The 288,358-nt window shown below is 40.8% G+C and overlaps 1 protein-coding gene across 4 annotated transcripts; it reads right to left on the bottom strand.

Annotated features, from left to right (window-relative positions):
• Positions 1 to 71,082: 71,082 nt before the first annotated feature.
• LOC138750153 (trinucleotide repeat-containing gene 6A protein-like) lies at positions 71,083 to 259,175 on the bottom strand. 4 transcript variants are annotated; one of them, XM_069912294.1, is made up of 25 exons: positions 259,056 to 259,175; positions 258,745 to 258,792; positions 190,644 to 190,734; positions 189,912 to 189,933; positions 147,326 to 147,649; positions 143,485 to 143,532; positions 133,628 to 136,468; positions 130,766 to 130,972; positions 126,954 to 127,132; positions 126,342 to 126,422; positions 125,645 to 125,693; positions 123,376 to 123,518; positions 122,677 to 122,844; positions 119,548 to 119,685; positions 111,886 to 112,032; positions 110,810 to 110,881; positions 108,628 to 109,069; positions 107,975 to 108,124; positions 106,306 to 106,482; positions 89,665 to 89,805; positions 88,184 to 88,294; positions 86,559 to 86,777; positions 84,133 to 84,206; positions 82,259 to 82,398; positions 71,083 to 71,187 (listed from the first exon to the last, which is right to left on the bottom strand). In XM_069912294.1, exons 1-25 carry the CDS (start codon positions 259,058 to 259,060, stop codon positions 71,160 to 71,162), a joined length of 6,045 nt encoding a protein of 2,014 aa, XP_069768395.1. In that variant the 5' UTR covers positions 259,061 to 259,175; the 3' UTR covers positions 71,083 to 71,159. The 4 variants fall into 4 exon arrangements, with proteins under 4 accessions (XP_069768395.1, XP_069768394.1, XP_069768396.1 ...); XM_069912293.1 differs by lacking the exon at positions 71,083 to 71,187 and adding an exon at positions 79,466 to 81,466; XM_069912295.1 differs by lacking the exons at positions 71,083 to 71,187; positions 122,677 to 122,844 and adding an exon at positions 79,466 to 81,466 and having other exon boundaries at positions 108,862 to 109,069; positions 126,966 to 127,132.
• Between the last annotated feature and the right edge of the window lie 29,183 nt (positions 259,176 to 288,358).

The following is a 288,358-nucleotide window of genomic DNA, read 5'->3' as shown; positions in this document are numbered from 1 at the left end:
TTTTAAATTCGCCTTTTTTTTTTTGCTTTTTTTTCCCTGATTCGTCGATTAAACCCTGATGATTTCGGTTTTTATTCAGTGTTAAATAATCCAATGTGCGTATTCTTTAACAAGATAGCTCTATTTATCGTTTAGAACTATGTAGCATGTATTTTCTCATACAAATAAACTAGATATAATCAATATATTAACCAAATATGTATGTCCTGGAATTTAACATTTAGTTTGTTCTTTCATTATTCCATCTATCCAAAACATAATGATTTCACGATTTAAAAAGGTTATCTTAATCTAATGTGTGTTTTACTGAGTTCAGCTATGTCGAACATTGGAATCGTTTAGCCCGTTCTGAAACTTAAGACACCAGATTTAAACTCCTTTTTCCATTTGTGGCTAGTCTGAAAATTAGTATTTATTTTAAATTTTACTTTTTGCATTGATTTCAAATAATAATTAAAATCAAGTTATACTCTGAATATCTTTGACTAATGTGTGTATTCTCATAGAATACACATTTATTCCACCTATATGAAATATGAGAAATTCATGTTTTATTCACTGTATCTTAATCTAATGTATTTATCGTTATAAATTACAACTCTCTGCATCCTATGGAAATATTAGCGTGATCCATTAATTATGACACCACAGATTATAACTGTCCCATCAAATTTTATTGTTGTTGAAATTCACCTTCATTTTACTGTTTCCTCATTCCTCTAATACATCGATAAAGATTTCTGGTTTTACTCAGTCCACAATAATTTAACCTGCATATATTATAAAAGATACCGATTTTCATCATGTGGAACCATTTAGCACATTTTATTACCAAAAATAGAGCTATAATCACAGTCTTAACCAAATGTTTCTGATCAGGAAAATCACATATATTTTGCTGTTTCTTCAATCCATCTTTAAGAAATTATACATACATGTTTTACACAATGTATCTTAATCTAATGTGAATTCTCCTACAAATTACAGGTGAGTGCAATACATGTAAATGTTTAGCTCATTCTGATACTGTAGACCCCAGGATCCAGATGAGACTAGTTTGGAAATTTGCATTTTCTCTGCTGTTTCCTGTTTGCATTAGTTTCAACAATTATAAAATTTAATTATATTCCGAATATCTTAATCTAATGTTTGTTTTCCTTTAGAAAACTTCATGTAACATTGTTAGGAAATTATTAACCTGTGCTATTGCTTGACACAGTAGAGAAAATTACCTTCCTAATTTTTATATTTTGATTATTAGTGGTTATTTTGCTGTTTCATTTTTGCATTTATTGCAAAAAAATAACATAAATTAGTATTCTAAATATCTTTGTCTAATCTGTGTATTTTTACAGAATTAATCTGTCTGGATTCTCTGGGACCTGTTATTATATTTTTTAACCAAAAACAAGAGATATATCCGCTATCTTAACAAAATTTGTCTGTTCAGGAAATTCACGTTCATTTTGATGTTTCCTTTTTCAATTTATTCCTGTCATGATAAATTAAGATTTTAGTCATTTATTTGTAATCGTACCGCTCAGTCCAAGATTCTGCCCTGCTCCAGCTCCCTCAACAGTTCCTAAGGCTAGAGCTGGATGAGGTCCTCACCCAGGATGGGATATATAAGGCAATTGAACAACTGAAAAGTGGCAAAGCAGAAGGTATGGATGGAATACACACAGAGGTCTGAAGGGCTGGGGGCAAAACTCTGCATGTCAAACTGTATGAGTTTTTCAAGCTTTGTTGGGATCAAGGAAAACTGCCTCAGGACCTTTTGATGCCGTCATCATCACCATGTACGAAAACAAAGGCAAGAAATCAGACTGCTCAAACTACAGGGGAATCACGCTGCATCCATTGCAGGCAAAATCTTCGCTAGGATTCTCCTAAATAGAATAATACCTAGAGTCGCCGAGAATATTCTCCCAGAATCACAGTGCGGCTTTCGCGCTAACAGAGGAACTACTGACATGGTCTTTGCCCTGAAACTGCTGCAAGAAAAGTGCAGAGAACACAACAAAGGACTCTACATCACCTTTGTTCACCTCTCCAAAGTCTTCGACAACGTGAGCAGGAATGGGCTTTGGCAAATACTACACCGCACCGGATGCCTACCAAAGTTCCTCAACATGGTTATCCAACTGCACGAAAACCAAAAAGGTCGGGTCAGATACAGCAATGAGCTCTCTGAACGCTTCTCCATTAACAATGGCGTGAAGCAAGGCTGCGTTCTCGCACCAACCCTCCTTTCAATCTTCTTCTGCATGATGCTATACCAAGCCATGAAAGACCTGTTTATACAATGAAGACGCTGTTTATATCCTGTACCGCAAGGATGGCAGTCTCTTCAATCTGAGGCGCCTGCAAGATCCACCAAGACACAAGAGCAACTTGTCCATGAACTACTCTTTGCAGATGATGCCGCTTTAGTTGCCCATTCAGAGCCAGTTTGGTGGAAACTGCCATAATGTTTGGCCTGGAAGTCAGCCTAAAGGAAACAGAGGTTCTCCATTAGACAGCTCCCCACGATGACTACCAGCCCCCCTACATCTCTATCGGGCACATAAAACTCAAAATGGTCAACCAGTTTACCTAGTCCGGCTGAACCATTTCATCAGATGCAAGCTTCGACAACGAGATAGAAAACAGACTCGCCAAGGCAAATACGCCTTTGGAAGACTACACAAAAGAGTCTGGAAAAACAACCAACTGAAATAACTCACAAAGATAAGCGAATACAGAGCCGTTGTCATACCCACACTCCTGTTGATCTCCGAATCATGGGTCCTATACCGTCATCACCTATGGCTCCTCGAATTCTTCCACCAGCATTGTCTCCGCTCCATCCTCAACATTCATTGGAGCGCCTTCATCCCTAACATCAAAGTACTCGACATGGCAACGGCCAACATTATCGATTCCACGCTGCTGAAGATCCAGCTGCGCTGGGTGGGTCACGTCTCCAGAATGGTGGGCCATCGCCTTCCCAAGATAGTGTTACATGGTGAGCTCTCCACTGGACACCATGACAGAGGGCACCAAAGAAGAGGTACCAGGACTGCCTAAAGAAATCTCTTGGTGCCTGCCACATTGACCACCGCCAATGGGCTGATATCCCCTCAAACTGTACATCTTGCGCCTCACAGTTCGGCGGGAAGCAACCTCCTTTCAAGGAGACCACAGAGCCCACGTCTCTGACAAAAGACAAAGGAGGAAAAACCCAACGCCCAGCCCCAACCAACCAGTTTTACCCTACAACCGCTGCAGCTGTGTCTGACTGTCCCGCATCGGACTTGTCAGCCACAAGCGAGTCTGCAGCTGAAGTTGACATTTACCCCCTCCATAAATCGTCATCCACGAACCCAAGCCAAGAAACATGTATATCCCTACACACTAAAACTGTATGAATGGTTTGGAAATGTTAAGCTTGTTTTCTTAATTATAACACCACATATTATAACTGTCTTATCCAAATTTGGCTATTTTTGAAATTCACCATTTTTTTTTGCTTTTTCCTGTTTCCTCTATTAAACCCTGATGATTTCAGTTTTTATTCAGGGTAAAATAATCCAATGTGCGTATTCTTTAACAAGATAGCAGTATTCATTTTTTTAGAACCATTTAGAATGTATTTTGTTTTACAAATAAACTAGATATAATCAATATCTTAACCAAATATGTATGTTTCGGAATTTCACATTTGGTTTGTTTTTTTCATTATTCCATCCATCCAAAGCATAATGAATTCAGGATTTACAAAGATTTTCTTAATCTAATGGGTGTTTTCCTAGAGAGTTCAGCTATGTCGATCTTTGGAATCTTTCAGCCCGTTCTGAAACTTAAAACACCAGAGTTAAACTCTTTTTTCCACTTGTGGCTAGTCTGAAAATTAGCATTTATTTTAAAGTTTCCTTTTTGAATTGATTTCAAAACAACAATTAAAATCAATTTATATTGTGAATATATTTGACTGATGTGTGTATTCCTATAGAATACACATTTATTCCATCTATATGAAATGTGATGAATTCATGTTTTATTCACTGTATCTTAATCTAATGTGTTTATCGTTAGAAAACACAACTGTCTGCATCTTTTGGAAACATTAGCATGTTCTGTTAATTATGACACCACAGATTATAACTGTCCCATTAAATTTTACGGTGGTTGAAATTCACCTTTATTTTACTGTTTCCTCATTCCTCTAATACATCAATAAAGATTTTTGGTTTTACACAGTCCACAATTATTAACATGCAAATATTATAGAAGATAGCTAATTTCATCAAGTCGAACCATGCAGCACATTTCATTACCAAATATGTAGATATAATCGCAGTTTTAACCATATGTTTCTGTTCAGGAAATTCACATATATTTTGTTGTTTCTTTAATCCATCTGTAAGAAATTATAAATTCATGTTTTACACAATGTATCTTAATCTAATGTGAATTCTCCTACAGATTACAGGTGAGTGCAACTTATGTAAAAGTTGCACTCGTTTTGATACTTTTGACTCCAGAATCCAGATGAGTCTAATTTGGAAATTTGCTTTTTCTTTGCTGTTTAATGTTTTCATTAGTTTCAACAATGATAAAATCTAATTATATTCTGAATATCTTAATCTAATGTTTGTTTTCCTTTAGAAAACTTCGTGTAGCATCGTTTGGAAATGATTAACCTGTTCTATTGCTTAAGACAGCAGAGATAATCACCATCCTAATTTCTATATTTTGATTATGAGCAATTATTTTGCTGTTTCATTTTTGCATTTATTGCAAAACAATAACATAAATTTGCATTATAAATATCTTTGTCTAAACTGTGTATTGTTACCCATTTAATCTGTCTGGATTCTCTGTGATCGGTTAGTCCATTTTGTAACCAAAAACAATAGATATCTTCGCTGTAATAACAAAATTGTCTGTTCAGGAAATACACGTTCATTTTGATGTTTCCTTTTTCAATACATTCCTGACATGATAAATTAAGATTTTAGTCATTTATTTGTCATCTAACGTGTATACCCCACAAAATACAACTATCTGAATTGTTTGAAAATATTAAGCTTGTTTCCTAATTATAACACCACAGATTATAACTGTCTTATCCAAATTTGTCTATTTTTTAAATTCGCCTTTTTTTTTTGCATTTTTTTCCCTGATTCGTCGATTAAACCCTGATGATTTCGGTTTTTATTCAGTGTTAAATAATCCAATGTGCGTATTCTTTAACAAGATAGCTCTATTTATCGTTTAGAACTATGTAGCATGTATTTTCTCATACAAATAAACTAGATATAATCAATATATTAACCAAATATGTATGTCCTGGAATTTAACATTTAGTTTGTTCTTTCATTATTCCATCTATCCAAAACATAATGATTTCACGATTTAAAAAGGTTATCTTAATCTAATGTGTGTTTTACTGAGTTCAGCTATGTCGAACATTGGAATCGTTTAGCCCGTTCTGAAACTTAAGACACCAGAGTTAAACTCCTTTTTCCATTTGTGGCTAGTCTGAAAATTAGTATTTATTTTAAATTTTACTTTTTGCATTGATTTCAAATAATAATTAAAATCAAGTTATACTCTGAATATCTTTGACTAATGTGTGTATTCTCATAGAATACACATTTATTCCACCTATATGAAATATGAGAAATTCATGTTTTATTCACTGTATCTTAATCTAATGTATTTATCGTTATAAAATACAGCTCTCTGCATCCTATGGAAATATTAGCGTGATCCATTAATTATGACACCACAGATTATAACTGTCCCATCAAATTTTATTGTTGTTGAAATTCACCTTCATTTTACTGTTTCCTCATTCCTCTAATACATCGATAATGATTTCTGGTTTTACTCAGTCCACAATAACTTAACCTGCATATATTACAAAAGATACCGATTTTCATCATGTGGAACGATTTAGCACATTTTATTACCAAAAATAGAGCTATAATCACAGTCTTAACCAAATGTTTCTGATCAGGAAAATCACATATATTTTGCTGTTTCTTCAATCCATCTTTAAGAAATTATACATACATGTTTTACACAATGTATCTTAATCTAATGTGAATTCTCCTACAAATTACAGGTGAGTGCAATTCATGTAAATGTTTAGCTCATTCTGATACTTTAGACCCCAGGATCCAGATGAGACTAATTTGGAAATTTGCATTTTCTCTGCTGTTTCCTGTTTGCATTAGTTTCAACAATTATAAAATTTAATTATATTCCGAATATCTTAATCTAATGTTTGTTTTCCTTTAGAAAACTTCATGTAGCATTGTTAGGAAATTATAACCTGCGCTATTGCTTGAGACAGCAGGGAAAATTACCTTCCTAATTTTTATATTTTGATTATTAGTGGTTATTTTGCTGTTTCATTTTTGCATTTATTGCAAAAAAATAACATAAATTTGTATTCTAAATATCTTTAACTAAGCTGTGTATTTTTACAGATTTAATATGTCTGGATTCTCTTGGACCTGTTAGTACATTTTCTAACCAAAAACAATAGATATATTCGCTGTCTTAACAAAATTTGTCCGTTCAGGAAATTCATGTTAATTTTGATGTTTCCTTTTTCAATTCATTCCTGACATGATAAATTAAGATTTTAGTCATTTACTTGTAATCTTACCGCTCAGTCCAAGATTCTGCCCTGCTCCATCTCCCTCAACAGCCCCTAAGGATAGAACTGGATGAGGTCCTCACCCAGGATGGGATATATAAGGCAAATGAACAACTGAAAAGTGGCAAAGCAGCAGGTAAGGATGAAATGCCCCCCAGAGTTCTGGAAGGCTGGCGTCAAAACTCTGCATGTCAAACTGCATGAGTTTTTCGATCTATGTTGGGATCAAGGAAAACTCTTTCAGGACCTTCGCGATGTCGACATCATCATCCTGTACAAAAACAAAGGCGAGAAATCAGACTGCTCAAACTACAGGGGAATCACGCTGCTCTCAATTGTTGCAAAATCTTTGCTAGGATTCTCCTAAATAGAATAATACCTAGTGTCACCAAGAATATACTCCCAGAATCACAGCGCGGCTTTCGCGAAAACAGAGGAACGACTGACATGGTCTTTGCCCTCAGATCGCTCCAAGAAAAATGCAGAGAACAAAACAAAGGACACTACATCACCTTTGTTGACCTCTCCAAACCTGTCAACACCGTGAGCAGGAAAGGGCTTTGGCAAATACTAGACCGCATCGGATGCCTCCCAAAGTTCCTCAACATGGTCATCCAACTGCACGAAAACCAGCAAGGACGGGTCCGATACAGCAATGAGCTCTCTGAACACTTCCCCATTAACAATGGCGTGAAGCAAGGCTGCGTTCTCGCACCAACCCTCTTTTCAATCTTCTTCAGCATGATGCTGTACCAAGCCATGGAAGAACTCAACAATGAAGACGTTGTTTATATCCGGTACTGCAAGGATGGCAGTCTCTTCAATCTGAGGCACCTGCAAGATCACACCAAGACACAAGAGCAAATTGTCCATGAACTACTGTTTGCAGATGATGCCGCTTTAGTTGCCCATTCAGAGCCAGCACTTCAGCGCTTGATGTCTTGTTATGCGGTAACTGCCATAATGTTTGGCCTGGAAGTCAGACTGAAGGAAACAGAGGTCCTCATTAAGCCAGCTCCCCACCATGACTACCAGCACCCCCACATCTCCATCGGGCACATAAAACTCAAAATGGTCAACCAGTTTACCTATCTCAGCTGAACCATTTCATCAGATGCAAGATTCGACAACGAGATAGACAACAGACTCGCCAAGGCAAATACGCCTTTGGAAGACTACAGAAAAGAGTCTGGAAAAACAACCAACTGAAAAACCTCACAAAGATAAGCGAATAGAGAACCGTTGTCATACCCACACTCCTGTTCGCATCCGAATCATGGGTCCTATAACGGCATCACCTACGGCTCCTCAAACGCTTCCACAAGCATTGTCTCCGCTCCATCCTCAACATTCATTGGAGCGCCTTCATCCCTAACATCAAAGTACTCGACATGGCAGCGGCCAACAGCATCGAGTCCACGCTGCTGAAGATCCAGCTGCGCTGGGTGGGTCACATCTCCAGATGGAGGGCCATCGCCTTCCCAAGATAGTGTTATATGGCGAGCTCTCCACTGGCCACCATGACAGAGGGCACCAAAGAAGAGGTACCAGGACAGCCTAAAGAAATCTCTTGGTGCCTCCCACATTGACCACCGCCAATGGGCTTATATCGCCTCAAACCATACATCTTGCGCCTCACAGTTCGGCGGGCAGCAACCTCCATCCAAGGAGACCACAGAGCCCACCTCTCTAACAAAAGACAAAGGAGGAAAAACCCAACGCCCAGCCCCAACCAACCAGTTTTACCCTGCAACTGCTCCAGCTGTGTCTGACTGTCCCGCAATGGATAGTCAGCCACAAGCGAAGTCTGCAGATGACGTGGACATTTACCCCCTCCATAAATCGTCATCCGCGAAGCCAAGCCAATCAACGTGTATATCCCTACAAAATACAACTGCATGATTTGTTTCGAAATGTTAAGCTTGTTCTCTTAATTATAACACCACAGATTATAACTGTCTTATCCAAATTTGGCTATTTTTGAAATTCACCATTTTTTTTTTTTTTGCTTTTTCCTGATTCCTCTATTAAACCCTGCTGATTTCAATTTTTATTCAGTGTTAAATAATGCAATGAGCGTATTCTTTAACAAGATAGCTCTATTAATCGTTTAGAACTCTTTAGCATGTATTTTCTCTTACAAATAAACTAGATATAGTCAATATCTTAACCAAATATGTATGTTGCACAATTTCACATTTAGTTTGTTCTTTTATTATTCCATCGATCGGAAACATAATGATTTCAGGGTTTACATAGGTTATCTTAATCTAATGTGTGTTTTCCTAGAGAGTTCAGCTATTTCGAACATTGGAATCGTTTAGCCCGTTCTGAAACTTAAAACACCAGAGTTAAACTCGTTTTTCCACTTGTGGCCAGTCTGAAAACTAGCATTTATTTTAAATTTTTCTTTTTGCATTCATTTCCAAAAATAATTAAAATTAATTTATATTCTTAATATCTTTGACTAATGTGTGTATTCTCATAGAATACACATTTATTCCATCTATATGAAATGTGATGAATTCATGTTTTATTCACTGTATCTTAATCTAATGTGTTTATCGTTACAAAATACATCTCTCTGCGTCCTTTGGAAATATTAGCATGTTCTGTTAATTATGACACCACAGATTATAACTGACCCCTCAAATTTTATTGTTGTTGAAATTCACATTAATTTTACTGTTTCCTCATTCCTCTAATGCATCGATAAAGAAATTTGGTTTTAATCAGTCCACAATAATTTAACGTGCATATATTATAGAAGATAGCTATTGTCATCATGTCGGACCATTTAGCACATTTCATTACCAAATATTTAGATTTAATCACAGTCCTAACCAAATGTTTCTGTTCAGGAAATTCACATATATTTTGCTGTTTCTGCAATCCATCTGTAAGAAATGATAAATTCATCATTTACACAATGTATCTTAATCTAATGTGAATTCTCCTACAAATTACAGGTGAATGCAACATAGGTAAATGTTGAGCTCGTTCTGATACTTTAGACACCAGAATCCAGATAAGTCTAGTTTGGAAATTTGCATTTACTTTACTGTTTCCTATTTGCATTAGTATCAACATTTATAAAATTTAATTATATTCCGAATATCTTAATCTAATGTTTTTTTTTTCCTTTAGAAACCTTCATGTAGCATTGTTAGGAAATGATTAACCTGTTCTATTGCTTAATAGAGCAGAGATAATTACCATCCTAATTCCTATATTTTGATTATTAGTGGTTATTTTGCTGTTTCATTTTTGCATTTATTGCAAAACAATAACATAAATTTGTATTCTAAATATCTTTGTATAATCTGTGTATTTTTACAGAATTAATCTGTCTGGATTCTCTGGGACCTGTATTATATTTTTTAACCAAAAACAAGAGATATATCCGCTATCTTAACAAAATTTGTCTGTTCAGGAAATTCACTTTCATTTTGATGTTTCCTTTTTCAATTTATTCCTGTCAGGATAAATTAAGATTTTAGTCATTTATTTGTAATCGTACCGCTCAGTCCAAGATTCTGCCCTGCTCCAGCTCCCTCAACAGTTCCTAAGGCTAGAGCTGGATGAGGTCCTCACCCAGGATGGGATATATAAGGCAATTGAACAACTGAAAAGTGGGAAAGCAGCAGGTATGGATGGAATACACACAGAGGTCTGGAAGGCTGGGGGCAAAACTCTGCATGTCAAACTGTATGAGTTTTTCAAACTTTGTTGGGATCAAGGAAAACTGCCTCAGGACCTTTTGATGCCGTCATCATCACCATGTACGAAAACAAAGGCAAGAAATCAGACTGCTCAAACTACAGGGGAATCACGCTGCATCCATTGCAGGCAAAATCTTCGCTAGGATTCTCCTAAATAGAATAATACCTAGAGTCGCCGAGAATATTCTCCCAGAATCACAGTGCGGTTTTCGCGCTAACAGAGGAACTACTGACATGGTCTTTGCCCTGAAACTGCTGCAAGAAAAGTGCAGAGAACACAACAAAGGACTCTACATCACCTTTGTTCACCTCTCCAAAGTCTTCGACAACGTGAGCAGGAATGGGCTTTGGCAAATACTACACCGCACCGGATGCCTACCAAAGTTCTTCAACATTGTTATCCAACTGCACGAAAACCAAAAAGGTCGGGTCAGATACAGCAATGAGCTCTCCGAACGCTTCTCCATTAACAATGGCGTGAAGCAAGGCTGCGTTCTCGCAACAACCCTCCTTTCAATCTTCTTCTGCATGATGCTATACCAAGCCATGAAAGACCTGTTTATACAATGAAGACGCTGTTTATATCCTGTACCGCAAGGATGGCAGTCTCTTCAATCTGAGGCGCCTGCAAGATCCACCAAGACACAAGAGCAACTTGTCCATGAACTACTCTTTGCAGATGATGCCGCTTTAGTTGCCCATTCAGAGCCAGTTTGGTGGAAACTGCCATAATGTTTCGCCTGGAAGTCAGCCTGAAGGAAACAGAGGTTCTCCATTAGACAGCTCCCCACGATGACTACCAGCCCCCCTACATCTCTATCGGGCACATAAAACTCAAAATGGTCAACCAGTTTACCTAGTCCGGCTGAACCATTTCATCAGATGCAAGATTCGACAACGAGATAGAAAACAGACTCACCAAGGCAAATACGCCTTTGGAAGACTACACAAAAGAGTCTGGAAAAACAACCAACTGAAATAACTCACAAAGATAAGCGAATACAGAGCCGTTGTCATACCCACACTCCTGTTGATCTCCGAATCATGGGTCCTATACCGTCATCACCTATGGCTCCTCGAATGCTTCCACCAGCATTGTCTCCGCTCCATCCTCAACATTCATTGGAGCGCCTTCATCCCTAACATCAAAGTACTCGACATGGCAATGGCCAACATTATCGATTCCACGCTGCTGAAGATCCAGCTGCGCTGGTTGGGTCACGTCTCCAGAATGGAGGGCCATCGCCTTCCCAAGATAGTGTTACATGGTGAGCTCTCCACTGGACACCATGACAGAGGGCACCAAAGAAGAGGTACCAGGACTGCCTAAAGGAATATCTTGGTGCCTATCACATTGACCACCGCCAATGGGCTGATATCGCCTCAAACTGTACATCTTGCGCCTCACAGTTCGGCGGGAAGCAACCTCCTTTCAAGGAGACCACAGAGACAACGTCTCTGACAGAAGACAAAGGAGGAAATACCCAACGCCCAGCCCCAACCAACAAGTTTTACCCTACAACCGCTGCAGCTGTGTCTGACTGTCCCGCATCGGACTTGTCAGCCACAAGCGAGTCTGCAGCTGAAGTGGACATTTACCCCCTCCATAAATCGTCATCCACGAACCCAAGCCAAGAAACATGTATATCCCTACACACTACAACTGTATGAATGGTTTGGAAATGTTAAGCTTGTTTTCTTAATTATAACACCACATATTATAACTGTCTTATCCAAATTTGGCTATTTTTCAAATTCACCATTTTTTTTTTTTGCTTTTTCCTGTTTCCTCTATTAAACCCTGATGATTTCAGTTTTTATTCAGGGTAAAATAATCCAATGTGCATATTCTTTAACAAGATAGCAGTATTCATTATTTTAGAACCATTTAGAATGTATTTTGTTTTACAAATAAACTAGATATAATCAATATCTTAACCAAATATGTATGTTTCGGAATTTCACATTTGGTTTGTTTTTTCATTATTCCATCCATCCAAAGCATAATGAATTCAGGATTTACAAAGATTTTCTTAATCTAATGGGTGTTTTCCTAGAGAGTTCAGCTATGTCGATCATTGGAATCTTTCAGCCCGTTCTGAAACTTAAAACACCAGAGTTAAACTCTTTTTTCCACTTGTGGCTAGTCTGAAAATTAGCATTTATTTTAAAGTTTCCTTTTTGAATTGATTTCAAAACAACAATTAAAATCAATTTATATTGTGAATATATTTGACTGATGTGTGTATTCCTATAGAATACACATTTATTCCATCTATATGAAATGTGATGAATTCATGTTTTATTCACTGTATCTTAATCTAATGTGTTTATCGTTAGAAAACACAACTGTCTGCATCTTTTGGAAACATTAGCATGTTCTGTTAATTATGACACCACAGATTATAACTGTCCCATTAAATTTTACGGTGGTTGAAATTCACCTTTATTTTACTGTTTCCTCATTCCTCTAATACATCAATAAAGATTTTTGGTTTTACACAGTCCACAATTATTAACATGCAAATATTATAGAAGATAGCTAATTTCATCAAGTCGAAACATGCAGCACATTTCATTACCAAATATGTAGATATAATCGCAGTTTTAACCATATGTTTCTGTTCAGGAAATTCACATATATTTTGTTGTTTCTTTAATCCATCTGTAAGAAATTATAAATTCATGTTTTACACAATGTATCTTAATCTAATGTGAATTCTCCTACAGATTACAGGTGAGTGCAACTTATGTAAATGTTGCACTCGTTTTGATACTTTAGACTCCAGAATCCAGATGAGTCTAATTTGGAAATTTGCTTTTTCTTTGCTGTTTAATGTTTTCATTAGTTTCAACAATGATAAAATCTAATTATATTCTGAATATCTTAATCTAATGTTTGTTTTCCTTTAGAAAACTTCGTGTAGCATCGTTTGGAAATGATTAACCTGTTCTATTGCTTAAGACAGCAGAGATAATCACCATCCTAATTTCTATATTTTGATTATGAGCAATTATTTTGCTGTTTCATTTTTGCATTTATTGCAAAACAATAACATAAATTTGCATTATAAATATCTTTGTCTAAGATGTGGATTGTTACCCATTTAATCTGTCTGGATTCTCTGTGATCGGTTAGTCCATTCTGTAACCAAAAACAATAGATATCTTCGCTGTAATAACAAAATTGTCTGTTCAGGAAATTCACATTCATTTTGATGTTTCCTTTTTCAATACATTCCTGACATGATAAATTAAGATTTTAGTCATTTATTTGTAATCTAACGTGTATACCCCACAAAATACAACTATCTGAATTTTTTGAAAATGTTAAGCTTGTTTCCTAATTATAACACCACAGATTATAACTGTCTTATCCAAATTTGTCTATTTTTTAAATTTGCCTTTTTTTTTTTGCTTTTTTTTCCCTGATTCGTCAATTAAACCCTGATGATTTTGGTTTTTATTCAGTGTTAAATAATCCAATGTGCGTATTCTTTAACAAGATAGCTCTATTTATCGTTTAGAACTATGTAGCATGTATTTTCTCATACAAATAAACTAGATATAATCAATATATTAACCAAATATGTATGTCCTGAAATTTAACATTTAGTTTGTTCTTTCATTATTCCATCTATCCAAAACATAATGATTTCACGATTTAAAAAGGTTATCTTAATCTAATGTGTGTTTTACTGAGTTCAGTAATGTCGAACACTGGAATCGTTTAGCCCGTTCTGAAACTTAAGACACCAGAGTTAAATTCCTTTTTCCATTTGTGGCTAGTCTTAAAATTAGTATTTATTTTAAATTTTCCTTTTTGCATTGATTTCAAATAATAATTAAAATCAAGTTATATTCTGAATATCTTTGACTAATGTGTGTATTCTCATAGAATACACATTTATTCCACCTATATGAAATATGAGAAATTCATGTTTTATTCACTGTATCTTAATCTAATGTATTTATCGTTATAAAATACAACTCTCTGCATCCTATGGAAATATTAGCGTGATCCATTAATTATGACGCCACAGATTATAACTGTCCCATCAAATTTTATTGTTGTTGAAATTCACCTTCATTTTACTGTTTCCTCATTCCTCTAATACATCGATAAAGATTTCTGGTTTTACTCAGTCCACAATAACTTAACCTGCATATATTATAACAGATACGGATTTTCATCATGTGGAACCATTTAGCACATTTTATTACCAAAAATAGAGCTATAATCACAGTCTTAACCAAATGTTTCTGATCAGGAAAATCACATATATTTTGCTGTTTCTTCAATCCATCTTTAAGAAATTATACATACATGTTTTACACAATGTATCTTAATCTAATGTGAATTCTCCTACAGATTACAGGTGAGTGCAATTCATGTAAATGTTTAGCTCATTCTGATACTTTAGACCCCAGGATCCAGATGAGAATAGTTTGGAAATTTGCATTTTCTCTGCTGTTTCCTGTTTGCATTAGTTTCAACAATTATAAAATTTAATTATATTCCGAATATCTTAATCTAATGTTTGTTTTCCTTTAGAAAACTTCATGTGGCATTGTTAGGAAATTATTAACCTGCGCTATTGCTTGAGACAGCAGGGAAAATTACCTTCGTAATTTTTATATTTTGATTATTAGTGGTTATTTTGCTGTTTCATTTTTGCATTTATTGCAAAAAAATAACATAAATTTGTATTCTAAATATCTTTAACTAAGCTGTGTATTTTTACAGATTTAATATGTCTGGATTCTCTTGGACCTGTTAGTACATTTTCTAACCAAAAACAATAGATATATTCGCTGTCTTAACAAAATTTGTCCGTTCAGGAAATTCATGTTAATTTTGATGTTTCCTTTTTCAATTCATTCCTGACATGATAAATTAAGATTTTAGTCATTTACTTGTAATCTTACCGCTCAGTCCAAGATTCTGCCCTGCTCCAGCTCCCTCAACAGCCCCTAAGGATAGAACTGGATGAGGTCCTCACCCAGGATGGGATATATAAGGCAAATGAACAACTGAAAAGTGGCAAAGCAGCAGGTAAGGATGAAATGCCCCCCAGAGTTCTGGAAGGCTGACGTCAAAACTCTGCATGTCAAACTGCATGAGTTTTTCGATCTTTGTTGGGATCAAGGAAAACTGTTTCAGGACCTTCGCGATGTCGACATCATCATCCTGTACAAAAACAAAGGCGAGAAATCAGACTGCTCAAACTACAGGGGAATCACGCTGCTCTCAATTGTTGCAAAATCTTTGCTAGGATTCTCCTAAATAGAATAATACCTAGTGTCACCAAGAATATACTCCCAGAATCACAGCGCGGCTTTCGCGAAAACAGAGGAACGACTGACATGGTCTTTGCCCTCAGATCGCTCCAAGAAAAATGCAGAGAACAAAACAAAGGACACTACATCACCTTTGTTGACCTCTCCAAACCTGTCAACACCGTGAGCAGGAAAGGGCTTTGGCAAATACTAGACCGCATCGGATGCCTCCCAAAGTTCCTCAACATGGTCATCCAACTGCACGAAAACCAGCAAGGACGGGTCCGATACAGCAATGAGCTCTCTGAACACTTCCCCATTAACAATGGCGTGAAGCAAGGCTGCGTTCTCGCACCAACCCTCTTTTCAATCTTCTTCAGCATGATGCTGTACCAAGCCATGGAAGAACTCAACAATGAAGACGTTGTTTATATCCGGTACTGCAAGGATGGCAGTCTCTTCAATCTGAGGCACCTGCAAGATCACACCAAGACACAAGAGCAAATTGTCCATGAACTATTGTTTGCAGATGATGCCGCTTTAGTTGCCCATTCAGAGCCAGCACTTCAGCGCTTGATGTCTTGTTATGCGGTAACTGCCATAATGTTTGGCCTGGAAGTCAGACTGAAGGAAACAGAGGTCCTCATTAAGCCAGCTCCCCACCATGACTACCAGCACCCCCACATCTCCATCGGGCACATAAAACTCAAAATGGTCAACCAGTTTACCTATCTCAGCTGAACCATTTCATCAGATGCAAGATTCGACAACGAGATAGACAACAGACTCGCCAAGGCAAATACGCCTTTGGAAGACTACAGAAAAGAGTCTGGAAAAACAACCAACTGAAAAACCTCACAAAGATAAGCGAATAGAGAACCGTTGTCATACCCACACTCCTGTTCGCATCCGAATCATGGGTCCTATAACGGCATCACCTACGGCTCCTCAAACGCTTCCACAAGCATTGTCTCCGCTCCATCCTCAACATTCATTGGAGCGCCTTCATCCCTAACATCAAAGTACTCGACATGGCAGCGGCCAACAGCATCGAGTCCACGCTGCTGAAGATCCAGCTGCGCTGGGTGGGTCACATCTCCAGATGGAGGGCCATCGCCTTCCCAAGATAGTGTTATATGGCGAGCTCTCCACTGGCCACCATGACAGAGGGCACCAAAGAAGAGGTACCAGGACAGCCTAAAGAAATCTCTTGGTGCCTCCCACATTGACCACCGCCAATGGGCTTATATCGCCTCAAACCATACATCTTGCGCCTCACAGTTCGGCGGGCAGCAACCTCCATCCAAGGAGACCACAGAGCCCACCTCTCTAACAAAAGACAAAGGAGGAAAAACCCAACGCCCAGCCCCAACCAACCAGTTTTACCCTGCAACTGCTCCAGCTGTGTCTGACTGTACCGCAATGGATAGTCAGCCACAAGCAAAGTCTGCAGATGACGTGAACATTTACCCCCTCCATAAATCGTCATCCGCGAAGCCAAGCCAATCAACGTGTATATCCCTACAAAATACAACTGCATGATTTGTTTCGAAATGTTAAGCTTGTTCTCTTAATTATAACACCACAGATTATAACTGTCTTATCCAAATTTGGCTATTTTTGAAATTCATCATTTTTTTTTTGCTTTTTCCTGATTCCTCTATTAAACCCTGCTGATTTCAATTTTTATTCAGTGTTAAATAATGCAATGAGCGTATTCTTTAACAAGATAGCTCTATTAATCGTTTAGAACTCTTTAGCATGTATTTTCTCTTACAAATAAACTAGATATAGTCAATATCTTAACCAAATATGTATGTTGCACAATTTCACATTTAGTTTGTTCTTTTATTATTCCATCTATCGGAAACATAATGATTTCAGGGTTTACATAGGTTATCTTAATCTAATGTGTGTTTTCCTAGAGAGTTCAGCTATTTCAAACATTGGAATCGTTTAGCCCGTTCTGAAACTTAAAACACCAGAGTTAAACTCGTTTTTCAACTTGTGGCTAGTCTGAAAATTAGCATTTATTTTAAATTTTTCTTTTTGCATTCATTTCCAAAAATAATTAAAATTAATTTATATTCTTAATATCTTTGACTAATGTGTGAATTCTCATAGAATACACATTTATTCCATCTATATGAAATGTGATGAATTCATGTTTTATTCACTGTATCTTAATCTAATGTGTTTATCGTTACAAAATACATCTCTCTGCGTCCTTTGGAAATATTAGCATGTTCTTTTAATTATGACACCACAGATTATAACTGACCCCTCAAATTTTATTGTTGTTGAAATTCACATTAATTTTACTGTTTCCTCATTCCTCTAATGCATCGATAAAGAAATTTGGTTTTAATCAGTCCACAATAATTTAACGTGCATATATTATAGAAGATAGCTATTTTCATCATGTCGGACCATTTAGCACATTTCATTACCAAATATTTAGATTTAATCACAGTCCTAACCAAATGTTTCTGTTCAGGAAATTCACATATATTTTGCTGTTTCTGCAATCCATCTGTAAGAAATGATAAATTCATCATTTACACAATGTATCTTAATCTAATGTGAATTCTCCTACAAATTACAGGTGAATGCAACATAGGTAAATGTTGAGCTCGTTCTGATACTTTAGACCCCAGAATCCAGATAAGTCTAGTTTGGAAATTTGCATTTACTTTACTGTTTCCTATTTGCATTAGTTTCAACATTTATAAAATTTAATTATATTCCGAATATCTTAATCTAATGTTTTTTTTTTCCTTTAGAAAACTTCATGTAGCATTGTTAGGAAATGATTAACCTGTTCTATTGCTTAATAGAGCAGAGATAATTACCATCCTAATTCCTATATTTTGATTATTAGTGGTTATTTTGCTGTTTCATTTTTGCATTTATTGCAAAACAATAACATAAATTTGTATTCTAAATATCTTTATCTAAGCTGTGTATTTTTACAGATTTAATGTGTTTGGATTCTCTGGGACCTGTTAGTACATTTTCTAACCAAAAACAATAGATATATATTCGCTGTCTTAACAAAATTTGTCTGCTCAGGAAATTCACGTTCATTTTGATGTTTCCTTTTTCAATTCATTCCTGTCATGATAAATTAAGATTTTAGTCATTTATTTGTAATCTAACCGCTCAGTCCAATATTCTTCCCTGCTCCAGCTCCCTCAACAGTTCCTAAGGCTAGAGCTGGATGAGGTCCTCACCCAGGATTGGATATACAAGGCAATTGAACAACTGAAAAGTGGAAAAGCAGCAGGTATGGATGGAATACCTCCAGAGGTCAGGAAGGCTGGCAGCAAAACTCTGCATGTCAAACTGCATGAGTTTTTCAAGCTTTGTTGGGACCAAGGAAAACTGCCTCAGTACCTTTGTGATGCCGTCATCATCACCATGTACGAAAACAAAGGTGAGAAATCAGACTTCTCAAACTACAGGGGAATCACGCTGCTCTCCATTGCAGGCAAAATCTTCGCTAGGATTCTCCTAAATAGAATAATACCTAGTGTCGCCGAGAATATTCTCTCAGAATCACAGTGCAGCTTTCGCGCTAACAGCGGAACTACTGACATGGTCTTTGCCCTCAGACTTCTCCAAGAAATGTGCAGAGAACAAAACAAAGGACTCTACATCACGTTTGTTGACATCACCAAAGCCTTCGACACCGTGAGAAGGAAAGGGCTTTGGCAAATACTAGACCGCATCGGATGCCTCCCAAAGTACCTTAGCATGATTATCCAACTGTACGAAAACCAGCAAGGTCGGGTCAGATACAGCAATGAGCTCTCTGAACCCTTCTCCATTAACAATGGCGTGAAGCAAGGCTGCATTCTCGCACCAACCCTCTTTTCAATCTTCTTCAGCATGATGCTGTACCAAGCCATGCAAGAACTCAACAATGAAGACGCTGTTTATATCCGGTACCGCAAGGATGGCAGTCTCTTCAATCTGAGGCGCCTGCAATATCACACCAAGACACAATAGCAACTTGTACATGAACTACTCTTTGCAGATGATGCCGATTTAGTTGCCCATTCAGAGCCAGCACTTCAGCGCTTGACGTCCTGTCTTGCGGAATCTGCCATAATGTTTGGCCTGGAAGTCAGCCTGAAGGAAACAGAGGTCCTCCATCAGCCAGCTCCCCACCATGACTACCAGAGCCCCCACATCTCCATCACGCACACAAAACTCAAAATGATCAACCAGTTTACCTATCTCGGCTGCACCATTTCATCAGATGCAAGGATCGACAACGAGATAGACAACAGACTCGCCAAGGCAAATAGGGCCTTTGGAAGACTACAGAAAAGAGTCTGGAAAAACAACCAACTGAAAAATCTCACAAAGATAAGCGTATACAGAGCTGTTGTCATACCCACACTCCTGTTCGTCTCTGAATCATGGGTCCTATACCGGCATCACCTACGGCTCCTCGAACACTTCCACCAGCGTTGTCTCCACTCCATCCTCAACATTCATTGGAGCGCCTTCATCCCTAACATCGAAGTACTCGAGATGGCAGGAGCCAACACCATCGAGTCCATGCTGCTGAAGATACAGCTGCGATGGGTGGGTCACGACTCCAGAATGGAGGACCATCGCCTTCCCAAGATTTTGTTATATGGCAAGCTCTCCACTGGCTACCATGACAGTGGGCACCAAAGAAGAGTTACCAGGACTGCCTAAAGATATCTCTTGGTGCCTGCCACATTGACCTCTGCCAGTGGGCTGTTATCGCCACAAACTGTACATTTCGGCGCCTCACAGTTCGGCGGGCAGCAACCACCTTTGCAGGTGACCGCAGAGCCCACGTCTCTGACAAAAGACAAAGGAGGAAAAACCCAATGCCCAGCCCCAACCAATCAGTTGTACCCTGCAACCGCTGCAGCTGTGTCTGACAGTCCCGCATCGGACTTGTCAGCCACAAGCGAATCTGCAGTTGACGTGGACAATTACCCCCTCCATAAATCTTCATCCATTAAGCCAAGCCAAGAAACGTGTATATCCCTGCAAAATACAACTGTATGAATTGTTTGGAAATGTTAAGCTTGTTCTCTTAATTATAACACCACAGATTATAACTGTGTTATCCAAATTCGGCTATTTTTGAAATTGGCCGTTTATTTTTTTGCTTTTTCCTGATTCCTCTATTAAACCCTGATGATTTCGATTTGATTCAGTATTAAATACACCAATGTGTGCATTCTTTAACAAGATAGCTCTATTAATGGTTTAGAACACTTTAGCATGTATTTTCTCGTACAAATAAACTAGATATAATCAATATCTTAACCAAATATGTATGTTCCGCAATTTCACATTTACTTTGTTCTTTCATTATTCCATATATCGGAAACATAATGATTTCAGGATTTACATAGGTTATCTTAATCTAATGTGTGTTTTCCTAGAGAGTTCAGCTATTTCGAACATTGGAATCGTTTAGCCCGTTCTGAAATTTAAAACACCAGAGTTAAACTCGTTTTTCCACTGTGTGGCTAGTCTGAAAATTAGCATTTATTTTAAATTTTTCTTTTTGCATTCATTTCCAAAAATAATTAAAATTAATTTATATTCTGAATATCTTTGACTAATGTGTGTATTCTCATAGAATACACATTTATTCCATCCATATGAAATATGATGAATTGATGATTTATTAACTGTATCTTAATCTAGTGTGCTTATCTTTACAAAATACATTTCTCTGCGTCCTTTGCAAACGTTAGCATGTTCTGTTAATTATGACACCACAGATTATAACTGTCCCATCAAATTTTATTGTTGTTGAAATTCACCTTCATTTTACTGTTTCCTCATTCCTCTAAAACATCGATAAAGATTTTTGGTTTTACTCAGTACACAATAACTTAACGTGCATATATTTTAGAAGATAGCTATATTCATCATGTGGAACAATTTAGCACATTTTATTACCAAATATGTCGATTTAATCACAGTCTTAACCAAATATTTCTGTTCAGGAAATTCACATATATTTTGCAGTTTCTTTAATCCATCTGTAAGAAATGATAAATTCATCATTTACACAATGTATCTTAATGTAATGTGAATTCTCCTACAAATTTCAGGTGAGTGCAATTCATGTAAATGTTTAGCTCATTCTGATACCTTAGACCCCAGAATCCAGATGAGTCTAGTTTGGAAATTTGCATTTTCTCTGCTGTTTCCTGTTTGCATTAGTTTCAATAATTATAAAATTTTATTATATTCTGAACATCTTAATCTAATGTTTGTTTTCATTTAGAAAACTTCATGTAGCATTGTTAGGAAATGATTAACCTGTTCTATTGCTTAAGACAGCAGAGATAATTACCATCCTAATTTATATATTTTGATTATTAGCGGTTATTTTGCTGTTTCATTTTTGCATTTATTGCAAAACAATAACATCAATTTGTATTCTAAATATCTATGTCAAAGGTGTGTATTTTTACAACATTAATCTGTCTGGATTCTCTGGGACCTGTTATTACATTTTGTAACCAAAAACAAGAGATATATCTGCTGTCTAAACAAAATTTGTCTGTTCAGGAAATTCACGTTCAGTTTGATGTTTCCTTTTTCAATTCATTCCTGTCATGATAAATTAAGATTTTAGTCATTTATTTGTAATCTAACCGCTCAGTCCAATATTCTGCCCTGCTCCAGCTCCCTCAACAGCTCCTAAGGCTAGAGCTGGATGAGGTCCTCACTCAGGATTTGATATATAAGGCAATTGAACAACTGAAAAGTGGCAAAGCAGCAGGTATGGATGGAATACCCCCAGAGGTCTGGAAGGCTGGCGGCAAAACTCTGCATGTCAAACTGCATGAGTTTTTCAAGCTTTGTTGGGACCAAGGAAAACTGCCTCAGGACCTTTGTGATGCCATCATCATCACCATGTAGGAAAACACAAGTGAGAAATCAGACTTCTCAAACTACAGGGGAATCACGCTGCTCTCCATTGCAGGCAAAATCTTCGCTAGGATTCTCCTAAATACCATAATACCTAGTGCTGCCGAGAATATTCTCCCAGAATCACAGTGCAGCTTTCTCGCTAAAAGTGGAACTACTGACATGGTCTTTGCCCTCAGACTGCTCCAAGAAAAGTGCAGAGAACAAAACAAAGGACTCTACATCACCTTTGTTGACCTCACCAAAGCCTTCGACACCGTGAGCAGGAAAGGGCTTTGGCAAATACTAGACCGCATCGGATGCCTCCCAAAGTTCCTTAGCATGATTATCCAACTGCACGGAAACCAGCAAGGTCGGGTCAGATACAGATCCTCAACATGGTTTTGCAACTGCACGAAAACCAACAAGGTCGGGTCAGATACAGCAATGAGCTCTCTGAACCCTTCTCCATTAACAATGGCATGAATCAAGGCTGCGTTCTGGCACCAACCCTCTTTTCAATCTTCTTCAGCATGATGCTGTACAAAGGCATGAAAGACTTCAACATTGAAGACGCTGTTTTTTATCCGGTACCTCACGGATGGCAGTCTCTTCAATCTGAGGGACCTACAAGATGACACCAAGACACAAGAGCAACTTGTCCGTGAACTACTCTTTGCAGACGATGCCGCTTTACTTACCCATTCAGAGACAGCTCTTCAGCGCTTGACGTCCTGTTTTGCGGAAACTGCCAAAATGTTTGGCCTGGAAGTCAGCCTGAAGAAAACGAGTTCCTCCATCAGCCAGCTCCCCACCATGTCTACCAGTGCCCCCACATCGCCATCTGGCACTCAAAACTCAAAACAGTCAATCAGTTTACCTATCTCGGCTGCACCATTTCATCAGATGCAAGGATCGACAATGAGATAGACAACAGACTTACCAAGGCAAATAGCGCCTTGGAAGACTACACAAAAGAGTCTGGAAAACAACCAACTGAAAAACCTCACAAAGATAAGCGTATACAGAGCCGTTGTCATACCCACACACGTGTTTGGCTCCAAATCATGGGTTCTCTACCGGCATCAACTACGGCTACTAGAACGCTTCCACCAGCGTTGTCTCCGCTCCATCCTCAACATTCATTGGAGCGCCTTCATCCCTAATGTCAAAGTACTCAAGATGGCAGAGGCCGAAAGCATCGAATCCACGCTGCTGAAGATCCATCAGCGCTGGGTGCGTCACATCTCCAGAATGGAGGACCATCGCCATCCCAAGGTCGTGGTATATGGCGAGCACTCCACTCACCACCATGACAGAGGTGCACCAAAGATGAGGTATCAGGACTTCCTAAAAAAATCTCTTGGTGCCTGCCACGTTGACCACCGCCAGTGGGCTGATTTCACCTCACACTGTGCATCTTGGTGCCTCACATTTCTGCAGGCAGCAACCTCCTTTGAAAAAGACGGTATAGCCCACCTCACTGACAAAATACAAAGGAGGAAAAACACAACGCCCAGCCCCAACCAACCAGTTTTCGTCTGCAAACGCTGCAGCCTGTCCCGCATCGGACTTGTCAGGCACAAGCTAGTCTGCAGCTGACGTGGACATTTATCCCCTCCATAAATCTTCGTCCGCGAAGCCAAGCCAATAAACTTTTATATCCCTACAAAATACAACTGTCTGAATTGTTTGGCAATATTAAGCTTGTTCTCTTAATTATAACACCACAGATTATAACTGTATTATCCAAATTTCGCTATTTTTGAAATTTGACATTTCATTTTGTGCTTTTTCCTGTTTCCTCTATTAAACCCTGTTGATTTCAGTTTTTATTGAGTGTAAAATAATCCAACCTGCGTATTCTTTAACAAGATAGGAGTAGTCATTGTTTAGAACCATTTAGCATGTATTTTCTTTTACAAATACACTAGATATAATCAATATCTTAACCAAATATGTATGTCCCGAAATTACACATTTAGATTGTTTTTTCATTATTCCATCCATCCAAAACATAATTAATTCAGGATTTAAAATTATTATCTTAATCTAATGTGTGTTTTCCTAGAGATTTCACCTGTCGAACATTGTAGTCTTTTAGCCCGTTCTGAAACTTAAGACACCAGAGTTAAACTCTTTTTTCCACTTGTGGCTAGTCTGAAAATTAGCAATTATTTTAAAGTTTCCTTTTTGAATTGATTTCAAACAATAATTAAAATCAATTTATATTCTGAATATCTTTGACTAATGTGTGTATTCTCATAGAATACACATTTATTGCATCTCTATGAAATGTGATGAATTCATGTTTTATTCACTGTATCTTTATTTAATGTGTTTATCGTTACAAAATACAAATGTCTGCATCCTTTTTAAAACATTAGCATGTTCTGTTAATTATGACACCACAGATTATAACTGTCCCATCAAATTTTATTGTTGTTGAAATTCACCTTTATTTTATTGTTTCCTCATTCCTCTAATACATCGATAAAGATTTTTTGTTTTACTCAGTCCACAACAACTTAACGTGGATATATTATAGAAGATAGCTATTTTCATCATGTGGAACCATTTAGCACATTTTATTACCAAAAATATGGATATAATCACAGTCTTAACCAAATGTATCTGTTCAGGAAATTCACATATATTTTGCTGATTCTTTAATATATCTGTAAGAAATGATAAATTCATGTTTTACACAATGTATCTTAATCTAATGTGAATTCTCCTACAAAATACAGTTGAGTGAAATTCATGTAAATATTTAGCTCATTCTGATACTTTAGACCCCAGAATCCAGATGAGTCTAGTTTGGAAATTTGCATTTTCTCTGCTGTTTCCTGTTTTCATTAGTTTCAACAATGATAAAATCTAATTATATTCTGAATGTCTTAATCTAATGTTTGTTTTCCTTTAGAAAACTTCATGTAGCATCATTATGAAATGATTAACCTGTTCTATTGCTTAAGGCAGCAGAGATAATCACCATCCTAATTTCTATATTTTGATTATGACCGATTATTTTGCTGTTTCATTTTTGCATTTATTGCAAAACAATAACATCAATTTGTATTCTAAATATCTTTGTCAAAGCTGTATATTGTTACAGAATTAATCTGTCCGGATACTCTGGAAGCAGTTAGTACATTTTGTAACCAAAAACAATAGGTATATTCGCTGTCTTAACAAAATTTGTCTGTTCATGAAATTCACATTCATTTTGATGTTTCCTTTTTCAATTCATATCTGCCATGATAAATTAAGATTTTAGTAATTTATTTGTAATCTAACGTGTATATCCCTACTAAATACAACTATCTGAATTGTTTGGAAATGTTAAGCTTGTTCTCTTAATTATAACACCACAGATTATAACTGTCTTATCCAAATTTGGCAATTTTTGAAATTTGCCATTTTTTTGGCTTTTTCCTGTTTCCTCTATTAAACCCTGATGATTTTGGTTTTTATTCAGTGTTAAATAATCCGATGTGTGTATTCTTTCACAAGATAGCTCTATTAATCATTTAGAACTCTTTAGCATGTATTTTCTCATAGAAATATACTAGATATAATCAATATCTTAACCAAATATGTATGTCCCGAAATTTCACATTTAGTTTGTTCTTTTATTATTCCATCAGTCCAAAATATAATGATTTCACGATTTACAAAGGTTATCTTAATCTGATGAGTTTTTTTCTAGAGAGTTCAGCTATGTCGAACATTGGAATCGTATAGCCCGTTCTGAAACTTAAGACACCAGAGTTATACTCTTTTTTCCACTTGTGGTTAGTCTGAAAATTAGCATTTATTTTAAAATTTCCTTTTTTAATTGATTTCAAACAATAATTAAAATCAATTTATATTCTGAATATCTTTGACTAATGTGTGTATTCTTATAGAATACACATTTATTTCATCTATATGAAATGTGATGAATTCATGTTTTATTCACTGTATCTTAATCTAATGTGTTTATCGTTACAAAATATAACTCTCTGTATCCTTTGGAAACATTAGCATGTTCTGCTAATTATGACACCACAGATTATAACTGTCCCATCAAATTTTATTCTTGTTGAAATTCACCTTTATTTTACTGTTTCCTCATTCCTCTAATACATCGATAAAGATTTTTGGTTTTAGTCAGTCCACAATAACTTAGCATGGATATATTATAGAAGATAGCTATTTTCATCATGTGGAACCATTTAGCACATTTTATTACCAAAAATCTAGATATAATCGCAGTCTTAACCAAATGTTTCTGTTCAGGAAATTCGCATATATTTTTCTCTTTCTTTATTCGATCTGTAATAAATTATAAATTCATTATTCAAGATCAGGGAGCATGGTATTGGAGGTAAGATGCTGACATGGATAGGAAATTGGTTAAGAGATAGGAAACAAAGGGTTGGAGTGAATGGGTCTTTTTCAGAATGGCAGGATATGATGATTGGAGTGCCTCAGGGATCGGTGTTGTGTCCTCAGTTGTTTGTAGTTTATGTTGATGATTTGGATGAGAGGATTGTGAATAACATGAGCAAATTTGCAGATGACACTAAACTGGGTGGCGGTGTGGGGTGTGAGGAGGATGTAAGGAAAATGCAGAGGGACTTGGACAGGCTGGAGGAGTGGTCGGCTAAATGGAAGATGAATTTCAATGTGAACAAATGTGAGGTTATTCATTTTGGGGGAAGTAATAGGAAAGCTGAGTATTATTTAAATGGAGACAAGCTAGGGAGTGGGGAAGTGCAAATGGATCTGGGTGTACTTGTTCACCGGTCACTGAAGGCTAGCATGCAGGTTCAGAAAGCTGTGAAGAAGGCAAATGGAATGTTGGCTTTCATAAAGAGGGGATTGGAGTATAGGAACAGAGAAGCCCTTCTGCAGTTATACAGGGCCCTGGTGAGACCCCACCTGGAGTATTGCGTCCAGTTCTGGTCTCCAAACTTGAGGAAGGACATACTAGCTATAGAGGGTGTGCAGCGCAGATTTACAAGGTTAGTTCCAGGGATGGCAGGGTTGTCATATGCAGCAAGGCTAGAAAAACTGGACTTGTATCCATTGGAGTTTAGAAGGATGAGGGGGGACATGATTGAGGTATACAAAATCATCAGGGGGATAAACAAGGTGAAGTCTGATTACTTGTTCCCAATGATGGGGGAGACGAGGACTAGAGGGCATAGTTTTATACAATGTATCTTAATCAATGATTACAGGTGAGTGCAACTTATGTAAATGTTGAGCTCGTTCTGATACTTTAGACCCCAGAATCCAGATGAGTCTAGTTTTGAAATTTGCATTTACTTTGCTGTTTCCTGTTTGCATTAGTTTCAACAATGATAAAATATAATTATATTCTGAATATCTTAATCTAATGTTTGTTAACCTTTAGAAAACTTCATGAAGCATCGTTAGGAAATGATTAACCTGTTCTATAGCTTAAGACAGCAGAGATAATCACCATCCAAATTTCTATATTTTGATTATTAGCGATTATTTTCCGGTTTCATTTTTGCATTTATTGCAAAACAATAACATCAATTTGTATTCTGAATATCTTTGCCTAAGCTGTATATTGTTACAGAATTCATCTGTCTGAATTCTCTGTGACCGGTTAGTACATTTTTTAACCAAAAACAATAGATATATTCGCTGTCTTAACAAAATTTGTCTGTTCAGGAAATTCACATTCATTTTGATGTTTCCTTTTTCAATTCATACCTGCCATGATAAATTAAGATTTTTGTCATTTATTTGCCCACCTCACTGACAAAAGGCAAAGGAGGAAATACCCAACACCCAACCCCAACCAACCAATTTTCCCCTGCAACCGCTGCAATCGTGTCTGCCTGTCCCGCATCGGACTTGTCAGCACAAACGAGCCTGCAGCTGACGTGGACTTTTTACCCCCTCCATAAATCTTCGTCCGTGAAGCCAAGCCAAAGAAGAATACTAGATATAATCAATATCTTAACCAAATATGTATGTCCCGGTATTTCACATTTAGTTTGTTCTTTCATTGTTCCATCTATCCAAAATATAATGATTTCACGATTTACACAGGTTATCTTAATCTAATATCTGTTTTGCTAGAGAGTTCAGCTATGTCGAACATTGGAAACATTTAACCCGTTCTGAAACTTAAGGCACCAGAGTTAAACTCATTTTTCCACTTGTAACTTGACTGAAAATTAGCATTTATTTTAAAATTTCATTTTGAATTGATTTCAAACAATAATTAAAATCAATTTATATTCTGAATATCTTTGACTAATGTGTGTATTCTTATAGAATACACATTTATTCCATCTATACAAAATATGATGAATTCATGTTTTATTCACTGTATCTTAATCTAATGTGTTTATCGTTACAAACTACAACTGTCTGCATCCTTTGGAAACATTAGCATGTTCTGTTAATTATGACACCACAGATTATAACTGTCCCATCAAATTTTACTGTTGTTGAAATTCACCTTTATTTTACTGTTTCCTCATTCCTCTAATACATCAATAAAGATTTTTGGTTTTACTCAGTCCACAATAATTTAACGTGCACATATTATAGAAGATACCTATTTTCATCATGTGGAACCTTTTAGCATATTTTATTACCAAAAATGTAGATATAATCACAGTCTTAACCAAATGTTTCTGTTCAGGAAATTCACATATATTTTGCTGTTTCTTTTATTCATCTGTAAGAAATGATAAATTCATGATTTACACAATGTATCTTTATCTAATGTGAATTTTCCTACAGATTACAGGTGAGTGCAACTTATGTAAATGTTGAGCTCAATCTGATATTTTAGACCCCAGAATCCAGATGTGTCTAGTTTGGAAATTTGCATTTACTTTGCTGTTTCCTGTTTGCATTAGTTTCAACAATGATAAAATCTAATTATATTCTGAATATCTTAATCTAACGTTTGTTTTCCTTTAGAAAACTTCATGTAGCATCGTTAGGAAATGATTAACCTGTTCTATTGCTTAAGACAGCAGAGAAAATCACCATCCTAATTTCTATATTTTGATTATTAGCGATTATTTTGCTGTTTCATTTTTGCATTTATTGCAAAACTATAACATCAATTTGTATTCTGAATATCTTTGTCTAAGCTGTGTATTGTTACAGAATTAATCTGTCTGAATTCTCTGGGTACATTTTGTAACCAAACACAATAGATATATTTGCTGTCTTTACAAAATTTGTCTGTTCAGGAAATTCACGTTCCTTTTTCAATTCATTCCTGCCTAGATAAATTAAGATTTTAGTCATTTATTTGTAATCTAACGTGTATATCCCTACAAAATACAACTGTCTGAATTGTTTGGAAATGTTAAGCTTGTTCTCTTAATTAAAACACCACAGATTATAACTGTCTTATCCAAATTTGGCTATTTTTGAAATTTGCCATTTTATTTTTCCTTTTTGCAGATTCCTCTATTAAACCGTGATGATTTTGGTTTTTATTCTGTGTAAAATAATCCAATGTGTGTATTCTTTAACAAGATAGCAGTATTCATTGTTTAGAACTATTTAGCATGTATTTTCTTTTACAAATATACTAGATATTATCCATATCTTATCCAAATATGTCAGTTCCAGAATTTCACATTTAGATTGTTCTTTCGTTATTCCATCTATCCGAAGCATGATGAATTCAGGATTTACAAAGGTTTTCTTAATCTAAGGTGTGTTATCCTAGAGAGTTCAGCTATGTTGAACATTGGAATCATTTAGCTATTTCTGATACTTAAGATACCAGAGTTAATCTCTGTTTTCCACTTGTGGCTAGTCTGAAAATTAGCATTAATTTTAATGTTTCCTTATTGCATTGATTTCAAAAAATAATGAAAATCAGTTTATATTCTGAATAACTTTGCCTAATATGTGGATTCTTATAGAATAATTATTTATTCAATCTATATGAAATACGATGAATTCATGTTTTATTCACTGTATCTTAATCTAATGTGTTTATCGTTACAAACTACAACTGTCTGCATCCTTTGGAAACATTAGCATGTTCTGTTAATTATGACACCACAGATTATAACTGTCCCATCAAATTTTACTGTTGTTGAAATTCACCTTTATTTTACTGTTTCCTCATTCCTCTAATACATCAATAAAGATTTTTGGTTTTAGCGATTATCCACAATAATTTAACGTGCACCTATTATAGAAGATACCTATTTTCATCATGTGGAACCTTTTAGCATATTTTATTGCCAAAAATGTAGATATAATCACAGTCTTAACCAAATGTTTCTGTTCAGGAAATTCACATATATTTTGCTGTTTCTTTTATTCATCTGTAAGAAATGATAAATTCATGATTTACACAATGTATCTTTATCTAATGTGAATTTTCCTACAGATTACAGGTGAGTGCAACTTATGTAAATGTTGAGCTCAATCTGATATTTTAGACCCCAGAATCCAGATGTGTCTAGTTTGGAAATTTGCATTTACTTTGCTGTTTCCTGTTTGCATTAGTTTCAACAATGATAAAATCTAATTATATTCTGAATATCTTAATCTAACGTTTGTTTTCCTTTAGAAAACTTCATGTAGCATCGTTAGGAAATGATTAACCTGTTCTATTGCTTAAGACAGCAGAGAAAATCACCATCCTAATTTCTATATTTTGATTATTAGCGATTATTTTGCTGTTTCATTTTTGCATTTATTGCAAAACTATAACATCAATTTGTATTCTGAATATCTTTGACTAAGCTGTGTATTGTTACAGAATTAATCTGTCTGAATTCTCTGGGTACATTTTGTAACCAAACACAATAGATATATTTGCTGTCTTTACAAAATTTGTCTGTTCAGGAAATTCACGTTCCTTTTTCAATTCATTCCTGCCTAGATAAATTAAGATTTTAGTCATTTATTTGTAATCTAACGTGTATATCCCTACAAAATACAACTGTCTGAATTGTTTGGAAATGTTAAGCTTGTTCTCTTAATTAAAACACCACAGATTATAACTGTCTTATCCAAATTTGGCTATTTTTGAAATTTGCCATTTTATTTTTCCTTTTTGCAGATTCCTCTATTAAACCGTGATGATTTTGGTTTTTATTCTGTGTAAAATAATCCAATGTGTGTATTCTTTAACAAGATAGCAGTATTCATTGTTTAGAACTATTTAGCATGTATTTTCTTTTACAAATATACTAGATATTATCCATATCTTATCCAAATATGTCAGTTCCAGAATTTCACATTTAGATTGTTCTTTCGTTATTCCATCTATCCGAAGCATGATGAATTCAGGATTTACAAAGGTTTTCTTAATCTAAGGTGTGTTATCCTAGAGAGTTCAGCTATGTTGAACATTGGAATCATTTAGCTATTTCTGATACTTAAGATACCAGAGTTAATCTCTGTTTTCCACTTGTGGCTAGTCTGAAAATTAGCATTAATTTTAATGTTTCCTTATTGCATTGATTTCAAAAAATAATGAAAATCAGTTTATATTCTGAATAACTTTGCCTAATATGTGGATTCTTATAGAATAATTATTTATTCAATCTATATGAAATACGATGAATTCATGTTTTATTCACTGTATCTTAATCTAATGTGTTTATCATTACAAAATACAACTGTCTGCATCCTTTTCAAACATTATGCATGTTCTGTTAATAATGACACCACAGATTATAACTGTCCCATCAAATTTTACTTTTGTTGAAATTCACCTTTATTTTACCGTTTTCTCCTTCCCTTATTACATCCATGAAGATTTCTGGGTTTACTCAGTCTACAATAATTTAATGTACATATGTGTGAGAATCATAAGATAGTGATCATGGGAGATTTTAACTTCCCTCACATTGATTGGGATACCCATACAGTTAGAAAGCTGGATGGGCTAGAGTTTGTTAAATTTGTTCAAGATTGTTTTCTGAATCAATTAATAGAAGAACCGACTCAGGACAGTGTAGTACTGGATCTCCTGTTAGAGAACGAGCTAGATCAGGTATCAGACATTAATGTTGGAGATCCAATTGGGTCTAGTGATCATAATTCTGTTAGTTTTAAGGTAGTTTTAGGGAGGAGCAAGGAGGAACCTAAACTTGAGGTTCTGTATTGGAGAAGAGCAAATTTCGAAGGAATAATAATGGATCTGGGGAGAATTGAGTGGGACAGGATATTTTCAGGTGAGGGTGTAAATCAGAAATGGAGGATATTCAAAGAAGAAATTTTGAGGGTACAGAGTAGTTATGTCCCTGTGAGGATCGTAGGAAAGGTTGGATGTCATAGGGAGACTTGGTTTTTGAGGAATATTGGAAATTTGGTTAGGAGAAAAGGGGAGGTGTACAAGAGGTATAAAGAACAGGGAGCTGACAATTTGAAGGAGGACTACAAGGAGTGTAGAAGGAATCTTAAGAAAGAAATTAGAAAGGCCAAAAAAAGGCACAAAGAGGCTTTGGCAGACAGAGTAAAAATAAATCCAAAGGGTTTCTATAAGTAGATTAAAAGTAAAAGATTATTGAGGGATAAAATTGGACCCCTTGTAGATAGTGAGGGTAGGCTGAGTGAGAAGTCAGAGGAAATGGGGGTAATTTTGAATGATTTCTTTGCCTCGGTATTCACTAGGGAAAAAAATGTTCAACCAGTTTAAGTAAAGAAAAATAGTGGGGAGGTCATGAAGCATATAAGGATAACCAAGGAGGTAGTGATATCTGTGTTGAAAAATATAAAGGTGGATAAATCTCCGGGACCGGACAAAATATTCCCAAGGACACTCAGGGATGCTAGTGGACAGATAATGGGGCCATTAACAGAGATATTTAGGATGTCACTGGACACGGGGGTAGTGCCAATGGATTGGAGGATGGCGCATGTGGTTCCGCTGTTTAAGAAAGGGTCTAAATGCAAACCTGGGAATTATAGGCCCGTGAGTCTGACGTCTGTGGTGGGCAAGTTGATGGAAAGTGTTCTGAGGGATGGTATTTACAATTATTTGGAGGTACAGGGATTGATAGGGAGTAATCAGCATGGTTTTGTCAGGGGTAGATCATGCTTGACAAACCTGATTGAGTTTTTCAAGGGGGTTACAAAAAAGGTTGATGAAGGGAAAGCTGTGGATGTTGTCTATTTAGGCTTTAGTAAAGCTTTTGGCAAAGTTCCCCACAGGAGGTTAGGAAAAAAGGTGGAGGCATTAGGTATAAATGAGGAGGTAGTGAAATGGATACAGCACTGGTTGGATGGGAGGTGTCAGAGAGTAGTGGTAGAAAATAGTTTGTCCAATTGGAGGCCAGTGACTAGTGGAGTTGCTCAGGGATCGGTCCTGGGTCCACTATTGTTTGTTATATATATTAACGATCTCGAAGTAGGAATGAGAATTGGATAAGCAAGTTTGCGGATGATACAAAGATTGCTGGTGTTGTAGACAGTGAGGAAGATAACCGTAGATTTAAAGGTGATTTAGGAAGGCTGGAGGAGTGGGCTGAGAAATGGCTGATGGAATTTAATACAGATAAGTGTGAGGTGTTATATTTTGGAAAGGCAAATCTAAATAGGTCATATGCATTAAACGGTAGGCTGTTGAGATGTGCAGAGCAACAAATGGATTTAGGAGTTGTGGTAAATAGTACCCTCAAGGCTGATACTCAGGTAGATGGTGTGGTGAAGAAGCCATTTGGAATGTTGGCCTTCATAAATCGGAGTATTGAATTCAAGAGTAGGGAGGTTATGATGAAATTGTACAAGGCATTGGTGAGGCCAATTTTGGAGTACTGTGTATAGTTTTGGTCACCAAATTATAGGAAATATATAAATAAAATAGAGAGAGTGCAGAGAAAGTTTACGAGAATGTTGACAGGATTTCAAGGTTTGAGTTACAGGGAAAGGTTGTGCAGACTGGGGCTTTTTTCTCTGGAGTGTAGAAGATTGAGAGGGGACTTGATAGAGGTGTTTAAGATTTTAAAAGGGACAGACAGAGTAAACGAGGATAGGCTTTGTCAATTAAGAGTGGGGGAGATACAAACTAGAGGGCATCGTTTAAGATTGAAGGGGGAAAATTATAAGGGGAACATGAGGGGAAATTTCTTTATGCAAAGGGTGGTTGGGAGGTGGAATGAGTTTCCAACAGACGTGTTCGAGACAGGATCATTGGTTACATTTAAGGAAAGACTAGATAGTTACATGGATAGGAGAGGACTGGAGGGGTATGGACCGGGTGCTGGTCAGTGGGACTAGGAGAGTGGGGATTTGTTACAGCATGGACTAGTAGGGCCGAACTGGCCTGTTCTGTGCTGTAAGTGGTAATATGGTTATATTTTTATAGAAGATAGCTATTTTCATCATGTGGAACCATTTAGCAGGTTTTATTACCAAATATGTAGATATAATCGCAGTCTTAACCAAATGTTTTTGTTCAGGAAATTCGCATTTATTTGGCTGTTTCTTTAAACCATCTGTACAAAATGATAAATTCATGTTTTATACAATGTATCTTAATCAATGTGTATTCCCCTACATATTACAGCTGAGTGCAACGTTTCTAAATGTTTATCTCGTTCTGATACTTTAGACCCCAGAATCCAGATGAGTCTAGTCTGAAATTTGCATTTACTTTGCTGCTTCCTGTTTGCATTAGTTTCAATCAAATTATATTCTGAATATCTTAATCTAATGTTTGTTTTCCTTTAAAAAAACTTCATGTAGCATCGTTAGGAAATGTTAAAATTGTTCTATTGCTTAAGATAGCAGAGATCATCCTAATTTCAATATTTTGATTATTAGCGGTTATTTTGCTGTTTCGTTTTTGCATTTATTCCAAAGAAAATAACATCAATTTGTATTCTGAATATCTTTGTCTAATATGTGTATTCTTATAGAATAAATCTGTCTCCATTCTCTGGAATCGTTTAGCACATTTTGTAACCAAGACACTAGATATATTTGCTGTCTTAACAAAATTTGTCTGTTTATGAAATTCTCATTCATTTTGATGTTTCCTTATTCAATTCATTCCTACTATGATAAATTGTTTTTAGTCATTTATTTGTAATCTATCATGTATATCCTTATAAAATACAACTGTCTGCATCATTTGGAAACCTTGTTTTCTTAATTATGACACCACAGATTATAAAAGTCTTATCCAAATTTGGCTATTTTTGAAATTCGCCATTTTATTTTTGCTTTTTCAAGATTCCTGTATTAAACCCTGATGAATTCAGTTTTTACTCAGTCTAAAATAATCCAATGTGCGTATTCTTTAACAAGATAGCTGTATTCATCATATAGAATGATTTAGCATGTATTTTTTTCTTACAAATATACTAGATATAATGAATGCTTAACCAAATATGTCTGTTCCAGAATTTCACATTTAGATGGTTCTTTCATTATTCCATCCATTTGAAACATGATGAATTCAGGATTTACAAAGGTTATCTTAATATAAGCTGTGTTATCCTAGAGAGTTCAGCTATGTCGAATATTGGAATCATTTAGCTAGTTCTGATACTTAAGACACCAGAGTTAATCTCTGTTTTCCACTTGTGGCTAGTCTGAAAATTAGCATTTATTTTAATTTTCCTTATGCATTGATTGCAAAATATAATAAAAATCAATTTATATTCTGAATAACTTTGCCTAATATGTGGATTCTTATAGAATAATTATTTATTCCATCTATATAAAATACGATGAATTCATGTTTTATTCACTGTATCTCAATCTAATGTGTTTATCATTACAAAATACAACTGTCTGCATCCTTTGGAAACATTATGCATGTTCTATTAATTATGACACCACAGATTATAACTGTCCCATCAAATTTTACTGTTGTTGAAATTCACCTTTATTTTACTGTTTCCTCATTCCTCTAATACATCGATAAAGATTTTTGGTTTTACTCTGTCCACAATAATTTAACGTGCATATATTATAGAAGATAGCTATTTTCATCATGTGGAACCATTTAGCACATTTTATTACCAAATATGTAGATATAATCGCAGTCTAAACTAAATGTTTCTGTTCAGAAAGTTCGTATTTATTTTGGTGTTACTTTAATCCATCCGTATGAAAGGCAAATTTATTTTTTAACACAATGTATCTTAATCTAATGTGTATTCTCCTACAGATTGCAGCTGAGTGCAACGTTTGTATATGTTTGGCTCATTCAGATACTTTAGGCCCCAGAATCCAGATGAGTTTAGTCTGGAAAATTGCATTTACTTTGCTGTTTCCTTTTTGCATTAGTTTCAACAATGATAAAATCTAATTATATTCTGAATATCTTAATCTAATGTTTGTTCTCCTTCTGAAAACTTCATGTAGCAACATTACGAAATGTTTAACTTGTTCTATTCCTTAAGGCAGCAGAGATAATCATTATCCTAATTTCTATATTTTGGTTATTAGCGGTTATTTTGCTGTTTCGTTTTTGCATTTATTGCAAAAAAACACATCAATTTGTAATATGGAATAAATCTGTCTGCATTCTCTGGAACTGTTTAGCACATTTTGTAACCAAAAGCACTAGTTATATTTGCTAACTTAACAAAATTTGTCTGTTCATGAAATTCTCATTCATTTTGATGTTTCCTTATTCTATTTATTTCTACCATGATTCATTAAGTTTTTAGTGATTTATTTGTAATCTATCATGTATATCCCTGCAAAATGCAACTGTCTGCCTCATTTGGAAACCTTGATTTCTTAATTATGACACCACAGATTATAACTGTCTTATCCAAATTTAGCTTTTTTGAAATTTGCCATTTTTTTTAATTTGCTTTTTCCAGATTCCTCTATTAAACCCTCATGAATTTGGTTTTTACTCAGTGTAAAATAATCCCATGTGCGTATTCTTTAACAAGATAGCTGTATTCATCATTTGGAACGATTTAGCATGTATTTTCTCGTACAAATAAAGTAGATATAGTCAATATCTTAACCAAATATGTATGTTCCGGAATTTCACATTTAGTTTGTTCTTTCATTATTCCATCTACCCGAAACATGATGAATTCAGGATTTACAAAGGTTATCTTTATCTAATGTGTATTTTCCTAGAGAGTTCAGCTATGTCGAATATTGGAATCATTTACTTAGTTCTGGTACTTAAGACACCAGAGTTAATCTCTGTTTTCCACTTGTGGCTAGTCTGAAAATTAGCATTTATTTTAATGTTTCCTTATTGCATTGATTTCAAAAAATAATTAAAATCAATTTATATTCTGAATATATTTGTCTAATCTGTGTATTCTTATAGAATAATTCTTTATTCCATCTATATGAAATATCATTAATTCATGTATTATTCACTTTATCTTAATCTAATGTGTTTATCATTATAAAAAAAACTATCTACATCCTTTGGAAATATTAATCATTTTCTGTTAATTATGACACCACAGATTATAACTCACCCATCAAATTTTACTATTGTTGAAATTCGCCTTTATTTTACCATTTCCTCATTCCTCTATTACATCCATGAAGATTTCTGGTTTTACTCAATCCTCAATAATTTAATATGCATATTTTCATCATGGTTCCACATATGTAGATATAATCGCAGTCTTAACCAAATATTTCTGTTCAGGAAATTCGCATTCATTTTGCTGTTTCTTTAATGCATCTGTACGAAATAATAAAATCATGTTTTACTCAATGTATCTTAATCTAATGTGTATTCTCCTACAGATTACATCTGAGAGCAACGTTTGTAAATATTTAGCTCGTTCTGATACTTTAGACCCCAGAATCCGGATGAGTTTAGTCTGGAAATTTGCATTTACTTTGCTGTTTCCTGTTTGCATTAGTTTCAACAATGATAAAATAAAATTATATTCTGAATATCTTAATCTAATGTTTGTTTTCCTTTAGAAAACTTCATGTAGCATCATTATGAAACGTTTAACTTGTTCTATTGCTTAAGGCAGCAGAGATAATCACCATCATAATTTCTATATTTTGGTTATTAGTTGTTATTTTGCTGTTTTGTTTTTGCATTTATTGCAAAAAAATACATCAATTTGTATTCTGAATATCTTCGTCTACTGTGTGTATTGTTATAGAATTAATCTGTCTGCATTATCTGGAACGGTTTAGCACATTGTGTAACCATAAACACTAGACATATTTGCTTCCTTTACAAATTTTTTCTGTTCAGGAAATTCTCGTTCATTTCGATGTTTCTTTATTCTATTCATTCCTGCCATGATAAATTAAGTTTTTAGTCATTTATTTGTAATCTATCATGTATATACCTACAAAATACAACTGTCTGCCTCATTTGGAAACCTTGATTTCTTAATTAGGACATCACAGATTATAACTGTCTTATCCAAATTTGGCTATTTTTGAAATTTGTCATTTTTTTTGGCTTTTTCCTGATTCCTCTATTAAACCTTGATGTATTCGGTTTCATCTCAGTGTAAAATAATCCAATGTGCATATTCTTTAACAAGATAGCTGTATTCATGGTTTAGAACCATTTAGCATGTATTTTCTTTTTCAAATATACTAGATATAATCACTCTTTACCAATTATGTCTGTTCCGGAATTTCACATTTAGATTGTTCTTTCATTATTCCATCTATTCAAAACATGATTCAGTATTTACAAAGGTTATCTTAATCTAATGTGTGTTTTCCTAGATAGTTCAGTTGTGTCGAACCTTTGGAATTGTTTAGCTAGTTCTGATACTTAAGACACTAGAGTTCTTTTCCACATGAAGCTAGTCTGAAATTTAGCATTTATTTTAATGTTTCCTAATTGCATTGATTGCAAATAAAAATGAAATCAATTTAAGTTCTCAATATTTTTGTCTAATGTGTGTATTCTTATTGAATAAATTTGACTGCATTGTCTGGAACTGTTTAGCACATTTTGTAACCAAAAAACACTAGATATATTCACTGTCTTAACCAAATTTGTCTGTTCAGGAAATTCTCGTTCATTTTGCTGTTTCCTTATTCAAATGATTCCAACCATGATGAATTAAGTTTTTAGTCAGTTTTTTTGTAATCTAACTTGTATATCCTTACAAAATACAAATGTTTGCATCGTTTGGAAATGTTAAGCTTGTTCTCTTAATTATGACACCACAGATTATAACTGTTTTATCCAAATTTGGCTATTGATGAATTTTTTTGCTATTTCCTGATTCCTCTAGGAAAACACTGATGAATTCAGTTCTTACTCAGTGTACACTAATTCAATATGTGTATTCTTTTAGAAGATAGGTAGAATCTTTGTTTAGAACCATTTAGCATGTATTTTCTTTTGCAAATATACTAGATATAATGGCTGTCTTAACCAAATATGTCTTTTCCAGAATTTCACATTTAGTTTGTTGTTTCATTATTCAATCTATTTGAAACATGATGAATTCAGTATTTATAAAGTTTATCTTAATCTAATGTATGTTTTCCTAGAGGGTTCAGCTATGTTGAATATTTGGAATCAATTAGCTACTTCTGATGGTTAAGAAATCAGAGTTAATCCAGGATTTACAAAAGTTAACTTATTCCAATGTGTTTTTTCCTTGGGAGTTCAGCTACGTCGAACGTTTGGAATCGTTTATCTGGTTGATATTTTGGATGCCAGAGTTAATATCTTTCTTTTCCACATGTGGCTAGTCTGAAATATAGAATTTATTTTATTGTTTCCTTATTGCATTGATTGGAAAAAAATGAAATAAAATCTATTTATATTCTGAACTCCCTTGCCTAATGTGTGGAAAACTACATGTAGTATCTTTAGGAAATGTTCAACTTGTTCTATTGCAAAAGACAGCAGAGATAATCACCATCCTCATTTCTATATTTTGATTATTAGCAGTTATTTTGCTGTTTCGTTTTTGCATTTATTGCAAAAAAAATAACATCAATTTGTATTCTGAATATTTTTTACCAACTGAAAAACCTCACAAAGATAAGCGCATACAGAGCCGTTATCATACCCACATTCCTGTTTGGCTCAGAATCATGGATCCTCTACCGGCATCACCTACGGCTCCTAGAACGCTTCCACCAGCGTTGTCTCTGCTCCATCCTCAACATTCATTGGAGCGCCTTCATCCCTACCATCGAAGTACTCGAGATGGCAGAGTCCGCAAGCATCGAATCCATGCTGCTGAAGACCCAACTGTGCTGGGTGGGTCACGTGTCCAGAATGGAGGACCATCACCTTCCCAAGATCATGTTATATGGCGAGCTCTCCACTGCCCATCGTGTCAGAGGTGCACCAAAGAAGAGGTACAAGGACTGCCTAAAGAAATCTCTTGGTGCCTGCCACATTGACCACCGCCAGTGGGCTGATATCACCTCATACCGTGCATCTTGGCGGCTCACAGTTCGGCAGGCAGCAACCTCCTTTGAAGAAGACCGCAGAGCCTACCTCACTGACAAAAGACAAAGGAGGAAAAACCCAACACCCAACCCCAACCAACAAATTTTCCCCTGCAACCGCTTCAACCGAGTCTGCCTGTTCCGCTTCGGGCTTGTCAGCCACAAACGAGCCTGCAGCTGACATGGACATTTACCCCCTCCATAAATCTTTGTCCATGAAGCCAAGCCAAAGAAAAAATATCTGTCTGCTTTCTTTGGAACTCTTTAGCACATTTTGTAACCATAAACACTATATATTTTTGCTGTCTTAACTAAATGTTTCTGTTCAGGAAGTTCACATGTATTTTGCTGCTTCTTTATTCCATCTATACGAAATATGATGAATTCATGTTTTATTCACTGTATCTTAATCTAATGTGTTTATCTTTACAAAATACAACTGTCTGCATCATTTGGAAACATTAAGTATGTTCTGTTAATTATGACAACACAGATTATATCTGTCCCATCCAAATTTGGCTATTTTTCAAATTCACCTTTATTTTACTGTTTCCTCATTCCTCTATTACATACATGAAGATTTCTGGCTTTACTCAGTCTACAATAATCTAATGTGCATATTTTTATAGAAGATAGCTATCTTCATCATGTGGAACCATTTAGCACATTTTATTACCAAAAATGTAGATATAATCACAGTCTTAACCAAATGTTTTTGTTCAGGATATTCGCATTTATTGTGGTGTTTCTTTATTCCATCTATACGAAATGATAAATTTATGTTTTACACAATGTATCTTAATCTAATGTGTATTCTCCTACAGAGTACAGCTGAGTACAACGTTTGTAAATGTTTAGCTCGTTCTGATACTTCACACCCCAGAATCCAGATGAGTCTAGTCTGGAAATGTGCATTTATTTTGCTGTTTCCTGTTTGCATTAGTTTCAACAATGATAAAATAAAATTATATTCTTAATATCTAAATCTAATGTTTGTTTCCCTTTAGAAAACGACATGTAGCATCAATTTGTATTCTGAATATCTTTGTCTATCGTGTGTATTCTTATAGAATAAATCTGTCTGCATTCTCTGGAACCATTAAGCACATTTTGTAACCAGAAACACTAGATATATTTGCTATCTTAAGAAAATTTGTCTGTTCATGAAATTCTTGTTCATTTTGATGTTTCCTTTTTCAATAAGGTACCACATGGAAGGTTAGTTAGGAAGGTGCAGTCTTTAGGTATAAATTTTAAGATAGTCAAATGGATTGAACTTTGGCTGAAAGGGAGAGGCCAGAGAGTGGTAGTGGATAATTGTCTGTCAGGTTGGAGGCCGGTGACCAGTGGTGTGCCTCAGGGATCTGTATTGGGCCCATGGTTGTTCCTTATATACATTAATGATCTAGATGATGGGGTGGTGAATTCGATTAGTAAATATGCAGACGATACTAAGATAGGTGGAATAGTGGATAATGAAGACGGTTTTCAAGTATTGCAGAGGGATTTGGGCTGCTTAGAAAAGTGGGCTGAAAAATGGCAGATGGAATTTAATGCTGATAAGTGTGAGGTGCTTCATTTTGGAAAGAAGAATCAGAATACGACATACGTGGTAAATGGGAGAGCACTGAGGAATACAGAAGAGCAGAAAGATTTAGGAGTAACGGTACATCGTTCCCTGAAGGTAGAAACTCACGTGAATAGGGTGGTGAAGAAGGCTTTTAATATGCTGGCCTTTATCAATCATTGCATGGAATATAGGAGTTGGGAGGTGATGTTGAGATTGTATAAGACGTTGGTGCGGCCTAATTTGGAGTTCTGTGTGCAGTTCTGGACGCCTAATTACAGGAAGGATATAAACAGAGTGGAGAGAGTGCAGAGAAGGTTTACCAGAATGTTACCTGGGTTTAAGCATCTAGAGTATAGGGAGAGATTGGACAGATTAGGTCTTTATTCTTTGGAGCGTAGAAGGTTGAGAGGGGATTTGATAGAAGTATTTAAGATTATGAAAGGGATAGACAGAGTGGATGTGGATAGACTATTTCCGTTAAGAGGAGGAAAGATTAAAACAAGAGGACATGAGTTAAGAATTAAGGGGCAGAGGTTTAGAGGTAACATGAGGGGGAACTTCTTTACTCAGAGAGTGGTAGCCGTGTGGAATGATCTTCCGGGAGAAATAGTGGCGGCGGAGTCAATTGTATTATTTAAGAAAAGGTTGGACAGGTATATGGATGAGAAGAAGATGGAGGGTTATGGGCATTGTGCAGGGAGGTGGGACTAGAAAGGGGTGTTTGGTTCGGTGCGGACTAGAAGGGCCTAATGGCCTGTTTCTGTGCTGTAATTGTTATGTTATGTTATGTTATGTTATCCAATTCATTCCTACCATGATAAATTGTTTTTAGTCATTTATTTGTAATCTAACGTGTATATCCCTATAAATTACAACTGTCTGTATCATTTGGAAACTTTAAGCTTTTTCTCTTAATTATAACACCACAGATTATAACTGTCTTATCCAAATTTGGCTATTTTTGAAATTCGCCATTTTTTTTTCTTTTTCCTGATTCCTCTATTAAACCCTGAAGAATTCGGTTTTTTGCTCAGTGTAAAATAATTCAATGTGCGTATTCGTTAACAAGATAGCTGTATTCATGGTTTAGAACCATTTAGCGTGTATTTTCTCTTACAAATATTCTAGATATAATCACTGTCTTAAACAAATATGTCTGCTCTGGAATTTCACATATAGATTGTTGTTTCATTATTCCATCTATTCGAAACATGATGAATTCTGATTTACAAAGTTTATCTTAATCTAATGTGTGTTTTCCTAGAGAGTTCAGCTATGTCAAAACACACACACTCTCCATTCACACACCACACACCCCAAACACTCCACAAATACTCAACACAGACCCCAAACTCCCCACACACACAACAAACCACAAACACTCTCCACCCACACCACACACCCTACACACCTCCCCATCATTCAACACACTCTCAACACACAAACCCCACACATGCATCATACACAAACCTCACAACCTACCCCCATATACTCACCTCACACACCACACATACACTCCTCATACACTCCACACAGTACACACACACCACTCTTAGCCACATACACCCAACTCACACCTCATGCACTACACTCAAACCTCACACCTTCACACATTCCACTCACCTTCCACACCATACACACACATACCACACACACACCACACATCCAAACACACCACACACACCCCAAACACACTCCTGTCACAACCCACACACCCCATACGCACACAGAACATATCCCATCAAACCCCCAACACACACCTCACACACATACCACACACATTGCACACACACACCCTACACACCCCACACACCCTAGACTCACTCCACACACAAGCCACTCAACCCACAAAGCCCCACCCATGCCCTGCACAAACCCCACACAACCCTCACCTCACACACCCCACATACAGAACTCACACATTCCACACACACCCCACACAAAACATACCCCACACACATAAAATCAAATCCCTCCCACATTCCTCTCACACTCCACACACACACTCAACACACCCTAATCACAAACCCAATACCCACGACACATACACAGCGTACACACACTCCACACCATCCACAGACACACAACCCACTCCTACCCTACACACCCCACCCACACTCCACACACACATATCCCACTCACCCCAAAAACTACATTCACTCTCCTCTCACACCACACAAACCCAATACACCACCCCACACACTGCACACACATTCACTGCACAAACCCAACTCACTCACCACACACAGCCCACATGAACGCCACACCACCCAAATGTAAACAACACCCCCCACACACACCACACACACACCCCACATAAATGCCATACCCACCACACACTGCACACACACACACACCAACCACACACAAACTCACACACATCATACACGTCCCACACACACCACACACATCCTGCACACAGCCCACACACACTCAACACAAACCGCACACACACCACACAAAACATACCCCACACACATAAAAACAAATCCCACACACATTCCTCTCACACCCCGCACACACACCCAACACACACAGTACACATAAACAACACACACACCAGATACACACTCCAAATACATGACATACCCACCACACTCCCACACACATACAACACAAATCTCACACAAACTCCTCTCAAATCCCCCACAAACACCAAAAACTCCCCAATCACACACTAAACATTCACCACACACCCCACCACACCCACAGACACCCCCCCCATCAACCCACTCCCACTATACACACACCACACACACATCCCACTCACTCTCCATTCACATCACACAAACCCACACACCACCCCACACACTGCACACTCATTCACCACACAAACCCAACATACACACCACAAACACCCCACATGAACCCCACACCCACCTACATGTATACAACACACCCCACACACCCCACACACACCACACAAACACCTCACACACAGTACACACAAACACCACACACATCACACACCAACCCCACATGCATGACATACTCACCACACCCCCCACACACTTGCCACACACACTCACAACAAAACCCCAGACACACCCTGCACACACCCCACATACAGAACTCACGCACTCCACACACACTTAACACAAACCACACACACACCACACCCACACTCCACACACACACACCCCACATACACCACACATACACACACACCACCCCACACACTCCACACCCACTCACCACAAAACCACACACACACCACACCCACACTCCACACACACACACCCCACATACACCACACATACACACACACCACCCCACACACTCCACACCCACTCACCACAAAAACCCCACCCACACACTCCACACACCGCACACAACCCACACCTCGCACACTCCACATAACACAAACACACACACCACACACACACAACCCACTCACCCCAAATACCACACTCACTCTCCACTCACACCACACAAATTCCACACATCATTCCACACACATGCCACACACACCACACAGAAAACACCACACAGAAAACACCTCACACACAGTACACACAAACACCACACACACCACACACACACCCCTGAGGAATGCCATACCCAACACACACTGCACACACACACATACACACACCAACCACACACAAACTCACACACACCAACCACACACAAACTCACACACACCATACACATCACACACACACCACATGCATCCTGCACATAGCCCACATACACTCCACACAACCCACACCTCACACAACACCAAACACACACCCCACAAATATCACACATCCCATGCACCCCATACACATCTCACACATTCCACAAACAACCCACACACCACATAGACCCCACACACAATAAACACACTCAACACTCAAAACACTCAGATCGCACACACCCAACAAATCACACACACTCTCAACACAAACCCAACAACCCCATACAGCTCACACATCCAAGACACACACCACACACACACCACACAAACCCTCCACTCACACCCTACACACTCCACACAAACCCCAAACACCCCACACACACCACAAACCACACACACCACACACACACAACACACCTCACATATCTCAGAAACAAACCATACACACCCTGTATTCACCACACACGCCCCCCACACACCACACACACATCCCACACAACCCACACACCCCACATACACAGTACACACAAACACCACACATCACACACACCCCACATGCATGACATTCTCACCACACATTCCACACACACACAACCCAAGCACACCATCCACACCCTAAACATCCCCCACAACCCACACCTCACACACCCCACATACACACCTCACATTCCACACCCCATACTGACATCCCACTCATCAAAAACCACACTCACTCTCCTCTCACATCACATAAAAACCACACACCACCCCACACACTGCATACACATTCACCACAAAAACCCAGCACACACACCACACACCCCACACAAACCCCACTCCACCCATATGTATACAAAACCCCACACACAGCACACATACCACACACAAACATCTCACACACAGTACACACAAACACCACACACACCCCACATGAATGACATTCTCACCACACATTCCATACACACACACCACCCACGCATGCCACACACACCCTACACTTCTCACACACACACAACATAACCTGCACACACCCCACACAAACCACAACCCACACAACCCCACAAATGTCACACACCCCATACACACCACACACATCTCACACACTCCATAAACAACCCACAAACCATACACTCCACACACAAGTCACACACACCACACACACATGCCACACGCCCAACAAAACATACACACTCTCCACACACTCCACACACAGATATCAAACACACACCACAAACACTACACACACCACACCCCACACACATCCCACACACTCTACTCACACCCCACACACACTCTACTCACACCCCATACACACCAAACATACACCACTCACTTGCCCAACATCCACCACTCACACCACACACTACACGCACTCTACACCCCACACCCCCACACTACCCACACCGCCACACACATCCCACACCCACACCACCCCATACATACACCTCACACCCACCCCACACATGCCCCTCACACACCACACATCACAGACACCCCACTTACACACCCCACACACCCTACACACACACTACGCACACACCACACATACCCCACATGCACCCCACACCCCCCCACACGCACACCACATCCACCACACACACCTCCTCCCATATATGTCAAGTCTTATCCAAGCTTAGAAAAAATTAGGTATGCATTTAAAGATTCAAAAAATAACTTCAAAAAGATGTATGGCCTATTTATGGATTACCAAGCTTCAGTATTCACCACAGAAAAGCACCAAATAGAATGTTTGTGCTGATATTAATTTGAGATTAACTAATCTGTGGTATTAAGAAAGAGGAAATGAGGGTTCTTCTTAAAAACAAGATGATATGTCCCCGGGATCAGACGAGATCTACTCCAGGTTGCTTTGGGAAGGGAGGGAAGAGATATCTGGGACTCTGGCAATGATCTTTGTGTCTTCTTTGGCCACAGGAGAGGTGCCAAAGGATTGGAGCCTAGCAATTTAAAAAAAATGTTTAGACAAACAGCACAGTAACAGGCCATTTCACCCCATGAGCACATGCCCAATTATACCCAATTAACACAAGCCCTGGTACATTTCTAACGGTGAGAGGAAACTGGAACCACACCAATGTGCTGTGTATGGTGTATGAACAGTTACGGGGAGATCATCCAAATTCCTTACAGACAGTGCAGGTTTCAAACCCTAGACCCAATCGCTGGGGCAGTAACAGAGTTGCACTATCCACTATGCTAACTTTCCACCTTTGTTTAAAAGAGGTAATAGGGAGAATCCTGGGAATTATAGTCCAGTGAGTTTTACGTCCATGATGGGGAACTATTGGAGAGGAAAGGATTTTCAAGCATTTGTAGAAATACAGTCTTTTCAAGGACAGTCACGACATCATCAGCCCACCCCTAAGCAGCGACATTCAGCACCATTGCCTTTATGGAGCGAGGTGGAGCAAATCACTCTACCTCTGGGACTACTATCTGGAGAGATTGGAGTCCTCATCCAGCATCCACTGTTAGCGTTTTATAAAGGTAGTTGAAGCATTGTAAAGGCGGAGGGGGATGCTTGTACCTCACAAACCTAATTTAGTTTTTTTGAGATACAAGAGAAATTGATAAGGATAGATGGTAGATGTGGTCTACATGGATTTTAGAAATGAATTTGTCAAGGTCCACCCTGCGAGACATTCAGAAAGTTATGAGACATGAGACCTCAACTGTGTGGATTCAGAATTAATTTGCCTGTAGAAAGCAGAGATTTGTAGTGGATGGAAAGAATTCTGCCTGAAGGTCAGTGACTAGTGGAGTTCTGCAGCAATCTGTTCTGGGACCCCTGCTCATTGTGATTTTTATTTAATGAACTGGATCTAGATGTAGAGGTCAGTGTTTGCAGATGATACGAAGGTTGGAGGAGTTATGGATGGTGTTGAACGTTGTTGTAGGTACAGACAGGATGCAGGGATGGGAAGAAAAGTTTGGATAAATGTAAGGTGATGCATTTTGGAAGGTCAAACCTAAGGGTAGAGTACAGGGTTAATGATAGGAAACTTGTGTGAAGTACAGAGAGACCTTCGGATCCAAATCCATAGATATCTCAAGGTTGCCATACAGGTGTATAGGACAGTTAAGAAGGCTTATGGCCTGCTGGGCTTCATTAGTTGGGGGATTGAGTTCATGAGTCATGAGGTGATGCTGCATCTTTATAAGTATCTGGTTAGAGTATTGTACTGACAATAACCACACCAGCAGTGCGAGTATAAGACAGCTTTAATAAACTAATATGTACACTAAGAGGTCTTGTTTTTCTGCAAGATGAACCTGGAAGGCTAAACAGTAGCCCTGGACTGCTTTATATACAAGATCACCAGGATGACCATTGGTGACCTAGTGGTGTAATTACATATCACCACATCCACTCCCCCTTAAAAAATTATTCCCCCCTGTGATAGTACAGATCTATCACCAATGTATATAGTTACAGTATCTAGACTGTGCTTACAGCGATTGGCTGAGAGCTTAGCCACGCCTACTGTCTGGGCCTTAAAGGGTTGTGTCCCTAGCCAGGTCGGAACATTCTGGACTGGTCGGCCACCTGTTAAGAGCTCCTGTCTTTTGCTAATAAAAGCCTTGGTTTGGATCAACAAGTCTTTGATTCTTTCGACGAGCTCTACACCCCTCCCCCCCCCCCCCCCCACCCGTCCTCCTTCCCTTGTCTGTAAGTCCAAAATTTTTAGTGGCTTCCATTCCCTTCTGGACCTCCTTGGTAGTGATATAGGGGTGGGGGTTGCGGTCTGCCTTTCGGCCCTTCTTGGTGGAGGTGTGGAAGTGGGAAGTACTGGTTGGTCATGTGGCCATGTGGGCTGGGGATCCTCTTGTATGGGATTAGGTCCTGCCATCAAGTCTAGGATGGTGATATTTTGTGGGGCAAGCGTATCCAGGGTCCTGATTTCTGGGGTGGGTGGTTTAGTCCTCTGGGGTGACTCAGTGGACGACTGGTCTGTGCTCCTTGTTGATCCATAGACATCTATGTTTCCACCATGTTGTTAACACATCCATCTGGCGCGAGATCTCTGGTGGCCACTGAGTCTTCTCTTCCATCTGGGAATATGACGAAGGCATACTGAGGGTTTGCGAGCCTCAACTCCAAATGATCCACCAACAGGTCTGCTTTATGGGGTCTTCATTGCTTCCAGAGGAGAACAGGTCCTGTTGTCATCATCCATTTAGGCAGCACTGTGCCCATCATGGCTTTCCTTGTGAAATAAAAGATACAGTCATGTGGGGTCATGTTAGTGGCAGTACACAACAAACAACATATACAGTGTAGGGCTTCTGGCAACTTTTCTTGCCATCTAGTATCAGGCAGGTCTTTTGTTTTTAAGGTCAAGAGGACCGTTTTCCAGATAGTGGCATTTTCCCTTTCGACTTATCCATTCCCCCTGGGATTGTAACTTGTAGTGCGGCTAGTAGCAATCCCTCTCTCATGCTGCTCATACTGCTGAACTTCTGTGCTCATGAATGCTGCACCCCTGTCTGTGTTATATGTAGTTCGGGTACCCAAATATGCTGAAGATGGGTTGGAGACATTTTATAACAGTGGCTACTGATACATCAGAACACAGGATTGCAAAGGGGAAACGGGAATATTAATCTATTTCGTTTAGGAAATAGACATTTCTATTATTGGACAGGAGTGGGTTTAAAATTGAGGCTGAGGCGCTCAAAAGGTTTGGTAGCTTTTATCAGGGTGGCTTTGCCTGGCCAGTAAAATTGCGGTTTGTATTCCACACAGGTGGGGCAGCTCTTGTCACTGACGTCACTTCCTCTACTGAAAATGGGAGATTTTGGGTTTTAATGAAGTGAAACAGTCTAGCGACCCCCTGAGTGTCCCAGCTCATTTTGCAAGCTCTGCAACTGGGACGTGGGGTTAAGGATGGCACAAGTGCCTCTGGACAGTGTGTATGGGGGATCATTGAGTCTCCCCGAAAAGTATAGAATGTTGTAGTTAAATGTAGACAATTCTATCCACCAGCGCAGGATTTTGTCATTCTTAATTCTCCCTCTGTTCTGGTTATTGAACATCAAAGCCAAAGTCTGTTGGTCCATGATGAGGGTGAAGTGTTTGCACACCAGATAAAGTTGCCAGTGCCTTACGCCTTCCACAATGTCTAGGGCCTCCTCCTCTAGTGCTGAGCGTCTTACCTCTGACCCCTGTAAGGTTCATGAGAAAAAGGCTATCAGTCAACTGTCTTCGTTTAGAGTGGCTGCCAGAACTACATCAGATGCACCCGTTTCTACTTGAAATGGGATCGACTCATCTATGGACCGCATGGTAGCTTTAGCGATATGGTCCCTAATGTCCCTGAATGCTCTGGTGATTGCTGGGCACAGTGGGAAAACTGAGGTTTTTATAAGTGGGTGGGCCCTGTCAGTTATTTGGGGACCTATTGGGCGTAGTAACCAAACAATCCCAAACACCTTTTTAGTGCTTTCAGCATGTGTGGCACTGGGAGGTCTAGGAGAGGGCGCATACGAGCTGGGTCTGGGCTGATTTCCCCATTCTACACTATGTAGCCCAGAATTGGCAACTTCCTGGCGTTAAAGACACATTTGTCCCTGTTGTATGTTAGGTTTCTTTCCTCGGCTGCCTGGAAGAAGCGTTTTAAATTCGTGTCATGATCCTCCTGAGTGTGGCCACAGCTTGTCATGTTGTCTAAGTAGGGGAACACCACTTTCAGTTGGAACTCATCTACTATTTGGTCCATTTCTCTCTGAAACAGGGATACTCCATTGGTGACACCGAAGGGGAGTTGCAGAAATTGATACAGTCTGCCTCAAATGCCTTGTAAATGCGATTGCTATTTCTAATGGGCAGTTGGTGGTATGCTGTCTTCAGGTCTATGGTGGAGAAGACCTTATACTGTGCAATGTTGTTGATCATGTCTGCTATGCCTAGCAGGGGATAGGCATCTAGTTGTGTAAATTGTTGATTGACTGGCTATAATCCCACTACAATGTGCAGTTTTTCTCCTGACTTTACTACAACCAACTGGGCTCTCCAGGGGCTGGTGTCCTACTCTATGTTGCCCTCCTGTAGTAGCCTGCGGACCTCTATCCTAATGAAGGCTCTGTCCCTCGATCTGTACCTCCTGCTCTTTGTGGCTATTGGTGGGCATTCTGGGGTCAGATGTGTGAACAGCAGAGGGGGTTCCATGATCAGGACAGTGTTGTCCTGACAGTGTTCCATGATCAGGCTGTAGTGTTATTTCTTCGTAAGGTGTAGTGGGGGGTGAAGCCCGTTGTGCACTATTGTAATGCTTTCTAATTGGCACTGAAAATCTAACCCCAGTAGTACCTGGGCACAGAGTAGTAGTAATTTGAATCGATCATATTTTGTGCCCTGGATTTCTAGAGTAACCATGCAAAACTGTTTTACCTCAGCCACAAGGCTGCTGGCTGCTAATAGGATCTGATGCTCATTCGGGCGTGTGGGGAGGGCAAGGCAGTTGACTAACCCCTGGTCAATACAACTTTCAGTGCTTCCACTATCTATTAAGCAATTTACCCTCACATCATTAATTTTGATGCACACAGTGGGATCAGATAAATTGTGTGGGCTCACCTGATTCATGAATAAGGAAGTGTCCTTCGATCTGATAGTACTCAGTGTCATATTCATATCCTGAAGATTGCTTTGTAGCATTTGTCCAAGATGGCATTCTTCTTCTGTTTGTCTGTGGAGAAAGAAGAGCTCCCACCTCTCATTAGCATGAGAATGGACCATGACTGTGGCCTTGGGGCTTCTGCAGACTTTTGCTTAATGCCCACATTTTCCACAGTTAGAACAGACATTTTCTCTAGCAGACTTCCCTACTTGTTGTGACTTAGTCATGAGTCTGTACCAGGAGTGGAGTTCACTATGCCCCTCATTTGTAATGCCTCTGTAAAATGTTCATTGCCTCTTGGTAGGACCTGGCATCCTGTATAAGTAGCATTAATAGCTCTTTATCTGATGCCTCAGCACCCTCCACGTAATTCAGAAAGCATCTCTGCCAGCGGCCGAAGTGTGTGCCGGCTCCAGGATTTCTGGGGTCGAGCTCCAGCCTGTCAGGTCACAGCACATGGCTAAACCACAGTCTCTGGTTTCTTAGGTGTAGCAAAGGTACTGGGAGCTTCAGGTAGTGCCTCTGTGGGGCTTGTGTCTGCTGGAGGAGTAACCTGGGTGCTTGGGGCTGTTGGTTGAGTCTCTGGCTTTGGGACATTTGCAGCGGGCATAGGGGGCATCCCAGTAGTAGCGTCAGGTCTCCATGGTACTGGGGGAGTGATGGTAGCAGTGTCTGCTTTCCCTGGCTCTGGAGTGGTTGAGAATTCTGCACATATGTGGTGATTGGGAGCACAACTTGTGGAGATCCTTCCACCCACACTTGTAGTGGCCCCTTTCTGATTGGACTGGGGAACCCATGGGCAGACAGAGCTCTTAGCCATTTCTTTCTTTCCTGCCCTATCATAGTTCTGTGGTCTTCCCCACATTCCACCACGATTCCAGTACAGCAGTCCCTCGCCGTCTCTGTCCTCGGATGCACATGCGTGCTAGTCGTCCCCGGATTCCATTCCTCAGGAAGAGTCTCCAGGTGGTTGGGAATGCACATTGGAGCAGAAGTAGCTTCCATCCTCGTAGCTATCATATTAGTTTTTTAAATTGTACTGACAATAACCACACCAGCAGTGCAAGTATAAGGCATCTTTAATAAACTAATATGTACACTAAGAGGTCTTGACTCTCTGCAAGACGAACCTGGAAGGCTAGACTGTAGTTCTGGACTGCTTTATACACAAGGTCACCTTTGTAAGATGACCTTTCTAATTACATATCATCACACACCTCATTATAGAAAGGATGTGGAAGCTATGAAGATGGTGCAGAGGAGATTTTCCACAATGCTGCCTGGATTGGGAAAAAGTCTTAGGAGGCAAAGTTAGGAGAGCTTGGATTTTTTCCTTTGGAGCATAGAAGGATGAGTGGAGACTTAATATAGATCTACAACATAATAAAAGGCCTGTTTAGACAGCCAGCACCTCTTTCCCAGAGCAGGAGTAGCAAACACCAGGGAACATGCACAATGTGAAGGGAGGAAAGTTTAGGGGAGATATCAGGTTAAGATTTTTTAATTTAAATACACAAGAGAACTGTGGGTGCCTGAATGCATTGCCAGGGGTGATGATGTTTGCTCGTACAATATGGACATTTAAGAGACTTTTGGACAGCCTCATGGATGGAAGAAAAATGGAGGGTTATGATATTTTGAGGGTTTTTTTTTATATATATAGATTGACATAGTGACCAAAGGTCCTGCACTGTTCTGTAATGCTCTTTGTTCAATCAGAGACTCATTTAAGGACACTTATTTCACATGTTATTTATTATTGAATATTTATTTTCTGTATTGCACAGTTTGTTTACATTTTAAATTCAGCATGGTTACAGGCCATTTTGGCCCACAAGCCCATGCTGCCCCATTACACGCAATTAACCTGCACTCCCAGTATGTTTTGAACCATGGGAGGAAATTGGAGCCCCTGGGGAAACCCCATGCAGATAAAGGGAGAATGTACAAACTCCTTACATACAGCGCGGGGTTCAAACCCCGGTCCCAATTGTAACAACATTGCACTAACTACTACGCAAACCGTGCTGCCTCCAGTGCAAACTGTGCTGCCCCCTATGGTAGCCTGTTAGTTTGTTCTTTTCAAGCTCAAAATAGCAAGCTTTTGAATGAAATCCCTGGCAGTTATGTCACACATCTATTCTCAAGCAGATGCATCAATTGACCAACTTTTTAAAATCCTTTCCCTCCTTCCTTCCACCATTCAGAATCCATTGGATCCTCTTCCCATTCATTTCCATTTTACTGCATCTCAATCTACTAATTTCTTTCCTGTTCACTTTCACTGAATAGAATCAAAATGGATTAAACATATTCGCTTATAGTTTATAATGGACCAAAGTGCCTGAGAAGGAATAGGGAGACAGATGCATTTGAAGTTTGGTTCATTAAATCTCTGTGAGTAGGAAGTTCTTGGTCAACTTAACCTGTCACATCATTAGCACTGCAGAGTATCTTCTACAAACTTGGAATTCCTGGAAACCACGTCTGAAGGACATGCCAACAAGTGCTCAAAGGTAATTTTATTGCAAAGTAGATGGGTCATTGTCTTGGGTAAACTTATACCTCTCATTTTGTTCATTTAGATTGGTCACAGTGTTTGAGCTACCGAAAGAAAATAGACACACACACCGAGAGCAGTTCAGTTTATACAAATGTTTATTACTAATTCAAAAGCTGATTTCACACTACAATATGCAAGCCCTTCCCAACTATACTTATCAACGCTTGGACTGGTCCCAACTGCCGAAGCGAGGCAACGACTGCACACTTGTAGTAGGTTGTCAGGGCGCTGGTAGCAGCTTCTCCACCTCCCCCGACCGGGACGTTGCTCGGACTCTGGCTGTTCTTCCTTCTTGACAAGGGGTGTTCCCACCCCTCGGAGAGTCTAAACTTCAGCAGCAGGACCACAGGCTTATATACCCCAAAAACAATTAATCATGTGCCTACTCCTTCTAATATTTGTCAGTCAAAATCAAAACTGAACATTACATTCTACAATTTAGAAGATTAATTATTATGGAACCAGGATGTTATAACTTCCTGGTTTATCTCGTAGATACAAAGACTTATTAAAACTTCTCGAGCAAGACAGGTTGTGACCAATTCGTCAATTTCAGAGTGTTGCATTTGACAACTGCTTTCCCTGGGCCTCACAGTGGAATTCCATTTCAAAATGTATGTTCAGATAAGTCCCCATGGCTGAGTTTAATTACATCTGCTAGTTCTGAAAGTAAGGTGACCTGCGTGTGGACCCAGTGTCGTCAGTTCCACATAAGCAAAAAGCATCTGGGTACATGGTTTTAATCCTCCATTACATTCCACCCCTTGGTCACAATCTGTCATTTGCGAGGCCTAACCAGTATTTGAGTACAGTGGGAGCGAAAAAAGAGAAATCAAAACAACAATTACAAAGATAAGCAATGACGCGAGCAACCAACGGAGGATAGTGTGGCCCACTCCCCCAAATGTAGCAGTTAGCCATGAGATAGGATTCCAACCAAGGCTCAAATTATCCTTGTTGGCCACAATACCCAGATACTGGAGCTCACGAACAGATTTTGAAACATGCTGAACAATAACATATTTATATAAGCTGCACTTGAGGCTGGTGACTGAGGACTTCCTTGGTGTAATGCATCGGACCGTGTTTCCCATGGGGAACTCCCTTGGAACGTCCTCGACATTACAAATCCAATTGCTGGCATCAAAGCAGCTGTTAAGCCAGATCACCAGGAGTGTAAAATGGAGAACCTGGAACAAAGAAGCCTGACACATGTCACTCACGATACCATAAGCGTTCAGTGTTTAAACAGACTAAATCATCCTGTCCCTCAATAGCTACCCACCGAGTGTTACCCTGGGCAAGTGTCACTATTTCCCCTTTTACAGGAGGGCCACTACCTGGTGGTGCCACCCATACTTTTTGTCCAACATTCTCTAGTTCAGGAATCGGGGGCAATGACTGTTATTCCTCTGGAATAGGCTGTAATTCAGGAGCGTGAAGAAGTCGGTGGAAAGGTGTACCTCCTTTTAAAGGGCGATGATTCAAATTGTCGACTGCCTGCTGCAGCACATGGCACCATCCCTTCTGGGTCCCCAGTGATGTTAACAAACGAATTTGTTCCTTCAGTAAGCCGTTCATTTGTTCAACTAACCCGGCAGCCTGCGGGTAATAAGGAATATGGTGGACCCATAAAATACCGTTGTCATTTGCCCAATCACAGATTGCTTTCCCGGAGAAGTGCGAGCCATTATCAGAGTGAATCTCCTCTGGAACATCATAACGATAAATCAAATGGTTTAGTCCTTGGATAGTGCTAGCTTGGTCAGCCGTCTTGGTGGGAAAAGTAAAAACCAGGCCCGAAAAGGTGTCAACCATTACTAGGACGTAACATTTACCCATACAGTCTAGCATGGGGCCTATGTAATCAATTTGCCAGACCGCAGCTGAGTGAGCACCCCGTTTTATTTGGCCATGCGGACCAGGTGGAACGGTATGGAACTTCACAAGCTGACATTCTGGGCATGTACGTACGACCATGCGGACATCATCCTGATGGACGGATAAAGCATGTGTACGGGACCACATAGCTGATCCCTTCTCCCCCAAATGACCACTCTGTTCATGTGCCCATCGAGCCAGGGGGACGGTATCAGCACAGCTGATAGTGGCAAGCTGATCTGCTACTGCATTATGTTGAGCCATGTTAGTCGCCATATTGGTATGGGCATCAACGTGATAAACGGTTATCTCACGATGGTGGGAAGCATCCCACAACAGCTGCCACAACTCTTTGCCCCATACTGGGCGGTCATGTATCATCCAGTTGTTCTTTTGCAAATCAGGCATCCATACCACAAGTCCATTAGCCAAAGCCCAGGAATCAGTAAACAGGCGAAGAGGGTGATCATGGGGATCTAGTGGTAAAGTGACTGCCTTCAACTCAGCATACTGACTGGAGCCACCATCCCCCTCCTCCGATAAGTGAGTTCCTGACCTGGGATGGTAAGCCACCTGTTCGTGTATGCGGCCCACCCCTTCAGGCCCTCTGGTCGCACGACTCTGAATATACCACTTCCATTTAACAATAGAAGACTGCTGAGCCCGCCCGATCTTTAGATTAGCATCATTAGCCAGGACCCAATTCATTATAGGAAGTGCAGGTCGCAATTGAACATCTGCATCACCTGTCATTCTTTCAGTCTCTAGCAGGGCCCAGTAACAGGCTAGTAACTGTTGTTCAAAAGCAGAATAACGAGCGGCAGCCTCGGGCATGATATGTGACCAGAATCCCAGTGGGACTCGGCGACCCTCTTGTTTCTGCCAGAGGCTCCAGGGGGCCACATCATCAATATAATGGTGAATTGAGAGGGAAGGCGATACTGGAAGGTGGGTGAAGGTATACTGGCGCACCTTCCAGGTAAAGGCGAACTGATCCTGTGAGTCCTCAGCTATAAGAATACTGAAGAAGGCATTAGCGAGATCAATGACAGCATACCATGTTCCTGAGTTCCCAGTAGCAATGTTTTCAATAAGGGTGACAATGTCCAGAACTGCTGAAGCAAGTGGTGGGGCATGTTTGTTCAAAAAACGATAATCAACTGTCATTCTCCAGGAGCCGTCCGGCTTCTGGACCGGCCAAACGGGGCTATTAAAGGGCGATGTTACGGGCCTCACTACCCCTTCTTCTTGCAGAGCATCGATGGTGGCAGTAATCTCTTCCTGCCCCCCAGGGAGACGATATTGTGGAATGCACACTGGTTTCATGGGAGCTGGCACCATCACAGGATCCCACTTAGCCTGACCCACTACTAGTTTTTTTGTAATAGTTCGAATTCCAAATTCAAATCCCCCTTGGCTAGTATTAAGGGCCATACCGGCCAACATATTAATACCCAGGATACACTCGTCAGTAGCAGCCACCAGGGCATGTAACAAGACAGGGGAAGGGCTATCACCCACCATGGCACAGACTTTTATTTCCTTTGCCAGGGTGACCGCTCCTCCCAACCCCTCTATTCGAAAGGCCGGTCCAGTCCAGAGGTCGGGATTACCAGGAATCACCGAGTGCTCTGCACCGGTGTCGACCAAAGGCAAGTATTGGCGATCATTACCCCCACCCCAGTGGATTGTTAACGGTATGTAGGGCCGCGGATCCCCGTGTGTGCACCGTGTCTCGATGGAGTAGACACGGGAATCCTGCCCACACCTTCAGGCTTCAGAAGGGTTCGGGGGCTTCCAGGACCACATGCTATTGTTATCTTTAAGAGCCTGTTTAACCCATTGTTTTACCTCATCATGAGTAACTGGAGCAGGAGAAGCCAGCTCGATAGAAGCAGCAGTGGGAGCAGAAAGCACAGCTGGGCCAGGAGGACTCAGCAGCTGGGGATGATGTTCCCCTGCTTTTTGCCTAAATCGATCTCCAATGGCAGCCAGCTCTTTTACAATGAAATCACGGATCATTGACTCCTTCTGACCCCTGTTCCCACTTTGGCTCACAGGGTCCTCCACCCAGTCTAGGGGAGGAGGTGGAGGCCATCCAACAGAGGGAGTAGGCCATAGAGCATAAGCAGGGGTTTGGGTATTTTCCCCTGGGTCCACATGGGAAACCGGGGTATCTATCCCTTCCATCTCTACCCTTACATCATCCCCCCTTCTGTCTGTTTGGGAAATCTGCTGCCTTATAGGGCGGGCGTGAATAGCAGATGGAGAGGGTAGTATGTTAGACACATGCTGAGGAGTATCTGCATTATTACCATTGTCATTCCAGATATTCCCATCCCAATCCTCAATTACATCAGGATCGTCACCATTCCTTATCATGGCATGAATACGATATGGATCGGGTTCTACTCCATGCCTTTCCTTATCTGCATAGAGCTGCTGCTGGAGTTTAATATTACGGCAAATCATTTGAACATGCTTATCTTCCCATTCTTTGGCTCTGTCCTGACTGGTGCGAACAATTTCGCTCATCATGGAACAGCATTGTCGCAGGACTTGTAGCTCCTCCTCTAATTGCTTTCTTTTGCACTGAGATTCTACTTCTCTTTGAATTAATTCTGCTTCACGCTGAACGGAGTGGCGTAATGCTGTGGCCAGCAACCAAAAACCATTTGTCAGCGTTCCCTTTTTATCAGGAAATTTACTTTGTCGAAGGAGAGTGGCAACCCGCTCTCCCAGAGGTGCACTTGATGAGTCTAACTTCTCATCCCAACTAATGGGTGGTCCCAACAAAGACAGGGTATTGGCCAACATGCCAAACCCATCGTCTTTGGAAGTCCATCCAGGAATCAAGAACTGCTCAGGGCTCACCTGTTTCTTTCGGCGAAACATCTTGAGACCAACCCTGCTCGCAGCGCCAATTGTCTTGGGTAAACTTATACCTCTCATTTTGTTCATTTAGATTGGTCACAGTGTTTGAGCTACCGAAAGAAAATAGACACACACACCGAGAGCAGTTCAGTTTATACAAATGTTTATTACTAATTCAAAAGCTGATTTCACACTACAATATGCAAGCCCTTCCCAACTATACTTATCAACGCTTGGACTGGTCCCAACTGCCGAAGCGAGGCAACGACTGCACACTTGTAGTAGGTTGTCAGGGCGCTGGTAGCAGCTTCTCCACCTCCCCCGACCGGGACGTTGCTCGGACTCTGGCTGTTCTTCCTTCTTGACAAGGGGTGTTCCCACCCCTCGGAGAGTCTAAACTTCAGCAGCAGGACCACAGGCTTATATACCCCAAAAACAATTAATCATGTGCCTACTCCTTCTAATATTTGTCAGTCAAAATCAAAACTGAACATTACATTCTACAATTTAGAAGATTAATTATTATGGAACCAGGATGTTATAACTTCCTGGTTTATCTCGTAGATACAAAGACTTATTAAAACTTCTCGAGCAAGACAGGTTGTGACCAATTCGTCAATTTCAGAGTGTTGCATTTGACAACTGCTTTCCCTGGGCCTCACAGTGGAATTCCATTTCAAAATGTATGTTCAGATAAGTCCCCATGGCTGAGTTTAATTACATCTGCTAGTTCTGAAAGTAAGGTGACCTGCGTGTGGACCCAGTGTCGTCAGTTCCACATAAGCAAAAAGCATCTGGGTACATGGTTTTAATCCTCCATTACAGTCATTTGTTTGCAATTTCAAAGAGTTCAAGAGGAGAGGTGGCCAGTGATTGGCAAGAGACCAAAGAAATTGGTTCATGTAGTTGCCGCGTTGTTCAGTACCATTGAATAGGATACTGTGCTTTGTGCACTTTCATATCTGGATGCCATAATTATGCAAAAGAATATATCAATTTCAGTCTTGACTATATTTAACAATTGAACATCTGCTATAACCATATAACTATTTAGAGCACAGAAACAGGCCAGTATGGCCCTACTAGTCCATGCTGAACATCTCCCATCTAATCCCACATTTAGCCCATAACCCTCTTGTCCCTATACCTATCCAACCTTTCCTTATATATTAACATCGATCTCACTTCTACCACCACTGCCGGAAGTTCATTCCATACCCCCACCACCCTTCTGAAAGAAGAAATTCCCCCTTATGTTTCCCTTAAATTTTTCCCCTTTTACTTTCAATCCATGCCCCCTTGTTTCTCCCCTACTCTCAATGGAAAAAGCCGATCCACATTGACTCTATCCTTCCCTCTTATAATTTTGAATTCCTTGATCAAATCACCCCTCAACTTCTACACTCCAGGGAATAAAGTCCCAGCCTGCTCAACTATTCCCTGTAACTCAAACCCTGAAACCCCGGTAACATTCCTGTAAACCTCCTCTGCAATCTCTCTATACTGTTTATATCCTTCCTGTAATTAAGTGATCAAAACTGCACACAATATTCAAAATTTGGCCTCACCAATGGCTTATACAATTTCAACATAACATCACAACTCCTGTGTTCTATAGTCACATTTATGAAATGCCTTCTTCACCACCCTATCCACGTGATCCAACTTTCAGAGAATTATGTACCATGACTCCTAAATCCCTTTGTTCCACTGCTCTCCTCAATTGTTTACCATTTAATGTGTATGTCCTATTTTGATTAGTCCTACCAAAATGTAGCACCTCATTTGCCATCTGCCATCTTTCAGGCCACTCTTTTAACTGTCCTATAGGCTTTGATAATCTTCCTCACTGTCCCCCACCTTTGTATCATCTGCAAATTTACCAATCCAGTTTGCCACCATATCATCTAGATCATTAACATACATGACAAACAGCAGTGGACCCAGTACCGATCCCTGAGGCACTCCACTTGACACTGTCCTCCAATTCAACAAACAATTTTCTACCACTACTCTTGCATCTCCCATCCAACCATTGCTGAATCCATTTAACTACTTCATCATTAATACCTAATGCTTCCACCTTCCTTACTAACGTCTTATAGGGAACCTGGTCAAAAGACTTACTAAAGTCCAAATAGACAGCATCCACACTTTCCCATCATCAACCTTTTTAGTACCTCCTCAAAAAAACCCTACAAGATTTGTTAGATAAGATCCACCACATACTAACTGCTCCAAATCAATCCCTGTATTTCCAAATATTTATATATACCATCTCTAAGAAGACTTTCCATTAGTTTACCCACCACCGATGTCAGACTTACAGCCCTATAATTACCAGGTTTACTTTTGGATCCTTTTTTGAATAGTGGAACAACATGAGCCACCCTCCAATCCTCCAGCACTTACCCCATGGCCAATGACATTTTAAAAATTTCTGTCAACACCCGCACTATTTTTTCACTAACCTCCCTCAGGGACCTACATTGTCCATGAGCTCCCAACGACATTTCTTCACAATATTCTTTTCCTTAGTAAAGAAAAGAATACTGAGGAAAAATAAAGTTTAAAATTTCACCCATCTCCTCTCACAGAGCCTGCCCCCTCATCTTCAAGGGAGTCCTTATATTCCTCAAGCAATTTATCCATTCCCTGCTCTTTATACCCGTTGAACACATCCCTCTTCCTCTGAACCAAGTTGCCAATATCTTTTGAAAACAAAGGCTCCCTACAGTTTCTAACCTTTCCTTTAATCCTCATGGGGACAGACTGACTCTGTGCTCTCAGAACTTCTCTTTGAATATCCTCCATTTATTCTTCCCTACAAATATCTTATCCCAATCCACACCCGCCAAATCTTTTCTCATCCCCTCAAAATTTGCTTTCTTTCAATCAAGAATCTCAACCTTTGGCCCACTATTCTTTTCTTTTCCATTACTAACCTAAAACTAATCGTACTATGATCACTAGACCCAAAGTATTCCCCAACACAAACCTCTGTCACCTGACCTACCTTGTTCCCTAATAAGAGATCAAATATTGTCCTCTCGAGTTGGTTCTTCTATGTAATGATTAAGAAAACATCCCTGAACACCCAAACTCTACCCAATCCAGCCTCCTTAGTATATGGGTAACCCAGTTAAATGTTTGGAAAATTGGAATCTCCCATAACTACCACCTTATGTTTATTACCCATGTAATCTCCTTACAAATTTGCGCCTCTATTACCCTCAGCCCATTTGGTGGTCTATAATACACTCTTATTAATATATTCATGCCTCTGCCATTCCTCATTTCTACCCAAATAGCCTTGCTGGGTGATCCCACCAAACCATTCTGCCACAGCACTGCTGCAATGTTCTCCCTGATAAGCAATGCAACTCCTCTACCTTTTATATCCCCCCCCCCCCCCCCCACACCCCATGCCTAAAACAACAGAATCCTGGGATATTTAACTGCCAAAAATGCCCTTCCTGCAACCGTTTCACTGATGGCCACAATATCCTATTTCCATGTGGCCCTCCATGTCTTAAGCTCATCCTCCTTATTTACAGTGCTCCTTGCATTAAAATATATGCTCTTGGGAGACTCTCCTCTACATACACTCCTTCTGTTACCAACTCCCTTTACCCTCCTCCCTCCTTCATTTATATTTAGGTTCTGTTCCCTTCATTCCTTCCAGTCTAAGCCTTCTTCCTCCCTACTCTCTGTATTCTCATTCTGATCCCCACCCACCCTGCCAAAGTAGTTTAAACCCTACCCAACAGCTTTAGTAAACCTGCCCATCAGTATATTGGTCACACAGGTCTGACTTGAAGAGATCCCAATGATTCAGAAATTTAATCCCTGTCCCCCTACCCTAGCTCCTGAGCCACACATTCATACTCCACAACTTCCTATTTCTACCCTCACTAGCGCGTGGCACAGGCAGCAATCCCAAGATTGCCATCCTTGAGGTCTTGCTTTTCAACTTCTTCCCTAACTCCACATGTGGTCCCCACATGGACCACGACTTCAGGCTGCTCGCCCTCCCCTTCCAGAATGCTGTGGACTCAATCAATTCTCCTTTCTCCCTGCCCTGCCCCTCTTTGACCCACCCCCCTTTCTCTCTCTATCCCAGGCCCTCTCTCTCTATCCCACCCCTCTTACCCACCTTAATACCTTCTCACCTTTCTCTCTCTGTTCACACGCCTCTCTCTATCCCCTCCTTTTCTGTCCCTGCCCCTCTATCTCCACCCCTTTCTCTATCCCTCTTTCTATTCCTGCCCATTTCTCTGTCCCTCCCTTTCCCCGTCCCCTCACTTTGTCCCTGCCCCTCTCTGCCCCAGCTTCTCTCTCTCTGCCCCCTGTCCCCACCCCTCCCTGACCCTCTCCCTATCCCCATCCCCTGTCTCCACCCCTCTTCTCTATCCCCATGCCCTCAAACTGCCCTCAGCCTCTTCTCTCTAACCCCACTCTCTCAACCCTGCGACCTCTTGACTCTTCGCACACCCCACTACCTCTACCCCCATCCCTCTATTTCCATTCACTGAGTTCCTCCAGCTGTTTTTTGCTCCAGATTCCACCATCTGCAGGCTCTTGTGCTGCCTGGTATGGACTGACTGTTTTTGTCTTCCTTATTGTTGCATCTCCTTTTCTCATGATCTTTATGTTGAATCTATCAAGTCTTTCAATCCATCACCCCTTTCAAAGCTCTTCTAATAACAACCTCCCAGGCCGGATGTTTCCATTGCCCTTCCTCAGTGGTCATTACTGTCTGATTCCTCTCCACATGCCTGGTTCCAGCTTCTTGTCTTTATTTTGAACTGTTCATGATTGGAAGAAAGTTTTACTCCTTTTTAATAGGATTTCCTTTTATTTAAAATACCCATCATAAATCTCCTGCTTTGTCATACAGTCGGGCCCCCACTGACCAAAATCTCCCACTTGCACTTGTGCCTGCATTTGGCACGTATCTCTTTAAAGTCTATACCCATTCTATCCATGGATTTGTCCAATATTTTCTTAAACATTGCAACATTATCTGCCTCAATCATCTCCTCTGGCAACCAATTTCCATACATCCACCATCCTCTGTTGGGGGGGGAAAGAGTTACCCCTCAGTTTATGTTAAATCCCCTTCACTTAAAAGACACTTAAATACCCAAAGCACAGAATAGGGATTTGATACAAATAAATGGGATTAATTTTGATGGAGACAAAGGTCAACATGGACATAGTGAGCCGAGTAGTCTGACTCTCTTCACAAGCATCCTGACTTACTATCCTTGAGACCTTGCTTTTTAAAGTAGAGCCAACTGCTGAGAAACCCATCTCTCTTCCTAAATTCATTCCAACATGGACCATATGAACTGGACTTACTTCCTGAGAGAGTGCTGGGAGTGACTGGCTCCCTCTACCTGATCCCTGAAACTGCCTTGTTTAATTATTTGAGTTTCAGTAACAAGCCTCCAGATGTCAGAACAAAACAAAGAAGTAAGATCTTCCAGTAAATCTTTGGTTGAACACAGTGTCCAATACATAATGAAATGCATCCCTGTGTAGAAATACAATATGAAACTAGGATATTTGTTACGAATGCAACTTCCTCGAGTTTGAAAGGATGGCTGTGCCCTTCAATTTTGACTGGGAGCATCAATCCTCAAGTTTTGTCCATTGTCAAATGTAAATGTGAGAATGGACACATCGCATTCCTCCTGGACAGCCTTAAAGCCAACTGCATAAACATTGAATTTTAATATTGTGGGTGACCCCCCCCACCACCCCTCCAACCCACCTGATTCCATTCTCTTCTCCTGTAAATATTTTGCCCCTCCTAACTTTTCTTCCTCCCCTTCCCCTCATGGTCTTCTTTCACCTCTGGGCCTCTCCCCCAGCTTCTTTATATGTGTAATATCGTTGTTCACCATGGATACTCTTCAACCTGCTGAGTTCCTTCAGCAATTCTATGTCTGCCCAAGATTGTAGCATCTGCAGCTTTTGTTTCTCCAGTTTGGTTCTTTCAGTAACTTTTTTCCTGTGCTGTGGATTATCACAAAAATCTTAGTCTCCTATAAAGATAGAAGTGGGATTAAGGACAAGACGATATTCTCATCCCATGTCCCTCATCATTGTGGCCTGAAAGTCCAGGTCCAGATTCAAACAGTTGCTGGAAGGTAGTTGTAACCTATGCAATTTTCTCTTGCTAGTTACAAGCACTTCAGCCGCTTTAATGATTTCTCCAATCAATATCACTCCCACTCCTGGCTCAACTTCTGTCAATTCTTTGGACAAACCTGGCTTCAGTAACTCAGATGAACTACTCCATCTATAGACCTTGGACACTAGTTTCTACTCTTGCCAAAAAGAATTGGTGACTAGGACATGCAGCAGCCAGAGAATGGGCCCTCATGGTCAAACAGCTTTCAGGCACAGGTAAAGATCATTTATGAACATGGTTGAATCATAAAATGGTTGAATTGCGGAAAGTTAGGTATTCTCATATTAATATTCTAGCCGCTGAGAAGGTAACAAGGAGGATTGACAAGGGAGGGGTGTTGGATGTAGGGCTGCTGGGAGTTTAACAAGATTTTGATGTGGCAGAAATGCCTAATGTACACAAGCCTGTGAGAAGCAGAGTGGATTCAGCATATGGCTCAGTGGCAGAAAATAGTTGAGGCTTTTATTATTTTTAAGGCTGTTTACCAGTGGGGTTCCAAAGGTACACTATCCTTGAGGACTTGGTTTGGATTTTTCTGGATTTCAGAGAAAAAGCCAGCTGCCCCAGATTTAAGCCCACCTGAATTATGCTGCCGTATTCACCCCTTCCAGTTGCACTGCCGTCTCTCTCCCCCTCGCCCACCTGAATCATGCTGCCGTCTCTCCCCTACACCAGTCGCACTGCTGCCTCTCTCCCCCACCTGTCTGAGTCACGCTGCTGTCTCTCTCCCCCTGCCCGCCCGAGTTGCGCTGCCATCTCTTATCCCACCCGCATCACACTGCCATCTCTTCTCCCCACCTGCCCGAGTCGGGCTGCCGTTTCTCTCCCCCCCCCAACCTATTCGTCAGCCACCTCTCTCTCTCTCTCTCTCTCTCTCTCTCTCCACTGTACCAGCACCAGGAAAAGAATGCCGGATTTTGGAGCTTTCCAGATTTTAAATGTCTGGATAAAGGATTGTGTACCTGTATTTGTTAATTACTTAAATGTAGGGAAAATTGTAAGTTTACACTTGATACAAAAATTGGCAACATGAGAGGGAAAGCATGGAGAAGGGTTGGTCAGTTGGGAGGAAATAGACGAACGGAATTGAGTCCAGAGGAAGTTTTACATTTTGCAAAATGTCATTAGGCAAGCAAATTTGAAGTGACCTTGGAGCATACATCCACATTCCCAAAGCTAGCAGTTTATTTGCTGTGGCACAGAATGTAAAGAGCTGGGAGGCTGTTCTGAAATGAGTTAATTCAATAACAGTTTGTGCCTTGTGTCCAGTTCCAGGCACCGTTGGAGGAGAGATGCAAGTGTCGACGAGTTTACAATGAAGTTGTCATGAATGGAAACCTGTAGTTTTGAAGAAGGATTAGGATAAAGTCACTCTCATTGGGGAAAAAAAAGCTAAGGGGAAACTTAAATTGCAAAGGGCCTAGATAAACAGGGATGACCAATTTCAGGGTGTGTAGATTTAGAGTAATTCATGTAAGAAATAGAGAGAAGATGGCGATTTATTTTACTGAACGAATGGGGGTTTGGAACTGACTGCCTGAAACAATGGTAAAGACAGAAACCCTCATATTTAAACAGGACCAAAGAACCAAAACTTGCAGGGCTAAACACCTGGTGCTGGAGTGTACGATGAGACAAGATAATGTTTCAATAGGCACAGACAAGATGAGTTGAATGGCCTCCATTGGTTTTGTACGTTTTCTGTGATTGGCTTCCCAAGAACATTTTCGATTAAATATTCTATAACTGAAAAGAGAGGGTGACCCATTTTCCCAAATCAAGCTCGAACAAACAGCAGTGATAACCAGTGATTTTTTTTTCAATGCCTTTAGCTGATGGTCGTAACATTGGGGATCATTACAGGAGCAAAAAGCAAGTTGCTTGGAGAAACCCAGTGGGTTAATTAGCATCTGAGCAGGGAAATGGAGTAAATATTTTGGGTTGAAAGCCTTCATTAAGATTGTGGATAGTATTGACCTGAACTGTATTCTCTCCATTTTCTTCTCAGATACTACCTGACCTAGTTTCTTCAGCAATTTGTTTTTTTTGCTCCATATTCCAGTATCTGCAGTCCCCTGGGTCTCAATTAGGGAACACTTCCTTGCTCTTCTGAGGATGAGTCCTTCAGTTCATTGCCTCATTGGACAGCACGCTGGAGCATCAGTCTGGAGTGCTTCAACTAAACCAGAGCTGGCTGAATACTTGTTTCACTTGCAGTGGGTTTCCCAGTTCAGTACTTAAGACACTTTAGAGTTCCACCTCCCAGACCTCTAGCACAGAATGAGCCCTTCAACTTTTGGGGCAGCATGGTTGGCATAGCAGTTAGTGTTGCCCTGTTACAGCGAAAGCGATCAGGACCAGGGTTTGAATCCTACACTGAGTGTCAGGAATGTGCATATTATCTCCATGTCTGTGTGGGTTTCCTCAGGGAGCTCCAGTTTCCTCCCATCGTTCAAAATGTACGTGGGTTGTAGGTTAATTGGGTGTCATCTGGCGATATGGACTCGTAGATTGAAATGGGCTATACCATGCTGCATGTCTAAATTTAAATATAATTTAAAATCCCATCAATATCAATGCTGCTCATCAATTACCCATCTATACATTCAGCACCCAAGCCTGGTAGATGATAACCATCCATGAACCTTTCTCCTAAAATATCTTTCCTTCATAGTAATTGTCAGGATTACAATGGTTTCTCTGGGTTCTAAATAGTTAAGTTTGGCTGTTTTGAGATACTGTCAGAGGGTGGATGTTGGGAAGCTTGCCACAATCCCAAAATAACATCCGTTGTGTTGTGATTCGGGTGGTATCAAATGTGATGGATAAAGATCCAGCATGATCAGTGGCCTCGCAATTTTTCCATTAACCTTAATCTTAAATGAAGGTGGTGTTGTTCTGAATGTGGTCTCCAGAGAATTCAGCGTGGAGTTATGCTGAGAATTACTATTAAATTCCATCTTAAAAGCAATGCAAGTTAGAAAGGAGTGCTATGATTTATATAATGGATATTATAATTTACCACAGTGCAAAATGAAAAATCAACTTGCTGATGGAAATCTGAACCATAACAGTAAATGTAAATCAGGCAGCAAATGGAAGAAGAGAAAAACAAAGTAATTGTATAAAAAAGTCTGGACAGAGTATCCAGCTGAGCACTGAAAACCTGTTCAGACCAACTAGTCAATAGACATCTTCAACATCTTACTCCAGCAGGGCATGTTACCCACCTGTTTCAAACAGGTCTCAACTGTACTGATATCCAAGAAGAGTGCAGTAACATGCCAAAATGACTACTGAGCAGTGGTGGTGTTTTGAGAGGCTGTTGTTGAAGTGTATTAGCTCCTGTCTGAGCAGAGACATAGATTCATTCCAATTTGCCTACCACAGCAACAAAATGCTAGAATACCAGGAGAGCAAAGATACATATGTCAGGATGCTCTTCATTGACTGCAGTTCAACACTTAACACCATCATCTCCTTAAAACTGATCAGCAAATTCCAATACCTGGGCCTCAATGTGTAATTGGACCCTGGATTTCTTCACCTCCAGAAACACAATCAGCGAGGATTGATAAGAAATGGACACATGGAATGTTGTGTTCAGTTCTCGTCACCTCATGACAGTTGCGGAAGCTATGGAGAAGTTGCAGAGGAGATTTATCAAGATGTTGCCTGAATTGGAGAGCGTGTCTCATGAGAGTAAATGAGGATGAGAGGCGATTCAGTAGAGATTATGATAGGGAGGATAGGCAGGGCGACAGTGGCAAACTCCAGAGGTCATCTGTAAAAGACGAGGGGAGGAAGGTTTAGGGGAGAAGTCAGCGTTGTGTTTTTTTTACATAGTTAAGGATGATTTCCAGGGTGGTGGTAGAAGCCGAAACATTAGGGACATTTAAAAGACAGATACACGAATGAAAGAAAAATAGAGGGTTATGAAATAGGAAAGCTGGAGTTTTTTGAATAGGTTTAAATACAGTAGGTGGACAGACCATTGTGTGCAGCGATATTCCATCTCCACAAGCTCCATCAGTGTCAGAGTGCCCCAGGGTTAAATGTTTCACACCTAAGACTGAATAGTTCAGAACACTATCTACAAATTCGCTGACTATACCACAGTAGCAGTGGCAATGAGTCAGCACACAGGAGGAAGACTGAAAACTTGGCTGAAGGGTACACCAACAACAACCTCTCACTGAATGTCACCAGATCCAAGGACGTTAGGACGGAAAAACTATAGGGATACGATCCAATGATCTTTGGGGGAAAATCAGAGGTGAAGAGGGTGAACAAATTTAAATTCCTGGGAGTCATGATCTCAGAGGATATTTCCTGGACTCAACACACTAATGTGATTGTGTAAAAAGCATATTGCTGCATTTCGTTCCTCAGGAGTTTAAGGAGGTTCAGTCTGATATAAGAAATCGTGGCAAATATCAGCAGATGTGTAGTGGTGGGGTGCTGACCAGCTGCATCATAGCCTGGTACAGGGTCACCAATACCTCTGAGCAGAAAGCCCTGCAAAAGGTAGTGGACACAGCCAGTACATCACAGGCAAAACCCAGCCCACCATCGAGAATATTTACATGGAACACTGCTGTTGGAGAGCAGCAACCATCATCAAAGACCCACACCACTCAGCACACGCTCTGTTTTCGCTGCTGCTATCAGGAAAAGGGTATCAGATCCACAAGCACCACCAGGTTCAGGAACAGTTGCTTCCTCTCCACCATCAGACTCAACAACACTCAGAGACTCATTTAAGGATTCTTACTTTGCACATGATTTATTACTGAATATTATTTTTTTCTGAATTTGCATTCTCATTTTGTTCACATTTCTTTTTTGTATACTGTACATTTCTTTTTCTTTAGTACACTTTATACTCCAGTAAAAATTCTGCCCGGCCTGCAGGAAAAGAATTTCAGGGTTATATGACAATAAATGACAATATCAGGTACTATGACAATAAATTTGAATTTGAATAATCTTTTATCAGATGTCTTGATCAGAGATGCTGTTTGTCATCATAGATACTGCCCAACTTATAGTTGCCAACATTTTTCAATTTTAGTCAGTGACCTGTAAACCTCGTTTCTTAATTCAGAACCTGGTACAGGTCAAATACCCCTTATCCGAAATGCATGGGACCAGAAGTGTTTCAGATTTTGGAACACCATTTTAAAAAATGCACTCACTCATTCACTCAAAGACACATCCATTCACATTACCATACAAATATTTACATAAGCACAAATTAACTGAAATAGACATATATTGGAAAAAATCTACACAATACTTATGTCTGCTACATCCTGTTCTCCAATCGGGATTGTTGAACTCTATTATGTGTTACCTTATGGGAAGTTTCAGATTTTGGATAAGAGATACTTGACCTGTACAGACAGCAGTTAGCTCGACACTATTACAGAGCCAGTGACTTGAGTTCAAATCTAGCACTGTGTGCAAGGACTTTGTTTGTTTTCCCTGGTGTTCCAGTTTCCTCACACCCTCCAAAACATATAGGGTTGTTGGTTAATTTGGGTGTATAATTGAGCGGCATGGGTTTAAATGGACAGATTTGGCCTCTGCCAGGCTGTAAATAAAAGTTAAAAAAACATACATGATCAAGAGACATGGAGTCTCAGTCCACCATGCACTGGGCATGGTGCATTGAGGGAGAAAGATGAGGGGCTGGGAACATGGAGGGAAGGGACAAAAATGGAAAAGAGGAGGGTGGAAGGATGAGTACAGGAAAGCATGAGGTAGTGTTTATTCCCATGGTAAGTGGAAGCACCCAACTTTGCACTGTTCTTTGTTCTTTGTTCTCAATTTTTGTCTCGAGCGAAATCTGTGAAGGTACTTCTGTTTCTCACAAGACTCTCCGAGAGGTGGCAACATCTCTCAGCAAGAACTTCTAAAGTCCAGCCAACGTCCTGGTCAGGGGAGGTGGAGAAGCTGGTACCGGCGCCCCGACAACCTATTACAAGTGTGCAGTCGTTGCCTCGTCTCGGCAGTTGGGACCAGTCCCAACGTTGATAAGTATAATTAGGAAGGGCTTGCATATTGTGGTTTGAAATCAGCTTTTGAATTTGTAATGAACATTTGTATAAACTGAACTGCTCTCGGTGTGGGTGTCTATTTTCTTTCGGTAGCTCAAACACTGTGACCAATCTAAAACGAACAAAGTGAGAGGTACAATTTTACCCAGGATGATTGGCAACGCAAGCAGGGTTGGTCTCGAGATGTTTCGCCGAAAGAAAGAGGTGAGCCCTGAGCAGTTCTTGATTCTGGGATGGACTTCCAAAGACGATGAGTTCGGCATGTTGGCCAATACCCAGTTTTTTGTTGGGACCACCCCTCAGTTGGGATGAGAAGTTAGATCCATCAAGTGTGCCTCTGGGAAAGCGGGTTCCCACTCTCCTTCGAGAAAGTAAATTTCCTGTTAAAAAGGGGACACTGACAGAAGGTTTTTGGCTGCTGGCCATAGCCTTACGCCACTCTGTTCAGCGTGAAGCAGAATCAGTTCAGCGAAAGTAGAATCTCAGCATAAGAGAGCAACTAGAGGAGGAGCTAGAAGCCCTGCGACAATGCTGTTCCATGAGCGAGATTGTTTGCACCAGTCAGGACCGAGACAAAGAATGGGAGGATAAGCATGTCCAAACAATCTGCCGTAATATTAAACCCGGCAGCAGCTCAGTGCAGATAAAGAAAGGCATGAAGTAGAACCGGATTCACATCATATTTGTGCCATGATAAGGAATGGTGATGATCCTGATGTAATTGATGATTGGGACGAGAATATCTGGAATGATGACAATGGTAATAATGCAGATTCTCCTCAGCATGTACCTAACATACTGCCCTCTCCACCCTGTAAGGCAGCAGAATTTCCAAACAGACGGAGAGGGAGAGGGGTGGAATGTAACTGACGAGATTGAAGAGAAAGATGATCCCCTGATCTCACTAGAGGATCCAGGGGAAGGTACCCGAACCCCTGCTTATGCTCAATGGCCCACTCTCTCTACAGGATGGCCTAGTCCTCATCCCATCCACCGGGCAAAGGGCCCTGTGGGCCAAAGTGGGAGCAGAGGTCAAGAACAGTCAATGATATGTGACTTCTCTGTAAAAGAGCCGGATGCCATTGGAGATCGATTTAGGCAAAAGACGGGAGAAACTCCAGTGGCCTGGCACCTGCATGTTTGGGAGCAAGGAGGGGGTAATGTATATTTAACCCCCGAGGAATTGTTGGGATTAGTAACATTGACTACTGATATCCAGGTCACTGCTGAGCTGCGGGATAGAGGAAGAGAGGTGGATTACTTACTTGCCACTCTAGGGGATGCCCTACTACGAGTATACCCATCACCAGTAGATTGGGATTTACATTTGCAGAATTGGGGCACCCCAGAGGAGAGTATAGCAGTAATTCACCAACAAGCCCTGGCCTCTGCCTTGTATGCAGGGTGTTTGAGGCTGTGGGTACATGGGGGGAGCCCTGATGAAGAGATATTCACAGCCGGAATGCATACCCGATTAGTTCGTTCCGCCCAACCCACTGTACAGGAACTGGTTCTGTCCATAACTAGACAGCTAATTGGGCACCCTGTGTCTGAGGCGGTGCACACCTTATCTGGGCTTACAGAATTAGAGTTGGGAAGTAAAATCCACTCACGTACAACCCGGGTTAAATTAGACAACCAGCATGAAAAAAGAGGGGCTACTGCTAATAATGGACCGACAAGAAGGGACCTTTTTAAAGTTAGGCGTAACTAAAAGTGATATTGATGGGAAACCTACCGCGGTCCTTTATGCCCTTTATAAGAGGAAGGCAGGGGAACATCATCCCTAGCTGTTGAGTCTTCTTGGCCCAGCTGTGCCTTCTGCTCCCACTGCTGCTCCTATCGAGCCAGTTCCTCTTGCTCCAGTTACCGGTGATGAGATACAACAAATGGTTAAAAAGGCTCTTATGGATAATAGTGGCATGTGGGCCTGGTAGCCCCAGAACCCTACTAAAGCATGAGGGTGTGGGGGGGGGGGGCCCCCATGTCTACTCCACTGAGATATGGCGGTTACACGGGGACCCTCGGCTCTACATACCGTTAACAGTCCATTGGGGTGCGGGTAATGACCCCCAATATTTGGCCTTAGTCGATACCAATGCGGAGCACTCAGTGATTCTGGGTAACCCCAACCTCTGGACTGGACCGACATTTTGAATAGAGGGGATGGGAGCAATAAAAGTCCGCGCCACGGTAGGTGACAGCCCTTCCCCTATATGGTTACATGCCCTGGTGGGTGCCACTGATGAATGTATCCTGGGTATTAATATGTTGGCTGGTAAGGCCCTTAATACTAGCCAAGGGAGATTTGCATTTGGAATTCAGACTATTACAAAAAGACTAGTGGTAGGTGGGGCTAAGTGGGAGCCTGTGATGGTGCCTCCCCCCAACCCCAAAACCAGTACGCATTCCACATTATTGCCTCCCTGGAGCGCAGGAAGAGATTAGTGCCACCATTGATGCTCTGCAAGAAGAAGGGGTAGTGAGGGCCCCACCATCACCCTTTAATAGCCCTGTTTGGCCGGTCCAGAAGCCGGACAGCTCCTGGAGAATGACAGTTGATTATCGTTTCTTGAACAAACATGCCCCACCACTTGCTTCAGCAGTTCTAGACATTGACACCCTTATTGAAAACATTGCTTCTGGGAACTCAGGAACATGGTATGCTGTCATTGATCTCGCTAATGCTTTCTTCAGTATTCTTATAGCTGAGGTCCCACAGGATCAGTTTGCCTTTACCTGAAAGGGGAGTCAATATATCTTCACCCGCCTCCCTAAGGGCTATGTACCCTCTCCCACTATTTGCCACAGCCTAATTGCCTGTGATTTGGAGACAGTGCCAGTATCGCCTTCTCTCTCAATTCACCATTATATTGATGTTGTGATGATCCAAGGGACCACGGAAGAGATGGTACAGAAAGCAGAACAAGAGAATGCCTGGTTTACTGATGGTAGCAACCGGTGGGTGCAAGGAAAGCAGAAGTGGAAGGTGGTGGCATACCATCCCAGGTCAGGAACTCACTTATTGGAGGAGGGGGATGGTGGCTCCAGTCGGTATGAAGAGTTGAAGGCGGTCACTTTACCACTAGACTCCTATGATCACCCTCTTCGGCTGTTTACTGATTCCTGGGCTGTGGCTAATGGACTAGTGTTATGGATGCCTGATTGGCAAAAGAATGACTGGCTGGTACATAACCGCCCAGTATGGGGCAAACAGTTGTGGCAGCTGTTGTGGGATGCTTCCAATCATCGTGAGATAACTGTTTATCACGTTGACGCCCATACCAATGCAATGACGAACATGGCACAACATAATGCAGTAGCATATCAGCTTGCCACTATCAGCTGTGCCAATACCGTCACCCTAGCTCGATGGGCGCACGAGCAGAGTGGTGGTTTGGGGGAAGAAGGGATCAGCTATGTGGGCTCGTACACATGCCTTACCCGTCCATCAGGACGATGTCCGCATGGCCGTGCAGACATGCCTAGCATGTGAAGTCCCGCACCATTCCTCCTGGTCCACATGGCCGAATAAGTCAGGGAGCTCGCTCAGCTGTGGTCTGGCAAATTGATTATATAGGCCCCATTCCAGACCAAAGGACCATTTAATTTCTTGATATGATGTACCAGAGGAGATTCAGTCTGATAATGGCTCACACTTCTCCGGAAATGAAATCTGTGATTGGGCAACTGACAACAGTATCTTATGGGTCCACCATATTCCTTATTATTCGTAGGTTGTCGGGTTAGTTGAACAAATGAACGGCTTACTGAAGGAACAGATTCGTTTGTTAACACCACTGGGGACCCTGAAGGGGTGGTGCCATGTGCTGCAGCAGGCAGTTGACAATTTGAATCATTGCCCTTTAAAGGGAGGTACACCTTTCCACCGACTTCTTCACGCTTAGGAACTACAGCCTATTCCAGAGAAAAAGTCATTGCCCCCCATTCCTGAGCTAAAGAATGCTGGACAAAAGGCATGGGTGGCACCACCAGTTAGTGGCCCTCCTGTAAAAGGGGAGATAGTGACACCTGCCCTGGGTAACACTCGGTAGGTAGCTATTGAGGGACAGGATGATTTAGTTTATTTAAATACTGAACGCTTACGGCATCGTTAGTGACATATGTCAGGCTTCTTTGTTCCAGGACCTCCATCTTGTGCTCCTGCTGATCTGGCTTAACAGCTGCTTTGATGCCAGCAATTGGATTTGTAATGTTGAGAACGTTCTGAGGGAGCTGCCCGTGGGGGACATGGCCCGATGTATCCACTAATATATCTGATATTGTTCAGAATGTTTCAAAATCTGATCGTGTGCTTCAGTGTCTGGGTATTGAGGCCCACAAAGATAGTTTGAGCCTTGATTGGAATCCTTTTTCTTAGTTAATTGGTACATTTGGGAGATTGCGCCACACTATTCTCCATTGGTTGCTCGCATTATTGCTTATTTTTGTATTTATTATAGTTTTAGTTTCTCTTTTTCGCTCTTTCTGTACTCAAATGCTTGTAAGGTCTCGTAAGAGAGAGGCTGCAACCAAGGGGTGGAATGTAATGGAGGATTTAGACCAGCTTATGCAAGAAGGGATTCAGTTGCATCAGAAGACATAATCTAAATTCCACCATGGGGCCCAGGGATGCAGTTGAATAGGAAGACATAACCTAATTTACACCATGAGGCCCAGGATGCACATGAATTCACATCTAAATTCCACCATGAGGTGGAATTCCACACATCTAAATTCCACACATCTAAATTCCACCATGAGGCCCAGAGATGCAGTTGTCTTTTGTTGGACGCAGACTATCAGGAGACCTTGAAGATAATTAAATCATTTATTCAAAGAGATAAGCTATGAGTAAACAATTTTTGGGGTAATATAATCCATGGTCCCACTGCTGAAGTGGAGACTCTCTGAGGGGTGGAAACATCTCTCAGCAAGAAAACCTTGCTGAGAGTCCAGTTAACGTCCCGGTCAGGGGAGGTAGAGAAACTGCTACCGGCACCCCGACAACCTACTGCAAGTGTGTGGTCATTGCCTCGCTTCGGCAGTTGGGACCAGACAAGGCCTTGATAAGTATAATTGGGAAGGGCTTGCATATTGTAGTTTAAAATCAGCTTTTGAATTTGTAATAAACATTTGTATAAACTGAACTGCTCTCAGTGTGGGTGTCTATTTTTTTTCGGTAGCTCAAATACTGTGACCAATCTAAAACGAACAAAGTGAGAAGTACAAGTTTACCCAGAACACCACCCCAGGTGTCCTTGCCTTGTATCTACTTGTACAGTGCAAAACAAGCTAATTGGTTGTTAACTAGGGAACAAGTAGCATTCTGAACATTCAAAGCAATTGAATGCTAAAAATGTTTAATGTGATTTTTCTTTTTATTTACAAAACTCGAATGTTAGATTGAGGGACAGCCAGCCACTTGTCAGTTTGCAGCTGGCCTATTGAGCCCTTCCAGTGGTCACCATACACCATCCTGTATCAGCTCAGCAGGGACACCCCAGTAAGTATCACAGATCAGTCCATTTGTATTTATGAGCCTTTTCATGGCATCCTTCCTCTGGTTAACACCTTGCAGGAAGAACTGGTGCCTGCCCTGACATAGCTAGCACAACAGCACCATTGACAAGAGTTTGAATGTACTACTGTCTGTAAGTAATTTGTACAGTCTCCCTTGGCCTGCGTGGGTTTCCTTCTACATTCCAAATATATACAGGGTTAGTAATTGACATGGGTATATTTGGGGTCATTGGCCTGGAGCTATAAATTAAGAGCCTGGTGATCAGTTCCTCCCTGCAATCTGACATTAGCTCCCACTCCAGAGAAGAAATTATGGTTGAGCTCATTCTTCCTCCTTGTGTTGGACTAACACTTGGTTCAGGCCCCACCCAAAAATTGCCAGAGCAGAAAATGCTCAGGTGATCTGTGTCCAACAATGACTGACATTATTGCCCACTGGAATTAGGATCAGTGAACTGTGCATGAAGTCAGTCACTTGACTGCAGTAATCTCAATGCTCTCAAGAGCCACTCATGTAAATCTCTATTCAATATGTGGAATTAATTTGAAAGTGCGTGTTATTCTAAAATGAGACTAATATTAGTGCTGCCATTGACGCAGACCCAGGAGAGCAGACAATGGAGGCACAGCACTATGCTGAAGGGTTCAACCCCTTGGTCCTAATTAAAGACTTCAAATGGCCTGTTAAAGGTTCTGACTGCGTTTTTAAATGAAATTCTGCAGCTGCAGAGGTGAATGCCCAAGATGCTATACCTGGTAGTGGCCATGAGGGTTTGCAGATCCAAGGAGCAGCAGACCAGAAACGGGAGAATACCCTCTGTTGAGGAGGAAGGCGAACCAGCGAGGGGGTCAGCGTCTGAGAGATTCACAGACTGTGGCCATCTTGCAGTCGGGGACCCACTAGGGCTGCTGGAGACTGGCTCATGGGAACCAAGTATCGGAACCGGGTTTTGAGAGGACACTGAAGGCTTCCTAATCGCGTCAGAGATGTGGTCCTGGAGCTTGGGTGACCAATGGATCAAACAGGAGTTTCTGCAGCTGCAGATGTGAATTCACGGTCTTGTCATTAATGGGACTCTCTTTCGATTCTCTTGCTCTTATTATAAGTGACATTAATGGCGACTCTCTGTCTGCCTTATAGCAGGCAGAAGGCAATTTTGTTTATTATTACATGTTTTGTACTATTACAGGGCAATAAGGGAATCTTGAGGCTGTTATAGGTTATCAGAGTGGGCAGCAAGATGCAAACCAGCAAATGAACTAAATGGCCTGTGAATGCTATAGACTTTACGTTGAAAATCACGTGCTCTCTTGCAGTTCAGAGCCAGAACATTTGGGTCTGGAGTATAATGTCACTTCCGTGTGTGAGTTTCCTGTGGAACAAAACTGACCTCAGATAAAACAATACGCCATCTGCTGTTAAATCGCAAAACCTTTGCTTTATCACATGACTGGGCAGATGCTCTCACAAGGAGGGTTTCAAAGGGTGTGTTGAGTTTTCATGTATGTATTGAGATGCTGCAGGAGGAGAGAGTCGGACAACAGTCATCCACTGATAAATCACAACACCAAAGAACCACAAAAGGGCAGGGAGGGAAGGCTGAGCAGCCAAAAACATCATGATTTATTAATATTTGAAGTAACTTCATAATTCAACACAACCAAATTATACATTTTACGATCACTTTCTATTTGTAAACACTTAAAAAGCCACTGACTTGTTTGCATCTTCCAACAGACAGTTACAATGAAGGCAATGAAATGGTGGCATTGACTGCAGTGTTAAAATTGTGTCCTGGTTTGTCATTATTGAATGACCAAAGTGTAAAGTAACTAATTTTCTGTTTAACCTTTTTATATGCAAATTCTAACAATAAAACAGCTTCTTACAGATGACAGTACGATTCTGTAAACTACTGGAGTTGGTTACAGTCTGCATAGTTACAGATCTCAGCCAGATTTGTTTTTAAATATAACAGTCAATTGGACAGTCACAATAGCAAAATAATTTAGCCACTCGATAATGGGAATATAAAGGAAGGGGGTAGTGGAAATAAAAGTATATATACTACAACATGTCAGCAAAATTCACTCACCATAAAATGACAGCAATTTCAAAGCTGGAAATTCTGGCTTTAAGCAGTTAACTTGGCAAAAATAAAACAAAGGTAATTTTACAGAGCAGTTTCATTCAGTGCTAAAAGTTTGTGGGGGGGGGGGGAGAGTCCTACACAGTACTATCTGAGGCTCCTAACATGGGAAAGAGGAGGAGGGGAAGGGAACTATTTCCTGAGAACCATGCTCTTTCTCACTTCAGGATATAGAGGAATAGAAAAAAAAGAACATGGTCAAAACACTGTTCAATATTCCCAGAGATAGAGTATCTTCATCTGCAATCTTTTTAATAAAAAAAAACATTTTTTTTTATTAATGATGGAAGAGTAAACATTTCCCCTCAAAAATCTGTAAACAAGAGGGCACAACCAGGGCACCTCCAAAAAAATGAAAGCTCTATTGAAAGTGCTGTACCCTCCTGGTTTGCAGGGTGGGGTTGCAAGTCACAGCTACTGCCACAGTATCACACTGTAGAGATTAAATTCTTTAGGTTTTCTTTAATCTTAATAAAATGTTTTGAAAAGAAACAAATTGGTGCAATACTTTTTTTGAAACTGCTAGATCAGTATGATAACTTTGCTCTACAATACCACGCTACTTTAAGTACATGTCAAGGCATATTAAAGAGCACACTTTTTTGCCATTTATTTCCTTGCTAATAAGAACATTTTTGAGTAAACATTTACACTTGAACTACCCTCTCCACCCTCTGTCCCACTCTGCCCTATTGCCAATTGGAAAGGGAGACAGTACTCAGTGCAGATTTAACAGCTCACACTCCCAACATCACCAAACTCAAAATAGTTTTGGAATTTAAGGAATAGACATGATGAGTGCACACAACTAGCTCAATTGAAGCAGTTTTTTAAATGGATAGCACTATCTGGAAGTATAAATATATACTTTTCACATTTTTTTAATCTATTAGCCTGCATGATTCAAGTATTAAAACTGATATGTTCTGGGCTAAAAGAAAGTGGAAATAAAGGTGCAGAACGGAACATTTCCACAGGTGAACCCTTTTCTCTGTCTCTCTCTTTCTCGCATTGTAGGTGAAAAGTCCGATTAGTGCTGCTTTTCATGTCGAGGTCACATTTTGAGTCATGAGTAAAGTTTAGATGGACTCTCCACCTCCAAGATGATCAACAGGGAGGAAAGCATTGACGGGAGAGGGGCTGCCAATTCCCCGCATATCAATGCTGCTTGGAGTTCCCTATAGGCTAGTGGAATAACTGGGAGTGCCCCAGAGTGAAGTGCCATGGAGGTCTCCACTACCAGTTCCTGACAGCCCAGCTCCATTCCAGTGATTGCGATCATTGCGGTTTGAGAATGGGTGGGAACTGTCAATGGATGCAATACGGTTTTGGCTGGATTCCAGAGACTGCCAACCCAGAGAAGGCGTCAACGACTGGCCTTGTGCAAAGAAGCGATTAATCTCATCTTCACTGGCAAATTCAGCAAGAATGGTAGTGTTCCCTAAAACACACCTGAAAGTCAAAAGGGAAATCAACCGAATAAACACACACAACCTGGAATGCAGAATAAAGGATGAAAGGAAAAAAACAAGAATTACGAGATTTGTTCAATATTGATCATAAGGCAGCAATAAGTGGACTTGAGGTTTTTAAAAACAGAAATGGCAGAGGAGCAGAGATGCAGGATATGGGACCAGAAAGAAAGGCTTTAAAGGGTATGAATTTAAAGGGACCCTTCTGGTTTTGAAAAGGAACACAATAAATCTTCAAAAAAAAAGCCTTGACAACACTGTAGTGACTACATTGCCAACAGAAAGTCGATAATAAATGACAATGAATTTAGAGAAAATGAAGAGTTTGGAGAGTTTCAAAGACAACTCTTGCATAACTCACTTCTCAGCAATAAAATATTCCAAATAGATTTCCCCTGACCTTTCTCAAGTACTACCATGTCCTTTCCCTCACATGGAGACTGAAGTATACAGTCCTTTTCCTCCAATATATTTAATTTTTAAAAATTAAATAAATATAGTTAAAAATAATTCTCTGACTAATCTTGTGAATTTTTACGTCAGGTGGAATGGCTGTGAAAAGTAAATGGTTTTGGAGATGAGCAGCCTCTCTGAACCAATAGATGTAATTTCCAAGGACCTCCTCCCAATTACATTACTAACCCACAGCCTGGTTAGATTAAAGTTCAAACTTTTCATTTCACAAGATAATTGATGTGATTTATAAATCCCTTCCCATTCTCATAAAAGTAACAACATTCCGCCACAAATGTTAAACCTAGGTCAAACTTACATGTGTAGAGATTTCTGTGCCTTGGCTGCCTCTTCTTTCGAGCTGTAACAGACCAAAGCATTTCCATGGGGCAGGTTAAGGTGGAATGTAATTAGTGGGCCGTGCTGCATGCACAGTGTACGCAATGTGGAGCCATCAATCTGAAGGTTAAAGACACAGCAAGAGCCCAGTCAGCAAGATTAATACAGGGCTGCAGGCAGACAACTTACTTGAATGTAGCAAAACCTCCCATAGTCATTCACGGCAATGAATAAAGTCAACATTGTAATCACAAAAAGGATTTAAAAAAATAGTTTTAACACTTGAAATAAGAACTGGAGAGGTTGACAAGAGTCAGGCTTTAGTTAGTTGAAAGCACAACCATCCTGGTGGAGAGAAGGAAGGTCAGAACAGAAAACAGCTGGATTCTACATCCTCAGTAACAATCCAACTAGGATGAGCTTTAAAACAGAGAAAGTTTGAAGAGCAGCTTACAATGCAGAAAACAAAATCAATTACAGATAACCCCATCTTTTTGAAAGTTTGCTTTATGCCATTTTGCTTTTACAAAGACCTACATTAGTACCTTTTTTTAAAAAAAAATCAAAAGAAATCCAAAGAGTATTTTTGTTTGTATGAAAAAAGCAAAAATAGCATTCAGTGGGCTGTCGGGAGAGTGTGGGGCAGTAGGATCAGAGTGGGGACTAAGAGTGGTTCTTGGGAGACTGAGGGGCTGTGGGATCAGTGTGGGGACTGAGGGTGGGCTGTTGGGAGAGTGTGGGGCAGTGGAATCAGTGTGGAGACTGAAAGCAGGCTGTCGGGGAGAGTGGGATTAGTGTAGGGACTGAGAGCAGCTGTCGGGAGAGAGTGGGCAGTCGAATCAGTGAGGGGACTGAGAATGGGCTATTGGGAGAATGTGGGGGAGTGAGATCAGTGTAGAGACTGAAACCAGGCTGTCGAAGGAGTGTGGGATTAGTGTAGGAACTGAGAGCGTGGGGCACTGGGATCATTGTTGGGACAGAGCGGGCTTTTAGGAGAGTGTGGGGACTGAGAATGGGCTGTTTGGGAAATTGGGGGTAGTTGGACCAGTGAGAGTAGGCAGCTGGGAGAGTGTGGGGCAGTGGGATCAGTGTGGGGATTGAGAGTGGGCTGTTGGGAGAGTGTAAGGCAGTGGGTCTGGGAATGCTCAAGATATTTTCCCAGATAAATTAATGGTAATTGCTTTTTTGCTTTACAATATTTTGGCTTATGAAAGGTTTGATAGGAACACTCTACGTTTTGATAGTGGTGGAAACTTGTACCTAGTTCACTGAGAAATTTTAAAAAGTTGCAATGTCTGCATCACGGTCAGGTTATGCTGCTAAGACTCACGATCTACTGAGCTGCACACTAAGAATAAGCTACACATAGTTTCCATTAACCTTTATAAAGTTCGTTGCATCTATTGGGCTAGAGAAGTAATCTAATCAGCCAGGCATCTGGCTATCCAGTAACTGGGAAAATATCCCAGTGGGAAGGCAAGATTGTCATCTCCTGCCTTAAGGCCATCTGGACAAAGTAACAGAATGCTGTTAATCTCTCTATGAAATTGCTCTTCAGTAATAAAACATATCTTTGGGGTAGAGGATGAGGGTGGAGAAAGGGCAATGGTACAGATAGCTCGAAGATTCAAAAAGGGAAGGCTTATTTGTAATTTACAATGGTATTTGCAACTCATTTAAAAATGCAATATGTAAACAATCTTATCCCTTCCCAAGTGCAGACATGGTTGACTTGGATTCCATATGCATTTTCTTAGTGGCAAGTTAGAGAACCTGAGCAGATGTCATCTGTTCAGCTTCTTTATTGTCCACAGGATGACTGAATCATTGCATGAATACAGTGCATCCACTTACCTGAGGTGTGAGGTTCTTGAGAACGAGCCAATTTGTAATTCTACCTGAGCTGATGTCACCCCAGCTAATAGGACCTGGAATCAAGGCAACAAAATTATCACTCCTGATAATCTCTGTCTAGCCAAGTTAAATCACTTACACTATCAAGTAAAACTATCATGTCAAAATACATCTACTTGAAAATAGGCAGTAAAATGGCTTTGAGCCTTGATTCTGTCCATTAATTTAATATCCTGGAGACTTTAGTCTAGAAAAAGTCCAGCCCAGCACCATATTCAATGTTCACTTTCTGTTTGATGTCAGAGGAGAAAATTTTCCAGTGAACGTGTTAGTTTTAAAGGGATTGTGCGAAAAAGAACCAAGTGAGTTACAGAGGCAAAAGAGGCACAGGAAATGTAGGTGAATCTCATGGATCATAAGGTATTGATCCAGACAAGTAATGATGGGCCACTGAGATGCTGATCTTGTGAGGAATTTGGACTCTTAAAGTTAGTATAGGAATAAGCAACCAGTGAGCCAGATGCCTAAACATCAGGATTTTTGAGTACAGGCCAAAAATGACTTCCGACCTAAGCGAGTTATGTCCACCTGCACATACGACCAAATTAAAAAAATCTTTATTAAAACTACTGTACTAGTACATATTTTGTATTTTTTCTTTGGCTTGGCTTCGCGGACGAAGATTTATGGAGGGGGTAAAGAAGTCCACGTCAGCTGCAGGCTCGTTTGTGGCTGACAAGTCCGATGTGGGACAGGCAGACACGATTGCAGCGGTTGCAAGGGAAAATTGGTTGGTTGGGGTTGGGTGTTGGGTTTTTCCTCCTTTGCCTTTTGTCAGTGAGGTGGGCTCTGCGGTCTTCTTCAAAGGAGGTTGCTGCCCGCCAAACTGTGAGGCGCCAAGATGCACGGTTTGAGGCGATATCAGCCCACTGGCGGTGGTCAATGTGGCAGGCACCAAGAGATTTCTTTAGGCAGTCCTTGTACCTCTTCTTTGGTGCACCTCTGTCTCGGTGGCCAGTGGAGAGCTTGCCATATAACACCACACCTGGCAGCAGCCTGTGGTCCCTGACTAATCCCCCAAAATATCTGTAGTGCATCAGTTTGCAGAAGTTGGAATATGCAGAAAGGATGAAAGGAAAATAAATTTTAATAAGAAGTGAAGACTTTAAAAGAGTTTTAACAACTAAAAAATAGGTGTGGTGGGAGGGCTGGATTCCAGAACTGTGGGTCACATATGCAGCTCAAATTGGGGTTGGAGTCCAAACATTAGATTTTAGGAACATGGGGATGTTTGTGGGCAAAGGTGGGATCTGCAGTGCTTGTATGTTTCCCCTCTTCCTTAATGGCTGACCGGAAAATTTATTATATGACTATGTTAAAAAACACAATATGTTTGTTTGGATAAGAGTCACATACAATAGTCTGCAAAATCCACTAGTACAAAAGTGCTGGATTATTGAAGTCTGAGAGTTCTAAAACATGGAAACAGGCTCTTTCTATGCCATCCAATCTAATTCCATTTGCCTGTTGTCTGCTCATTCTTATAAACCGTACTTAACCAGGTCTCTTTCAAAATGTCTTTTGAACATGAAAATTGGACCACCTCTCAGCTATTACATACACCTAACAGTCGTCCCTCAGATTCTTTTTAAATATTTCCCCTCTATTTTTAGGTTTCCCCTACTCTTGAGAGTAAATATCTATTTAACGGTTTAAAATACCTCTAAAAGAACCCCTTTCTCCTCCTATTCTCTTGGGAAAAGGTCATCTAACCAGCCTCTCCTTATAATTAAGCCCACCAAAACTGGCAACATCTTTCTGCACCTTTTCCAGTTTAATGATATCTTTCCCATAGCTTGTTGGCCAAAAATGCATACAATACTCACCAACATTCTGTACATTGTAACATGACATTCTTGTATGTTTACTGAACCAGGTATTTAAAAACTAACATATCATGTGTACATGGGCACTTAATGGTCTACGGATAGGCTTCTGTGAAACTGACCAACAGAATATTTAGAAGTTAGTTTCAACTCCCAAATTTAAGTAACAGAAAAATGTATTAATGATCGTCCAAATGCTATCCTTCTGGAAAACGCAGATTGGTACAGTTGACAAGTTCATGATTAGGTACACCTGCAATGCTTGAACAATCTGCTGGCATTCTCTGTTAAGACATGTTATAGGTACCAAAAAGGAGCCAGTGTCTCAGAGGTCAGACCCAGCATAATTTGGAGCTTTCAGAAGAAGCAGATAAAATTACATGTCTCAGTGGCAAGTAAAAAGAAATAATAAAAAGTTGTGAGAAATTGAAACACTGTGGTGACACTCAATGAGCCACTCCAACTAGCTGGTTTGCTTTGAGGCCAAAACAAATTATACTGCAACAAAAAAGAATAGTCAGTCTAATACCAGCTTCTTACCAGGGTTGTATCTCAAGTCGGAAGTCCCCCATCCTCCACCCATGCGCAGCGAGCTAGTTCCCCAAGAGGACGAAGACTTCTGATTGGTCAGCCCTGGAGGTGGGCGGGATGGAGCGGTAGTGTTTTTTGGTGGCAGGGGTACTTTCCACAGTTCATGAGCAAGGGAAGCATTGGTAACTGAACCAGGAGACCAGGTGGATTTGGGGTCACCAATTCTGGCTGGGAAAGGGAAACACAAATAAAACACCAGTCACTAAATCCTTGCATATAAACATACTTTAAGGAGTTCCCAGTCTACAGATCCTGTCTTTAACTTGGAAACTAAGTAATCCACCCCTTCCCTTTCGGCTGAAGGTATATTGCAATCTGGTTCTCAGATTCTTCAGTTAAATGGACCTGAAGTAAATACACCATGCTGGAGAAACTCAGCAGGTCATATAGCAAAGATAAAGATATATACCAATGTTTCAAGCCTGAGCCCCATTAAGGTATGAGCAAAATGTAGGCGGGGGGGTTTTGGTGGTGGGGAGCAGCCCACAGGCAATAGGTGAATAAGGGAGGGAGAGCACAACAGCGGGGGTGAGAGGGGTGGAATGTCTCTATAAATGGAGAGAAAATGGATGAAGAGCAGAAGGAAAGGAGAGATAGGGAAGTGAGGGAGGACAGGGAGTGGGCTAGCAGAAGCTGGAGGTCAATGTTAATGCCATTCGGTTGAAGAGTGCCCAGACAGAATATTAGGTGTTGCTCCTCCAATTTACAATTGGTCTTGGTTTGGTTGTGCATGAGGCCATGGACACACTTCAGCATAGGAGTAGGGTGCAAAATTTAAATAGTTGGCCACTAGGAGATCACTGTAATTGATTCAGATAGAGTGAAAGTTCTCAGTGAAGCGATCTCCCAGTCTGTGTCCAGTCTCTCTGATGTACAGATGGCCACAAAGGGAGGACCTAATGCAGTAGATGACTCCTGCAGATTCACAAGTGATGTGTTGCCAAATGAGAAGGGATGAATGGTCAGAGGGTTTTCAATGGAAGGCAGAGAGGAAAGGAGACTTGTCTGGTGGTGGAATCATGGTGTAGGTAGCGGAAATTGTCGAGTTTTTTATTATGTGTGTGTGTATATGTATATATCCTTAGCTGTATCTCTTCCACACACACACACACACACACACACACACACACACACACACACACATACACACACATTATATATATAGATATATATCTATATATAGATATATATATAGATATATATCTATATATAAATGTTTGGGAAATGGAAGAGATACAGCTAAGGCGATAGAGGGGAAGCCATATTTTATGAAAATGGAGGATATCTTGGATAATGAAAGAAAAAAAAACCACAATGGGCAGTCTTCACCATTTGTGCCGTAAGTTACTGGGCAGCACTTGTGACAGAGTATGCACTAATTTTCTCACACTAATAACCAAGATGGACACAATCCCTATTCCTCATCAAGAAGCTCTCCCCTAATCAAAAATAAGAACAAATTCATCTACAATGTTGAATGGGTGCAGGTGAAATAGAATGAAAAGAGGCCTTTACGAGACACTTTATACATGTAATTTGTGAAGGAGTTTTATAGTGATTAGTAGGATTCCTACCTAGAGTGCTTTGTGCTGTACTGCTGAGGGAACCACTGTAGCTGGAGGCACCAACAAGGGACCAGGCACTAGTTGAAGGCAGCATGGTGTTCATAGATGAGGATGACCCTACTGAACACACATAAAGACTTATCAATGATTTTCTGTAAGCTTCAGGCATAAATTTCAAAGTCACAATATAAAACAGAAGAAATTTACAAGTTAAACTTCACTTCTGATAGGTAATGCACCAACATTTAAAGAAAAGTGTAAACAACAATATTTCCCAGAGGATACAAATCCCTCCATTCTATCTTCTTTTATATTTAATTTGTCAATCAAATGATACAACCTGACATGTTTCTTTCAGAGCACTGCACACATAATTATACAACTGGAACAGGTAACCCGAAGGAGGCCTTCTATCCTATACTCTCATATAAATATTCATCCATTTTATACTGGCATAGTTTAGGCAATGAGATGGTCACCCAACTATCTTGAAGTATGGGGTGCAATGGTTGTTACTGAACTAGTAAACCAACAATCTGGATTAATAATCCATTGACACAAGTTTAAAGGCCAACAAGAGCAGATACAGAATTCTCAGTGTTAAAAACTCCAATTAAATTAAAAAAGATAGTCTTAGCAATGGTGACCAAATATTTCAGTTGATCTGCAACAATTTTGAGTACTTTGATCACAAATCAGTCTTTGGTGAAATCTATTTTCACATGATACTAAGAAACAGCTCAAAGCACTGGTCCAAATATTATCCTGGCCTAGTTCTGTAAACCTACTCCTTAGAACTGCCTGTGCCTGAATCCAAGCTGTTCTATTAGGGTTACAACACTGGTATCTATTTAACAACATGGAAAACATTCCAGGTTCATTCAATCTGGCAACTGGAGGACAGATCCAGTTTAACTAATTATCATTCCAATTAGTTTATTCCCAATTACAAGCAGAATGTGATTTTCCACATGTCATCTGATGTCTAAATATTATCTAGACATGATTCTGCTTCTTTCCTCATTTTTCATGTAATTTATATTGGAGTCTTGATTTAGACCCGAAATGTTGATTGATGTTTTCTATCCCTGGATGCTGTGTGACCAGCTGAGTTCCTCCAGCAATTCTTTGTCCAGCATTATCTGGAGTGTTCATCCACTGCGGATGCACTGTCCTCTGAAGATATAACTGCCTCTGTGGTGCAGGGAGTGGATTGTAAATGCTGATATGTTCTGGTTGTCAGATTGGCCAATTTGATGTATTTACGAACCAAATCTCCAATTGTCTTTTCTGATTGGTGTGTTTGATGTTCTGGCTAATACATAATCCTTCAACCAACATTACTGAAACAGATTTCCTGGTTTTTCTTTTCTGGTTGTTTGTTCACTAATTGGCTGTCAAGTTTCCTTTATTATAACAATGGCTACACTTCCAGCTACAAATTTACAACGTACCTTCAGTTGAAATAACACAACCAAGTTGAGACTTACTATTGCTCCTGTCCCTGAGAAGGTCAAGATCCCGGGCAGTAGAGATTGACAGATTGGTCATTACACTGCCAGGAGTGACGTAAGGGTCAGTTTCAGGGTCAATATTTTGATAACCTTTCCAAGGCTCACCAGGACGAAATTCTAGATGGAGAACAAAGCATAATGAAGTTCAAAATTCAGAGAGCATAGAGAACCCAAGCCACTAAGCTACCAATAGCCCAACAGAGTGGGATGTCACTCTACTAGAGTTTCTTCTTTTAGAACAGTGGCTTTGAAGAACCACAAGAACACAATATCCAAGAGGAAATTCATCAAGCTTATTCTTTCCAAACAGTTGATGTATTTTAACATATCTTCCACCTCCCACCACAATCTGTATTACTCATCAATTCCACAATCAGATATATTTTTTACAAGTAATGAGCTAAATATTAGTTCTCAGAATTGAAGTGATGTCACTCCAAAAGAATCACTCTGCTGTAAATAAAAAAATGTGGTGCAAATAACACAAAATCTCAAGTTCAACAAACCAAGAACTTTACAAGAATAAGAACGCTGGAACCTATGCAATGTAGGGTGTGACAGTGGTTCAGCAGCCCAAGTTCAAATCCCATGTGGCAGCTGTGGAATTGAAATTCATTTAAAGATTTGGAATTTCAAAAAATAATAATAATGAGCAAGGAACCTAAAGTTAAAGAATAACTAATGGCCAAATTTCATCAGCATTTCCACTGTCTAGACTTACTAGAAAGTGTAAAATGCTTCATTTTAGGAAGAATAATCAAAATAGGACATGTGTGGTGAAGGGGAGGGCATTGAGGAATTCAGAGGAACAGAGAGATCTTGGAATAACGGTTCATCATTCTTTGAAAGTGGAATCTCAAGGGAACAGGGTGGTGAAGAAGGCTTTTGGTAGGCTGGCCTTTATAAGTCAAAGCATACAATATAGGAGTTGGGAGGTGATGTTGAGACTATTCAAGGTGTTGGTAAGGCCAAATTTGGAATGCTGGTCCCCAAATGATAGGAAGAATATCAATAAGGTAGAGAAAATGCAGAGAAGATTTACTAAAATGCTGCCTGGATTGCAGTATCTAGAATATAAAGAAAGATTGAGTAGACTGGGTCTTTATTCATTAGAGCGTAGAAGGTTGAGGGGGGATTTAATAGTGGAATTTAAAATTATGAGCGGGATTGATAGAGTAGGTGTGAATAGACTCTTGTGGGTAGGTGAGATTGGAATGGGGGGCCATGAGTTAAGGGTTAGGGGCAAAGGTTTAGAAGTAATATGAGAGGGAGCTTCTTCACTCAGAGAGTGGTGGCTGAGTGGAATGACCTTCTGGGTGGTCGCAGAGGGACAATTTTGTCATTTAAGTATAAGATGGATAGGTGCATGGAAGTGCGGGGATTGGAGGGTTATGGGCAGGGTGCAGGTAAGTGAGACTAGAGGAGATCACGTAAATCGGTATGGACTAGAGGAGCTGAGATTGTTTCTCTACTGTAATTATTATATGGTTATATAAAGTCCATTATCTCCATCTCTTTACCTCTTGGCTATTGAACAGATCCACACAGGTTCAATCAGGAAAAACATATAATTTATATATCTGACAGAAGCAGTTGTCATAACAAAAATTGCTGTCTAAATTGGAAGATTTTGGAATTATATCGGGTTATAAAGTGAATTGAGACAAGCGCAGTTATGCTACTTATGGGTGGAAATTAAGAATAAATTAAGAGAAATTCTCAATTTAATTAGCCACTCAATGGGATTAAGTATTTAGGAATCAAAGTAGACAACAACCTGTAGAATTTATATAAGCTGAATGATCTTCCCTTGCTCCAGAAAATTGAGGATGATTTTAATAAATGATGACCCTCCCAATAACTTTGTTTGGAATGGTCAACTGTATTAAAATGAATGTGCTGTCTAGAGAACAATACAGAACAACCTTGATTATCCAAAATTGTCAGGACTAGGACTATTTCAGATAAACAATTTTTTTTGAGAACTGGTCATTATTTTAAAAGACAGCCCAGAAGCAACAGCAAATCATCTGTAACAGTGTTTAAACAACAACAAACAACAAGGTATTGCTTTTTAAGCATTAAAATAATGTTTAATTCTCCCAAAAAACATGCTGGCCGCACTGATCATGGACACCTCCCCACTGAAGCTCTGCTCATGCTAAGAGCCTGAATGTCCTGCTCCTTGGTGCTTGAGGTCCCCATTGCTGCCAGGAGCAACAGGTCTGATACTTACAATGGGAGCCCGAGGTCCGCTGCTGCCGCCACCAGGAGCCTGAGGTCAGCTGGTGCCACCGCCAGAAGCCAAATGTTCCAGCTGCTGCAGGGAGCCCAAGGTACGCTGCTGGGAGCCTGAGGTCTGCTGCTGCTGCTGGAGCACTGCATCCCCAGTCAGTTCAGCTCCGAAAAAAATTCAGATAAACAGAGGATTTTGGAGGATCCGATTTCAGATAATCGGAGTTGTACTGTACTTTTTCAAAGTTTACCTGTTCCTATGCTTCATAGATTCTTTCAAAATAAATGCATCAGAAAGTTTCTGTGGAAAGGTAAGACTTCCATAGACTCTATAGATAAATTAACTTGGAATTATAAATTGGAATGATTAATGCTCCCAGATTTAAAAAAATATATTTTTGGGCAACCCAATTGAAGTTTGCCACCTCCCTCCTTGATGGAGGACACAAGTCTTCATGTGTAAATTTGGAGTTGCACAAGGTAGGTGAGAGGATAACCTTATATAAATGGAATTTTAAGTTATTATCTGGCTCTAAAGAAGCCACCCTATTAAAGCATTTAATTACAATATGGATTCCATTAACAAATGATAATAAAATCCTGAACACTTTGTCCCAGAGATGGGTCAAGTGAATTGAGGATTGTTATAAGCAGGGACAATTTTTGACATTTGAGCAAATTAGGAAAAAATATGGAGTTTTAAATTCATTTTTTTCTACCGTCTTCAGTTAAGATCTTATTTAGGGGGAAAATTGGGTCCAGCACTAACCTTACTGCAGTGTAGCAAAATAGAGACTACTGTTTGAAAGAGGAGCACAAAAAAATTATGACAAAAATGTATTCCTTACTTCAGGATATTCCTTCAGAGTATTCCTTACCAAGGGCTTGATAATCAAGACAACGGTATGAATCAGATTTGGATATAGAAATTGATCCATTTTGCTGGTCCAATTTTATGTCAGGACAACATGATTAACATGGCCTTGAAGGCTTTCGAGAGAATTAAAGCTGATATTGCCAAAGCTGCACTCTCGTCCATTGACAGGGATGTCCCATTCCAAGTGGAAACTAATGCCTCATATTGTGCCTTGGCAGGAACCCTTAGTTACGTGGACCTGAACTTAAACATCCTGCCATTGAAAAAGAAGACAAGTCCAGCCCCGTGAAAACCTCTGGCCGGATAAAGGGCTGCAGAAAAGCTATAGTTATTGATGGTAGTGACTTGTTTGACAAAGAGCTGAATAACAGAAATGAATTTGTTACTTTACCAAATGGAACTTCTACCTCAACCTCTGTTGCTGAGAAGTCACCAGGAAGCTAAGAAATTGATTTCTCTACAAAGTTTCATATCACTTTACTGTACAAAAATATTAATGCATGTACTTCTCAGAGTTTTGGCTAGAGTGACTGCCCAGTCGTAGGTTAAGGGCTCTGTCTCCAGCAGCCTCTGTCAGATGTAACTGCAGTCAATCCTGTTGACTAAAGCATCCAGCTTCAAGGCATTGCAGTGTTGTTGCACCTTATGTAGAGGAAGAATCTCCGCAATACTCCACAAAAGTTACATAAATTGAAAAGGAAATATCAGACCAGTGTTTTCGATATGGTCAAGAAATAGGCACTTCCTTGCATTCAACCTGGTCGTGCTCCAAAGTGAGGTCTTTCAGGGAAGATTTAGGTGATCTCCTGGAAAAAAATTATAGGAATTTGATACCCTCAGGGACCTGAATTATTTTTATTGGGTAATTTAGAAGATGTAAGACCTAAAATGATGCTGTCAAAATATCAATTAAAATTCATTAAGCTAGCTTTAGCAGTAGCCAGGAAATGGATAGCAATTACTTGGAAATCAAATTCCCAACTATGTTTAGCCTGCTGGAATACAGAAATTCATCATTGTGTTCCCCTGGAGAAGATGACCTATAAGCTCAGGAACAGGTAGGATGTATTTTTAAGAATATGGAATTCATACCTAAGGTACATTGGGGTAAATCTTTTAACAATTCCCCCCTCCTGTCTCTCTCCCACCCACCCAGTGCTCGTAGTGTCAAGGACCCTAGATTAGTCAGGTTATTTGTCCTTTGATGGGAATAGGGTTTATGTGAGGTGAAGCAAATCTTTTCTTTTTCTTATTCTTTCTCTTACTTTTTCTTCTTGTTTCTAGGGGGTGGGAGTGTTCCTCTTATTTTGTTCTTCTTTCTGTGATCTTTTACTCCCTTTGGTTCAAAGTGGACATTGAATTTGCATTTTGTGTAGTATTATTGTATTTTTTTTTCTTTATAATAATTGAGTTACATGTTGGTGGGAGTGGGGATGACTTTGATAAAGGACTCAAGCCCAAATTATTAGTTATGTCAGAATCACAATTTATTGTCATGAACAAATCAAGAAATTTGTGGTTTTGGCAGCATCATAGTGTTACATTTGGGCATTCAGAGCCAGCTCTTCAGCGCTTGACGTCCTGTTTTGCGGAAACTGCCAAAATGTTTGGCCTGGAAGTCAGCCTGAAGAAAACAGAGGTCCTCCATCAGCCAGCTCCCCACCATGACTACCAGCCCCCCCACATCTCCATCGGGCACACAAAACTCAAAACGGTCAACCAGTTTACCTATCTCGGCTGCACCATTTCATCGGATGCAAGGATTGACAACGAGATAGACAACAGACTTCGCCAAGGCAAATAGCGCCTTTGGAAGACTACACAAAAGAGTTTGGAAAAACAACCAACTGAAAAACCTCACAAAGATAGGCGTATACAGAGCCGTTGTCACACCCACACTCCTGTTCGGCTCCGAATCATGGGTCCTCTACCGGCATCACCTACGGCTCCTAGAACGCTTCCACCAGCGTTGTCTCCGCTCCATCCTCAACATTCATTGGAGCGCTTTCATCCCTAACGTCGAAGTACTCGAGATGGCAGAGGTCGACAGTATCGAGTCCACACTGCTGAAGATCCAGCTGCGCTGGGTGGGTCACGTCTCCAGAATGGAGGACCATTGCCTTCCCAAGATCGTGTTATATGGCGAGCTCTCCACTGGCCACCGTGACAGAGGTGCACCAAAGAAAAGGTACAAGGACTACCTAAAGAAATCTCTTGGTGCCTGCCACATTGACCACCGCCAGTGGGCTGATATCGCCTCAAACCGTGCATCTTGGCGCCTCACAGTTTGGCGGGCAGCAACCTCCTTTGAAGAAGACCGCAGAGCCCACCTCACTGACAAAAGGCAAAGGAGGAAAAACCCAACACCCAACCCCAACCAACCAATTTTCCCCTGCAACCGCTGCAACCGTGTCTGCCTGTCCCGCATCGGACTTGTCAGCCACAAATGAGCCTGCAGCTGACGTGGACATTTACCCCCTCCATAAATCTTCATCCGCGAAGCCAAGCCAAAGAAGAAGAAGATAGAAAGAAGAGTTTTACATTTATATAAACAACCCTATAACAATGAACAAAGAATAATGCATGAAAAATTAAAGTAAGGCAGTTTCTTTGGTTCATTGATCATTCAGGAATCAGCTGGCAGTGGGAAGAAGCTGTCCTTGTATTGCTGAATGTTCATCTTTAGGCTCCTGTACCTTTTACCGAATGGAAGCACAGTTAACAAACCCCTGGAGTTTTTTTCTTGTCCTGAGTTTTGGCACCTCTGTACCAGATAATGATGCAACCAGCCAAAATGCTCTCCACAGTACACCTGTGGAAGTTCCGAGTGTCTTCGGCAACACACCAAATCTCCTCAAGTATAGCCACTGGCGAGCCTTCTGCGTGATTGCATTGACATGGAGGCTCCAGGACAGAGCCTCAGAGATATTGACACCCAGGAATTTGAAGTTCTTGACTCTCTCCACTACTGTGCTCTTTACGAGGACTGGATCGTGTTCGGACTTCCTCCTGGTCCATAATCATCTACTTGGTTTTGCAAATTTTGAGTGCAAGGTTGTTGATGTGACACCACTCTAGAGCTAATCCATCTCCCTCCTGTATGCTTTCTTATTACAATTTGTGATTCTGCTGGCAGCTGTGATCTCATTGGCAAATTTGTAGATAGCATTGGAATTGTGCCTGGTCACACAGTCGTAGATAGGTGTATAGTGAGTAGAGCAGTGGGCTTAGCACACATCCTTGGGATGCGCCTGCACTGATAGTCAGTAAAGGAGAAGTTGTTTCCAATTCGTACTGACTGTGATGTCTGATGAGGAAGTCAAGGATCCAGTTGCAGAGAGGGGTGCAAAGGCCCAGGGTTCAGAGCATGTTGATCAACACTGAGGTAATAATGGATTTGAAGCCTGAGCTGTAGTCAATGAGAGCAGCATATGTACACATGTTGCTGTATGAGTTATGTGTCTTTATCTTTGCTATATAAAGGGTATTGTTTGACCTGCTGAGTTTCTCCAGAAGTGTGCTTCTACTTCTTGTGAAGTACACTCCAATTTTCTGTGAAAATGGCCTAACATTCCAGAGTAACTAGGAATGGGCTATAAATTATGATTTTGTCAGTGATGGCCATATCCCGAAAATTTCATATCTGAATAAAAACTGATTTCTTGAAGTCACATTGAAAAGAAGTGGTTGAGGGAGTGGCAAGATGGCGTGGTGGGAAGACATGTGGTTCCACCTTCCTCCAATTAGACTTCTAAATAACTGAATTTAAAATTTGTAAAAGTGGTTAAAAATAATATTTACAGACTTTGGAATATTGAAGGATTGCAATGGCTGCAAATGTGAAAAAAATCAAAAGCTCAACTGCAAAATAAATTACCTTACAAGTAAAAGTGTTGAAGAACTGAGGCCTACTTACCAAGTTGAAGTAATGGAGGACTCCTGCTTGGTTGAGTATTACACCGGCGCCGATCGTGCAATTGCAAGAGGGCTCGAAATATGGCCTGGCGGTCTGGGAGCGCACAGTGTAGCATCGGAAGACACACCTGCGCGGTCAGTGACTTTGCCGGGCATGCACGGAGAGTCGCGGGTTTGGGAACTACTGGACAAGGTGTGGGCTGTGGGGGAGCCTGAACGACAGCGGGCTGACCTTATCAGCCCGCTGTCAATGGGCGTCCAGACCCGCAGCCGCACTGGAAGAGGACCTATGATGTTAGAGGAGGAAGAAAGCTCAACATTACAGGAACTTACATAGGAAGAAATGGGGACTGAGACCCTAGAGAAAGTAGGCTTCAAAAGGAGGTGATGGAACCTGGACTGGATGCTGTGTTCACAATTTTGGAAGGGATTGCTCATCAAAAGAAAAATGCAATACAGATTTTTACAGATGTCAAGGATTTATGGAAGTGAAAACTAAAATGACTACTATATGTGAAGAAATTACTTGTATGAAGCAAGATATTCATGTAGTTAAAAGTGATGTTAGTAGATGTATAAAATCAGTGGACACTGTACAAGATAACAAAAAAAATTGAAGAAGCTTTTTTTGAATGTAAGAACCCAGTTGAGCGTAATAGAGAAAAAATGGAAAAAGTGGAGGATTGGGGGATTCAGAAGAAGGAATTATTGAAGAAGATTGATTCATTAGAAAATCAGGGTAGAAGAAATAACATTAAAATAGTAGGTGTTCTAGAAGATATAGAAGGTTCTGATCTGGTAATGTTTTTTAAGAAATGGATTCCTAAGGTGTTGGGCAAGGATTTTTTCTGGATGGTCTGGAGTTAGATTGAGCACATAGAGCACTAAGGAAGAAACTGTTTTCAGGCCAACCACCACGAACAGTTTTGATTCGCTGTTTGAAATACCAGGACTGAGAAATGATGCTACGAATGGCGGTGCAGAAAGCATGACAGAATCAGGCTCCAATGATGGTCCAGAATAACAGGGTGTTTTTTAATGCAGATTTGAGTCAAGAAATTATTAGAAGGTGCCGAGAATTTAATTCAGGAAAACAAGTATTGTGGCGAAAGGGATATAAATTTGCCTTTCGTTATCTGGCCGTGTTGCAAGTTTTTTATGGGAACTTTCAATCTCAATTCTTTGAAAATGATCGATGCATTAATTTTTGTTAATTCCATTGCCAGATTTACGAGGAAATGGACAATGGTCATCATTGACACCTATGAGGAGGATAAATGGGAAGAATGGAAAACATGGAAAAGATGCGAAGAATAGAATTGGCACAAAGTCTTCTTGATACCGAAGATCCAGAACAATCATTGGGACTGGAATCATTGGGTTGATTATTTTTGTTTCAGTACTTTGTGGAAGTCTGACTTGGGTGGGGGGGGGGGAGGGTGGGGGAGGAGGGGTGAATGACCCTGAGACCTTTAGTCATTTGCCACTAGTGGGTTTACCACACCCAGATTTTTAGAGGGCTACTACTTTTTAAGTAGTTTGTTTTGGGGATTATTAGTCCCCCCCCCTTTTTTTTGGAATATTTACATAAGTGGGGGGGGTTAGAATATTAAGGGAATTAGAAGGGGAGCATTATTTTATAGTAGTGGAATATATTATTAGATTAAGATATAACTAATTTGAATTTTGCAACTTTTAATGTTCAAGGTTTGAATAACCCAATTAAGCATAAATGAGTTTTGGCTTATATAAGAAAAATGAAACTTGATATTGCTTTTTTCAAGAAACATATTTGACTGAAAAAGAATATTTGAAATTGAAGAGAGAGTGGATTGGTCACGTATTCTCTTCTTCCTTTAATTCTAAAGCAAAGGGTGTAGCAATTTTAATTCATAAGAAATTACCATTTGAATTGGAATCGTTTGAAGGAAATGCTTGGAGGGTTTTTTGCTGAATCGTGGACTTTGTTAAATATTTATGCACCTAATGTAGATGATGAACGGTTTATGTCGGAGGGTTTTTATTGCTTAATCAGGCTAATAATAATAATATTTTGGTTGGGGGAAATTTTAATTGTGTTTTGGATCCTTTATTGGATGGATCTCCAAAAAGTATAAGGAAATCAAAGGCGGCAATACAAATAGGAGCTTTGATGAAGGATTTTAATTTGGTTGATGTTTGGAGGAAACCCTACAGAGACTTTTCCTTTTATTCCTCTAGACATGATTCGTTTTCTAGAATAGATTTTTTTTGTTTCAGCATATCTGCAAGGTTGAGTATAAAAGTCAGATTATATCGGATCATTCTATGTTATTTTTTTTCCTGTGTAGGTTCAAAAGTACTACAATCATCTTACAGATGGAGGTTTAATACAATGTTATTGAAGAAACCGGAGTTTATAACTTTTGTCAAGTAGCAGATTACTTACTTTGTTTTTGGCTGAGAATATCAATACTGTGATAGTATAGATTCTATCACCAATGTGTATATGTACATATGTATAGATGGTAGTGTAGGATGACTGTGATTGTCAGGTCTTAAAGGATTGCTCCTAGCCAGACCAGGTCATTCTGGACTGGTCGACCTACTTGTGATATACTCCAGTATTTTAGTTAATAAAAGCCTTGGTTTGAATCAAGTCTTTGGTTCTTTCGGCGTGCATTACAAGTATGTAATAATTTTGTTTTGTGGGATGCTTTGAAAGCATATTTACTGGGAGAAATTATTAGTTATACTACAAAAGTTAAAAAGCAATATGCGGTGGAAAACTTAATGTTAGAGAAACAAATTGCTGAATTGAAAAAGGAATTCAGAAAGAGTTACAGAAGATAAAAAAAGCTGCTTTAATGAAGTTGAAATTATGTTATAATATTTTACAAACTTATCAGTATGAGCTTCTACTTTGTCGATCTAAGCAACGTTATTACAAACTGGGAGAGTGAGTAGGCTCATAAGTTATTAAAAACAGAACAGACATCACAAATTATTAATGCAGTGAAAAAGAATTCAAGAGTTACCTATAAACCTCAGGAAATTAATGATCAGTTTTATTAATTTTATCAAAAATTATATACTTTCTGAGGGAAAGCAGGAGGCTGGTTCTATTGAATCGTATTTATCTAAATTAAATTTACCTGTTTTAGGGGAGGATGAGGTTAAAGAATTGGAAGCTCCATTTATGGATTTTGAGATTAAAGAGGCTATACAAGAGATGCCAAATGGAAAGCTGCCAGAAGATGATGGATTTTCTGTTGAATTTTATAAAGTATTTTATCTCCAAATATAGAGGATAGTGTGGCAGCAAGTAACAGAGGAGCAGTTGTTAATGTAATCTTATTTAAGTGCTATAATTACTGTGATTCCTAAGAAAGATAGGGACCCATTGAAAGTATCTTTGTGTAGACCTATTTCTTTATTAAATGTAGATTCTAAAATTATAGCAAAGGTGTTAGCGAACAGACTTGCCAAATATTTACCTCAGTTGATACATATAGATCAAACAGGTTTTATTAAAAATAGAAACACATCTCATAAATTCATAGATTGATAACATTAGTCAATGCATTTAGACAGCAACCCAACCACTGGATGCGGAAAAAGACTTTGATAGGGTCGAATGGAATTTTTTTGTTTAAGGTGTTGAGAAGTTTAATTTTATAGGCTGGGTTAAGGCCTTATATACAAATCCAACTGCTAGGGTGGTGACAAATGGTCAAATTTCCTTATAATTTAATTTAATGTGTTCAACTCGACAAGGTTGTCTATTGTCACCAGCCTTATTTGTATTGGCTTTTGAACCATTAGCTCAAACAATATGACAGAATGATAAGATTAAAGGACTGAAAATTGGGGAGGATGAATATAAGATTAATTTATTTGCGGACGATGTGCTGGTATATTTGACAGAACCGGAACAGTCTTTGAAATATTTACAAGATAGTTTGTTAAAATTTGGAGAGCTATCTGGATATAAAGTAAATTGGGATAAGAGTGGGGAGCTGGGGATGGAGATTATTCAGAATATAAAAGTATTATAAAATTGAAGTGGTCAGATATTTGGGAGTGGTAGTAAACGCAGACTACCAGTTTTTATATAAATTGAATTCTGTCCCTTTATTAAAAAGGATTAAAATGGATTTGATTAAATGGAAAGATTTGCTGTTAACATTAATTGGTCGAGTAAATTGTGTTAAAATGAATATTTTTTCCTTGAATTCAATATTTGTTTATCATGTTTATTTTCAAAGGGGTTTTTTTTCAGGTCCTGAATAGGGCATTGTAGGAGTTTCTATGGAAAGGAAAATTAGCCCGAGTAGCTTTACATAAACTTACATGGAAATATGCTTTAGGTAGATTACAGTTACCTCACTTTCAAAATTATTATGATGCAGTCCAGTTGAAATTTGTTAGCAGATTGATGGATGTGGATCAATCTCTGAGTTAGGCAAAGGTGGAAATGGCTTGTATATCTGAAGATGAGATACATCAGCTTATATTTAAATGGAATGTGGATTGCAGGAATGTAATATGCCAGTATTGTTAAGGATAAGGATAACAAAGGATTCTACATCACCTTTGTTGACCTCAACAAAGCCTTTGACACTGTGAGCAGGAAAGGGCTTTGGCAAATACTAGAGCGCATCGGATGCCCCCCAAAGTTCCTCAACATGATTATCCAACTGCACGAAAACCAACAAGGTCGGGTCAGATACAGCAATGAGCTCTCTGAACCCTTCTCCATTAACAATGGTGTGAAGCAAGGCTGTGTTCTCGCACCAACCCTCTTTTCAATCTTCTTCAGCATGATGCTGAACCAAGCCATGAAAGACCTCAACAATGTTTACATCCGGTACCGCACGGATGGCAGTCTCTTCAATCTGAGGCGCCTGCAAGCTCACACCAAGACACAATAGAAACTTGTCCGTGAACTACTCTTTGCAGATGATGCCGCTTTAGTTGCCCATTCAAAGCCAGCTCTTCAGCGCTTGACATCCTGTTTTGCGGAAACTGCCAAAATGTTTGGCCTGGAAGTCAGCCTGAAGAAAACTGAGGTCCTCCATCAGCCAACTCCCCACCATGACTACCAGCGCCCCCACATCTCCATCGGGCACACAAAACTCAAAACGGTCAACCAGTTTGGCTGCACCATTTTATCAGATGCAAGGATCGACAACGAGATAGACAACACACTCGCCAAGGCAAATAGCGTCTTTGGAAGACTACACAAAAGAGTCTGGAAAAACAACCAACTGAAAAACCTCACAAAGATAAGCGTATACAGAGCCGTTGTCATTACCCACACTCCAGTTCGGCTCCGAATCATGGGTCCTCTACCGGCATCACCTACGGCTCCTAGAACGCTTCCACCCGCGTTGTCTCCGCTCCATCCTCAACATTCATTGGAGCGCTTTCATCCCTAACGTCGAAGTACTCGAGATGGCAGAGGTCGACAACATCGAGTCCATGCTGCTGAAGATCCTGCTGCACTGGGTGGGTCACGTCTCCAGAATGGAGGACCATCGCCTTCCCAAGATCGTGTTATATGGCGAGCTCTCCACTGGCCACTGACAGAGGGCACCAAAGAAAAGGTACAAGGACTGCCTAAAGAAATCTCTTGGTGCCTGCCACATTGACCACCGCCAATGGGCTGATATCGCCTCAAACCGTGCATCTTGGCGCCTCACAGTTTGGCGGGCAGCAACCTCCTTTGAAGAAGACCGCAGAGCCCACCTCACTGACAAAAGGCAAAGGAGGAAAAACCCAACACCCAACCCCAACCAACCAATTTTCCCCTGCAACCGCTGCAACCGTGTCTGCCTGTCCCGCATTGGACTTGTCAGCCACCAACGAGCCTGCAGCTGACGTGGACATTTACCCCCTCCATAAATCTTCGTCCGCGAAGCCAAGCCAAAGAAGGGTTAAAATAAACAGGGTTTTAGGATCAAAGGGTAAATTACTAATTCAAACCCCGTTATATCATAACCAGCTTATTCCTTTTTCAATGTTTAATAATCATTTAAAGAAATTGAATTCTCAGGGCATAAAGATAATTCAGGATTGTTTTGAAGGTCAATTTCTTTCTTTAATTCAATTGAGGGAGAAATGTGATATATCTGTAAATTCTTTGTTTGTGTATTATCAACTTAGAACTTTGATAAGGGATAATTATGGTAAAGAGATGAATTTACCCATTCTGATGAAATTTGAATCTTTGATTTATTCTGTACCTAAGAAAGGTTATATTTCAGATTTGTACCAATTGTTACAGGATAGTATGGATAAACCAGAATGGCAGAAATCTAGGCTTAAATGGGAAAGAGATTTAACATATTTTTCTAGAAGATAATTGGGAGGTTATGGGTTCTGATAGTGTAACATTATGGAATGGACAATTATAATTTTTATAACAGTTATATATGACTCCAGAGAAATTGAAAAAATATGAATTTAGTAATTCGGATTCTTGTTTTAGATGTGGACTATGTACTGGAACTTTTTTACATGATGTTTGGTCTTGTTTTAAAGTATAACCATTTTGGGAAGGAATTAGATTGGTTTTGGAAAAATTTATTTAAGATTAAATTACCATTAGACTCATCAATCTTTTTGTTGGGATATATGGTTTCTTTGAAAGGATTAGGGTTGGATAAATTTCAAATTGCATTTGTATGTCTAGTGTTATCTGTAGCATGAAAACGTGTAGCTAGTACTTGGAAGGATAATGTGGAGGTTAATATAACACGCTGGCATAATGAGTTGAGAAATTGTATTATTATGGAAAAAATTACATGTAATCTGCACGATAATTATTTGTTTTTTATTAAAATGTGGTCTTATTTGAAGTATATGAATTTAGAAATATTTTCAAATATTCTTTATAACCACTGTGTTAGCTTTATATTTGGCTCCCCTTAAGGGGGCTGGCTAAAGGGGTGGGAGAGTGGGTGGGCTTTTTTTTTTTAATTAAAAAAAAAATTCTGTTATGTTTGATTGTAAGTTGTTTAAATTCTTTTAAATAAAGTTTTCAAAAAAAAAAAGAACAGTGGTTTAAAGCAAACTAGATAACAGATCAGTGGACAAATCTATAAACCAAACTGGTAAATACTGAATGCCTATCCATTTTTCTGTGTTCTAGATTTCCAGCAACTGTTAAATATTCATTAAAATGTTTTCCCCTTCCTTTTTCTTTGCACTATTTCCCCCTTCTCCAGATAGATTAGCTGCTTATAACAATTTTTTTTCACATTCTGTGGCATCATTAGTGCAATGCTATTACAGTACCAGCGATCAGCGACCCAAGTTCAAATCTGGCAACTATCCATTCTCCCCATATCTGCGTGAGTTTCCTCTGAGTGCTCCTTTCAAAACGTACGGGGGAGGGGTTTTAGGTTAATTGGGATATTTGGGCTCGTGGTTGGAAGGGCCATGTGTTGTACGTCTGAATTAAAAATGTAAAAATTATTTCAGATCACTATTTTATATTCACCTCCACCTGATCACAGTTATTCGATCTCCCCACTCCTCTACCCATGCAGCAATGTTAAACACTTCTGCTCGCTCAAGGCTTTTATAAGAGGCCATCAATCTGAAGCACACTGTTTCTTCCCAGATGCTATGTGACTGGTTGAGTACTTCCATTTTCCATTTCTATTTTTGCAGATACCTTTGACCAAACAGATAATTCTCTACTTTGAAATTTCATGGTTCTCTCCACTTGCCTGTTTGATCCCTCGTGGCACATAAGTATCATCTTTCGCACTGGATTGGGGTGAGTCCCGAGGATAGGTAGCTAGAGCTAGGTCAAGGGGTGGGGCATGTAGTATCACCTTGATTCTGACTGTATGTATAATTTCTGTCGATGTCTTCCTAGTTATCTGAAGTGTATATTTACTCCTTGAGTATTGTGTGTGTAGTTCAAGAGAAACTTGTCCGTGAACTACTCTTTGCAGATGATGCCGCTTTAGTTGCCCATTCAGAGCCAGCTCTTCAGCGCTTGACATCCTGCTTTGCGGAAACTGCCAAAATGTTTGGCCTAGAAGTCAGCCTGAAGAAAACTGAGGTCCTCCATCAGCCAGCTCCCCACCATGACTACCAGCCCCCCCACATCTCCATCGGGCACACAAAACTCAAAACGGTCAACCAGTTTACCTATCTCGGCTGCACCATTTCATCAGATGCAAGGATCGACAATGAGATAGACAACAGACTCGCCAAGGCAAATAGCGCCTTTGGAAGACTACACAAAAGAGTCTGGAAAAACAACCAACTGAAAAACCTCACAAAGATAAGCGTATACAGAGCCGTTGTCATACCCACACTCCTGTTCGGCTCCGAATCATGGGTCCTCTACCGGCACCACCTACGGCTCCTAGAACGCTTCCACCAGCGTTGTCTCCGCTCCATCCTCAACATCCATTGGAGCGCTCACACCCCTAACGTCGAGGTACTCGAGATGGCAGAGGTCGACAGCATCGAGTCCACGCTGCTGAAGATCCAGCTGCGCTGGATGGGTCACGTCTCCAGAATGGAGGACCATCGCCTTCCCAAGATCGTATTATATGGCGAGCTCTCCACTGGCCACCGTGACAGAGGTGCACCAAAGAAAAGGTACAAGGACTGCCTAAAGAAATCTCTTGGTGCCTGCCACATTGACCACCGCCAGTGGGCTGATAACGCCTCAAACCGTGCATCTTGGCGCCTCACAGTTTGGCGGGCAGCAGCCTCCTTTGAAGAAGACCGCAGAGCCCACCTCACTGACAAAAGGCAAAGGAGGAAAAACCCAACACCCAACCCCAACCAACCAATTTTCCCTTGCAACCGCTGCAATCGTGTCTGCCTGTCCCGCATCGGACTGGTCAGCCACAAACGAGCCTGCAGCTGACGTGGACTTTTTACCCCCTCCATAAATCTTCGTCCGCGAAGCCAAGCCAAAGAAAAGAAATTGTGTGTGTGTATAGGCTCATTTATCATTTCAACCCTGTTGCCCAGTCTGGATCCCAAAATAAACTTGTGCTTTGTACCTCAATCTTGGTCTGGTGCTTAACCTGTGAGATCCACACGAACCCCTATAACACCCAGCCTTTCAGTGGGCCTGTGCAACAAAATGATGGAAAGTTCATACTGCTGTTTGTAGTTTTATCAATGTGGCAAACATTTCACAGTCAAACATTAAAGAGATAAACCAGAATGCCCATCTAATCTCCACCCTCCTCATGATAAAATGTGAAAACACCACAATACAATTTTTCTGTTCACCAATTTAACCTTGTCTTAATGATTACTACATACTTATGGCAAACTGACATTCATTTGGAACTAAACTAAGTATCTGGAAGGAAATAACAACACACAAAAGTGCTGGAGAAACTCAGCAGGTATCGTAGCAACCATTGGAGACAAACGTATATAATCAACCTTTTGGGTCTGAGGCCTACCTACTGAGTGTCTCCAGTACTTTCTTGTTTTACTGAGGGAATAATGACTTCAATACCCTGAATTCTTAAACTTGGACAAGGAATTGCAGAAGGCTTCTGATTTAGAAATTGGCATCTAAAATTGGCTTCCATCTGATTAAATATACAACATCTTACCTGGTGGCCAATTAACATTGCTAGAGAGCTTATCACTGGGTGATTTGGCACTTGGCCAGCCATCTCCAACAGATCCAGGAGGACTGGCCAAAGACTTCATGGAAATGTCAAAGTGACCAAAAGGAGATTCTTCAAGCAACTTTCCAGAACAAATACTAAGACCACTTGAAGTAGCACCTGATTGGGAAGAAAAAAAAATACTTGTTTGTTGTAAAGAGAATGAAATGACAGCTCAATCCTTTATAATAAAAACACAAACTCAAGGAACTCAGCAGGTCTTGTCGCATCCATAGCAGGGAAATGTTTCAGGGCTGACCCCTTTTTCAAGGTTTCAGTAAAAAGCAGATGGGCTCCTCAATAAAAAGGCTGATAGAGGAAAAAAGAAAGGGCAGGTGGAGGAACACAGGCCAACAGGTAACGGCCCATAATTAAGACACAGATAGGGTAACTACAGAAGAAATGCGAGAATTGATTGGGGGAGGTGGGTTGGGTCTGTGAATGCACAGCTAGAGTAAAGGATGGAGACGGAAAGAGGGAGAGAGATAGAGCAAGAGAAGACGGGGGAGATGATGCGGGAGGTGCTAAATAAAACCAGAGGTCGACGTAAATATCATCTTGTTGGAGGGTGCTCAGACAAAATATGAGGTATTGTTCCTCCAATTTGCAGCTGGTCTCAGTCTGACAGTGCACAAGACCATGAACAGACATGTCAGCAAGGGAATAGAGAATAGAATAGAAATGGACTGCCATTGGGAGATCCCAGCTATTGTACTGAATAGAGCAAAGGTGCTCAGTATGAAGCAAACTCCCATTTTTCATCCATCCTCTCTAATATAGAGGAAAAAACGGGCACACTGGATGCAATATATGACCCTGCTGATTCACAAATATAGTGTTGCTTCAGTTGAAAGGACTGTTTGGGGCCACGAAAGGTGGTGAAGGAGGAGGTCTGGGCGCGTATAGCATTTCTGGGTACAGGGATAGGTGTTAAGGGGTAATTGGAGGTAAGTGAGAAGTGGACAAGGGAGTCATGAAGGAGAGAGGGAAAGATGTGTCTGGAGTTGAGATCACAAAATAGGTAGCATAAATGGCAGAAGATAAGTTGGATGACTAGGTGAGAACAAGGGGAATCCTTGTTGCACGTAGTGGTGAAGGGGGCCTGGGAAAATTTGCGGGTAATAGAGGATATGCAGGCGAGGAGTGAGTTGATGGTAGTAGAGGCAAAGCCAAATTTTTTGAAGCAAGAGGACATCTTGGATGATCTTGCATGGAAGACCTCATCCTGGGAGTAGATGAATTGGAGATGGAGGAATTGCGAGAAAGGAATGGAATCCTTATTCAGGTACAGGGTATGAAGAGGTGCAGTTGAGGTAGCTGTGGGAGTTGGTGGGTTTGTAGAAAACATCTGTTGTTTGTATTTTGTGAGATGGAGACTAAGAGATTGAGAAATGGGAGCGTTGCTTGGAGATGGACTAAGTGAATTTGGGGTCAGGGTGGAAGTTAGCAATAATTTAGATAAAGTTGACAAGCTCATCATTGTTCATGTGTAGTCGTACACAGCTCACAATCCAAACACAGAATCCAATAGCCATCAGATTCTTTCTACAAGCTATTTAAATGATTGAAGTCCAACCATTAATATTAGAACTAAAAGTCATTCACGTCTTACCATGTTTTGTGAGGTTTTGATCTAGAGAGGAATTAACTGGAAGGCTTTCTGAGGCAGTCCATTGCTTCAATCGAGACTGTTGGAATTGTGGCTCTTTCAGGTTAACAATACTGCTGAAATCCAGGGGTACATTCAAGTTTGGATTTAAGCCTAGGGAAACAAGTCAATTTGGTATTAGATAAAGCTGCAAATGCAGACTGCAGATGCACAAACTTTCACAGGATAACTCCTCAGATCTTGCAAGGAATCATGCAAATGGAAAGTACTGTGCCCATCTTCACCAGTGACAATGACTTGTTCAATTAGCTCCATACCAGCTCTCCAATACTGAATGAGTGGCAAAAAAGGTCCATCCTGGAGAATCACACAGCAGAAATGGCCCTGTGTTTAGAGACTCCACTTTACAGATGGACAGCTGTCAATGAGTTGTATTTTTAATTAAACAATCCTGCAGCTTTTTATTCTTGGAGGCAGCCCACAACAAATCATATTTATTTAATTAATTTCTAAAGCTTTCCCAAGGTGAGAAGAGAACACTAAACCAAGGTTACCAGCTCAATAATAAGGGAAACAGTTGCCAAACTTCATAGGACACCATCTACTTCCCTCTGGGAACATTTGGAGACTAAATGTTACACAAACAGATTATTCACCTCTTGATATAGATCTTTCTTGAATGGTAAGCTTCTTCCCTGCATGCTGGTGGATGGGTGAGTCTGTCATGTATCTGTTTGCATTGCAGAGTGGGGGGCTGAAGAGAATGTGGTCAGGGCTGTTATCAGGAAGAAACATTTTGGGCACAGGACAATTTAAGGGCACACGGGCAAAGTGAGCAGCTTCAGGCATCGTGGAGTCAGATTGCCCATGATTGGGTTGGGGAAACCCACCTAAAGGGTAGCTGCTGTATGAGTTAAGCGAAGGAGGCTCTTTTGACTGCAGCTCGCGAGGGGTAGGGGGCATGAGATTCTCCGGGAAGGGCTTCATGCAGAGCTGATGCATTGGCTGCTGCTGTGATGAAGAGTGCTGCTTCAGAAGGCTTGCATCTAGTTGACGGGGGTGTTGAAGCATTTGTTGCATGTTGATTACACGAGTAGCCTGAACATACAAGGAAGAAATCACACATGTAATGTCAATATACTTCAAAACTAAGTTAACATTTAATGGGAATCACTTCTGGGTCCCTTCTCACATTCATATTAGCAATATATTGTTAAAATCCTCAAAACCACACAATTAGTTAGTCATTTCAAGTTTTCAAAAAAAAAATGCAGTCTAATATCCCAACCTCTATTTAATTAAACTGACAGTGAATTGATTGGACAAAAGGTTGGTAATTCTAATCCAGATCATCAAAGACCAGTAAAAACTAGAGTCAAGATTCCACCATGCACATCAATAGGATCAATTATACAAGGTGCTCCCCTACTTACAATGGTCCAACAGGATTTTCGATGTTACGATGGTACAACAGCATGACTATTGGAATTTACTTTCATGTAATTCATTAAAGTAAAGTGATTGCAAGCATTACTGATTTCCAACAAACATTAATAATTCCTCTAAGACGAATTCTTTGTGGCCTCTTTGGTCAATCACTTCTTTTAGTTCAGTCGGAAAGCTTACAGGGACTCAGGGTCTGATATGCACTGTCGGGGGAGAGCTGGGCCGTGGGATCAGTGTGGGGACTGATACACCGCTCTCGGTGTTTTACAAAGTATACCTGTATTCTTTATGGACATGATATTTTCAATTTATGATGGGTTTGCCAGAGTGTAACCCCATCATAAGTTGAGGAGCACATGCATAGTGTCTCAGCCCACACGACTATATTTGTGAACACCAACTTTGTACATGTCCATACTTCCAGTGGCACTCCAGTCCAGAGGGACTAGTGCATCTATTGTTCCTCCAAATCAAAACTAATCCAGCTATCCTATTAACCCAAAACAAATGCAGATTACTATCCCTCTCCCACAGAATGCACTCATCATCGTAAACTTATGATTGAGCAGGTTATTGTAATGAGTGTTTTCTCCACTGAAACATAGTCAATCACATAGCATGGAAATGAGCTATTCACCCAAGTCCATGTCAATCAGTGGGCACCCATCTTGATTAATCCCATCTTCTTTCACTTGGTCTTCAGCAATTAAGGTACTCATCTATTGTCATTTCTTAAATGCTGGAGGCAGTTGTTTCTAGCGCTCTCTCTGACAGTGTATTCCAGGTACTCACCTCTCTTTAGGTGGTAAAGATCCCTTAGGTCCCCTATAAATCTCTTTCCTCTTACTCTAAATCCATGTCATCTAGTTTTATTTATCTCTGATTTGGGAAAAAGTTTCCTGCAAACTGTCTTATCTAAACCCCACCCCCCCCAGGAATTTATACACCTCAAACGTCCCTTTTTATCCTCCTCTCTCCAGGGAAAACAGATCTAGCCTCTTCAGTCTCTCCCCATAATTGAAATGGTTCATCCCAGCAACATCCTGCTGAATCTCCTCTGGAACCTCTCCAGCATTATCATATTATTCTTATTGTGTGCTGACCAGACCACACAATATTCCTGTTGAGGCTCGATCAATGTTTTCTAAACCTCTCAGCCTGAGTAATGAAGGCCAACATCCATATGCCTTCTTAACCACATTACAATTAGTACAAGGATCTTTGGTTTTCTATACCAAGGTCCCTACCCTTCAAAGTGTTTGCCCTAGATGCTCTGGTACTCCTGCAATGCATCATCTCATATTTTTCAGGGTGAAATTGTAACTGGCATTTTTCAGCCCATTTCACCAACACACAAATACCTCCAGGGTCCTTAACATTTATAGACGTTACCTGTTCTTGAGCCTGACGCATGGGTCCAGACATGTTCCTCTGGTTTTGTACCTTCTGTTGCTGTAGCAGTCGCTAATATTAAGAATGAACATCAAAAATGTAAAATGCTTTCAACTAACAAAGGTGGCTAAATTATTTTTTACACTGGAACTCTGAGGTAGTTGGAATTTAGTTGGTGAACGGTCTGTGCTCAAAATGAAGCAGCTGGTAATGTTGCAGCATCCTTCTTCAAAGTGTCCTGCGACAAATAATTACAACTGTGGGAGCTCTCATCCATCAAATCCCTACTTTGGCATCTACTCTGAAGAACATACCTGAAGGGCAATGGTGCACGGACTGGCAGGATTAGGTTTTAGATTTCCTCATGCATTTTCCATGAGGACTGGTGCGCACAATCTCAGCATGCCATGGATGAAGCAATTACTTGGTCCAGTTCAGTTTAATTTGCACAACAATGAGGAAACAGTACCTTCTATCCAGGGTGGATGGGAGAAGGACATGCACAGACAAATCACATCTGCCTCTCCATGCCACCTTTCCTGAGGCAGAATAAATAAAGGCATGCTACTGGTCAATTTTCTACCTCTGCATCATTAGGGAATGGAAGCAGTAATGTTTGGAAGGGTTGAAAGGACTTACAAGAATACCCAAAATTTTCCGGTTTGATGCAAATCTGCTTAGGTACTTCATTATCTATCAGCAATGACACTGAATGCTTAATGCTGCTAGATGTCAGATACTTGCACTTTGTCCTTCAATCCTGCACCACACAAATACCTTACAACTATAAGAAAGCAATTAAATGGCAGGTGGTACTGCAATGAGTTTACTTGGACTGACATCTGAGATCACGACCAAAGTGCCCAGAACTATGAAAATGACATAGCGGAACCAATTGGGCCAACTACAGCATCCATGCCAATACATCAAATGATATCAGCTAAATTCAACGCACATCACGGATGGAACCCAAGTCTTTAAGAAAAAAAATGCATTATTCTAAGTCAAGGATTGGGTTGGGTTGTCTCACCAAGCCCCACACCTGACAGTTTTCTAAAAACTTAAATATTGCCTACCTGTAGTTGGGAGATCTGTGAAAGTTGAGACAGCTGGTTCAACTGGGAGAGCTGGTTCAGCATGGCTACCTGCTGGGGGCCAAAGTTCAATAGTGCAGAGTTTAGGCTCCCATTGGCTGTTGCATACTTCAGTAATGATGCTGAAACCTTTCAGAAAAAAAATGATTGCAAGGATTTAAATTGTTATTAACTGGATTCAGCCTTACTTTCGATGTCTTTAGAGATATTTAAAATTGAATAATGTTTTTTAAAAAATGGTTCAGAGATCAATAGATTTTAAAAGTCGAATGAATACCGCAATTTCCATCTGCTTCTCTCCTTGCACCCATCAAATGTGTGAGCTAACTTTATAGGCAGCATGGTTAGTGTAGTAGTTAGTGCCAACACCATTTTACAGGATCAATGACTCGGGTTCAAATCCGGCGCTCATTGTAAAGAGTTTGTGTTTTCTCCTTGGTTACTTCTGAGTGCTTCAAAAATGTGTGAGGATCATTGGTTAATTGGGAGTATTTGTGGGGCACAGACTCATAGGCTGGAAATGCTCGTTTCCATGCTGTGTCCAGATGCTTTTTAAAAATTACTTGCACCCACCACTGCTGACTCCATAAAAATATTGCAACGTTACCACATGACACTGATGTAACTATACCTAGGGGAGACTGAGGCAGCACAGCATATTATATATTATTAGTGTAGAGGCCCGCAAGCGGAGACACATACCAGCATGCAAAATAGCTGAAAAACGAGGCAATTGCGTGGACCTGGGCGTGATACCAGCCATCGTCCCAGGTGACCTCCACTTGGCATGAATATGGGGAACACTGGCAGGAATACCAGCCAATCCCAGGCCGGTGCTCCGATGACACGGTGCCCTGATGTCAGCACCTGGGACCCATATAAGCATTATAGCCAGAGCAATAAACCAGTCTAGTTTTCCAAGGCTTTGGTATATGTGTTCTTCTCCACACTCAAGTAGCATGATCACTTCATTGGTAACCCCCAATGGGTCCTACCAGCAGTCGGACCTGATCAGGACACAACAGCAAGTCATAGATTTCCAATGGAAGCCTCAGGAGCAAGGCATCAAATAGCTGTTAAACTGCAATTATGGGCTCTTCCAGCATGGTACGCTGCCCGATTGCTGCTTATGGATGGACTGGGGGACAGGGCCCCATCCTCCATAATGAGCGAGACGCTTGCTTTGACTGAGGGCCACAAACCTTCTGCAGCAGCTGCCTGAAGATATTCGACTCTTGCTCATGGATGAGGATATCAGCGACCCTTGGAGGGTCATAGCCTGAGCAGATATGCTCTGGAGAGCGAAGAAGGATGCTAGTGTCGTTGTAGACCACATCAGCAAGTTCCACAAACCCTGGCGAGATCAAGGCCAAAGGAGAGGTAAGTACTCGAGGACAGTTATGCTACTACCATCAGCAATGAGGTGTAGAGGCCCATTGATCCCACCGTGCGTTTTTCCAAGAATAGCCCTGGTCAACTGTAATTGATGGCTGCAGTGGTTGGCCTATGTGATATCCTCCGCTATGTCTGGGACTCACTGCCAGGCAGGCATTTCCTGGTTGACACGGGTGCCAAAATAAATTTCCTACCCCCTGCAGGTATCGACACCCACAATGGCAAGCAGGGCCCAGCAATGAGAACAGCTAACAGCAGCTTTTCCATTCAAACTTTTGGGACCTGCACCATTCCCCTTCGTTTTGGCAACATCCGCTTTACATGGACCTTCACCTTCATGACAGTGGCGAATCATTCCTGGGAACCAACTTCCTTTGGGACCACTGCTTGCTGGTCAACCTTAAGGGACGGTGCTTGGTGCATGTCAGAATCTTTCAGACTCCGACTCTGGGAGAAGCCAAACTACCCACCCCCACTTGAACTCTATAATGCTCTCGGACAATGAATTCACCTGTATCCTGGTGGAGTTCCTCTTGGTAGTTCTCTGTAGTCAAGCCAAAGAACGGGATAAGACATCGCGTTCTGTCCGAGGGCCCCCACTCCATGCCAGGGCATGCTGACTCCCTCTCAAAAACTCAGCCTGGTGAAGAAGGAGTTTAATAAAATGGAGGAGCTGGGGAATGTGCAGTGCTTCAACAAATGCTTGGGCCACTCCCCTCCATATGGTGCCCAGATCAACAGGGCATTGGAGACCATGCAATGACTAACATCACCTCAATGAGGCCACTATGCTGCTGCCAACCAGCACAGGGTACAGGTGTTCTCAAAGGTGACCTTTATTCAGGGGCACAACTAAATCCCAGTTCACCCCAAGATGTCCCCAAGACACTCCCTTTGAATTTATCCTTATACCCTTCAGTCTAAAAACGTGGCACGAACTTTTCAGTGACTGATAGACATAGTCGGCCGGGACTCCTATTTGCATTCATTTATTTAGATGATATCTCTATCGCCAGCCACAGCCACAAAGACCACGCTGCTCACCTGAGACAACTGTGCACCCTCTTGAGTGAGTTGGGCTGACTATCAACCCACAAAATGCCAATTCAGTCTGGACACCATTGACTTCCTGGGGCACAGGATTAACAGACACAGCGTTACACCCCTCTCTGAGAAGGTTGAGTCAGTCCGGCATTTTGCTAAGCTACACAAAGTGAAAAGGCTACGATAAACTTTTACCACAGGTTCATACTGGCAGCGGCACACATCATGCACTCCCTCTTTACGCTGATGGCAGGCAAATCAATGAACATTACTTGAGTCTTCCAGGACACCATAGACATCCTGGCCAATGCTACCCTCCTGTTCCAGCCCAGACCGAAGGTACATACAGCTCTGACAGTCGACACCTCCAGCACAGTGGTAGGGGGCGTGTTGGAACTCTGGTGGGAATGCTGGCCAATCATATGCTCTGATGATGCGGGGCCCTGACATCAGCGCCTGGGCCCATATAAATGCGATGGCCAAAACAATAAATCAGTCTCGTTTTCCAAGGCTTTGGTGTGTGTGTTGTTCTTCTACATGTTCACTGAACGCTACAACAGAATGTACAAATGTACTTCAAAAGTCAGAAAGTTTGGTTACACCAGATAATTCAGAAAATACTGCATTTCAAAACAGGGTGGGTCTATACATTTGAATATTAATCGACCCTCTAAGGGTCACTGACATTCTCATCCATGAGCAAGAGTCGAATATCCTCAGGCAGCTGCTCCAGAAGGTTTGTGGCCCTCAGTCAAAGCAAGCATCTCACTCATTATGAGGGCCAGTGGCAATGCCTGGCCTTTTTAATCAGACACCTCTACCCCACCCCCCCCAGAGCTCAATTACAGCACTTTCGACTGAGAACCGTGGGCATTTTTCCGTTACTTTTTGGAAGGCTAGCAATTCAAGGTGTCACCGATCACAAGCTACTGACCTTTGCCTTCCATATGGTATCAGACCCGACAACAGAGGCACTTGTCCTACGTGTCCAAATTTACCACAGACATTCAGCATATCGCAGGGAAAAACAACATGGTAGCAAACGCACTGTCATGCCCCGCAATCAAGTCAGTACACGCTCTGTCCCAAGAGGTCAACTATGAGGCCCTCACCAAAGCACAGGAACAGGACCCTGAGATCCCTATGTATAGGAGAGCCTTCTCTGGCCTCAGGGTGGAGGACAACCCCGTCAGCATAGGTAACTTGTGTGATGCCTCTACTGGCAGCCCCCGCCCCATTGTTCCGGTTGCATGAAGGCGCCAGATTTTCAATGCTATCCACAACCTGGTGCACCCCACAATGTGCGCCATGGTCAAAATTATGACCAGCAGGTTTGTCTGGCATAGCTTCCGTCAATAGGTCAGTCAGTAGGCCAACAACCACATGAACTGTCAGTGCTGCAAGTTCACATGAACCCACACAAACATTCGAGCCAGGGATTCGCAGGTTCAACCATTTCCCGTGGGGCAAGATACCTCTTGACCATGGTTGACTGCTCCATGAAGTGGCCAGAGGCAGACCTGCTGGCTGATAACACCACAAAAAGCTGCGCCAAGGCACTCAATGACACACGATTGACCCGATTCAGGGTCCCAGAGCATCTGAACTCAGACAGGGGTCACAATTCACCTCTGGGGACATAGCTCCAGCACACCATGGTGTATCACTCCCAGGCCAATGGGTTGGTGGAGCACTTCCACGGACACCTCAAGGCAGCCTTGATGACAGCTCAACTGTCTTGGGTCCTGTTGGAAATTCGTACTGCGCTGAAGGAAGACTTCAGTGCCTTGGTGGCAGAGATGTCTACATTGTGCCTTTGATCATCCCCTGGGAGTTCCTGGCCTCCGATAAATGCCCGGAGGCCCCTATGGCAACCCTTGAGAACTTGCATTAAAAACTGGGGTCCTTGGATCCGCTGTAACCCCTTCCACAGGGCCATCCCCAGAGACTTGTCAATACGTCTTCATGAGAAAGGGTGCACATCGGCCACCCTTACACAACTCTATGAGGTGGTAAGGAGGAGACTTTTACTATCAACCGCCTGAAACTAATATATCTTGTCTGTGATGAGTCGGTCTCCATTCCTCCCCCGTGAAACCAGGGGAGGCCGTACAAGGCTGCAGTTAATGGCTGGTCGCTGGTTCATGGGGGAAGTGGGGGGAGGGGGGGAGGGGGCATTCATGTAGCAGCCTGTGTGCAGAGACATGGACTGGCCCTCCAAATGGTCGACAAATGCAGCTGCCGTGCGGACCCGGGGGTGATACCAGCTTTCGTCCCAGGTAACCTCCACACAGCGGGAAGATGGGGAACTCTGGTTGGAATGCTGACCAATCATGCTCTGATGATGCGGGGCCCTGACATCAGCGCCTGGGCCCATATAAATGCGATGGCCAAAACAATAAATCAGTCTCGTTTTCCAAGGCTTTGGTGTGTGTGTTGTTCTTCTACATGTTCACTGAACGCTACAACAGAATGTACAAATGTACTTCAAAAGTCAGAAAGTTTGGTTACACCAGATAATTCAGAAAATACTGCATTTCAAAACAGGGTGGGTCTAAACATTTGAACATTAATCATATAACTGGAGCCAATTAGCAGGGAGATGTTTGGATTAATTAAGTACAGTACCTCATTAAAATCCATGAACTGATATATCGCTGCTGTAAACAAATGAAAAGTCACTTTATGCTTGAAGATCAGTTATTTAAAGATGTTCCTCCTTCCAAACACCCAACTATCCCTTGCAATAAAAAGGCAAACCATCTTAATTGTAACAATGAACACAACTAATTAAGGGTATATGCTTGCCAGACGAGGCAGCAATTAGAAAATTAGGCACAACTAAACTTTTGGTTTTGCAGTTGTTGTAATTGAAATGCTGGAGGAGGAGCTCAGCAAGTCTCACAGCATTTATAGGAGGTAAAGATGGATTACTGATTTTCAGGCCTGAACTCAATCTTCAAGGTAGGAGCAAAAAGCAGGCAGGGCTGGTGAAAAGTGAAGAATGGGAGGGAGAGTACAGACCAACAGACAAAAGGTGTTAATTGGATATGCTATGAGTACAGGAGAGAGGAAAGGTGACAATTAATTGGGGGAGGGGGTAGTTTATAGCTCTGTCAAAGGAGGTAGAGGGAAAAGGGAAAAGAGAAAAACAGAGCTAGAGGAAAATAAATATAGGGAAAGATGAGGGGGCAGGGGTCTAAAAGAAACTGGAGAAGTTGATGCTCACTGTGCCCAATTCCATCATTACTTGCTCTAATCAGAAGCCATGGATAACCGTGGAGGTGTGTGTGCTGCTCATGAATCAAGATGCTGTCTTCATAGCCTTAGCTATTATAAAAGCCAAGCTGTCTAAGGCCATCAGGGAAACCAAATGTGCCCATGCCCACCACATTCAGTCACTTCATGGACAACAAGGGCATATAAAATATCACCAACCAAAAAAATTACTGTCTGGCTGTGCTGGTGATGCCTCCCTCCCAGATGCATTGAACAACCTCTACTCATATTTTGAGGCGAAAAACGATGCCAACGAAGAAGACCACCTCTCCTCCGAATGTTCAGAGGCTGTGTCTTGAAGTGGCCGATGTGAAGAGCGAGTTAGACAAGGTCATCCCACGGAAAGCTGAACCAGATAACATTCCTGATAGAGTACTCAGGGGATGTGCTCAGCTGCCAGATGTTCTCACTTACATCTTTAAAATCTAAGTGCCGTGGTCCTAAAGTGCTTCAAATCCGTCACCATATTCCCTGTGCTGAAGAAGTCGTTTGTGTCCTGCCTCAATAACTGCCGTCCTGTGGCACTCACATTCATCTTCATGAAGTGCTTCAAGAGGCTCATCATGGGAAACATCAAACTCCTGCTACCCCCAGCACTATACTGCCTGGAGTTTGTATACAGATCCAACAACTCTAAGGAGGATGCCATTAACACCGCCCTCCATCTAGCCCTCGCCTAGCTCAATTGCTAACAGACTGGTGCAGAGCCAACAACCAGTACCTGAACATTAATAAAACAAGAGATGCTTGTCGACTTCAGGAGGGCTGGCGAGAGTGGTGGGGGGGGTGGGGGGGGGGGGGGGGAACCATGCTTCACTGATCTTTGCTGGCCCAACCATTGAGGTCATTAAGAATATCAAATTCCTTGGAGTACGCGGCACAGTATCTCACCTGTCCCTTAATACTAGCCCCATAGCCAAGAAAGCCCAGCAGCACCTCTACTTTCTGCAAAGGCTGAGGAAAGTTCATCTCCAACCTCTACATTCTACAAAGGATGTTTTGAGAGCATCCCGTGCAACTACATCACTGCCTGGTTTGGAAGCTGTACCATCTTGGACTGCAAGACCCTGCAGAGGATAGTGAAATCAGCAGAAAAGATCATTGGGGGCTCTCTTCCTACCATGAAGAACATGTACAACACTCGATGGAGATGAAAGGTAATAAACATTGTGAAGGACTCCACACATCCCTCATGTAAACTATTCTCCCTTCTGCCATCTGGGAGAAAGTACTGTAGCACTCAAGCCCTTACATCCAGATTGGGCCACAGCTTTTTCCCCCAAACCATCAGACTCCTGAACTCCCAGAACATTTGTAGATAGGATACCGTGGGTGGACTTTTATTCTATACATCTTAATATTTTGAATATTTCAATGTGTTTAACTTCTATTCTAACATATTTATGTAAATTTCTCCATGGTCCTGGAGAAATGCTGTCTTGTTTTTTTCCGAGCGAGCATGGTATGAACTTGTAGTAAAGGTTTATTAGTAAATTAGTAAAGGTATCTTGACTTGACATTAATGCCAGGGTGTCCAGACAGAATATAAAGAGTAGTTCCTCCAATTTGCAAGTGGTCTCAGTCTGCCACTGCATGAGATCATGGACAGATTTGTCAGCAGGGGAATTGAAATGAATTGTCATTGGGAGATCAATGCTATTGCAGCTGACAGAGCCGAAGTGCTCAACTGTGTATTCAGTCTCTCCAACATAGAGGACACCACAAAGGGAGCACCAGATGCAGTAGATTACCCCTGCAGATTCACAAGCTGCTTCACTTCGAAGGACTGTTTGTGGCCCAGAATGGTGGTGAGGGAGGTGTGGGTGCAAGTGAAGCATTGGAAGATATGCTGTGGTTTTGATAACTCATGGAAAAAAAGGAAAAGAAAACCTGACACCAAGAAAGAATACACCAATGTCTGTATACCTGAGGGGATAATAATGGAGGAGGCACTTGAGCGCGAAGATTAGGCTGCGATGAATTAAGAGGTTGTGCTGAAGGCTGTTGCGTGCCCCTGACTTGTGCTGCTGCATTGCTGTTGCCAAACATATTAGGGTTGCCATTCTGTAATTAGAGCATAACCAGTATCAGAGTAAAAATTATAATTTTGAATATATCCCATCATTACAGGACAAAAGCTCCAAGACAACTAGGAATCGAGAATATAATCGAATGATAGATATTCAACAGGAATTCATTTTTGATACAAGCTATTCCCTGATTGCTTCCATTCCAAACTAATGTACATCTATATCAACAGTTTTTTTTTCAGCCAATCCCTCCTCTTCTGCCTTTAATTTGATTACAAATGTAAATTTCATTAACTGCCTTTCGAGCAAAATGATTTTGGAGGGTGGAGGTGAAAGGAAAAGGGAGAGAACAAATACATGGGAGGGGGGGATGGGGGAAGATAAAAAATCACACAAAGAGCATAATCCTTATTCCATCACTTAAAAAAACATTAAAGCCTCTCATTTTGCTATTCAGGTCAGATCACTTTTCCTTCAATAGATAAGAACTTCTTTCAATAACACAATTTCCTTGGCTTTTCAAACATTCAGATTTTTTGAACCAACTGGTAATCAATTGGTAAAATATTCTACAGAAGAAACCAATTAGGATGTGCACAACATGATTATAGAAAATACTCCAAAAGACAACCCTAAACTATGCCCCTGTACAGTAGGAACTCTATCCCATTTATCATTGGATGCCTATCAATGCTTTAGAATATTTGGAATAGTAAATGTAGGGGATCTTTCAAAGCTTCTAAAGGGAAAACAGATAAAACACAAAATAAAAATTTTTAAGGGCACACAAAGGAACGCAGTGAAGGTGTTAGAACAGTTTTATCAGTAAGCAAACACACAGAAGTAAGTTGAATAGGGCTCTTTTACTATCATGGATAAGTTGTTTTCAAAGCAGCCTCTCAGGGTCGAGAATGTTTTGCTTTCACTCCAATGCAGAGGGCTATTAGCTGGCTGAAGAGTCCTGTATGAAATCCATATTCTTTGATACAGGTGGGGTAGGTAATATTAGGCAGAGTAGATGAAATGCTTTGAGTATTTGTCTGCTCCTTCCACTGTTTGCACATACCCTTTACATGCACCTGTAGTAGAGACCCAAGGTGCTCAGTGTCTTCCTCTATTTGAGTCACCATTGATGAAAGATTACCGTAAACTGGTGCGAAGACAATCAAGGAGAACTTGAGAATGCTGTCCTACTCAAAATCTCCTGGGGTTGCAAAGCTACTTCATGTTTACTTCAAGAGTCTGGTTGCAAACAATCTGCACTGGAGTTCATTGAAAGCGATCAGGACTTTCACGTTGGGCATGTGATTAGGACCTTATTGTCAGCATGTGAGCCTGCATTCTTCTGCTAAGGTATTTTGCGGAAGCTACATTGATGGTACTTCTCTAGTGCCCCCGATAGTTTTGTGTTTGAAATCTTGGTCTTCAGATATTATCTTTCCCACTTAACCCAAAGCACACTGGACAACAACAATAAACTTTGATAGAGGCCTGCCTTCACTGAGATAGGAAAAATTAGTTACATTTTCTTGGTTCTCATTTTAGATCTGGATTGTTGCCAGGTGATATTATGCAGTGGGGGGTTGGAAGAGGTAATTAATTAAGGGCCGTTGTACATTTTAATAAAGGAATCAATAACTTGGAGCTTACATATGCAAGCTTTAAATCTGTGATTGAGGACTTGCTCATTTGCCCTACAGATTAGTGACACCACATTGAATATGAGATTAAGAAGAAGATTGTTATGGATTGAGATTGAATCAGTAATGATAACATCTGATAAATTATAGTTTGAATGTTTGGATCGCAACCAGAAATGGATCAAACCATTTTCTCTGTACTATAAGTTCTATCATTTATGGACAGCTTGCTGATTTGTATATTAATTCTCACAAATTCAGCTGAGTTTACAAGAATATCACACAAGAAACTGCAAGCCTAAAGCAGGGAACACCAGCAATGGATACCCTGATAATTTTTTGAGCAGTAGAAAATTAGCTATGTCAACCCAAACAAAAATGGGAACAAGATCGAAACATAAAGATAAAGAATGAAACATGAAAAAAGCTATGCTCCAGAACTATGAGAAATACAATAAACACGAGGTTACGCATGATACAATATTATTGGTTACACAGGCTATACAGCACGCCCTAAAAGTTAAATAAATGGGACCCAACAGTACCAGACAGATGTTTTCGCTGTAAGAAGGAAACGGGAACAACAGTACATGCAATTTGGGCATGTGAGAAAGTGGAAAAGTTTTGGGAAGATCTAAACCAGGTATTAAATAAAATCACAAAAAGCAACATACCAAAAAATCCAGAGATCTTTCTTCTAAGTAATATAAGAAGCAAAGAACTTGGACTCGATTTGGATGGAGTACAAAAAAGATTTATTATGATAGCTTTAGCTGTAGCAAAAAAATGCATTATGTCAATCTGGAAATTAGAAGATAGCCTGAGAATACAACAATGGTACACAGAAATGAATAAATGTATTCCATTAGAAAAAATAACATACAATTTAAGAAATAACATCACAGTATTCGAACAAATTTGGGAACCGTACATGGAACACAACAGAGAAGTCTACTGTGGACCTCCACCACCTAAAATGACAGAAGGAGAAGAAGTCGAAATGAACTGACCCAGTATGTAAAAGTAGAAGACTCAAATTTCTTGTTTATTTTCATTGTGTGATGACATTGTTTAATTGGTTTAATGTATCATATATGTTGAACGTTGAGTGGGTGGGGGGGTGGGTGAAGGAGGGAGGGAAGGAAGGGGAAAAGAGGAAAAAAATGACACTGAGGGAATATATATATACCATTATATTCAAGGGAAATGTTTGTGTGTATTTTGGTCAGTATGTTTCATAGTGTGAAAAATAAAAAAAAATTTAAAAAAAGAGACAAGAGAAACAGTAAAGCAAATGTGAATAGTATATAAGTTCCTTAAGCTATTTAATTGTAATATATTATAAAGAGCACTTCCTGCACATTGAAGATTGCAAACTGACTCACCTGTCTAACAGAATTCAAGTTTTGCATTACCAGACCCACTGACCCAAGAGCCTGATTAGGTAGTGCACAATTTGAAGGGGAAAGCTTCATGCTTGGTACAGAGATGTACGTTAGGTTTTGGGACTCTTCTTCTATAATGCCATCTTGATTGGACAAAGACAGAGACAACTAGGCAAGGAAGATTGGGGATGGAAAAGGCAAACATGAAAAGCCAATCAGCAGCAGAAAGTCAAACATGGCAGAAACAAGAGTAAAGCCAAAGGATTAGTATCTATTTGAGATCCACAAACAGGTTTAAAAGGCTGACTACCAATAAATGGGGCTTCATGACATACAAAGACATTACAAAAGCCATTTTCTACATAAAACAAAGACAACTAAAATCATAATAAAAATATAGTAGTATTAAATAACATAATCAACACTGCTCACATGATCTAAATACGATCTGCTTTCAAAGATCAAGGATTCTGGTTTTTATATAATTTTCATGATACATAATGAAGAAATGGTACAAGATGTTTACCATTCTCTGGAAGTTTCTAATTTGCATAAGGTTTCCTGACTAGAATCCAGAAAAATAGCAATGACCAAGGGCCAGATTCAATTCAACATTTTAACTCCCACATAAAATCTTCATTTTAAAAAAACTCACCAATTCACCTCTTTCTAAAACATTGGCATGGTGAGAATACTAACCTTATCGTAATAAGAATTGCGTTCCATGGAAGACTCTTTGGACATGTGAGAACGAGAAGCATGTCCTTTCCCTGTAATACCATTATATTCTCCAATGTTCATGCCATGCTTGACCATATCCATTCTCTTATCTCTTAACATACCTGAGAGGAAGAAAGAATCAGCAGGTTGATGTTGCTTCAGTGATATTAGGTAACAAAAAAATCACCAGATTTGAAAACTGGTGTTGAGTGAAGGATAGATAAGCTGGTGAAGGAAATATATATTAGATAATCTGGTGAAAAAGGCAGACAGAATGCTGGCCTTCATTATTTGGGGTTTAGAATACAAGAGCATGAAACTAACGGTAAAAAACAGGGCAGCTGTGGATCCGGGGACAGCAGGAAGCGGAGTCACAGCACTCACCCAAAGGGTCCTACCATTCTGTCCTACTGCGACGGCTCTGTACAGGCTTTAATCAGCCTGTCGAAGGAGCTAACCAGCGTTTTATTTAAAATCATGTGACCATGGGATCTGGGCCCAAGATGATGACACAGCAGCAGCTACATGGAGCTTACAGACTCCAGGGAAACAATGGGTGGTGCATGCCATTGAGAAGAAGTATCAGGGATGATCCTGAGGACAATGAACATGGTGAGGACCAGTGAGGGACTTTGTGGGTGAAGGAGACACAAGCAACGAGCCGATGGCAACTTGCGGGTGAGGAACCCTCAAAAGCCACGGGTGGCTGGCGACTTGAGGTCAAGTGATTCACACCAGGTGATGGGCTGCTGGAAATTGGCTCGTGAGAACCATTTATTGGAACTGGGATTCGAGAGGATGCTATGGGTAAGAAGAGCTCCGAAAGGGTCCTGAGTGCTGAAGGGTTTCTCATTATATTGGATGTTAGGATTTAGGCTCAGTTTGAACTGAACTGTGTTTTGTGTAGCTGCAGAGGCTACACGAGTGCTGGAGGCAAATCCACAGACTCTCTGATAGGATTCTTTTTGCTGACTTTTAAGGGATGTCAAGCAATGATAATGGCAAATCGTATATCAGACTACAGGCAATTTTGTGTAATGTTACATTTCTGTCTCTGAGGATCTGTCCCGAAGCTTCCATGTTGATGCAATCACAAAGAAGGCTTGCTTGCGACTATACTTTGTAAGGAGCTTGAGGAGATTCGCTAATGTCATCGAAGACTCTCGAAAACATCTACAGATGTACCGTGCAGAGCCTTCTGGCTGGTTGCATCACTATCTGGTATGGAGGTGTCAACTCTCAGGACAAGAAAAATCTCCACAGAGTTCTTAATTCTGCCTGTAACATCACCACTGCAGCCTCTATTCTCAAGGACCCCCACTACCCAGGTCATGCCCACTTCACTCTGCTGCCATTGGGAAAAAGGTACAAGAGCCTAAAGATAGGCACTCAGTGGCACATGGACAGCTTCTTCCCCGCTGCCATCAGATTTCTGAATGATAATTTAACCAAAACACTGCCTGACTTTAACTATTTCTTGCACTACTTTTATTTAAAATGGTCTATATAAATGTTTGCACGGTGATGCTGAATAAAACAATGAATTATGTGACACGTTCATGACAATAAATTTAGGTTCAGATTCATTTTATTCCATGACAATAAAAACTATCTGATCCGATCAGGAGAGTACTGTGTGCAGCTCCAGTCTCAACAGTTTAGGAAGAAAGTGCACAAATGATCAACTAGGATGCTTGGTATAAAGCAGTTCAGTTATGAAAAGAGGCCAGATAGTCTGTTTGTTTTCCTTGGATGGATCGGCTGAGGGGGACCTGATAAACAGATTTACGAAACACACATATAAAGCAAATAATGAGAAACCTTACCCAGATCAGAGACATTTAAGATCATGGGCATAGTTTGAATAATTGAGGATGAGAAAGGATTTGTAGCTTTTTTTTTCCACTGGGGTGGTTGCCATCTGCTTAAGATACAGGTGACACTTAAACACTCTCAACACTTAAATATTATCTGGACAAGCCCTTGAGGTGGAGGAAAATGGATTTAAATTTTTCAGTACTTCAGTTAATTTGTGCATATGTAAATATTTGTATTGTAATGCGAATGCATGTATCTTTATGTCTGAGTGAATGAGTGCATTTTGTAAATGGTGTTCCAAAATCCAAAAAAATCTAAAATCTGAAACACTTCCGATATTCTTGTATTATTATCAGATTGAACCAATGGTCCAATATCTGTACTGTATGACTTGATGGTGAATAATTAGTTTAATGATATAATAACTTACCAATAGGCATGTCCATCTTATTGCTCTTTGCATCTTCAGCAGAATCTCTCTGTAATGTGCAGAAAATACTTTAGATATTTAAATGTATTGGAAATATAGGAATTGACATCACTAGAAATATCAGGAGCAAATTTCATCCTGGGATCAAAATTGCTATCCTCAGGATCTGGTACAGAGTTCTACAAACAAATTACTTTCAACTCTATTATACAAAAATATACCAGCTGAATAAATCTTAAAGGCAGCAAATTTATCTTCAGCAGGATAATAAATGTATCAGGAAGCATTGCTACTGGGTTCCTGTGTGAGCGAGACATGGTAGAACGTTGCTGCATCATACATTTCAATCACACCCCATTCACAAGCACTTTGAATGGACACACGACTTCAGAAATCCATCACAGCTCAGCATTTTGATCCACTCTTGTGGGATTGAACAAGGTTTGAACCAAGAACCATGAAAAGAATGGGCTGATGCATATTCCTGCCACCATTCTCTCCCCGAGAGAGAGCGCGAGAGAGAGAGAGAGAGAGAGAGAGAGAGAGAGAGAGAGAGAGAGAGAGAGAGAGAGAGAGAGAGAAATCAGCAAATCTCTAGGCATGCGTGGTCTTAATAAAAGGTTCAACCTATGGTGTCAGTCAAGCACTGAAAGAATGGAATAAAGTAAAAAAGGCATGATTATCATTCTGTACTTACAGGAAATCCAATGTTAGAGAATTGCTTCATTAATTGATTCATCCATATATCATCTTGTTTGTTTCTACCTTTCACCATGCCCTATAAAACATTTAAAATCTAATCACATGCAACATTGGCTACAAGTGAAAAATATAAATGTTCAAAATCCAAGAACTTCATGACAGTGATGTTCACCACAAAAGAATATTATCAAGAGTACATGAGACATGCAATGCACATTACTTTTCTCCCCACTGAGGTTCCCTGTTTCTTCTGTGATTGAGATAAGGTTGAGCCAGTAAAATTAGGAGCTATTGCAGTGATGCATTTAACACCAAATTGTTTAAAAGGTACAATCCCACAACAGAGGAGCCAGAAGCAAACTCTCTGACAAACAACATCTAAAACATGACTCAATTGATTAAATCACTGTGAAACATTATTTACTTGGCACTTCTGGATTTTTAAATGATGCATTTTAAATTGATCGTCAACTATTTAACTTGCTACATCATGAACATCAGTTGTTTCTGAAAAAGCTAATGTACAGAAAGATGAAAGTAAAGTTAGAAGATAGGCCTAAAACACAAGGAACATCTTAATGTTCAGAATATAGAATAACAAGATTACCTGAAGTCTCACCTTTGGAGCCATTTTTTTTGATGCCCAATTTGAAGAAGAGTTACTATCTTGTGAGGTGTTACTGTTCCACATCACGGAGTCCCCGTCCTCCTCCTCCCAGCTAGAGTGACGAGTTCCTGGCACCAACGTTTCCTCATCACCCCAGCCATCTTGCATAGGTTTGGGACCTGTAAAGAATAGATCACTATAAGCAACCTTTAAAGTTGTGGATTTCTCTCAGTCTTTTGAAGTTAACAACTGTGGGAATTCTCTCCCACGGTCTTCGAAACTAACTTGTGCACATAGTTGACAGTGCTGAACTTGGCACAAGTAATATTTATTGTAAACTGTTTGGAGTACATATAATTGTGTTAATAATATGCAGGAAGGGAAACAGTTTGTAGTGATTCATGAAGAAATTGAGCAGATGGCCAGCCATGAGCTCAGAATGAAAAATATCCCCAGACATAATTTTTATTTTCATGAGCAGAAACAGAAGCAGGAAGATAACATTTTCTCTTGAAAGGTGAGAAAGTTGTTTCTCTCTGGGGAGCAGTGACACTTTACATTTTTATAAGATGCCATATTAAAAAAATACACATTAGCAGGGGCTTAAAGCTGGCTACATCCTAAATCTTTGATCAGTGCTGGGGAATTCTGAAATAGAACTAAGCCAGTTAGTTCCAAGCATGTTCCACCATACAATAAAATCATTGCTGATTTCTCAGGCAACTCCAATTACCTTCCTGTTCTCCATATAGCTATAACAATAATCTTTTAAACTTTGATTAATATTAATCTTGTATAATTTGCAAAGTTCTAGCACATTTCTAAAATCTTAGCACATAGAAGTATTTCCCATCTTTTACTAAAGACACAAATGCTGGAGAATCTCAGCAGGTCTCACAGCGTCCATAGGAGGCAAAGATACTCAATTGCCATTTCAGGCCTGATCCCTTCTTCACGGTATGAATAAAAATAAAAAGTGTTTGAATTAAAAGGCTGAGGAATTTACTTACTTCATGAAAGGCAGGGGGAGGAGCACAGACCAACAGACAAAAGGATATGGATAGGAGGATACGAAAGGTAAGAATTGATGGGGGAGCTGGGTGGCTCTGGGAGTGTAGAGCTGGGGGAAAAAGAGACAGAGGAGAAAGGGAAAGAAAAACAGAACTAGAGGAAAAGACAGTGGAAGAGTTGGAGACGAAGGTAAACTGGAGAAGTTGATGCTAATGCCATCCAGTTGAAGGCTGCCCAAATGGAATATGAGGTGTTGTTCCCCAAATTGTGGGTTATCTCAGACTGGCAGTGCATGACACCATGGATAGACATGTCAACAAGAGAATGGGATAGGGAAATGAAATTGAATAGCAACACACTGTTGCTGTGGAAGATGTGTCTGGTGGTGGGATCACGCAGTAGGTGGCAGAAATGGCAGAGGATGATATATTGGATGTGGAAGCTGGTGGGTGGTAGGTGAGGACAAACAAAATCCTGTCTGTTTTGTGTGGGGGGAGGGGGCCAGGATAGATGTTTGGGTAATGGAAAGTAATGCAAGCAAGGGCCGAGTAGAGGAGAAGCCACATTTTTTTTTTGAAGGACATCTCAGATGATCTTGTGCTAGGCAGTCCAATCAATGTGTGGTTTCCATCTTCCCCATCATTCCCATTATTATCTTGGAACTGTCACTCAAATTATATGTTTTGATAATCACTCATAAGTTAACACATGAATACCAACTGTTAAATCTTCAGAATCTACTCCCTAAATTCCCTCCCACAGTGTGTTCATATCTACTCCAACGGCTTTGAGTGGCTCAAACATAACTTCTACTCTTACATTCTATTCGCCTTTTTAGTTGTTTTACAACTTTATTGAGAATTTTTAAATGTTTATTGTGACACAGCATGTATCAGAGAGACTGGACCATTTTTTAATCACAAAGCAATATCATACCCCCAATCTTTAAAATTCCTTAACGAAGGGCAGAACGGTTAGCATAGTGGTTAGTGCAACATTGTTACAGTGCCAGTGATGAGGATTCAAATCCAGTGGAATCTGTAAAGAGTTTGTTCTTTTTCCCATTTCTGCATAGGGTTCCTCTGGGTGCTCCAGTTTCTTCCCACGTTCCAAAGATGCACAAGGTTGGTAGGTTAATTGGGTGCTTTTGACCAGGGCTGGAAGCCCTGTTACCATGCTATGTCTCTAAATGAAAATTTTAAAAACTGTAGACTGAATATGAACCACTGAAAACTCCCTTCAACCTTTTGTGAATCTCCACTGCTTAAAGGTCCAAAGACATTTTATCTATTTTGAAATTTTTTTGCTGGATCTTTTTCCCATTGGGTCTTCAATTAATTTCTTTACAATTTAATAGCCCCATCTACATTGTTTATAACACCTATCTTTGGTGAATTTGGCAAATATGTGCGCAAAGCTATCACTTAAGTAAGAATATATTGGGTTTAGTACTTAGAAATAATAATTGAATAGTGGGATAATTCTGCAGTGATAATTCTGGACATAAATTCTGCAGTGAGCTTGATAGAGCTAAGATCTAAATTTGGGCAAATCACCCTTGTGAAGAATGAGAATATTTACATTTAAGTTAAGTAAATCTGCAAACAAGTGGAGGTACTGAATTTTCTGAAACAATTTATATTTCTTAAAGGGTGAGTTATAAATGCCAAATAAAATGGAGAACCAAGGGGCAAGGAACAACATAAAACAATTAAAAACTCACAGGTGTACAAAGAACAGTGACAAAACAGATAGTAAATGCTTCGAAAAGGGAGGAAAACGATACCAATCCAGCAATTTTTGTTTTGCAATAATTGCACTCAGAAGTTAAACTCATATTCGTTATATAGGTACACAATCCTTTATCCGGAATCCTCTGAATTTCGGATTTTTCCGGATTTTGGAAATCCCACCCGAACTGTACTGCCATATCCACCCCTCCCCACCCGGCTGTCGATCCCTCAGCAGCCTGGCAATCTTCCCTGGCCACCCGGCAATCTCCCCCGACAGCTAGGCCCCATTTGCCAGATTTTGGAGCTTTCTGGATTTTAGATGTCCGGATAAAGGATCATGTACCTGTATGATAAATGAAAATAAGAAAATGCTAGACATGCTGAAACATTACAAGATATGTTATGTAGGACTAGCTGTTAATATCCCTTTTTACCTAGTTGCCGAAGAAAGATTTACAGAAGAGAAGACTACCAAAATTTAATGATGAAATATGACAAAAACCATATTAAATTTCAGTAAGCAAAATAATGGCAGGCCCTGATGGCCACCATCCTAATCTTTTAAAAGTAGCTAAGAACATTGGGCTATTATGGAAAAGGGATCTACAGGACTTGAAAACAGTTTCAACAAGCCATGAAGTTTTCAACCTGAAATGTTGACAATTCCTAGATGCTAATTGCAATTGGCAGAAAAAGGCTGTTAAAAGAACTAAATGGTGTACACTGAAACTTAATGAATATTTAAATTTTAATTAAAAAAATTTAGACATACAGCACGGTAACAGGCCATTTTGGCCTACGAGTCCATGATGCCCAATTTACACCCAATTAACCTACACCCCTGATATGATTTGAACAGTGGGAGGAAACCCATGTAGATACGAGGAGAACTCAGGTCCGGTCCCAATCGCTAGCAGTATAACAGCATTGCGCTAGCAACTATGCCAACTGTGCTATCAAACAACTTATGTAATAAACCAAATTAATGATGGGGTCCATTAACCAAATGCATTGCAACCATTATTCAACTTTATAATCCTGTCAAAAGTTAGAAGCATCAAGATTTACCAGCTCCATTTGGAGGTGGAGGTGCAGCTGGGGTACTCCCCCCGCCAGAAATACTAGCACTGTCATTAACCGGCTCTCTCCAGCTGCCTCCTGTTTCCAGAGGTTGCCCCCAGACCGTCGTTCCATTGTCCATGGTCACATTAAGAGCAGGCGGTTCTCCCCATGAGGTGCCTGGTTTTGTCTGAATGGTGCAAGATTCTCCCCAGCCTTTATTTGATAAAATTAAAAACACAAACACAAACAAAAAACTATCCAGTTAATATCTTGGTCAACACAAACCATTCTGCCAATTTGGTGCAAAAATTATGGAGATTTTTCACCTTGATATAGGGCGAGGTATTTGTGTAATTTAAATACAATTACACACAAAAATAATCCTCCAACAAAGTTATAAGATGTACACATCATTCATATCAAATGTACCGTACCCTTCACAAATACTTTATAGTGTGGCAGTAATAAAATACAACAGCACTCTCTCTCCTAAAACCAGCAATTAAAATTGGGCTCAATATGACCAATGAAATGTAGCCTGGGTTCCAAAACGTAGCATCTTTTTTACCTGCAAATTAGGGGCTGCTGAGTGACGAGAAGCAGAAAGATAGAGTGACTGTCTCCTCCTCAGACCAGATAGAGAGACCAAACTCTGGCTTTCCATCAGCCAGCTTAACGTCCACCACAGATTTAACTCTGATCTTTTCTGGTCTGCTTGACCACTGAGTCATTAGTGCTGTTCAGGTTCTCTTGCTTCTATTCCCCAAATCCTAGCTCTGGACAAGAGGTGTAAGATGAATCTTGGTCAGCAGACAGTCCTGTTTCAGTACTTAACCCAAATAGATGGTTAAGTTTCCAGGAAACAACTGTACTCCCACTTCTAGTGCAGCACATCCAAGTTCCAACAATCAAAAGCACACATCAAGTAAGAGAGGAAAGAACCAAAAAGTATCACACTTGGCTTCACATTCATATCCATGGCCCCTGCGAATTTCAATAAAGAAGGAAGCAATTCAGCAATTTTGCCCCATTCCAAGATCATAGCAGTTCTGCTTCACTTTTCCACTTTTTTCTATATTCCTGGATCTCCAAACAAAACAAAAAAGTATGTTGTTCAATTTGGAAATTTCTATGTCCCACCATCCAAACTAATTTACTTGTGAGTGGGGTGGCAGTGTTAATTAGGGGTGGGAAACAAATATAAGTATAATAGCTTTCCTTTAAATTCTAACATTTTATACATTTGAATTAGACTGATGCTTTAGTTTAAATTTTAGAATAACAGCTACATCCAATCTATCTTTAATTAACCATTTCAGTACCATTCTGATGAATCTTTGCTGCACCCCTTCCAAGGGCAAAATACATTTCGGAACATTTCCTTAAATTCAAGTAGTTTTGCTAATAGTACTGTGAAACCAAATGTTCAAACCTTCATTTGTACATGTAGCAAATTTGTAACAAGTCTGCAGCTGCTACTCCAGGCAAGCTATGAAAAACAAACTGAAGTTAGAGGGATCCAATATTCAGTTTGAAAGAATAGCAATATTTAAACTAATGGGCATCAGTGACAAATAAGGTGGGGGAGGGTGGGGAGATCACATTCAGAACTAATAACAGAAGTGTAAAGAAACAAGTTGAGCTATCAACAGAAAATACCATGTGAAGTAGATGATCAAAATCTTGTGCACGATTCTACTGGTATATACATAATCAGACTTCAACATAGAGAACAACCAGAAGAACATGACAATTAAAATCAATTATCATTTGATTATCAACGGTAACTATTCTATACCATTAACAACCTGTTAATTTATGTTTAACCAGAGTTTAATCCACATATTACCATTAACGTGGTTGACAAGCATCCCACACAAATTCACAAGTGTTATGTATCAACACATTAATACCAAGCCACATAGGAGAGTTCACAAGAGATTTTAATTTTAAGGAGTGTTTAGATGGGAAGAGATGGATTAGAGATAAAATTATAAAACCAAAGGCCTTGGCAACTGAAGTCAATGGTGCATTGAATAAAATAGGGAATGAGTAAAAGGACAGAATTTGAGGAAGGATTGTTATCGAGTTATAGTAGATCACAGAAAAAGGAACAACTGAGAATTAAAATGAGATATTTAAAAACACATCACAGATTTGAAAACGAATAGTTGAAGAGGAAGTAAAAGTGAGACAAGAGAAATGAAACTAAAAGGAGAATAATACTTGCTTATCTCAATGAAATTATCATGTAATCTTTGAAAAAGGTTTGTGTATTAACTGCTGAATGCCATTTAAAATTAACACATAAGCCAAAATCTACCAGCCAAGATCAGTAACATGTTTGGGGAGCACAAAAGGAAAGGAAATGTATCAAGTGTTTTCATTCTAATGTCACTAGAGGTGGGGGAAGGGGGGTGAAAAGAGGAGAACTGTTGTCACACAATGCAGGAACAGACGCAAATTATGAATTAGTCTGAAAGAATGCAGGCTGATAAATTATACTGATTTAAACATGATTCTGATACATCCAACATTAATACATTTGTTAATAACCAATCTATTGAAAAATCTATTTACGCTCTCCTAAAACCCACTTCAATTTATTAGAAATCAAAACTAGCCAAAAACAAGCTGCATATAATCATCTAATACCAAAAAAAATGACCTGAAAAGAATCCACTTACATTGGAAATATGTTTCAATCACTTCTGAATGTTAATGGCATAAATATACACAATGTGTAGAAACACACCATGTACTAAAGTGGCTTCTAACAAATTACATTTTAGAAGATACAGTATAGCACAAAAATACCAGATCAGCTTCTTTCATTTATGTAGCTACAAGTCAGGACAAACAACTTACCAGAGCTATTATTCTCCTTGTTTTGAATGGCACTTGGTGGTGGCATTTGTTGTGACAGCTGCTCTTGGTGCTGCGGTATGGGTTGTGGTGTGGTTGGCGAGGACAGGATTTGTGCCGCCTGCTCTGAGCCATTGCTGCTGCTCTGCGTGTTTTTGTTCCACATGTTCACCCTCTTGTAGTTGTATTTGCTTGGGTCCCCCCAGGCAGAGGTACCATCATCGATTTCCATTTTGCGGCGAATAGACTCCGGAGAAGGTTCTTCCCAACCCATTGGCTCCTCCTCTTTTGAAGCTGCTGGCATCAGACCATTAAGCCACCCCTGGCCAGGATTACTGGCCCAAGAACCATTACCATCTTGTGGCTTGTGGCAGTTTGAAGAGTTATTTGACTTGGTGGGTTCCCTCCAGTCTTGGGGAGACTGCGCAGGCTTTACAGGTTCACACCAGCCCTGAGGGGATTGTGCAGATTTGGAAGTCTCCCCCCAGCCCTGGGGGTACCGAGAAGCCTTGGTAGGCTCCCCCCAGCCCTGTGGGGTCTGAGCAGCATTGGTAGGCTCCCCCCAGCCTTGAGTCTGAGCAACCTTGGCAGGCTCCCCCCAGCCTGTAGTATTACTGGAATCTGAATTGTTGCCACTTGTCCATGTGCCTTGGCCTGTTCCTGGCCTCCCAGGTTCATTCCATGCTGGTGTAGATCTATCACTGTCATTAACCCAAGTGCCTCTGCCAGACTTTTGCATCTCCCCCCATTGGCCGCTCCTTGAATTCTCTCCCCACCCATCTGGTATGGACATTCCCCAGCCATGGTTTAATTTCTGTCCATCAGACCATCCCTGTTTGACCTTTTGTGCATCAATCCACGCACCTAATTTTTCTTCTTTATTACCTCCCCATGTTTGATTGCTCTTGACTGTTCCTGTAGCAGCAGAATTGTCCTCCCAACCCCCTTGGCTGCTTGAGCCTTTGGTGTCTCCCCACCCCGTGTTGCAAGAGACTGTAGCAGGCTTTGGATCTCCCCACTCAGATACTGATGAGGTATCATTACTGTTTGGGCCATGCCCATCCCCCCATCCCCCTGAGTTTGAAGTCTGGGAAACACAACATCCCCAGGCCTCTGTCCCATTATCAATTTTTCTATCACTCTTTGCTGAAGGTTCAATATCCCAGGCAGTGTTCTGTTTAATTGGAGTCTGTCCCCAACCAGTATTGGAAAGGACACGGTGATCCAAGTCTGTTCTACTCAGTATACTTTGAACCATTCCTGGGTGGTTAGGTTTTAATTTTTCACCTCGTCGGTTACTGCCATCATTGCTTCCTACACTCATTCTATCATGACGACTTCCCATACTTTCTGTGCTCCCCTCACTGTCTGCAGTACCAGATTTTGGTGTTTTGACCCATAAGCTGTTCTGTTCACTGGGCTGAGATGCAAAATTTTGACTCTGACCACAAAGAGTATCATCTAGACTTTTCCATCCATTTGTTCCCTTCCTATTACCACTTCCGTTTAGACCATTTCTGGAATGCTGATTGTTAGGAAGTTTGTTCCATTCTCCATTTGGGATCTTAGTGCCAGTGTTTGCATTTGGTGTTGGGTTTCCCCAGATTTTTCGAGTCCCTCCAGAGCCTAAACTGTTCCCTGCTCCCCAGGTCACATTATGGGAGTTAATAACACCAGACTCCCATGTGACACCTCCTCTACTGCTTCCACCATTATTTTTGTAAGCAGTACTTCCAGATCCATTAATAGCAGATTGTGCTCGAGTTGCATTCACAGTATCACCACCAGTTTGCCCCAAATTAAAGCTAGGGCTTGGACATTTTTCTCCAGAGTAGTTAGTACCAGATGTACCCCAAGTCGTACCAGAAGACCCACTGTTCATTCCTTCACTGATTCCTCCATTGCCAAGTTGAGAAACTGAAGTGTCTTTTGTTACTGAAGAGACCTGAAGCTGAGATGGATTTACTGTGCTCATTCCTAAGGGTACACCCCATGCCCCAGGCCCCGTATGTTTAGGCAGTTCATTTGTCTGCATCGAACTAGTAGAGTTTGGTAAGCTGGAGGTCAAAGGGTCAGTAGTGTTATTTGGTCCATTCATTTCAGTGTTACGGTTTTGAGGTTGTCCACTGAATGAAAGCTTCCTTGTACCATTCACTTCTGCATTGGAATTCCTCTGCAGCCCTCCCCAAGAACTATGAGCTGATAGTTCCACTTTAACATTCTGATTATTCAGCATTTGACCTGCAGTGCTACGTTGAACACTGCTGCCAGAAATGCTGCCTGGCACAGGTCCTTGCACAATATTTCCATCATTTTCCAACAAAGGCAAGGCACCTAAATTGGAATTTGGATTCAAACTATTCTGATTCAATGACCTACCGGAAATGGAACCGACATTGCTCCAAGCATTCAGTTTACCATGGCTGTTTTCTGGTTTGCCATCCATGTTTTCTGCAGAACCCTGACATGTGCTTGATAAGGAGCCTCGAGGTCCTCCCCAAGGCCCATTAATACTACCATTTCCTACATTATTGCTGACATTTCCAACCAAAAACTGACTTGAAGAACCATTTCCACTGCTTGTTCTGTTGCCATCACCATCACTAACTGTGCTCCCTGAAGCCATGGTACTGAGATTCTTCTCTGACCCAGAGCTTGAAGTAGAGTCAACATCCATGCATTCTGAAGCAAACTCTGGATCACTGCCAGTGATTGAAGGCCAGGCTTCTTTGTCAGACCCGTCTACAATAACTTTATCCCAATTTGTAGTAGAATCACTGTTGCTCGAGACAGGTCCCCAGTGAGAATTTTCATAATGTGATCCCAAACTACTGTGGTTTAGATCTGTAAAACATGAACAAGAATCTCATTTGTACATTCACTCAGTCACAATAATGAACTGTTGTCACTGTATTCAATCTTTCATATGTATTTAGATTTTCACTGAACTGTTTAGAAATTTAGAATATGGGAAGGTGCCTATAACAACTTCATCTTTTCTGTTTGATAAAAGTTTATACACCTCCATAACATTTAAATATCTCCAATGAATGTTAAATTGGTACTACTGGAAATGCACCAAGTAAAATGGAACCACAAAGACAAGCACATTTCACAGAAATACATTACACTGATTTTTCAACCACATTTAAAATAAAAGAAGTGTGTGGAATCAAAGATGTTTAAGAGCCGTTTAAGAATGATTCCATCCTGTCACAATACTTAATCAATTATACAGTAATCCCACTCCAACATTCAATTCAACAAAGCAGATTTTTAAATTTAAAACTTATACATTTTGAATTTTCACAGCTATTAATCTATCCTATTGCTTGGGTACAGTAAAGGCAGTAATAATTGCTTGTAAATTCAAGCCTGTAATGGATTACTGGCTCATTTCACTTAAACATCAGTTTTGTACCAATGATATATATATGCGTGTACATAAGTATTGAAACAGTTCTATAAAATTTCATCAGTACTGACCATATGACTGGTTGAAATGTTATCAAAACCAATCACCAGATAAAATGACCAAACTTGTAAGATGTAAATTTTAATCAACAAAGAGTTTCAGACAGCCATTAAACTAAAATTTTTAAAAAATATGTTTTTCTATGCTAAGATTAATAGTAAATAGCCATTAAATCATTCATCCCATAGCAGAGAAGTGGTGATAGGAAAAATGGAGGGGGGCCAGGGGAAAGAGAAAGCAGAAGAGAGCGAAAACACAAGTTATTTCAGGTCACCAGTTCCCGATTTCTGTTTATTAAACCAGCATCAAAAAGTGTTTATGTGACAGGAGGAATTAGTTCAGTTCAATTGTGAAGCCCCTGTTCCACTGCCATTAAAGGTAAAGGTTCCATTATTGTCATGCAACATACATGAAATTCTTTAACTTAGGGTAGACAGAGAGTCGACACTTTGTCCAGTGCCCCAGGCCAGCTACATAAAATTATGATTCAAAAAGTTGACAAGTCGCATCAGTAATTTATAGTGGGCGTGGGAATGTAACAGTGACAATGAAAGAACGCACACAATTTATAGAGGGCATGGGAATGTAACAGCGGCAATGAAAGAACGGGCACAATTTATAGTGGGCATGGGAAGGTAACAGTGGCAATGAAAGAACACGCACAATTTATAGTGGGCATGGGAATGTAACAGCAGCAATGAAAGAATGCGGACAATTTATAGTGGCATGGGAATGTAACAGTGGCCATGAAAGAACGCGCACAATTTATAGCGTGGGAATTGGGTACATACAAAATAGCAAAGTTCAAAATTTTGATGTTGTAAATATCTCTTTGCCCTGAATGCCATGGTATTCTGAGAAACAGGATATTCTGGTTAGGGGTCTGTATCTTATCAATAGGTGTTTTCATGCTGGGCCTCTGCTTAGAGGCTGGCTGCAGATGAGGATAAAAATTTTAAACTTACCTAAGAGGCTACTCAAGTGCTACTTTTATGTAGATTGGCATCTCGATACATTGTCCGGAGCCATGTTAGGCGGGGCGACTATTGCCGTGGCACCGCCCATCATAAATATGTGGCAGAGCAATGGCCGTCTTCCCTATTCATAATCCCCCATGGAGCTGGTACCTCTGCATTTCCCATAACAATTCCAGCTGTGTGGGGATTATGGGTAGGGAAATCAGCCATTGTTTTGCCCCATATTGAGCGGCTGGCACTGATGAGCAGCCCTGAAGGCTCAAGTGGCCCGGTAAAGTGACAGAGTGGCCAGCAGGGCTGTCATACCCTGCACCGCGCCGCCCCTGCCCTGAACAGTTCATGGAGGGCGAGGGATAAATGAGTGGGAAAGAGAGCAGAGATGCTGGGTGACGGAGTGCTGCGCTCCTCCAAGGCCCCTCCCCCCAAAAGAGATTGAAGTCAGTGCCTTGGAGCCGGCAAGGGTGCATTCATGGAGGTAAGTCTCCTGACGTAAGGGCAGAGAATTTCTGCCTTACATTTGGGCTTTTTGATTTTACGAAAGGGACTAATGTTAATTGTCAAGACCCATTCCCTGAGGGAGGGGATTAACATATTAAATGCCTCTGATCTGAGACATTAGGGTGTTTCTGCCCTATGGCATCAGTATAATTATTCTCATTACATCAAATTAATCCATAAATTTCTCTATTGCACACTATTTTTAACAAGATAAAGTTTCTTTTAAAGAAAGGCTTTTAAAATTATGACAGATTTTAAATCCTGCTTAATTCTGAAGCCTACCTTCGAACTATTTAATTGATTCCTCTCCAAAACTTTTTAATGTGTTGCAGAAGGATATCATCCAAATAATGGGTGATTGACACCTCTGGGGGGGGGGGGGGGTGGGGGGGGAGTTGAATGGGTGTAAAATGCGGGAGAGTAACTATGGCAGATAGTAGGACTCTGGAATGTGTTTTGTCTCATGTCCCAAGTAAAAGCAAATTGCTCTTGTGAGTTGGAATTTAGAATACTACACCCGCGCAGTGTGTGTGTGTGTGTATGTGTGTGTGTGTGTGTGTGTGTGTGTGTGTGTGTGTGTGTGTGGTGTGTGTGTGTGTGCTATTCAAAAATATTTTTACTCTTTTTATGATTTTCTGCATATTAAATACATGTACACAGTATATGAATGAAAATATGGTAGTGCTTTGTGTTTTTATTGGTTTTATTGGTTTTCCTGCCACTGGGATGAGTGAAGTGTGGAAACTAACTACAAAGGAAATAAAGGACATGAGGTCCTGCAAGAGGAATTCAGGGACTTAGGAGCTAGGCTGAAGGACAGGACCTCCAGGGTTGTGATCTCACAATTGCTATTCGTGCTAGTGAGGTTAGAAATAGGAGGATAATGCAGTTTAACACATGTATAAGGACATAGTGCAGGAGGAAGAGCTTCAGGATCATTGGGCTCTCTTCCCAGGAAGATGAGGCCTGTTCCGATGGGGAGTTTGCATCTGAACTAAAGGGGAACTAATAACATTGCAGAAAGATTTGCTAATGCTGCTCAAAGGGTTTGAACTAGATTTGCAGGGGGAATGGGAACCAGAGTGTCAGAATAGATTGAGGAGTGGAGAAAAAAAAGGAAATGATGGGAAAACTGCATGTAATGTTAGCAGTCAATGGGCAGTACATGGTGGAATATATTCACAGGTGTATCTATTTCAAAGCAATAAGTATTGGAGGAAAGGCAGACGCACTTAAGAGATTGGATTAGCACATAGAATTATCACATTGTGGCCATAACTGGTTGCAAGATGGGCAGGACTGGCAGCTCAATGTTCCAGGCTTCTGTTGCTTCAGATATGACAGAAAAGGTGAGGGAGGGTGTAGGGAGAGGAGTGGCATTGCTTGTCAGGGAAAATATCACTGTTGTACTCAGGCAGGACAGACCAGAGAGCTTGACTACCAAGGATATATGGGTGGAGCTGAGGAACAGGGTTGTATTATGGACTGCCCAATAGTCAATGAGAATTGGAGGAGAAAATTTGTAGGCATAGCACACAGTTGTAGGAAACACAAGATTGTGATAGTAGGAGATTTTAACTTTCAACATATTGACTGGGACTCCCAAACTGTAAAAGGGCTGGACGGTTTGAAGATTGTCAAATATGTTCAGGAAGGATTTCTAAATCAATATATAGAGTTACCAACTAGAGAGAGTGGAATACTGGACCTCCTATAAGGGAATAAATCAAGACAGGGGACAAAGTATGCGTAGGGGAACATTCTAGATCCCATGACCATAATACCATTAGTTTCAAGTTAATTATGGAGAAGAATAGGTCTAGGCCTCAGGTTGAGATTCTAAATTGGAGAAAGGCAAATTTTGATAAAATGAGAAAGGATCTAGAATACGTGTATTGGGATAAGCTGTTTTCAGGCAAAGACATGTGAGGTACGTGGAAGATCTTCGAAGTGAAATTGTGAGAGGACAATGTTTGATTGTTTCCGTTAAAATTAAAAGTAAATTTATGTATGGTGCCAAAAGAGATGGGGAAGATCTTAAATGGTTTTCTTTTCTTCAGTTTTCAGTCAGGAAAATGGCACAGAGTCAAAAGAAATAAAGAAATCAAGCAGTGAAGTCATGGAACCTATACAGATTGAAGAGGAGGAGGTGCTTGCTGACTTAAAACAAATAAGGTTGGATAAATCCCCATGGCCTGACAAGATATTCCCTCTCACCTTGAGGGAAGCTAACGTAGCAATTTCAGGGCTCTGATAAATATATTTAAAATGTTCTTAGCCACAGGTGTTGTGCCGGAGTATTCGAGGGTAGCTCTCATTGATATATTGTTTAAAAAAGGTTCCAAATGTAACCCTGGAAATTATAGGTGGGTGAGTCCATTCTCAGTGATAGATAAATTAAGAGATTGGAAAAACAATTATTTGGATAGCCAGGTACTGATTAGGGATTGTCAACATGGCTTTGTGCATGGTAAGTCATATTTAACCAATCTTATAGAGTTTTTACAGGAGGTTAATGAAGGCTGTGGGTGATGTCTACATGGACTTTATTATGGCCTTTGAAAAGGTCCCATGTGGGAGGTTATTCAAGGTGAGGTAGTAAAATGGATTCTAGAATAGCTGGACATGAAAAGCCAGAGTAGTTATGGATGATTGCTTTTTGGACTGGAGGACTACTAGTGGTGTGCCTCAGGAATCAGCATAGGAACCACTGTAGTTTGTCATCTATATCAACGATCTGGATGATAAGGTGGTAAATTGCATCAGCAAGTTTGCAGATGAAACTAAGTTTGGAGGCATTGTGGGCAGTGAAGGTTTTCAAAATTTGCAGAGGGATCTGGACCAGGTGGAAAAATGGGCTGAAAATAGCATATGAATCTAATGCAGTCAAATGTACAGTGTTGCATTTTGGAACAACAAACCAAGAAAGAACATACACAGTAAATCGTAGGGCACTGAAGAGTTCAATAGAACAGATGGATCTGGGAATACAGATCCCTGAATATGGTGTCACAAGTGGATAAGGAGAGCTTATAAGAATAAGGAGGGTTTAAGGCGAGCTTTTGGCATATTGACCTTCGTAAATCAGTATTGAGTATAGAGGTCGGGATGTTACAGTAAAAGTTGTATAAAATATTGGTGAGGCAAAATTTGGAGTATTGTGTGCAGTTTTATCACCTAAGATACCAATAAAATAGAAAGAGTGCAAAGAAGATTTATTACGATGTTGCCCGAACTTCAGCAACTGAGTAACAGAGAAAGGTTAAATAGATTAGGATTCTATTCACTAGAGCATAGAAGAATGAGGGGAGATTTGATAGAGGTATTTAAAATTATGAGGTGGGATAGACAAAGTAAATACAGGTATACTTTTTCCACTGAGCGCAATTGAGATACAATCCAGAGGACATCGGTTAAGGGTGAGAGGGGAAACGTTTAGGGGGAACTTCTTCATCCAGAGAGTGGTGGGAATATGGAACGAGCTGCCAACTAAGTGGTGAATGAGGGCTCAATTTTATCATCTGAGAAGAATTTGGATAGGTACATAGTACAAAAACAGATTAATAGTCCCTTTCAAATAAAATAAAAGCAATGAGTAGAAGCTACATGAATACTTTTCATTGATTCATGCAATACAATTGGATGCAAGACTTAAAAATCACAACATGCATTTGATCAAGAGTTTGAGAAACATCACTTGAACAGAGTGAATCCTGTACTTGTATTTCAGTACAATGTCAGACCTTGACTCTGAAAATTCCTGCAACACACAATCTACAAGACTGCCAGATTGTTCTTTGTTTGGACTATGGTATATTGCAGAGAAATAATGGTCTTTGTAAACTGGAAGTGTGCAGTCTAACCAAAACCATGGGCACTAAATACACCACAATTTTGCTAAATGGAGATTGCAGCTCTTAAGTAAATCATTGTTTAATGTTTCCAAGAAAGTAACCTGATTACAGAGAAACTATTAATTATTCTATAAAATTACATGGCAAAATATCACAATAAGTTTAAAATATCTAATAAAATATGGTCAAGTAATGTTAAAGTTCTTTAGCTTGTAAGTAACTAATTTCATTTTGATCAGAGGAACTCTGCACTTTTCTCAAAAGAAAAAAGTTAAGAGCCACAAATTAATTCAGCACATGGTGCATCTTCTACTACGTCCAAATAAAGCACTCTACCAATGCAGCCCATGAAGAACACCCAATGCTGTGCACAATTATGTATATCCCTATTTCTTGCCAAACCTACGGAATTTGCCAATATGGTTAACTCATTTTTGTCTCCAGAATAATTTGAGCATTAAATACATCCTGAAGAAACGTATCTCAATTATAGGATGTATTCAAAATAGAAAAGTTTTTAAAATCACCCTTTTCAATTCCAGCATTAATCAATAATCTCAATGGTAAAGGAATTGAAGCAGTGATTTGCCACTCCCCTGCTGTCTAAGAAATAACATGTTTGATCACAATAACACTAATTGAATAATGCTGCATATTAAATGAAAATTAACTGTCACCACCAAACTATACTTGTGATGGCCTTGTGTTAAAAATAAACTGCACAATTTATTTAGATAAATTGCTGAGAATTGCTGACAATGAAGTCTACAAGATCACTCATGGATAGAAGTTCAAAACATTTTTGGGTCTGAGCACATAAGAAAGGATTTAAGAAAAGCATGCAGATCTATTACAAATATAAAACATGAAAACTGATGCATGAAACAAAGCAAGTCAGCTAATCCAACCCACATCTCTTGCATTAGCAAGCAGCCACTGCCATTACTTTCATTCTGCTGGATGTGTAAAATCAAGCCACAATGAGATGACACAGGGAATGAAATGGAAGACAAAGAAAGGATGTCAGAAAGGAGAGAGAAAAAAAGCTTTTGTCACCTGACTGGTTAGGGGAGTGGCTGACCAAATCCCGAATGGGAGGCATGCCTAAGAAAAAGCAAGAGAACCACAAAGGTGTCAGGATTCAATATATGCTCAGGTCACTTTTGATCGAAGAAAAATATTGATCTTTCGCTCATCGCAATTATAACAAAGAATACCAATATACTTGAAAAACTCTGGCCAGCGATTTCTGTCATCTTTAGCTTGAACAGCACAAAATCCACTGTGCAACTGTTCTCAATTGTAATATAATGCAACAAAACTAATTAATATACAATTATAATACACTATGTCAGGAATAAGCTCACCAAAAGCAGTTCAACCATGAAAGCTAACATTATTCAAAGATATTGCAATCATCTAAGAGAGAAGGTATCTCTTGGTTAAAAGGAAAATAAAATAATGAAAAAAATGAAAAGATGCAGTAAAATTTGCCGAGATACAGGGCAGTATGGATAGCACAATGCATTTCCAGAGCCAATGACCTGGATTGGAATCTGGCTGTCTAGGAGTTTGTACCTTCTCCTTTAGTCTGCGTGGATTTACTCTAGGTTTTACTCGTGGATTTACTCTGGATTTTGAGTTTATTGGTTTAATTGGCCACAAACGGCAATGAGGAAGAATGCACAAGGGAGACAGATTAGTTTGTTGACAGATCAGATCACCAACAACCTGGCACTCAACTTTAGCAAAACCAATGAGATGATTCATGAGGAAGTCAGAACAAGACGTGCCATGGAGATGGTCACAACTTCAAATTCCTGGGGGTGAACATCTCCGAGATTCTGTCCTGGAGCCTCCATGCTGATGCATCAAGAAGAAGGCTTGCTGGTGGCTATACTTGGTGAGATATTTGAGGAGATTTGGTATGTCACCTAAAACTCTAGAAAACTTCTATAGGTGTACTGTAGACAGCATTCTGGCTGATTGCATCAACGCCTGTTATGGAGATGCAAAGGCTCAGGACAAGAAAAAACTCCAGAGAATTGTTAACTTGGCCCATGACATCACTGGCACCACTACATCGACGACGTCTATAATAGGCGCTGTCTTAAGAAAGCAGTCTCTACCCTCAAGGACGTTCACCACCCAGCCCATGCCCTCTTCACTCTACTACCATCAGGAAAGGAGTAGAGGACCCTACCTAAGGATGTGCACTGCTCCCTTCCCACTGCCATCTGATTTCTGAATGATCAATGATCACTGCCTTACTTTGACTTTTTTTTGCACTATTTTTATTTATTTTTCTAAAGTAGTTTATATGAATGTTTGCACTGTGATTCATGGTCACATCATCTTCACCCTCCCTTTCCCCACAATCTATGTCACTGGTATCTTCAGCTGGTACATTCCCTTTTCCAATTTCCATCCAACATCACTTCCCCCTACCCCACATATTTCAAAGTGATCATGAGATCTCATTCTCTCTCCAATTGGCACTTTCAAGCTATATTCCTTCAATTTCCACCAACAATCAATCCTACCTCCAACTCACTTCCTCTGCGATCTTGGTTCTCTGCAATAGTGGAAAACTTTTGAGGAAACCTAGAGTATCTACTTAGCAGAATGCTTACTTTAACAGGCCAAGCCAAACATTGTTGCAGCCAAATTTGGCCAATGGTATTTAGTTTGGGGAACACTTGTTTTCCTGCGTTAAAATTAGAGCATCAATGAAATTTTAAAACTGCTTATCTCTCCAAATGCATTTTCAAGATTTTAGAATAAAGGTTGCAAAACTCTACTCTTCAGGAATTTAATTGACTAAATAAATATAATTACAACAAGACACTGTCAATAAAAGTGTCAATAAAATTCCCATCCAAAGATTCCCTGAATGTTTTCTGCAATTCAGATTGCAAAATGTTCTTATTAGTATTGTTTTTTAACAGAAAAAAAAAGATTTAACTAAGGCCAAAACTGAGTTCATCCTCTTGTCAGTGATTATCCATCAGTCTTGAGTCAGTAATGATAAGCAGGATTTTAAAAAATGCTAGAAATATAGGGAATTAAATAGAACAATGAAAAGAGAGATGGAGGGGGAGAGGGAGAGAGAAAAAAACCCCACACATTTCACCATCCAAATGTGATGATAAAACATTTGAGGTGCAGATAAAGAGAGATAAAACAACAAAAAGAATGTGAGTACATGATAAAGGAATAGTAATGAGACAGTTAAAGAAACAAAAGTTGACCCAGAGAGGGTAGCAAGAAAACAAAAAAAAATCTAAAATTGATGAATAGTGCCAAACTAACATAAGCTATGTGCCATTGTTCTTAGTAATCCTCACTGCAAATTGGATCAATTACTTTCTATCCTGAAGGACACAATCAGTGAAGATTGACGAAAGCACCTCATCCTCCTCAACACTTGGACCCTAAAAGCCTCTGTAGTCAGCCCCAATGTACACCCATGACTGAGTAGCCAAATGTGTGAATATAGGCAGAATCAGATGGAGGGACATAGCCTGATGGCAGAACAACAACCTCTTGCTTAATGTCATCAAGACCAAGGAGCTGGTTGCTGACTTCTGGAAAAAGGATGGAGCTCACTCTACCATCTACAACAATGGTGCTGAGGCGAAGATAGTAGACAGATTAGGTTTCTAGTTGTGAACTTCTTTGATGACTTGTTTTGGTCCATCTGCATTGAAGCAATGGCCAAGAAAGTGCATTAGCATCTCTACTTTCTCAGCAGCCTGAGGAAATTTGGCATGTCTCCTACTTCCCTCAACAATTTCTGTAGGTGCATCGTTCTATCAGAGTACTGCTACATGACTGCAAGAAACCCTTGTTGATGGTGAACCTGGTTTGGGCCATCACACACACGCACCTCTCCTCTCTTGACTCCATCTATAACTCTCACTGCCTTGGAAAAGCAGCCAACATATTAAAAGACTTATCCCATCACGGTAACACTCTCTTCACCTTCCTTCCATCATGAAGATTCATGAGTATGAAATCACACATCACCAGATTCAAGGACATACTGCTGAATGAACCTCTAAATAGCAATGTTATGCTTTGTTCCACAGCAACTGCACTGTAACACAGCACTTTGGTATATCACTTGCACAACGTATGAAATTTCTAACATGTCTGCTCACTGAACAACTTCTATCACTACACGTAGCAATAAACTTGAACATGTCAAAACTATTTTCTACAGTGGGATAGCATAGAAACCTGGGGCCAGAGGACAGAATGGGTTAAGGACAAATTTAGGAGACACATGATCCAAAACCTGGAGACACAGTTAAAGCAATCTGTGAATCTCTATTTGATCTCCACAATGTAGAGACTAAGAAAACACAATGCACTAGATTAAAATTTAAAAGTAAATTGCTACTTTTAAGTGTTTGAAAAGTAATGTGAAAGAAATAAGGCTGATGATGCATTGCTTCCAATTATACTTTAAAGAACTATAGGAAATCAATTAGATGAACATGTCTTAATTACTCCTTTTGTGATTCACCTTTCCTGCCTTCCATACTGTCATACAACTGAAGCTTTATTCTTTCCTTATATCTATCTTTCCCTGTATCTTCAATACTGATTTACATCTTGACTTTTTTCCCAATATTTATGTTACCTGAAATATTAACTCTTTTTTTTCTCCATAATTTTACACATTTGGGGAGCAATTCTGTCATTTTATTATTATTTCAGATTTGTTTTGTGTTATTTTGTTTTTGTACTCGTGATAAGCAGATTTCATCCAAGTGATCCACCTGAGCAAATTTGGTACAATACTTTTTGGACAAAAGTTTAAACTGCCTTTATATAAAAGCCCAGAATGGAAAACATTTATTTGTAATTTACAGATTGCACTGTAGATTACCTGTCAAGGTTTTGCTGCTAAATTGCAGCTGCCTGTTGTTCACTGTCTGCACAGTAACAGCACTGCTTCCAGACTGGCTGGTGACTACTGAGGTTGCAGTCCCAGCTGTTGATGGTAGCTGTTGGCCCCTCTTCAGCAGTTGCTTTTGCTCCTGGTGTCGGAAGCGTGGCGGTACTTCACGAGGAGGATATCGAGACAAGGCTTGGTGCTGAGTGTTGGCTGGGACCCACTTGGCATTGCTATTGTTGCTGGTATTTGTGGAAGTGCTGCTGTTAGAGTTGGCAGGCTGAGGCTGGCTTTGACTGGTCTTGGATGGTGCTGGCACTTGGAGGGGAGGAGGGGGGGAGAAAAAAATGTTAATGCCCACTCCATGACATCTCAATGAATACTTATTACATCAACTTCAAATGTAAAAACATGAATATTTATGTTCATGCATATATGTGTACATGCTTAAATGTATATTCATTCTGATCTGATTAATTCTATTCTCAGATATCTCAAATATACCAGCAAACTGATAGTAAAACCCAAGAGCCCTTTTATAAAAAGTATCCAGGGATCCTTTTTATGAGGTTACTTTTTGTCAGGTGAGAATTTGTGCAAATTGCTGGGAAAATAATGGACTTCTCTCAAAGGACTCAAACTTTAGCATCTTTCCAAAACCATTCTATTTCATTTTGGAAATTGTGGGAATTCTGCCTCATTTGCAGGAAAAAGGAATCTCAGGTGATGTCATGTTCGTTCTTTGACAATAAAAATAAGAAAACTAAATCGAATTTTGGAACCTGACATGAGAGCCTACACAGTTACTTCTAATCAAACAATAGTTCACACAGGATTGTAAGATCACAAACAGAATACATTCCCAAATTTACTAAAGCAAAGAGGAGTCGTGACGGAGTAGTGGCCAGTAGGAGAATACCAGCCCTCTCCAGAAAAGAAGAAATAAAGTGAAGAAAACACAAAGTTCAAGAAACACAAAACACAACAAATAAAAGATAAAGTTGTGGAGAAAAGAAAGAAAATGGCACCCAAGAAGGAAAAAGTAAAAACAATGGGGAAAAAAAGAAGAAAAAACACCAGAAGAGAAAGAAGAAGGCCTCACCTGCATGAAGAAACAGGGAGCTGTCGGGGAGAAAAGAGCCCGCTCCCCAAGATTGGTAATCGCGACCTCCCGACCGCTGGACTGCAAAAATGGTTCTCTGAGCCAAACAGAAGCATGCAATGCGCACACTAAGGAAAAAGAAAACACCGATGGGAGGGGGGCCCAGCTGAGGAGCAAACTAACACAATGTGACCAGCTGAGGGATGCCTGACATCAGGGCTCTCAGCTGGAAGAAGAGGAGAGCGTCAGGAAAGGGAGTGATAGAAAAGAAGAACAGCAACAGGAGGTCCAACAGATAACTAGCCCAGAAGAAGAGGAACAACAGCAAGAAGCCATGCAAGAAAAAGCCCAGCAAAGTGAGGCAAGCAGCTCAACAAGAAAGTCAGAAGAGACACAGATACAAGGAAGAGAAGTAGAAGACACAAACACAGGTGCAGATACAGGAGGAGGAAGAGGAAGAAGACCAAGCTCTACACAGAGGAATAGAGGGAAAATAGATGCACAGTATAAAGATAAAATCTTTTTTCAAGAACAAATGAGAGCATTAAAAGAATGATTGACATTAGAATTTAGTGAAATGAAAAGAAAAATGAAAAGTACAGAAGGAAAAGTGAGTAGAATAGATCTGGTCTTGACAGAAATAGGGAAAAGAGAAAATGTAGAGTGAAATGGAAGTGAATGACGAAGAAAATTGGAAGATGGTGACAAAAAAGTTAAATAGTCACAAGAGTTGTTAGGTCAGAAGATTGATATAATGGAAAACTATAGTAGGCAAAACAACATAAAGATAGTGGGCCTAAAAGAAGATGAAGGCACAAATATGAAAGAATTTATAAAAGAATGCATCCCAAAGGTCCTGGGAATGCCAGAAATACAGGAAGGAAAGGAAATAGAAAGGACACACAGAACACTAGCCTCGAAACCACAGACACAAAAAAACCAATATGCGTTGTAGTAAAATTTCCGAGATACATGACAAGAGAAAATATTCTGGAGAGGGCAAGGAATAAAATTAGAGAATACAATTCCATTGAATAAAAGGGTCAAAAAATATTTTTTTACCCAAACATAAGTTTGAACTCCTAAAGAAGAGGAAGAAGTTTAACACAGCAAAATCAATCCTATGGAAAAAAGGCTATAAATTTATGTTAAGATATCCAGCTGTCCTTAAAATATTTATCCTGGGGGAGCAAAACTGATTGTTCTCAGATCCGGAGAAACCACGAGAATTTGAAGAATGCCTGCAGGACAGAAGGTGAGATGAAGAGATGTAACAAGAACAAAGAATGGCAACAAACTACATATAAAAATATAAAATTAATGTTTAAGTAAGAACTAAAGAAGGGAAAGAAAAGGGAAGAAAGGAAGTAAGAGGGGGAAAGAAAAGAAGGTGAGCTTTGTTATATGTGAAGATATAAATCTCTTCTGGAGGGGGTTGGGTGGGAGAGAATAACAATCACTGCGAAATCAGTTGATGCTTGCGATCGGGTTTGCAATCCAAATGCAGAGGGGAATTATGGTTGCTCGGCAATGGACAAGGGGCAACTCAGAGGAGGGGGGGGGACATTTGGAGTCTAGGGAATTTTATATGTGGGAGTTGCTGAAGTATTTTATCTTTTAAAAGTGTTGTCACACATTGAGTTCAAAAAGGGAAAATTGAGAGATGAAAATGGGGAAAAGGGGGAAGGTGGTGGTGAGGAAGTGGTGAGGTATAAACAGAAAATGAGATGGCCATGTAGAATTATATGACTATAAATATTAATGGAATACATAAACAAATTAAACAAAAAAGGCTATTAAATTTCCTGAAAAAATAGACATAGCATTTGTGCAGGAAACGCATCAAACTGAAGTGAAACATAATAAATTAAGGAGAAATTGAGTAGGGCACGTAGCAGCAGCATCATATAATTCAAAGCCCAGAGGTGTAGCTATATTAATCAATAAAAATGTACCAATCAAAATAGAAGAGGAAGTAATAGATCCAGCAGGGAGATATGTAATGATAAAATGACAGATTTATACAGAATTCCTAAATTTGATCAATATATATGCACCTAATGAAGAGGATCAAAAGTTTATGAAAGATATTTTTTTTTGAAGACTGTAGATGCACAGGGGAATATATCGATAGGAAGAGATTTTAACCTTAATTTGGATCCAAAGTTGGATAAAACTGGATAAAAGATTAGCAAAAAGAATAAAGTGGCCAAATTTATGGTTAAATCAATGCAGGAAATGAAACATGGAAATATGGAGGAGGCAGCACCCAAGGGAGAAGGAATACTCATATTATTTGAGTAGGCATAAAACATACTCAAGGATTGATATGTTTTTGTTGTCAGCCCATATTCAAGGGAGAGTTAGGAAAACTGAATATAAAGCTAGATTGCTATCTGATCACTCACGGCTGTTATTAGCAATAGAACTGGAGGACATCCCACCAAAAACATATAGATGGAGATTAAATTCCATGCTACTTAAAAGACATGAATTTAAAGAGTTTATTGGATGCCAAATTAAAATGTACTTCAAAATAAATACAGAATCAGTGAAAGACAAATTTATATTATGGGATGGAATGAAAGAGGAAGAGGAACAAAACAAGCTGATAAAACCATTTGATATAGAGGAATTACAGGATATATTAAAAAAATCTGCCGAACAATAAAACGCCTGGAGAGGATGGATTCCCAATGCTATAAAGCATTTCTTCTTTGGCTTGGCTTCGCGGACGAAGATTTACAGAGGGGGTAAAAGTCCACGTCAGCTGCAGTCTCGTTTGTGGCTGACAAGTCCGATGTGGGACAGGCAGACACGGTTGCAGCGGTTGCAGGGGAAAATTGGTTGGTTGGGGTTGGGTGTTGGGTTTTTCCTCCTTTGCCTTTTGTCAGTGAGGTGGGCTCTGCGCTCTTCTTCAAAGAAGGTTGCTGCCCACCAAACTGTGAGGCGCCAAGATGCACAGTTTGAGGCGATATCAGCCCACTGGCAGTGGTCAATGTGGCAGGCACCAAGAGATTTCTTTAGGCAGTCCTTGTACCTTTTCTTTGGTGCACCTCTGTCACGGTGGCCAGTGGAGAGCTCGCCATATAACACGATCTTGGGAAGGCGATGGTCCTCCATTCTGGAGACCTGACCCACCCAGCGCAGCTGGATCTTCAGCAGTGTGGACTCGAAGCTGTCGACCTCTGCCATCTCGAGTACTTCGACGTTAGGGATGAAAGCGCTCCAATGGATGTTGAGGATGGAGCGGAGACAACGCTGGTGGAAGCGTTCTAGGAGCCGTAGGTGGTGCCGGTAGAGGACCCATGATTTGGAGCCGAACAGGAGTGTGGGTATGACAACGGCTCTGTATACGCTTATCTTTGTGAGGTTTTTCAGTTGTTTGTTTTTCCAGACTCTTCTGTGTAGTCTTCCAAAGGCGCTATTTGCCTTGGCGAGTCTGTTAGGGCTCTGACAAATCACAATGGGGTATTGGAAAGCAAGATGGAGGACATCCAAGATAGACAATAAAGCTTTGAAAATGCAGCCAGTGTGTGGGTCATCAAATAAAGCAGCTGATAGATATTGGACTATCTGGAAAACTACAATCAGTTCAATAACATTAGTACTGGGCCTGAAAAGGGTTGGGGGGGGAGGGGAAAGGAAGGACTTGGTGGAGTTCTTTGAACACTGGATCCCCAAAGTGTTTGGGAGCAATTTAAAGCCCCCCTGTAAAGGGCCCATCAGCTCCTGTCCCGGCCCAAATCAATCCTGGAGGCCAGTTCTGATCTGATTTGTTAGTAGCAAGGACCAGGATGAAAGGCAGGAGGGACTGGTGGAATTGCCTGGGGGGTGGTGGGGGGGGGGGGGGGTGTGGGGGTGGGATGGAGACTGATGTTCTTCCCTGACCTGAGTCTTGTGCTACTAAAATAAAGAAAATAATTTGACCAGGTCAATAAAATATTGAGAGATTTTTTTTTAAATAGAGATGCGATGCTGTACCCAGCCACTAAAAATCGTGATACCAGGAGGTGAGAAAACATTCTAAGGAGCCATGGGACACTATGTTATGTGACTAGAAATTACCAGGAAATGTGTATGCCTGCAAGAATACAGGCTGAACTGAAGCCATAAAGGAACTATGGACGGAATCCCTGAGAAGTTATGGTACAAAGGGGGCCATAATAGAATGCAAAGGATTATGGGTTTGTAACTATAGCTGAATGTAAGTTTCATTTTCTGATTATCCTTCATTTTACCTAGAAATGATGTCATATAACTCAGTTGTAATGCTTGTCTTATTAATTAGGGAGTATGGAACTGCAACATTTGACAGCAGTGAGACATTAACCGCGAAATTCCTGAATGAGTAATTATAGCTAAGAATTAAAAGACTTTGTGAGTTACTGTTGAATGATCAATGTAACAAGACATTCCAATTTCATGAAGAAATGTAAAAGATATTTTAAATCATTTCCATGCCATCAATTGCACAAGACGTACCACACTTTTTAAGTGATTTTATCAGTCTCTAAAATGTTTGGTCTGGAAGTCAGCCTGAAGAAAACTGAGGTCCTCCATCAGCCAGCTCCCCACCGTGACTACCAGCCCCCCCCACATCTCCATCTGGCACACAAAACTCACAACGGTCAACCAGTTTACCTATCTCAGCTGCACCATTTCATTGAATGCAAGGATTGACAACAAGATAGACAACAAACTCACCAAGGCAAATAGCGCCTTTGGAAGACTACACAAAAGAGTCTGGAAAAACAACCAAATGAAAAACCTCACAAAGATTAGCGTATACAGAGCCATTGTCATACCCACACTCCTGTTCGGCTCCGAATCATGGGTCCTCTACCGGCATCACCTACGGCTCCTAGAACGCTTCCACCAGCGTTGTCTCTGCTCCATCCTCAACATTCATTGGAGTGACTTCATCACCAACATCGAAATACTCGAGATGGCAGAGGCCGACAGCATCAAATCCATGCTGCTGAAAATCCAACTGCGCTGGGTACGTCACGTCTCCACAATGGAGGACCATCGCCTTCCCAAGATCATGTTATATGGCGAGCTCTCCACTGGCCACCGACAGAGGGCACCAAAGAAGAGGTACAAGGACTACCTAAAGAAATCTCTTGGTGTCTGCCACATTGACCACCACCAGTGGGCTGATATCACCTCAAACCGTGTATCTTGGCGCCTCACAGTTCGGCCGGCAGCGACCTCCTTGGAAGAAGACCTCAGAGCCCACCTCACTGACAAAAGACAAAGGAGAAAAAATCCAACACCCAACCCCAACCAACCAATTTTCCATTGCAACCGCTGCAACCGTGACATTACCCCTCCATAAATCTTCGTCCACGAAGCCAAGCCAAAGAAGAAGAGATCAGTCTCTACTTTAACTTTGTCCCATGTCTTGAACACAAAATTACACAGCACATCAAGCACTGCCCTGACCTTTGTGAATGATTATTCTGGACTTGACATCCATGAATACTATTCCTCACGCACATGGCTTTTGAATGGTTTGTTCATACAGTTAAGTGTCCATGAAACATATCACAGTCCAGCAAACTGTTCTTTGAGTAAACTGCCTTTTCCACACATAGTTGTACACCATCCATTCTTTTTCACGAAAATGTAGAAAAATAACTGCAGGGAATTTTATTTTCGGTTTAATTTTGCATTTACCATGGATCTTAACTTCATGCCATTGGCTATGCATGATAACACCATGGTAAACCTGGTCATTTCATGGCCTGTACTTCTGGTTTGCCCAGTAATAACAACTTTTCATTCCACTGTTCTATTGCCTATCATGTTGAAATCCATGGGGGAGTTTCATCCAAGTGTCTGATATTTACCAATGCAAATTGCTGTTTCTGCTGGTTACGTTTAATAATCTGGTGAAAACTATCAACTTTATGATCAAGATCTTTTGGTAGCTTCTGTGCAATTTTTGTTTTTTTGTCATACCAGATTTTCTGTTCATGTAACAGTTGCACCAACCTCAAAATATTTATTGAGATCTGGGTGTGACTTGGTCCACTGCAATGCAAATGTTCTTATTTTATTTTGGGTGACAATCTTTCCTCTGTTCTGTTACATGATTTTCCAACTCTGGCAATGAGTGATTTCTTTTTTTCAATGAACATTGCCTTTTTGGTGTTTTTCTTAAAGTCTTTTCTTTCTTCCTCCAATCTCTTACCAACTTCTCATATACATCAATTTTTCTTACAGCAGCGCAGTTGGTCCATTCTATCACTTTTAATTCAAAACTCGCTTCATATTTTCACGAGTTGCGTTGTTTTGATGGATTCTCCAAAAATAGCAGTCATCTCCAGTCAATACCCAGCAAATCAATCCTAACAATCAACTTATACATTGGTCAATGAGCCAACTCAGGCATCCAGAAAATTGGGGTCAACTTATATGCCAAATATACCATTAAACCCTTAAAATTAAGCTTAAAAAATGGGGGTTGACTTATATGCCAAAATATACAGTACTTAAGGTGGTATATGAGTGGGAAGAAAAAGTTTGAAAACCTTGTTTTAATTGTACCTTATTGACTTCTTATGTGTATGGTTTCATAACTCCATAGGAATTGAGTGTCATAGATCTTGGGCAATTTTATCTTTGGACCAGGGACAGGACTGAACTTACAGCAGGAGAGAGAGAATCATGCACTGCTATGAAGCACGGAAGTAGCGCTGGGAATACTGACAGTTGGGTGAGAAGTGCTGGGAAATTACAGCTGTCAGAAGCATGAAAGTTGAGGCGTGGCAAGATGGCGTAGAGGTCCTAATCCTCCCTGGCCAGTTTCTTTAAACACCCATTTTTAAACTTTAATCTAAGTATATAAATTTTTTAATTTTGCTTCTAAATATATTAGTTGGCTATAATGGTGGCTAATATTAAAAAAAACCTAAGACTCAACTACAGAAAAAACTATTTTTTAAAAGTGCTGAAGAACTAGCTACTCCAGCTAGTAAGTATTACACCGGTGCCGGTCTTGTTCCTGCAAGATGGCACCGGCTTCTTGATGAAATCGACCGACGTTGACCCGTGCAATCATGATGCTGCACGTGCGGGCGACCTGACTGAACAAAGAGCCCTTGGGCCCGTGCTGCGATCGGGGGAGTCAGGGACGTGTAGGAAGGCACCAGAGACCGCCCCTACACAGCCTCTGGCTCTTTCAGGCATGTACAGTGCTTCCAGGGTCCAAGATGTATTGGAGCATGTGTGGTCTGCAGAGGGGGGGGGGGGGGGAGTGATGGTGTCCAGACCCGCATCCGCACGGAAAAAGCTCTGACAATGCTTGAACAAGAAGACGACTTATTTTCATAGCCAGTTCACAGCAACAATTGGAGGAAGAGCTTGTAGAAGGTGGGTCTCAAGACATGGTACTGGAATCAGGACTGAACTCTATTTTTACTCTGCTGGGATTTCTTACCATATGGACACTATGTCTCATCAAATGACTCAAATGCAATCTACAATGTTTAATGTCTCTGAAGATATATCTACATTTACTTCAGTAGATGTAGTACAAGAAAATTTTAAAAAGCTTGAGACGGGGGGCGTGGCAAAATGGCGTAGGGAACAGACGTGCCTTCCAGACCTCTCCTGACTCTGATTTATTGTTTTGTCTTTAAGTGCCCGTTAAAGTTCTTTTAAAAGTTTATAAATAATAAGAGGTGCTGGATCAGTGCCTAGTGGTTAATATGCAAAAAAAAGATAAAAGAAAACATCAACAGACTGTTAAAAAACTACATTTTCTGAAATTGTCTGGGCCTGCTTGTTTACAAGAAGCCAGGACTCAGCATAGAATGCATCCAGAAGAAGACGTACAGAATTTGGCATTGAAACTCCGTTTTATACCGGTAAGGTTCTCTGAAGGTCACATTCAGCACCTTTCAGAACAAAGGGCTGGCTGGATGCCAGTATTTCACACAAAGGCCACTGTGAGTGCTGTTACTGAGACTTTGACAGTTAAATCAGCTGGGGCGCCACCAGCTGGAGAGTTAAAGAGCTGTCATTCGACTGCTACAGTGGTGGCGCTGCAAAATGCATCTTCAATTACAATGGTTTTTCCAGACATCGATTCAGTGAAGATGATTAAAGAGATTTGGCTTAAAGATAATCCTGATCTTCAGTCTCCTGGCATTGCTGGGGGGACTTTGAGAGGGATTTTTATACGGTCAAACTGCTAGAAAAGATACTAAATTAAGGGAAGAGACAGAAGATCCCGTGGTCTCTAAGGAACAGCAAGACCCCATTATGCCTGAATCTACTTCTGTTGAAATGTTTGATAAGGATCTTGAAGATAAGATGTGTTCTGTATTGAGTCACTTAGCTAATTTTGTGAACCTGTTTATTTCCAAAATTAATGCGATGGCGGAAGCCATTAATGGAGCTTTTAAGCTTGAAACCATTGAAAGATTTGAAATGTGTGATCAAGGTTTAGTCGATGTACATGATCAACTGCAAGATGAAAATAGAATAATTGAAACATTGCAGATCCAAAATAAAAATTTAGCAAAAAAGGTTGATTATTTGGAGAATCAATCTAGACGGAACAATGTGAAAATTGTTGGTTTCCCAGAAGGCATAGAAGGACCAGGTCCAAGAAAATTTTTTACTGAATGGATTCCATGAGTGTTAGGACAGGATAAATTCCCTGAAGGTTTAATACTGGAACGTGCTCATAAAGTTTTAAGAAGAAAATCTTTTTCAGGACAGAATCTGTTCTGATCCATTGTTTAAACTATTGTGACAGAGAGACAATTTTACGTATGGCTATTAGAAATGCCCAGCAAAATAGATCTCCTTTGATGGTTCAGAATAATCCTGATTTTTTCTATTAAGATTTGAGTCAAGAAATTATGTTTCAACGACGCGAATTTAATTCTGTGAAAGAATGGTTGTGGAAAAAAAGACATAAGGCAACATTCAGGTATTCTGCGGTACTGAAGATTTTTCAGGATGGAAATCAGCCAAAGTTCTTTGACAATCCTAAAGAGGTTATGGACTTTGCTTAGTCTCTACCAATCATGCAGTTTCAGGAACGATATAGTCCTTTAAGGTCTCCAAAGAGAGTAGAAGTGTAAGGTGGGATCCAGATTTTTAAAAGAGATGGAAGCAATGGTGACCGAAGTGATAACGTTGATTTAAAAAAATAAATCTTTTATCTTTTTTTTTGAGAAGAGTTTAAATAGTTTAAACAATGATGATAGTTTAATGAAATGGGAGTTGGAAGAGGGAACTGGGTGGGCACTAGTTTCCAGAAGTCATCAGCTACCTGTGAGCTATCTCACACCCAATATTTTGGGGGAGTTACTGCTTTGGTCGGTTTAAACAGGAGGAGGTAGTCGTGACCTCCGACCTATTTTTTTTTTCTTTTTAATTTTCGGGTTAAGAAGTGAAGGATTTTTTTAATTATTTTTTTTAAATAAGTAATTTTTTTTTAACTCTGTTTTCTGATTATAATTGAGAGGGAATTAGGAGGTTTTTTTCTCTCCTTTTTTCCTCTTTTTTGGGGGGGGTTTCTCTTTTTTCACTCTTTTTTAAGAGAATGATGTCACAGAAGATAATAAGTCAAAAATTGAGGATGTTGAATTAGATGAAGAGGAAGATGAGGGGAAAGGTGATAAGAAGAAAAAGAAGAAAATCAAGTACAAATGCATTGAGGGAGAAGAGTTTAATAAAATTAAGTTAATTTCGATGGAGAATTTTGAAGATGATATAAATGAAGAATATGGAGAATTTTATGAGTTTGAACTTTTTATTTCTTTTTTTCTCTTTTATATAAGGGGAGGGGAAGGGAATAAAAAGTTTATCTGATTGTTTTTCTAAGGGATGTTTTTGTTCTCTCGATGAATTATAAAGGAAACTTGGTATTAATGGAAATTCTGTATTTATATATTATTAATTATGATTTTTTTGTATAACAGAAATGTGGTTGAGATATGATTTTAATATTTGAACTTAGTTTTAAAGTGGATTTCATTTGTTAAATAAATGTATTATGTTTGATTTAAATATATGTTTAAGGGTATTACTTTAGTATTGATATTTTTTTGTTGTTAGTAATTTTTTTTGTTGTTAAGTTTTATCCTTTTTTTTGTAAGTGGGTTTTTTTCTATTTTATTTACAACATTGTTAATTAATTCTTCACTCTTTATTTTGGGGGGAGGGTTAGACTAATTTTAAATTAGACGATTAATGTTGTGTTACAATTATTGGGGGGGTTAATTTGTGTAGTTTAATGATGTAGTATTCTAATTTTTATTATTTTATTTTTTATTATTTCTTTAAATGTAATTTTTATTTTATTCATGTCATAAAATTTTAAATAAAGTTTAAAAAAATAAAAAAGGTTGAGACAGCTTTTTCTGAATGTAAAGAACAAATTGTACATAATAAAGATAAAATAGAGAAAGTGGAAGATTCATTCATGGATTGGGGAATTCAGAAGAGATATTTATTGAAAAAAATTGATTAATTGGAAAATCAAAATCAGAGAAATAATTAAAAAATTGTGCGCCTTCTGGAAGATATTGAAGGTGCAGATCCGATAAAAAATTTTAAGAACTGGATCCCTGAGATGTTAGATAAAGAGTTCTTTGGTGGTTTGGTACTGGAAAGGGCACATAGAGCATTGAGGAGGAAACCGTTACCAGGTCAACCATCACGAGCAGTGTTACTTGAATTATCAGGATAGAGAAAGTATTTTTCGGTTGGGGATACAAAAGGCAAGACAAAGTCAAACCCAATGATGATTCAGTATAACAGAGTTTTTTTCTATGCTGATTTGAGTCAAGAAATTATCAGACGTCGACGAGAGTTTAATTTGGCCAAGGATGTGCTGTAGCGGAAAGGATATAAATTTGCTTTTTGATGCCCTGCAGTGTTGAAGGTTTTTTATGGCAACTATCAGTCTCAATTTTTTGAGAATGATCACGATGTATTGGTTTTCGCTAATTCGTTACCGGATTTATGTGGTCAGGGAAGAATTTCATCGTTGTCACCTAAAAGAAGGGCCAATGGACATGGAAATAGACAGAATGGAAAGAACGGGAAGAATGGGAAAGATGGGAAGAAGGAGGCTTTGACACACAGTCCTAGTGATGGTGAAGATTCTAATCAATCTTTGGGACTGGAGTCCCAGGGCTGAATATATTAATGATGTTGAATTACATTATTATATATATTATATTTCTGGCTGGGGGGAGGTGGATGGCACAGATATCTTTGATAGACATCTGCCACTGGTAGGGTACGCCACACCCAGTTTTTTTAGGGAATTACTACCTTTGGGTGGGTTTTTTTCTTTTTTGGGGGGAATTAATTGTATTCCTTTTCATATTAATTTTTTTATAACAATAAGGGAGGGAAAGTAGATTTTGTTTATTAACAGGAGAGCATTTTATAAATATTACATGTTTATATTGATAGTTTATTAAAATGTCTAGTTTGAAATTTGCAACTTTTAATGTTCAGGGATTAAATAATCCAATTAAGCGAAACGAGTTTTAGCTTATATTAAAAAAATGAAAATCAATATTTTTTTTACAAGAAACACATTTGACTGAAAAAGAACATTTGAAATTGAAAAGAGATTTTTTTTCTTCTTTTAACTCTAAGGCAAAAGGTGCAGCAATTTTAGTTCATAAGAATTTATCTTTTGAATTACAGACTGTAGAGGGGAATGCTGGGAAGGTTTTAAAAGTGGATTGTAAAATTTTTAATGAACTTTGGACTTTCCTCGATATCTATGCACCTAATGTAGATGATGAATGTTTTTTTCAGATGCTTTTTTGTTATTAAGCTATTGAACATATTCTAGTTGGGGGAGATTTTAATTGTGTTTTGGATCCATTAATGGATAAATCCCCAAAATTTATTAGAAAATTCAAAGATTACAAAACAAATTGGGGCTTTAATGAAAGACTTAAATTTGGTCGATATTTGGAGAATGATTAATCCTACAGAAAAAATAATAATTTTATTCTTCTAGGCATGATTTTATGGACAAAAAAGAATAACATTATAGGATCAAAAGGTAAATTATCTACTTCAACGCCATTATATAATAATCAGCTTATTCCTTTTTCATTGTTTAATAGTCATTTAAAGAACTGGGATTTTAAGGGTATAAAAACATTGCAGAATTGTTTTGTAGAAGGTCAATTTCTTTCTTTTACTCAGTTCAAAGAACATTTTGATATAGGTGAAAATTCTTTATTTGTTTATTATCAACTTCAATCATTGGTAAAAAAAACTATATGGTAAAGAATGATTTTACCTGTATTGTCGGAGTTTGAGTCGTTGATTTCTTCTATGCCTAAAAAGGGTTAGATTTCTGTTATGTATCAAGTATTACATGGGCAAGTCGGAATGGGAGAAAATATAAATTTAAATGAGAAAATGATTTAACTTTTGCTTTTCCTGAAGATTATTGGATGGATATGTGTCATGATAGTTACTAGATTGACAAATGGTTAATTATAATTTTTTGCATCAGTTATATTTAACTCTTCAAAAATTGAAAAAATATGGTTTTAGTAATTCAGATTCCTGTTTTAGATGTGGTACATGTGTTGAAAATTTTTATATGCTGTTTGTTCTTTTATGTATCTACAACCAGTTTGGGAAGAAATTAAGTCAATTTTGGAAATATTATATAAGATTAAGTTATCATTAGATACAACGGCTTTTTTATTTGGTTATGTGATTTCTTTAAAGCAGGGGTGTCAAACTCAAATTCACAGAGGGCCAAAATTAAAAACTTGGACTAAGTCGAGGGCCGAACTAAATATTTATTGAAATTTTTCAACAACATCTGCATGTTTTCTCTTCTTTCAACATACGTAATGTTAAACTTTAGGATATAACTTTAGGAGGATAATGTTACAGGTCAGGAGTAGGTAGCTCAAGTTCACCCTTTGCTTGACCTGAGGAAAACATATTTGGTCGCTGTGGAGATGTAGTCAGCATTCACAGGCTGTGTCCATTTTGGCCTGCATCAGGACTCAGCATTTCCTGCTCACTCCTCAGGCTCTAGGCCTCTATTCACCCTCGACCCACCATCCCTCTACCTGACCAGTCCTTTACCCAACCTCTACTCACCCCTCACTCCACTCACTCTGCCTCTACCCACCCCATCCTATACACGCCCCTCTACTGCCTCTCCCCGCAACCTATTCCTCCCTCTACCAGTCTCTCACCCTCTAATCACCCCTTCCCTACTCACCCTGCCCCTCCCCTTTTACCTCTTCCCTATCCATCCCTCCTTCCACTCATCCCTCCCTCTAACTGCCCCTCGCACCACCATAACTTCCCCTGCCCATTACTCCTCACCTACACCCTCTGCCCACCCCTGCTTACCCACCCACTCAGGCCCAGCGCTCTGCCGATCAGCCTTTGCAGACAGCCACCATCTCTCTCTTCACGTGCAGGGCCGAACCAGCTATCCCTGGGGTCCGTGCGGGTGCAAGCGCTGAAGGCCGTGGCGACCAGGAGAAGTGCGCTCGTACTGTGGAAGGGCCGTCCGGTGCCAGTCGCGCAGGGCTTGCGCTGCCCGGGGGCCATACGCAACCTGCCATGCCCGTCGCGCCGACAGGAAATCACAGGCGCTCGCCAATCCGCCGCACCGCTCGACAGGTGGGAGAAGTGACTGGTTGTGCGGGGAGCCTTCCAACTGCCTTGCCGGCTGATGACATCAACAGACTTCTCGTGTTACAATTTCTCGTGTTACAATGGGGAAGGATGTGCAATGAAGGAGGAGGATGGTGGGGGTGACATTACCAAAAAACAGCATCGGCTCTCGCTGCAGGGCGGGCCACCTCTAATACATTTTTGAAATGATCTTGCTGGCCAAATATAATTATATCACGGGCCAAATTTGGCCCGTGGGCCAGAGTTTGACATGTGTGCTTTAAAGCTTTTGGGATTGGATAAATTTCAAATTGCATTTGTATATTTAGTGTTGTCCGTAGCTCGAAAATGTATAGCAAGCACATATAAGGATAATATAGTCATTAGTATAATGAGATGGCATAATGAAATTAAAGATTGTATTCTTATGGATAAAATTACCTATATTTTGCATGATAATTATTTTTTGGTTAATAAGTGGTCATTATATTTGGAATATATGCATTTTTATATTTGGAATATAAGCATATTTGGAATGTAAGGGCTTCTCCTCCAGGAAAAAAACAAGGACTGGTTCGAAGAAAACAACCAGGAAATCCAGGAGCTGCTGGCAAAGAAGCGAGCTGCCCACCAGGCTCACCTCGCAAAGCCGTCCTGGCCAGAGAAGAAACAAGCATTCCGTCGCGCATGCAGCCATCTTCAGCGTAAACTCCGGGAGATCCAAAATGAGTGGTGGACTAGCCTCGCCAAACGAACCCAGCTCAGCGCGGACATTGGCGACTTCACCCGGTCCTCACCCGGGAAGAGACATATAAGGCAATTGAACAACTGAAAAGTGGCAAAGCAGCAGGTATGGATGGAATCCCCCCCCCCCCAGAGGTCTGGAAGGCTGGCGGCAAAACTCTGCATGCCAAACTGCATTAGTTTTTCAAGCTCTGCTGGGACCAAGGAAAGCTGCTTCAGGATCTTCGTGATGACATCATCATCATCCTGTACAAAAACAAAGGCGAGAAATCAGACTGCTCAAACTACAGAGGAATCACGCTGTTCTCCATTGCAAGCAAAATCTTCGCTAGGATTCTCCAAAATAGAATAATACCTTGTGTCGCCGAAAATGTTCTCCCAGAATCACAGTGTGGCTTTTGCGCAAACAGAGGAACTACTGACATGGTCTTTGCCCTCAGACAGCTCCAAGAAAAGTGCAGAGAACAAAACAAAGGACTCTACATCACCTTTGTTGACCTCACCAAAGCCTTCAACACCGTGAGCAGGAAAAGGCTTTAGCTAATACTAGAGCGCATCGGATGCCCCCCAAAGTTCCTCAACATGGTTATCCAACTGCACGAGAACCAACAAGTTCGGGTCAGATACAGCAATGAGCTCTCTGAACCCTTTTCCATTAACAATGGGGTGAAGCAAGGCTGCATTCTCGCACCAACACTCTTTTCAATCTTCTTCAGCATGATGCTGAAACAAGCCAAGAAAGACCTCAACAATGAAGACGCTGTTTATATCCGGTACCGCACGGATGGCAGTCTCTTCAATCTGAGGCGCCTGCAAGCTCACACCAAGACACAAGAGCAACTTGTCCGTGAACTACTCTTTGCAGACGATGCCACTTTAGTTGCCCATTCAGAGCCAGCTCTCCAGTGCTTGACGTCCTGTTTTGCAGAGACAGCCAAAATGTTTGGCCTGGAAGTCAGCCTGAAGAAAACTGAGGTCCTCCATCAGCCAGCTCTCCACCATGACTACCAGCCACCCCCCCACATTTCCATCGGGCACACAAAACTCAAAACAGTCAACCAGTTTATCTATCTCGGCTGCACCATTTCATCGGATGCAGGGATCGACAACGAGATAGACAACAGATTCGCCAAGGCAAATAGCACCTTTGGAAGACTACACAAAAGAGTCTGGAAAAACAACCAACTGAAAAACCTCACAAAAATTAGCGTATACAGAGCCATTGTCATACCCACACTCCTGTTCGGCTCCGAATCATGGATCCTCTACTGGCATCACCTATGGCTCCTAGAACGCTTCCACCAGCATGGTCTCCATTCCATCCTCAACATTCATTGGAGCGACTTAATCTCCAACATCGAAGTACTCGAGCTGGCAGAGTCCGCAAGCATCGAATCCATACTGCTGAAGACCCAACTGTGCTGTTTGGGTCACGTCTCCAGAATGGAGGACCATCGCCTTCCCAAGTCGTGTTCTATGGTGAGCTCTCCACTGGCCACCGAGACAGAGGAGCACCAAAGAAGAGGTACAAGGACTGCCTAAAGAAATCTCTTGGTGCCTGCCACATTGACCACCGCCAGTGGGCTGATATCGCTTCAAACCGTGCATCTTGGCGCCTCACAGTTCAGCGGGCAGCAACCTCCTTGGAAGAAGACCACAGAGCCCACCTCAATGACAAAAGACAAAGGAAGAAAAACCCAACACCCAACCCCAACCAACCAATTTTCCCCTGCAACTGCTGCAACCGTGTCTGCCTGTCCCGCATCGGATGTCAGCCACAAACGAGCCTGCAGCTGACGTGGACATTACCCCTCCATAAATCTTCTTTCGCGAAGTCAAGCCAAAGTAAGTATATGCATTTAGAGGTACTTTGATTTATTTTATTCTTTTTTTAAATTTTTTTCATATATATTTATTTGGCTCTCCTTAAGAGAGCTGGTTGAAGGGATGGGAGTGGGGTGGGGATTATTTTCTTTATTTTTCTCTTTATTTTCATATATATATAAATTTTGTTGTGAAGTATATTTTGTATGTTTACCAATAATTTTTCAATAAATAAAGTTGGAATAAAAAAGAAGCGTGAAAGTCATGCGCTGGAAGCTGGTGGGGTCACGGTGTTGTCAACCTCTCTCTACCAATCAGGAGAGCTGAAGGCACGTGCTGGGGAAGATTAAGAGCCCAGCGCGCTGAGTTTTGAACAGATTGGTCAGTTATTCAAAGGGCTGTCAGTTAGACAATTGGTCTGTGAGAGCATGCTCACCAGGCAGCTTCAGCAAAATTGAGACTGAGTTGCTTCGTTCATAAGTGTGCTCAACCAGTAGTTTCAGTGGGAGAAAGTAATTTGTCCGCGGGTGCCAGCACTGTTGCCCTGACAGCATTTGCACCACATTGATACTCAGAATGTGTGTGTGTGTGTGTGTGTGTGTGTGTGTGTGTGTGCCCGACCCAGACTTCGCCAGTCCTCTTCCAAGAGCAGGACTTTGTGTGACAGGAGTCACTTGATAACACAAGACAGGGTGTTTACAGGTTGTTTACCTGTGTGACAGAAGCTCATGTTGACCCTAAAGTGGGTTTCAGAGGCGTAAACCTCGTGTAGTGACCAGGTCACGGGGAGTAAATTCCCAAGTGAAGAAATCAAAGGTGGTTGTTGCCACATTCAAAACTCAAGAAAGTCATAAGTCTACAGTGACCACAGCCATCTGTCTCTATGTTCAACTAAAAGACCAGCATACAACTAAACTAAGAATTTCAAGCCCGGAGACCAGATTCTGGGAGCTGCTCCTTTTTTAACTGATGGATTTGATGTGACTGCCTTGAGGTTTTGTTTTGGGAGTTTTCTTTTGGGACCTTTTGAGCTATGACTGTAATGGTCTGGGGCTTTTTTTTCCCCCCCAGATACATCTTATAAATATCTGTTTTTAATGTAGAGTGGCTATAAAGGCTTATGTTCGGGTATTAAGTTTATTGAGGTAATTCTGTTTTTGTTAATAAATTTTGTGTTAAACTTATCTCATAATGTTTATGCATCTCTCAATTGCTGCAGGTGAGGCAAAACATGGGCCAATGACAATTTTTGAGAGGAAACTTCCAGGCAAACCTCAAAGCAAAGCTCGACGCTGCAACCCGCCTCACGGACCCATCCCCTGAAACCCTCTGGGATCAGTTGAAGACTACCATACTGCAATCCACTGAAGAGGTACTGGGCTTCTCCTCCAGGAAAAACAAGGACTAGTTTGACGAAAACAGCCAGGAAATCCAGGAGCTGCTGGCAAAGAAGCGAGCTGCCCACCAGGCTCACCTTACAAAGCCGTCCTGTCCAGAGAAGAAACAAGCCTTCCGTCACGCATGCAGCCATCTTCAGCGCAAACTCCGGGAGATCCAAAATGAGTGGTGGACTAGCCTCGCCAAACGAACACAGCTCAGCGCGGACATTGGCGACTTCAGGGGTTTCTACGAGGCTCTAAAGGATGTGTACGGCCCCTCACCCCAAGTCCAAAGCCCGCTGCGCAGCTCAGACGGCAAAGTCCTCCTCAGCGACAAGATCTCCATCCTCAACCGATGGTCAGAACACTTCCAATCTCTTTTCAGTGCCAACCGCTCAGTCCAGGATTCCGCCCTGCTCCAGCTCCCTCAACAGCCCCTAAGGCTAGAGCTGGATGAGGTTCCCACCCTGGATGAGACATATAAGGCAATCGAACAACTGAAAAGTGGCAAAGCAGCAGGTATGGATGGAATCCCCCCAGAAGTCTGGAAGGCTGGCGGCAAAACTCTGCATGCCAAACTGCATGAGTTTTTCAAGCATTGTTGGGACCAAGGTAAACTGCCTCAGGATATTCGTGATGCCACCATCATCACCCTGTACAAAAACAAAGGCGAGAAATCAGACTGCTCAAACTACAGGGGAATCACGTTGCTCTCCATTGCAGGCAAAATCTTCGCTAGGATTCTACTAAATAGAATAATACCTAGTGTCGCCGAGAATATTCTCCCAGAATCACAGTGCGGCTTTCGCGCAAACAGAGGAACCACTGACATGGTCTTTGCCCTCAGACAGCTCCAAGAAAAGTGCAGAGAACAAAACAAAGGACTCTACATCACCTTTGTTGACCTCACCAAAGCCTTCGACACCGTGAGCAGGAAAGGGCTTTGGCAAATACTAGAGCGCATCGGATGTCCCCCAAAGTTCCTCAACATGATTATCCAACTGCACGAAAACCAACAAGGTCGGGTCAGATACAGCAATGAGCTCTCTGAACCCTTCTCCATTAACAATGGCGTGAAGCAAGGCTGTGTTCTCGCACCAACCCTCTTTTCAATCTTCTTCAGCATGATGCTGAACCAAGCCATGAAAGACCCCAACAATGAAGACGCTGTTTACATCCGGTACCGCACGGATGGCAGTCTCTTCAATCTGAGGCGCCTGCAAGCTCACACCAAGACACAAGAGAAACTTGTCCGTGAACTACTCTTTGCAGATGATGCCGCTTTAGTTGCCCATTCAGAGCCAGCTCTTCAGCGCTTGACGTCCTGCTTTGCGGAAACTGCCAAAATGTTTGGCCTGGAAGTCAGCCTGAAGAAAACTGAGGTCCTCCATCAGCCAGCTCCCCACCATGACTACCAGCCCCCCCACATCTCCATCGGGCACACAAAACTCAAAACGGTCAACCAGTTTACCTATCTCGGCTGCACCATTTCATCAGATGCAAGGATCGACAATGAGATAGACAACAGACTCGCCAAGGCAAATAGCGCCTTTGGAAGACTACACAAAAGAGTCTGGAAAAACAACCAACTGAAAAACCTCACAAAGATAAGCGTATACAGAGCCGTTGTCATACCCACACTCCTGTTCGGCTCCGAATCATGGGTCCTCTACCGGCACCACCTACGGCTCCTAGAACGCTTCCACCATCCGCTCCATCCTCAACATCCATTGGAGCGCTTTCATCCCTAACGTCGAAGTACTCGAGATGGCAGAGGTCTGCAGCATTGAGTCCACGCTGCTGAAGATCCAGCTGCGCTGGATGGGTCACGTCTCCAGAATGGAGGACCATCGCCTTCCCAAGATCATGTTATATGGCGAGCTCTCCACTGGCCACCGTGACAGAGGTGCACCAAAGAAAAGGTACAAGGACTGCCTAAAGAAATCTCTTGGTGCCTGCCACATTGACCACCGCCAGTGGGCTGATAACGCCTCAAACCGTGCATCTTGGCGCCTCACAGTTTGGCAGGCAGCAACCTCCTTTGAAGAAGACCGCAGAGCCCACCTCACTGACAAAAGGCAAAGGAGGAAAAACCCAAAACCCAACCCCAACCAACCAATTTTCCCCTGCAACCGCTGCAACAGTGTCTGCCTGTCCCGCATCGGACTTGTCAGCCACAAACGAGCCTGCAGCTGACGTGGACTTTTTACCCCCTCCATAAATCTTCGTCCGCGAAGCCAAGCCAAAGAATAAATTTTGTGTTAAACTTATCTCATAATGTTTATGCATCTCTCAATTGCTGCAGGTGAGGCAAAACATGGGCCAATGACAATTTTTCTCAACCAAAATATTCCAACAATTAGGTCAAGCAATGGATTTCACCCTTTTTTTCCCCATTCACTTACCACCTTATGCAATCCATTACTAATCCCAGGGTGATTACTTAAGGTGATGTGTAAATAGAAAGAAAAAGTTTGAAAACCACTGATCTTGATCCTGTTGTAATCTTCTTCACTGGCCTCTATATAATCACATGCTCTCTGCTACTTTTATGGTCCAGTAGATTAACGTCCGATCCGATAGTCTACAGCAGTAAAATGTTGATAGAATGGTGTCTGGTGGCCTTACCTGCCTCAGCCTTCTAGGAAGTGCTGTTGCTTTTATACAGCCCATTACTGTGGTTTTCACCAAATTTGTAAATGGGGTTGTTGTTGTACTGAGATGTAGGCCTAAGTATATGACCCTGTGGTGCTCCAGAGTTGATGGAGATTGTGCAAGACCTGTTCTTGATGTTGAGGTGATGTAATCCAGGACCTTATTATACAGTGGGGTATCAGAGTCTGCTGATCAATTCTGAGATGATGGTGTTGAATGCCGAATTGTAGTCAATAAAGTGCATCCTCACGTATGCATCTTTGCTGTCCAGGTTTTTGTGTAGAGCCAGTGAGATGGCATTTGCTGCAGATCTGTTGCTGTGGTTGGAAAATTGGAACAGATCCATCTCAAAACATTTCATCACCTTGAATGCAAGTGTCATTGGTCAGTAATCATTTAGGCAAGTTACTGCAACTCTTCTTGAGGCCTGTTTGAAACACCTATTGGAGTAAGGTATTGAACATATCATGAATACATTGGCCAGTTCATCAACACAGGTATTCAGTACTCAGCTGGGTACTCCATCCAGATGGGTTCCTGAAGATAGCCATCATGTCATCTTCAGATACTGATGGTAAAGAATTATCAGGGGATGTGGGGGTACAAAATGGATCTTTCTTGTTCTGGTGATAAAATTGGGCATAGAAGGCATTAAGCTCATCTGGGAGTGAAACTTTTCTGTCTCCTATTTTGTGCAGTTTTGTAGCTGGTTTTATCATTTGGGCTCCGCCACTACTGCCGGGTGTCTTTTGTTGCTTCCACTTCCATCCAGAATCTCCACTACGCCTAGCAGATGGTCGTACCTGCTCCTATGCAGTTCTATATCTCTGGACTTAAATGCCTGGGCACTTGCTTTCAGCAGATTCCAGATTTCATTGCTCATCCAGAACTTCTGGTTGGGGAAAACACTGAACAATTTGGTGGGGGGGACACACTTGTCCACAGCTGTTTTGATAAAGTCCCTAATGCCCTGGTGTTATCATTCACTCCTCAGTACCCTATTGTTTACTGTATATGTCCTACTAAAGTACAACACCTCACATTTGTCTGCATTAAATTCCATCTGTCATTTTGCAACTCATTCTTCCAGCTGGTTCAGATCTCTCTATAAGCTTTGAAAGCCTTCCTCATTGTTCATGACATCTTCACTCTTAATGTAAATTGAATCAGCAAGTTTGCAGATGACATAATCATCCAGATAACTGATATAGATGACAAACAACAGGGTACCCAGCAACAATCCTTGAGCCACACCACTAGTCACATACCTCCAGTCATAGAGGCAAGTATCACTCTCTGGATTCTCCAATAAAGCCAACATTTAATCAAATTTATGAACTCAACATGAAAAACTAGGGACTGACCTTCCATGGGGGACAACATCAAGCGCCTTTCCTTCATCAATTTTTTTGGTAACCACCTCAAAAAACTCTTTTAGTTCAACATATCCTACCATGCACAAGCCATATTGACTATCCCTAATCAATCCTTAACTTTTGAAGTACTTGTGTATTCAATCTCTTAGAACACCTTCCAATAACTTACATACCACAGATGTTAGGCTTACTGGCTTTTTTTAGTATTTTTTAAACAACTGAACATGAACTACCCTCTAGCCACTCACCCCTGGCTATGGACAGGTTGAATATATCTGCAAGGGGCCCTACAATGTCTACATTAGCCTCCCTCAAAGTCCAAGGGAGTACCTGGTCAGGCCCTTGGAATTTATTTATCCTTAAGGCCTTAAAGACAACAAGCACCTCCTCCTCTTTGATCTGTATTGGTTCCATGGCATCACTGCTTGTTTGTGTCACTTCCTTAGACTCTGGGCCAGTTTCTTAAGTTAATACAGATGCAAAAAAACATTAAAGATATCCTCCTTCTCTTTTGACTTCAGATAAAGTCAACCACTATCCTATTGCTCTTAATATATCTGTAGAATCCCCTAGGATTTTACCCTCACTTTGCTGGACTCGTATCTTCTCCTGATATCTTGTTTTTTTCTTGAATTTTCTTTACCTTATTAGCTCCTTATTGCACATAACTGCTAAATACCTCTTTCTTCTTAACCAGGTTCCAAATAGCCCCCAAAACCAAGGTTCCCTTTTCCTTGCCTTTGATCCTGATTGAAAGGTTGGTGTTGAAGCATATCAGTTCCTGCCTGAACAGTGACATGGATCCATTCCAAACTGCAATTGGCCTATCATAGTAACAAGTCTATGGATGCCATCTCACTGACTCTATGCAAAGCCTTGGACAGGAAAGTGCATGCAGCAGAATACTCCTTACTGATGATTACAATTCAGTATTTAACACCATCATCCCTTCAAAACTGATCAGCAAACTCTGGGATTCAACACCCCAGTGTAATGAATCCTGGATTTCCTCGCCTCAAGACCACAATCAGTGAGGATCGGTAAAAACATCTCCACAATTTCCATCAGCATCAGAGCACCACAGGGCTGCATTCTTCGCTCCCTGCTCTACTTGTTTTACACCTATGACTGTGGCTCAGTTCAACAACAGCATCTACAAATTCACCGATGATACCATGGTAGTGGGCTGCAGAAAGAAAGGTGATGAGTCACTATACAGGGGGGAGATTGAAAATTTGGCTGAATGGTGAACCAAAAACAACCTCACACTCAATGTCACCAGAACCAAGGAGCTGATTGTGCACTTCAGGAAGGAAAAACAGATGTGAATGATCCAGTGATCATTATGGGGATCAGAGGTGGAGATTTTTTTAGGTATCCAGCATGGCAACAGACCATTTCGGCCCATGAGTCTGTGCTGCCCAATTTACACTCTACAATTCCTGTACATTTTGAAGATGGTGAGCAAATTTAAGTTCTTAGGAGTCACTATCTTGGAGAATCTTTCCTGGACCCAAAACACAAATGCTATCATGATGAAAGCATGTCAGTGCCTCTGCATAGGAGTTTGCAAGGTTCAATATGACATTTGGAAACCCTGGCCAATTTCTACAGATGTGTAGCAGAAAATGTGCTGTCTGATGCCTTACAATCTGGTATGGGGACACCAATACCCCTGAGCGTAAAACCTTGCAAAAGGCATAGGACAGAGACCATGAAAATCACAGATAAAACTCTCCATACCCTCAAGAACATCTACAGAGACTGCTGCCATCAGAGAATAGTAGCAATCATCAAGGATCCACTACACCCAGCACACACTCAGTACACACTGCTACCATCAGGAAAGAGGCATATGTGGCACAAGTCTCACACAACCATGTTCAGAAACAGATGATATCCTTCCACCCAGGGTCAGTGCCAGAATAAATGTTAGAGGGGGGCACAGTGGAGAACTCATACACTTGCTCAGCTGGAGTGGGGGGGGGGGGGGTGGGGGAGAGCTGCTGTTGGATGCTGGGACCCACTTCCTGACAGACATTAACACCATCCTCCTCTCCGAAGTAGGAGACGAGGATCCTGCTTTTATTGCGTCAAGCGTCACTAGATGCATACTAGTGACAAGACCAGGGGTGGGTGGAAAGTCATTAGCTTGCATCAACCTAGACGCTAAATGATGTTTGACGCATGCTAGTGACGTGGAAGGGGAGAGAACTGGTCTGACAGCAAGTGATGGGGGTCAACAGAATTGTAGAGCCCGAGGTCCCTGCACTCCTGCCTGGGAGCCTGAGGTAACTTCTTCAATGTGGAAGGCACCGCACCAGATGTTGGAATGGTAAAGATTGTTTAGCATGAAGCAAAGGTTTTTGTTTAAAATGTTATTGTAATCACTTGCTTGCTTAATTTACAGATGATAGTTGGCATTGGGATGTTGTAACAAAGTCTGGGTTATTCCATGCGCATGGAAACCACATACCAATAATTATTTACTCATTGTACATGTCTGGGGGTGGGGGAGTCTATGATGGATCAAGGATTCCATAAAGGGATCGATGGTCTAAAATGTTTGAGGACTCTGCCCTATATATGTCATCTGTCCTGCCTCATTCTCCAAATTGGGGGTGAGGGAAGAGAGTAGCATCACTGGTCAGGAAGAGTATCACTGGAAAGGAGGAGCTGCTGAGGGAGAGTCTACTAAAATGGTGTAGGTGGAAGTTAGAAAATCTAAACCATAGGCTCCCAAATAGTCCTAGGGACACCGAAGAGCAAATAAGCAGATAGATTCTGGAATGGTTCAGGAAATAAAGGATTGTTGTTATGGAAGACTGCAACCTCCCTAATATTGACTGGAACTTCCTGACTGCGATTGATAGATTGTGAGTTCAAAAAGGATTCCTTTTTCTCCCGGAACTTTTTTTTTGCATAAATATACATATCAAAATTTTCCATTTTCAAAAAATATATACATGATAAAACAAAACAACCCCTCCCTCCCTCCCTCCCTCCTCCCAGCATAAATCTGTATACCATTGGGTTCAAAAAAGAAAATCTTCTTTGGGGAGATCACATTTTTATATTAATAACATTTTTTTAATATTTTGGCCCCTATATAATCCTGATATGGTTGCCAGATTTTTATAAATATGCCATATTTAATTTTTAGATTGTATATGTTTTTTTCCATAGGTATACAAATCTCATTCTTCCATCTGTAGAGGGAAGCCAGATTTCCAAGTAATCACAAGTTTTTTTGCCATTGCTAAAGCTATTTCAGCAAATTAAATTGCTCAAAAGATAAAGTAACCTTTATTAACCTGTAAAGTAACCTGTAATTCTTGTTAGTGTTTCAGTAATTTCTTGTCAGAAAGATATAACCTTCACATGTGAGAACGTCCCTATTTCTATCTGACATCTAAACTACATCTCCAATATTTCAGATTTTGATTTATGCATCTTTTGGGGTGTGAGATATAATTGTTGTAAGAAATTATGTATCTTGCATTTTAAGTATATTGACATCATACTATCCAAACACCAATCAGAACAACATATTTCCATTATTGCTACTCCTAGATCCAATTCCCATTGCTCTTGATCTCTTTAATCCTGGCTTTGTACTTTCATTTTGGAGTGCAAAGTATATCCTAGATATAAATATAGAGGTGTATTCCCCAGCCAAATCATCTGTTCCATCTCACTAAATTCAGGTGGGACCATTTGGTCCCCATCTTTTTCTTAAGAATGATCTTAACTGGAGAAAGCAGAAAAACGCCCCATTAGCTGCTCCTTGTCTTATTTCTTAGTTGTTCAAAAGACATGAGATCCTTCCATACAACAATCATTAACATAATTAATTCTTTTGTCATACCATGAATTCAATATTTTGTTACCCAGATTCATAGGCATTAGTACATTTTTGCATAATAGCATCCTTATTGATACAGGATTAGCCATTTTTTTGTTATTGACTTGACATTCCACATAAAGTCCTTCATTGATTCCTCTTATTGCATTCAGTCCTATTCGAATCGACAAAGGGAGACTATTTTCTTCATAGAAAGATGATAGACAATACTTGTGCTGATAGACAATACTTCTTAAAATCCAGAAGTCTATGTCCTTCCAGTTTATAGTCCCATATTAACTTTTCCAGTGCAATTCTTGGTACTTTGTAATTCTATAGGAATCATCTTATACAATTATCCAATAATTTAAAGAAAATTTTAGTTAGTACAATAGACAATGATTGAAATATTGTAGTCTTGACATTACTTATTTTCTATTTTTTTTCCTAGTAGAGGGGTATAATTATGCATATAAATTCTGTAAATTAGTCATTATTCCTAATTTTTAATTCCATCTTCAATTTAAATCTACTGCCCTAATATCTGGATCTCTTAAGTCCTTAAGACTTAAGTCCTTAATATCTGGATCTCTTCTTATAGTCTCTGCCAGAAGTTTAATAGCTAGAATAAATAATGCTGGTGATAGGGGGAATCCCTGTCTACTTGATCTACTCAAGGTAAAAACAGATGACATTCGCTTATTAGTTATAATTTTAGCTTGTTAGCGTTTTTATCCAATTTATGAAATTTCTGCCTATACCAAATTTTTCCAAAGTTTTATTTAAGAAAACCATTCTAGTCGGTCGAATGCCTTTTCTGCAACTTGATTTTCCCATATGTATCATAATGAAGAATCTACTTAAGCTATTTGAGTAATATCTTCCTTTAACAAATCCTACCTGATCTGGATGTATTAATTTTGTAAAATACTCGACCCAATCTCTTCACTAATGCCATTGCCATAATTTTATTGTCTGCGTTCAGAAGTGATATTGGTCTGTATGATAAGGTTTTTAGAGGGTTTCTATCTTTCTTTGGTAGCAGTTGAAAAAAGTTGCTGGGAGGTTTGGGTCTCCAACACATCCATCAAAACAGGCATCAATAATTTTTTTAATTGTCTATTGAACTCAGGAGGAAACCCATTCTCCCCCGAGGACTTATTAGCTTGCAAAGTTCCTAAAGCTTTCTCTACTTCTTCTCTTGTAAAAGGTGCATCTAAGTCATCTTTTTTTTTTCTATTCTAATTTAGGAAGTTCAACATTTGTTAAAAATTCTTCCATTTCATTTTTATCTTCTATTAATTCTAATTTATAGTTTCATATAGCAGTCTAAACATATAATTTCTTTCTTTTTCTTTATAGGTTATAGCAAGTTTCTGTTTCTATCATTCTGGATGACTCCTTTGCTTTAACCAGCCAAGATATCACTTTGTATGCCCATTCTCCTAGCTCAATATTTTTGTTTAGTTTTTAGAATAATTTTTCCATTCTATATGATTGTAATGTATTATATTATAACTTTTTGTTCTCTAATATTCTATATTTTCCTTGTGTTCCTGATATCTGGTATTCTTTTTTCAATTTTTTTTATATCCTTCTCTAGACTTTAAAATCTCTTGCATATTCTCTTATTTTTAGTATGAGATGGTTTGTCCCCTCAAATAAGCTTTAAGCGTATCCCATATTAGAAAAATATTGTCAGAAGATTGTTTTCTCAAAATATTTCTGTCTCAATAAATTCACAAAAATCCTTCTTTAGTAATGTAACATAAAGGTGCCATCTATACATCTTGCTTTTCCATTATAGTAATAGATAACATTAACAGTGAGTGGTCTGATAAAATACTTCATTTTTACTACTCTGTAACTGAGCAGACATTAAAAATAGGTCAATCCTTGTATGTGAATCATGTTCTCTTGAGTAGAACAAATAGTTTCTAAGGGGTTAAGCCACCTCCACATAATCAATTAAATTTAAATCCTTCATAAATTATATATTTTTTGCAGCTTTCGCCCTTGTTGTTGTTCTTGCTGATTTGTCCAATATTGGATCTAAACAAAAATTGAAATCTCCTCCAGTCAAAATATTTTGCCTTCACCCTGCAGTTTTTAAAAAGGTATCTTTCATAAATACTTAATCACCATAGTTTGGGGCATAAATATTCATAAATAGCCATAATACTGCATAAATTTTACAATGTGCCTTTACAAATCTTCTACCTTGATCCATTAATGTCTTCTATTATCTTATTAATCAAAATCGCTACAGCTCTTGCTTTTGATCCAAATGAAGATATTACTTGCCCCACCCATCTCTTTTTAATTTTGCATCTTCCAATTCGGTCAGATGTGTTTCTTATTAAAAATCTGTCTAATTTTTTAGGTATGCCAAGACCCGTTTTCTCTTCACCTACCCATTAAAACTAATAAATTTCAATGTTCTATCATATTCTTGTTTAAAACAATATTTTTAACAATAAAATCTGACTCTTTAAATAGTAGTGTTCTTTCCCCTTTAAGAAAAACACACAATGTCCCTGCCCTGAAGTGACATATACACAGAGCCCTGAAAGGCCACAATAAATGCCTGTGGAATCTCTCGCGAAGAATCCCTCCCTTTAGGGCCATTGCTTTGTTACTCCATGCCAGGCACCATACTTTTCCCAGATTTTTTTCCTTTTTACTGACATCTCTGTGAACACTTCTATACTTTTTATTTTTAAAAATATATTAAGACAATTAGCAAAAATGAAAATACAACTTATTACTAAGTTCCATTATAAATATTTTCACAATCATCTCCTTTAGCAACTTCAATTTTTTTTCTTACAAAGTTCCCAGAATATCTTCCACCTCTTTCTTGGTCTTGAAAAGTTGCCGATTCCCTTCTGCAACTTCAGCCCTCTACGTTGCAGGATATATCATTGAATATTTCAAGATTTTAGCATGTAATTGTCTTTTCACATCTTTAAATCCTTTTCTTTGTTTAATCAGGGTCTCGCTAAAGTCTTGAAAAAAAGTACCTTTCATGATCATTCTATGCTACTTCCAGAACTATCTCCTGTTCTCAGTAGCTTAAAAGCCTCACCCAAACTGGTCTTGGTAACTGATTGCCGTCTCTTCTGGGTCCAAGTGTTCAGTTAGCTCTCTGAATATGTCATTTTTCCCCAAGTTTCTCCTCCCATAAATATAAAACATAAACAAAACAATTACAGCACGGAAACAGGCCATTAGGCCCTTCTAGTCCACACCGAACCAAACACCCCTTTCTAGTCCCACCTCCCTGCACAATGCCCATAACCCTCCATCTTCTTCTCATCCATATACCTGTCCAACCTTTTCTTAAATAATACAATTGACTCTGCCGCCACTATTTCTCCCGGAAGATCATTCCACACGTCTACCACTCTCTGAGTAAAGAAGTTCCCCCTCATGTTACCTCTAAACCTCTGCCCCTTAATTCTTAACTCATGTCCTCTTGTTTTAATCTTTCCTCCTCTTAACGGAAATAGTCTATCCACATCCACTCTGTCTATCCCTTTCATAATCTTAAATACTTCTATCAAATCCCCTCTCAACCTTCTACGCTCCAAAGAATAAAGACCCAATCTGTCCAATCTCTCCCCATACTCCAGATGCTTAAACCCAGGCAACATTCTGGTAAACCTTCTCTGCACTCTCTCCACTCTGTTTATATCCTTCCTATAATTAGGTGACCAGAACTGCACACAGAACTCCAAATTAGGCCGCACCAACGTCTTATACAATCTCAACATCACCTCCCAACTCCTATATTCCATGCAATGATTGATAAAGGCCAGCATACTAAAAGCCTTCTTCACCACCCTATTCATGTGAGTTTCTACCTTCAGGGAACGATGTACCGTCACTCCTAAATCTTTCTGCTCTTCTGTATTCCTCAATGCTCTCCCATTTACCACGTATGTCCTATTCTGATTCTTCTTACCAAAATGAAGCACCTCACACTTATCAGCATTAAATTCCATCTGCCATTTTTCAGCCCACTTTTCTAAGCAGCCCAAATCCCTCTGCAATCCTTGAAAACCTTCTTCATTATCCACTATTCCACCTATCTTAGTATCGTCTGCATATTTACTAATCCAATTCACCACCCCATCAACTAGATCATTAATGTATATAACGAACAACCATGGGCCCAATACAGATCCTGAGGCACACCACTGGTCACCGGCCTCCAACAGACAATTATCCACAATTATCCACTACCACTCTCTGGCCTCTCCCTTTCAGCCAATGTTCAATCCATTTGACTATCTTAAAATTTATACCTAAAGACTGCACCTTCCTAACTAACCTTCCATGTGGTACCTTATCGAAGGCCTTACTGAAGTCCATATAGACAACATCCACTGCGCTACCCTCATCCACATTCCTAGTCACCTCTTCAAAAAATTAAATCAGATTGGTCAAACATGACCTTCCTCCCACAAATCCATGTTGAGTGCTCCTGATCAGACCCTGTCTATCCAGATGTTCATAAGTATTATCTCTAAGAATTTTCTCCATTAATTTACCTACCACAGACGTCAAACTTACAGGCCGATAGTTGCCATGCTTCCTCCTTGAACCCTTTTTAAATAACAGAACCACATGCGCAATGAGCCAATCCTCCGGCACTATCCCCATATCTAATGACATTTGGAAAATTACCGCTAGAGCCTCTGCTATTTCCTCCTTCACTTCTCTCAATGTCCTGGGGAAGATCCCGTCTGGTCCCGGAGACTTATCCACCTTTATATTCTTCAAAAGCCTTAAAACTACACCTTTTGTAATCTCTATATTCCCCATATTTACCCAATTTGCTTTTTTTATCTCACATTTCCCAATATCCTTCTCCTTAGTGAATCCCGAAGAAAAGAAACTGTTCAATATCTCCCCCATTTCTCTAGGCTCCACACACAGTTTTCCGCTCTGATTTTCTAAGGGACCAATTTTGTCTCTAGCTTTCCTCTTACCATTAACATATTTGTAGAACTCTTTTGGATTAGTTTTCACCCTGCTTGCCATAGTTTTCTCGTACCTTCTTTTAGCTTTCCTAATTCCTCTCTTAAGATTCCTCTTACATTCAATGTATCTTTCAAACATCTCCTTAACTCCATGCTTCTTATATCTAATGTACGCCTCCCTTTTTCTTCCAACCAAGTTTCCAATATTCCTTGAAAACCACGGCTCTCTCAAACCTTTTGCCCCTCCTTTTAACCTAACAGGAACATAAAGCTTTTGCGCTCTCAAAATCTGATCTTTAAAAGACTTCCATCTCTCTACTACATCCTGCCAATAAAACAAATTGTCCCAATTCACACCCTGCAAGTCCTTTCGCATCTCCTCAAATCTAGCTTTTCCCCAATCAAAAACCTCAATCCTTGGCCCTGATTTCTCTCTTTCCATAATGACATTGAAGCTGATGGCATTATGATCACTGGACCCGAAGTGCTCGCCAACACTAACCTCCGTCACTTGACCCATCCCATTTGCCAACAGTAGATCTAACACTGCTCCTTCTCTGGTTGGCACCTCTACATATTGTTGTAAAAAACTATCTTACACATATTTCACAAACTCTAACATTTCACAAACATTTCACAAACTCTAACCCATCCACTCCTTTCCCAATAATTGTGGGATCCATTTTTAGAAAAAGGTTCACCAGGGTCTCTTCTGTAATATTTTTTTGTTGTTTTTTTTCAAAAATTATACAGAGCAACATTTTAAATATACAATATATTAAATTTTTTCTCACAAAAAAAAACAAAACAGCTCCTCCCCATCCGTAAATACAGATCTGTTCACCATCAGAGCTTAAATACATTTTTAAGTATATAGAGTACAGTTCAGGAAACTAAATAATAGTTACTTTTATACCCTTTTTATTACTATATCTGGGCCTCTATGTGGTCCAGGTATGGCTGCCAGACCTTTAGAAGAGTGTCATATTTATTCTTTAAGTTAAGTGATTTTTTTTCCTGTAGGCATACAACTACTCATTTCCGTAGCCCATCGTACTATAAGTAGAGGGGAGTTGGACTTCCAAGTGATTAAGTTACATTTTTTCCCTTCTGCCAGTGCTATATGAGATTTGATAATTGGTCAACATGTCACTTATTTCCATGAAATAAGTTCCATGACCTAATAGATAGAGCTCCGCGTTGCACGTCAAAGCCACTCCTGTTATCCTGGTTAATTAATTGGCTTTTGATCTGTGCAACTTTTGGGGATGGAGTAAGATATCATTGGTATAAAAAATTATACTGAACCAGTCCATATTTTTCATTTATAATTGATGTCCTGCTGCCCTTACACAAATCTGTCCAGCTTCTTTCTGTTAACCTCATATCCAAGTCTGATTCCCATCTTTCCCTTGACCTCTGCAATCCTGGTTTTGGACTTTCACTCTAGACAGCATGGAACACTAATTTCAGGTGGGGTCAACATTGGCTCCCATCTTTCTCTTAAGAACAATCTAAGCTGGAGAAAACAGAAGGTCTCAGTGGCCACTCTGTATTTGTGGTTTAATTATTTCAAGGACATGAGTTTCTTCCATATAACAGTCCTTAATATCTTAAACCTTGGTCATACCACAAATTTAATATTCTATTGCTCATGTTCATAGGCAATGACACATTTTTACACAAAGGTGGTGTTATTGATATCCCTACTTTTTTTTCCTATACATTTATTAATTTCTTACCACATTCTAACCATATGTATTGGAATGGGGTTAACCGTCTCTTTCTTTAGTGATTTGACACTCCATTTATAGATAAAGTCCTTTGCTTCCCCCTCCTCCATTGAGTACATTCCCATTTAAACCCAAGACTTAACCCTTCCCACCAAAATAATCGATGTCTCTCCATTTCTGTAGGTCTCTTTCTATCTTCCCAAGAAGAGGGACATAATTTAGTTTGTACAGATTTTGCAAGTTATTGCTAGTTGCTATTCCAAGATACTTTATTCCACCCATCTACCATTTACATTTACTTCCTCTTTGGTATCTTTCATATTCAAAATGTGTTAATGGGTTTATCTCACTTTTATCCATATTTATTTTGTACCCTTATATACTTCCATATTTTTCTAGTGTTACATAATTTTTCCAAAGACTTAGCCTGTCCTGATAGGTACAACAGCACATCATCAGTGGACATACTGATTTTGTGTTCTTCTTCCCCAACTCTGAAGCCCTTTAAATCCAGATCTCCTCTTATTATCTCTGCCAGTGGTTCAATCGATAAAATACAAAGTGCTGGGGACAGGAGCATCCTGGTCTACTTGATCTACTCAAGGGGAACACTGCCGATATCTGATTATTTGTTATTATTTTAATGCAGTTTGTGGTATAAAATTTTTATCCAATTTATAAATATTCTGCCTATACCAATTTTTTCCTGTGTTTTAAATAAAACAAAGGAAGAGTTGAATGCTTTTTCTGCATCTAGGGAGACTAATACTTGGATTTCATTCAGATTTTGCCATTTTATTAAATAATCTTCCTAGACTATTTGAGGAATGCCTTCCTTTAAGAAATTCTGCTCGGTCCGTATGTATCAGTTTGGTAAATATTGTCCTAACCTATTAGCCAATGTTTCCGCTAGCACCTTATAATCAGCATTTAATAGGGATATTGGTCTGTATGATGTTGTTTTTGGTGGGTCCCTATTCATTTTTGGTAACAGTGTAATAATCGCAGTTGAAAATGACTCCTGTGTTTCCATTTTTTTGGTCCAGGACATCCAATAAAAGAGGAATTAATAATTCTTTGCATTGTCTATAAAACTCAAGTGGAAATCCATCCTCTCCCAGTGATTTATTAGCTGGGAAAAGTCCCCAGGGACTTTCAATTTCTTCCCTTATGAAGGGAGTATAAAATTCTCTTCTTTCTCTTTCTTCCAGCTTTGAAAGTTCAACATTTAGCAAAAATTCTTCTATTTTGTTGTCATCTAGTAATTCTGATTTATATAGGTTTGTGTAATATTGTCTAAAAGTGTCATTAAGTTATTTTAGCTTTTATACTAGAGTGTATTTTCTGTTTTTATAGCATTTATCATTCTTGATACCTCTGCCAGGCTAAAACTTTGTGCACCTGTTCACCCAACTCATAGTATTGTTGTTTAGATTTTAAATATAGCTTTTTCTGTCTTATATGTTTGTATTGTATTGTATTTTATTCTCCAATAATCTGTAACCTTCTCCAAATTGTTTACTCTGCCATGTGTTCCCTAAGATTCTTCATAGAAGATATAATTTGACCCCTTAAATTGTTTTAAGCTACTATTAATAGACAGCAGAATTGTTTCATGAAGTATTTATAACTGCCTCTTTATAAATTCACATAAGTCTGTTCTTTTGAGCAATTAAGATACCATCTGTATACATTCTCTTACCTTTCCATTGTTGCTATGGTTAATATTAATGGAGAATGGTCTGGTAGAAGCCTCACTATATATTCTGTTTTTATCACTACTTTTCAACTGGTCAATCCTTGTTTGTGAGTTGTGCACCCTTGAGTAAAAAGAGCAGTCTCTCTCTATGTCTGTGGGATTCAATTGCCTCCATACGTCAATAAGATTTAGATCTTTCATATATAAAATTGTGGTTTTTCCTGCTTTTGCCCTTGTTATTATTCTTTCCAATTTATCTAGTATTGGGTCCAAGCAGAAATTAAAGTCTCCTCCAACATACATATTTTGACTTTCCTCTGCTGTTTTAAAGATGTCCTTCATAAAGGCTTCATTGTCATAATTAGGGCAGAAATATTCATAAATGTCCATGCTTCTCCGTAAATTTTATAGTCTTACATTACATACCTTCCAGCTTGGTCAATCCAGGTATCTTCTATTAACACTAGTGTATTTTTATTAATTAGAATAGTCTTTGAACCAAAGGAAGATTATATTATTTGTCCCACCCATCCCCTTTTTAATTTATCATGTTCCAATTTGATAAGATGTGTTTCCTGCAAAAACGATTATATCCACTTTTAATTTCTTTAAGTATGTTAAGACTCATTTCATCTTCACCAGCCCATTTATCTCGTTAATATCAAGACTAATAAACTTTAGTGTTTTATCCATATCATTTTTCACACAAATATTGTATAACCATAATATCTTCCCAATTTTCTAAATACTGTCATAACATTTCCTTATTAAGACATTTCCAACACATACATTTCCCCTTTAAGAAATACACACACATCTCTAGCTCCGATAAGTAACGTGACAACAGTACCCATAAGTGGCCAAAAGAAACCTGTGGGTCCTTCTGAATAAGAAAAAAAAACCCTCTTTGATGCTATCTTTTAAAAATCACTCCTCTCCTGGCACCATCTCCTACCTCTCCCCCCTCACCCCGATGGAGTTCCCATCTTCCTGCTTTCCTTACCATTTTTCTGTCTTTTCAGAGCTCTCCATATACACCAATGTTTTTTTCCTTTTAACAATGAAAACAAGACAGCTCAGTATAATTAGCATAAATAAAGATGCATCTTTCAGTTAGTCCCACTTTGAATGGTCTTTTCAGCCCTTTCAGCTGGTGACTTTAAACTTTTCATAAGTTTATTAAAAATTCTTCCACTTCTTTATTCTTGAAAATTCATCAATTACCTTCTGAGACATCCACCCTCGGTATTATTGAATAAATCATTGAATATTTAAAATTTTTAGATTACAGTTGTCTCTACCTCATCAAATTCCTTTCTTAGTTTGACCAAGTCAGGACTGAAGACCTGGAAACACATTACCTCTGCTTTGCCACCTCCAATTTTTTGAATATTCATCTGCTGTTCCAAAGATCCCATCTCCCTCCCCAAGTTAAAAGTCTTGCCAGGACTGGTTGTGGTCACATCCCTTTTAATTTTCAACTTTGCAGTAAACTTATTTTGTCCCAGAATTTGAGGGATCCATATTTCAAGAAACTCACCGTGTCTTTTCCCTCTATTCCTTCTCTCAGTCCAATGATTCTTACATTGTTGTGTCTCCTAAAATTTTCTATGTGGTTGATCTTGTTTATCAGTCCTTTCTTTGCTGCATCCTATATTTTTGCTTTTTCTTCCAGTGCCTTCAGCCTGTCTTTTGTTTTGTCCAGCTCAGCCTCTGATTGAGTCACTCATTCATTTAAGTCTTCCACAACTTCTTTAATTTCCATTACCTTCTCTGATATATTTCATACTTGTAAAATAACTACATAAGGGTTCCATCGTGTTCCAGATGGTGTTCAAAAATAGATATCTCAGGCTGACTCTCCAGCTTTGTTGGTTTTAGACACTCCTCATCAGGCTACCACTCAATGTTCTTGAGCTGCTACTTCTTCAGTTTTTGTTTTCCTTGGCCGTTTAGTAGTTTTATCCATTTATGATGAAAAAATTCTGTTTTTTTGAGCTTTTAAATGGTGTTTTTAATACATTTTGTGGAGAGCTCTTTCAAAACTCAGCTCATTAGCATGGCCATGTCCCATTCACTGGGTTTCTTCCCTCGATTTCTTCCTTTAGTCCAATAACTTTGGACAATGTTCTGTCGACTGAAATGCTCCATATACCAATTTTGTCAAGTTGTCTTTGTTTATCTGACTCCCATTCTTTGTTTATCCCCCGCGAGCCTTGAATTTTTCATGCATTTTCATTAATTCAACTTCTGCTTGACTCCATTCTCTCCATCAGATCTTCAACAATCTCCTATTTCATTCATTTCTTTCCATCACATCTCTCATCACCATTTCAACACTTATGAATCAGTTACTCAGATTCTCCACTTTTCCAGCATGATGCTCAGCACTTGACCCGACTCCCCAGTTTTACCTGGGTCTGCCGGACCTGTCACAATTTTTGCACCATTCCCTTTCAGACTTTCAGCTGAAGTTCCTGTTTGAAGAAGAGCATCTTCACTCTTTGTTCTCGATTACCCTGGCTTTTTTGTGCTAACTTTATCTATTTTTGATGAAGAAAATCTTGATTCACGGAGAGCACAACAAAAACACATTTGTCTTGGTTCTTTGGAAGAAGGATTCCTGACATACTAGCTATGAGAGGAGAGGCCATACTGGATCTAATTCTGGGGAATAAACCTGATCAGGCGGCAGACCTCTGGTGGGTGAGCACAACTCCCTGAGCTTTAGCATAGCTAAAGGATACATGCAGACAAAATGAGAAAGTGTTTAATTGAGGAAGGGCAAGAACCAGCTAGAGTAAATTGGAAACAGATGTTCAAAGATGAAATTACAAGTGGTTTAGAGACCACTTGTGCCGGGTTCAGGATAGGTTTGTCGCAATGAGACAGAGAAAGGGGAACTGTGGTTAACCAAACAGGTGAGGCAGCTAGTCAAGAGGAAGAAATAAGCATACGTGATATATAGGAAACAGGAAAGGCTCATAAGAAGTACTTGTTAGCCAGGAAGGAACTTAACAAGGAGTGCTAGAAGGGGGAATGAGAATCAAGTAAGTAGAATTAAAGAGAATCCCAAGGCAATCTACTTATACGTAAAGAATGAGAATGAAGGAGGGGCCGCTAAAGGATAAAGGAGACAATATGTGCCTCGTCATGGAGGAGTTTCTAATGTTTTGCTTCTGCATTCACAAGAGAAAAAGTCCTGGTTCAGGTCATGGTCGAAATAGAACAGGTTTGTAAGCTGAACAATGTTAAGATTAAAGAGGTGCTGGATCTTCTTAAAAACATTAAGTTTCAAAAGTCCCCTGGGCCAGATGCGATATATCCCAGGTTGCTATGGGAAGTGAGGGGCATAGGTGGTTGGTCCCAGTGAAGGGCAGAGAAGGCTGGCCCCTATGGCTATGATCTTTGAGTCCTCTATGGACACAGCGTAGGTGCCGGAGGATTAAGGAATAGTAATCTTCTTATTTATAAATAGTAATAGGGAAATTCCTGAGAATTTTTAACTGGTGAGTATTATGTCAGTGGTGTTCAAACTATTTGAGTGTATTCTTAAGGATAGAATATATGACGATTTGGTGTAGTCTACTCAGGTGTAGACAGCATATCTTTGTGAAGGAAAGGTCATGCCTCATGAGTCTAATTTAGTTTTTTGAGGAGGTAAGAAAATAAATTGATGAGGTTAGGGCAGTAGATATCATCTACATGGATTTTAGTAATGCATTTGACAAAGTCCCCCATGAGGGACACGTACAGAAAGTCATGAGGCATGAGATTCATGGGACCTTGGCTGTGTGATTTAAAAAATTGGCTTGCATGTAGAAAGCAGAGAGTAGAAGGATCTGCTCTAGGTCCCTTGCTCTTTTTGAATTTTATAAATGACCCAGATCACACATGTCAAACTCAGGCCCTCGGGCCAAATTTGACCCGTGATATAATTATATTTGGCCTGTAAGATCATATCAAATATGTATTAGAGCTGGCCCGCTGGCTGCCGCACCAGTATAGCGCATGCACAACTAATACTACAAATCCCAGAAAGCTTTGCAAATGCGTTGGCGCCAGCCCATCAGCCCACTAAACGCCCCCACCTCCTCTCTTTACTTTCATTAGCGTCTGCGACCTGTCGCCCAACTTACATGTAATAAACCCTTTACGAAAAATGGCCAAACGAAAGACAAAACAGGACCTTTCAAGACAGGTGGGAGGCAGACTCTGACCCCAGAGTTTGATGAACTTGTATCTAAAAAGAGATGCCAAGTATCTGGTTTAAACCCAGGTGCATCAGAGTAAATCACAGTGTAGCAAGCTCAGCTTGGATTAATATTTTCTTTGGTTAACTTTCATAGTAGAAAGATTGGTTTTTCATTGAAGCAAGTTGTTATTTTTTTGACTTGTTGGCTGTGAAAAAAAATACATTTAAAAGGAGCTTAAAGGCTATAGAGAAATATTATTGATTAAATATTTTATTTCTCATTTGTTAATGCTTCTTCTGGAAAGAGTTTAACCAAAACTATTATTAAACATTTATTTTAATAAGAAAAAGTTTAACGTTATATATGTTGAAAGAAGAGAAAATATCCAGATGTTGTTGAAAATTTTCAATAAATATTTAGTTTGGCCCACGACTTAATCCAAGTTTTTAATTTTGGTCCTCTGTGAATTTGAGTTTGAAACCCCTGACCTAGACGAAGAAGCGGAAGGATGGGTCATTGCTGATAATACGAAGGTTGGAGGAGTTGTGGACGGTGCTGTCGTAGGTTACAAAAGGATATAGACAGGATGCAGAGTTGGGCAGAAAAGTACCAGATAAAGTTAAATCCAGGTGATGGGGTGATGCTTTTGGAAGGATAAAGCAGAAGGCTGTACAGCTTTGAAATGGCCAGTTACTTAGGAGTGTAGATGAACAGAGGGACCTTATCCAAATCCATGCATCCCTCAAGGTCGCCACGCAAGTTGATAGTTCAGGCCTGCAGGATGTTAATAGGGGGATTGAGTTCAGGAGTCAAGAGGTCATATTGCAACTGTACAAATCTCTGGTGAAACCACACTTACGAGTATTGTGTTTAGTTCTGGTCACCTCATATTAGGAAGGATGTGGAAGCTATAGAAAGGGTGCAGAGGAGATTTACCAGGATGTTGCCTGGATTGAAAAATAAGTCACATGAGGCAAGGTTATCAGAGCTTGGACTTTTCTCTTTGGACTGTATAAGGATGAGAGGAGACTTAGTAGAGTTCTACAAGTTTACGAGAGGCATCGATAGAGTGGCCAGCCAGCACCTTTTTCCCAGGGCAGGAATAGCAAACTCTAGAGGACATATGTAGATTGAAGGGATGGGTTTAGGGGACACAGTAGTGGTACCTGCAATGCCGTATCAGGGATGGTGGTGGAGGATAAACCATTAGAGACATTTAAGAGACTTTTAGACAGGCACATGGATGGAAGAAAAAATAGAGGGTGCAGGGTAGGGATGGTTTAGTACTTTAAGGAATATATGGGTTTTCACAATATCAAGGCCCAAAGGACCAGTACTGTGTTGCAATATTGTATGTTTTGTATTCTATCATTGCTGTTATATTCCGTTGCTCTTAAAAAGATTGCAAGATAGCATTCCATCTGCTATCTTGACCACTGACTCAACCTGTAAGTTTACATTCAGGCTATTCTACACCATGGCTCCCAAGTCCCTTTGTATCTGGTATTTTCACTTTTTACCCATTTAGAAAATAGTTTGCCCATTTATTTTTTCTACCAAAGTGCATGACTGTACATTTTCCAACATTTGTATTTCAATGATCACTTCTCTGCCTAATCTAAGTCTTTCAGCTCCTCCACTTATCTTTGAATGGCCATTAGCCATTCAATCCATAATGAATGACCAATCTCCATACACAAAAAGTCTCAAAACCCTTAGTGTCTTTCTCAACAACAGACCCAACCAGTCCTCTTCCACCACCCTCCTCCTCTGGATGGCAGAATTTGTCCTCACGCTCAATAACTTCTTTAATCATCCCACTTTCTTCAAGTCAAAGGGGTAGCCATGATTACCTACACTGGCTACATGGAGCAATCCATGCTACAAGCCTACATAAGCAAGGCCCTTCAAATCTTCCTCCACTACATCAACAACTACTTTGGTGCAGCCTCGTCCAGAATGAGCTTGTCGACTTTACCACTTTGATGCCATTTCCACCAAGACTTTCACTTAGTCCATCTCAAGCAACATAAGGGTTAGGATTATTTCTGCCACTGACTTTGTGATCTCAACACCAGACACATCTTTCTCTCTCTGCTTTCTAAAGGGACTGCTCCCTCTGTGACCCCATCCATTCCTCTCTTCCAGCAAGGACAGTTTCTCCACCAGCTTCTGGGATATTATTGTGTGAAACACTAAGGTAAAGTCAATGAACTGCAGCCTGGTATACGAGGCATTGTTCTCCAGATGGGTCAGGACAGAGTGGAGGTACAAGGTTATAGCATAGTCACAGAACAGTTCCAACTGTAGGCAAATAGAAATGGGTCCAGCATATCTGGGAGGTGCACCTTGATATGTTGCATCACCAGACGCTCAAAAGATTTCATGATGGTGGAGGTCAGTGCCACAGGCTGGTAATCATTGAGCACTTTTACTTTTGCCCTCTGCCTTAAAACCTGTGGGGATGATGGACTCCATCACTGGCAATGTAATTGTAAATGCCTTGTCAGTACCGTAAACTTTGGAAAGTAGCATTAAGGATGCAAATAATTGATATTCTCACACTTGGTGCAGTTGTGTTGTCATTTAACAATCCAGGCTCCATCTCAGTGGATTGAACTTCAATTTAGGAGCAAATGAAGCTCATTAATGCAAGATATATTATCTCAACAATAACAGCAACAAGGACTTTGGAAAAACACTGTGAATTATGGGAACATTGGGAGGGTCATTCAAAATAACTGTTTCTGCTGATCATGAGCAAGAAAATGATTCAGAGGTTTCAGGTGACAACCACCTCAATTGATTGCTTAAGGAACACACTGAATAATAGAAGGTAAAAATGATTGAGACCACCTGCAAATTGGAGGAACACCCCATATTGTCTGGGCAATCTCCAACTGGATGGATTCACATAACCCCACCCACACCCACACCCCTTCAACTATCACTATGTCTCCTTTCCTCTTGCTCTCTCATCCCTTTTCCATGTCTCCTTATTCCCACCTCTGGATCCAGAGCCAACCCACATCCCCCCACCCCCCAACAATCAATTCTCACCTTTCCACTCTCCTGTCCCATATCCAATTAACAGCTTTTGTCCTCCACCTGCTCTTTCATTTAATTCAGGTGTGTACCTGCTTTTTACCCATACCTTGAAAAAGGGCTCAGTCCCGAAACATTGGTAATATATCTTTAGCTTCTATGGACACTGTGAAATTTGCTGAAACCCTTCAGCATTTGTATTTTTACTACAATCACAGCGTCTGCAGATTTTCATGTTTCACTCCTCGGCAATGTTAGCTCTATGTATCCAGGAAATCATCTGTATGGCAAATTACCAAGTAATTATCAAACAAGACCAACAGAAAACAATGAACATCTTACCTTTGCTTTTTTGTTCAATTGCCTGAAACAAAAGTAATGCCCATTAGTTAAAAAAGCTATCACTTAAAGTTAGAAAAACAAATAAACAGCAGTTTATATTGCATTTTTGAAAATATTTTGTTTTTAATATTAAAGAAATGCATAAACTTGTTCATCACAATCAACTAATACATTAAAAATACAAAAAGGAGTTTAATAAAAACACCTGCATGCTCAACATGCTAATGAATATGTTGATGGCACTTCATAGAACATGGTGAACAAAGGAGCAGTTCATCCCTGATGTTGCAGCATCTAAGTCTCATTCAACCATTAATGGGGTTTCAGTAATCAATAAAATAAAATTTTATAAAAATACCTTTACAAACTATTTCCCTCCTAAGTGTCTTATTGAAAAGAGGACTGTCACATGCACACGTTTGTTAAAAAGGTTGGTGTTTTCTTCAAGGGGAATAATACATAATCAAAACTACAAGTAGCACTTGGTTTTCTATTATACTATAATCACTATTTGGGAAAGCATTGGATATAAACCATTACTCAAATATTTTTTGCAAATATTCTGAATATTCTGTGAGTAAACTTGTAAGTTTTCCAAGAATGCAAGTATTCCAATTCAGACTTAATTTCCTTCTCTGCATTTCAAAATTTGTATTTTGTAAGCTCTGGTATATATTCTACATAATCTGATTTTATTAGGCAGCTTTTCCAAAAGGGGCATTCAGTAAATACCTTCTTCAGAGCGGCTTCCTTTTTCTTCTTGTCGTCTTTTCTCTTTTTCTTTTCTTCCATCAACTGTTCTTCCCTTTCTTGCACTCTATCCCTGCAAAAGAGAAAAAGCAATTTTGAAGACTATGTTGACCATGATTCATTTTCTGCTTTTAAACGAACACCAGGCCTGATTTGACATATCTGGAAGATAGGAAAAGCTCTGTGGAATCTACTTACAGGATTACCCTTGCTTTAACCTTTTGATTACTACTAGCTCATAAAAAAGCTTCCAGGTTCAAATACAAGCTTTTTCAAAGTTCTTTTTTTTTTCTAATATTTTATATAAATAAAATTTCCATACATATAATAAATAATTATATAAAACAATAATTTAAATTTTAAGAGTTTCAATCATTTCATGACTTAATTAGATGTGGGGATGAGGTCCTGAAAGAGGAATACATAGAATTAGGCAGGAAGTTAAAAGAACAGGACCTCTAAGGTAGTAATCTCTGGATTGCTGCCGGTGCCACGGGCTGGAGAGGGTAGTAATAGGAGGATGTGGAGGATGAATGCGTGGCTAAAGAGCAGGTGCAGGGGGCAGGGGATAAGATTTTTGGATCATTGGAATCTCTTCTGGGGAAAGTTGGACCTGTACAAAAGGGATGGACTCCACTTGAACTGGATGGGGACCAATATCCTGGCAAACAGATTTGCTAGAGCTGTGGGGGAGGGTTTAAACTAGTTTGGCAGGGGGGTGGGGAGCAGAGTTTGTGAGCAGTGTCTAGGGTGCATGGCCTCCTAGTTAAGAATAATAAAGATAACAAAGGAAGGATGGAGGTTAAGGTAAAAGGTAGAATAGGGAATATATGTGAGGGTCATTCTCTGAAATTAATGTACTTTAATGCAAGAAGCATAGTGAACAAGGTAGATGAGCTTAGAGCATGGATTGGCACTTGGAATCATGATGTTGTGGCAATTAGTGAGACCTGGTTACAGGAGGGACAGGACTGGCAACTAAATATTCCAGAATACAAATGTTTTAGATGTGATAGAACAGGGGGTAAAAAAAAGGGGAGGAGTTGTTCTGCTTGTTAAGGAGGACATTACTGCCGTGAGGTGGCAGGATGGTTTGGAGGGATCATCCAGTGAGGATGTTTGATGGAATTGAGGGTTGGAGGAGGCATTATAGACCACCAAATGGGCCAAGAAAATTGGAAGAACAAATTTGTAAGGAGATAGCACATATGTGTAATAAACATAAGGTAGTGATCATGGGAGATTTTACTTCCCTCACATTGATTGGGATACCCATACAGTAAGAGGGCTGGATGGGCTAGAGTTTGTCAAATGTGTACAAGATAGTTTTCTTAATCAATATGAAGAGGAACCGACTTGAGACGGTGTAATACTGGGTTTCCTGTTAAGGAAAGAGATAGGTCAGGTGTCTGAGGTTAATGTTGGAGAACAAATTGGGTCTAGTGATCACAACTCTATTATTTTTAGGGTAGTTTTAGGGAAGAACAAAGAAGGGCCTAAAGTTGAGGATCTGGATTGGAGAAAAGCAAATTTCGAAGGAATAAGAATGAATTTGGGAAGTATTGAGTGGGACATGATTTTTTCAGAAAAGAATGTAAATGAAAAAATGGAGAATATTCAAAAAGAAATTTTGAGAGTACAGAGTTCATATGTCCCAGTGAGGGTCAAAGGAAAGGCTGGAAGTCATAGGGAGCCTTCTAATATTCAAGGAATATTAGAAATTTGGTTAGGAGAAAGAGGGAGGTGTACAAGAGGTATAAACAGCAGGGTGATGAGAAATTGAAGGAGGACTACAAGGAGAGTAGAAAAAATATTAAGAAAGAAATTAGGAAGGCCAAAAAGAGGCACGAAGAGATTTCGGCAGGAAGAGTAAGATTTAATCCAAAGGGTTTCTATAGGTACATTAAAAGTAAAAGATTAGTGAGGGATAGAATTAGACCCCTTGTAGATAGTGAGGGTAGGCTGAGTGAGGTCAGAGGAAATGGGGGAAATTTTGAATGATTTCTTTTCCTCAGTATTCACTAGGGAAAAAAAATATTGTACCAGTTGAAGTAAAGAAAAATAGTGGGGAGGTCATGAATCATATACGGATAACAGAGGAGGTAGTGATAGCAGTATTAAAAAAGATAAAGGTGGACAAATCTCCGGGTCCGGACAAAGTATTCCCAAGGACACTCAGGGACACTAGTGTACAGATAGTGGGGCCATTAACAGAGATATTTAGGTTGTCACTGGTCACAGGGGTAGTGCCAGAGGATGTTGCTCTGCTGTTTAAGAAAGGATCCAAATGTAAACCTGGAAATTATAGACCTGAGTCTGACGTCTGCGGTGGGTAAGTTGATGGAAAGTGTTCTGAGGGATGGCATTTACAAATATTTGGAAGAACAGGGATTGATAGGAAGTAGTTAGCATGGTTTTGTCAGGGGTAAATCATGCTTAACAAACCTTATAGAGTTTTTTGAAGGGGTTACAAAAAAGATTGATGAAGGGAAGGCTGTGGATGTTGTCTATTTAGACTTTAGTAAAGCTTTTGACAAAGTTCCCCACAGGAGAATAGGAAAAAAGGTGGAGGCATTAGGTATAAATAAGGAGGTAGTGAAATGGATTCAGCAATGGTTGGATGGGAGGTGTCTGAGAGTACTGGTAGAAAATTGTTTGTCCAATTGGAGGCCGGTGACTAGTGGGAGTTCCTCAGGGATTGGTCCTGAGTCCACTATTGTTTGTTATATATATTAACGATCTGGAAGTAGGAGTGGAGAATTGGATAAGTAAGTTTGCAGATGATACAAAGATTGGTGGTATTGTGGACAGTGAGGAAGATTACCATAACTTAAAAAGAGATATAGGAAAGCTAGAGGAGTGGGCTGAGAAATGGCTGATGGAATTTAATACGGATAAGTGTGAAGTGTTGCATTTTGGAAAGGCAAATCTAAATAGGTCATATACATTAAATAGTAGACAATTGAGGAGTGCAGAGCAACAAAGGGTTATGGTAAATAGTACCCTCAAAGTTGATACTCAGGTAGATGGTGTGGTGAAGAAGGCATTTGGAATGTTGGCCTTCATAAATCAGAGCACTGAATTCAAGAGTTGGGATGTTATGATCAAATTTTACAAAGCATCGGTAAGGCCAAATTTGGAATACTGTGTGCAGTTTTGGTCACCAAATTATAGGAAGGATATAAATAAAATAGAGAGAGTGCAGAGAAGGTTCACGAAAATGTTGACAGGATGTAAGGGTTTGAGTTACAGAGAAAGGATGAGCAGCATGGGCCTTTTTTCTCTGGAGCGTAGAAGATTGAGGGGGGATTTGATGGAGGTGTTCAAGATTTTAAAAGGAACAGAGAGAGTCAATGCGGATAGGCTTTTTCAATTAAGAGTGGGGGGATATTCAAACCAGAGGAAGGGGTAAAATTATAAGGGAAACATGAGGGGAAATTTCTTCACGCAAAGGGTGGGTGGGATGTGGAATAAGCTTCAGGCTGAGGTGGTTGAAGCAGGGATGTTATTTACATTTAAGGAAAGACTGGATAATTACATGGAGGGGGAGTATTGGAGGGGTATGGACCAGGTGCTGGTCAGTGAGACTAGAAGGATGGGGATTTGTTCCGGTATGGACTAATACGGCTGTTCTGTGCTGTATATGGTTATATGGTTATAACCCCTCCCTTTCCATCCCTCCCTAAACCCCCTACCCCCTAAGAAATAAAGGATATATAAAGTAAAGGAAAAATAAAAAAATAGCTTCATGGATTGCTTGGAGGATGTTTTCCAACACACTGGACTTCAGGAAGGTTTATATGATCAATTTAGGGAATAAGATTAACACAGGTCTTGAAAGGCTGGAATAACACCACAACATATTTATACCTAAAATTTACATATACAGGTGACAAATTTGCAAAAATATACCAGATTTATTTCTCAAATTTGAATTTCTGCATTCCATCTTCCCATATCTAAATGTAAATCTGATTTCCAGGTCACTGGAATAAACTTCCTTGTCACCACTAATGCTATTTTAACAAATTTCATTTGGTATATTGATAGGTCTTGTACCTTTTATATTTCCCAATAGAAATAAATCTGGATTTTGTGGAATACAGTATCTGTAACTTATCAAAAAATTCCTCAAGTCCACCCCAAAAGGCTTTAACTTGGGACATGACCAAGTTGAATGCAAGAAAGTTCCTGACTCTTCACCACATCTAACATTGATCTGATAAATGTGATTTCCTTCTATTCAATTTTTGTGGGTCAAATAAAGCAGATGTAAAAAATTATTCTGAACTAATCTATACCTTACATTAATAGTATTTATCATACAATCTTGGCATAGATCTGACCATCTTTGATCACCAATTGTAATATTCAAATCCAGTTCCCACCTCTGTCTAGATTTATGGACTCCATGTTTAGTAGTTCCTGTTTGTAGTAAAAAATACATTGCAGAATCCCTATTTTATCCATTTCTATTTTTACCCAAGCTGGTATTTTGCTCCTTCAAAAAAAAGATGAGAAATCTCATTGAGTTGTTTGATAATAATTCTTGAAGTTAACAGTTTACCTTTTCCAAAAAGAAATTTCCTTACATGTTTTTTCAATTCTTGAAAAAACATTTGAGGTAATATAGGTAGGGTATGAAAAAGGTATTGTACTTTTGGGAATATATTCATCTAATATAATTAACCCTTCCTACTAGCATCCATTTTAAAAAAAAAAATTCTTCAATGTTTTAAATGGTTGAAAGTGATTAAACTCGCACCATTCTGTGAAAAGTGATGGAATGCAATTGAGAGTAGCCAGTACTTGAGAGTAGACAGTACTAGCTAGTGGGCCCCTTCTTATCTCGAGCCCCAAGAATGCAAGGATCTGGTTCATGCTGGTACAGTGACCTAAGGTAGTCTATAGCTGATATTGCGCTTGCTTAATAGAGACATGAATATTAACTTAGATGCCCCAAAGGAGGGAATGAACTAATTAACATAAATGCGATGTATGAGGAGAGAGGAACTGAGTGATATCTGGATTAATGGAAGGGAGAAGGAGAATTTTGTAATGTCTTGGGATTCTGATTGGAAGAAGGTAAATGAAGAAGGAGGGGTGATGTTGAGCGCGGGACTGTACAAAGGAGAGATTCTCTGACTAGGGACACCCGACACTGCAGACTTGAAATAAAGCTGAACCTGTTCTCCAAGACTGTCTCCAGAGTGGAAACATAGAAACATAGAAGATAGGAGCAGGAGTAGGCCATTCGACCCTTCGAGCCTGCTCCACCATTCAATGAGATCATGGCTGATCTTAAAGTTCAGTACCCCGTCCCCGCCTTCTCTCCGTAACCTTTAATACCCTTATACTGAAGAAATATATCTAATTCCCGCTTAAATATATTTAATGAACCTGTCTCTACTGCCCTCTGTGGCAATGAATTCCACAGATTCACCACCCTCTGGGTAAAGAAATTCCTCCTCATCTCGGTCCTAAATGGTTTGCCTATTATCCTCAAACCATGGCCCTAGGTTCTGGATTTTCCCATCATTGGAAACATCCCATCTGCATCCGTTCTGTCCAGTCCTGCCAGAATTTTATATGTCTCTATGACATCCCATCTCAATCTTCTAAACTCCAGCGAGTACAATCCCAATTTGCGCAATCTTTCCTCATAAGTCATTCCTGCCATTCCAGTATCAGCCTGCTGAATCACCTTTGCACTCCCTCCATTGCAAGAACATCCTTTCTTAGATAAGGTGACCAAAACTGCACACAATACTCCAGGTGTGATCTCACCAAGGCCCTGTACAGCTGCAGTAAGGTATCCTTGTTCCTATACTCAAACCCTCTTGATATGAAGGCCAACATACCATTTGCCTTTTTAACCACCTGCTATACCTGCATGCTTGCCTTCAGAGACTGATGTACAAGTACCCCTAGGTCTCTCTGCACTTCCCCATCTCTTAATCTATTGCCATTCAAATAGTAATCTGCCCTCCGGTTTGTATTACCAAAGTGGATAACCTCACATTTATCCACATTGTAGTGCATTTGCCATGTATCTGCCCAGTCCCTCAATTTATCCAAATCATACTGGAGCTTCCTGACTCCCTTTTCCGTGCACACAACCCCTCCTAGCTTAGTGTCATCTGCAAATTTGGAGATATTACATCTAATCCCCTCATCCAGATCATTAATGTAAATTGTGAACAGCTGGGGTCCCAGTACAGATCCCTGTGGTACCCCACTGGTCACCGCCTGCCACTCAGAAAATGAGCCATTTTTCCCAACTCTCTGTCTTCTACCAGCCAGCCAGTTCTCAATCCACATCAATACTTTTCCCTCAATCCCATGAGCCTTGATTTTGGAAGCCAGTCGTTTATGCGGGACCTTATCGAAGGCCTTTTGGAAGTCCAGGTACACCACATCCACTGGCTCTCCCCCATCTATTTTACCTGTCACCATCTCAAAGAATTCCAATAGATTTGTCAAATACGATTTACCTTTTGTAAATCCATGTTGACTCCGTCCGATCCCTTCTCTGCTAGTCATATGCTCCGCTATTACATCCTTAATAATGGATTCCATCATTTTGCCCACTACTGATGTAAGGATCACCGGCCGATAATACCCCACTTTTTCTCTACCCCCCTTTTTAAATAGTGGGGTAACATTAGCTACCCTCCAATCCATGGGTACTGATCCTGAGTCTATCGAGTTCTGGAAAATAATTCTTAAAGCATCTGCTATCTGAATGGCCACTTCCTTGAGTACCCTAGGATGTAGATTATCAGGCCCTTGGGATTTATCTGCCTTCAATCCCACCAATTTCCCCAAGACCATGTCCTTAGAGATACTGATTTCTTTCAGTTCCTCCCTTGCATTAGTCTCTATGTTTCCCAACATCCTTGGGAGGTTATTTGTATCCTCTCTTGTAAAAACAGAACTAAAGTAAGAATTTAATTGGTCTGCCATTTCCTTATTCCCCATTGAGTGATTGTGAACACTTTATATTTCACAGAAAATAATTCAATTTATATAATTTTTTTTAATTATTATCTACACGAATCTCTAGATTTAATCCCATCTTTTGGCTATTTAAATTGAGAACTTCTTTGACAATAAATATAATCTCCTTATGTAAGGGCAATAATTTCACTTTTTCCCCAATTTATTTTGTAACCAGAAATTTTACCATATTCTTCCAATTTAAAAAATAATTTTCACAAGGAAATCTCAGGTTCGGTCAAATACATTAGAACATCATCTGCAAATAAAATAATTTTATGCTCTTCTTGACTCCCTTTAATTGCCTCTGCTAGTGGCTCTATAGCTAATACAAACAAAGCAGGAGATAAAGGACATTCTTGTCTAATGGATCTCTCAAATTAAATAGAACATTAGTCACAAATTTAGCTTTAGGATAATTATATAATGCCTTAATCCAATTTATATAAAAGTTTGAACAAATCCAAATTTAGTAAATTTTATTTTCATCTTTTAAAGTCTCTGAGCTATATAATTCAGAATAAAAACTCTCAAAAGATTCATTTATTTCTTGAGGTTTAACTAATATTCAAATAATTTTTAATCACATTAATCGTTCTTGAAACCTGTTACACTTTTAATTGTCATGCAAGTACTTTGTGATCATTCCTCTAACTTATAATACCTCTGCAATGTATTGTATAGAAGCTTTCAATTAATTAGTTGTCTACATTTATCTTCAGAGCTTTTCCTTTGAAGTCCTTATTCGAAAGTCATTATTTCGTGTTCGAATTGGTCTATTTCTTTAATATTCTCCTTAATTTTAGGTAAAACATACTTTGGCCTCTCAAATAGGTTTTTAAAGCATCCCATATTACAAACACCATGCACAGAGTTCAATTTTGTGTCACAGAATACTTGAATTTGTCTTCTAATTTTACAAAAATCACAAAAATCTTTTCTTTTTTAATAATAATGAATCCAATCTCCATCTATAAACAGATTTCTCTTTATCAAGCAACACAATTGTCAATAATAAAGTCAAATGATCAGATAAAATTCTTGCTTTATGTTCTACTTCTAAAATTTTTCCTTGTATTTGTGCTGATATTAAAAATAAAATCAATTCTAGATTAAAAATCATGCCTATTTGAACAAAAAGAATAATCCCTTTCTCTAGGGTGAATTTTCTTCCATGCATCTATTAAATTCAAACATCTCAATGACACCAATATGAGAATCCTATTTATTTATTTAGATCCTCTAGTAGATCTAAACAAAAAATAAATCTCCTCCTATTAAAATATTCTCATGTGTCTCTGCTAAGTTAAGAAATGTTTCTTCTGCTTGTTCAAAACTTGAAATAATCTCTCTATTTTGATATCGAAAAACTTAATTAGCGCAGAATGCAGCTCTTGTTCAGTGGTTTTCCTCCAGGAGGTTTGTGAGCTCTTTCAATCTCAACAGGGTGGCCAAAATTCTCATCTCTCAACACTTCAGTAAAATCAAATATTTCTTAACCATCATGTATATACAGACACACAAAACTGGACTTAAGTTTGAGATTATTTTAAAGTTACTAAAACAAAATAATCTGTGCTGCGCTATTCTAGCAGCAGGTGCATTTATAATTAAAACACAGGAGTGTAGATAATAAAGTACAATCATCTAGCACAGTTATACTTCCAAATCTTAGATTTTAGAAAAAAACTGAAATTGAAATTTTGTCCATCACTCTAAAACACATGTACAAACCATTTACTGAGCATTTGAGATGCAGAAAATACCATTTTGGATAACCACAGCAGTTTTGTCATTCGCTGTAACTAATAATCAGCCCATAATCTCTTGGATTATCTACAATCAAAGACATTTTATTCACCTATACTTTTCTTTGGTGCCTACAGAATAAGATCAGGCAGTTGCTTCACAAGGGAAAGCAGCACCAAGAATCTTATTTATTTTTCCAAGCCAAGCACTGCTGTTCTTTGGTTTTCACTGAAACGTGGCTCAGTGACAGGGTCCCGGATGCTGCCATTCAGCTGGACGTGCTCACCTTATTTCTGCTCTGTGTGGTTAAGCCCATGGCATTGGTATAAGATGGAATGGTGTAAGGATTCAGTATGAGTCTCTGGTCACTGCTCAACACTGATGGAATTTGTGACTGTCAGATATAAACCCTTTTATCTATCACAGGAATTCACCATGGTCCTCACAGTGGGTTTATACATCCCACTCCCCGCACACCACCCCCCACCCCCACCACCACAAACGTTAAAGAGACAATATTGGAACTGTATGAGGCAATAAATGAACTGCAGACCTCGCACCCTGACGGACTGATCGTCATCGCTGGGAATTTCAACAAGGCAAACTTAAATTAAACCAGTATGTGGACTTTGCTACAATGAGGGGTGAACACGTTGGACCTTGTGTATACGAACATCTCCAATGTCATGCCCTCACATCAGATACTCAAACTACATCTCTCTAATGCTAATCCCAGCATATAGAACACCCATTAGACGCTCCAGACCAATCCTGGTCAGCAGGGGGCATTCATAAATCTGAGGGAGTATGCGGCAACAGTCACCAGCTACATTAGTAAGTGCACTGATGACGTCACTGTGCCGAAGTCCATCATTATTCACTCTAATCAGACACCTTGGATGACTGCGGGCGTGCGGGTGCTGCTCAGAAACCAAGATGCTGCCTTCAGAGCAGGCTACAGGGCAGCCCTAATGATTGCAAGAGCCAAACTATCTAAGGCCATCAGGAAGGCAAAGCATGCGCATGCCGTCATTTCCTGGACAGCAAGGACATGAAATTCATTAGGAAGGGGATCCAAGATATCACTAACCACAAGACTACACCATCTGCATGTGCTGATAATGCCTCCCTCCCACATGAATTGAACTTCTATGTGCAATTTGAGGCGAAAAATGATGTGGCAACGGAGAAGATCACCCCTTCTCCAAACAATTAAATGCTGTGTCTTACAGTGGCCAATGTGCAGAGAGAACTAGATTGTCAATCCAAGGAAAGCGCCGGAATGGATACCATTTCCAACAGTGTTCAGGGGTTGTACGGCTCAGCTAGCAGATATTCTCACCAACATCTTTAACATCTCCCTGAGTAGCGCTGTGGCCATACGTGTTTCAAAGCCACCACCATTGTGCCTGTGCTGAAAAAGTTGCCTGTATCCTGCTTCAACAATTAACACCATGTTTCACTTAGGTCTATCGCCATGAATTGCTTCGTGAAGCTCATCATTGGGCACAACAAGGACCTTCTGCCCCCTTCACTGGACCATCTGCAGTTCGCATAGAAATCCAACCGCTCCACAGATTATGTTATCACCACTGTCCTTCATCTAGACCTCGCCCATCTGGAAGATAAAGACTTGTAAGTTTGATTGTTGTTTATTGACCTCAGTTCAGCATTCAACACGATCTTACCTCAGTACCTGATAAGGAAATTGTGCCTGCTGGGACTAAACACCTTACTCTGCAACTGGATTCTCATCTTCCTGACAGTCCAGATGGGAAACAGCACCTTCAAGACTATCACATTGAGCACAGTCCTCCCCACACCACCACTCAGAGCTACACACTAAGCCCACTGCTGTTCACTATGCTGACCCATGATCATGCAGCCAAACACAACTCGAACCACATCATCGCTGATGACAACAGTGGTGGGCCTTATCAATAAGAACAAGGAGGCAGAATATAGAGATGTAATGCAGACATTAAAGAACTGGTGCAGAGCAAACAACTGGCATCTGAAAGTTAAACACAAATAATGATTGTTAATTTCAGGAGGGCCTGTCGAGATCACACTCCCCTGATCACTGACGGCTTTACAGTTGAGGTCGTCAAGAGTATCAAGTTTCTCATAGTGCACCTGGCACAGAATCTCTTAACTCAAGTCCCATAGCTAAGAAAGCCAAGGGTGAGGAAAGTTCATCTCCCACCCTCCATCTTCACTACATTCTAGAGAGGATGTATCCTGTGCAACTGTTTCACTCCTGGTTTGGAAGCTGTGGTAAAATCAACGGAAAAGATAATTGGCAAACCATTTGTCGATTGAAGGACAAATCGATGCAGGTGGAAAGCAATAAACATTGTGAAAGACTCCACGCATCCCGCATGTAAACCATTCTCCCTTCTGTCATCTGGCAGGAGGTACCTTAGCTCTCAGACCCTTTCGACCTGAGTGGAAAACAGCTTTTTCCCCCAACCCATCAGACTCCTGAACTTCCACTACAGATGTGGATAGTGTGCCGTGGACTTTGAGTGTATATGTCTCAATACCTATACAAAGATAAAAGTTGCTTTTCCAACTTGTAGATATGTAAATATGCTCCGTGGTCCTGGAGAAAAACTATCTCGTCATACCATGAGAGCATGGTATGAACAATAAGTAAATTGGATGACTTTAAACAAGTAAAAACCATGCTGGAGAAACACAGGTCAAAGAGTTTACTATATTTAGCAAACATTTTGGGCTTGACACCTTCATCATGGTATGCTTATAATAAAAACACTAAAGTTCAATATATGTAATTATGAATTTTCAAATTACATGTACATAATCTTTTATCCGAAATTCTGGAAACCAAAAACCTTTGAAACTCGAACATTTTTTCCCTGGATGTCTTCTGCACACCAAATCTCTCATTGGTGCCAAACATGACTCAATGTGACCCACGCTTGAATATCCCTGTTGGTAATTAATGGAATACAAGGGAATTCCCATTTTATAGGTGTCAGTGGAAAAACAAATCATCTCCGATTTGTCGTATAGATGCTCAATTCATCTTAGTTGGCCTAACGCCTAGACATGACCCCATCACCCCTGTCCAGCGCTTCTGCAAACCAACCCACCCCTCCCCCCGCAGTCCGAATCGGGAACTTGAATGGGGTAGGTTGGGGCGGGGATCTGCAGACAGTTGGTTTTGGATGGTCTGACAGCTGTGGCATCAGGGGTTCAGATAGGTGGGTTGCCAGGATGTTGGGGATTCAGATGGGCAGGCATCCGGGTTGAGAATCCACAGTCAGGAGCTTCGATGGGCAGGATGCTGGGGCGTTGGAAGCTCTTTTTTTTTTCACACCATAAATCACATTAGTCATGATACACACTTTTTCCTTTTCACACGTATACAGTGACATTTTCTACCCCCCCTCCCTCCTCCCAACCCACCCCCCCCCCCCACACCCCCCTCCCATCCATTTAAGGTATACAATCTAGGATACATTAAACCAGTCAGACAATGTTGTCACTCAACCAAAAATACACCAGAAATTCTACTGAGTCAATTCTTTTCTTTCCTTCTCCTTCCATCAACTTAGGTAATGATTGTCCCCAGTAGGTTTTCGCTATTGTATTTAATGTAAGGCTCCCATATTTGTTCGAATATTTCAATATTATTTCTTAAACTATATGTTATTTTTTCTAATGGAATACATTTATTCATTTCTACATACCATTGTTGTATTTTCAAATTATCTTCCAATTTCCAGGTTGACATAATACATTTTTTTGCTACGGCTAGAGCTATCTTAACAATTTTTTTTTTGTGCATCCTCCAAATCAATTCCAAATTCTTTGTTTTTTATGTTACTTAGGAGAAAGATCTCTGGATTCTTTGGTATATTGTTTTCTGTTATTTTACTTAATATCTGATTGAAATCTTCCCAAAATTTTTCTACTTTCTCACATGTCCAGATTGCATGAAATGTTGTTCCCATTTCTTTTTTACATCGAAAACATCTATCAGATACTGTTGGGTCCCATTTATTTAACTTTTGAGGTGTAATGTATAGTCTGTGTATCCAGTTATATTGTATCATACGTAGCATCATATTTATTGTATTTCTCATCGTTCCAGAACATAATTTCTCCCATGTTTCCTTTTTTATCTTTATATTTAAATCTTGTTCCCATTTTTGTTTAGTTTTACCATTTGTTTCCTCATTCTCCTTTTCTTGCAGTTTAATATACATATTTGTTATAAATCTTTTGATTATCATTGTATCTGTAATCACATATTCAAGGTTACTTGCCTCTGGCAAACTCAAACTGCTTCCTAATTTATCCTTCAAGTAGGATCTCAATTGGTAATATGCCAGCGCTGTATCTTGAGTTATATTGTACTTATCTTTCATTTGTTCAAAGGATAAGAATCTATTTCCTGAAAAACAATTTTCTATTCTTTTAATCCCTTTTTTTCCCCATTCTCTAAAGGAAAGGTTATCTATTGTAAAAGGGAGTAACTTGTTTTGCGTCAATATTAGTTTTGGTAATTGATCATTTGTTTTATTTCTTTCTACATGAATCTTCTTCCAAATATTGAGTAGTTGATGTAATACTGGAGAACTTCTATGTTGTACCAATTTTTCATCCCATTTATATAATATGTGTTCAGGTATCTTTTCCCCTATTTTATCTAATTCTAATCTCGTCCAGTCTGGTTTTTCCCTTGTTTGATAAAAATCTGATAAGTATCTTAATTGTGCGGCTCTATAATAATTTTTAAAGTTTGGCAGTTGTAAGCCTTCTTGTTTATACCATTCTGTTAATTTATCTAGTGCTATACTCGGTTTCCCCCCTCTCCATAAAAATTTCCTTATTATTTTCTTCAACTCCTTGAAAAATTTTTTTGTCAGTTGTATTGGCAATGCCTAAAATAAGTATAATATCCTTGGAAAAATGTTCATTTTAATACAGTTTATCCTTCCTATTAGTGTTAGTGGTAAATCTTTACAATGCTCTAAATCGTCCTGTAATTTTTTCATTAGTGGATAATAATTGAGTTTATATAGTTGGCCGAGATTTTTGTTTATTTGTACACCTAGGTATCTTATTGCCTGCATTTGCCATCTAAATGGAGATTTCTTCTAAAATTTTGAGAAATCCGCATTATTCATAGGCATTGCTTCACTTTTATTTATGTTTATCTTGTAACTCGACACTTCTCCATATTCCTTCAATTTCTTATATAATTCTTTTATTGATAGTTCTGGTTCTGTTAAGTACACTATAACATCATCCGCAAATAGACTGATTTTATATTCCTTGTCTTTTATTTTTATTCCTTTTATATTATTATCTATTCTTATCAATTCTGCTAGTGGTTCTATAGCTAACGCAAACAATAAAGGTGATAGTGGGCATCCCTGCCGCGTTGACCTGCTTAAGTTAAATTGCTTTGATACATGTCCATTTACTGTCACTTTCGCTAACGGTCCCTTATATAATGCTTTAATCCAATTAATATACTTCTCCGGTAAACTGAATTTTTGCAATACTTTGAACAAATAATTCCATTCTACTCTGTCAAAGGCCTTCTCTGCGTCTAAAGCAACTGCTACTGTAGGTGCTTTATTTCCTTCTACTGCATGAATTAAGTTAATAAATTTACAAATATTGTCTGTTGTGCGTCTTTTTTTGATAAATCCAGTTTGGCCTAAATTTACCATTTTCGGTACATACTCTGCTAATCTGTTTGCTAATAGTTTAGCTATTATCTTATAATCTGTGTTTAGTAAAGATATTGGTCTATATGATGCTGGTGAGAATGGATCTTTCCCTTGCTTTAGTATTACTGTAATTATTGCTGTTTTACATGAATCTGGTAAGCTTTGTGTTTCATCAATCTGGTTGATTACATCCAGGAGGGGCGGAATTAATAAGTCTTTAAATGTTTTGTAGAATTCTATTGGGAATCCATCCTGTCCTGGTATCTTATTATTTGGTAATTGTTTTATTATATCTTGTATTTCTACTATTCCAAATGGTTCTGTTAATTTATTTTGTTCCTCTATTTGTAGTTTTGGTAGTTCAATTTTAATCTGAAATTCATCTATTTTCCCTTCTTTCCCTTCGTTTTCAGTTCGATATAATTGTTCATAGAATTGTCTAAAGTTTTCCTTAATTTCTTTTGGATTATATGTAATTTATTTGTCTTTTTTCCTTGATGCCAATACCATTTTCTTAGCTTGTTCTGTCTTAAGCTGCCATGCTAGGATTTTGTGCGTTTTTTCACCCAGTTCATAATATTTCTGTTTTGTCTTCATTATATTCTTCTCCACCTTATATGTTTGTAGTGTTTCATATTTTATTTTTTTATCCGCCAATTCTCTTCTTTTAGTTGTATCTTCCTTCATTGCTAATTTTTTTTCTATATTTACTATTTCCCTTTCCAACTGCTCTGTTTCCTGATTATAGTCCTTCTTCATCTTGGTTACATAACATATTATTTGCCCTCTAATGAATGCTTTCATTGCATCCCATAGTATAAACTTATCTTCCACTGATTCCGTATTTATTTCAAAATATATTTTTATTTGTTTTTCAATAAATTCTCTAAAATCCTTCCTGTTAAGTAACATGGGGTTTAATCTCCATCTATACATTCTTGGAGGGATGTCCTCTAGCTTTACTGTCAATATTAAGGGTGAATGGTCCGATAGTATTCTAGATTTATATTCTGTTTTTCTTACTCTATCTTGCATACTAGCTGTTAACAAAAATAGGTCTATTCTTGAGTATGTTTTATGTCTAGCCGAGTAATATGAATATTCCTTTTCTTTTGGGTGTTGTTTCCTCCATATATCCAAAAGTTGCATTTCTTCCATTGATTTAATTATAAATTTGGTTACTTTGTTCTTTCTGTTAATTTTTTTCCCAGTTTTATTCATATTTGAATCCAAATTCAGGTTGAAATCTCCTCCTATTAATATGTTCCCTTGCGTATTTGCTACCTTCAAAAAGATATCTTGCATAAACTTTTGATCTTCTTCGTTAGGTGAATATACATTGAGTAGATTCCAAAACTCCGAATATATCTGACATTTTATCATTACATATCTCCCTGCTGGATCTATTATTTCCTCTTCTATTTTAAATGGCACATTTTTACTAATTAATATAGCCACTCCTTTTGCTTTTGAATTATACGATGCTGCTGTTACATGTCCTACCCAATCTCTCTTTAATTTCTTGTGCTCCAATTCAGTTAAGTGTGTTTCTTGCACAAATTTTTCTTTTTTTCTTTTTTCAGTAAATTTAGCCGTTTCTTCCTTTTAATTTGGTTATGTATTCCATTAATATTTAAAGTCATATAGTTCAACGTAGTCATTTTATACTTTGTTTATCTTCCCTTTACGTTTTTCAATCATTACCATTCCTCCTTTTCCATTTCTGTTTTCTTATTTTAAACCCTTTATAAAACAACATTCCTAAAACATCAAACATTTTCCTTATTCTCCTATTTAAAACTTCTTTAGCCCCAATCTCCCCTTCCCCTCCTGAGTTGTCCTTTATCCCTTGTCGGACAACCACATCTCCCCTCTCCATTTGGGTCTGCGAATTCACTCGCAAGCGTCAGCTGATTTTGCAGTGACCGCAACTCCTCCCCACCCAGCCCCCCCCCCAGAAAGGATTTCACTTTTCATATGTAACAAAGGTCACTCTTTTAGTTCCCTCCTTATTCCCTCTATTCCATTTCCTTCCCTTATTAATTCTTGTCTATACTATCTATATTTTCCTCTAAATACGGATACATTCACTTATGCACATTATACATATACACACTTATACCTCTTTACCCACATACATATAAATCATGGTCATTTTTACTCTCATTACACGTCTTCATCTCTCAGTCTATTTTGTAATTGTTTTGAAAATTTTTGTGCTTCTTCTGGATCCTAGAATAGTCTGTTTTGTTGTCCTGGAATAAATATTTTCAATACCGCTGGATGCTTTAGTATAAATTTATACCCGTTCTTCCATAAAATCGCCTTTGCTGTATTGAACTCCTTTCTCTTCTTTAGGAGTTCAAAACTTATATCTGGATAAATGAAGATTTTTTGCCCTTTGTACTCCAGTGGCTTGTTGCCCTCTCTTACTTTTTCCATTGTCTTCTCCAGTACCTTTTCTCTTGTAGTATATCTTAGGAATTTTACTAAAATAGATCTTGGTTTTTGTTGTGGTTGTGGTTTAGAGGCCAATGCTCTATGTGCCCTTTCTATTTCCATTTCTTGCTGTAGTTCTGGACATCCTAGGATCCTAGGGATCCAATCTTTTATAAACTCTCTCATATTCTTGCCTTCTTCATCTTCCTTAAGGCCCACTATCTTTATGTTATTTCTTCTGTTATAATTTTCCATTATATCTATTTTCTGAGCTAACAGTTCTTGTGTCTCTATAACTTTTTTATTAGATTCCTCTAATTTCTTTTTTAAGTCCTCTACCTCCATTTCTACTGCTGCTTCCCACTCTTCCATCTTGTCCATTTTCTTTCCCATTTCTGTTAAGGTCATATCTATTTTATTCATTTTCTCTTCTGTGTTGTTTATTCTTCTTCTTAAATCATTAAATTCCTGTGTTTGTCATTCTTTAAATGACTCCATGTATTCTTTAATAAGAGAAAGTATATCCTTTATCTTGTCTTTTCCTTCTTCTTCTATTTCACTGTACTCTTCCTCTTCCTCTTCTTCTTCCTCTGGGTTGGCCATCTGTTGTTTCTTTGTTGCCCTTTTCTTCTCTTCTTTCTTGTTTTCATTGTCTTCTGTGTTCTCTTCTTGTTGCAGGTGTTCTGCAGCTGTCATTGCCGGCTGTGGAGATCGACTCCCCAGCTGGTCACCCCTCCCATCGGTGTGTTTTTTTTCATGCGCGGTTGCGCACTTTTACTCGGCTCAACGAGCCATTTTTGTAGTCCACTTTCTACCGACCTGAGGGAGCGGGTTTCTCTCTCCACCGCGGGCCTCTTCGAACAGGTAAGGCCTTCTCCTTCTTCCTCCGTTGTCTTCTCTTCCTCTCTTCTTACCGTTGATTTCGATTTTTCTTTTTTTGTCGCCATCTTCTTTCCACCTTTATACTCACTTTTCTTTAACTTTTATTTCTGTCCCTTTGAGTTTTCCTTTGTTTTTTCTGACTTTTCTGGAGATGGCTGGAGTTCACCGTCCAGCCACTACTCCATCACGTGACTCCCTTGCGTTGGAAGCTCTGATGGGCATATGGTTGGGGTTAGGGTCTGCTGTTGAGGCATCAGGAGCACGGATAGCTACAACAAACACCCCCCATCTTCGCCGCCGCTAACACCACCCCACTGGTTAACGCCACTGCAAACAACCCCTCCCCCCACCATGTATCACCATTATTATTTTTATAATACCTGAAAAATTCCGAATTCTTAAAAGTTTCTAGTCCCGTGGGGTTTTGGATAAATGTTTCTGTACCTGTATTAAAAAATATTTATGCCCCTTGTAAAGCACTAGAGAAACAAACAGAACCCTCTTACATTAGGCAATGTTCAATCTAGACTATCTTTACAACATCTTTAAATAAACAGTTTTGACATCAATTCCATGTTCTAGTAAATAGCACCATTGAAATGGTGAATTAAACCCATGAAAACCCTCACTTAATGTCACGATCCACATTAGAAATCCAACTGAAATTCATTTTTAAAAATAGGTATACGTGACAATTCAGATACATTGTCAGAGATTCCTTCTGAGCATGTAAGCAATCAAAAGAACAGTAAACCGATAATTAATGTAAACAAACTGTGCAATACAGGGAGAACAAAGAAAATCAATAAAGTGCACAAATAAGAGTCTGTGGCAACACGTGATTAGGCAGGCGAACCAGCTCTGCATGTCACGCACACAGCGGGGCAGCCGGCCAAAATGGCGCCGTTAGGCATTTCTTCCCAAACTCGGCACCAGGCTCATAAGCCTGCGGCCCACATGATGCCCCGGCAACGTCAGGACACCCAGTGCGGTTCTCATAAGACCAGCCAGGCAGACCTCAATAAATGAGTTTTTGTTCATTGAACTCAATCCTTCAGGCTGTGAGATCATTCAGTAACACAGTAGTCGCCGCTACTTTTCGATCAACATAGAGTCAACATAGCCATCAAGCTTCCTGACTTCTGGGTTCAGGAGTTTGAGACCTGGATCAGCCATGCAGAGGCTCAGTTTCACCTCTGCCAGATTTCATCAGATACGACCAAGTTTTATCATGTGGTCGCCGCCCTGGACCAGGCCACCGCCAAACGAGTGCTGCCCCTTTTCAGCACCCACCCGCATATGGGAAGTATGGGATCAAGTGGGTGCTCACTGGTTCCCTCTCGGCCTCTCCAAGCGCCAGAGTGCTACTCAGATGCTGCACCTCAACGCCTTGGGAGACAGAACTCCAGGCACGTTGATGGCTGAGATGCTTGCGCTCATAGGCGATCACACAACTGGCCTCTCTTCGAGCGCATCTTCCTCGACCATATGCCTGAAGACATCCGGCTGTCACTGTCTCAGAACAGCTTCGACGACCCTAGGAAGGTTGCTCAAAAGGCTTAGGAGCTATGGCTTGAACGATTCCCAGAGGGCTCAGCAGTCAAGCAACTTACGAGTCTCGGCCATGACCACGCCAAGCCTTCCTCTAGCGCTGCAGATCACTCGGCCTCTGCAGGGGCCTCAAAGAGCATAGCCAGAAGCAAGCCGTCCACTTCAGGCCTCTCCTTCTTCCACCAGCACTGGGGAGCCAAGGCTTGAAAGTGTCATCAGCCCTGCTTGTTCCAGGAAAAAGACCAGGCTGGCCGCTGTTAATGGCTGTGGGATGCAATCAGCGGCCAACACTTCCTCGTCGACATCGAGGCCCAGATCAGCGTCATCCCGGCCACAGCCATCGAGGACCTCCATTCCGTGCAGCCAATTTGACGGAGATCCATATGTTTGGTAACAAGACCGTTCACTTCCTGATCAGCCAGCGCAAGTTCTCATGGAGGTTCACTATTTCGTCCCTCTCAGCCTCCAATTCTGGGTGTTGATTTCCTCCTCACCCACGGACTCCTGGTCGACCCCCGAGGAAGGCAACTTGTTGATGCTGGTACCTTCCAATCCGTTCACCTCAATACCTCCTGCACAGAACAGCTGCAGTTGGCCACAGTCAGCGCACCCAAGGATGAGTTTCAGCACATCCTGGATGAGTTCCCGCCCCTCCTCCCGTAGTTCTCCGCCTCCTCACCACTCCATGGGGTGCTTCATTATATCCCCACCCAAGGCCTGCCGGTCCATGCCAAGGCATGCCGGCTCCCACCAGATAAGCTCCAGATAGCGAAAGAGCATCTGCAGGAAATAAGGATCTTTCAACTCTCCAACAGTCCTTGGACCTAGCCGCTCCCCCCTGATCCTGAAAGCCTCCGGTGGCTGGCACCCCTGCCACCTTATGGCACTTGGTCCGCCTCACCAGCCCCAACTGGGTGGATGAGCTGCCTTGGGTACTCTTGAGCATCAGCTCGACACCCAAAGACCTGCAGGCATCATTGGCCGAGGTGGTCTAAGGTGCACCGCTAGCCCGCCCAATGAGTTTATGAATACACCTCACAACCCGCAACAGTCACCGCACGGTTTACTTCCCCACCTCCGGGCCCAGTTGAACTCCTTCACAACCCCACCACCGCCCAGACACGACACATGGGCCTCTTACTTCCCCAGCGAGCTATATTCCGCAGAATATGTTTTTATCAGGAGAGGTGCTTCCACAGCATCCCTTCAAAGACCATACAAAGGGTCATACAGATTCATCCGGCGTTCAGGATCCACCTTCAGACTGGATATCGGTGGTAAGAGGGAACTGTTTATTGTGGGCAGATTGAAGCCAGCACACCTCGACCCCAACGAGCCAGTGGTTGCTGCTCAACCCAAGAAGCAAGGCTACCCGGCAAAAAAGGACTTTGGTGTCGGTTGTGGGTGGGGGAGGGGTGATGTGTGGCGGCACACCATTAGGCAGGTGAACCGGACCCGCTTGTCACACATGTGGCGGATCATGGTGCCGTTGGGGGTTTCTCCCCGACCTCGCCACCAGGCTCAGAAGCCTGTGCTCTGTGCCCCATATGATGCCGCCTGGCAACATCAGGGCCCCCTGTGCAGTTCTCAGCCATGTCCAGGCTGGGAGAATAAGACCAGCCAGGCAGACCTCAATAAATGAGTTTTTGCTCACTGAACTCAACCCATTTGGTTGTGCAATCATTCATAACAGAGTAGCTGCTGCTACACGTCCTTAAATTGAGTCCCTGATTGAGTTTGTTGTTGAGTCTGATGGTGAAGGGGTTCCTGAACCTAACAGTTCAAATCCTGTGGCACCAATACCTCTTTCCTGATGATAGCAGTGAGAACAGATCATGCTGGGTGGTGAGGGTCTTTGATAATGGCTGCTGCCCTCCAACAGAAGTGTTCGCAGTAGATATACTCAATAGTGGGGAGGGTTTTTCCTGTAATATTCTGGGCTGTGTCCACTATCTTTTGGAGGGTTTTATGCTCAGGGGTATTGGTGTTCCCATACCAGACCATGATGCAGGCAGTCAGCACAATTTTCCACCACATCTCGGTAGAAATTTGCCAGGGTTTCCAATGTCATACCAAACCTATGCAAATCTCTGAGGATGTAGAGCCAATTACATGCTTTCTTCATGATGCCATTGGTGTGTGGGTCCAGGAAAGATTCTCTGAGATAGTGACTCCCAAGAACCAAAATGCATTCACCCTCTCTACGACTGATCTCCAAATGATCATTGGATTGTATGCCTCTGGCATTCCTTTTCTGAAATCAACAATCAACTTCTTAGTTTCGATAAAAAAAAGCAACTATTTTTTTTCAAATATCTTATCAATTTATCTGCCTGGTCAGTGAAAGTGTTAGGTAAAGACATTTTGCTTCAGGAACCATGATCCTAGGTCACAAACAGTACAAAAATAAATGGCTGGAGGATGGATCACATAAAACTTTTTTTAAAGATACTAAGTTATTAAAAACAAATCTAATATTCTGGATGACACTGCATCAATCCCAAAACTGGACCAGACACATTAACATACTTCACGTTTATTTTGCACTGACGTACACACAATGACATTAATCATTGTAAAGCATATTTCAACCAGGATCAATTTCAGCTGGAACCAATAGGCCCTTTAATGCAAAGAAAAACCCCAACTGTAAGGTGGAGATTCTCCATTCTTACATTAGGAGACTTAGGAGACTTATCTTCTTGAATGCACTGTAGCTGGCTCCAAGGAACCAACTGCAATCCCTCTTGGGGAAGGATCATCTCCGCCACTTCACATGAATGTGCAGCCACTGCAAGTGGCGTTAGGGGCTAGCTGATGATGTGCCTGCCCACAACCCATCTCCCCACTAACCCCTCTCCCTCCATGACACCCTTAAGGCCGGGGCAGCCAGCAAGGCTGTCAGGGCAGGGGTGTCCGGCACCTCACCGGGTTGCTTCAGACTTTGGGGCCCCTCTCTGCGGCTCAAAACACGGCAGAGCAATAACCACCTTCCTTGCCCATAATCACTCACATAGCTGGACCTGTTCTGGGAAAACACAGAGAAGTTCCAGCTGTGTGGGGGAAGACAGCCATTGATATGACGCGTATTTATGATGGGTAGCGCATGGCACCAATCACCCTGCCTCCAGAGGGCGCTATAAGGCATTGGTCGATATGAATGTGGCTCAGGAGCAGCCTTTTAGGACTGCTTCCATGAACGATATGTCTTATGTTTTCCCTCTGTGCGCATAGCCGGCCTCCAGGTGGAGATATAAGTTGATATTTGAAGCTCCAGACAACAGTTGTGAAAGAGATTCAAACAAATTTGAAACATTGCAGTTATGTTATTTGTAATTTAAAAGGCACATGCTCATGACATTGGAGAAACTAATAGGGAAGCTTTAGAACTGACTGTAGACTGTTCCAACACCTTTCTAAATCCACAGAGTATGGCACAGCTACTAGCATGTTTGCATGTTGTAGTATTTAGCTGCTGAGTGTCTCAATGATGATGTTACCTTCAGCACTTTAAGAGCACAGTTTACCTTTCAGGAAAACCTGTGGCAAGAGATGAAGTCTCAATGCAGAACCTTTAGATAATTCACATTGTACCTAGATGTCCCAGATAAATTCCAAGACCAGAGGAGTAGCTATATTAAAAAATTACCATTTAAAATATTGCATACAACTATAGATAAAGCAGGTAGTTATGTAATGATTTAATTGTCAAATTTGGACATTAATGAATATATATATACGCCAAATGTGGATGACGGGAAATTTATACAAGATATTTTTATGCAATTATCAAGTGCCCATGGGAAAATAATAATGGGTGGAGATTTTAATTTTACTTTTGATTCAAAACTAGATAGATCAAGTGATAATATTTTTAAAAATAAAGTTAAAATCGTAGCAGATTTTAATGAACGAGATGAGACTTGTTGATAGCTGGAGGATCATTCATCCCAATGATAGGGACTATACTTTTAATTTTTTTACACATAAGATATATTGACTTATTGATATGTTTTTTAGTTTCTACACAATTACAAGCTAGAATATTATCGGATCATTCACCCTTAGTAATGCAACTGTGTTGGAAGAAGAACAAAATGTAGGTTATAGATTGAGATTTAATACAGTACTTTTAAATAGGAAGGTCTTTTGTGAATTTATGAGACAACAGATAAAGTTTTTTTCAGATATTAATGAGCATTCGGTAGCAAATAAATTTATTATATAGGACTCTATGAAAGTCTATTTAAGAGGACAATTAATAAGTTATACATCTAAAATAAAGAAGGAATATATGAAAAAAGTAGATCAATTACAAAGATATACTGTATTACAAAAGGAATTACATATTCATAAAAAAGAGAAATGAAGATTATTGGAATCAAAAAAATTGAAACTTAATACAATGCAATCTTATAAAGTAGAAAGGTATACTGCACACACGACACAGAAATATTATGAATTGGGTGATTGAGCCCATAAAGTTTTAGCATGGCATCTCAAGGCGGAGCAATTATCAAGAAAAATAATAGCAACAAAAACTGGTCAAATTACATATAAAACGCAAGAAATTATTGATGATTTTAGGAAGTTTTATAAACAATTATATTAGTCTAAAGGATGAGGAAAATATGAATATCTATCACATGTTACATTGCCAGAATTAAATGTTGATGAAAAATTGAAATTATCCAATTCCTTTATCAATGTTGAAGTATATGATAATTTGATGTCTCTTCCAAATAATAAGGCTCCCAAGAGGATGGTTTCTCTCTGGAATTTTATAAAGAATTTAAGGAGTTTTTAATTCCTGTTTTTAATGGGACTTTTGTATCAAATGAGAGACTCTAACAATGTACCAGAATCTTTTAAAACAGCAGTAATAACAGTTATTCCAAAAAAAGGGAAAAATCCTTTATTATCATCCTCTTACATTATTAGATTATAAAATTGTATCCAAATTATTAGTTAACAGATTAACTAAATATTTACCTAAATTAATAAATATGGATCAGACTGGCTTTATTAAACAAAGAACATCTGTGGGCAATATAGTTGGTTATATGGTTATAAATGTAGCCCAGAAAGAAAAAAAATATCAGCAATAGCACTGACTTTAAATGCAGAAAAAGATTTTGATAGACTAGAATTGGACCTTATTTAAAATATTAAATGTTTCAAAATTCAAAATGATTTTATAAATTGGATAAGAGCTTTGCATAATCATCCAAAAGCTAAGGTAGTCATGAATAGGCAAATATCTAAACCTTTTCCATGAGAAAGATCAACTAGATAAGGATCCCCATTATCACTATTTTTATTTGCATTGGCTATAGAACCATTGGTAGAAGTGATAGGAAGAGATAATGAGATTAAGAGTTTTACAATAAAGGATAGAGAATATAAAATTAGCATATTTGCAGATGATGTTACATTATATCTTACAGAACTGGATATATCATTGAAGAAAATAAATGTATGATTGGCAGATTATGGCTTGATATCAGGTTATAAAAATATAAGAAAGAGTTGTGATGCCTATGAATGATGGGGACTATACATTAAATAAGCAGGTGATGAAGTTTAAGTGGCAAAAGGAAGCATCTAAATATTTAGGAATGAATATCGATAGAAATTTAAATAATTTATTTAAATTGAATTATCTACCACTGCAAAAAAAATCAAAGATTTTGAGATGGAAAGATTTACAAATAACTTTAACACGAAGGATAAATTGTATAAAGAAGAATACTTTTACAAGGTTGCAATACAGTATTTATTTCGAATTAAGTGATAAAATGCCAAGGATAGCTGTGAGAAGACAGCGTGGGTACATATTGAAATGAATAACATAGAATAAACTAATCTAGAACATTTTTTGTATAAATGGAACAAAGAACTTTTGAAAGGATTACCAATTTTAAAACATTTATTCAAGATATGGAATGAAATTCATATAAAAAGAGGAATTAAGAACTACCAAATAGCTAAGAATATGTTAAAGTAGAATCCACTTATTCCTTTTATTTTAAATACTCCTTTGATATCTGGCACAAAAATGGGATAAAGAGGATAAAACATTGTTTCTTAGGTTCTTTTTTTTAACTTTTGAACAAATGAAAGAGAAATACAATATACTAAATAAAACTATTTTTTCATATTATCATCTAAAATTATTTTTAAAAAGAAATTAGGCACAAATTTTTGACCTCCGGCACAGAGCCCAATTGAGTATTTAATCATATATTTATTGAAAATTTATTACTAATAAGAATATACAAGACACAATGCAGAAAAAGGAACTATTTAAGTCAAAAAAAATGGGGAAAATATTTAAATATGAAAATTCATGATGAGGCCTGGTCAAGATTGTGCTAGGAGAGGGTAACAATTACAATTAATGTTAGATATGAAATGGTGCAATATAATTTATTGCACCAATTATAGAGAATAGAATAATATGCTAGGAATATATAAATAATGAATGATAATAAATTTAGTTGTTTTATCTTTCTCCTCTCTTTTCTTTTTCCTTTGGGGAGGGGAGAGGAGATAAAAAGAAAAAATCATATATAATTTTGTATCATTTTTATTATTTTGTATTGTTATATGATTAAGAATTTATATATATATATTAATGCAATGAAAAATAAAATGTTCATAAAAAGAGGGGAATCCAGAACAGATCCTTGCAGAACTCCACGAGGCATCCATCCACTACAACTCTCTATAGGAAAGCCAACAGTGAATCCACACAGCCAAGATTCCATGAGACCCTTACCATCTCACACACATCTTATAAGGAAAGAGATACAGGAGTATCAGAAACAGAACCAGGCAGAGGAACAGCTTCTTCCCTTGAGCTAAACGACTGAAAGAACTACTTGTGTAACCCTACCAAAACTATACATTAAACAATAATTATGTATTAAAACATTTAATGAATTTATGGACAAGTAAATTACATAAAATGGGATTGAAAAATAAGTGGTCGGGAAGATTACCATTATATAATAATCAACTTGTTCCTTTCACGATATCTAATACTATTTTGAAACAATGGGAGGAGAAAGTCTTTGTCTTTGGCTTGGCTTCGCGGACGAAGATTTATGGAGGGGGTAAAAAGTCCACGTCAGCCGCAGGCTCGTTTGTGGCTGACAAGTCCGATGCGGGACAGGCAGACACGATTGCAGCGGTTGCAAGTGAAAATTGGTTGGTTGGGGCTGGGTGTTGGGTTTTTCCTCCTTTGCCTTATGTCAGTGAGGTGGGCTCTGCAGTCTTCTTCAAAGGAGGTTGCTGCCCGCCAAACTGTAAGGCGCCAAGATGCACGGTTCGAGGCGTTATCAGCCCACTGGCGGTGGTCAATGTGGCAGGCACCAAGAGATTTCTTCAGGCAGTCCTTGTACCTTTTCTTTGGTGCACCACTGTCACGGTGGCCAGTGGAGAGCTCGCCATATAACACGATCTTGGGAAGGCGATGGTCCTCCATTATGGAGACGTGACCCATCCAGCGCAGCTGGATCCTCAGCAGCGTGGACTCGATGCTGTCGACCTCTGCCATCTCGAGTACCTCGACGTTAGGGGTGTAAGCGCTCCAATGGATGTTGAGGATGGAGCGGAGACAATGCTGGTGGAAGCGTTCTAGGAGCCGTAGGTGGTGCCGGTAGAGGACCCATGATTCGGAGCCGAACAGGAGAGTGGGTATGACAACGGCTCTGTATACGCTTATCTTTGTGAGGTTTTTCAGTTGGTTGTTTTTCCAGACTCTTTTGTGTAGTCTTCCAAAGGCGCTATTTGCCTTGGCGAGTCTGTTGTCTATCTCATTGTCGATCCTTGCATCTGATGAAATGGTGCAGCCGAGATAGGTAAACTGGTTGACCGTTTTGAGTTTTGTGTGCCCGATGGAGATGTGGGGGGGCTGGTAGTCATGGTGGGGAGCTGGCTGATGGAGGACCTCAGTTTTCTTCAGGCTGACTTCCAGGCCAAACATTTTGGCAGTTTCCGCAAAGCAGGACGTCAAGCGCTGAAGAGCTGGCTCTGAATGGGCAACTAAAGCGGCATCATCTGCAAAGAGTAGTTCACGGACAAGTTTCTCTTGTGTCTTGGTGTGAGCTTGCAGGCGCCTCAGATTGAAGAGACTGCCATCCGTGCGGTACCGGATGTAAACAGCGTCTTCATTGTTGGGGTCTTTCATGGCTTGGTTCAGCATCATGCTGAAGAAGATTGAAAAGAGGGTTGGTGCGAGAACACAGCCTTGCTTCACGCCATTGTTAATGGAGAAGGGTTCAGAGAGCTCATTGCTGTATCTGACCCGACCTTGTTGGTTTTCGTGCAGTTGGATAATCATGTTGAGGAACTTTGGGGGACATCCGATGCGCTCTAGTATTTGCCAAAGCCCTTTCCTGCTCACGGTGTCGAAGGCTTTGGTGAGGTCAACAAAGGTGATGTAGAGTCCTTTGTTTTGTTCTCTGCACTTTTCTTGGAGCTGTCTGAGGGCAAAGACCATGTCAGTGGTTCCTCTGTTTGCGCGAAAGCCGCACTGTGATTCTGGGAGAATATTCTCGGCGACACTAGGTATTATTCTATTTAGTAGAATCCTAGCGAAGATTTTGCCTGCAATGGAGAGCAACGTGATTCCCCTGTAGTTTGAGCAGTCTGATTTCTCGCCTTTGTTTTTGTACAGGGTGATGATGGTGGCATCACGAAGATCCTGAGGCAGTTTACCTTGGTCCCAACAAAGCTTGAAAAACTCATGCAGTTTGGCATGCAGAGTTTTGCCGCCAGCCTTCCAGACTTCTGGGGGGATTCCATCCATACCTGCTGCTTTGCCACTTTTCAGTTGTTCGATTGCCTTATATGTCTCATCCAGGGTGGGAACCTCATCCAGCTCTAGCCTTAGGGGCTGTTGAGGGAGCTGGAGCAGGGCGGAATCTTGGACTGAGCGGTTGGCACTGAAAAGAGATTGGAAGTGTTCTGACCATCGGTTGAGGATGGAGATCTTGTCGCTGAGGAGGACTTTGCCGTCTGAGCTGCGCAGCGGGCTTTGGACTTGGGGTGAGGGGCCGTACACAGCCTTTAGAGCCTCGTAGAAACCCCTGAAGTCGCCAATGTCCGCGCTGAGCTGGGTTCGTTTGGCGAGGCTAGTCCACCACTCATTTTGGATCTCCCGGAGTTTGCGCTGAAGATGGCTGCATGCGCGACGGAAGGCTTGTTTCTTCTCTGGCCAGGACGGCTTTGTAAGGTGAGCCTGGTGGGCAGCTCGCTTCTTTGCCAGCAACTCCTGGATTTCCTGGCTGTTTTCGTCAAACCAGTCCTTGTTTTTCCTGGAGGAGAAGCCCAGTACCTCTTCAGTGGATTGCAGTATGGTAGTCTTCAACTGATCCCAGAGGGTTTCAGGGGACGGGTCCGTGAGGCGGGTTGCATCGTCGAGCTTTGCTTTGAGGTTTGCCTGGAAGTTTCCTCTCGCTTCGTCTGACTGCAGGTTTCCAACATTGAACCTCTTTCTGGGGGCTTTATTGTTCCTGGGCCTTGGCTTGAAGTGAAGGTTGAGCTTGCAGCGAACCAGCCGGTGCTCAGTGTGGCATTCCGCGCTAGGCATGACCCTGGTGTGGAGCACATCTTGTTTGTCACTTTCTCGCACCAGGATGTAGTCCAGGAGGTGCCAGTGTTTGGATCGGGGATGCATCCAGGTGGTCTTAAGGCTGTCCCTCTGCTGAAAAAGGGTGTTTGTAATGACAAGTCGCTGTTCTGCGCAGAGCTCCAACAGGAGGCGCCCATTGTCGTTGCACTTGCCGACGCCATGCTTGCCCAGGATTCCTGGCCAGGTTTCTGAGTCTTTGCCGACACGAGCGTTGAAGTCGCCCAGGATGACAACCTTGTCGGCTGTAGGGGTACGTTGGATGAGGTTGCGCAGGTCGGTGTTGAACTTGTTCTTTTCTGCTGGTTCCGCCTGGAGGGTTGGAGCATAGACACTGATGAGGGTGATGTGACGCTTGTTTTGAAGTGGGAGTCGCATGGTCATGATTCGGTCCGAAAGGCCTGTCGGAAGGTTTTCGAGTTTGGAGGCAATGAAGCTCTTGACCATGAAGCCTACACCAGATAGCCGTCGTTCATCCGAAGGCTTGCCAGACCAGTAGAGTGTGTAGCCCGCGCCGCGTTCTTGGAGGCTGCCTACATCTGCCAGGCGGACTTCACTGAGAGCGGCTATGTCGATGTCAAGTCTGAGGAGTTCATGTGCAATGAGGGCAGACCGACGTTCAGGTCGGTGGCTGTCAGCCTTGTCTAGCATGGTTCTGATGTTCCAGCATGCTAGCTTGAGTTTGTGAGCATCTTTTGAGGGGGAGGACTTGGAGGGGGAGGACGTGGAGGGGGAGGACGTGGACCTGTCCTCGGGCCTGCGCAAAGGAGCTTTTAGGTGGAGTGCAGTGCGCGCAGTACTGGCCCCACCCTTTACACCCATGGTTCGTGTGCCGTGGCCAAGCAAGCTGGGACGTGGCAGCGAGGTCCTTGGGTCGTAGGTTTTATATCGGAGTGGCCTTCTCCTATGCAGGTTTCTTACCCGGGCTGGAGGGGCCTGCCTCCCCTCCTAGGTCGGTCCATACTGCCCGGACCAGGGCCGAGGCCGCCGCAGTTCACCCTGTGCCTGGATTGGGGCCGCCGCCTCCCACTCTCTGTCCGGATCTGGGCCTTCGCCTGCCCCACTCGACCGAGGCCGGGGCCGCCGTCTCCCCCTTGCTCCTGCCCGGATCGGGGCCGCCGCCTTCTACCCTTCGCCCGGACCGGGGCCGGGGCCGGGGCCGCTGCTGCTCTCCCTGTGCCCGGACGCTGGCCGCTGGGGCCAGTCCGGGGAGGAGAAAGTAATACATAATTTATCTGACTGTTTTTTAGAAGGTCATTTTTATTCTTTTGTAGAATTGCAAAAGTGATTTGATATAAGTGGTTATTCTATATTTGTGTATTATCAGTTAAGATATTTTGTAAAACAGGTATGCGGTCGTCAAATGAATTTACTGTCTGAAACTGATTTTGAGAAATATGTGCTCTCATTTCCAAAAAAGGGTTATATATCAGGTTTGTATCATATTTTGTTGGAAAGTGAAAGTAAAATAGATTGGGATAAAGATAAAATGAAATAGGAAAAAGATTTAAGTTTAACAATAACTGAAGAAGATTGGTCTGAAATCTGCCATAAAATAGTGTTCGAAAATTGATTAATGCTAAATTGGCAAAGATTAATTATAGCTTTATACATCAATTATTTTTAACACCTGAAAAATTTAAAAAAATTAGTTTTAGTAAGTCAGATCTTTGTTTTCGTTGTGATCAGGTTTCTGGTACTTTTTTACATGCTGTTTGGTTGTGTGATCGGTTACAACAATTTTGGAAAGGTATTCAATCTGTATTTAATAATCTATATATATTCATATTGTATTAGACCCTGATATATTTTTATTAGGGAATATGCAACTGTTGATTGATTTAGAATTAGATAATTACCAGATCTCTTTTATTTACTTAGCGCTGGCAGTGGCCAAGAAATGTATAGCGATTACTTTGAAGAATAGAAATGTATTGTCTTTAGATAGGTGGTATTCAGAGATGATCCTTGCAGACTCGCCAAGGCAAATAGCACCTTTGGAAGACTACACAAAAGAGTCTGGAAAAACATCCAACTGAAAAACCTCACAAAGATAAGCGTATACAGAGCCGCTGTCATACCCACACTCCTGTTCGGCTCCGAATCATGGGTCCTCTACCGGCATCACCTACGGCTCCTAGAACGCTTCCACCAGCGTTGTCTCCGCTCCATCCTCAACATCCATTGGAGCGCTTTCATCCCTAAAGTCGAAGTACTCGAGATGGCAGAGGTCAACAGCATCGAGTCCACGCTGCTGAAGATCCAGCTGCGCTGGGTGGGTCACGTCTCCAGAATGGAGGACCATCGCCTTCCCAAGATCGTGTTATATGGCGAGCTCTCCACTGGCCACCGTGACAGAGGGCACCAAAGAAAAGGTACAAGGACTGCCTAAAGAAATCTCTTGGTACCTGCCACATTGACCACCGCCAGTGGGCTGATATCGCCTCAAACCGTGCATCTTGGCGCCTCACAGTTTGGCGGGCAGCAACCTCCTTTGAAGAAGACTGCAGAGCCCACCTCACTGACAAAAGGCAAAGGAGGAAAAACCCAACACCCAACCCCAACCCACCAATTTTCCCCTGCAGCCGCTGCAACCGTGTCTGCCTGTCCCGCATCGGACTTGTCAGCCACAAACGAGCCTGCAGCTGATGTGGACTTTTACACCCTCCATAAATCTTCGTCCGCGAAGCCAAGCCAAAGAATTCAGAGATGAAGTTTTGTTTGGTTATGGAAAGAATATCTTTTTCTATACAAGATAAGATGTCTTTTTAAGAGTTAAAGTGGACCCCATTTATTGATTATATACAATTTAAATAAGTTTGAATTAATCATTTTTTTTCTTTAAAAACTTTTTTTATTATATATTTTTTCTATATATATGTTTTCTTTTTTTTTCTTATTTTTAGTTTTTTTATTAGTTGGGTTTTTTTTCGTTTAAGTTCTTTTTGTTTTTGTTTTTCATATATATTCTTATATAATAAAATTTTTTTGGATTAATAATTAATACTTAATTTTTTTTGTTTTTTTGGTATTCCAAATGTCTGTTTAAATAGAAAGATGTTACAAAAATTTGTCCTTATCTGTGCCTCCTTGCTGAATCCTTCTATTTTACCTCAATGCCTGAAACACCTCTGTTTGCCAAAGCCTCTTAAAACAAAGCCTCCTTTACCAGAGGCTTCATTGTCGCCATTTCCAATGCTCTAAATGTCACCCCACCCCAAATTTCCACATTCCTATTCCTGGCTTTTAGAAAACTGTTCATTTAAACATAAAATCTCCACTTAATATTAGAATCTGAAACATATTTAACTAAGAGCAGCCACCAGAATTAATCCCAGGGTGCAATTAAAAAAAAGTCCACAACAAATACTTTGGTTTTGCTTCTGATGCTCAGGTAATTCCAGGGCCACACTGATTAAATGGCAAGGAAAGCAATTAATTCAGTGTTTTTCACTTATCCAATCCCTAGTTTGCAAAGCACAATGTATTTTTTTTCTGTTTTTTTTATTTTCTTTTATATTTATTTTTTCTCTTTGTGGGATCTGTGTATATCTATAAATTTTTGTGTGTGCCTTATGTAATTGTACTTGCTCATATGACAAATTCTCATTCATTCATGCATTATTACAAGAAATTGATGCAACAGGAGTCCAATCAGCCCATCTCATTCAACAAGATCACGACTAACTTTATCTTAGTCAAAATGCCACTTTCCTGAGTTCTTACCATACACTCAGTGCTTTGTGATGTAAGTGTTTCTGATTTTCCATTTGAAGTGTATTCACGACTCTCTGGGGTAAAAATTTCCAGTCATGATTCTCAGAACAACTTTCACTCATTTTTTCACAATTTCTCTAGCTCTGTCAATCATTCATTCATTGAAACCTAGCGCTCATCCTTCTACCTCCCAAATAATTCACCTCAGTTATCCTGACTGCAAGTGTTAATCAAGCACTAGAAGATATACATACTGTGATCCACATCATACAATACATTCCAATGCCTTCTCAATCATCATACAAGAAAAACAGAACAGAGCTGCACTGGCGAGACAACCATATGGTGAAGATCTGGAGAGGTAGAAGAGCTGCTTTGTGACTGTCAGAGTTGATGGACTGGGTCATGTTCAAGGACTTGGCAGCATTGTTAGCCACCACTGTTGGATTCTTACTAAAAATATCTGATTGTATGCTAACTAGAAGCCATGGATGCAAGAGATCCAGAACTTGTTGAAAACCAAATCTGTGGCATTCAGATCAGGTCATTTATAGACATACAGGGATCCAAGTACACATGATATTGACAGGACGAAAAGTTAGGTGGAGGAATGGCAGATGATAATCAATCCAGAAAAGTGTGAAGTGATACATTATGGCAGAGTACAGCATTAATAGAATTCTTAGCAGTATGCAGAAACCAAGGGATCTTCGGGACCATATCCAAAGATCCCTCAAAGTTGTTGAGCAAGTCAAAAGGATGGTTGGCTTTCAGTTATCCAGGGCGAGGGGCAAAGTTCAAGAGACATGAGGTAATGCTGCAATTGTGTTCAGTTCTGGTCATTTCGTTATAGGAGCGATGTTGATGTTTTAGAAAGGTTGAAGAGGAAATTTCCCAGGATAGAAGATAGGAGCAGGAGAATGTCATTCGGCCCTTCGTGCCTGCTCCACCATTCAATAATGAGATCATGGTTGATCTTAAAGTTCAGTACCCCATCCCCGCCTTCTCTCCGTAAACCCTAATTCCCTTATACTGAAGAAATATATCTAATATCCTCTACTGCCTCTACTTCTCTCTGTGGCAATGAATTCCACAGATTCACCACCCTCTGGGTAAAGAAATTCCTCCTCATCTCGGTCCTAAATGTTTTGCCTATTATCCTTGAACCATGGCCCCGGGTTCTGGACTCCCCCACCATTGGAAACATCCCTTCCGCATCCATTCTGTCCAGTCCTGTCAGAATTTTATGTCTCTATGAGATCCCCTCTCAATCTTCTAAACTACAGTGAGTATAATCCAAAACTGCGCAATCTTTCCTCATAAGTTATTCCTGCCATTCCAGGTATCAGCCTGGTGAATCGCCTTTGCACTCCCTCCATTGCAAGAACATCCTTCCTCAGATAAGGTGATCAGAACTGCACACAATACTCCAGGTGTGGTCTCACCAAGGCTCTGTACAACTGCAGTAAAGTATCCTTATTCCTATACTCAAACCCTCTTGATATGAAGGCCAACATACCATTTGCCTTTTTAACCACCTGCTGTACCTACATGCTCGCCTTCAGTGACTGGTGCACAAGAACCCCTAAGTCTCTCTGCACTTCCCCATCTTCCAATCTCCAATGGTGTGTAAATGATGAAAGGTTGAGTGTGCAAGGGCTTAACTCTCCTTCCTTTTGCTGCAATCCACAGCATGCAGTCTTCTTCTCAAGGAGGAGCTGCTGATTAGCAATAAACCCTTCAAATCTTTGGGGCAATGCAAGAGTCAGGCCTGTTGGAATTAAAAGGGTCAGGCCACCAAAAAAGCAAAGACTGAAAAAGTGGTGTGAGGACTAGGATCCAAACCAGACTGAAGCACAGGGGACTGAAATTTCCCATACCATCCATACTACTGCTGAATGTCCAGTCATTAAAAAATAAAATTAATGACCTCAGGGCAAGGCTGCTTTATCAGAAAGATGAGACAAATCTCAATTGTTTGCTGCACCGTGATCTGGCTAACAGTGTGCAAACTGAAATCCAACCAGAGAGTTTCACCTTTCAGATTGGATCAGAACTCAAATTCTGGTACATGGATTTTGGGATCATGTCGACCTCTTGCTCCACCATTTTTGAGCAAATCTCAATTAAATATAGACCCTTCTATCTACCCCAAAAGTTCTCATCTGTGATCCTTTTTTTTTAAACTTTATTTATTTGAAAATCATTAGTAATAACACAACATACATTCCATAAAGACAATTTTATATAAGTATATATACAAAAAAAATTAAAAAACAGAAAATGAGTCCCCGCCCACCCTCTCATCCCATCAACCAACTCTCTCTCTTAAGGAGAGCCAAAAATATATAAACAGAAACTAAGAATATTTAACCTCACAAAGATAAGCGTATACAGAGCCGTTGTCATACCCACACTCCTGTTCGGCTCCGAATCATGGGTCCTCTACCGGCACCACCTACGGCTCCTAGAACGCTTCCACCAGCGTTGTCTCCGCTCCATCCTCAACATCCATTGGAGCGCTCACACCCCTAACGTCGAGGTACTCGAGATGGCAGAGGTCGACAGCATCGAGTCCACGCTGCTGAAGATCCAGCTGCGCTGGATGGGTCACGTCTCCAGAATGGAGGACCATCGCCTTCCCAAGATCGTATTATATGGCGAGCTCTCCACTGGCCACTGTGACAGAGGTGCACCAAAGAAAAGGTACAAGGACTGCCTAAAGAAATCTCTTGGTGCCTGCCACATTGACCACCGCCAGTGGGCTGATAACGCCTCAAACCGTGCATCTTGGCGCCTCACAGTTTGGCGGGCAGCAGCCTCCTTTGAAGAAGACCGCAGAGCCCACCTCACTGACAAAAGGCAAAGGAGGAAAAACCCAACACCCAACCCCAACCAACCAATTTTCCCTTGCAACCGCTGCAATCGTGTCTGCCTGTCCCGCATCGGACTGGTCAGCCACAAACGAGCCTGCAGCTGACGTGGACTTTTTACCCCCTCCATAAATCTTCGTCCGCGAAGCCAAGCCAAAGAAAAAGAAGAAGAAGAAGAAGATTTAATAAATCAAAATACATCTAAATGCATATATTCCAAATATATTAACAAAAAAAATTATCATGAATATTATGTAATTTTTTTCCATAACAATACAAGCTTTTAATTCATTATGCCACCAGATTATATTAATCTTTCCATGTACTTGCTACACATTTTCAAGCTACAGGCAATGCTAAGCATACAAATGCAATTTGAAATTTATCCAACCTTAATCCCTTTAAAGGAATCATATAACCCTTTAAAAAACCCTTTAAAAAAATAGATGAATCTAATGGTAAATTAATGTCCAAAGTTATTGCCAAAATGGTTCTACATGAACACAAGACCAAACAGCATGTAAAAAAGTACCAGTACATACATCACATCTAAAACAAGAGACCGAATTACTAAAACCATATTTTTTTCAATTTCTCTGGGGTTAAATACAACTGATGTAAAAAATTATAATTAACCATTCCATACCACCATTCATCAATTTAGTAACACTGTCATGACACGTATCTGCCCAGTAATCTTCAGGAAAAACAAAGGCTAAATCATTTTTCCATTTAAGCTTAGACTTCTCCCATTCTGGTTTATCCATATTGTCTTGTAATATTTGGTTCATAACAGAATTATAACCCCTTTTTGGTATAGAAGAAATCAAAGACTTGAATTCCGTCAATACAGGTAAAATCATCTCTCTACCATGTATATCTTTCACCAAAGCTCAAAGTTGATAATAAACATAATCATCTGTGATTCTTAATGGACTATGTCCCTCACCATGCTAATTGTATATAGGCACTTGCAGAGTCTCCATTAAACAAGTCAAGTCTCACGCCAACAGACTACAAAACAAAGTCAGTGACTTTAAACAGGCCTGACTAGAGAAATCCCAGCCCAATTACCACCATCATGTTACCTACTGTACCAGGGGTCCAGCACATGAACACATTACATCAAGATAAGGAAGGCCATGACAGCTGCTCCCTAACCAGAAGCCCCGGATCAACAATGAAATCCGGAATCTGGTGAGAATCAAATCACAGACATTTGTGCAGAGATCCAGAGCACAACACAAGGAGCAGGTACAACCTACAAAAAGCCATCTCCTGGGAAGTTTTGGATGAAAATGGAAACAACGGAGGATACCTGATAGCTGTGTCAGGACCTAAATGACATTACCTGCTACAAAACCAAATCCAGTCCTGTAGAGATACCAAAACTTCATTCCTAGATGAACTCAACGCATTCTATCTCTGACAGAAGCCACTGCACACTCCCTCCAATGTCTTTTGAGGATCCTCTACTGTAGTGTCCAAGGACATCTTGCAGGCTGCCTTCAGGAGAGTGAATCCAAGGAAAGCATCTGATCCACATGGAATAACCTGGCTGAGTACTGAAAACCTGTCCTGACCAACTTGCCAGAAAATTCATGCAAACATCTCACTCCAGCACGGCACAGTACCCACCTGTTTCAGAGGCCTCAGTCATACCTATGTACAAGAGTTGTATCCTGTCTAGAGCAGCACAGTTAGTACAATGCTATTAAAGCAACAACGAGGCAGGTTAGAATCCTGTATTGTCTATAAAGAGTTTGCATGGGTTCCTCTCTTTTCCTCACACCTTTCAAAGCTTATGGGGTTGATTGGGGTATCTAGATGGAACAGGATCATGGGACGGAAAGGCCTATTACCAGGCAGTATGTCTAAATTTTTTAAAAATTTAATGAATATTGGTCCATGGCACTCACATCCATGGTGATTAAGTGTTACATCACCTCCTGTCTGAGCACAGACATGGATCCGTTCCGATTCACCTACCATAGCAACATAGCAGATGCCATCTCGTTGGTTTTACACAAAGCCCTGAAACACCTGGACAGCAAAGGCACATGTATCAGGATGTTCTTTATTGACTACAGTCCAACATTTAACACCATCACTCCCATAAAATTTATCAGCAAACTCTTGGGGCCCCACTGTATAATTGGTCACTTCAAGACCACAATCAGTTAGAGGCAATCTCCATCAGTACCAGAGCATCATAGGACTGCATTGTTAGCCCCTGCTCTATTCATTTGACACCTAAGACTGTCTGGCTTGGTACAACAATAACACTATCGAAAAATGTGCTGATAATCACATGAGTAGATTTATATAAAAGGGGGCGATGAATCAGCATAAAGAAGGGAAATTGAAAACTTGGCTGAACAGAATACTAATAAGAACAACCTCACACTCAATGTCACCAAAACCAAGGAGCTGAATGTGGAAAACCAGAGGTGTTCAGTCAGGAAGGAAAAACAAGAGGTACGATCCAATGATCACTGAGGGACCAGAGATGGAGACGGTGAGAAAATTTAAATGTCTGGGAGTCACTAGCCCCTTTTACATAGAGGCTTCCAGACAGAATATCCCTGGATTTCCTACGCTTCAATTACCTGCACGAATGCAAAAAGGGAAGGGGGTTGAAATTAGCATCTCAGAGGTAGAATGAGGTCACACCACCTCCTGTATAAACAGACGAGTGCTAAAACTGGCTTGAAAGCTGATGACATCATAAAAACATCGTCAGTCTGCGACCGAAGTGCACAAATTTTAAAATTAAAAGAGAATGTTCTGAATAAAGAAGTTGTGAACTCAATGATGAACTGTGATGTTGATCCTTTTCAAACTTCAAACAGTTTTAAATTTACATGAAGCACAATATTAATCCAATCCCAGTCGCAGGTTTTTGCTATCAGGGCAACGCATATGATGGGGGTGCCAGCAACAGGCATTCATGTTTCCCTGGCAAGCAGTTCCAGCTACATGAGGGATTATGGATAACAAAGACAGTGATTGGTATCTCATTGAACCGCCACCGCCCTGGGTGGGCAGTAAGGTGCTGGAGTGCTCCAAAGTGCCATTCCAGTGAGCTCTGGCAGTACTGCACCCCTTATCTGCAACAGATGTTTTACGACTCCAGTCGACTGCCAGGACAGATTCCCAGCGAAGTTCTAAACTTACAGCTCAATTGCTGGGTGAATGTAAATATCATGCTCTGAGCCACCAAAGAAAAGTGAAATCAAGTTTATAGAGAAAATAAACAAAAATGTGAATTACTCTGCCAATGCTCACTCCAATGGCTGAAATGGGCAATAGGCTTTATGTGGTCAAGCAAGTTGTTTTATAAATGCAAGTGGTTTTTTTTTTACAGCTAATCCTAACAAAAATCATTGAAAATGATAATGGACAATCTAAATCAAAATAAATTGATTCACTTCCGGGCGTGCATGTTCTATATCACAGCAGAGGGAGGCACTGCTGTGAATCACATCCTGCCTCTTTTGCCCTGGGAAGCCAAATCTTTATGTAAAAAGACAGCAGCATAAATGCTGAATCTACATTTCAGATTTCCCTTTTACATAGAGGAGTTAGGAAATAAGGTGGGCTCTCTATGTAAAAAGGGCTACTATTTCAGAGGTACTTTCCTGGACCCAACACACGAATGTCATCATAAAGAAAGCACATTAGCGTCTCTGCTTTCTCAGAGTTTGCGGAGGTTTGGTATAAAATCAAAAACATTGGCAAACCTACAGATGTGTAGTGAAAAGTGTGGTGTCATGTAAATCACCTACAACTGTAGTGTGTACACTATCGTCACTCACTTAGGCTATTCCAATAAGCATCTAAAGACAGACAAATGGCAGGAGGGTTACCTGCATATTACAGACCACCATAAAATGGAAATACTTACAATAGTTAAATAGGGACTCACTATCACTTTCTCGTGGATAACTAGTGATGAGAAATAAAGTCTGGCTAAATCCTGCTTCTGAAAAATTAATAATAAAGGTTGTGAACAAGCTATGAATACCAAAGCCCCTGGATATATTTTAGGTTGTTACATTATTCAGCAGAGTGGAGCAACATCCTTCCCAATTATCACAGTGGAAAGCTTCTGCTGAGAATCACAATCACTTCCTTTATTTGGCAGAAAGAACTAGATAAATGCCTCTATACCAAACTTCAAAAGCTGAATTTAACACATTTCCTTCAAATTTTACAGATCTTTCTGTGCATTTTCTGTGTACCATGGCAATAATCACAACCTAAACCAGCCATCTGGAAGTAGTAATAATATAAAAATAAACAAAACAAAAATAATGATCAATAACAGATATCAACTCCTACCAGGAAAAATAACTCTACTAACTATAGTTCGTGAAAACTTGTTGGTTCTTTGTACTGGTTAACTGAAACAAGTATATTGAAAAATGGACCAAATTTTCAGCCACACCCTATAGTTACCAAATATGCTAATGCAAAGTTTGAAACAAACATATGGAAAATTGTACACACATCATCTTATTCAGTCCAAAATTCCATAATTAACTTACTCCAAATCTCCAATCAGATGCAACAAACAGTACAATTGTGGAATTCAATTTTGGTTAATTCAACGGTAAAATCCGATAGCTGGAATTCAAGCATCTGGCAGCCTCAAGCAACCAGCAAAAAAAAGGAAAATAAATTTTAAAAATTAAAATAATTAAGAATAAAATTATAGGCAAAAAATATATGCAAGTTTAAAATTGTAAAAGTAATTGTTCTCTGAAGTTACACAAATCTTTGGTGAAGATGGGAGCAAATATTCAGCCAGCGGGGTGCCTTGGTCATCCTTTTGCAAGTAGCAGCAGTTTGAATCATATTGTGTGAAACAGCATCGCATTGCCCGGGATGAAGAGCTAGTTGATGCCTCTCTCTTAAAGTGTCTCTTTATCCCTGCTTAGTAAGAGTTGTCCTGATCAGAGACATTATCTGTAAACTTGGGTGAGGGGGGTTAATTATCTATAATGTTATTGATTCTCTTTTGAATGGCTCCATGGAGGGGGTGGAACCTGCAGATGCAGCAATGGTTAAATATTCTCAAAGAATGTAACTGAAAATAAAGTTAAATACTCAAGGTTTATATATTCATGCCTGAAGTTTGTTAACTCCAAGTACAGTATAGTATTTTTTTGTATTTTAAACTGCTTATTCTTAGTACAGGTGCATCAGTTAGGCATTGTAAGAGTAAAACTCCAGCAACAAAATCACATTTATCCAGCATCTACCATAGGTTCCAGATACCAAGGGTTTTACTGATATCGGAAATAACGAGCTAATAAAAATAATAATAAGCATTTCATACTTTTTTTTTAAAAGGAGGAAAGAGCATCTATAGTTCATTTGAGATTCCAGATCCATATTTTAAATGGAGCTCAGAAGCACTCAGTTTTCACTTCAAGGCCAATTATGACTGCAATTGCCATGAACATAGAACACTAATGCACAGTAATGGCCCTTCAGCCCTCAATGTTATGCTGAAACTGCCCTCCAAAAAAAAAACTTCCTCCCATATAACCGTTTATTTTTCTTCCATCCATATGCCTTTTTATGAATCTCTTAATTGCTCCAAATGTTTCATCCTCCACCACCATCCCTGGGAAAACATTCCAGGCACCCTCAATTCCGTAAACACATATAATTCTTATGGACCCTTCCTGACTTTTGCTTTCTAAACAAATTAACAATAACAGAATTACCTTAATAAACTTAACACCCGAACATAAGCCTTTATAGCCACTCTATCTTTGGCTTGGCTTCGCGGACGAAGATTTATGGAGGGGGTAAAAGTCCACGTCAGCTGCAGGCTCGTTTGTGGCTGACAAGTCCGATGCGGGACAGGCAGACACGGTTGCGGCGGCTGCAGGGGAAAATTGGTTGGTTGGGGTTGGGTGTTGGGTTTTTCCTCCTTTGCCTTTTGTCAGTGAGGTGGGCTCTGCGGTCTTCTTCAAAGGAGGTTGCTGCCCGCCAAACTGTGAGGCGCCAAGATGCACGGTTTGAGGCGATATCAGCCCACTGGCGGTGGTCAATGTGGCAGGCACCAAGAGATTTCTTTAGGCAGTCCTTGTACCTTTTCTTTGGTGCATCTCTGTCACGGTGGCCAGTGGAGAGCTCGCCATATAACATGATCTTGGGAAGGCGATGGTCCTCCATTCTGGAGCCACTCTATAGTAACAAAAGATATTTATAAGGTGTATCTGGGGGGAAAAAAGCCCCAGACCATTACAATCAAAGCTCAAAAGGCCCCAAAAGAAAGCTCCCAAAACAAAACCTCAAGGCAGTCACATCAAATCCATCAGTTAAAAAAGGAGCAGGTCCCAGAATCTGGTCTCCGGGCTTGAAATTCTTAGTTTAGTTGTATGCTGGTCTTTTAGTTGGACACAGAGACAGATGGCTGTGGTCACTGTAGATTTATGACTTTCTTGAGTTTCGAATGTGGTAACAACCACCTTTGATTTCTTCACTTGGGAATTTTCTCCCCGTGACCTCCTAGTCACTACATGAGGTTCACACCTCTGAAATCCACTTTAGGGTCAACATGAGCTTCTGTCACACATGTCTTCCCCTGAAAATGCCCTGTCTTGTGTTATCAAGTGACTCCTGTCACACAAAATCCTCCTCTTGGAATGGGACTGGGGAAGTCTGGGTCGGATACACACACAAACATATTCTGAGTATCAATGTGGCGCAAATGCTGTCAGGGCAACAGTGCTGGCACCCACAAACAAAGTAGTTCAGTCTCCTTTCTCCCACTGAAACTACTGGTTGAGCACACTTATGGACGAAGCAACTCAGCCTCAATTTTGCTGAAGCTGCCTAGTGAGCATCCTAACACAGACATACTATCTAACTGACAGTCCTCTGACCAACTGACCAATCTGTTCAAAACTTCATCTCTCCCAGTGCGTGCATTCAGCTCTCCTGATTGGTGGAGAGAGGTTGACTACATCTGGTGTGCTCACCAAGAGCCTTCCGGCTTCCAGTGCATGACTTTTGCACTTCTGACAGCTGTAATTTCCTAGCACTTCTTACCCAACTGTCAGTATTCCCAGCGCTACTTCCGTGCTTCACAGCAATGCATGATTCTCTCTCTCCTGCTGTAAGTTCAGTCCTGTCCCTGGTCCAAAAATAAAATTGTCCAGGATCCATAACACTCAATTCCTATGGAGTTATGAAACCATACACATAAGAAGTCAATTAGGTACAATTAAAACAAGGTTTTCAAACTTTTTCTTCCCACTCATATGCCACCTTAAGTACCGTATATTTTGGCATATAAGTCAACCCTCATTTTTTAAGCCTCATTTTAAGAGTTTTATGGTATATCTGGCATATAAGTTGACCCCAATTTTATGTATGCCTGAGTTGGCCCATTGACCAGTGTATAAGTTGATCGTCAGGGTTGATTTGCTGGGTATTGACTGGAGATGACTGCTACTTTTGGAGAATCCATCAAAACAACGCAACTCGTGGTGAAAATATGAAACGAGTTTTGAATTAAAAGTGATAGAATGGACCAACTGCGCTGCTGAAAGAAAATTTGATGTAAATGAGAAGTTGGTAAGAGATTGGAGGAAGAAATAAGAGACTTTAAGAAAAACACCAAAAGGGCAATGTTCATTGAAAAAATAAATCGCTCATTGCCAGAGTTGGAAAATCATGCTGCAGAACAGAGGAAAGATTGTCACCCGAATAAAATAAGAACATTTGCATTGCAGTGGTCCAAGTCACAACCAGACCTCAATAAATATTTTGAAGCTGGTACAACTGTTTCATGAACAGGAAAAATTTGGTATTACAATAAAAAACAAAAATTGCACAGAAGCTACCAAAAGATCATGATCATAAAGTTGATAGTTTTCACCAGATTATTAAACATAACCAGCAGAAACTGAAGTTTGCATTGGTAAATATCGGACACTTGGATGAAACCGCCCCCCCCCCCCCCCCCACCCACCATGCATTTCAACATGATAGGCAATAGAACAGTGGAATGAAAAGTTGTTAAGACTGGACAAACCAGAAGTATAGACCATGAAAGGTGCAGGTTTACCATGGTGTTATCATGCATAGCCAATGGCATGAAGTTAGGACCCATGATAAATGCAAAATTAAACCTAAAATAAAATTCCCTGCAGTTATTATTCTACATTTTCGTGAAAAAGAATGGATGGTGTAAAACTATGTATAGACAATGTGTGCAAAAGGCAGTTTAATCAAAGAACAGTTTGCTGGAATGGGATATGTTTCATGGACATTTAACTGCTTGAACAAGCCATTCAAAAGCTATGTGGGTGAGGAATGGAATTCATGGATGTCAAGTGCAAAATAATCATTCACAAAGGGCAGGGCAGTGCTTGATGTGCTGTGTAATTTTTTTGCTCAAGGCATGGGACAAAGTTAAAGTAGAGACTGATAAAATCATTTAAAAAGTGTGCAATTAATGGCAAGGAAATGAATTAAAACATCTTTTATATTTCTTCATGAAGTCGGAATGTCTTGTTACGTTGATCATTCGACGGTAACTCACAAAGTCTTTTAATTCTTAGCTATAACTACTCATTCAGGAATATCACAGTTAATGTCTCACTGCTGCCAGATGTTGCAGTTCTGTAATCCCTAATTAATAAGACAAGCATTACAACTGATTTATATGACATCATTTCTGGGTAAAATGAAGTATAATCAGAAAATGAAACTTACATTCAGCTATAGTCACAAACCCATAATCATTTGCATTCTATTTTACAATAAAAAGTCACAAAATTCTTCACAATGTCACAAAATAATGTGAAATTGCCCATAAACTTTAAAATCTCATGCAACCATCACAACTTGTTCACTTCATCCACTTTCCTGCTATCTTTCATCCCGACCTCAAACTCAATTAATCGATCTCTGGCAACACTCTCCCTTTCCTCAATCTCTGTCTCCATCTCAGGAGACAAACTCTCGACAGACATCTTCTACAAATCCCCAAATCCAAAAGCTTCCTTAACTACACCTCTTCATGCCCAGTCCCCTGTAAGGATTCCATTCCCTTCTCTCAATTCTCCGTTACATCTGATCCCAGAATGAGGTTTTTCATGCCAGGTCATCAGAGATAACCTCCTTCTTCAAACAACATTGCTTTCCCTTGACCACCATCAACCTCAACCCTCACCCACATATCCTCCAATACCTGCATATCTGCTCTGGTCCCATCCTATGCAGGCACAATTAAACAGGATTGCTCTTGCCCTGACTTTAACACCCCACCAGCCTCCGTGTTCAACATATCCTCTTCCACCATCTACTATGTCAGGGTGGCCAAAACATGACTCATTGACATGAATGAGCAGTTCGTGGTGGTTTGTTGGCTATGTAGTGTTACTGGGCATGGCTTGCGATCATGTGATTGTGGTGAATGGCAGTGTTATGGGCAGTGGAATTAGCAGAGTACAAGTATGATCTAGGTCTCTCCACCTTCTTCAGGGATCACTCTCTCTGTGACTGCTTTGTCTACTCCACCCTCCCCACCAATCATCCTCTTGGCACCTATCCCTGTGACCATAGATTCTCTACGTGCTTACACATCTTCCCTCATCACTGTTTGGGAGCCCAAAACCGTCCTTCCAAGTAAAGCAACATTTCAATTGTAAATCTGCAGGAGTCATCTACTGCATCCGATGCTCAAATTGTGGTCTCAACATCAGAAAGACTGGGTGCAGACTGGGAAATCACTTTGTTGATCACCTTGGCTCTGTCTGATGTAATAGCATAGTGGCCACCCATTTCAATTCCCCATCCCTTCTCTTGCTGACATGTCTACCCATGGTCTCATGCACTATCAGACTGAGACCACCTGCAAATTGGAGGAACAACATTTCATTTTCTGTCAGGGCAACCACATGTACCTTCTCCGTTCTCCATTAAACCTGTACTCCCTTCTTCCCCCAGCATATCCAATTAACATCTTTTGGTGTCAGGACTCGTCCCCCAGCCAGTCTTCAGTTTTTTTTTTATTCTTACACCCTCCTTTTTTTGCTTATTCCATGAAAGGCTCAGGTCCAAACTCCTCTTTGGACATTGTGAGACCTGCAGAGTTCCTCCAGCATTTCAGTGTGTTTCACTACAATCACAGCATCTGCAGACTTTCATGATTTATAGTTATGAATATTGTTGCACTTTCCTGATATGTGAGATGTTATGTATTCACACTGTGGTCTTTCCGTTAAGAAGTCCAGAATCCAGAGAGTGTAACTGAATTGCAGTAAGTATAGCTTCTCCAACAGTTTCTGAGATATGATCGTATTAACTATCGAGCTGAAGTCAATGAACAGCAGCTTGGCATTGTTCTCCAGGTGGATCAAGACAGGGTTGAGGTTCAAGGATATAGCATTGTCAGGGGAATAGTTCTGTCTGTAGACAAATTCAAATGACCCCTGTATCTCTGGGAGGTGCACTTTAATACATCAACCAATGCTTGAAGCTTTTTACAATGGTGGAGGTCATTGAGGCCTGATACTGTTGCCCTCTTTGGCACTGAAAAAATGATAACTGGCTTACAATGCATGGGGATGATGGACTCTCATCATTGATCAAACACAGGCAATTTCATTGTAACTTTCTTGTGAACAGCTTCACCATTTGACAATGGTATTAAGAATACACGTTAATTGCCGTTCTCACACTTGATCCAGTTGTCCTGTCTTTTAACAATCCAGGCTCCATCCAAGTGAATTGAACTTCATCTTAAGAGCAGATGAAGCTCATTAATGTGAGTTGAATTATCTCAACCAGAACAACAACAAGGACTTTGCATCACTATCCTACAGACTGAATTCTGGGAGTTCGGGGAGGGCCTTCCAAAGTAATTGCTTCTGATGATCATCAGCAAGAATACAACTCAGAGATTTCAGATGGCAATCATCCCGATTAGTTACTTATGGAACACACTGAATAATGGAAGATAAAAGGAAGTACCAGCACCACCTCAGGCAGGGTGTTCCAGATTGTAACACTCACTGGTTGAAAATAATATCAGATCTTTATGCTGTCCTGTCTTAGATACCTCTGCCATGGGGAAAATTTGCTTACTATTTTCTCCATCAATTTCCTTCATAATTCTATATATATCTACTCAATCCACCTTTAGTTTTCTCTGAACAAAGGAGAACAAACTGAACTGTCCAGTCTCTCTTCAGAAATGGCACATTCTATCCAAGCATAATTCTTACAAATCTGTTCTGTGCTTTCACCAGTAGAAACATGCCTTTCCTATAGTATGGTGATCAGAACTGCTCACAGCATACAATCTGTGACATAACCTGTATTTTATAAAGTTTTACCAAGACCTACCCATTTGTATTTTTTGGCCTAACAAACGAACTCAAGTAAGGCCCTTATTTTATCTACCACATTCAGGATCTTTGGATTTTGTTGCAGTTACTTATTCTTTTGTTCCACAATACTCTCAAGAATATTCATTGTGACCTACTCCCATTAGTCTCCCCAAAATATATCACCTCACACTTATCAGAATTAAATTCCATCCACCCTATATACAAGCTGATTAACATCTCTATCCATAAACCAAACATTTTTGTTTTGACATGGTAATGGTGAAATTCACCATCAATGTATGCCTTTACAGAGAAGCAATACCTAAGATATGAGAAGTAGTCAGCATTTTCCAGAATCTAGCCATGAAACTTCAGTGTCAGAATGAAATAAATCAGAGCAGGTTGGTACAGCACCTTTGTGGAACCCATTCTCTTATGCTGAATGAATGAATGGCTATGCTAAAACAGTTCTTCAATCACTTGGAGGTTGCAAGTGAGGGCCTGGCAATGACTTAAATTGTTCCAGATAGCAGAAAAACCCTTTTGTAGTTACCCCACGAGATCTTTCCCCTTTAACAAAGATGGGCATGATTACAGCATCTCCCTTGAAGCGATACATCCTTCTCTTTCCAAATGTGGACAGAGATTGTAAATCTGTAACAAATTATTTGAGGAACAGCCATATAAATGTGGACAAGATCACCAAATGATCACTGTTCCATACAATTAATAAAATAAATCCCATTTTCTTCACCACACATTTCAATCAACTTATCACTCCCTTTCCCCACCACATACAATTTTATCGCATACATACCAGGAGAAATTTACAATGGCCAATTAACCAGAGCTCAAAGAAAACAGACAGTGTACAGTAAGAATATGTAAAGCCCACTGATGGAGTGATGAGGCGGCAGCATTATTAGCTTCACTACTGTGCCACCCCAAGACATGTAGAGAGTTGAATATTAAGTATCAGAAGGAATTTTTCATTCAGAGTGCTGTGAACCTTTACTATTCTCTGCCTAAAAAAATGGCAGCATGCGAGGTTACAGCAGCCACTTCAGCTCCTCATAACGGTGAAATCCCAATCCATTACAAACAGTCCATAATTAGCCAACCATGAAATTACAAAATACAAACTCTGATCGGTAAGATACAAGCAGAGAACAGAGACTGCAGCAAACCGTGGAATGGTCTTGCCAGGTAAAGGAGCATCTCTGTCTGCGTCTCTGTAAACTGAGTACAAAATTCCACAGTTTGCTGCAGTCTCTGTTCTCTGCTTGTATCTTACCAATCGGATTCACTAGTTTGAAAGTCCAGTTTGTATTTTGTAATTTCACAGTTTGCTGATTACGAATTATGTAAATGCTGAAATCATATGGAGATAAGAATATGTATTAGACAAGAGCTGGCTGTCCTTAAGTCGAAGCTACAGACCGAAAAAGTATCCAGACACCAGATGGAGAGAAATTAAAGATACTGCTGGAGAGATAGAACAGTCAATGTAAGAGTGTACCAATAACATTTGCTCGATGCAAAAGAAAATTAAAATTCTCAATGCCAATATGTTAAAGCTGGAAAGATTTGGAAGTGAGGACCCAGACAAATAATATCGGGCTAGTGGGGGTTCCCGAAGGAACAGACAGAAATAAAAGCACAGTATCAGCTTTATTAAAAAATGTGATTATATGGTTATATGAGTTTGGCCTGGAAAAAGAGCCACTGCTGGACCGAGCACACCACACCCACTGGCTGATAACAGGGACAGGGTAGCACCCACGGGTCATAGTGGCTAGACTTCACTGTTAAATGAAGATGCTGCACCGTGCCAGAGAACACCATGAGGTCAGTTTCAAGGAGATGACTATCTCAGTTTTCCCCTACGAAAGTGGTCTGAGCCTGGGTGGCGTTAAACAATGTCAAACGGCAACTGCATAACCTGCAGAGAGTCTGATACAGGTTAATCTATTCAGCCTGACTACAGATCACATATGGCAACAAGATGGAGGATTTCCTCTTGGCTGAAGAAGAGAGAGTATATGTCAAGATGTTGAAAAACACGAGTACAGTGGGTATTATGCTGAAAAACAACTGATTTAAACACGAGTACAATGGGTATTCTTATTTTAACATGAAGTTACCAAATTTGTTAAGGCAGAAATCCAAGACTAATACAATACGGCATTACTACTGTTAAATTTATACGTGTCTTTATTGGACTGTATGTCGTAGAGCTGACCCAAATGCCTTATAATGAATTCAAAATTTATGGGAGGGATGGTTACGTTTCTTTTCTACCTAACATCACTCTCTGCGTCCTTGACATTTAGGGGCATGGTAATTTAGACCTTGTGGATGTAAAGTGCTGTCCCTACAGCTTAGTCTTAATATGTGGATGAGTGTATTAAGTTTTTGGGTGAGTATGCAGATTTATTTGTGTATGTTGGTGAGGGGGTACAATTTGTCACTTACATTCATTCATCCCACAAAATCTAAATGTTTAATCCTGTAAACCTGAACACTCATAGCAGTGGGGGGGGGCCTGTCAGATTTCTCAGTTGGAATATCAGAGATATCAGAGCAATGTGAATTCCTATCAAAAGATATCTCCCATCTGAACCACTTAAATGGAAATTGAGGAGAAACAGTGGGAAGAGAGAATTCATTCCACCACCACCTACACACGTTTGGGACTCATTCAGTTAAGGTGCTGCACAAGGTTCATTTTTCTAAATCCAGAAATGGAGGAGAAATGCAAGTCATATGTTTTAACAGTGCCTCAATATACAAGGGTTCTAAAGTGGAGTCTTCAGGACACAATCTGAAATTTTTAAAGTCAATTTGTAGCCCAGCAATATTTGGAATCTCCGACAACTCTCTAAGTTCCTTGCAGAAGGACGTGAAAACATTTATATGTCGATTAGCCAAGCATCTAATCTTGTTACACTGGAAGTCTGACAGGGGTCCTTCCATTATACAATGGATTAAGGATATCAGTTCCTTTATTAAACTAGACAAAATCAAATACACATTAAGTGGGCCCACCGGAAAATTTTTCCACAAATGCCAACACTTTACACGTATATTTTTTCTCTGAATTGCAAATGCTTACAGTGTAAAAGACTAACAGTGAAAAGGTTATTCTAATACAATAGGTAATATACCAATGATTCTGTCAGCAAAGGTGCCAAGGTAATCAGGGAGTGAGGTGGACAGGCGTATATCTGAGGGTGTACAAGAACATTTGTGTATGTGTGGGTTTTTGTTTTAAAAAGGACCACAATGTTTATTTGTATAATAAATACAAAGTTATTTTTGATATAGCCACTTACAACTGTCATGTAAAAATCAAGGAATAAACTGGCTCCATTAAAAAGTTCATGGAGGACATAACCAAGATCAAATGATTAACAGGGCTAACCAGAAACCATGGTTGGATGCAGAGGTTTGGGCACTTCTCAGAACTCATCATGTTGTCTACAGAGCAGGAATCAAGACAGTACTATTATCAGCCAGGGCTGAACTTTCCCCTCCAATCCAGAAGGCATAACGTGGGATGCACAAAAAATCCATAGCTGTATGATACCGGCAATGCAAAGCACATGTGACAAGAGATCAAGCTCATAACAGATCACGTCAACATTGAGAGTTAAAGAGAACAATGCCTCCTTTCCAGACAGATTAATCATCTTCCATGCATGGTTCATTAAGAATAACTGGCTGAGAGGAGTCACGTGATGGAGTAGTGGCCGGACGGTGAACTCCAGCCCTCTCCAGAAAAGTCAGAAAAAATAAAGGAAAACACAAAGGCACAAAAATAAAAATTAAAGTGAGTATAAAGGTGGAAAGAAAATGGCGACGAAAAAAGAAAAATCGAAACCAACGGTAAGAAGAGAGGAAGAGAAGACAACGGAAGAAGAAGAAGGCCTTACATGTTCGAAGAGGCCCGCGGTGGAGAGAGAAACCCGCTCCCTCAGGTCAATAGAACGTGGACTACAAAAATGGCTCTCTGAGCTGAGTAAAAGTACGCAACCGCGCATGCGCTATGCGCATGCAAAAAAACACACCGACGGGAGGGGTGACCAGCTGGGGAGTCGATCTCCACAGCCGGCAATGACAGCTGCAGGACAGCAGCAGCAAGAGGAGAACATAGAAGACAACGAAAACAAGAAAGAAGAGAAGAAAATGACAACAAAGAAACAACAGATGGCCAACCCAGAGGAAGAAGAAGAGGAAGAGGAGTACAGTGAAATAGAAGAAGAAGGGAATTCTTATTAAAGAATACATGGAGTCATTTAAAGAATGGCAAGTGCAAGAATTTAATGATTTAAGAAGAAGAATAAACAATACAGAAGAGAAAATGAATAAAATAGATATGACCTTATCAGAAATGGGAAAAAGAATGGACAAGGTGGAAGAACGAGAAGCAGCAGTAGAAATGGAGGTAGAGGACTTAAAAAAGAAATTAGAGGAATCTAATAAAAAAGTTAAAGAGACACAAAAGCAGTTACCTCAGAAAATAGATATAATGGAAAATTATAACAGAAGAAATAACATAAAGATAGTGGGCCTTAAGGAAGATGAAGAAGGCAAGAATATGAAAGAGTTTATAAAAGATTGGATCCCCAGGATCCTAGGATGTCCAGAACTACAGCAAGAAATGGAAATAGAAAGGGCACATAGAGCATTGGCCTTTAAACCACAACCACAACAAAAGCCCAGATCTATTTTAGTAAAATTCCTAAGATATACTACAAGAGAAAAGGTACTGGAGAAAACAATGGAAAAAGTAAGAGATGACAACAAGCCACTGGAGTACAAAGGGCGAAAAATCTTCATTTATTCAGATATAAGTTTTGAACTCCTGAAGAAGAGAAAGGAGTTCAATACAGCAAAGGCGATTTTATGGAAGAAAGGGTATAAATTTATACTAAAGCATCCAGCAGTATTGAAAATATTTATTCCAGGACAGCAAAAGAGACTATTCTCGGATCCAGAAGAAACACGAAAATTTGCAGAACAATTACAAAATAGACTGAGAGATGAAGACGTGTAACGAGAGTACAAAAGACTGCGAACTAAAAAGACACATAAGTTTTGAACTCCTGAAGAAGAGGAAGGAGTTCAATACAGCGAAAACGATCTTATGGAAAAAAACTATTCTCGGATCCAGAGGAAGCAAGGAAATTTGCAGAACAACTACAAAACAAGCAGAGAGATGAAGACATGTAATAAGAGTAAAAATGACCACGATTTATATGTATGTGGGTAAAGAGGTATATGTGTGTATATGTATAGTGTGCATACATGAATGTATCTGTATTTAGAGGAAAATATAGAGAATATAGACAAGAATTAATAAGGGAAGGAAATGGAATAGAGGGAATAAGGAGGGAATTAAAAGAGTGACCTCTGTTACATATGAAAAGTGAAATCTTTTCTGGGGGGGGCTGGGTGAGGAGGAGTTACGGTTACTGCAAAATCAGCTGACGCTTGCGAGTGAATTCGCAAATCCAAATGGAGAGAGGAGATGTGGTTGTCCGACAAGGGATAAAGGACAACTCAGGAGGGGAAGGGGAGATTGGGGCTAAAGAAGTATTAAATAGGAGAATAAGGAAAATGTTTGATGTTTTAGGAATGTTGTCTTATAAAGGGTTCAAAACAAGAAAACAGAAATGTATAAGAAGGAAAGGTAATGATGGAGAAACAGAAAGGAAAGATAAACAAAGTATAAAATAGCTATGTTGAACTATATGACTTTAAATATTAATGGAATACATAACCAAATTAAAAGGAAGAAACTGCTAAATTTACTGAAAAAAGAAAAAAAATTGATATAGCATTTGTGCAAGAAACACATTTAACTGAATTGGAGCACAAGAAATTAAAGAGAGATTGGGTAGGACACGTAATAACAGCATCGTATAATTCAAAAGCAAGAGGAGTAGCTATATTAATTAGTAAAAATGTGCCATTTAAAACAGAAGAGGAAATAATAGATCCAGCAGGGAGATATGTAATGATAAAATGTCAGATATATTTGGAGTTTTGGAATCTACTCAATGTATATTAACCTAACGAAGAAGATCAAAAGTTTATGCAAGATATATTTTTGAAGATAGCAGATACGCAAGGGAACATATTAATAGGAGGGGATTTCAACCTGAATTTGGATTCAAATATAGACAAAACTGGGAAAAAAATTAACAGAAAGAACAAAGTAACCAAATTTATAATTAAATCAATGGAAGAAATACAACTTTTGGATATATGGAGGAAACAACACCCAAAGGAAAAGGAATATTCATATTACTTGGCTAGACATAAAACATACTCAAGAATAGACCTATTTTTGTTATCAGCTCGTATGCAAGATAGAGTAAGAAAAACAGAATATAAAGCTAGAATACTATCGGACCATTCACCCTTAATATTGACAATAAAGTTAGAGGACATCCCTCCAAGAATGTATAGATGGAGATTAAACCCCATGTTACTTAAAAGGCAGGATTTTAGAGAATTTATTGAAAGACAAATTAAAATGTGTTTTGAAATAAATACGAAATCAGTGAAAGATAAGTTTATACTATGGGATGCAATGAAAGCATTCATTAGAGGGCAAATAATAAGTTATGTAACCAAGATGAAAAAGGACTATAATCAGGAAACAGAGCAGTTGGAAAGGGAAATAGTAAATATAGAAAAAGAATTAGCAATGAAGGAAGATACAACTAAAAGAAGAGAATTGGCGGATAAAAAAATAAAATATGAAACACTACAAACATATAAGGTGGAGAAGAATATAATGAAGACAAAACAGAAATATTATGAACTAGTTGAAAAAACGCACAAAATCCTAGCATGGCAGCTTAAGACAGAACAAGCTAAGAAAATGGTATTGGCATCAAGGAAAAAAGGCAAACAAATTACATATAATCCAAAAGAAATTAAGGAAAACTTTAGAGAACTCTATGAACAATTATACCGAACTGAAAACGAAGGGAAAGAAGGGAAAATAGATGAATTTCTAACTAAAATTGAACTACCAAAACTACAAATAGAGGAACAAAATAAATTAACAGAGCCATTTGGAATAGTAGAAATACAAGAGATAATAAAAAAATTACCAAATAATAAGACACCAGGACAGGATGGATTCCCAATAGAATTCTATAAAACATTTAAAGACTTATTAATTCCGCCCCTCCTGGAAGTAATCAACCAGATTGATAAAACACAAAGCTTACCAAATTCATGTAAAACTGCAATAATTACAGTAATACTAAAGCAAGGGAAAGATCCACTCACACCAGCGTCATATAGACTAATATCTTTACTTAACATAGATTATAAGATAATAGCCAAACTATTAGCAAACAGATTAGCAGAGTATGTACCGAAAATGGTAAATCTAGACCAAACTGGATTTATCAAAAAAAGACGCACCACAGACAATATTTGTAAACTTATTAACTTAATTCATGCAGTAGAAGGGAATAAAGCGCCAACAGTAGCAGTTGCGTTAGACGCAGAGAAGGCCTTTGACAGAGTAGAATGGAATTATTTGTTCAAAGTATTGCAAAAATTCAGTTTACCGGAGAAGTATATTAATTGGATTAAAGCATTATATAAGGGACCATTCGTGAAAGTGACAGTAAATGGACATGTATCAAAGCAATTTAACTTAAGCAGGTCAACACGGCAGGGATGCCCACTATCACCTTTATTGTTTGCGTTAGCTACAGAACCACTAGCAGAATTGATAAGAACAGAAAATAATATAAAAGGGATAAAAATAAAAGACAAGGAATATAAAATCAGTTTATTTACGGATGATGTTATAGTATACTTAACAGAACCAGAACTATCAATAAAAGAATTATATAAGAAATTGAAGGAATATGGAGAAGTGTCGGGTTACAAGATCAACATAAATAAAAGTGAAGCAATGCCTATGGATAATGCGGATTTCTCAAAATTTAAGAAGGAATCACCATTTAATGGCAAATGCAAGCAATAAGATACCTAGGTGTACAAATAAATAAAAATCTCGGCCAACTATATAAACTCAATTATTATCCACTAATGAAAAAATTACAGGACGATTTAGAGCATTGGAAAGATTTACCACTAACACTAATAGAAAGGATAAACTGTATTAAAATGAACATTTTTCCAAGGATATTATACCTATTTCAGGCATTGCCAATACAACTGACAGAGAAATTCTTCAAGGAGTTAAAGAATATAATAAGGAAATTTTTATGGAAAGGGGGGAAACCGAGGATAGCACTAGATAAATTAACAGAATGGTATAAACAAGAAGGCTTACAACTGCCAAACTTTAAAAATTATTATAGAGCCGCACAATTAAGATACCTATCAGATTTTTATCAAACAAGGGAAAAGCCAGATTGGACCAGATTAGAATTAGATAAAATAGGGGAAAAGATACCTGAACACATATTATATAAATGGGATGAAAAATTGGTACAACATAGAACTTCTCCAGTATTACATCAACTACTCAATATTTGGAAGAAGATTCATGTAGAAAGAAATAAAACAAATTATCAATTACCAAAACTAATATTGACGCAAAACAAGTTACTCCCTTTTACAATAGATAACCTTTCCTTTAGAGAATGGGAGAAAAAAGGGATTAAAAGAATAGAAAATTGTTTTTCAGGAAATAGATTATTATCCTTTGAACAAATGAAATACAATATAACTCAAGATACAGCGCTGGCATATTACCATTTGAGATCCTACTTGAAAGATAAATTAGGAAGCAGTTTGAGTTTGCCAGAGGGAAGTAACTTTGAATATGTGATTACAGATACAATGATAATCAAAAGATTTATAACAAATATGTATATTAAACTGCAAGAAAAGGAGAATGAGGAAACAAATGGTAAAACTAAACAAAAATGGGAACAAGATTTAAATATAAAGATAAAAAAGGAAACATGGGAGAAGTTATGCTCTGGAACGATGAAAAATACAATAAATACGAGGTTACGTATGATACAATATAACTGGATACACAGGCTATACACTACACCTCAAAAGTTAAATAAATGGGACTCAACAGTATATGATAGATGTTTTCGATGTAAAAAAGAAATGGGAACAACAATTCATGCAATCTGGACATGTGAGGAAGTAGAAAAATTTTGAGAAGATCTAAATCAGATATTAAATAAAATTACAGAAAACAATATACCAAAGAATCCAGAGATCTTCCTCCTAAGTAACATAAAAAACAAAGAATTTGGAATTGATTTGGAGGATGCACAAAAAAGATTTGTTAAGATAGCTCTAGCCATAGCAAAAAAATGTATTATGTCAACCTGGAAATTGGAAGATAATTTGAAAATACAACAATGGTATATAGAAATGAATAAATGTATTCCATTAGAAAAAAATAACATATAGTTTAAGAAATAATATTGAAATATTCGAACAAATATGGGAGCCTTACATGAAACACAATAGCGAAAACCTACCGGGGACAATCACTACCTAAGTTAACGGAAGGAAAAGGAAATGAAAAGAATGGACTCAGTGGAATTTCTGGTGTATTTTTATTGAATGACAACATTGTCTGACTGGTTTAATGTATCCTAGATTTTGTACCGTAAATGGACGGGAGGGGGGAGGTAGGGAGGGTGGGATGGATGGAGGGAGGGGGGGTGGAGAAAATGGCACTGTATATGTGTGAAAAGGAAAAAGTGTGTATCATGGTTAATGTGATTTATGGTGTGAAAAATAAAGAAATTGAAAAAAAAAGAATAACTGGCTGACACAGAAGAAAGCTCCATATCCCCCTGATAGATTTCCCCCTGCGGAGCCACAGTGAAGTGAGTAGAACCTTAATGAAGGTGGGACTAGACAACTTAACTGGTCTTGTACTGAAGGACTGCCCCAACCAACTGATGGACATCCTTATGGACATCTTCAAAACATCAGTGCAGCAGTCAATCATACTTCAAGACAGCCACTATCATCCCAATATCATATAGGACAGCAGTAATAGGTTTCAATCACTACCTCTCTGCAGAACTGACCTCCACCATTAGGAAAAGCCTCGAGTGTCTGGTGATGACACACAACAAAGTGCACCTGTCAGAGACATTAGACCCATTTCAATTCGTCTCTAGAAGAAACCGTTCCATTAATGATGCTATAGCCTTGTCCCTTCACTCTGATCTGTCCCATCTGGAGAATGAGGGTTCTGGCCCAGCGAAGGAGTGGGACTTCCAGGTTTTGGCCCACGAAGGAGTGGGACTTCCAGGCTTTGGCCTAGCGAAGGAGTTGGACTTCCAGGCCTTGGCCCAGCGAAGGAGTGGGACTTCCAGACTTTGGCCCAGCAAAGGAGTGGGACTTCCAGGCTTTGGCCCAGCGAAGGAGTGGGACTTCCAGGCTTTGGCTCACCAGGCTTCGGCGAAAGCAGGCGGAGCGAAAGGTTAGCTGTTTTTATTAGCACTTCCTAGGTGAGTGCACTATACATTAAAAAGCTGAGCCATGCCTATGGGGTTAGTGCTCTGCTCAAGTTGCCAGATGTGGGAGCCATGGGTGACCTCCACCCTCCCAAATGACCATATCTGTGCCAGGTGCAAAGAGGTGGGGTTTCTTAGGGGCCGAGTTGATGAACTGGAGCTCCAGCTTGATGACCTTAGGCTCGCAAGTGAGAGTGAGGAGGTAAGCGACAGGATCTTAAATCTTCCCACAGGACATACCTGCAGGGGATGTAATGAGACACAAGCATTAAAAAATAAAATTAAAGAAATGGAGTTGCAGCTTGATGATCTGAGGCTTATTAGGGAGAATGAAGAATTTATAGATACAACGCTCAGGGAAGTTCTTACCCCTGGATTGGGGGGGTCAGGTAAGTGGACTACTGTCAGGGGAGGGGGGAATGTTGCTAGCTCTGTGGTGAGCACCCCGGTGCTACTGCTCTTAGCAACAAATATAGTGTATTGGATGTAGTTGGGGAAGATAAGCTGCCAGAGGTTGCACCAAGGGAACCGGTGGTGCGGAAAGGAAGGAAGGGGAACAAGGTGGTCATTGGGGACTCCATCGTCAGGGGAACAGACAAAAGATTCTGCGAACCTGACAAGTGTTCCCGTATGGTGTGTTGCCTCCCAGGAGCCAGGGTGCGAGACATCTCGGATAGGGTTCAGAGTATCCTGGGGGAGGGGGGGGGGGAAAGGTGAACGGCCAGAAGTCCTGATACACGTGGGTACAAATGACGTGGATAAGATGAAGGAGGAGAACCTGAAGAGGGACTACCGTGAGCTCGGAAGGAGGTTAAGAAGCAGAACCTCCAGGATTGTAATCTCGGGGCTGCCACCTGTGCTGTACATGGGTGGAGGCAAAAATAATAAAATCAGGAGGTTAAATGTGTGGCTGGAGGAATGGTGCAGAGTGCAGGGATTCAGGTTCATTGACCATTGGGATCTCTTCTGGGGAAGACAAGACCTCTACAAGAGGGATGGTTTACACCTGAATGCAATGGGGGCCAATATACTAGCAGTTAGGTTTAAAAATGCTGTCAGATTTGATTTAAACTAATTTGGCAGGGGGAAGGGAACAGGACTGATAGGGAAGCAGATAGGAGAGTGAGTATAGGGGTGGTTCCGTTAGACAGTGAAACAATAAGGAAAAAGGGAACTAAAAAGAATAGGAGAGTAGGGGCAAGTGCATTGAGAACAAAGGTGGAGGGAGAAAGGAGATATGGTATCAAGGTATTGTGTATGAATGCACTGAGTGTAAGGAATAAAATGGATGAGCTTGAGGTACAAATGGCAATGGGAGGTTATGACATTGTCAGAGTAACGGAGACATGGCTGCGGGAAGGGCAGGATTGGGAAATAAATGTTCCCGGGTACACGTCCTATAGAAAAGACAGAAAGTTAGGAAGAGGAGGTGGGGTAGCTCTGTTGGTAAGAAATGAAATTCAGGCGTTTGAAAGGAAAGACATTGAAACAGGTGGGGTAGAGTCTGTTTGGATAGAATTAAGAAATTGTAAAGGCATGAGGACCATAATGGGGGTCATTTACAGGCCTCCGAAAAGTAGCTATCAGTAGAAGTATAAATCAGGAATTAAGAGTGGCATGTCAAAGTGGTAGCAATACAGTAGTTATGGGGGACTTTAACATGAAGGTGGACTGGGATAATCAGACGGGGGCAGGAGCACAAGAGACTGAGTTTATTGAATGTCTACGAGATACTTTCTTGGAGCAGCTAGTGGAGGAACCTACCAGGGGGAAGTCGATTCTGGACTTGGTGCTGTGCAGCGACGCAGAGTTAATAAGTGACCTCGATGTAGGGGAGCCATTAGGGAATAGTGACCATGGTATGGTTACTTTTGAGCTGCAATTAGAAAGGGAAAAAGAAAGGAAGTCGGAAGCATCTGTACTGCAGTTAAATAAAGGGGATTATGCAGCTATGAGGGAGGAGCTAGCCAAAATAAAATGGAAAGACACACTAGCTGGGAGGACAACTGAGGAAAAATGGCAGGTATTTTTGGACATTTTTCACAGGTTTCAGGACAAATTTATTCCAAAGTGGAGGAAAGCCTCTAGGAGATGCAAATGGCAACTGTGGCTAACTAATGAAATCAAGGGTAATATCAAATCCAAAGGGAGTAAGTATAGGATAGCGAAGCAGAGTGGGAAGTTAGAGGATTGGGAAACCTTCAAAGAGCATCAGAGGGTAACTAAGAAAGTCATAAGAGAGGGGAAAATTAAGTACGAGAGGAAATTAGCAAATAATATAATGGAGGATAGCAAAAGCTTTTTTAAATATGTGAAGAGGAAGAAATTGGTTTGGTCTAAAATTGGTCCATTAAGAATGGAAAAGGGTGGAATTATTACCGAAAACAAGGAGATGGCTGAGGAATTTAACAAATACTTTGCAACTGTCTTCACCAAGGAGGATATAGGTTATGGTCAGTTAGGGGGTAGTGGTCATGCGGTATCAAGAGACTTGGGGAACTTTCCTGGGGAAGTATGGGATCTAATTGATATCCGGATCCAGAAACAGGAGGTTGTGAATAAATTGTTGGGACTGAGGGCTGATAAATCCCCAGGGCCTGATGGGCTGCATCTCAGGGTGCTTAAAGAAGTTGCTATGGAAATTGTGGAAGCACTGGTCGACATTTTCCAAAGTTCCATAGATTCAGGGGAGGTCCCTGAGGATTGGAGAGTGGCTGATGTGGTGCCGATTTTTAAGAAGGGAGGGAGGGAGAAAACGGGAAATTATAGACTGGTCAGCCTGACGTCGGAGGTGGGGAAGATATTGGAGTCTATCATAAAAGGAGTAATAGCAGAATACTTAGGCAGAAATAATAGTATAAGGGCTAGTCAGCATGGATTCCTTAAGGGTAAGTCATGCTTGACTAACCTTCTGGAATTTTTCGAGGATTTGACAAAGAGGGTGGACTTGGGAGAGCCTGTGAATGTGGTGTATTTGGACTTCCAGAAGGCCTTTGATAAGGTACTGCATGGGAGACTAATGGGCAAGATCAGGGAGCATGGTATTGGAGGTAAGGTGCTGACATGAATAGAAAATTGGTTAAGAAATAGGAAACAAAGGGTTGGGGTAAGCGGGACTTTTTCAGGATGGCAGGATGTGATGAGTGGAGTGCCGCAGGGATCGGTATTGGGTCCTCAGTTGTTTGTAATTTATGTAAATTATTTGGATGAGGGGATTATTAATAACTTGAGCAAATTTGCAGATGATACGAAACTGGGTGGCGGTGTGGGGTGTGAGGAGGATGTCAGGAAAATGCAGAGGGACTTGGACAGGTTGGGGGAGTGGGCTGCTGAATGGAAGATGATGTTCAATGTAAGCAAATGTGAGGTTATCCATTTTGAGGGCAATAATAGGAAAGCTGAGTATTATTTAAATGGAGACAAGCAAGGGAGTGGGGAGGAGCAAATGGATCTGGGAGTACTTGTTCACTGGTCACTGAAGACTAGCATGCAGGTTCAGAAAGCTGTGAAGAAGTCAAATGGCATGTTGGCTTTCATAAAGAGGGGATTGGAGTATAGGAACAGAGACGCCCTTCTGCAGTTGTACAGGGCCCTGGTGAGACCCCACCTGGAGTATTGCATCCAGTTCTGGTCTCCAATTTTGAGGAAGGACATTCTAGCTATAGAGGGTGTGCAGCGCAGATTTACAAGGTTAGTTCCAGGGATGGCGGGGTTGACATATGCTGAAAGGCTAGAAAAACTGGACTTGTATCCGATGGAGTTTAGAAGGATGAGGGGGGACATGATTGAGGTATACAAAATTATCAGGGGGATAGACAGGGTGAAGTCAGATTGCTTGTTCCCAATGATGGGGGAGACGAGGACTAGAGGGTATAGTTTAAGAATACAGGGTAGGCCCTTTAGGACGGAGATGAGAAAACATTTTTTTACCCAGAGAAGTGTGAATCTGTGGAATGCTCTGCCACAGAGGCAGATTCGCTGATTATGTTCAAAAGAGAGTTAGATAAGACTCTAGTGGGCAAAGGAGTTAAGGGTTTTGGGGATAAGGCTGGAAAGGGGTACTGATGGTAGTGATCAGCCATGATCTATAAAATGGCGGTGCTGGCTCGACGGGCCGAAGGGCCTACTCCAGCTATTGTCTATTGTTCATCAATTTCAGCTTGGCATTTAATATGATCATTCCTCAGAGGCTTTTGGAGGGGCTATCCTCACTGGAACTCAATGCCCCTCTCGGGAACTGGATTCCTAATGGAAAGACCACAGTCTGTCCAGGTCAGTGGCAGAACATCAAGCACCATCACACTGAGTACTGAAGTCCCTCAGGGCTGTGTGCTCAGCCCACTCCTACTGACTCACATCCACAAGGCCAGATCCAACAGTCATTAAGTTTGCAGATGACACAAAAGTAGTTGGCCTCATCAGCAATAGCGATGAGTCACACTGCAGAGAGGAGATAGAAAATCTCATGCAAGAGAACCAGAGAACAGAACCCTCATTCTCCAGATAGGACAGGGCAGAGTGAAGGGACAAGGCTATAGAATCATTAATGGAACGGTTTCTTCTAGAGATGAATTGAAATGGGTCTAATGTCTCTGACAGGTGCACTTTGTTGTGTGTCATCACCAGACACTCGAGGCTTTTCCTAATGGTGGAGGTCAGTTCTGCAGAGAGGTAGTAATTGAGACCTATTACTGCTGTCCTATCTGATATTGGGATGATAGTGGCTGTCTTGAAGTATGATTGACTGCTGCACTGATGTTTTGAATATGTCCATAAGGATGCATCCTGGCTGGCTGCATCAGTGAGGTATGGTTGCTGTAAAGAATTGGATCAGAGGTCAATCCACAGGACCAGCAGAAAGGGACACTTGGGTCTCCCTTCCCTTCCCCTCACTCTCCTCAACATTATCTACTGGGAGAGTTGTATGAAGAGAGGTCGCAAAAATCATTGATAATCCCTATCTTCCCACACACAGCATCTTTCTGCTAGTCCCACTGGGAAAGAATTACAGGAATATCATAGCCAGTATCACCAGCCGGAGAAATAACTTCTTCCCACATGCAATGAGATTGCTGAACAACTTATGAAATGCTAAAAATAACTCTCCAAGACTCTACTATTTATTAAACAACGTTTATTTATTTATTTTTATAACTGTATATTTGTTCTGCTCATGAAGCTTGTTTTCTTGCGTGTTATGTCTGGTTGTGTGTTTGAATGTTTTTTGCACTGAGGACCAGAGAACACTGTTTCAAAGGGTTGTACTTGTGCAATCAGATGATAAATAAACGAGCTTAGAATCAAATACACAAATCAGACTGGAAAGCGAATACAAGGTTGAAGATCTGCTCTATCAGGCCCAAAGAGCGCATGTTCTACTCTATCTCACTTTTTATGGATTATGAGGATGGCAGACAAGTGTCTCAAAACAAAAATAGATTAGTGCAGCCATTAACTCTTAAAATACAGTAGCTGGAAATGAACTAAGAATAAGACAACAAGGGTCACTGAATAGTTAAACTACATTAAGCAAATTGTGAACTTTGCAACAATTCACACCAACATGCCATGACACCAAATTAGCATGGAGGAACATGCAGAAGTGACCATGACCAAGTAATGAAAAAAATATTTTTGCTATTCTTTTCAGGTAACCTGGACTCTGAATATAGCTTAATTTGATTTCAATTTTCTGTGTCTTTGACACTCAAGTTGCTATTCTGCACTTTAACATGAACAAGTGCAAAAATAATAAAATGTTTGAAAAGTACTTTTTGACATTACTTCTCTTTCAGTTCTTTGAATTTTTCAGCAATTAGATTTCTTATGCAAAGTAATAATTGAGCAGTCAATATTTGACAGAAGCTTCATCACTTGAACCATAGTTCTGGTATTCACCTCAAATTTGGAGAATTTTTCCAAATTTATTTGTTACTTTCAGTTACCTCCCAGTGATTTTGAGTAAAATGTTGTGTAGGCCAAAACTTTAAAACATGCCTTCAATTTTAAAAGATTAAATCTCCATTTAAAGTTGGAATTCAATATATCTTACATTTTTGGATAGTTTTCCCTTTCATGTTAGAAAAAAGGAAATAGTTTTAGTATATTCCATTCTTCTCAGAGAAACAAAGTCACAAGCCATTATATCATATGGTACCTACTCAAAGTTGAAACAGTTTTAAATGAAAGTCTGTTCAGTTCTCATACAAGCAAAATGGTCTCCAGGGAAATCTTCAGGAGGGTTGAATGCAGACTTACATTCCAAGCATTACATTTGGCATAAGAGTCACAAATGCACATCACTTAAACCAATGCTGCCAAGATACACTCTGCTCCTTAACATTGGTAAAACTTGCTTCTGAAAGCAAATCATTAAACTTAACCAACATAAAAAGTATTGGATAGGATCCTTGCAGGCTCAGTCATTGAACTGTTCTAGGTGCTCCTATAAACCTGCTCTCTTTGTATAAAGAAAGCAGTGTATGGCTAGTGTCAATTGGGAAAAGAATCCACATGAGAAATAAAGGGATACAATCTGGAGTGATGAGAATGTACTTCTCATAAGCCAGTAGCAACCAGGGAATTAGAGGGTATGACATTCACTTTAACACAATAAGAAATTAAAAGTCACCATTCAATTACAGATTTCTCTATCTGATAATGATCATCTACCTATTTCTGGGATACCATCACCATGACTCAGCCCTGATTTATAGCTCTATATCAAACCCATCAGTTCAACACGTTTACAGTATTTTCAACAAATACCACATATAGTATACATTTTTGATAATTCAATTTAAAGTAACTTTAAACAATACATGCAGCAATCTTAAACTATACATGCAATTGTAGGTTATGCATCAGATATATTTATATTAAGGCAAATTTAAAACTTTTATTTCAATATATCTTGTTAGAAAACTTGATTGTGGTACTTAATAATTGCAGTCATTTTCCAAACAAGAGAGTAGGAATTTTAGGTCTATGAGCATTTGCAATGCAACATACATCAGAATCAGCAAGACCAAATTAGTAACCCTGTAGTGGATCACACCACTTAGTTCTCAAACCATCTTTCAAAGGTTCAGGCTCTAACGAGATCCCAGTGCGGGATGGGTTGGGGTAAGTGGTTTGACAGTGCAAGGCTGGGCGATTGCTTTTCCTCTCTCAGCAGGTCTACTCACATTTTCAACCATGGATAATGACATTTGAACTGAAAAGTTGAATTATTAAACTTAATTTTTGAACCAAATTGTTAAACAATTAAACTCAGTGTTTGTACAAATGACTAAACCCAAAGATACTGGAAAGGATGCTACATCAGACATATTAATGTTTATCAAATACTTTTTAACTGACAACTCAAACATAAAGGAGCAAAATTATCCTTCTAGAAAAGGGATCATTAAAAAATTCCCCTCAAAAAAATTATCATATTCAATTATTGATAGAAGAAAAGACAAATGTAAAATTACACAAAGTTCAAAAAAAGACATCATGAATTTTATTCAGTCTTGGGTATGCATCTGTGCTGAATTCCATTAAAGTGTTCATTCAAACCTACAGACAGATATCATTGACCAAGGCCGCATTTTCTCCCATCCTTACTCTTAAAGCAGTCACTCGCATGTCCTCAAACTGTCTGTTGCACTAAGAAATGAAAACAAGACAGAAGGGCAGGAAAGGTAGCAGTTGGAAAATTCAGCAAAAAGAACATTCAAAAAAATGTTTAATCCAACTTCAAAAAAATTAGTCTAGAAATGATGGAAAATGAGAAAATAGACTATTTTGTATAACATTTATTTTATCCTTAATTCATCTCATATTATCAGCACAGATACTCCCAACCTATGCAACTACGTACATAAAACTGAACAAAAACTATAAATGTTTGAAAATAAAAAATATAAGTAAAAAAAATTATGTTTGGTCCACCAGTCCTATCGGCTGCATACATACGATAGTGACCAGATGATATCCCGGCATTATGCATCTCTCTCAGTTCTCAGGATAAAAGAACACAGGTACAGTGGGTTTCAGGAAAGTGCAGGACATTGGGATCATCATGGGACTGATAGTGGGCTATCGGGAGAGCACGAGGCAGTGGAGACTACATGCCACGCTAACATACTGCCGACATGTCTATTTCGAGGTACGATCGGTTAGTTAGAACAGAACTCGACATATGTCGGGGAGTATCTGTATACTGTGACACTGTACATAAACTTCAGTGAACAACCGTAGGAATGATTCTTCTTCAAAATGTATCGCTAGACATGGACTCACTTAATTTAGAAAACAATTAAAGACATTAGCATAATACTTTTGCACACTATGGGTGGCAGGGGTAGTGCAACACTGTTATAGCATCAGCGATCAGGATTCAAATCCCAACCTGTATGTAAGGAGTTTTTACGTTCTCCCCACGTCTATGTGGGTTTCCTCTGGATGCACTCCCATACTTCAAAACATACCAGGGGTGATAGGTTAACTGGGCAGCACTGTCTTGTGGGCAGGAAGGGCCTGTTACTGTGCTGTGTCTAAATTAAATAAATTTAAAAATTAAATGGATGCAAATTTCTTTTTCTTTTTTCCTGCAATTTTAAGTGATTTTGATGAAGTATGAATTCATAATATTGTTTCAAATAAATAGTGTCCATCAAAAATATACATGGTTTGTAGGCTAATTGGTGTATTTGGCAACATAGACACTTGGGCCAGAAGAGCCTGTTACCTTGCTGCATGTCTGAATTTAAAATTTAATTTTTATATCACTAGCCATCATTATAAGACCTACAACCATGACTGTCAATACCCACACTTATTACCACAATATTCATTATCTTGCACCCCAATCTGTCCTAAACTTTGTCTCAATTGAAGTTCTGTTGCACAAATCCTATTGTCAATTTTATTACAACTGCCCTTTGATCCGGACTCAATGGCATATTGGTTCTTCATTCCCAAAACTTGAAATCTTATTTTAAACTAGACATATATTTATACATGTCTTCAGGATATCCAAAGCCTACTGTAATTTAAAAAAAACATACTAAGCAAACACCTCAAGTTATCCAATAAAAGGGATACCAAACAAAATTTGACACATTTCAGAACTGAAGACCATTGATCAATGCTCTGAGAAGACATAGAATAAGGAAAATAGCCTCCACTTCAGAAAGACTAGCCACTCATGTTGGAGCAATAAATACAAAGCCTAGCAAAAGACTGAGTCAAAATAAGTAACAAAAATATTGGTGTATGGAGTTTTTACTTTAGTCAGAAAGATCAAAGAAACTGCAAATACTTGAAATGTGAAGGGAGAAAGAGGTTGCTAGCCGTTTTCCAAACAATCCGATTAAAGTCATCAGTCTGAATTGTTAACAGCATATGCCTTTCCAGTTACGGACTCAGATTTCAACAAGGTGCTGACATAGGGGCATCTAAAACCATGAACAAAAACTTCAAAAACAAAATTGAACCATTAAACAAATGTGAACCCACATTAACCAAATAAATGACAGTGCACACTCTGAATGGGTTAATGCCTTAAAATGCTATTTAGTGAATTGCTTTTCTAATCCAAACCCTAATGTACTTCCAAACCAATTCACTGATACTCAGATTTGCTCAAAAATCTCAAACATTCAAACCATGACTTACTTCAGACCTTCCTACCTTTACAGTAATATTTCTTTCAACATAGGTTTCATAAAACTCCTTCACATAACCATTAGCTTTCAGCATTTTAAACATCAGGTTCTGCAGATCTCTTCTTAAATTTCTCTGCCTTATCTCTCCATTATATCTCATCCTAAAGCAAATAAAATACAAACTTACCACAAGCCAAAGAAAAAAATGGCCACTTTGATTAAAATTGTCAGCACTGACCAATTTTATCACCTGCAAAATTAAAGGTTACTGTCTCCACAAATACAGCACAACTAGCTGGGCTAGCATTTTCTGATTTTATTAGATTTTCACCATTTTTTTTCCACTTTTTGATCATTTTTTTGGCTGATTGCAAATCTCATTGGCATCTTGATACATTAAAGGCAAATTCACACAAATTGTTAAAAAATGTCACTTTGTGAAAGCACCAACAATAACTTCAAAAAAGTGTTAAAACATTAATAGAATTGTGACTTTACAAAAGACATTTTACCACAATTTATTTACAACTATTTCATACAAATTAATGTAATCAACTACATAGGATTGTGATTACAATCGTAAGGTTCCTCAAACTTGGAAATCTCCACCAAATTATTTTTAAAACAGTAATGATCACTTGTTTTCATACCTTAATTTTTTCAGTGCAACTCGTCAATTCCTATATCAAAGTGTTTATGTTTATCAATAACCATATGTGAGGGGGGGGGGAGGAATGGGTACATCTCGGTCTTGTCCTACACCTGAGAGGCTAATCTGACTTTTGAGTTTCAGATGCAGTCCGAAAATATTTCCAAAACTACCGAGCTCGCTCCCCTCCCCCGACCCCCCCCCCACCCAATAATTTGCTTTAAAGCCAGATCCAACAAAACAGCACCATCATTTGTACTCAACAAGGGAATGGTGAAGGTCACAATTTTCCCTCCCAAAATTCAACCTGAATACAAAATCCCCAAAACGAACTAAAAACAAATCGTACCTGTTTCGTTTCTCTTGCGTTTCTTTGGTAGCGTTAGCCTTCAATCTTCTGCAAATAAACATACTAGGATCAGAAAGGCATTGTGCGTTATTTTTGAGTGCGGGGCTGCAGCGAGAAGGCCAGGAGAGGAGAACGCTGCACTGCGGGTTTTGCACACAGGCCGAGCCCAGGCGTCTGCAGCAGCCGAGGGGCCCAGTCACCCAGCCTCCCTCACACCCCGCCGGGGCCCCCCAGCTCGCCGCGGGACGACATGGGCCGGGGCAGCAAGTCCCCCCTCCCCCCAACCCCGGGGAAAAGTGGGATCCACTCACCTCATTAATGCAACAGTGAGAAATTCGAAAGCTAAACATGCGAGTAAGGCTTTAACAGTGACTTTGCGAGTAGCCGCGACTCCAGGCGCAGCACTCCCCCTCCACAGCCGCCATCTTCTTCAAACTGACAGGAACTGGCAGCGGAGCGCGCGGCTGGGCACTTCCGGCCCGCCGGAATTACTGATCACATGCTACCTCGCTCCCAGTGTTGGGATCTTTGTTGCTGGAATCATTTGCCAAAATATTGGGACCTGGCGGGAATGTGGCCCGAAACCGCTCACGGGCTGCCCGATTGACCTGTGAGGTGTGTGGCTTGGATGCTTCATCTCTTGCCTGATTAGCGGGGGTTGCAGCCCTTTGATTGCATTAAAGGGCTGGTGATCAAGATCTAGCTGCTCTTCAGCCCCAGGCTCCTGATGTTTGGTCGTCTAACACGGTGTGTTGGGAATTGAGTTGGTCCATCCAGATGACTAGTTTCCAGGGTGATATTTGTTTCTGGCTCCCCCTGGAGCGAAGCCCCCAGTCGGATTCCTGTTTTTTTTCCCCAAACTTTTTTTTAATATTGGTAAACATCCAAAATAACAACAAAATTTTTATATTTATGAAAATAAAAAAAGAAACCCCACCCCTTCAGCCAGTTCTCTTAAGGAAAGCCAAAGAAATATATATGAAAAAAAAATAAATCAAAATACCTCTAAATGCATACACTATCATGACACATCCAGTTATCTTAAGGAAAAACAAAATTTAAATCATTTTCCGATTTAAACAGATTTCTCCCATTCCGATTTGTCCATATTATCTTGTAGTACTTGATTGTCCGAGAAATACTCTTTGCAGACGATGCCGCTTTAGTTGCCCATTCAGAGCCAGCTCTTCAGCGCTTGACGTCCTGCTTTGCGGAAACTGCCAAAATGTTTGGCCTGGAAGTCAGCCTGAAGAAAACTGAGGTCCTCCATCAGCCAGCTCCCCACCATGACTACTAGCACCCCCACATCTCCATCGGGCACACAAAACTCAAAACGGTCAACCAGTTTACCTATCTCGGCTGCACCATTTCATCAGATGCAAGGATCGACAATGAGATAGACAACAGACTCGCCAAGGCAAATAGCGCCTTTGGAAGACTACACAAAAGAGTCTGGAAAAACAACCAACTGAAAAACCTCACAAAGATAAGCGTATACAGAGCCGTTGTCATACCCACACTCCTGTTCGGCTCCGAATCATGGGTCCTCTACCGGCACCACCTACGGCTCCTAGAACGCTTCCACCAGTGTTGTCTCCGCTCCATCCTCAACATCCATTGCAGCGCTTTCATCCCTAACGTCGAAGTACTCGAGATGGCAGAGGTCGACAGCATCGAGTCCACGCTGCTGAAGATCCAGCTGCGCTGGATGGGTCACGTTCCAGAATGGAGGACCATCGCCTTCCCAAGATCGTGTTATATGGCGAGCTCTCCACTGGCCACTGTGACAGAGGTGCACCAAAGAAAAGGTACAAGGACTGCCTAAAGAAATCTCTTGGTGCCTGCCACATTGACCACCGCCAGTGGGCTGATAACGCCTCAAACCGTGCATCTTGGCGCCTCACAGTTTGGCGGGCAGCAACCTCCTTTGAAGAAGACTGCAGAGCCCACCTCACTGACAAAAGGCAAAGGAGGAAAAACCCAACACCCAACCCCAACCAACCAATTTTCCCTTGCAACCGCTGCAATCGTGTCTGCCTGTCCTGCATCGGACTTGTCAGCCACAAACGAGCCTGCAGCTGACGTGGACTTTTTACCCCCTCCATAAATCTTCGTCCGCGAAGCCAAGCCAAAGACTTCATTCATAACAGAAATATAACCCTTTTTAGGCATAGAGGAAATCAAAGACTTAAACTCCAACAATTCAGGTAAAACCATCTTTCTACCATACATTTTTTTTTCCCCAGCGACGAAAGTTGATAATAAATAAAGCTTCAGCAATATCAAAATTCTCTTTCAATTGAGTAAAAGAAAGAAATTGACCTTCTACAAAACAATCCTGCAATATTTTTATACCCTTAAAATCCAATTTTTTAAATGACTTTTCAACAATGAAAAAAGAATATCCTGATTATTATATAATGGCATTAAAATAGATAATTTACCTTTTTATCCTATAGTCTTATTCTTTTTTGTCCATAACATCAATAAATATTTTAATATTGGCACATTATCTTTGGCTTGGCTTCGCGGACGAAGATTTATGGAGGGGGTAAAAAGTACACGTCAGCTGCAGGCTCGTTTGTGGCTGACAAGTCCGATGCGGGACAGGCAGACACGATTGCAGCGGTTGCAAGGGAAAATTACGTGGAGGGGGAGGACGTGGACCTGTCCTCGGGCCTGCGCAAAGGAGCTTTTAGGTGGAGTGCAGTGCGCGCAGTACTGGCCCCACCCTTTACACCCATGGTTCGTGTGCATTGGCCAAGCAAGCTGGGTCGTGCCGCCGTCTACCCTTCGCCAGGACCAGGGCCGGGGCCGCTGCTGCTCTCCCTGTGCCCGGACTGGGGCCGCCGCCTCCCACTCCCTGCCCGGACCGGGCGAAGGGTAGACGGCGGCGGCCCCGATACGGGCAGGAGCAAGGGGGAGACGGCGGCCCCGGCCTCGGTCGAGTGAGGCAGGCGGAGGCCCCGGTCCGGGCAGGAAGTGGGAGGCGGCGGCCCCAGTCCGGGCACAGGGAGAGCAGCAGCGGCCCCGGCCCTGGTCCTGGCGAAGGGTAGATGGCGGCAGCCCCGATACGGGCAGGAACAAGGGGGAGACGGCGGCCCCGGCCTCGGTCGAGTGAGGCAGGCGGAGGCCCCGATACGGGCAGAGAGTTGGAGGCGGCGGCCCCAGTCCAGGCACAGGGAGAGCAGCAGCGGCCCCGGCCCCGGTCCGGGCGAAGGGTAAACGGCGGCGGCCCCGATACGGGCAGGAGCAAGGGGGAGACGGCACATTATACTCCCGTAATAAATCTATATTCCACCAAAATATAAATTGATGTACTGCCATCTCAACTTTAGACCAACTTAGAGATTGACCCAAATCCTTCAAATCACTAATAAATTTAAGTTGGATTGCCTCATAATAATTCAGAAAATTAGGTAATTGCAATCAACCTAATGCGTAATTCCAAGTAAGCTTATTTAATGCTACCCTTGGTAATTTACCTTTCCATAAAAATTCCCTAGTAGCTTTATTAAAATCCTGGAAAAAGTTCCTTGTAAGAAAACATGGTATTGATTGAAACAAATATTGAATATGTGGAAAAATATTCATTTTAATACAATTAACCTGACCAATTAAAGTTAACAGAAGGTCTTTCCACTTAATTAAGTCTGCTTTTATCTTTTTCAACAATGGAACATAATTTAATTTATATAAAGATTGATACTCATTATTCACAATTATTCTTAAATATTTAATTTTATTTGTCCATTTTAAATTAATAAAATTTTTATAAACTGAATAATCTCCTTCACCTACCAGTAAAATTTCACATTTATCCCAATTAACTTTATACCCAGATAATGATCCAAGCTATAATAAACATTCCCATAAATGCGGCAAAGATTGTTCCGTATTTGTTAAGTATATCAAAACATCATCTGCAAATAAATTAATCTTATACTCTTCATCCAAACTCTCATCCCTTGTATCTGCTCATTTTGCTGTACTAATTGAGCTAAAGGTTCAATGAACAATGCAAATAGGGCTGGTGACAATTGTCAACCCTGTCGAATAAAATGTGTTCATTTAAATGTTGATGAAATCTGTCCATTTGTCACCACTCTTGCCGTTAGGTTTGTACATAAAGCTTTAACCCAGCCAATAAAAAAAGGGCCAAATTTAAACTTTTCCAAGACCTTAAATAAAAAATTCCATTCAACTCTATCAAAAACTTAACCAAAGAATATTATCCAAAGCATGACTATTTTTAATAAAACCTGTTTGATCTACATGTATTAATTTAGGTAAATATTTAGCAAGCTAATCTGCTAACAATTTAGCTATTATTTTATAGTCCACATTCAATAAAGAAATAAGTCTATATGAAGACACCTTTAATTACAGTAATTAAACCAATAGAACAAGATTCTGGTAACTCATAATGTTAAGTCACTTGTTGTAGTACCTCCCCAAACATCGAAGATAAATCTTCATAAACAATTTCATAAAATTCCACTGAAAATCTGTCATCTCCTGGTGACTTACCATTAGACATTTCCATCATAGCAGTCTTAATTTCTAGATCTGTGAACTGAGCTTCCAAATTTATAATATCCTCTTTATCTAATGCTGGTAACTTTAATATAGATAAAAAAAGAACCAATAGATCCATTATCCTGCTTCCCGTCAGGTATATATATTTTTTTAATAAAATGAATAAAAATCTTCATTGATTTCCTGAGGTTCATAGGTAACTGTTGAATTTTTTAACAGCATTAATAACCCTTGCTCCTTCTTTAATTTCCACGCAAGTACTTTATGCACATTCTCACCCCATTCATAATATCATTGGTTTCATTAAGTAAACATTCAAATTAATAAGTCTGTAATGTATTATATCACAATTTCAATCTAGTCAAAGCTATCTTCTGATCGTCTGTTACTCACTTCTGAAATTTCTTCTCCTATTCATCAATTTGATTTTGTAATTTAATACTTTCAGGCATATACCCTTTCTTAACTTTAGTAGCATAACTAATTATTTGTTCTCTTAAATAAGCCTTTAATGCATCCCATACTACAAATCCACTTTGAACAGAGTTAACATTTTCTGTTAAGAAAAAACAATCTGTTTCTTAACAAAAGCAACAAACACTCTACTTTTATAATTTGCCTGCATTACCTTTCCCTGCAAATGTGCCAATATTAAAAAAAATCTATTCTAGGAAAGGAATCATACCTAGAAGAACAAAAAGAAAAATTTTTCTCTGTAGGATTAATCCTTCTCCAAATATCTACCAAATTTAAGTCTTACATTAAAACCCCAATTTGTATTGCAATCTTTGATTTTCTGATACATTTTGGGAATTTATCCATTAATGGGTCCAAAACACAATTAAAATCCCCCAACTAGTATATCTACCTTAGCTTGACTTAATAACAAAAAAACATCTGAAATAAAACATTCATCATTAACATTAGATGCATGGATATTGTAAAGTCCAAAATTCATTAAAAATTTTACAATCCACTTTTAAAACCCTCCCATCATTCCCCTTTACAGTCTAATTCAAAAGATAAATTCTTATGAACTAATATCACTACACCTTTTACCTTAGAGTTAAATGAAGAAAAATAAATATAACCATGGGTGTAAAGGGTGGGGCCAGTACTGCGCGCACTGCACTCCACCTAAAAGCTCCTTTGCGCAGGCCCGAGGACAGGTCCACGTCCTCCCCCTCAACGTCCTCCCCCTCCACGTCCTCCCCCTCCACGTCCTCCCCCTCCACGTCCTCCCCCTCCACGTCCTCCCCCTCCACGTCCTCCCCCTCAAAAGATGCTCACAAACTCAAGCTAGCATGCTGGAACATCAGAACCATGCTAGACAAGACTGACAGCCACCGACCTGAACGTCGGTCTGCCCTCATTGCACATGAACTCCTCAGACTTGACATCGACATAGCCGCTCTCAGTGAAGTCCGCCTGGCAGATGTAGGCAGCCTCCAAGAACGCGGCGCGGGCTACACACTCTACTGGTCTGGCAAGCCTTCGGATGAACGACGCCTATCTGGTGTAGGCTTCATGGTCAAGAGCTTCATTGCCTCCAAACTCGAAAACCTTCCGACAGGCCTCTCGGACCGAATCATGTCCATGCGACTCCCACTTCAAAACAAGCGTCACATCACCCTCATCAGTGTCTATGCTCCAACCCTCCAGGCGGAACCAGCAGAAAAGAACAAGTTCTACACCGACCTGCGCAACCTCATCCAACGTACCCCTACAGCCGACAAGGTTGTCATCCTGGGCGACTTCAACGCTCGTGTCGGCAAAGACTCAGAAACCTGGCCAGGAATCCTGGGCAAGCATGGCGTCGGCAAGTGCAACGACAATGGGCGCCTCCTGTTGGAGCTCTGCGCAGAATAGCGGCTTGTCATTACAAACACCCTTTTTCAGCAGAGGGACAGCCTTAAGACCACCTGGATGCATCCCCGATCCAAACACTGGCACCTCCTGGACTACATCCTGGTGCGAGAAAGTGACAAACAAGATGTGCTCCACACCAGGGTCATGCCTAGCGCGGAATGCCACACTGACCACCGGCTGGTTCGCTGCAAGCTCAACCTTCACTTCAAGTCAAAGCCCAGGAACAATAAAGCCCCCAGAAAGAGGTTCAATGTTGGAAAACTGCAGTCAGACGAAGCGAGAGGAAACATCCAGGCAAACCTCAAAGCAAAGCTCGACGTTGCAACCCGCCTCACGGACCCGTCCCCTGAAACCCTCTGGGATCAGTTGAAGGCTACCATACTGCAATCCACTGAAGAGGTACTGGGCTTCTCCTCCAGGAAAAACAAGGACTGGTTTGACGAAAACAGCCAGGAAATCCAGGAGCTGCTGGCAAAGAAGCGAGCTGCCCACCAGGCTCACCTTACAAAGCCGTCCTGTCCAGAGAAGAAACAAGCCTTCCGTCGCGCATGCAGCCATCTTCAGCGCAAACTCCGGGAGATCCAAAATGAGTGGTGGACTAGCCTCGCCAAACGAACACAGCTCAGCGCGGACATTGGCGACTTCAGGGGTTTCTACGAGGCTCTAAAGGCTGTGTACGGCCCCTCACCCCAAGTCCAAAGCCCGCTGCGCAGCTCAGACGGCAAAGTCCTCCTCAGCGACAAGATCTCCATCCTCAACCGATGGTCAGAACACTTCCAATCTCTTTTCAGTACCAACCGCTCAGTCCAAGATTCCGCCCTGCTCCAGCTCCCTCAACAGCCCCTAAGGCTAGAGCTGGATGAGGTTCCCACCCTGGATGAGACATATAAGGCAATCGAACAACTGAAAAGTGGCAAAGCAGCAGGTATGGATGGAATCCCCCCAGAAGTCTGGAAGGCTGGCGGCAAAACTCTGCATGCCAAACTGCATGAGTTTTTCAAGCTTTGTTGGGACCAAGGTAAACTGCCTCAGGATCTTCGTGATGCCACCATCATCACCCTGTACAAAAACAAAGGCGAGAAATCAGACTGCTCAAACTACAGGGGAATCACGTTGCTCTCCATTGCAGGCAAAATCTTCGCTAGGATTCTACTAAATAGAATAATACCTAGTGTCGCTGAGAATATTCTCCCAGAATCACATTGCGGCTTTCGCGCAAACAGAGGAACCACTGACATGGTCTTTGCCCTCAGACAGCTCCAAGAAAAGTGCAGAGAACAAAACAAAGGACTCTACATCACCTTTGTTGACCTCACCAAAGCCTTCGACACCGTGAGCAGGAAAGGGCTTTGGCAAATACTAGAGCGCATCGGATGTCCCCCAAAGTTCCTCAACATGATTATCCAACTGCACGAAAACCAACAAGGTCGGGTCAGATACAGCAATGAGCTCTCTGAACCCTTCTCCATTAACAATGGCGTGAAGCAAGGCTGTGTTCTCGCACCAACCCTCTTTTCAATCTTCTTCAGCATGATGCTGAACCAAGCCATGAAAGACCCCAACAATGAAGACGCTGTTTACATCCGGTACCGCACGGATGGCAGTCTCTTCAATCTGAGGCGCCTGCAAGCTCACACCAAGACACAAGAGAAACTTGTCCGTGAACTACTCTTTGCAGATGATGCCGCTTTAGTTGCCCATTCAGAGCCAGCTCTTCAGCGCTTGACGTCCTGCTTTGCGGAAACTGCCAAAATGTTTGGCCTGGAAGTCAGCCTGAAGAAAACTGAGGTCCTCCATCAGCCAGCTCCCCACCATGACTACCAGCCCCCCCACATCTCCATCGGGCACACAAAACTCAAAACGGTCAACCAGTTTACCTATCTCGGCTGCACCATTTCATCAGATGCAAGGATCGACAATGAGATAGACAACAGACTCGCCAAGGCAAATAGCGCCTTTGGAAGACTACACAAAAGAGTCTGGAAAAACAACCAACTGAAAAACCTCACAAAGATAAGCGTATACAGAGCCGTTGTCATACCCACACTCCTGTTCGGTTCCGAATCATGGGTCCTCTACCGGCACCACCTACGGCTCCTAGAACGCTTCCACCAGCGTTGTCTCCGCTCCATCCTCAACATCCATTGGAGCGCTCACACCCCTAACGTCGAGGTACTCGAGATGGCAGAGGTCGACAGCATCGAGTCCACGCTGCTGAAGATCCAGCTGCGCTGGATGGGTCACGTCTCTAGAATGGAGGACCATCGCCTTCCCAAGATCGTATTATATGGCGAGCTCTCCACTGGCCACCGTGACAGAGGTGCACCAAAGAAAAGGTACAAGGACTGCCTAAAGAAATCTCTTGGTGCCTGCCACATTGACCACCGCCAGTGGGCTGATAACGCCTCAAACCGTGCATCTTGGCGCCTCACAGTTTGGCGGGCAGCAGCCTCCTTTGAAGAAGACCGCAGAGCCCACCTCACTGACAAAAGGCAAAGGAGGAAAAACCCAACACCCAACCCCAACCAACCAATTTTTCCTTGCAACCGCTGCAATCGTGTCTGCCTGTCCCGCATCGGACTGGTCAGCCACAAACGAGCCTGCAGCTGACGTGGACTTTTTACCCCCTCCATAAATCTTCGTCCGCGAAGCCAAGCCAAAAGAGAGAAATGAAGAAAAATAAATATAACCAATCCAATCTCTTTTCAATTTCAAATGTTCTTTTTCAGTCAAATGTGTTTCTTATAAAAAAGCAATATCAATTTCATTTTCTTAATATAAGCTAAAACTCTCTTTCACCTATTTGGATTATTTAATCCCTGAACATTAAAAGTTGCAAATTTCAAAAGAGACATTTTAATAAACTATCAATATAAACATGTAATATAAAAAATGCCCTCCTGTTAAACAAAATCTACTCTCCCTCCCTTTATGTTATAAAAAAGTTAATATAAAAATGAATACAATTGATTCCCCCCAAAAAAGAAAAAAAAACCCACCCAAAGGTAAGAATTCCCTAAAAAACTGGGTGTGAAGCACCCTACCAGTGGCAGATGACTATCAAAGATATCCGAGCCATCCACCTCCCCCCAGCCAGAAATATAATATATATAATAATGTAATTCAACATCATTAATGTATTTAGCCCTGGGACTCCAGTCCCAATGACTGGTTCGAATCCTCACCATCACTAGGACTGTGTGTCAAAGCCTCCTTCTTCCCATCTTTCCCATTCTTCCCGTTCTTTCCATTCTGTCCATTTCCATGTCCATTGGCCCTTCTTTTAGGTGACAATGATGAAATTCTTCCCTGACCATATAAATCCGGTAACGAATTAGTGAAAACCAATACATCGTGATCATTCTCAAAAAATTGAGACTGATAGTTGCCATAAAAAACCTTCAACACTGCAAGGCATCTAAAAGCAAATTTATATCCTTTTCGCCACAGCACATCCTTGGCCAAATTAAACTCTCGTCAACGTCTGATAATTTCTTGACTCAAATCAGCATAGAAAAAAACTCTGTTATACTGAATCATCATTGGGTTTGACTTTGTCTTGCCTTTTGTATCCCCAACCGAAAAATAATTTCTCTATCCTGATAATTCAAGCACCGAATTAACACTGATCATGACTGTTGACCCGATAACGGTTTCCTCCTCAATGCTCTATGTGTTTCTATTACCAAACCATCCAGAACAAATTCTTTACCTAACATCTCAGGGATCCAGTTCTTAAAAATTTTTATTGAATCTGCACCTTCAATATCTTCCAGAAGGCCCACAATTTTTACATTGTTCCTCCGGCTTTGATTTTCCAATGAATCAATTTTTTTTAAATAATTCTCTCTTCTGAATTCCCTAATCCATGAATGAATCTTTCACTTTCAATATTTTTTCTTTATTACATTGAACTTGCTCTTTACATTCAGAAAAAGCTGTCTCAAATTTTTTTAACTCTCCTGTACCATATCTACTGAATTAAGGCATTTATTATCATCTCTCTTAAGTATAGATAAATCTTCAGACATTGTAAATTGCATTTGAGTCATTTGATGAGACATAGTATCCATATGGTAAGCAATCCCCTCCAGCACAGTAAAAATAGAGTTCATTCCAGTTTCCAGTGTCACATCACGAGACCCACCTTGTTCAAGCTCTTCCTCCAGTTGTTCCTGTGAACTAGCTGTATAAGGTGAGTCCTCTTCTTGCTCCCTCGTTGTCAAAACTTTTCCCATGCGACTGTTGGTTTGGAAACCCCCCCAACCCACACAGCCCACAGCCCACAGCCCACAGATCGTGAACCCTAGAAGCACAGCGCATGCCCGGCAGAACGCGCAGGTCGTCGGTCAATTTCTTCAACAAGCCAGCTCCATCTTGCAGGGAGAAGACCAGCATCAGCGTAATATTCAACCTGGCAGGAGTTCTCTGCAGCTTGGAGGCTCCCGACGGCAGCTCCGTGGTTCCAGCTTCAGCACTTTTAAAAAGTAGTTTTTTCTGTAGTTGAACCTTAGGTTTTTTAATATTAGTTGCCATTTAGACAAATAATGTACTTAAAAACAGAATTAAAGCATTTATATACCTAAATTAAAGTTTAAACATGGATACTTAAAAAAACTGGCTGGGGAGGATTAGGATTGCACGTCTGTCCTCTACGCCATCTTGCCACACCCCCCTGCTCCATCCTGTTTGATGCAAATTCCACCTGACGCTTTTTTTTAACTCTTCCTTTGTCTGGCACCTGCCAATCATCTTTCTCCATCCTCACCCTTTACCATCCCCCCTCCCCCCAACTGGCCCCAGTTCGACCTGTCTGTCCACATTATATTCCCATCTGTATTTCTCAGTCTTGTTTGTGGTTTCCAGCCCAAAACATCGATAATTCATTTTCTTCCACACAGATACTGTGTGGGTAACACCAATTTCCTCCATCTAATGGTAATGTATAACTCTTATTTTGCTGTTATAGTCTCATATACACTCTTCAATGCTTTCATTTCATCTGAGTTAATTCATCTTTCACTTTGCAGGCACACACAATTTCACAATTTATCTTTTTCAGAGTACATATTTTATTAGTTATTTACATCATGCATTAAATGTGATTTTTTTTTTAAAAATCCCAACTGAGATGTTTCTTTTATTGTAATAAAGAAGCATGGTTTCTTTTAAAATAACTATACATTTAACTAAAGAACTCATTCATGATCATGTGGAGGCATCCATCTTGAATCCAACCAAAGCTGCCACAAACTAGTCTCCAACTCCTTCTAGTGGTCAGGAGGATCACTAGTATTCTATCATTACATCCTCTTTCTTTGAGATGTTTAACAACATGACACACTAATACAGTATTCATTTCAATTTAAAGTTCAACACAAACATAAATGTGTAGTTCATTTTCTTTTAGAAATTCTGTCTGTTGGATGCCTTCATAATGCATGTGGATCTTCTTATGCATGTGTTAGTTCTGCTGGTCCACTACTGCCTAACACTGGTGGTGTTTCCTCTGTTGCTGTGCAGGCTGGATCTTTTGCATTTGTCTGTTCCTGCAATGTCTCTTGCATTTTCAGCAGGCACTTTCAATTCCTCCTTAGTATTTGACCATTCTCTGTTCTGATAGTGTAGGATCTTGAATTTACTTCATCCAGAAAAGTAGCCTTTTTGTCCCAAGTGCTGGAATCTCTTGAGTCTCACTGTCATGTTGTGCCAGTGACCCTAAGCTTCTTACTGATTTGTCTTAGTTTGCTTTTTGTCTTCATTTCAGATACATTTTTTTCACTTTGACACCTCTGTCTTGTTTGGATCAGCAGAGTAGGGAAGTGTGATGTATAGTCTACGTTCCATCACTACCTCATGCCACATTTAAGTGGCGAACCTCTATAACTCAATAGAGCTAGATGCAGATCAGAACCACTGTCTAGTGCTTTCTTGAACAACTCCTTTCTCTGCTTTACCATTTGACTGTGGATGCAGAGGACTTGAAGTCACATATCAATATCATACCCTTCTGCAAAGTTTTGAAATTCTCTACAGCTGTAGCCCTGTCCATTGTCACTGTAGACAATTGGAGAAATTCCATGTCTTGCAAAGATTGATTTAATATATTTGATCACCCAAGCAGCAGAAGTATGAGAAAGCAGAACTATCTCCATATAGTTTGAGAGATACTCAATATATAGCAAGTAATTCTTTCCATCCCAACTTTCCACCATGGTTCTGCTAGTACATCAATTATGATCATGGGTTCCTTTCTCTGATTTGGGTGATGTTACGAACAGGTCTCACAGCTTGAAACCATCCTGCCAATATCAGCATTTCTCCCTGGCCAATAAACAGCATTTCTGGCCGTCTTGCATTTTCAATTCCAAAGTGCACCCTCATGCACCCTTTTCAGCATTTCTTGTCATTGAGGAATGACAATTCTGCTCTGTCTGAGAAGTGTGACAGTGTATTTAGAGGTGGTTTGGAAGGAATTGTTAGAGCAGGTTGCACACAAACATTTTAAAACAGAATGCCACCTCGGAGGCATCGCTCTCCACCTGCAAGGGGGAGTCCTCATCCACAACCTGCATTGTGGCATCCGCGATGTCGTGCCTGATGCGGATGAAGGCTGCCTGCACCTCAGGTGGGAGGGAAAAAGTTGTAGCTTGGGCCAGTGGGCGGACCTTGTCTGAGAAGTGAGGGACTCACTGCGAGTAATAAGAGTAATAAGAGGACAGGCCAAGGCACTAACTCCTTTAATGGGTGCATCCTTTCCAGATCTGGTCCAATTACTCCATGGGCCACGATGTACCCCAGATTGGCGAGGCTGGTGGTGTGTGTTTAACACACTTCTCGTTGTTGTTAGTGAGGTTCAGCTCCCCGGACGTCTGGAGGAATTTTTTCAGGTTAGCATCATGATCCTGCTGATCACGGCCGCAGATAGTGACGTTATCCAAATACGGGAACGTCGCCTTCAGCTTGTGCGATCCATCTCCCATTGGACAATGGAGACCCCGTTTGTGATCCCAAAGTGAACTTGGCAGAACTGGTACAGGTGCCTGTCCGCCTCAAAGGGCTTGTCCTTCGGGTGGATAGGGATTTGGTGATACGCCGACTTCAGGTCAATCGTGGAGAAAACTCATTAGCGGGTTATCTCATTGACCATGTCGGCAATCTTCAGCAGAGAGTAGGAGTCCAGCTGGGTGTAATCCATGACCATCCTCGACTTACTTCCCCCTTTGACCACCAGGATTTGGGCTTTCCAAGGACTGTTACTGGGCTCTATGACAGCTTCCGCCAGGAGTCATGTCCGCCTTGATGAAGTATCTGTGGGGCAATAGCATCTACTTCTGGCAGTAATTGGCTTGCACTCTAGCACAAGATCTGAAGAGCACCAGTGGGGTGATGTGCAGTGTGGAGAGGCTGCAGGTTGGATAGCGCATACAGTGCAATGTGAGTGAAGATTGGGGCCCCCGAAAGCAAGGGTGACACTCTGCAGGTGGCACTGTAAATCTAGGCCCAGGAGGATTGGGCATGACCAGGAGCCTGAACCCTGTGTAAGTCTCCCCTCCCACTGTTATATCGACCAAGCAGTAGCCGAGGGTACCAACAGTCTTATCCTTGGCGACAAGGGTGACTGAGCAGGTGGTGGGGTGGATTTTTAATCTCAGGGAGTGGACCATGCTTGGGTGAATGAAGGTCTCGTTGCTGCCACTGTCGAACAGGCACTTTGTTACCTGCCTATTTACTTGCACATCCATCATCGATCTTCCGTGTTGACCACGAGATCAGTCGTGGGGTATGGCATGCGGCAGCTAATGGCACCCAGAGGCGTGGGAAACGTCGGTAGGGCAGCCTGGTCATTGCCCGTGTTGACCATTTCATTGGGGGCTTCCTGGCCCAAGCTGGCGGTGGCACGTGGGGGCCAGCTGCATGGCTGGCCTCCTTCCCCAGCTGTATCCGTTGTGCCAGGGGAACTGATGTCATTGCGGCTGGCGGCAGTGATGACATTACATCAGCCAGAAGTAACGTCACACCATGAGCCAGGAGTGACATTGCTGTAGTTCTCAGTGAGTGGTGCTGGCGAGGGTGGGGGCTGGTGCAGGTGCTCAGGGCACATGTTGCAACAGTCACTGGCGGGGCCGAATGTTGCACTGTTGAAGTCAGGGAAGGCGGAAGTCATCGCAGGGACAATGCTGCTGCCTGACACGCGCACGTGGAGGGGTCTGCAGGGGAGGTAGGTAAGTCATAGAGGGCCGCTGAGCTGCCAGCTGGTTTTGAGAGGCACACTTTTTCAAAGTGGCTTTTCTTGCCACAACAGGGACAATACTGGTTCCTAGCTGGGCAGTTTTGGTGCGATCATCTATCTGACCCACACCAGGACCCGCAGTACTTACCAGGGCGTCAGGCGCCTGCCGCAGCGACGTTCTTCTCCCCAGCTTGGTCTGGGGCTGCAGTTGCAGTGTGAGAGGGCCATGAGGGAGCCTGGGGGAACCTGGAATCAAAGGCTTCAACGTGTAGGGCTGCTGGTTCCAGGGTTTGGACCACTTCCAGTCTTGGTTAAGTAGATATTGTCTTACTGCAGCTTCTGCCAGATGGCCCACGAGCATAGCCCTCGGACGAAGGTGTCCCAGATTAGCCTCTCAACCACCTCTGCACCTCTCCCGGGTTCAGCCCTCATCGCAGCCAAGCACAAAACGCTCGCTTGGAACCCAGAAGCCTGCACCGCATTTGAGTCCTCCAAGGACACCCTCGCAAAGGCCACAATGCTCGCCCACCCACACACTGACCTGCATATGGCACTCTCTGTCGATGTCTCTGCCTCAGCTGTTGGGTGCTGTCCTGGAGCAGCAGGTGAATGGGCATTGGAAGCTGCTGGCATTCTTCAGCTGCCTGCTCAGCCCACCAGAACATGTATAGTGCCTTTGACTTCGTGTTACAGTGTGGGATTTCTGCTATTTTCTGGAGGGGAGGACTTTTACCATCTTCACCAACCACAAACCCCTCACCCAGGTGCTTGCGATGGCAAAGGATCCCTGGTCGGCCCGCCAGCAGCGTCACCTCTCCTTCATGTTGGAGTTTACCACTGACGTTCGGCACAAGACAATGTGGTTGACATCTAGGTGCTGATTTTCAGCCTCAATTTCAACCAGCTCGCCCGGGACCAGAAGACTGATGAGGAGATGAAGGTCTTCAAGACCGCCACCACGGGCCTGCAGTTCCGAGACTTCCTGACTCTGAGCGGCAAAAGCACCATCCTGTGTGATATCTCCATGGGCACCCCCGACCAGTGGTTCCCCAACAGTGGCATAGGCAGGTCTTCCGTACATCCACGACCTTTTGCATTCGTCCATTAGGTCCACGGTCCATGGTGGCAGTCGGTTCATATGGCATGTGCTGCGGAAGCAGATCACGGGCTGGGCCAGAACATGCACCCATTGCCAGACATCCAAGGTGCACTGGCACACCAGGGCACCTGTAAAGGAGTTCGAGCATGTCTGGGAACGGTTCAGCCACATTCACATGGATATCGTTGGACCATTAACCATTTTCTGGGGTAACTGTCACCTGTTTACAATGGTGGACCACACCACTTGCTGGCCTGAGGCGATTCCGATGCCAGTCGCCTCCACCAACTCCTGCTCCCAAGCATTGTTGGGTCACCCATTTTGGCGTCCTGGGTCACCTCACCAATGATCAGGGCACCCAGTTCACATCTGCACTCTGGGCACAGCTCACCAACAGGTTGGGGATCCAGCTACATCACACCATGGCCTACCACCTGCAGGCCAATGAAATGATCGAAAATCTGCACTGCCTCCTTAAGTTGGCACTCATGGCCTGCCTCACTGGTCCCGACTAAGCAGATGAACTGCTTTGAGTGATCCTGGGCATGCGCTCCTCTCCCAAGGAAGATCTACAGGTGTCAACTGCTGAGCTAGTCTACGGTGTGCCGCTGGCACTATCTGGTGAGTTTGTCAATGCACCTCACAATCCACAAAGGTAGCTGCATGAACTACCTCAGCTCAGGGCACGCTTGGACTAGTTCAAACTCCCACCGCCACCTAGGCATGGCACCCACCCGTCTCTCATTCCCGGCGAACAGCTTTCCGCAGAGTACGTTTTTGTTCGGTGGGGCCCAACTGCGGCACCTCTGCAGCAACCGTACAAGGGCCCATACAGGGTTGTACAGCCTTCCAGCTCCACATTCACACTGGACATTGGTGGCAGGTGGGAGCTCTTTACCGTGGACAGGCTGAAGCCAGCACATCTTGATCCCACTGAGCTTGTGGTCATAGCCCAGCCCAAGAAGCGAGGCCACTCAGTGAAAAAGGACATTGGTGCCGATTTGGGGCGGGGGGGGGCGGGGGCTGTGTGGCGGTTCACCACTAGGCAGGTAAACTGGCCCTGCTTGGAGCTGGCCAAAATGACACCATCGGGGGTGTTCCCTTCCTCCCAGCACGGGGCTCAGAAGCCCACGCTGGGGGAACCACGTGATGCCCAGTGACTTCAATGGCCTCCAGCGTGGTTCTCAGCCAGATCTGGGCTAGGAGTACAAGTACAGCCCAGTCTGATCACTGAGGTCAACCCGTCTGGTTTTGAGTATTCTTTCAGGAGCAGTGGAGCTGCCACTACAACCCCCTATATTGCTGTTTTCTGATAAATGGTTCAGTAAATGGAAGAACACAGGTCTGGGTCTCAGCCAGACTAATATTAGAGAAAGCCTGATTTTTTTGCCTCTTTCATGGACAGAGAACAATATGGATGTTTGACCAAAACCATGTGCCCAAAATATAGACATTTTGGAGACTGTAATCAGAAGCTGGTGTGACAGAGTATTTTGAGGTGGTTTGGGAGGATTTGCACACACACATTTTAAAACACGGAATTTTTCCAAGACTTTTGCAGCAAGCTTTTGCAGGAGGCAACAAAGTATTGACAACAGCTTGCTTGGGAGAGCATGTGATATTTGCAGACAGGGAGAGAACAGATTTGCTCTCAGAGAGGGAGAAGACAGAAATCAGTTCCAGAAGGACAAATCTGGCAAACTTTTGCAATACTGTCTGGTTAAAGGAGAAAGCTGTCTGTCTGAAAAGTGACCCGAAAGAAGGAGAACCATGTGTAGCGAAACATCAACCCAGTAGAATGTGAGATTGACGTAGAACTTTAACCAACCAAGAAAACTAATACAGCCTTGCCCCTAGCCGGGAAGGTCAGAAGTATTCATTAGGCGATTGTCTCACCTTTATATAGTGAGTGGCCACAGGTGATATCCTGTGGCTAAGTGATGAAATGATAGGTATCCATAATCATCACACTCTGAGTGGGGTAAGTTTCGTCAGCAAAGTTGAGTGGAAAGGAATCAATTGCGGATGTCCTGGAAAAGGAGTCTCTCTCTCTCTCTGAAAACCTGCAAGAACCCTCCTGAGGGGAAACTATTTCCCTGTTAAGCACCAAAAACTGGTGAACTTCGTTAATGCTAACTTCTGTGCACAGTACAAGAATTACCTGCAACCCATGAGATTAGACTGTGATCCAAAGAACTTTTCAAATCTTAAATATACATTACACACTGATAGTACAGGATACTATCACCAATGTATATATTTGTATATTTTGCATATCGTAATAGTGATTGGCTGAGAGCTGTAGCCATGCCTACTGGCAGGTCATTAAGGATGCTCTTAACTAGACCTAGGTCAGTCTGGACTGGACAACCTTGATGTATTACACTTCAGTCTTTTGCTAATAAAAGCCTTAGTTTGAGTCTAAGAGTCTTTGAGTCATTCAACGTGCTACAATTTCAAAGGATGAAGCGAATGCTGCAACCAGAACATTTCAGCATCAACCTGCAGTCATCTACTGGCCAAAATGATTTCAGACACTGGGTGAAGTGCTTTGAGGCATATCTGCAGCAATCAAACCCCATCGTGGAGGAAGAAACAAATAAACTGCTAGTCCTGATGTCCATGGTGTCCACAAGGGTCTACGAAAATATCCAGGAGGTGATCTCCCACATCACTGCCATGAATGTGCTGCGGGGACTCTGCTAATGGCCTGTGAATAAGGTCTATACCAGGCACATGCTAGTGAACAGGAGTTAGCAGCCAGGTGAGTCTTGCAGAGCCTATCTCCAAGTACTGAGGTTACTGGGTAGAGTTTGTGTGTGCAACAACAAGATGGCAGCTGGGATAACCAACGATTTCATTCGGGATGCTTATGTGGCTGGGGTCCGATCCAATGAAGTGAGGCAATGATTGCAGGATCATGGGGGAGACAGCCTGGTGGAGACCATTCAAATCACTGAAATGATAGAGGCTGCAGCCCTAAGCATGGCCTATACACAGGACTGGGCCCCCCATTACAATGTGAGTAGAATGCCTGCATTTAACTCAGTCTCCCCATGCACTGTCGATGGCCTTGCTGCCACCACACTACCTGATGCAGCCCCGAAGTGCTACTTCTGTGTGAGAGAGAAGCACAGTTGATCCCTGTGCCCTGTGAGGAAGTCCCGATGCCAGAAGTGCAGTAAGAACACCCACTTGGCCACCGTCTGCCAGTCCTAAATGGCCACTGCCAAGCACAATGCCTCGTGCAAGACTCAACAGCCTTCCACAAATTTGAATTACTTGACCTCAGAACTCTCATCCAATGAGAGTGAGGAATCGATCGCGCGGCAACACTTGATGTCGCGACACAAGTGGAAAGCACCGCCCTCGCAACACTCCCCCCTTGACACTACAATGCAATGCTCCACCCTCCCCGTTGTAACACTGGTCCCTGATGTGGACAACCCCCCCACCCAATGGGAACTTCACAACATCAGGCCCTGATGGACTGCCTGCACAGCAATTGTCGCCGCCTTCACAGCCTGCGGCGCAGGCTCTGACCGGATCCTGGCACCAGAAGACCCAGTTGGCCTGCCTGAACCACGAGTATCACCACCTCTGCAGCTTGCCACTGACTATGGCTGAACAATGCTGCCTCTGCAACTCGCTGCCCATGCTGATGATGTCACCGCGCGAGCATAGTGCGCATCAGGCTGAGGCCCCACAATGTTCTGCCCCAAATCCAGCAACACAAGGATCCACCGGACGGCCCCCCAGCAATGAGTGATGTCATCACGCCATCCTGCATAGTCACCAACACAGGCAGCAGACCCTCTACCTGCATCGGTTGCTGCATCAGTGACATTAAACCAGAACTAACCACACCCCCTAGTAAGGCCATAGAGACAATTAAGGTGAACAGCCAATATATTAACTGTCTGTTTGATTCAGATTTGATGGAGAGCTTCATTCACCCAGACCTGGTCCAAAGATGTGCACTGGCTGTTCACCCAACAGACCAGAAGATCTCGCCTGCCACAAGATCCCACTTAACAGGCATCAAAGGGTACTGTGTGGTGACCTTGAAAGATCAGGGCATCAAATTTACAGGGTTTAAGTTGCTGGTCCTATCTCAATTAAGTATGCCTGTGTTTTGGGGTTGGATTTTCAATGTCATTTTAAATCGGTGTCATTGCATTATGGGGGTCCCCACTCTCCACTCTCTGGCTGGCACCACTCCACCCCAGAGACTTCTTGCCAGTGAGAGCCCATGCCAGTGCCCACACCGCGATGCTCCACTTGTAGCCCTTCCACCCTGCGGGTCGCTCCTGCAGCACTCTTCGCCAACCTCACACCTGACTTGGAACCAATTGCCACTAAAAGCAGCAGTACAGCTTCGGGGACAGGAAATTTATTAAAAGTGAGGTGCACAAACTGCTGGACAAGGGCATCATTGAGCCCAGCACATGTCCTGGAGGGCACAGGTTGTAGTGGTGAAGAATGGGGAGAAGCTGCGGGTGGTAATTGACTACAGCCAAATAGTCAACCACTTCACACTCTTGAATGCTTACTCTCTTTCATGAATCACAGATGTAGTGAATCAAACCGCACTGCAGCTGTGGAGGCATGACACTGACCTGCAGCTGCTGAGACAGGTCACTGTCCTGCAGTTGTTGAGACATGACACTGTCCTGCAGCTGTGGAGACATGACACTGTCCTGCAGCTGCTGAGACAGGTCACTGTCCTGCAGTTGTCGAGACATGACACTGTCCTGCAGCTGTTGAGACATGACACTGTCCTGCAGCTGCTGAGACAGGTCACTGTCCTGCAGTTGTCGAGACATGACACTGTCCTGCAGCTGTGGAGACTGGTAACTGTCCTGCAGCTGTTGAGTCATGACACTGTCCTGCAGATGTTAAGACATGACACGGTCCTGCAGCTGTGAAGAAATAACACTGTCCTGAAGATGTGGAGATATGAAACTGTCCTACAGCCATTGAAACAGGTCACTGACATGCAGTTGTGAAGTCACAATACTGTCCTGCAACCACGGAGATAGGCCACTGTCCTGCAGCTGTGGAAACATGACTCTGTCTTGCAGGTGTGAAGACATGACAATGTCCACCAGGTGTGAAGATACGACACTGTCCCTGCATCCGCAGAGACAGGTCATTATCCTGTAAATCTGAAGACATGACACAATCCTGTACCGTGGAGTCAGGCCACTGTCCTGCATCTGTGTAGACATGACACTGTCCTGCACCGGTGGAGACACAAGACTGTCCTGAAGCTGTGGAGACATTAGATTGTCATTCAGCTGTGGACACAAAACACTCTCCTGCAGCTGTGGACACACGACATTCTCCTGCAGCCGTAGAGACATGATACTGTCCTGCAGCTGTGGAGACACGAGACTGTCCTTCAGCCATGGAACATGACACTGTGCTGCAGCTGTGTTGACATGATACTGTCCTGCAGTCATGGAGAAAGGTCAATGACCTGCAGCCACGGAGACAGATCAGTCCTGCAGAGATGAAGACCTGACACTATCCTGCACCGTGGAGTCAGGCCACTGTCCTGCAGCTATGGAGACACAAAACTGTCTTTCAGGCATGGAGACATGACAGTGTCCTGCATTTGTGTCAACATGACACTGTCCTTCAGCCGTAGAGACACGACACTGCCTTGCAGCCGTGGAGACAGGTGACAGTCCTGCGATTGTTCAGATGACACTGTCCTGCAGCTGTGAAGACATTACACCATCCTGCACCATGGAGACAATTCACTGTCCTGCAAATCTGGAGACATGACACTGTCCTTAAGGTGATGAGACATGACATTGCCTTGCAGCTGTGGAGACATGACTGTGTCCAGCAACTATAGAGACATGACTCTGTACTGCCATTAGGGAGAAATGACACAGTCATGCAGCTGTGGATACTGGTCATTGAAATGCAGCTGTAGAGCAAGATGACTGTCCTGCATCTGTGGAGAGAGGTAACTGTCCTGCAACGTGGAGATGTAACACTTTCCTGCAGCTGTGGAGACAGTTCAATATAGTGCAGCTGTGGATACAATGCACCGTACTGAACCAAATCACTGACCTGCAGCCATCGATACTTAACACTGTTTTGCAGCAGTGAATAAATCACTCTGTTGTGCAGCTGTGGAGTCATGACATTGTCATGCAGCCGTGGAGAAATAATTGTCCTGCAGCCGTGGAGCATGATTGTGCCTAGCAACTGTGGAGACATGACTCTGCTTTCAGATGTGGTGATATGAAACTGTCCTGCAGCTATGGATACATGTCACTGAACTGCAGCTGTGGAGTCAGATCACAGTCCTGCAGCCATGGACACAGGTCACTGGCATGTAGCCATGGAGATATGACACTGTTCAGCAGCTATGAAGAAATCTCTTATGTAGTGCGGCCGTGGAGAAATCATTCTTTCATTCAGCTGTAGAGACATCACTGTGTATAGCTACTGTGAAATATGACACAGTCCTGCAGGTGTGAAGACTGACTCTGTCATGCAGCCATATAAACGTGACACTATCCTGCAGCTGTGGATACAAATCAATGTACTGCAGCTGTGGAGACAGATCATTGTACTACAGCCATGGAGACATGTTAATGGCCTGTAGCTGTGGAGCCAACACAGTACAGCAGCTGTGAAGACATCACTCTTCATGCAGTCGTGGAGACATGACACTGTCCTGCAACCATGGAGACATGACACTGTCCTGCAGCTGTGCATACAGGTCACTGTACTTCAGCAGTGGATATAATTCACTGTACTGCAACTGTGGAGACATGACACTGTAATGCAGCCGTGGAGAAATAATTCTGTCCTGCAGCCGTGGAGCATGACTGTGACCAGCAACTGTGGAGACATTACACTGTCCTGCAGCTGTGGATACAATTCACTGCACAGCAGTTGTGAGACAGATCACTGTCCTGCAGCCATGGAGAAATAAATCTGTCCTGCAGTCTTGAAAACATGACATTGCCTTGCAGCTGTGGAGACATGACTGTGTCCACCAACTATGGAGACGTGACTCTGCACTGCCATTGGGGAGAAATGACACTGTCATGCAGCTGTGGATACAAGTCATTGTACTGCAGCTGTGGAGACAGATCACTGTCCTGCAGCCATCGAGACAAGTCACTGGCTAAATCTCCTGGAGACATGACACTGTCCTGCACCTGTGAAGAAATCTCTCTGTCCTTCAGCAGTGGAGATATGACACTGTCCTCCAGCCGTGGAGGAATAATTCTGCCCTGATGCCAATTAGACATGACTGTATCCTTCAGCATCAGAGACATGACACTGAGACAGGTGTGATGATGGACTCTGTCCTGCAATCATGGAGACATGACACAGTACTGCAGCTATGGATACTAGTCATTGAAATGCAGCTTTGGAGACAGATCACTGTCCTGCATCTGTGGAGAGAGCTAACTGTCCTGCAGCGTGGAGATGTAACACTTTCCTGCAGCTGTGGAGACAGTTCAATATAATGCAGCTGTGGATACAATGCACCGTACTGAACCATTAGAGACAAATCACTGATCTGCAGCCATCGATACATAACACTGTTTTGCAGCAGTGAATAAATCACTCTGTTGTGCAGCTGTGGAGACATGACACTGTCATGCAGCCGTGGAGAAATAATTGTCCTGCAGCCGTGGAGCATGATTGTGTCTAGCAACTGTAGAGACATGACTCTGTCTTACAGATGTGGTGACATGAAACTGTCCTGCAGCTATGGATACATGTCACTGAACTCAGCTGTGGAGACAGATCACAGTCCTGCAACGATGGACACAGGTCACTGGCATGTAGCCATGGAGATATGACACTGTTCAGCAGCTACAAAGAAATCTCTTATGTACTGCGACCGTGGAGAAATCATTCTTTCATTCAGCTGTAGAGACATCACTGTGTATAGCTACTGTGAAATATGACACAGCCCTGCAGGTGTGAAGACTGACTCTGTCATGCAGCCATATAAACGTGACATTATCCTGCAGCTGTGGATACAAATCAATGCACTGCAGCTGTGGAGACAGATCAATGTACTACACCCATGGAGCCATGTTAATGGCCTGTACCTGTGGAAACAACACAGTACTGCAGCTGTGAAGACATCACTCTTCCTGCAGCCGTGGAGACATGACACTGTCCTGCAAACATGGAGTCATGACACTGTCCTGCAGCTGTGCATACAGGTCACTGTACTTCAGCAATGGATATAATTCACTGTACTGCAACTGTGGAGACATGACACTGTAATGAAGCCGTGGAGAAATAATTCTGTCCTGCAGTCGTGGAGCATGACTGTGACCAGCAACTGTGGAGACATTACACTGTCCTGCAGCTGTGGATACAATTCACTGCATAGCAGTTGTGAGACAGATCACTTTCCTGCAGCCATGGAGGTCACTGGCCTGTTGTGATGAAGACTTGTCACTGTCCTGCAGCCATGGAGAAATAAATCTTTCCTGCAGTCTTGAAAACATGACATTGCCTTGCAGCTGTGGAGACATGACTGTGTCCACCAACTATGGAGTCATGACTGTGCCATGCCATTGGGGAGAAATGTCACTGTCATGCAGCTGTGGATACAAGTCACTGTACTGCAGCTGTAGAGACAGATCACTGTCCTGCAGCTATCGAGACAAGTCACTGGCTAAATCTCCTGGAGACATGACACTGTCCTGCACCTGTGAAGAAATCTCTCTGTCCTTCAGCAGTGGAGATATGACACTGTCCTCCAGCCATGGAGGATAATTCTGCCCTGAAGCCATTGAGACATGACTGTATCCTTCAGCATCAGAGACATGACACTGAGACATGTGTGATGATGGACTCTGTCCTGCAATCATGGAGACATGACACAGCCCTGCAGTTATGGATACTAGTCATTGATATGCAGCTGTGGAGACAGATCACTGTCCTGCATCTGTGGAGAGAGGTAACTGTCCTGCAGCGTGGAGATGTAACACTTTCCTGCAGCTGTGGAGACAGTTCAATATACTGCAGCTGTGGATGCAATGCACCGTACTGAACCTTTAGAGACATATAACTGACCTGCAGCCATGGAGACAGGTCACTGGCCGGTAGCTGTGGAGACATGACACTGTTTTGCAGCAGTGAATAAATCACTCTATCGTGCAGCTGTGGAGACATGACACTGTCCTGCAGCCATGGACACAAGTCACTGGCATGTAGACATGGAGATATGACACTGTTCAGCAGCTATGAAGAAATCTCTTATGTACTGCGGCCGTGGAAAAATGATTCTTTCATTCAGCCGTAGAGACATCACTGTGTATAGCTACTGTGAAATATGACACAGCCCTGCAGGTGTGAAGACTGACTCTGTCATGCAGCCATATAAACGTGACACTATCCTGCAGCTGTGGATACAAATCAATGTACTGCAGCTGTGGAGACAGATCATCGCACTACAGCCATGGAGACATGTTAATGGCCTGTAGCTGTGGAGATAACACAGTCCTGCAGCTGTGAAGACATCACTCTTCCTGCAGCCTTAGAGACATGACACTGTCCTGCAACCATGGAGACATGACACTGTCCTACAGCTGTGCATACAATTCACTTTACTTCAGCAGTGGATATAATTCACTATCCTGCAGCCATGGAGGTCACTGGCCTATTGTAATGGAGACTTGTCACTGTCCTGCAGCCATGGAGAAATAAATCTGTCCTGCAGTCTTGAAGACCTGACATTGCCTTGCAGCTGTGGAGACATGACTGTGTCTACCAACTATGGAGACATGACTCTGCACTGCCATTGGGGAGAAATGACACTGTCATGCAGCTGTGGATACAAGTCAGTGTACTGTTGATGTGGAGACAGATCACTGGCCTGCAGCGATGGAGACAGGTTACTGGCTAAAACTCCTGGAGACATGACACTGTCCTGCTCCTGTGAAGAAATCTCTCTGTCCTTCAGCAGTGGAGATATGACACTGTCTTCCAGCCGTGGAGGATAATTCTGCCCTGAAGCCATTGAGACATGACTGTATCCTTCAGCATCAGAGACATGACACTGAGACAGGTGTGATGATGGACTCTGACCTGCAACCATGGAGACATGACACAGTCCTGCAGCTGTGGATACTAGTTATTGAAATGCAGCTGTGGAGACAGATCACTGTCCTGCATCCGTGGAGAGAGGTTACTGTCCTGCAGCATGGAGATGTAACACTTTCCTGCAGCTGTGGATACAATGCACCGTACTGAACCTTTAGAGACATATCACTGACCTGCAGTCATGGACACAGGTCACTGGCCGGTAGCTGTGGAGACATGACACTGTTTTGCAGCAGTGAATAAATCACTCTGTTGTGCAGCTGTGGAGACATGACACTGTCCTGCAGCCATGGAGACAGTCAATGGCTAAATGTCCTGGAGACATGACACTGTCCTACATCTGTGAAGAAATCTCTCTGTCCTTCACCAGTGGAGAAATGACACTGTCCTCCAGCCGTGGAGAAATAATTCTGTCCTGAAGTCATTGAGACATGTCTGTATCCTTCAGCTTTAGAGTCATGACACTGAGACAGGTGTGAAGACGGACTCTGTCCTGCAACCATGGAGACATGACAGTCGTGCAGCTGTGGATACTAGTTATTGAAATGCAGCTGTGGAGACAGATCACTGTCCTTCATCTGTGGAGAGAGGTAGCTGTCCTGAAGCCGTGGAGACACTTTCCTGCAGCTGTAGCCGTGGAGACATGACACTGTTTTGCAGCAGTGAATAAATCACTCTGTCCTGCAGCCGTGGAGAAATAATTCTGTCCTGCAGCCGTGGAGCATGATTGTGTCTAGCAACTGTGGAGACATGAGTGTCCTTCAGTGTGGTGGCATGAAACTATCCATCAGCTGTGGATACATGTCATTGTACTGCAGCCATGGACAAAGGTCACTGGCATGTAGCCATGGAGATATGACACTGTTCAGCAGCTATGAAGAAATCTCTTATGTACTGCGGCCGTGGAGAAATGATTCTTACATTCAGCTGTAGAGACATCACTGTGTATAGCTACTGTGAGATATGACACTATCCTGCAAGTGTGAAGACTGACTCTGTCCTGCAGCAATAGAAACATGACACTATCGTGCAGTTGTGGATACAGGACATGGTACTTAAGCGGTGGATGCAATTCACTGTATTGTAGCTGTGGAGACATGACACTTTACTGCAGCCGTGCAGCATGACTGTGTCCAGCAACTGTAGCAACTATACACTGTCCTGCAGCTGTGGATGCAGTTCACTGTACAGCAGTTGTGAGACAAATCACTGTCTTGCAGCCAAGGAGACAGGTCACTGGCCTGTTGTGATGGAGACTTGACACTGTCCTGCAGCCATGGAGAAATACATCTGTCCTGCAGCTGTGGAGAAATAATGTGTCCAGCAACAGTGGAGACATGACTCTGTACTGCAGCCGTGGGGACATAACACTGTCATGCAGCTGTGGATTCAAGTCACTGAACTGCAGCTGAGGAGGCAGATCACTGTTCTGCAGCCATGGAGAAAGTCACTGGCCTGTAGCCGTGGAGACTTGACACTGTCCAGCAACTGTGAAGAAATCACTTTGTCCTGCAACCATGGAGACATGACACTGTCCAACAGATGTGAAGACTGACTCTGTTCTGCAACAATGAACACATGACTCTGTCCTTCTGATATGAAAAAAAGACACTGTCCTGCAGGTGTAAGACGGACATTGTACTGTAGCTGTGTATGTATGACACTGTCCTACAGCTGTGTGTACAAGAAACTGTTCTGCAGCTGTGGAGACATGACACTGCCCTGCAGCACAGAGAAATAATTATGTCCTGCATCCGTGGAGAAATGACTGTGTCCAGCAACTGTGGAGACATGACACTGTCCTGCAGTCGTGGAGACATGAGTGTGTACAGCATCTGTGGATACAAGTCATTGTATTGTACCTGTTGATACAATTCACTGCACTGCATCTTTGGAGACAAGTTACTGATCTGCAGCCATGGAGGTCTGTCACTGGCCTGTAGTCATGGGGACATGGCAGAGTCCTGCAGCTGTGAATAATTTACTGTCCTGCAGCCGTGGAGACATGACACTGTCCTGCAACGTTGAGAAATAATTCTGTCCTGCAGCCATAGAGCATGACTGTGACCAGCAACTGTGGAGATATGATTCTGTACTGCCATTGGGGAGACATGACGCTGTCATGCAGCTGTGGATACAACTCCCAGTACTGCAGCTGTGGAGACAGATCACTTTCCCTCAGCAATGGAGACAAGTCACTGGCATGAAGCCATGGAGACATGGGACTGTCCTGCAGCTGTGAAGAAATCTCTATGTCCTGGGGACAGGGAGAAATAATACTTTCATGCAGCCATGGAGACATGACTGTGTACAGCAACTGTGGAGACATGACACCGTACAGCAGCTGTGTGGACATCACTGTGTCCTGCAATTGTGGAGACATGACACTGTCCTACAGCAGAGTAGAAATAATTCTGTCCTGCAGCCGTGGGGACATCACTGTGTCCTGTAATTGTGGAGACATGACACTGTCCTTCAGCAGTGGAGACAAGACACTGCCATGCAGGTGTGGAGACGGTCTCTGTACTGTAGCCGTGGATTCATGACACTGTCCTACAGCTATGTAGACAAAACACTGTACTGCAGCTGTGAAGACATTACTCGGTCCTACCGCCGTGAAGACATGACACTGTCCTGCAGCCATGGAGAAATCATTCTGTCCTGTAGCCATTGAGACAACACGGTGTCCAGCAACTGTGTAGTCATGAATCTGTCCTGCAGCCGTGGAGACATGAAACTTTCCTGCAGCTGTGGATACAAGTCACTGTACTGCAGCTTTGGAGACAGATCATGCTCCTGCAGCTGTGGAGACATGACACCGTCCTGCAGCCATGGATACATGACACTGGTCTGAAGCCATGAGCCATGGAGAAATAATTCTGTCCTGCAGATGTGGAGACATGACTCTGTACTGCAGCCATGGATATATGAAAGTGTCCAAGTCACTGTACTGCAGCTGTGGAGACAGATCACTATTCTGCAGCCATGAAGACAAGTCACTGGGCAGTAGTCCTGGACACATAATACTGTACTACAGCTGTGAAGAAATCTCTTTGCCCTTCAGCAGTGGGGATATGACACTGTCCACCAGGCGAGTAGAAATAATTCTGTCCTGTAGCCATGGAGACATGATTGTATCCTTCATTTTCAGAGATATGACAATGTTCTGCAGCCGTGGAGACATGAAATAGTCCTGCAGCAGTGGAGAAATTATTCTGTCCTCTAGACGTGTAGACATGATTGTGTCCAGCAACCATGGAGATATGACACTGTCATGCAGCCGTGGAGACATGAAACTTTCCTGCAGCTGTGGATACAAGTCACCGTACTGCAGTAGTGGAGACAGATCATGCTCCTGCAGCTGTGGAGACATGACACTGTCCTGAAGCTATGAGCCATGGAGAAATAAATCTGTCCTGCAGCTGTGGAGACATGACTCTGTACTGCAGCCATGGAGACATGAATGTGTCTGCAGCCATGGATACAAGTCACTGTACTGCAGCTGTGAAGACAAGTCACTGGCCAGTAGTCCTGGAGTCATAACACTGTACTACAGCTGTGAAGAAATCTCTCTGTCCTTCAGCAGTGGGGATATGACACTGTCCACCAGCCGAGTAGAAATAATTCTGTCCTGTAGTCGTGGAGACATGTATCCTTCAGTTTCAGAGACATGACACTATCCTGAAGCCATGGAGACATGACATAGTCCTGCAGCAGTGGAGAAATTATTCTGTCCTGTAGACATGTAGACATGATTGTGTACAGCA

Source organism: Narcine bancroftii, assembly GCF_036971445.1.
Source record: "Narcine bancroftii isolate sNarBan1 chromosome 12 unlocalized genomic scaffold, sNarBan1.hap1 SUPER_12_unloc_2, whole genome shotgun sequence".
Classification (NCBI taxonomy): Eukaryota; Metazoa; Chordata; class Chondrichthyes; order Torpediniformes; family Narcinidae; genus Narcine; species Narcine bancroftii.
The sequence above is the reverse complement of the archived record's forward strand: the minus strand, read 5'-3'. Positions and strand labels throughout refer to the sequence as shown.

What these genes read in the sequence shown, in the direction of transcription:
- LOC138750153 (XM_069912293.1), bottom strand. An exon ending in TCCACCTCCAAATGGAGCTG is followed by an intron (nt 127,133 to 130,765) that starts GTAAATCTTGAT and finishes TATTCTTTACAG; the next exon opens with GTCCCAAACCTATGCAAGAT. An exon ending in TCAAGAACCTCACACCTCAG is followed by an intron (nt 82,399 to 84,132) that starts GTAAGTGGATGC and finishes TTTAACCTTCAG; the next exon opens with ATTGATGGCTCCACATTGCG.